General features: G+C 40.9%; 22 protein-coding genes across 33 annotated transcripts; 10 read left to right on the top strand and 12 right to left on the bottom strand.

The window, feature by feature from the left end:
• The first annotated feature begins 46,290 nt into the window (after positions 1-46,290).
• Positions 46,291-57,641, top strand: LOC102784758 (alpha-1A adrenergic receptor-like). Its single transcript, XM_087849134.1, has 2 exons — positions 46,291-47,516; positions 56,475-57,641. Exons 1-2 carry the CDS (start codon positions 46,553-46,555, stop codon positions 57,017-57,019), a joined length of 1,509 nt encoding a protein of 502 aa, XP_087705260.1. The 5' UTR covers positions 46,291-46,552; the 3' UTR covers positions 57,020-57,641.
• A 1,904-nt stretch (positions 57,642-59,545) lies between these two features.
• On the top strand, positions 59,546-60,761 carry LOC102785055 (gastrotropin-like). Its single transcript, XM_006781517.3, has 4 exons — positions 59,546-59,698; positions 59,805-59,965; positions 60,062-60,151; positions 60,278-60,761. Exons 1-4 carry the CDS (start codon positions 59,632-59,634, stop codon positions 60,335-60,337), a joined length of 378 nt encoding a protein of 125 aa, XP_006781580.1. The 5' UTR covers positions 59,546-59,631; the 3' UTR covers positions 60,338-60,761.
• Positions 60,762-64,062: 3,301 nt separating this feature from the next.
• Positions 64,063-81,529, bottom strand: ccnjl (cyclin J-like). 2 transcript variants are annotated; one of them, XM_006781519.3, is made up of 6 exons: positions 81,265-81,529; positions 80,539-80,625; positions 76,898-77,108; positions 67,843-68,142; positions 67,592-67,751; positions 64,063-67,500 (listed from the first exon to the last, which is right to left on the bottom strand). In XM_006781519.3, the coding sequence occupies exons 2-6, from the start codon at positions 80,605-80,607 to the stop codon at positions 66,987-66,989; spliced, it is 1,254 nt and encodes a 417-aa protein (XP_006781582.1). In that variant the 5' UTR covers positions 80,608-80,625; positions 81,265-81,529; the 3' UTR covers positions 64,063-66,986. The 2 variants fall into 2 exon arrangements, with proteins under 2 accessions (XP_006781582.1, XP_006781583.1); XM_006781520.3 differs by having other exon boundaries at positions 80,539-80,622.
• A 3,251-nt stretch (positions 81,530-84,780) lies between these two features.
• c1qtnf2 (C1q and TNF related 2) lies at positions 84,781-87,642 on the bottom strand. Of its 2 annotated transcripts, none has more exons than XM_087852997.1 (3): positions 87,521-87,642; positions 86,954-87,166; positions 84,781-85,754 (listed from the first exon to the last, which is right to left on the bottom strand). In XM_087852997.1, exons 1-3 carry the CDS (start codon positions 87,540-87,542, stop codon positions 85,114-85,116), a joined length of 876 nt encoding a protein of 291 aa, XP_087709123.1. In that variant the 5' UTR covers positions 87,543-87,642; the 3' UTR covers positions 84,781-85,113. The 2 variants fall into 2 exon arrangements, with proteins under 2 accessions (XP_087709123.1, XP_087709115.1); XM_087852989.1 differs by having other exon boundaries at positions 86,954-87,211; positions 87,521-87,631.
• Positions 87,643-89,618: 1,976 nt separating this feature from the next.
• Positions 89,619-94,387, bottom strand: slu7 (SLU7 homolog, splicing factor). The gene is made up of 15 exons (XM_087849118.1): positions 94,230-94,387; positions 93,856-94,012; positions 93,611-93,764; positions 93,439-93,519; positions 93,120-93,284; positions 92,953-93,018; positions 92,720-92,851; positions 92,091-92,188; positions 91,892-91,959; positions 91,319-91,458; positions 90,805-90,966; positions 90,611-90,712; positions 90,418-90,495; positions 90,208-90,327; positions 89,619-90,122 (listed from the first exon to the last, which is right to left on the bottom strand). The coding sequence occupies exons 2-15, from the start codon at positions 94,002-94,004 to the stop codon at positions 89,943-89,945; spliced, it is 1,695 nt and encodes a 564-aa protein (XP_087705244.1). The 5' UTR covers positions 94,005-94,012; positions 94,230-94,387; the 3' UTR covers positions 89,619-89,942.
• A 720-nt stretch (positions 94,388-95,107) lies between these two features.
• nsd1a (nuclear receptor binding SET domain protein 1a) lies at positions 95,108-109,733 on the bottom strand. Of its 3 annotated transcripts, XM_087849109.1 has the most exons (24): positions 109,608-109,733; positions 108,325-108,574; positions 106,891-107,756; positions 106,428-106,569; positions 106,110-106,282; positions 104,234-106,025; positions 104,023-104,138; positions 102,844-103,063; positions 102,636-102,739; positions 102,472-102,531; positions 102,176-102,370; positions 101,988-102,080; positions 101,751-101,874; positions 101,469-101,669; positions 99,626-99,805; positions 98,764-98,920; positions 98,466-98,671; positions 98,269-98,381; positions 97,907-98,176; positions 97,694-97,810; positions 97,442-97,583; positions 97,196-97,302; positions 96,890-97,088; positions 95,108-96,593 (listed from the first exon to the last, which is right to left on the bottom strand). In XM_087849109.1, exons 3-24 carry the CDS (start codon positions 107,737-107,739, stop codon positions 95,815-95,817), a joined length of 6,339 nt encoding a protein of 2,112 aa, XP_087705235.1. In that variant the 5' UTR covers positions 107,740-107,756; positions 108,325-108,574; positions 109,608-109,733; the 3' UTR covers positions 95,108-95,814. The 3 variants fall into 3 exon arrangements, with proteins under 3 accessions (XP_087705235.1, XP_087705231.1, XP_087705241.1); XM_087849105.1 differs by lacking the exon at positions 109,608-109,733 and having other exon boundaries at positions 108,325-108,734; XM_087849115.1 differs by lacking the exon at positions 109,608-109,733 and having other exon boundaries at positions 102,844-103,060; positions 108,325-108,734.
• A 33-nt stretch (positions 109,734-109,766) lies between these two features.
• Positions 109,767-111,732, bottom strand: si:ch1073-44g3.1 (uncharacterized). Of its 2 annotated transcripts, none has more exons than XM_006781523.3 (2): positions 111,479-111,732; positions 109,767-111,210 (listed from the first exon to the last, which is right to left on the bottom strand). In XM_006781523.3, the coding sequence occupies exon 2, from the start codon at positions 111,205-111,207 to the stop codon at positions 110,488-110,490; it is 720 nt and encodes a 239-aa protein (XP_006781586.1). In that variant the 5' UTR covers positions 111,208-111,210; positions 111,479-111,732; the 3' UTR covers positions 109,767-110,487. The 2 variants fall into 2 exon arrangements, with proteins under 2 accessions (XP_006781586.1, XP_006781585.1); XM_006781522.3 differs by having other exon boundaries at positions 109,767-111,315; positions 111,479-111,731.
• A 313-nt stretch (positions 111,733-112,045) lies between these two features.
• Positions 112,046-116,935, bottom strand: atp5po (ATP synthase peripheral stalk subunit OSCP). The gene is made up of 7 exons (XM_006781524.3): positions 116,828-116,935; positions 116,506-116,556; positions 116,314-116,424; positions 115,873-116,002; positions 113,365-113,477; positions 113,103-113,189; positions 112,046-112,299 (listed from the first exon to the last, which is right to left on the bottom strand). Exons 1-7 carry the CDS (start codon positions 116,852-116,854, stop codon positions 112,189-112,191), a joined length of 630 nt encoding a protein of 209 aa, XP_006781587.1. The 5' UTR covers positions 116,855-116,935; the 3' UTR covers positions 112,046-112,188.
• A 4,761-nt stretch (positions 116,936-121,696) lies between these two features.
• Positions 121,697-126,324, top strand: LOC102787199 (serine/threonine-protein phosphatase 2A catalytic subunit alpha isoform-like). 3 transcript variants are annotated; one of them, XR_004843830.2, is made up of 9 exons: positions 121,697-121,953; positions 122,378-122,587; positions 122,912-123,085; positions 123,171-123,260; positions 123,458-123,619; positions 123,735-123,853; positions 124,760-124,850; positions 125,521-125,582; positions 125,690-126,323. XR_004843830.2 is itself a non-coding variant. In XM_006781526.3 (8 exons), exons 1-7 carry the CDS (start codon positions 121,852-121,854, stop codon positions 124,830-124,832), a joined length of 930 nt encoding a protein of 309 aa, XP_006781589.1. In that variant the 5' UTR covers positions 121,697-121,851; the 3' UTR covers positions 124,833-124,850; positions 125,521-126,324. The 3 variants fall into 3 exon arrangements, 2 of the variants coding, with proteins under 2 accessions (XP_006781589.1, XP_006781588.1); XM_006781526.3 differs by having other exon boundaries at positions 125,521-126,324; XM_006781525.2 differs by lacking the exons at positions 125,521-125,582; positions 125,690-126,323 and having other exon boundaries at positions 121,698-121,953; positions 124,760-125,487.
• Positions 126,325-128,030: 1,706 nt separating this feature from the next.
• sfxn1 (sideroflexin 1) lies at positions 128,031-138,648 on the top strand. Its single transcript, XM_087849101.1, has 11 exons — positions 128,031-128,166; positions 130,205-130,374; positions 130,468-130,638; positions 130,933-131,031; positions 131,150-131,225; positions 131,495-131,580; positions 133,502-133,629; positions 133,716-133,765; positions 133,970-134,019; positions 136,229-136,276; positions 136,422-138,648. Exons 2-11 carry the CDS (start codon positions 130,211-130,213, stop codon positions 136,516-136,518), a joined length of 969 nt encoding a protein of 322 aa, XP_087705227.1. The 5' UTR covers positions 128,031-128,166; positions 130,205-130,210; the 3' UTR covers positions 136,519-138,648.
• atp7a (ATPase copper transporting alpha) lies at positions 138,493-157,317 on the bottom strand. Its single transcript, XM_087849096.1, has 23 exons — positions 157,050-157,317; positions 155,630-155,760; positions 153,970-154,474; positions 151,849-152,631; positions 151,514-151,726; positions 151,262-151,425; positions 150,929-151,090; positions 150,742-150,818; positions 148,217-148,439; positions 147,743-147,976; positions 147,535-147,626; positions 145,466-145,593; positions 144,428-144,582; positions 144,203-144,337; positions 143,927-144,121; positions 142,362-142,544; positions 142,052-142,265; positions 141,814-141,960; positions 141,591-141,733; positions 141,217-141,420; positions 140,779-140,896; positions 140,570-140,672; positions 138,493-140,471 (listed from the first exon to the last, which is right to left on the bottom strand). Exons 2-23 carry the CDS (start codon positions 155,747-155,749, stop codon positions 140,195-140,197), a joined length of 4,575 nt encoding a protein of 1,524 aa, XP_087705222.1. The 5' UTR covers positions 155,750-155,760; positions 157,050-157,317; the 3' UTR covers positions 138,493-140,194.
• Positions 157,318-160,299: 2,982 nt separating this feature from the next.
• fbxl3l (F-box and leucine-rich repeat protein 3, like) lies at positions 160,300-167,044 on the top strand. 2 transcript variants are annotated; one of them, XM_006781529.3, is made up of 5 exons: positions 160,300-160,636; positions 161,983-162,343; positions 162,615-162,737; positions 162,942-163,113; positions 164,140-167,044. In XM_006781529.3, exons 2-5 carry the CDS (start codon positions 162,002-162,004, stop codon positions 164,781-164,783), a joined length of 1,281 nt encoding a protein of 426 aa, XP_006781592.1. In that variant the 5' UTR covers positions 160,300-160,636; positions 161,983-162,001; the 3' UTR covers positions 164,784-167,044. The 2 variants fall into 2 exon arrangements, with proteins under 2 accessions (XP_006781592.1, XP_006781591.1); XM_006781528.3 differs by having other exon boundaries at positions 161,959-162,343.
• Positions 167,045-167,944: 900 nt separating this feature from the next.
• atp10b (ATPase phospholipid transporting 10B) lies at positions 167,945-186,816 on the bottom strand. Its single transcript, XM_006782039.3, has 21 exons — positions 186,320-186,816; positions 182,254-182,458; positions 181,864-181,949; positions 181,445-181,551; positions 179,404-179,535; positions 179,055-179,182; positions 178,653-178,905; positions 178,110-178,306; positions 177,203-177,355; positions 176,237-176,759; positions 176,046-176,146; positions 175,831-175,957; positions 175,543-175,727; positions 172,897-173,164; positions 171,268-171,344; positions 171,051-171,176; positions 170,749-170,949; positions 170,555-170,635; positions 170,291-170,395; positions 169,494-169,681; positions 167,945-168,378 (listed from the first exon to the last, which is right to left on the bottom strand). The coding sequence occupies exons 1-21, from the start codon at positions 186,727-186,729 to the stop codon at positions 168,114-168,116; spliced, it is 3,918 nt and encodes a 1,305-aa protein (XP_006782102.3). The 5' UTR covers positions 186,730-186,816; the 3' UTR covers positions 167,945-168,113.
• Positions 186,817-189,339: 2,523 nt separating this feature from the next.
• gabrb2a (gamma-aminobutyric acid type A receptor subunit beta2a) lies at positions 189,340-220,978 on the bottom strand. Of its 2 annotated transcripts, XM_006781530.3 has the most exons (10): positions 220,774-220,978; positions 220,537-220,637; positions 220,022-220,089; positions 207,568-207,788; positions 199,684-199,766; positions 196,064-196,201; positions 195,693-195,845; positions 193,176-193,420; positions 192,566-192,706; positions 189,340-191,394 (listed from the first exon to the last, which is right to left on the bottom strand). In XM_006781530.3, exons 1-10 carry the CDS (start codon positions 220,845-220,847, stop codon positions 191,038-191,040), a joined length of 1,581 nt encoding a protein of 526 aa, XP_006781593.1. In that variant the 5' UTR covers positions 220,848-220,978; the 3' UTR covers positions 189,340-191,037. The 2 variants fall into 2 exon arrangements, with proteins under 2 accessions (XP_006781593.1, XP_006781594.1); XM_006781531.3 differs by lacking the exon at positions 192,566-192,706 and having other exon boundaries at positions 220,774-220,977.
• Positions 220,979-223,995: 3,017 nt separating this feature from the next.
• Positions 223,996-229,470, bottom strand: gabra6a (gamma-aminobutyric acid type A receptor subunit alpha6a). The gene is made up of 9 exons (XM_006782040.2): positions 229,405-229,470; positions 229,219-229,325; positions 229,041-229,108; positions 228,426-228,646; positions 228,214-228,296; positions 227,971-228,114; positions 226,884-227,036; positions 226,551-226,801; positions 223,996-224,244 (listed from the first exon to the last, which is right to left on the bottom strand). Exons 1-9 carry the CDS (start codon positions 229,449-229,451, stop codon positions 223,996-223,998), a joined length of 1,323 nt encoding a protein of 440 aa, XP_006782103.2. The 5' UTR covers positions 229,452-229,470.
• A 413-nt stretch (positions 229,471-229,883) lies between these two features.
• Positions 229,884-234,127, top strand: nudcd2 (NudC domain containing 2). Its single transcript, XM_006781533.3, has 5 exons — positions 229,884-229,949; positions 230,030-230,311; positions 230,778-230,826; positions 231,092-231,243; positions 233,380-234,127. The coding sequence occupies exons 2-5, from the start codon at positions 230,123-230,125 to the stop codon at positions 233,461-233,463; spliced, it is 474 nt and encodes a 157-aa protein (XP_006781596.1). The 5' UTR covers positions 229,884-229,949; positions 230,030-230,122; the 3' UTR covers positions 233,464-234,127.
• On the bottom strand, positions 233,738-237,755 carry ccng1 (cyclin G1). Its single transcript, XM_006781534.3, has 6 exons — positions 237,540-237,755; positions 236,381-236,644; positions 236,040-236,293; positions 235,636-235,714; positions 235,310-235,420; positions 233,738-234,878 (listed from the first exon to the last, which is right to left on the bottom strand). The coding sequence occupies exons 2-6, from the start codon at positions 236,642-236,644 to the stop codon at positions 234,687-234,689; spliced, it is 900 nt and encodes a 299-aa protein (XP_006781597.1). The 5' UTR covers positions 237,540-237,755; the 3' UTR covers positions 233,738-234,686.
• An 849-nt stretch (positions 237,756-238,604) lies between these two features.
• Positions 238,605-247,437, bottom strand: LOC102790029 (septin-8-A-like). Of its 2 annotated transcripts, none has more exons than XM_087849070.1 (10): positions 247,300-247,437; positions 245,540-245,654; positions 245,215-245,410; positions 244,566-244,752; positions 244,329-244,490; positions 243,916-244,012; positions 243,597-243,765; positions 243,032-243,164; positions 242,743-242,933; positions 238,605-239,099 (listed from the first exon to the last, which is right to left on the bottom strand). In XM_087849070.1, the coding sequence occupies exons 1-10, from the start codon at positions 247,327-247,329 to the stop codon at positions 239,045-239,047; spliced, it is 1,335 nt and encodes a 444-aa protein (XP_087705196.1). In that variant the 5' UTR covers positions 247,330-247,437; the 3' UTR covers positions 238,605-239,044. The 2 variants fall into 2 exon arrangements, with proteins under 2 accessions (XP_087705196.1, XP_006781598.1); XM_006781535.3 differs by lacking the exon at positions 238,605-239,099 and adding an exon at positions 239,431-239,952.
• A 1,039-nt stretch (positions 247,438-248,476) lies between these two features.
• Positions 248,477-250,070, top strand: sowahab (sosondowah ankyrin repeat domain family member Ab). Its single transcript, XM_035910710.2, has one exon. It carries the CDS (start codon positions 248,568-248,570, stop codon positions 249,936-249,938), a length of 1,371 nt encoding a protein of 456 aa, XP_035766603.2. The 5' UTR covers positions 248,477-248,567; the 3' UTR covers positions 249,939-250,070.
• A 7,772-nt stretch (positions 250,071-257,842) lies between these two features.
• gdf9 (growth differentiation factor 9) lies at positions 257,843-260,653 on the top strand. 2 transcript variants are annotated; one of them, XM_087849067.1, is made up of 3 exons: positions 257,843-258,218; positions 259,084-259,152; positions 259,713-260,653. In XM_087849067.1, exons 1-3 carry the CDS (start codon positions 257,843-257,845, stop codon positions 260,651-260,653), a joined length of 1,386 nt encoding a protein of 461 aa, XP_087705193.1. The 2 variants fall into 2 exon arrangements, with proteins under 2 accessions (XP_087705193.1, XP_006781600.3); XM_006781537.3 differs by lacking the exon at positions 259,084-259,152.
• A 1,756-nt stretch (positions 260,654-262,409) lies between these two features.
• On the top strand, positions 262,410-263,956 carry uqcrq (ubiquinol-cytochrome c reductase, complex III subunit VII). Its single transcript, XM_006781538.2, has 3 exons — positions 262,410-262,517; positions 263,162-263,333; positions 263,776-263,956. The coding sequence occupies exons 2-3, from the start codon at positions 263,180-263,182 to the stop codon at positions 263,868-263,870; spliced, it is 249 nt and encodes an 82-aa protein (XP_006781601.2). The 5' UTR covers positions 262,410-262,517; positions 263,162-263,179; the 3' UTR covers positions 263,871-263,956.
• A 1,625-nt stretch (positions 263,957-265,581) lies between these two features.
• Positions 265,582-273,482, top strand: hspa4b (heat shock protein family A (Hsp70) member 4b). The gene is made up of 19 exons (XM_006781539.3): positions 265,582-265,896; positions 266,480-266,537; positions 266,760-266,900; positions 267,171-267,293; positions 268,104-268,203; positions 268,595-268,728; positions 268,818-269,062; positions 269,145-269,221; positions 269,319-269,470; positions 269,624-269,730; positions 269,856-269,989; positions 271,189-271,373; positions 271,465-271,566; positions 271,733-271,888; positions 271,980-272,105; positions 272,212-272,319; positions 272,420-272,539; positions 272,680-272,841; positions 272,932-273,482. Exons 1-19 carry the CDS (start codon positions 265,790-265,792, stop codon positions 273,136-273,138), a joined length of 2,544 nt encoding a protein of 847 aa, XP_006781602.2. The 5' UTR covers positions 265,582-265,789; the 3' UTR covers positions 273,139-273,482.
• Positions 273,483-274,647: the final 1,165 nt, after the last annotated feature.

Raw genomic sequence — 274,647 nt, 5'->3', positions numbered from 1 at the left:
AATCTTACTGAAACAGAGTAAAGCGAACAAGGCTTCAATATGTGGATGCATCAGTAAAGATTATTTGACATTTGGTTATCCACCTCTTTTGAACAAATAACTTCTAAAGAAGATATAACCAATCACGCTAAAGTCACAATTTTATATTAGTAATATGTACCTTGCTGCATCCAGACACTGAAAGTGCAGCCAAAAACAACCAGTCAGTCAATAGATGAAGGATTCAGCCAATTCTTCATCATTCACCAGATCAACAGGAGTAACACCCATTCTGTGGTTTCTGATTGAATCATTGTTAAAGACAGAGGGAGGGTGATTTATCATGCTTCCGTTCAGCCAGAATTATGAGTTAAAGGTCATTTCTACAGCCTGCCTTACAGTGACATCATTAGCTCTGAAGTTACCACTGCTCTATGAGGCTTTTACAGCCTGACATAAGTTACAACCAGGGAGGTGAAATCAAGGGGTGTTTTAAAAAAGCTACTCGGACAGCTTTTTACGTTTCTTTTTGGCAAATGTTAGAATATAAAACATTTAAATTGACAAGCTTCTCAGACACTGACAGTCATTAATCTTCTGTTAATTCTCACATCACTGCTGCTGCCCCTGCTGCCTCCAAGTCAAGGTCAAAAAAGGAATCTCTACTTGGGCCAATTTACCTCCTTAAGGAATTTCAGGAATTTTTGTTACACACATATTATACTCACGCATGCATTTCATCTCCCTTCAACCATCTCGTCTACAGAGGACATCATTCATCTTCACCCATTTATATGTGGAACCTAAACAAAGACGGGAAGGAAACACGCTATCTGCATAGATGAACACAATTAGGAGCTGGAGAAAGGGCACTGAGTCACTGGGAAAACAAAATCTCACCTGAGGGGCAGATGTGACATTCCAGTGAGGACTTTATGTAACGCTGAGTCTGAATATAGACATTTATTATCTGTCTGAGACTCAGTTTAAGCTTTCAACAGGTCTTTATATTGACTCAGCTTTAAAAACAGTCAGATGATCTGACAGGATAAAGAAAAATAATCCATCCAGATGAACAACTCATCTCCTGAATCTTTCGGTCACGTCACATGATCTTTCTCATGCAATATCGCTGACTTTGTTCGGTTGTCCTAAAAATGTAGATGTTAAATTAGTTTTGAAAATGGATGAAAAAATCTTTAGAGTGCTCAGAAAAGAAATGGAAATGATGACTGTGCTTCTGTTGAAGGAAGTTCTACCGCACGATACTACTAAGTGGACTCGGTTTATCTTTTTTAGGTTAATGCGCAGATTTGTTTAAGTGTGCACTTTGGAGTCTTTCGGAAGCAATCAACACTTCTGTTTACATTTGTTTTTTTCTCACTAGAAACACTCGAGGCCTGAGAGGATGTCCCTCCTTTTATAACATTTATTAAAAGGCGTGCACTGTTTACATCACAGTCTTCTCCACTGCCTTCGCTGGATGGTAGCTGTGCTTTTTACTGCAGTCAGGAAAGCAGCAGCACAAAAGAACCACCCGAGCCTGAATCCACTCGTTCAAACCTCGCTCCATAGTGTTCCTAATGGTCAAGAACTCGATGTAGAGCTTTTACACGACCTGTCATTGTGATGGACTCTGATGGACTTTGCTTCTGCTGCTGCAGTGTTCCTGCATCTGCCATGAATAACAAATTGGAGTGTAATATACTGAATAAGGCATTTTTAGAAAATTGCTTTATATGGTTTTGTTTACATTAAAAATAGAAAGCGACAGCTATTAAAAAATGTGGACACATCTCCCTGTGTCAGTCCAAAGCTTAAAATAGTTCTGAAATAGATCGAGTGATACAGAATGATTTTAATCTTTCCTTCCAGCCAAGAGCAAAGGCGACTTTCACAAACCTTCTGTGCATAGTGTGGGTTTTTTTCCTCCCTCTGCCTCTCTCTCTTTCTGCTTCACGAGTTTCTAGTAAAGTCCATCAGCCCTGACCCAGACATGAATGACCAATCAGTGAAATTCCTCAGGTTACGCAACGTGACCTCTCATCTCCGCAGTATTGTGCCTGTCTGTATACAGGTTAAAAACCTAGACGCCTTTCTTTATAATCGGACTGCAATCTCCTTGGAGACAGTAGAGCTGCAACTGTGCAGCTCTCTTGGCCCAGAGTCTGCCAGGACTGACCAAGTTTCTCACAGATGCCTGTGGCATTTTAATTAGCCAAAGAAACCCATATGGAAAAGAAATAGTAAAAACTTGTATGACTTACTCATGAAAGTGGCCACTTTCATGAGTAAGTCATATAAGGATTACATGATTTACTCATGAAAGAGGCCACTTTCTCATTACTTTCATATATTGTTTTAGTAAGTATCCAAAACATACAAGTTTAAAAAAAGTTTCACACAAGACAGATACAAACTTTATAAGATTTATATATATCTTTTCCATATGGGAAGATACTTCCACTTCAGACAGAGTGGCAAGTTAAACTGAGTTTCCTGTTTAAGACAGAGAGAAGGTTTTCTTTTTTCACTCAATTAAATATGTTGCTTTTTTTAATAGCATATGATCCTAAACAGAAAAAACATCATTCAACGTTAAAATTTAAATGATGTATAATGTGAAGCATCCAGACTTACATCACACTCACTGTTTATGGCCTGACACATTAAAAAGTCATTAGAAGAAAGGCGATCTGGCAAATTGCTGGCTGTTCTCTCAACAACAAGCACAAAGTCCCTGGAGATGTGCACATCTTGTGCGCACAATTCCTCACATCTGTCCAAGCTACACTGCACATTTTTTTCCACTTTCTCCTCCAACACAGTTGCCAGTACACAACAGACTAAAGGAGGTACGATATTGTACGAGCTTCCAATGTATTGCTGTTTGTTCTGGCTGAAGTCTGTGGATTTCAAAAGAGCAGTGTTTGTTCTGAGAGACTGCAGTAATTCTTGTCTGTACCTTTCATCAGTACAAACTAGAAACAAGGGTATTATGGTTATCTTGTGTGTTTATGCTCGGGACTAAAGAGTCCCGAGCACAAACAAGAAGACAATCACAAGTGTTCTTATGAATAACAGATTGTTGACATAACGAGCTCATCTCAGCTATTTTGTACGTTCTTACCAGATATATAAAATACAAAAAAACGTTTCTTTTTCCTTCGTCCATTTCCTTCCGCTTTTCCAGTTTAGGGTCACAGGGGTGCTCAAGCCTGTTCCACCTACCAAAGATAAGAGGATTTTTTTTTTCCATTTTAAATCTTGTTACCGTTTTTTAAATAAATTATTTTAATGGGATGCAAAATAGAAATGTGGGTAATTCTTGTCCCAGTTTCATCAAGAATAGTAAAAAGTGAAAGCTGTAATTTCTTTGTCAAATCTATATGCAGGTCCGAATAATAAATGAATGAATATTTATTATTTATATTATTTATTAACATAAACAGAACAACAAAAATGATTTTGGTAATTACCAAGGATGTCAGTTTAGGACAGACTAAACTTTACACTTAGTATTGATCTGTATCCAGCTGTAAAATAGTCTGTATGGCACAGCCCATGCAGACATATAGCTTTGAAAACTAGAAACCGGCTTGTGATTACCTCACAACAGTGAGTTCTCAAGAGTCATTTCATACTTCTTTTTGATGGCACCAATACAGCTTTAAAGTTTCATGTCAGTACATCAATCCTGTAAAAGTTCTAAACACCTGCCAAAGTTCTCTTATATGGTATTTTTCAGCTAACACACATCTTAGCCATGCAAGATAAAGGAATGAAGGTTCATAGGTTTGTAGCCAGAGAGCTGTATTAGTACTGTAAAAAGTACAAAATTAAAATGTAATTATCTTTTTTAAACAATAAACAGTTCAATAAACTCTCCATTTTCCAAACTTACAATTTTCTGGCAACTATTTCATATTTCAGGTTTTAAGGGGTTAGTGTACACCTGATAAAGTAAAAAAAAAACAAGAAACACTAATTTTTCTCTACAAGGGCCTGATATCCACTTACGAGGACATTCTACTGCCACTGCTCTATCAAAATTTAAAACGAATGTCCTCATACGTGGTTCTCATTTTTGTCAGAAACAAAAATCAGGTAAAAAAAAAAATTAAAAAAAATTGGCAATTCTTTGTTTTTACATTCATGAGGTCCCAATATGCCCAAATATCAAAGAGAAATTAAAAATGCATGCCATGGAAAAGTTCAGGTCATAGGAGGTTAAAGATGGGTAATGCTGCATTAGTTTATAAATGGGAGAAACAGGTTTATTTTAAAAAGTCCCAATTTTTTAGACTCCAGTTCACATAAGACAAATGTTTACATGTAAACCTTGACAGTGATTTACAAAAGTAAATGAGTATGTGAAATATTTTTACGTGCACAGCTGTCACCCACCTCACCCTCCCTGTATGGTTAACTTGTCACATGTCACCGTTCTGCGTCACTAACTGTTTTCCATTTACCTTTGTACTGTTCAGTGAAGGTGAATGACGCCATAGAAAAGAAAATATCACACTGGATATTTGGACACATCTATTCTGCAAAAAGCCAAATTACAATTAAAGCTGACTGAGAAGAACATGCAGTCGAAGGTCCCTAATGTATCAAAGCTTTGAAAGTACACATTTTGTCCTGGGAAATGACAAAATTTAAAAATGTTCAGCATATTTTTCTTCCTGACAGGCCTTCATTTTTAAAGCAGATATAGGCCAACTACGATAAGGTATTGCTGCAAATCTGTGTCCCTCTCGCTGTCAAGACAAGGCACAGCAGAGCTGAACATGACTGATGATTTTACTGAGGCGCCTGAGTCTGGGAGCAGCTCTCCTGAATGCTGTGTGAGTCTGGCTGAAGCACAAAGTGTGAGAACATGACACAAAAGCCTGTCTGTACTATTTCCTGTAATGGCAGTAATTAAAACAGAAAGGAGATTGCAGCTCTGCTTCCAAATGACATACAAGCTCACTTGTAATATGTGTGTATGTGCACGCAAGTTAAGAAAAATGCTGTTAACTAATGCAGTAACTGAACTAATAGCTTCTAAGGCGTTAATGGTTTTGGGATGCTCTGTAAAGACTGTCAGACGGATTGATGGTAACAGAAATATCTCGAATACAAAACTGTTTCTCAGCTAATCTTTCACACACACAGCAACGCTGCCAAAAGAATAGGTTCTGAAAAATCTTGTGAATACCGTGCACTTCTTTATTTGCCACTAATGTTTTTTCCTGGGTATTATGTGCTTCCTTCTAATTTGTTCCACAAAGCATTTCCTTCTGTGGCGACTTAACACAGCACCCAGTTGAACTTCTTGGTCTGTAATAATGGACATTATTTGAATTTGTTTGAACTCAAAGACTAAACAATAACAGTAAGCCAATATAACTGGGTTCACTGACTTGCTTGGCTCACTTTTCTTGTGGTAAGTGGGCACTCGCACTTCAACTATGAGAAAAAATGGTAACAGCACAGCTCATTAAATATCTGCTGGTCCCAGTAAAAATCTAAACTTCTAGGCTTCCTAATTTATGTTCGTGTACATGCATAATTCAATTCAATTTTATTTATATAGCATCAAATCAGAGCAATAGTTGCTTCTGGGTGTGTAAAGACCCTACAATAATACAGACAAAACATAGAAAACCCCAACAATCATATGATCCTCCGTGACCAGGCTATCCAGTGTTTAAGTCTGATGTCATTAGCCGTTTCTGGGTCTAAACTCTGCTTCAGGTCCCTAAGTCAAATGAACGCTGCGGCATCACTGAGAGTTGAAAACTGTCTAAATTTTTTCATCTTTAATAAAATGATCAGTGTTGCTGCTTTACCAGGTTTAACAATTAAGTTTAACATCCAGGCATCCATTAAAACAGAATTTATGAAATTTAACGGAGTTAGAAAGGAGCAGGAAGTTAGCTCGCTAGTTTACACCCAAACATGATATAGCATGTTCTGATTGAGAGATTTCTGAAAAATTTAAACGTACAACTCTGCTAGCACTTCTAACGTAAATAAGGACAATAAACTAAACAGCAGTGACTTTTATAGGGTTGCTGAAGTTGGGCTAGCTGGTATATAATGATGTGCTACGTGATCGCTAGCAACACAGCTATGTTAGCATAATATAAACACAGTGAAGCTGGAGGATGAACAATAACTTTTTTCCACTCGATAAAGGTTAATGTGAGAGTTCCCGATAATTAGGGACAAATGCAATTGCATGGCAGGATGCTGTAAACGGACCAAACTTCAGTCAGGAGAACAGCTGAGATAATCCATCCACGATACAAGGTTAGTCATTCACTTACTGCTACATGTAGTTACATCGTAAGGTTTTAAAAACTGAGCTTTAAAATGAATAGTGGTAATAAAAACAAAGAGAGGCCGACAGAAATCACTGACTTTTTTTTCTTTTTTTTATAGGGGCTTGATTAAATAGAAAGAGATACAAAGAATTAAAACATGTTAAAAGCACAACAGCCTTAATAACCACAGAGTCGTTTGGACCCGGAAGCAGGGTTCATACGTTAACACTTAAAGACTGGATTTGAGACTGGACATACCAAGACTGGACAGTGGGAAGGAAAAACTCACTTTTAACATGAAGAAATGTGCTGCTGAACCAGGCTCATTGACGGGTGGCCATCTGCTGCAAATGGGTGGGAGATGAGCAGACAGGAGAAAGACAAGCTGTGGAAGAGAGCCAGAGATTAATAATAACACACAAAAATCTTCAAAATGCAGAGCATGTCATCATATCAGTGCAGAACAAACCTATAAATTTTACTGGGATTACAGAGCCTCTATCCTTCATGCCACACTCCAGCAAACCAGTCACAATTAAATATTTACCTTTTCTAAACTCTAGTGGCTTAATTTTTCCACTTTGCTACTCTAAAGGTTTACTACAGGAAAATTTGACATCACTGTTTCTAAACAGTGTTACCAAGGTCAAACAAAGCATAGCAGAGACCACCTTCAGCCCTGTTTCAGTGATACTGGGTGTAGAAACAGTCTCATCTTTACATGCAGCCTTCTACCACCTGGTGTTAAGTTACAGTACATATGAAATCAGTGTGACAGTGTGGAGGGGATATCTTAAACCTGATTCTGCAGCTCCTCTCAGTTTTCAGCACTTTATGGTGACTTTCCATTTGCTGTTTAGCTGTCTATTCTCGTACTTTACACTTCATTCTCACTGTGCACATGGCATCATTTTCAGCCACAGCAGGGAGCTCTTAAAATCCTCTATGCACTACCCACTTCGCACCAGATACCCACAGCTCAGACAGAATCAGCATCTAGCAGGTGAACATACTGCAGGATTTAACAGCTTAGTCACCAGGTATTTCTCCCCGGAGCAGGCAGAAAATAAAAAGAAGAGCGGATAACAGTTACATTCATCAGGTGGCCAGAGGCACAACTTTGACCTAATGATAATGGTGTAATTTGTTGAACGTAGGTTTGCTCACGAGTTTGCAATATCAGCTGAAAAGGTTATAATATCAGTGATTGCAATGTCTGCAGAACCAAAGGGAGCAAACCAAATCATTTATTGCAGGTTTAAAGATACAGATTAACCTCAGGTATAAAATATATTTTTCAAACTTAACTGAGTGCCTCAAGTCACTTGTGAACTGTTCTTAACGACCTTTTCAAGGCATATTTTCGAAAACAAATATTTGTTTGCCGTTCAGAACATTCTGCACATCATTTAAAATGTTATAAAAACCATCTTTTCCAAATTTTTAGGCTGATGTATTTCATGTTTACTGAATGCAGGCTGAATTCACAACAGTTCTTTCCTTGTACATACTGGGTAGCTGGATAGGAGTGTAACAGTAGGTACAAACATTTAAGACAACAACATGAATAAAAGCAATTACTGCAGTTTTGATGCCCAAATTTCAACTAAAATAAAGGAAACAAGATGCCGTCAATATTTTATTGTTTTTCCCCTTCCCATTAAATCAGCCACCACTGACAAACATCCATAGATTGCGCTATAAACACTCCTACCAAGATCTAAAGGTTGATTTACACTTCTGGAAAAAGCTCTACACAGACCACACTGAAGTCTTTACGCGAGCATGTAAGTACTGCTCAGCAATGCCAAGAGACTAAATTGAGTTGCGAGGCTCTACTCATCTTATACTTGCTCAGAATAAAAGCATGAATGCAAAATTACTGCAACTCTGAAAAGAAAGAGGTTGTTGGAAGAAAGATAAATGAACTGACAGCGCTATACAGTTGACAAAAAAAAAAACATGTGGTTACATTAAAAAATTAGCCGAATGGCTATTGAGTTATAAGAAAGCACCATACGCCTACTGTGTATTACAGCATGATCATGATCCCAATCAAAGTAGCCATCTTCCATATCTTTGAAAAACTATGGTTACAATTATCGAAAGATGCGCTACATGCTAGGCACAAGTTAGCACGTAGCTTAAGCAGCTCTGACAATATAGATTCAGTTTTTTTGCATATCAACCTTTATCTTTTTCATTTTTACTGTCTTTACAATTTACTTTCCAAAACATATTTTGGAATCCCTTTTCAAAACTCTGAGTAAGTATGACCCTAAAAGCTTAGCCCTTCGTGAGACGGCAGTGGATAGCAGAGTGAGATATCAGCAGGAAGAATGAGAAAAATGTGAAATCCTGTACATTAGCATGCCACTGTGCAGCAAGTATTTGGTCACTGATAAGATGAAATATCCAAATGTCAGTTTTAGGTCAGTAAAGGTCCTATAGGTTAAGCTGATGGATTTTGACAGCGTGCTGTATTATAGCTGGATGTGGATGATTGAGACAACTATGAGTTGTGCCTCTGGAAGAGACTTCATAGTCAAAGAATCATCAAAGTACTAAACAAACCTTGATGCTGCTGCCTGATTAAAATTTTACTCACTAAAATCACGTACTGGGTGCTTATTAAGTCACTCTCAGAAATATATTTCCTGTGAAAATTATTAAAGTCAAAGTTTCACATTTGGCTCCTGCTCCTTCAGTCTTTGGTCAAAAAGACGCAGCAGTGAAACTGTCTGCTCGTGTGTGATGATAGCTGTTGCTCTCATGAGCAGCTGCTAACACTTGTGCCTTGTTCAAAACATTGAGAGCTTCACTGATGAAAAGCAAAACTAAAGTGCAGGTGGAGTCACTCAAAGCCTGAAAGCGACAGGCTTACTTTCCAAATTTGCACAGTGCAGCTACATACCAATAGCCTGATGTTTCTTAAATAATTACTTAAAAAACATCGAGCTGTTTCTTAAATAGCATTCTTTCAACACAGGCTAAAAGTGTTTTTATACTGAAAAACTGTTGTGTTAAGAGAATGACATTTGTAACTCAATTATTTTTAATTGAATTATGTGAACTTTCCCATTAATAGCTTGTGCATCATTGGTTTTCTGTAGTGCCAGACAGGTAAGAAAATTAACTGTCCAACAACAACTTGTCGTTTTGTTTAGAAATGGTAAAGTTTTGTGTGCAGAATTTCCCTGTCGCTTGAACTTTGTGGGGTTTTTTAGGTTTACATGGTATATCTTATGGATTGTCTACATCTGACATGTTTCACTGCCTTCATGCCAAGTTAAACTTAGCCTCTGGTGGTCTTGGATGACTCCCCGTTCTCAGCACGCCAAGGAAATTAAAACTTGCCTCATCCTTTTTGAGAGGACCCTTCTGAGTTACTGTTTTAAATGTTTTGGGGAATTTTTTTCCCCCCTTTCCTTCAATATTGGGTGCCGGGGATAGTTTCTTTGGCAACTTAGACATGCTCTGTCATTTTAATTAGTTTCCTTAAAAAGCAAAATTCAATACAGGACATTTTCCTATTATAGCCAGCATTTAACTAAAAGTATCATATAGTTTGTCATTTGATGTGCAGCCAAAGAAAATGAATTAATGTCATTGCCCTTTCCAACAGGGCAAAGAGAAACACCAACTCATTTACTGAACATAGAGTCATTATTCAGAATTAAACTGAACTATTTAAATAGCCTCACTTTCTCAAACATACAGCAGAACTGGAAGAACCGTAAAAGAAAATAAATACAAAAACAAAATCACATGAATAGAGAAATTTTATTTTTATGCAATTCTAAAACTTAACAAAATTATCAACATTATTAACTGTTCTTATTAGCTATTAACAGTGTTGGGAAGGTTACTTTTAAAATGTATTCCATTACAGAATACAGAATACATGCCCCAAAATGTATTCTGTAACGTATTCCGTTACGTTACTCAATGAGAGTAACGTATTCTGAATACTTTGGATTACTTAATATATTATCATGCTGTTTACAACTACATGAATGTACTATTGCTGTGATTTATTACTGTTACTGAAGGTCCGCGGCGCCAAACCGTAGTAAAGGGACCTCTGGCTAATACGGTGGGTTCTGTGTCGGGCTGGTAGCCGAAAACTAGCTTTACTTTGTTGTCTGGGTCAACTTTGCTAGCGAGAGACAGAGAGAGGCGTTGAAAGGCTGCTCCAACAGAACTTATTGTTTTTGGAGGAAAACACGAACACGGTGTTCAGTAGAGTCTTAATAGCTTACTTACAACTGGGCTCGTCAGGCACTCTTCTTGGCTGCAGTGGTTATTATTATATTTACATGCTTCCAGCTCCCGTTTTTGCTCGATGACAGCTCGTACTGTTCCTCTTTCTCCCTCCCTCGCTCACAGACACATAACGTGTATGGCAGTCCATTCTCCCTGCAGCACGGACTACACTGCCTATGATGCTACATTCTTCAGAGCTATACCGGTAGCATTCTGCCTATTAGCTTAGCACAACAACAACAACAGGCGCTCTCTCACCCAGGAAACACGCAGAGAGAGAGCGTCACCCTGTAACCATGGCAACCGTAACGCTGCCACCTGGAACAACAGAACGTAGCTGTCAAACAAAACCCAAACAGGCCTGACCCGCCACAATATGAAACAGGGAAGTACCGCCGTGTAATCCATTTATTTCAACAAAGTAACTGTATTCTAAATACCACCTTTTTAAACAGTAACTGTAACGGAATACAGTTACTCATATTTTGTATTTTAAATACGTAACGGCGGTACATGTATTCCGTTACTCCCCAACACTGGCTATTAATACTTTTATTTATCATTTTGATTTGTACAGTTTAGTTATATAGCTTATGGCTTTCTTTTTGTGCTTACTAGACCAAAACCACATATGACCATAAAAGTACAGCATATGTAAAGTGTAAGATAGGGAAATTTGTTTTTCCACTAAATTACTTGGACATTACACACTATTTAAAATTATTTACAGTTTAATGGTTTCTTCATTCCTGTAAAAACATGAATTATTAGGCCCTCATTCTACCTCATCTAAGTAGATAAATATACAGTTCTTAACAAGTTTATTAGATCACCACCGAATTTAAGGTTTTTGCCACAGCTGTGTGTGTGTGTTTAGTTCATTTCCAGCAGCAGGCCAGCAGGTCCTGCAGTATGTGACCTGGTGCTCTCTACAAGTGCACCTGTTAAACCTGATGCAGGCGGACGAAGACCTTTTTTAGGCCTGTGCAGAACCAGCACACATCTCTCCTTCTGGTCGAGCTGACTAACTTTACCACGATTGCTCCAGGTCTTTCTCCTTCTCTGATCACGAATGAAATGACCCCTCAGCCAAGATGCATGCTTGTCTTTGGCTGTGAAAGCAGCCAGGTGCATAAACACACTAACAACAGTTTGTTTTGAATACAGCAAAAGCAAGAAGCCATGTTTCGACTGAAGCATGTCTTCAAAGACACAGCAAACACATCACTCCAAGATGACCTTTTTCACCCCCCAAACGATCAGTGCGTGTTTAGAGATTTAAACACTCTCTCTCTCAGATGCACACACACACACACGCACGCAATCTATTTATCTCTTTCTCTCAAACACACTCACACATCACATATTCAAAGCCTGGGTATTTTGGTTTCAAATTTGTTCATATTTCATCTTTTGTTGTGATTCTCTTTTGTTGTTGAAGTTATCAGTGGTGTTGCAGTTTGCATAATAAATGTTTCCACTGAATGAACCAGATGTTGATTTGAAAATTGTTTCACACACACACACATCCATACAAACGGGGCTCCCCGGTGGTCACACAGCTCCATAATATAACTGGCAAAAGTACAAGAATTTCATAGATTGCCCTACAACAGTAAGAAGTTTGTACCTGGTGGAATGCAGTAAAAATGTCAAATATCACTGCTTTTCTTCAAAATGAAATGCTGATATAACAGAATACATGGTTTTGTATTGCATTGGCAGAAAGGCTTAAAAAAGTGATTTCAATAAAGTGAATGGGGCACGAAGGTGTCGAGAGGGAGTATCTGGCACTACACAAAAGATACAAACAAATCAGTTTTGTTGCTGATCATTGACATATCCAAGACTCTAATCAACAGCAGTGTCCCATCCCCATCTTATTTATTATATAAAAAATAATCATTTTTTGTAAGTTTTTTCAATGAATACTTAATAATTCAAATGTTTAAATTCAAATGGCATTTAAAGGGTTAAAATCCTAAAAATAATTTAATGAAAGGGTCTCAAGTTGTTTAAGTGATTTATGAGGGGTAAAAGCAGAAAAAATATTGTTTTATCAGGATCTTATGGTAGACTTTGTGCATGTACATTTTTGTTCATGAAGGTGTTGAAAAGGTACAACATGCATCAACACAGTAGGGATGGCATGTAGGAGTAAAAGACACTAGTTTTCAAAGAATTTGACTAAAAAGCAGGCTATAGCGCAGCCAAAGTGATCGGCTTTTTTTTTGATCGGAATCAAAAAAAAGTTTTAAAAAATGAAGAGGGCATAAGGGTTAATATAACAAATTAATGCCTTCAAGAAGCACTTCTTCCAGTTAAATAAGATAAAGAAACCAACCAGAAAGTGAGCCGAAGCCACTGAATGGTGTGTTAAAAACTGTCTGGGGATGCAACCTTATACAAAGGGCTGGAAACACTCAGCTACAACACTCATAGCAAACAGATGAATCAATTGTGTATCCCACAGCAAACAGTGAGGAGATTTCTCCTGGGGTAACTTTCTCCAGTGTCAGTAAATGAAATGAAATTTGAGGACAAAATACACACAGAGTTACGGAAGAGGATTAGGGCCACTGGGAAAAAAAGTGGGCACTTCTTTTTTTTTCTTTTTTTCTGAATTCTGAGAAAAAAAACAGAATTCTGAGATTAAAGTCAGAATTCTGAGAAAAAAGTCTCAGATTTATTTTTCCAGTGGCCCTAATCCTCTTCCGTACAGGGTTGTGAACGGTATTTAAAAAAAAATATGCCAGCAAAGACGGAATACATAACAAACTGCAGAAATGTTGCTCTGACCAATGTGGTGTAATAGTTTTGACAAACAGGAAGACTCTTAATCACCAGTATGAATTTATATTAATCTTTCACTAAAAGTTCTAAAAATAGGCAAAGAGATAAGTCGCATCACAACAAAACATGAAGGCAGCGAGGCAGAAACTGCAATCCAGAAAGATGTCTTTAAAATGCCTCATTGGATTGGTGGTTCTGGAGGAAGTTACTGGTGAAAGAAGGGCTGGATTCAAGAGAGAACAGAATGTTCCCAAGTAGGGATGGGTACCGGTATCCGGTGCCATGATGGCACCGGTTCTGTCATAAACGGTAGTAACCAGACCGAAAAGCAGCGCACATTTCGGTGCTTTATTTCGGTGCTTTATTTTGGTGCTTTTTTTTTCCTGAGCTGTGATACACTTTAGATTCTAGCCAATCATTTTACGTTTCCGAGGATAGTAGGCGGGTCCAGGTACGTACGTTCTTTTAGAGCAGAGCTACAGATTAATGCCCAAGGCGAAGCGGTCAAAAGTCTGGCTGTACTTCACAGCAAAATATGCAAACTCAGCAGCCTGCAACAAGTGCTTTAAGCTGATACTGTGATACTGTCAAAGGAGGTAACACCTCAAATCCGATGAAACACCTGGCGACGCATAGCGTTTTTTTTTTTTTAAATCCGAGAAATGCGCCGTATTTGATAGCTTGCTGCAAAACCTCACACCGAGCACATCTACTGCGGGTGTGGTGCCTGTTATCGGACCCGGAGTTTGCAACATCCCCCAAAAACCCGAAGAGGAGAGTCCTGGCCCCTAGCCCTGCCAGTGTAGCAGAAATGATGAGGATGATGATGGCAGCAGCAGCCGTTCTTCTCTGCGTGAGTAGCTTAATGTTGTTCGTGTGTAATTTACATTGAGTAGGCTAACCACGTTATTACATTAATGCATGTAAGGTGAACTAGCAAACATCATCATAGCTACATGCTGCTGTCTTCTTGTTTGATGGCAGATACTCCCTTCACCCTGGCCAAAAAGGCTAAAATGACCAAAGAAAAAGTGGAAAACAGTTAAACATGAGAGGTTTTTGGACAAATTTGTTTTTTCCATTGTTTAAGCACTGCTTCCAGCCAAGAATGATACCATATATCCCCCGTAGCTGCAGAAAAGGCTAACATTGTTATCTTTTTACAAAAAACAGCTGAACATGAGAGGTTTTTGGACCAATTTTGTGTTCTCCATTCTTTAAGCACCAGTTTGAGCACCGTTTAAGCACCGGCACCGTTTCAAAAGTACCGGTTTGGCACCGGTATCGGATAAAACCTAAACGATACCCATCCCTATTCTCAAGTGTTATTCATACACAAGAGAATATTTAACTGGACATATTTTATTGAGTTATATTAATACCAGTGTACTTATTTAATCTATTAGTTATTTCTGTTCTGTTTAACGTCATTTTTAGCTGCTGTAACAAAGGAATTTCCCAGTGTCTCTTTTCAAGTCCTTACTCTGCTGAAGTTGCTTTGCATGATTCACAGTTCAAAATAATCCTTATTTATCTGATCCTATAGTAGAGTTTAATGCAACCCCTCAGTCTGTCATCTATCAAAAACCTAGATTTAAAGATTCCAGCTACAGTAGCTGCTATAGGCCACAACATCTGCGCACTGTTCATCTGCTAGCCTGCTCAGCAGGTGTCCACATTTATTTACTCTTGAAGAGGCAGTAAAATTTGATGAAGCAGCCCGATACAACTCATTGAGTCAGTGAAGCTCATATCTGTCTGATGACAGCAATGCTGAGGTGTGTTGTTGGGGATATCCTGAACTTTTCTTTCTGTAAGTGCTGCTGGGTTTTTTTTCACCGTTAGCCTCTGTTAGCTGCTGATCGCCGACATTACTGAAACTTTCTTTGAAGTGTGTGTGTGTGTGTGTGTGTGTGTGTGTGTGTGTGTGTGTGTGATAAAACAGTTCTTACCTATGGAATAAGATCTACAGCAGGGGAAGGCAACTCCAGGCCTCAGGTGCAGTGTCCTGCAGGTTTTAGATATCACCCTGGGTCAACACACCTGAATCAAATGATTAGTTCATTCCCAGGCCTCTGGAGAACTTCAAGACATGTTGAGGAGGTAGTTTAACAATTTGAATGAGCTCTGTTGGATCAAGGACACATCTAAAACCTCCAGGACACTGGCACTCAATGCCTGGAGTTGCCTACCCCTGGTCTACAGACTAATGCACCTACATTCTAATGAACTCACATTTGTAAATGACTGTTCAGATTATGAGATCATGGATTTTAGTATTCCCTTAAAAAATTGATTCATAGCCTCTTTATAAATCATTCAACAGTGTTCACACCAACTATAATCCAAATTTGCACCTCACGTTGAAAAGAGAAGGAATTTAGCTTTAGGTTTAGACTTTTTCCTAAAACTTTAAATAACTTGATTGTTTTGAATGGATGGAGCTTGTCTTGACTCGGCAAGTCTCGGGCCGCTGTGAAAGAAATTATAATACTGAGATTCCACACCAACTCATCTCCAGACTCCTTAAACTCATCTATAAATAATGGTTGAATGCTATGAAAATGGGACCATTTTATCAAATTATATATCTGTATCTCATATGCACTCAGCTACATTAAAAAAAAATCTCCTTTTAACATTTATATATTCTTATAAAAACCTTCCTTTTTTCTCACAATAAAAGATATCCTCCATGCCAGTGTGTGTTTATATAAAGGGGTTTCTGTGGACTGTGGCCGCCTTACAAGATTGAAGAGACAAATTAGCTGAGACAGCTGTGGAAAAAATCCTGTTCACAGATTGCCAAAATCCAAGGCACATTCTTGTTCAGTATATTTGGGGAAATAAACTCCAAATATAAACCTCTCTGGGGGGCGGTACATGTTACACATGCACGTACATAGTCATCATCCCCTTCTGTAACATGACATCCACAACACAATGTTAGGATGCCTGGGTCGTTGACCAGGGTTTTGAGTTTATTATATTATTTATCATTTCTAGTCAAAGGAGCTTGCAAAGAAAAGCATCTGGACTTCTTTAAGTTGCTTGAAGACGTTTCACCTCTCATCCGAGAAGCTTCTTCAGTTCTAAGGTCAAATGGTGGAGAGTCCCAGATTTAAACCTAGTGGGAGTATCCCCCCACAGAGGGACAAAAGGACCCCCTGATGATCCTCTAATCGCCTGAGCCAAGGTGTGAAACTGGGTGTGGGTCCCAATCAGCCAGGGTTTCGGGTGCGCTCATTGTGAAACCTGGCCCCATCTTATCATTATCGAATTCCTGAGGTCAGATGGCCCAGGATGTGATTGGGCATTAAGGCGTCTGGGGAGGGAACTCAAAACTGGATTATAGATGGCAGAGAGTTGGTGTCGTAAACCACCGCCTCTGTTCAAAGATGGTCGCTCACAGTGGACATAGATGGCTTCTTTCACTCCTCTTTCAAACCATCTGTCCTCTCTGTCCAAAATGTGAACATTGGCATCCTCGAAAGAGTGTCCTTTATCCTTAAGATGCAGATGGACTGCTGAGTCTTGTCCTGTGGAGGTGGTTCTTCTGTGTTGTGCCATGCGCTTGTGAAGTGGCTGTTTGGTCTCTCCAATGTAAAGGTCTGGGCATTGCTCGCTGCACTGTACAGCATACACCACATTGTTAAGTCTGTGTTTTGGAGTTTTGTCTTTCAGGTGAACCAGTTTTTGTCTGAGCGTGTTGCTGGGTCTGAAGTACACCGGGATGTCATGCTTGGAGAAAACTCTCCTGAGTTTTTCTGATACACTGGCTACATAGGGGATGACAATGTTGTTACGTCTGTCCTTCTTATCCTCCCTCGCTGGTGTCTGATCTTCTTTTCTGTGCCTCTTTGCTGACTTTAAGAACGCCCATTTAGGATAACCGCACGTTTTGAGTGCTTCCTTTACATGTGTGTGTTCCTTCTTTTTTCCTTCAGGCTTAGAGGGAACATGTTCTGCCCGGTAGTGTAGGGTCCTAATTACTCCAAGTTTGTGTTCCAGAGGGTGATGGGAGTCCGTGTGTGTGGGCTTCCGGTAAACTTCGATGTTGAGGTTGCCATTCTCTTCAATGTGCACAGCGCAGTCCAGGAAAGGCAAACAGTTATCCTTTGTGTCTTCCCTGGTGAACTTGATGGTTTTATCCACAGCGTTAATGTGTGGATTAAAACACATTAAATAAAAACACATTAATTAAAAAACGTTAATCATTTCTAGTCTTTGGTTTCTTTGTTAGAGTTCTGTCTTGTGGTTTATGTCTCTGTGTAATCCTTAGTTGCTGTCTCCCCTGTCTGCTATATCCCCGTGTCCAGTCAGCGTCTGCGTCTGCCCTGGTCCCACGTCTCTGTTCCCTCTGTTGTAGTGCCTGCCTGTGAGTCTGTAGCTGTGTCCCAATTCGGGGTATGCACGCTTGAAGTACGCATTTTAAGTGCGGTTACGTCACCGCCACGCGACGACGGCTGTCCCAATTCGAAGTGTACTTGAAATGCATACTCCAAATGCGCCGTCGATTTCCCCAAATATCAAGCGTGGTCCGGTGCACGCTTCGTGGTCCCATATATCCCACAATTCATAGCGCGGCGGTGGGTGTGGATAATTTTGCCGCAAAATACGGCAGAAGGGAGCGGCCGAAAAGTGAACTGTCAAAAGTAAGTACTGAATGTGACATGTGCGAATGTTTAATAACGAAGAACATTAAAACATTGCTGTTGGACACATGTCGGCAAAGTTATGTGACACTAGTGATGTTTGTACTTTCAGCATTAACTTGGTTTTAAAGCCTCTACTTCTAAATATACATATAGTCGACCTTAATCTTACAGAGAATCTGATGATTTTATGGATAATTAAAGTCAGTCATATATCCACAAACACAACAAGCTGACAGTCAGTGATATAGATTATATATGTGTATATATATATATATATATATATATATATATATATATATCATAATAATCTGACAATACTATAATATTGGCCATATTATATTTACATTACCATAGTGAGATGACTTTAGTCTCATGAACAACATTAACTAATTATTATTTACTAGCTAATCTTAAATGACTGTTCAGTACAGAAATGAAGCCCTTGAATCATGTTTTACAGTCCTGTGGTCTCAGCCTCAGATACTCAACTAATCAAAGTGATGTCATGACAAAAATGATTGACCAACAAAACAATTTTCTCCTTCATTTCTGTCAAACAAAGCTGTATGTAGCGTGTCTCGCGGTTAGTATCATGGTTGCTAGGCAACCTGAACAGCGCGACGAAGCATATACCGTCCCATTTCACAAGCCTCTCACTTCCGCACTTCTCGTACTTATAGTACGCACCGTACGTAGTACGCGTAGTGTGCGTACTTCAAGCGTGCATACCCCGAATTGGGACACAGCATGTGTCTGTAAGTTCAGTCTGTGTTATGTTTCCTGTTTTACTTTGAAAGTTCGTGTCTCATGTTAATGTGTCTGGTTGTGCTTCCTTAGTCTCGTTAGGCCTGAGTTGCCCCAGCTGTGTTTCCCTCCTGTTTCCCCATTCCCTGATTGCTCCCTCTGTGTATTTAAGCCCTGTGTTTCTCTGTGTCCGTGTCGTGATCTACCGTTTCCTATGCTGTGTCTTCTGTCTGTTTGCCTGAGTTTGTTTTTTGGAGTCTCAGTTTTGTTACGTTTTTCAAGTTCAGCATTAAAGCTGTTTTGAGTCCACGTCTGTCTCCGGAGTCTGCACTTTGGGTCCTTTTCTTGCCGTCACACAGCCGTCACATAACACACAAGAATATGCAGGCAAAGGATGAGCAAGCTTCTGTTTTTAACTGTGTGATTGTTGTACTCATTTTAAGGATTACAAGCTCTGAAACTGAAAAAACTCCTGCCAGCGTTACAATCAGAAAAAATAAATAGATCACATTGTTTGTGGTCTTTATTGTCTAGAAGGAATGTAAACAGCTGAGGCACCAACATCCTGACAACGAAAAGCGAAATAATCCAAAAAATGTCAGTGCACAACAAATTTGTTTTTGCTGTTAACAAACTAGACTGAACCATAATTGTTCACAAAAGAGAGCAAGGAGAAATATAATTAATGACTGTTAATGAGCTTAAGTGTTCAGCTAGACCTTCTTCGGTAAACATGACATAGAAAGTAAATACTGAATGTCTTGTGGTCCGTGCCATGTGAATTTCTTTATTTGGTAACCTGCTGATAGGAAGGCATCTTTCACAACAACTTCAGCTCCGTTTCATCCAGTAAACTGCAACAGACTCACTTTAGTGATTGACTGAATCCGTGAAAGTAATTTTTACTTTTTTTTTTTTTTTAAATTTTTTAAGCAATGATAAGCTGTTCTCTCTCACCTGAGAACCAGATTAAAGGCAAAAGGCTCCAGCCAAGGATGATGTCTGCTGATTCAACAGTGTCTGAAGCCCATATAAGATATAGGTCCATAATCCCCAGACCTTGTTTTTAACAGATGTGCTTCCTATCAAGGATTTATTCCCTGTGAAACTGTTGGTTATTTTCTGTAACTGAGAGATGGATTCAGCAGTGAAATTCAGAGACGCTCACCTCTATTGTATAAGAAGTGAAAGAAAAATATCACAGACCAAATAAATCTGCAGTAAAACTGCAAAACCTGAACTACCAGCAAGGTGAAGAGAAACTATTGATCAGTTAGATAAAGGCAGTGAATTATGACTCACTGTGTTTTGATCCATTAACAGATATGTTCAGTTAAGCTAAAACTAATTTGCAAAGAGATAAGAAATTAGAATTAAGAACCCAGAACTGGGTTTTAATTGTGTGGATACAATGTGACAAGACACATAATTAACTAATCAAATTAGGATGGTTGGGTATGCAATACCCACAATCCCATCAGATAAGCTTGTGAGATACAAAAACAGCACTCTTGGTGGCTATGTTGGGTACTATATTGGGTATACAGTACAGCATTGGACCCCCCTTTCCCTTCAGAACTACCTTGATTCTTCAAAGTGTTCGACAAGGCGCTGGAAACATTCCTCATGTCCACATGGACATGATGGCATCACACAGTTGCTGCAGATTTGTTGGCTGTACATCGATGATGATAATCTGTTACTGTTATCCTGCTGGAAGTAAGAAAATGGGTACACTATGGTCAAAAAGAGATGGGCATCAGCAGCAGCAACAGTTGGGCCTTTCTTCTCTGGCCTCTGACATCAGCAAGGAGAACGGCCAATCACTGGATATTTTCTTTCTATTTTCTGAAGTACTCAGATCAGCCTGTTTTACACCAATAACCATGACATTTTGAAAGTCACTTAAATTACCTTTCTTCCTCATTCTGATGCTTTGATTTCCTGGTTAGATATTTGCATGAACAAGCTGTTAATATACGTAATACATGTCTAGAAATTAAAAAAGACAAATATACACACCACTAGAAAGTTCCCAGTGGAATACAACCACAGAAAGGAGCAAGTGTGTTCTACAAGCAATCCTTTTTAACTGAATAATTAATAACTGCCTACATTTAAGCCAAGCTTGATGAACATAAACCTCACGTGCCAATATCTATTTGGGCATAAAGCCCAGAGACCAAACCTTTCATTATAACATTAAATAATTAAATTCCCTATTGCAACTTATTGCATACATTTGAAAAGTTGTTAAACATAAAAATGCAGTACAATAGTAGGCTTATCATCACACAATGACACAAGGAGAAAATGACACAAATGATCACACCAGCTGTAAACTGCAACATCCTGGAGGCTGACATTTCAGATACCATACAGACTCAGCAAAACATGGCATCATCATAACAGGCAGTGGTTATGGAAAGACTTAACTTTCTGTAACCATTGCCATTACCACTTGCTTCACAATCAGAAGGTTGATGACTGGCTTTTAGCGGGGCAGCCTATCATCGGGGTGCCCCAAACCAGGTCAAAAGGCTCACTAATAAAACGAGAGGGCTTTTGTCACTTCCTCATTACCTGCATTCCAATCACCTTGGTTTCCACAGCTGACATAAGTAATAAGAGCTCTCTCTATTTGTTTGTGTGTGTGTGTGTGTGTGCGGTAACCACACCTTACCTTTCAGGGACAGGATCCTCTTCATCCCAGCCCAACTAGTTTAAGGTAAAGAAATAAGAAACCTTTGGAGTTATCATTTATGTGCTGCTGTTCTACAGGTTTGTTCTTTCTTTTTGTGATTATGTTCCTCTAGTCTGGTCTCTGTTTGTCTTCTGTCTGTTTCAGGTCCCTATGTGTTCTTCTCAGTCTTAGTGATTTCCTGTTTTATTCTGATAATGCACATAGGATGAGAGACTATGTTCAGTTTCATTTGGCCATGTTCCCCAGGTGTCTCCACACTGCCCTTGTATTTAAACCCTCATTTGGCTTTTGTACTTTCTTACATCCTCGCTCATATCTGTGTCCTTTGTCATGTAATTAATATATTCTTAGTGCTTATTTTCTGATTATATTGTTTTATGTACTTTAGTAATGAAGGTTTGTAAAGCAAGGCCACTTTTGACTCACAAACTAAGTGCTCAGCCAGACTGAAAAACAGGAAGTTAGTGTAGAGCTATACAAGCATATTAATAAATACGGGAAGCCAGACAGAAAAGAGGAACTTATAAGGTACCATATAAGGAGTTGTTGAAACTGTGTGACGTGTAAAGTACCAAAATAACACCTATATGAGACACATTTTATGATTCTAATGTTAGAGATCCTGCAACTGGCGGTGGGCTGTGCAGGGCTCTCTCTTCCGGAAGATGATTGAATTAAATATAAAATGTTTTGACCACTCTGAGTCGGGTTTTCTCTGTTCTATTATGGGGATCAAAGAATCGGGTTTTAATATTTGGTGTTTCCACCCGGTTCCCTTTGCAACAGAGAGAACAAATGTGGCCGAAGGTTGGATCTGATATGAGGCGAACAGGAGACCGGTCTAAAAAGATTTAAAGGTAGGCACAAACCTGTTCAAAGAAAAAGCAAATTTGTGCATATTGGATGAATTCTAAATTATCTGTTCGCTGAGTTGACGATCTTAACTATTAAATTGGCTCAGTAGTGGTAGAACTAAATTCTTTAGAATAAAGTAAAGCTTTGAAGTAATGATAATGAAACGTTGAGAATGACAGTACTGATTTAAAGGTTACAGGTTATTTCATGGTAAAAGACAAAGAGAATAATGTGTGTTTGAGAATATATAGGTGGTTGGTCATTTTGGTTAAGTGCAAAGTTTAGAGGTGGGAACCTCCTCCCTTTTACAGACGTGTAAAAGGACCCTCCGGCGTGAGGATTATCCCAGGTGACACCTGCCAAGACTTGGGACCTTGGTTAAAAATAGTTAATGATCCAAGGATCATTTCTGTATGCACTTATTTGGTCAGTAGAAAACCGGATTTCGGGCGTGAGAATGCTGAGGAATAAACCTTGGGTTGGTCAATGCTTTTAAATTGATTTAGAATTTTAGAAAATTGAACCAGTTGTGGTCCGGTAGTTATTGGTAAAATTGGTAAAATTGATTTTAAAGAAGGTCAGACTCTGGTGAAAGACGCTGCAAAGACGTGTAAAGTACCAAAATAACACCTATATGAGACACATTTTATGATTCTAATGTTAGAGATCCTGCAACTGGCGTTGGGCTGTGCAGGGCTCTCTCTTCCGGAAGATGATTGAATTAAACATAAAATGTTTTGACCACTCTGAGTTGTGTTTTCTCTGTTCTGTTATGGGGATCAAAGAATCGGGTTTTAATACCTTCCTCGTGTGTGTTTCCTGTGATGCATTATAATCAGATCGTTTACTCCTGACCTGTTTTTCTTGTATTCTGTGAGAGCTCAGCAAGAAAGCTGTTTAGTTTTTAAAGCAGAGTTTTACCTTGGGCTTTTGGAGTCCTGCATTTGGGTCCTACCTTGCCAGCCACACTTGCAGCTTGACAGTTAATCCATAGCTGATACCTTTATAATAAAAACAGGTTCTTTGACTTGGTAAATGTGTGCTAACTAGCTACAATACTTTATTAAGCTTCTGTCCCAGGTTGCATATTTTATAGCTAAATTGTCTGCTCAATTAAAACAAAACTGCAGTCTTCCCTATCACATTCATGGCAGACCACACTGGCTTAAGTTTATCTCTGACTTCAGGTCTAGTGGGCTGTAGTTACAGTTAAAAACAATGAAATTGTGCTGCAGGTAAACTGTAACAAACAGATTTAGAAAGGCGTTTTTATGCATTCACAAAAGCTAAATGACTTTAATGAAAGACAAGATGTGAAATATGCTCTCCATCACTCTCAATAAGTCATAGTTAAGATAAAAGCAACAGGAGTTTTAAATACAAAAGCCATCCACACAAGTTACTTTTTGAGGCTTTACTGAACAGTGGGTTTTGAATTCCGTTTCATCTTTATGGAGGTTCCTGTCGTCTCATGTGAGCAATAAACTGTGAGAAAATGTTTTTTTCTATATATGAGAGATTTGAGCATGTTCCATATTATTTTAAGCGTCTTTTAAATTGAACAGCAGAAGCCATTACATACATACCATCCTGCTTTGAATCAAAACAGTTATCACTGAATCATGTTTCCTCTGATCCACAGCCAGTTTCAATGAGAAACTCGCAAAGCACTTGATTCTCCTTTCCATTAGTTAAACTGTAACACAGTAGTGTTGTATACAGAACGTGGAAGAAATTAGTGATAAATGGCATTATGTATGCTTTCCTTCCTGACTGCTGCAACATGGATGTGATGGGTCAGTGCTGCATTCTCTATGGTCAGACTGTTTACACAGGCTGAATGTGACTGTGGTTTTAAGGCCCACATTAATCACCCCCTATGTCCATTCAGGACCTTGAGTGACCTTGCATTGTTGGACTAAATGAGGAGAGTACAGGAAAGAAGACAAAAAAGCCTCCTGCTGGACTTTGTCCTGATTTCACACAGCTAATGTTGATGCTTTAAGGGCACGTCCACGCAGGAGTCAAAGATGGTCAGCTGTGAATGCCCTAATTCATTTAAACCACCATAGTACAAAAAAGGGAATTGTATAGGGCTTAAAATCCCTGCTGTTCTGCTAGTTTCTCAGTCATAAGTGATAATGAAATAAAGACGAGTAAATGGCACTTTAATTTTCTAATAAGGCATTATAAATTTTTAATCATTCCTCATTAAAAGGTTAAAATAAGTTTTGTTTATTCAGCATTTTTTTGCTAGACTTGCTTACTCTGAGCGAGAGCGCGGTCACTGGCGTGCAGCCTTAGAAGAATCAGAGCTTAGCTCTGTCCCCAGTTGCCCTTTGTCACATGTTGCACACAGCGGGAGATCGTGCATCAGATGTGTTCTCCCTGCTGAAGCAGACCGTGCAGACGGCCGGACTCATGACGCCCACTTGGTCACTGTGAATTCTCTGGACAGTTCCCTGTACTATTCTTACATGGGATCAATTGTACATCACACAGACTTGTTCCTGGGGGACTGGCAACATAAAGACTGCTTAATGTCCACTCAATGAGTTGGGATATTTGTGTTCTCACCTGCTCCTCTGAGGAATTTTCTGGAAAGCTTCCCAGCTGCAGTGCTTTCTGTAGTGAAAAAGGCTGGTGTTTTAATCACTCACAGAAATCTCACAAATTAACAATGTACTTCAACATGTTAACACATTAACCATTGCAAGCGGGGCCAAAGAATAGAGTCCAATTTCCTCCAACGAAACTCAAACAGGAAATTTGTGTCTCGTCTGCATATTAAATAGTCACTAATCCAAATGGTTACAACCACTACTGTGAAGGCAGAGACTTGTGGGCTTCTATTCCACAAGTATGTGGCAAACTGTGAGCACTAGATGATCAAGGAAAGCCATGGCCTTTTTGGCAGACCCAGTCAAGTTTTCACATGGGAAGCTGGTCACAGCGGCCTCTTGCTGGGACTCCGGAGGAAGACAGGGAGAAACAGGAAGCCACAAATGAGAACAGAAGCTGTTTATATGGCCTTATGCATACCAGACTGTCCATGTACATGCTTGGTCTACCCTTTAGGGCAAGTGGTCAAATGCCCCTGGGCCATGGACCACTGTTAAAGATGTAAACACATACCCAGATAATGTGATTTCTGTCCCTCTGGGCATTCAAACTCTGCAGGTGAATTTCAACTTTAGCTCCCCACAGCACATTTGTGCCCAAGAACCTTTGCACTCGTGTAGCTGTTAACAGCAATGTGCTCCAGATTGACCTTCTTGTTAAGACAAAAATATATTTGTGGCATTAAAGACTTACCTGGAGCATCAAGGACACAATAACCTCTTTTAATTTAATGTTTTCATATGAACAGAAAGCCAAAGAGCACCTTTTACTAGCCCAATAATGCCCCCTTCAATAAGTGGATAAGATCACATTGTTGTGCATGTGCATGCCCTTTCAAGCAGTAGGGAACACATTCTGAACAAACGGATCATCCGTCACACCGACCTCTTCAAGCTGTTAAAATATCAACTTCATGTCATATTCACAGATGTTTTAGCAGCATAAGAATTTCCGTAGTTTTTGAGGCCGGATGCTGTTCCAGCATTTCTTGGTCCTGAGGGAATCCAAACTCATATGTCCCTCATGGTTGTATTTTTCAGCAGTAGTCAGTGAAGTTGAAAGGGTGTTGTAAAATATATCTGTAAAGGCGCTTCTTGTTGTGGATCACATGAAATAAATCATAGAAAAGTTAAGAATGTCCTAAAAATTTCAGAATGATGCGATCCTCCCCTGAATTGTCATGGCCAAGAACATAGCTCATTGCAACCGAGTCGGCAAACATTTATCAGACTTAACTGAGACAAGCAGAGAAAGGGGGAAAAAAAAAACACAACGAGCTGCAGTGCAGCAGCTGCCATGGGCCTGCTGAGTTCAGTCAACCACGGGGACTGTGGTCTGCAAGCAATTACTGCTGGCTCACACTGACACTAACATTACAACCACTACATTACTACACTTTGGTCTAGAATAGGAAATCCCTGTAGATTTTGAGCATGGTAATTAAGTTTGCTCCCTCCTATTAATGTTGACCAATTGCAGAGTGCCAGATTAGTTATGAAAAAACGTTTATATATTTGAAATATGTTTACAAGGCTTGTCTCTTTTAGAGATCTTTAAAATCACTCACTAATTATAGTCAGTGATATGGAATAACTATTTCCAACTGTGTGTAATTCGGGGATTTCATAACCAGTTTAGATAGCTGACAAACTGCACTGAAGACCAACTTGCAGTGGAAAGGTGTTGGTCAACAACATAACAATGTCAAAGTAACTGTACTTTGTTGCAGGGATGGTTAGGAGTGTCTCAATAAGTTCTCTCATTTGACATTTGTTTAATGGTTTGAGGCAGTAAAAATCTCCCGCAGGTTTTCAGTTAGTTTGGGTCCTGGTCATAATCGTTAAACCATTCAGGAACGTCTTTGGACACCTTCTTCACTTTGTTCCTGTAATCATTTACTCATTTTCAATTTACAGCCTCCCTGTTCATGTGTCTGTCTGTGTGTGTCTGTGGAGATGAATAACAGTGGAAGTCCTTAAAAGCAGGTGGTCTTTATTATCTGAGAAAACATTCAAGTGAGTCTAATGTGAAATTGCACTGTTAGTGTAGGCCTTTCTCCCAGCTGACACTTGACTGGTCATGGTAGGAGAAGAACAGGTGTTACTAATAAAATTTGCGATGGCTCTGCTTGATTCGAGTGTCACAGCCTTGGCAGTGTGACAGTGGCCAATAGCAACCCCCTGACAGTGAAACGGTTTACATTGTAACTTGTCAAAATGCCTTAAAAAAAGGCTTTCATACTGTACCCCTTTTTAGGAAGAGGTTTGTGTTGCTATAGAAAAAGAGGCTGTTGAACTGAAGCTGTTCAAAGTTTGTTTCTGTGTAGAGTAATGAGCTCTTTCGGGTTGTGTTTTAGCTCGCAATAGCAAGGACATGAAGAAATGGTTACGATACACTCATTGGCCACTTTATTAAGTATCCGTTTAAATGCTTGTTAATGCAAATATCTAATCAGCTAATCAGCATTTCAATGCATTTAGCCATATTCATGCCAGTAGTTATCTGGGTGAAAATGCCTTGTTGATGCCAAGTCAGAGCACAATGGCTAGACTGTTTTGAATTGATAAGAAGGCAATAGTAAGGACTGCAGAAGAGCAGCTCTGAATGCACTGCATATCAAATCTTGAAGCAGATGGGCTACAGCAGCAGGAGACGACACCGGATGCCATTTCTGTTGGCTCAAAACGAAAAACTGAGCTACAGTTTTCACTGCTCACCAAAGTTGCACAACAGAAGATTGGAAAAATTTTGCCTGGTCTGATAAAGCTCGATTTCTGACCCTACCACCCTCGATAGTAGGGTAAGAATTTGGCATAAACAACATGAATGCATGGATCCATCCTGCTTTGCATCAATGGTTCAGGCTGCCCACGGTGTAGTGATGTGGGGATCATGTTAATACTAATTGGGCATGGTTTAAATGCCACATTCTACTCAAGCATTGTTGCTGACCATGTCCATCTGTCTTCTAATGGCTCCAAGATAGCATGCCATGTTAAGAAACAAATTACCAGACTGGTTTTCTGAAAATGACCGCGAGTTCACCGTCACTCTCACCAGATCTCGGACGAATAGAACAGATTTGGGATGTGGTGGAACGAAATATTCATATGGATGCTCAGCCAACAAATCCGTTGCAACTGTCATGCAATATGAGCAAAAATGTCTGAGGAATGTTCCCAGCAACTTGTAGAATCAATGCCATCCCAAATGAAGGCAGTTCTGAAGGCAAAAGGGGGTCAGACCTGGTAATAGGAAGGTGTACACAATTCACAGTGAGTGTTCACTTTCAGTCCTTTTTAAAATATATATATATATATATATATATATATATATCATAATATATGCAATGTATAATATGAGCGGTTTTCATCAAAAAGCTGTTCAGAGGTCAGAAGCCCAGATAAAATAAAAAAACACTGACGTCAAAGCGGGTGGGTTGGTCTGCTGCTCATCACGGTGTCTGACCGATCACACAGTCCCTGATTACCTGTGTCTTTAGAGCATTTAATATATTCGTCTTTGTCGGTTTAATGTCAGTTGGCGTTCAACAATTTCCCCATCTTGCCAAAATATATTTCAAGAGTTTTTCACCAAACTTCAAAGCAAGTAAAAGCAATATGTGATTAATCCTTTTATTGCTCAAAAAGTCATCGCTAACACGCTGTCAGTGGAAATGAATCCCAACTTATTGAGCTTTTACACTGCAGCTCACCAAAAGAACCAATGTCCCTTGAAATTAGTATCATGCAGGCCATTGATGCATTATGTGAGCCAAAATTGAATGGCACATTTTCATTCCAATAAAAAAAAAAAAGTATAGAAAGTATTTACCAAAAAGGTGTGACTTAAAAGAACACAGAATGACAAAGGAGGATGAAATAAAAAGAGACCCTATCTGAAAGCTTGTCTGTATTCTTTATTAGGTTCTGGTGAAGTAAATGGCATTGTATGCTTTTTTTCTGCATCAAAAGCTCAGTGGGGCTTTAAATAGACATGCTTTCAGCCAGTGTTCCTGATATAAGATACTTCTAAGGACTGAAGGACAAACAGAATACCTCAGTCTTCTGAAAATTAAATTAATTCTACAATTAAATAGGGTTAGCTGAGAAATGATTAAGTATAATTAGATCTATGTTGTGTTAAAAACTGAGCAAACTAAATTAGAACAGCACGCTGCTTTAACATCCATTCATTAAAAGATATTTGCATTTTTAAAAAGTACATTTTCCAGCAGTAAAATTCCAATCTTACAGTCGTGCAGTAAATACAAAGGCACGTCCAAGAACAGCTCCGTCCAAAGGTAACAAAATCAATCGAGCAGCACCGCTAAAACTCACACCTCGTATCTGGTTTGTTTAATGCGTCCAAAAAAACCTCAATTTGAAAAACGGCATTTTTCTGTCGCGGAAGCTCTGGAATATTTCTCGGCTGGATGTGGCAACTTCCTGGAGACGCAGTGTCCAGTCGTACCCACACGTCCTGTAGACATGCACATGCCACACACATGCAGTAGATGCACTCGAGTTAAAATAAATAAAACATACATATACAAACACATTTGTCATTGTGCATGTTTAGTATCTCTCCCAGCATAACTGCAACCATGTGTTCCCAACATTGAAGAATCTGAGCTTTTCCTAAATATTTATATGCTCCAAGCATCTGCGCTCACACAGTTTCATGACATCCAAAAACCCAGCTGAGATTTGTTTTTATTGGGCTACATAACTGATAATATCCTCACAGGGAAAGCACGTTGATTTCTATGAGCAGATATTAATCTAAGACCCTCTCATGAATCGAAGATAAAGAAAAATTTTGTGGAGCCCCAAGTATTTTCCTTCAGACCTTACTCCTGGGATAAATCACCAAAGTGATGAATGACAGTAAACAGAAGTGGTTTTGATATCTTTTTTTGATCACTGGCAAGTAAAAGCACCTGAAATTAGTTTCCAGTAGGAGCTGGACTTGGAGGCTTAAGCGCATGTCTCACAATTTGGAATTCAGCGAACGCCGACAATCCATTGGGTTTTCAGTGGCTTTGAATGGGTCCAGACCTATTTTTCGATCAGCTTCAGAAAGTCCCTGGTTCTGTTTGCCACCGGAGGATCTCATGGTACACAACGATTCTCAGGATCAAAATATCTCCCTCCTCACAGAGGTTTGGCCATGGTCAGTGTCAAGAGAGCTATCTGTTAGGCCTTATTTTGGGACTTATTTACAAACTTCCATGCAAAGTTTATTTAGATTCGTGTCCTTTTTCCTTCTTGGCACGTCCCCCTGAAAGACTCTGAGATTATCACAACGCCTTAAGCAAACGTTTCTGCTGTTCATGTTGCGTTTCAGCGTGTAAGCAAACTAGAACTTATATTTTCCAGTTTGTTGGAGCAGATGTAGATAACAAAAAGCAGAAATTCCACATTAGCGAGTGAGGACAAGCTCAGTGTACTCGCATTGTGAAGCTGAGGTTTTTAAGTAGCTACAAAAACAAAAAGTATGTGACCCAATAATTTTTCCCATCTAATCTTAGGGAACGATATCTCTGTCTACTAGGGAAAGCATCTCTCTTCTTAAACTTTATGCGATGAGTCCTTCCAGCTGACTGTTGGGGGATATCACAACACAGCACGACCTTCATAATCTCCTGATGCACTCTTAACCTCATTGTGAGCCTTTTCATTTACAAGCTTTTTTCTTTTTTTGCCGTACTACGCACACCGATTCTCTCGCTCAGCAGAAGAACTCATCTGCCTTGATGGCCTGACAATTTAAAGGTGATCAGATTATCAATTATAAAGTTCAAGATTCTTCAACCTGGGGTCTGTTTTTGCAGTTCTTATCATTTAAACTATGATTTTTGTTAGTTTTGCACTAACCTGTGTCTTTATAGAGGTAAAGGCTGGATAACTCCAGCACAAGAATACATATTGGGGTCAGCAGTGCAAGTTTTCTGAAGTTTTACAAGTTTAAATCAGATGTAATCGGCCTTTTTTATATGTACTATGAGTTAGTGGATACAAAAATAATAACTACAGAGGTTTTTTTTAATCTTTTTTTTTTTTTTTTTTTTTACCAAAGAGGAAAATGGCAGAAGTTCTAAAACACTGCACCAAACAGCAGACAGGCACAGTCTGGATATAGCTGGTGAACAAAGTGCACCATTAGGCAACTGAAGAGCCAGTTATTCCCTGGAGAGGGATTGGTGAAGCACAAAGCAGAGCTAAATGAGAGCAAATAACGATTTACATTCAGAACAAAGTTAGAAACATGGGTACAAATGGGTTGCAGACTGAATTGCTCTAAATCTACTGGATGTGTAATTTTTTATTTTTTTTTTAAAAAAAAGTGATTTTTATGCCATTTGTACTTTAAGAATTTATGGTTTTATTCTTGATGAACACTTATTCAGCTGCTTGATGCTACTAAATGTCCATGTCTATGGGGATGTGACGGGGATGTGACGGAAACTCGTACAGGGTAATGACCTGTAATGACCTTCAACTCGAGCAACACACATACCAGCTAAGCCACAGCTGCGTTATAGATATTTTTAAATGCAAGAACGGCAGAGGGGGATTCTAAGAGCATAATGTTTTTATGAGGAAAAGCTAGTTCGATATATACTGACAGCTTTTCTTTTTTTTAAAGGGGGGGCTAGTGTAACCAGAGAGTTCAGGGACCTGCACTCTCTGGTTGCACTCGGTAATATCAACGTGTGCCATATCTTTTCAATGTCACATGTCCAGGCTATCCAAACAGATCCTGAACGAGTGTCTCTTCCCATAAGAAATGTCGTTGTTTTCTTTGCATATTTTCTTTACTGGAAAAGCATTCCATAGATTCCTGAATGTCTCTTCTTTTTTTTCCCGTTTTTAACTATACTATAGGTGTCTCCTTTCAAAATTTAAGACGTTTTCTGAAGAGCAGAGAACCTTTGATGGGTTTAAAGCACCCCAAAATAAATTTTCACTGGAGACGGGAAATAAGTGTGGGATGAGCACGGTGCAGCTGGACCTGAAGGAAAATCTCTACACTCTCAGAAATAGGGGTACACTGAAATTCCATTTATGACCTTAAAGGTACAGTCAGCATGAGTGTATCCCCAAGGGCTAATTCTTACACCTCAAGGTTACAACGTGTAGGTTCTAAAAGGCCAAAAGGCACACATATGTCGCCAAGCAGTACATATTTATACTTCTTACAGTTTAAAAGGTACCATATATGGGGTTATATGACCTTACCGATACATTAAGTTTTGTTCTCTGTCTTGCCTGAACCTTGGTTCTGGGTTTGATTCTTTACTCTGCCGGTGCCTGGTGAGTTCTCTGAGAATGCTTGGTTTGTTGAGCACATATGAGATCAAAAAAAGTTGTTTTTTTTTTTTACAGAACTCAAAACAGTCCTGGAAAACTGAGTACACCCTGTGATTCAGTGGCTTCAGCTTTTCAAACCAGCTTTATCACCAATAACTTGAAGTTCTGTTGGACTTTATCAGTCTCTCATATTGTTGTGGTTGACTTTTGGTCCACACTTCTTGGTAAAGTGACTTCAGTTTATTGAAGTTTTGCAGGAAGTCATCTCTTAAGGTCTTGCCACAGTATTTCAGTGGGGTTGAACTTTGATGAATTTTGACTGGGTCATGGTAACTCCTTGATTTTTATTTTTGGTGTTGTGCTTGGGATCATTATGCTGTTGCATGACCCGGTTTTGACTTTTAGCTCTTGGATGGATTGGATGGATGACTCTAAAGTACTTTGGTATATAGAGAGGTTCATGGTCAACTCAATGACTGCCAGGTCCCAAATTCCTTTTGGCTATAAATTAAGCCTATCATCGCCCCCACCATCATACTTGACAGGTAATATGAGGTGTTTGTGCTGATTTTTGCCAGATGTGGCGCTATGTATTACTGGCCCAAAATCTCTACTTTGGTCTGGTCTGTCCAAAGGACATTGTTCCAGGAGTCTTGTGGTTTATTATAACTTTACAAACCTAAGCCATTCCACCGATTTCTTTTCAGAGAGAAGAGACCTTCTTCTGGTAACTCTTCCAAACACACTATGCTTGTTCGATATTTCTAATTGTGCTGTCATGAACTTTCCACAACTGTGTGTTGAAACACACCTAAATGCTCCAGACCAATAAACTGCCAAACTCTTTTTATAGAGGTGCTGACACTTGCTGATGATCAGTTAATCAAGTGCATTTGATTAGCAACACCAAGTGGCAGCTAGTAGCAGCTACCTGCTACTTGCAGCTAGGTGCTTCCCATGGAAGCAGTAAAGGTGTATTTACATTTTGTCAAGACTGTATTGTAACAAAGTGGATGAGCAGTTTCGATGCTCTCCATTTGTCCCATATGTGTTGACCTTTTTTTTGCACATTATGCACATTATTCTGTTTCTATTTCTTTGCTATAATTTGCTATTTGTCAAGTAACATTGCTGCACTAACTATCCCGGGTTCGTTTGTATAAGCGTTCTGTTGCCGGCAAAACAAAGATTCTGCAATTTTATTGTGTTACAGATTAAGTCATTTGTTCATACTTACTTTGTTCTTTCTTTTCAGTCTTCATGAGGGTCAGGTGTGGGAAAATGCCCCCCTAGCATTTCCTCATTTTAAGTCCTGATGATGTCACACATGACATCAGCAGGTCGAACCAAGTGGAGGGGTTTCTTTTTCCATAGAAATGCTTCCTTTTGGGTTTTTTTCAAGCTCTGAAGGGATTTGTTTAATCTTTTTGTGTCTTTTTTAATCATCTGTGTAAAGTTTTAGATCCCTCAGTTCAAGTGAGTGGTACTGGCTGGGCTAATTGAAGGGATGCCAGTCTCTGCCAGATTCAGATGAGAGAGGAGAGGTGAGCTGTGTTACCAGAGCCATGTACCGTTGATATGTCTGTGAAGGTTCTCAGTCATCCAGGTCATCGTAGTCAAAGGAGCTTGCAAAGAAAAGCGTCTGGACTTCTTTAAGTTACTTGAAGACGTTTCACCTCTCATCCGAGAAGCTTCTTCAGTTCTAAGGTCAAATGGTGGAGAGTCCCAGATATAAACCTAGTGGGAGTATCCCCCCACAGAGGGACAAAAGGACCCCCTGATGATCCTCTAATCGCCTGAGCCAAGGTGTGAAACTGGGTGTGGGTCCCAATCAGCCAGAGTTTCGGGTGAGTTCGAGAAGAGCCACCTCCACAGGACAAGACTCTGCAGTCCATCTGCATCTTAAGGATAAAGGACACTCTTTCGAGGATGCCAATGTTCACATTTTGGACAGAGAGGACAGATGGTTTGAAAGAGGAGTGAAAGAAGCCATCTATGTCCACTGTGAGCGACCATCTTTGAACAGAGGTGGTGGTTTACGATACCAACTCTCTGCCATCTGTAATCCAGTTTTGAGATCCCTTCCCAGACGCCTTAACGCCCATTCACATCCTGGGCCATCTGACCTCAGGAATTCGCATGATAAGGTGGGGCCAGGTTTCACAATAAACTCACCCAAAACTCTGGCAGATTGGGACCCACACCCAGTTTCTCACATTAGAGGATCATCAGGGGGTCCTTTTGTCCCTCTGTGGGGGGATACTCCCACTAGGTTTATATCTGGGACTCTCCACAGTTGACCTTAGAACTGAAGAAGCTTCTCAGATGAGAGGTGAAACGTCTTCAAGTAACTTAAAGAAGTCCAGACGCTTTTCTTTGCAAGCTCCTTTGACCATGTACCGTTGAGTTTTGTTAATTGAGTTACTTTGGGGGGAAGTTTTATTAAATTGAGTTCACTGTAAATAAATTGCTCACCTCTGGAAACCCGAAATGTCTGCGTAGTCTGCTTCCCTACCACCTTCCTTGACGTTCGAGTCTGACTACTTCACATGTATAGAGTCCTGTGAAGTCTTTCTTTTCTAACAATACTGTAGTTAAAGCTTTTATTGGTGATTGAGATTGGGAACTCTGTACAAATACTAGTCCATTTCCAAGTAAATGAATGAATATTAGTAAAATATGAACAATTAATCCACTTTTCCCCTTTCTTAAATTGACCGTTTTTCTACTATAACATTAAGGTACAAAATTCTCAGCTGAGGTTAAAGACATGTCTCTGTAACATAAACCACAAGACAGGAAAAAAATTGCCACAGTGAAAAAGGGAAACGGTAAGAGCAACAAGCATGTGTTTCCTTGGGTACAATTATTATCAGAGCATACACTTTTGTCTGGATAATTTCGACAACCTGGGGCTTGCAGAGTCATCACCTTCACCCAGTCTCAATAACCTTTCCTTAAGGCTTCTGAGTTGAGCTGATATGACCCAACTTGGCTCTTCCACAAATGGGTTTGTTCAGTTTACTTGGATAAACAAGCAATATAAACACAGCGGCTGATATCTTGTGTACAAATTGCCAATACTGACAGTTAATACCGCAGGACAGAACTTCATGGTGGAGGGGGGAGGATTAACGAGAAACTGGGACTACGCCCTCTGGGTTAAATAGCTGATAAAGAAAGGTCAATTTCCAAGATATTTCGAGGCTATCCTCTGGACATTGCACATTTCTTATCTTAATGGGTAATTCATGTGTAATTACCCATGCAAAAAAGCCCATCAAGATTTATCACCAGTCAGTTGAAGCAGATAACAGTTTAGGAAATAAAATAATTGCGAGGAAATTTTGCAGTTTTTACCGAATCTAAAAAGGTATGAGCCAAATTCCATAAAGATTTATGGCTCATATTAGGGAAGGCAGATGGCTGAAAACGTTGGCTCTGTTTGCAGCACATCCTGTACACTCCAAACCACAACAAATATCCTAAGACAGACGAGCAAAACACAAAGTCAGACTGAAGACAATGTCCAATCCTGATATCTGTTTAGGGAAAAGTGTGTTTTATAGAAGTCAATGACTGATTTGTTTGTTCTGAAACACTGTGAAAGTGTAAACACTCTAGAGCCATATGCTAGTGCTTCTATACGGGACCACCAAATACTAACATCAGTCAACCCAGTATCACGGCAGAACGTGTAACAGACATCCCGGTACACTGTGGCCATTTCATGCTCTCAAAAACATGAAAAGGACACACACATGCAGAAGTTGCAGTAACAGCAGTAACATGCTAACAACTCACAGTGACAGGGTTTAGCACTTTTAATGTTTACAAAGTTCAGCATCTTGGGTTAACTGTGTTAGCATGCTAATGTTTGCTAATTAGGACTAAAGTGCAACTGAAATGATGAAACATCATTAGTTATACACTGAGGGTGTTTATGTTGGAACGGCAGTGTCAGTGTGATTAATACTCTCAGGCTACACAAATGTCTCCATGGCTTCAGAATCTGATATGTTTTAGGTCTATGCTGGGCTAACTGCTTTGTCGTTCTTTGAGCCGTGATTGTGGTTTCTATTCCCCAGTATATCACCTGTGTTCAATACTGTATAAAATAATCCATAACCTGTCAGGAAAGGTGTGCAGCTCACCAAGAAAGTGTCACTTTATCTAAACTTTATCTTTGTTTCTCCTGTTGAACTTATTGATTCTACTCTCTCTATACCAGACAAGCAAGACAACCTAAACATTTACTTGATATATTGTGAGTGCATAACTTAAATGAGTGGCTTTTACTGACAGCAATTCATTTAACTTTAATGGTCCAGCGCCAAGTTTAGATTTAGTTTGCAGCCCCACAGTTGATTAGCGTACAGAGATGTCCTTATCATTCACCAATTGATTCACAAAGGTTTCCGTTCCCTTTTCTTGCCCTTTTAATTTCCTTGATGTACTGAGACACAGGCCGAAGCCGGAAATGAGGACCATGAGTGAATAAAACAGCGCAGTAAAGATTTGAATTTATTGTAACTGTGATTCCAGTTGCATCAGCTGCAGGATGGACGAACAAAGAAAACTGAAACACTATAATTTATCTGATTGCTTTTTATTCACATGTCAATAATAGTTTGTCAGCTCCATTTTTTCCACAATGACAAAAAAAAAAGAATGCACACTACACACTTAACACATTTGTAGTCTTACATACTCTTTAATCACAACTTGTGCCAAAGTGACAATCAATCTTAAATTCTAATGACAAATACTTGCACTTTCTTTTGAATTTGAAAGACAACTCCACATCAACAAATTGCTACTTACGTCCATTTCCAGGTGCAGTAACATGGTGCCTTCACATGGATTGCTGGTATTCCTGGAATAATGATGTTAAGAACAGAGGCTTTTTGTTTACCAGATTACTACAATACAGGTTTTAATACGATGAGAATGCCACAAACAGGCTATTTGACAGAGTGTATTGTCATGTCTTTGCAAAGCGGAGGTGAAACGGCATGCCAGAGTAAAAAGAGACTAGATGTTTTTTTTTATGGGGAAATAAAGCTGCAATTTAATTTACATACTGTAAACTAAAGAATTGCCTAAAGGCATCGCTCGTTTAAGTCTGCAATGAGAGATCACTAGTGTTTTTTCCATATCGTGCCAGAGTCATTTTTAAGATTTTCCAGAGTTGCTGTGGTGGAACACGGTGGATCAAAGACTTCATCGTGATCCTTTGGAGGAAACTTTAAAGACATAACAAGTCTCACCCCCTTCACAAAACCACAGAGGCAATCATCTAATGGTCGGATCTCACCGCATTGCTAAAGTGTCCACTCAGCAGCACTCAGGCTGTATGTACGGCCTGGGCTCCTGCCAGGCCATTTCCAGCCTTAAGCATCATTGGCCAGGAATCCACTCTGATGAACACACCTTCTGACAACCCAACTACAGTAGGGTCTTTTGTCTTTGTCAAACAACTTGCACTAACACTGATTTTGCAGGCTCGAGCATTTCAGCCAGAAACTGTACAGGATTTTATCAAACTCAAGTGATCCATTCTTACCTTCACTGGCTGCAGTTTAGGGGGGATTTTTTCAAATATAAATAGCACTTAAGATAGTGCATGACTTGCAGTTTATACACTTAGAGAGGAAATGGCTTCTTTGCCAGCTGTGCATTTCCAGTAGAGCAGATCCCGTATCAATAATTGTCCCGTTGTATGGTTTATGCTACTGTACGGGCAGTCATTGTGACCGCAACTGTGTGGGCAGGGATCATAACGTATAACGACTCGAAAGAGAGGCAGAGAGAGGTGGAAGCAGATAAAGTGAATGTCAGAGAGATGCTGAGCCAAAAGATAGTGTTTCCATGTATCTTCTACCAGATAAACTCAACCATGTGCTGGGCTTTTTACAAGCAAGAGAAAGGACTATTCATCTGTTCTTTTGTGCAGCCAAAACAGTTTAGTCTCCTCTGGCAAACTGGCAGCTGAGCAGCATTGATGAAATCCGTTTTCTTCCCTTTTCATTACTCTGTAGTGACTGATGCCTGCTGCTGAGCCGACTCGAAGCTGTGATGTAACCACTGGGATCTTGTTGTCCTTAAATTATTGTACAGCGCCGATCCAAGATCCACAAGTGCGAGAGCAATTTTCAAATAGTTTAAACTGCTTCGATTCACATTAGACAAAAACAAATGAATCAGTCTGATAACAGTCGCTGTGTCAACAGGCTCGATTTTGTTAGCAGAGGAAGTTCATGTTACAGTGTAACCAACAGGTAATGGCACCGCACAGCAGCCAGCAATATTAGAACCAACCGCAGCAGCACACTTAGATAGATTCAAGTTCGGTGTTGCAATAATTATGAAAATAAAATAATGAGAACAAAAAAGAAATGGTGAAGTATGTGTTGGATACTTCTCTGTCTGTGGTTCAGTGCAGTTAATGTTAAAACCACCTGACTCTGAAGTGCATATGGTTTCACGGTTTTTCCACCAAAAGCACCTCATTATTACAATGAAAAACTTTTACTGACAAGAATACTATAAATCCCGCTGCTTCAAACCAATGACAACATTATCCTCGCCATTACTGTTCGCCTTTAAACGCTACTGCAATGCAACTGATGCAACCCAGAAACTGGAGAAGGAGTGTAAAAATGCAGGGAAGATGTCTGGTTGCTGTTCAGACATAAATTCCAGCAGGACGCGGTAAGGGAGCTGGGTAGGCAATGTGCAGTGCACACATTGTAAAGCATATTAAATTATATTGTGGCTTGTCACGGCTGCGTTCTTAATGTCCACCGTCTCTGCAGGTATTTCAATTTGCAGCAGTAAGCAGTTTGGGCAGAAAGGCATTCATGAAACATTGCCAAACTTCTAAAATCAGCAGTTTGACTTATTGGGAGAGGGAATAGCTACTACTCTTTTTTTTTTCATTTTAGGTGAAAAGATTTGGTCCATGTCTGGACTTTTTTGTATAGATATCCAGTGGAGTATGTCAGACACAAGAAAATAAGGCTGAATTGTTCTGAGTAGCTTCAGCTGATACATTCTTTTCCTTCCCCGCTTTCATTTATCCATAACAAACTCTCAAAGGGCATTTTAACTCTGTTTCCCATTTACAGTGACAATCGTAGGAGACCTGGACAGACATATGGGTATTTTGCCAAAATATTTCATGTTATCTTGAATTAGAAACATTGATCAGTTGCCCCAGATGTCTGTTGCCAGGGAAATGAAAACATTAAAGCCAGCGTGGGTTTGGCTTCTGTGCTGTGGTTCATGGGAAATGTGCTACCAGACGCTTATGGCTGTCACATCTATGAGCTGAGGTGTGAATCGTCTGCTCCTCTAAACAAACCCAGATGGGACCTCCCTTTAGAGAAGTTGTTTTAAGAAACTTTTATTGTTCAAAGTATGATACATATGGAAAGCTTTATTTGATAATCGGACACTGGGAGACACTTGAAAGCACCACAGAAACACCATTCTGACAATTTCAACCCAGCGAATGATCGTTTTGTATCTAAAGTCATCCTCCCTACCTTCTATCAGGGTCAGTATACTGTTCTAATCCAACACAGATTATAAAGATCATGGTGACTAGTGGTCATGTGAGAAGAAGGGCATAATTTCTAGTGGTAATTATCATGGTAAGGTAGCCAGAGATGTGTGGTAACGTGTGGTTTGCACAGTGTGATCTCAAGGCTAGTAGTGGCCAGCAGTGCCTAAAGTCTGGCTACCGCACACAGCTCATTAGGGGACCACACAACGGTTTATGCTGCTGGAGTTAAGCCAGTAACAACCATCTCAAAAAGGAGGAATTATTTCTCCACACGACCGGCCTATAAATTGGCATCCAGTTATTATGAACTCTAGCAACAATGAAAGGGAGAAATTTGATGTTTTTTTAATCAGTTGAAAGTCTTTTTAAAGCCTGTTTAGATAGGAAGTTCAAAGTGCACTTCTATCTGCATGACCAAAAATATTTTTCCTACAGTGAAAAATAAAGTAAGGAGATGGTCTCAGCCTGGCTCTCCCTATGAAAACTGTATGGTTCCACTGACTGGGAATTACTTTTTCCTAAACCTTATCAGCCAGCACTTGAAAACAAATCATAGTGTGATTATTTTAAGTCCAAAAGACTTTAAATCTGCCAATCCTCCAGCCTTAAATGCAGAATTCTGTTGCTATTTTAACCTGATATAACTGAGCACATAACTTCCATTCAGCAGAGTGAAACAAAAAACACTGAATGACATGATAACTGCCAACTAGTTGGCAATGGAAGCAGTGGATTGGCAATGAGGATAAAAACAACTGATAGAAGCAAATTAATATGCCAATACCATTTGAAATGGCTGACAGATCTCAGGGTACCTCAGGAGTGGTTCACCACAGCAAGCAGCCCTTTGCTGCATTATTGATGTAAAATCATTTATTAGTGAAGCTGTGAGGGTTTCTGGTTTAATTAAAAGCAGCATTTTCACCTCTATAGTTATGTTTGGTCTTTTCTACCTGAAATGAATAATAACAAAGCCTAAATCCAGCCTCGCTTTCAGATTGTCATTTGTTTCCACAAAGCTTGTGCCTACAGAGAAAGCACCACTTTAACCACATGCAGTTATCCAGGTGGAGGATTGTTCCCCGAGCCACCGCTGCGGCCTGATGGATGATTCTGGCTTCAGTCAGTTAAGGAGGAAGCCACTGATGTGATGCTTACTGAGTGAGTGCGATAACACTAATGTCTATGTTTTGTTCAGTTTGCTTTCTGTTCTTCTCATTTTGCTTCCTTTATGCTCGCTCTATAGTCCTATATACAATATGTTAGACATCACTATAAAACATCCCCAACTGTTCCTAAATTATGAAGAAATGGTTGTGATTTCTTGTAAATTGTATCTTAAGGCACTTTGTTACTAGCAGCCTGTTGCAAAAGCATATAATTTGTTCTTTAGCTGAATGTGTGAAGAAGATAACACAGTCTGAAAGGCATAAAAATTTATTTTTAGCACCAACAAGGTTATTCTCAAAGAGCCATTGGTGTGTCTTTAAACTTTTAGGAAACTGAACAAAGTGGAGGAAAAAAGGAGAATTGGCAGGCCTAAAAAACTATCTACAGTAGATGTACAATATCTGAAAGTCATGCCCTTAAGAAATAGGAAATAATATAGCAAAGACCTGACACAGGACCTGAGAGATGCATGTGGCACCTCGATTAATCCATCTACTGTTCAATGAAGCCTCATCAGAAATGGTCTCAGTGGAAGAGTGGCTGTCAGGAGGTCATTTGAGGAGGTCGTTCATAAGGAAAGGAAACAGGGAGAAAAGAACATTTCTGACCTACCATGAGACCATTTTCCCAAACGTTCCCAAAGTGTAATCCTCAGTTTGATGTTCTTAGCTGACAGGAGTGTTCACTGGTGTGGTCTCCTGCTGCTGTATTGTTTCAAGATTCAGCATGTTGTGCACTCAGAGATGCTCTTCTGCACACCTTGGCTGCAAAAATAATGTTGCCTTCCTATCAGTTCAAAGGAGTCTGGCCAGTCCCCTCTAATCTGACATCAACAAGGCATTTGCACCCAGTGAGCTGTCACTCACTGGATATTTTCTATTTTTCAGGAGATGAATGTGTGGGAAAATCCCAGCAGTTTCTGAAATACTCAGAACTGCCCACTCTGGCACCAACAACCACCAGTTTAAAACCAGTTAAATCACCTTTCTTCCCCATTCGGATTTTTGAACTTTGACAGATAGTTGTAGCCATATCTGCATGGCTATAGGTGCTGGGTTGCTGCCACGCGGTTGACATCTGCTTTTTTGATATTGCAAGTTTTCCGAAAATCAGTGTTTAAATATGGAAAAGAAATAACTTTTTTCCCACTAATTGATACTTTTTAATAACATTATTCTAACATTATTCCGCTGAATATCCACGCCTGATTTATTTTACAATAGAGCAGGAGCCTGTGTTCTTGGCTATTCATTACTTTGATGACCAAGAAAAGAAAAAAAACATCTCTGTATGAGATGGATGCTCGAAGAAAAGAGTGACAATCCTGGAAGAGCAGATCGCATTTTCTGTCTCTAAATCTCGGCTCCTCGAGTCTATTTATGGTCATTCCAAAAAATCACGCTACTAATCTGAAAGCCCAGTTATACAACAACAAAAAAAGTATTTTCAATGTCTCTGAGTATTACACAACATCACCCATATATGGTCTGGGAGAGGCTACATGACTAAACTACAGAAGCCCACTCAACCAGGTGGGCAGCTATAGATTAAGTGTATGTGGGGGCTTCACTACCAGCTGGCATCTGCGTGCCTATTGATGGCATAAAAACATCCACAGCAAGCATAAGGAGAGAATCCTGTGAAATAAGAAACTTTCTTACATAAGTAAAAACTGTATGCGTGTGTCTATTTCTCTATTTTCACAGGTCACGCTGTGCTGATCCTAAACCAGCACCGTCTGTTTGGGTTGTTCTCTTTTATTGGACTGCATAATACTGAACATGTGGTGTGAGCGTCCACAGCTTTTCCGCCACCACGTCACTTAGAGGTCAGGTTTTTGAAGAGGAGCAGCACAAGGTCAAAGAGGGACGCAGCTCTCCACGGAGATGTCAGTTTCAAGCAAAGCCTCCTTCTCGCATTCGTGTTTGACAATCAGTCCTTAAAATATAACTTAGAGCAACAGGATTGTGCAAACACTACATAAATCTTTGACGTTTCAGAACAAAATAAATGTGGAAAATAAATGTGGGTCTGTTTTTATCTACTGTCTACTTTCATAATCTCATTTGATTCATGTTAAATAGATTAAAATAATGACAGAATGCTGCGCACAACTAGAAGCCTGTGTCTGTACAAAAGAAGGCAAATTGCTCCTTGTCTTATGTAATTCAAGATTTATATTGTTTTTCCTGCCAAGAAGAAAAAGTGATCCTCTTGAAATTGAGGCAAATCTCACCACAGAAGCACATAAAACGAAAGGAGGATGCTCCTGCTGAAGTCGAATTTTCAGCAAATGATACTAAAGGTTTCGCTCACCCGGGGCACTTGGCAGCACGCTGAGCAGCTTTTATGTTATCTGCAGGCTCAGTGTATTCAATCAAGTGAAATGGTCAGTGAAACGCAGTAAAATCCAGTCATAGATACTATTTGAGATAATTCCAGGTGATTCCTCTTTTAAGGAAGATGCACAAAATACTTAAGTACTCTGGTGCCTGCTGAAGGATTGAGAGGCTAATTCCTAATCCTCCTCTGCAGGAATGTTGCTCCTCGTGGTAAAGAAGCCTCTTGGTTTTTAGTTGGGAGTCTTTCTGAGCCCTGATTTAGCTGAAAAAGTGCTTCCATGAACTCTTTTCATTTATTTATTTGTGTTGGGCGACTTAAATGTTTTGACCTTCTAACTTTCAAACATTGATAAGACCAAGGCTGTTTAAAGCCTTGGTCACATAGCGGGGGGGACTGAACACTAGCTTCTGTTATGAGCTCTATCAGGATGACTGATCGTTCTTACACTTAATAAAAAATTAAGCTCATAAACTTATAGTCATAATCTTTAGGACTTGACAGGAATGAAAGTGCCCTGTGTTCACTGAAGCTGTGAATTGGTTTAGATTTAAATAATAAATAATCTTCCTGGCACATATTTGGTGTAAGTGCACTGAGAGGAACATAAACAAGTAGTGACTGTGCACTGAAAAACATGGAGAAACCTGCAGGACGAGATCAACGAATGCAGGTCTACGTGTTTCACTTCCTTATGTGTTTAAAATGTCGAGATAAACCAGTCTGGAGAGCAAGTTATTTCTCTCCTTTTAGCGGGAAAATAAATTCCACTCGGGTTGTTTTTCAGAGAAACAATTTTGGCCTTGAAATTGTCGTATCCAAAACCATTAAATGCTTTTACTTTTCTTTTCACTCTCGGACTATTTCGCATTTTATCTACTCTAAAGAGATGGATGCTATTAAGCCTTGCGAATACGCAGGAGGTAGAAGCAGTCACTTCACATATTAGTCATGAAGAACCTCTTAATGCTCAGTTCAGGAAATTATGCGAGTTTTATTTGGTATATCAGTAAAAAAAGAAGAAAAAAAAACACATTTTACTTCATGAATCCTGCATATTTCATGACTATCTTTATGAAAATGTTTGACACTATGACATCACAGTGGAGAATTCATTTTCAGCACTTTTGACATAATTTATATTAAATTAGTCACATACTTTTGGTCTAACCTGTAGTAATTCGTTTGTCCAAAGGAGACCACTCAGGTCGTTGCTGCAGGTCATGTGTGTGTTGTGTTTCCCACAATTATTAAACATGACAAACAATCTGGTCTGTGAATAAAAGCCAACTTTGCAGAGCACCAAATCGTAAATCATGCAACTTCAGGTTTATCAGAGGACACCTTTGTGTGTTTGTCAGCTGCCTGTGTAGCATAAATAGTTAAACAGCTCAGCAGCACTTTATAATAATGCCCATGATTAAAGGTGCAATTTCCCTAAAACTGAAAGGAATGTTATTACATTTTATCTGACATTAAAAATGTAATTATAGTTACCTACAAATACACACACTTGGATAAGGGAGTAAATATTCAAAATTTTGCAGGAAAGAAGAAGTAATTAATCTGACAGTGTTTAAGTAATGAGTAACCTCAGTTATTTTCTTCCAGGAAAGAAATTACGCTCTAAGAAATTTTAAATAGGGTGTAAATCTGATGCATTTTAACATAAAAACAAACAATATTTCCTTTCTTTATGTTGTGAATAAGTATTTACAGAACACATTGGGGGAAATATTGTTTGATTTTATGTTATAAATACACGGAAGTAACTCACTACTAAAATTACAGCAGAATTATTGGTAGCACTTTATAATAATGTCACACTATTAAGATTTAGAAAGCTAATACTGAGTGTGTAATTCGTCATTTATATTTACTCCACCTTAATATATCATTTATAAATACAGATATGTTTATATCTGTATTTATTATTATTTATGACTACAGTAAGTGCTGTAGTTATAATCGTGAACATATATTTTTATTTATATATGGTATACTAAGGAGGAGTAATGCCATATAAATTATAAATTAATCACTTTTTGACACCTTGCTGATTATTAATAGTGGGACATTATTTTAAAGTTCTGATGGGTTGTTTTGTTTTGTTTTTCTTCTTTCCTGTAAACCTTTAATTTTTACTTTTAAATTCTAGTTTATGTACTGGTAATTATTTGAAGGTATATATATATTCTTTGTAGTTCAATAAACATGAAAAAAAAAACATTTACTTTTGTGGAAATTAGACCCATAGTGGTTGGCCTTTTTATAAAGTGCTTCTGAGAGAGGAACTTGTCTCTGGAATGCGCATGTGCCAGTCCACTAAGCCTGCCACTTCTTCCTAACTTATACCCAAGATGAGATTACTCTGAGGAACTCTTGCATTTTACCAAAATAGGAATATAATTGACGAGAGATACCTGTCATATGAGAGAGGATTGTATGTGATGTGTAATCTACGTTTGAACTTAATCGGTTTGAAGTTGAAGGCTTAACCATCTAAGCTGACTGCTGGAACATCCTGAATATTTACCGCACTGAAACTGAGCATCTCTTACAGTCAGGGCACCTTGGCTTAAAATTATGTCATTATTTTCTCTGTCAACAAAACACTTTTTTACCAGCGTACCGCCAAGCAAGCTAGAAGTACCTTTAAAAAAAACTGCACCAACGAGGTTTACTCTCACAAAGTTATGTGGTTGTGGAACTTGTAAATGCCCAGTTAAGCACCCTCCCACAGTGGGGAAAAATAAATCGGACACCAATGAAGTGCTTCACCCAAAAAGCGCGATTCCTCACTGCGTCCTGCAAAGTCAAAAGAAAGAAAGAAAGAAAGAAAATGAAGCAACGACACTATGTGCGTATTCTGCGCAATCACGGCTCTTCGTGCAGTGCGTCACGCGCACTTCATAAGCGCGTATTTAGGTATGTTTGGTCAGTATATGGCAACGCTGTGTGCGGAGGAGAGGAGGCAGGAGATGACTGCTGCCCCCCTCACTTCTCCACTAACCTCTCAGGAGAGGGGGGGAGACGAACTGCATGGGGAACGTACGGCTGCACAATGATCGCTTTTCTCTGATAAAACGTTTGGAAGCGAACTCAAAGAAGCGCAGTGAGCCATGCGCACATAGACCGTTTTGGCAGTTTGTGTTAAAGCCCTTTCTTTAAAGCTACAAGTGGTCTGGAGCCTGCTATGGAGGACTTTGTGAGTCAAAATGAGTCTGAGCATTGACAATGTCACAGACTTGTGGAAAAATGGTTCCTCGAAACTCGACGGGGCGTCTTCCCAGTTCAATTTCACTAATAGCTCGGGGGGTAACCATACGGTGCGCAGCGAGATGGACCTCACCCGAGCCATCCCGCTCGGCTTGGTACTCGGGGCTTTCATCGTGTTTGCCATTGCGGGCAACATCCTTGTAATCCTCGCTGTGGTGTGCAACAGGCACCTGCGGACCCCGACAAATTACTTCATCATCAACCTGGCTATCGCGGACCTGCTGCTGGGCACCACGGTGCTGCCTGTGTCAGCCACACTGGAGATCCTGGACTACTGGGTGTTCGGCAGGATCTTCTGTGACATTTGGGCGGCGGTGGATGTGCTGTGCTGCACCGCGTCCATCATGAGCCTGTGCGTAATATCTATTGACCGCTACATTGGAGTGAGCCACCCGCTGCAGTACCCGGGTATCGTGACGGAGAAGCGGGCTCTGCTGGCCATGCTTGGGGTCTGGGCGCTGTCGGTGGTCATCTCCATCGGCCCTCTGCTCGGGTGGAAGCAGCCACCGTCGCCGGACGACACGATATGTCCCATCACCGAGGAGCCGTTTTACGCGCTCTTCTCCTCCCTCGGCTCCTTCTACATCCCTCTCGTCGTTATACTGGCCATGTACTGCCGTGTGTACATAGTTGCCAAAAGGACCACTAAGAACCTGGAGGCAGGTGTGATGCGGGAGAGGATGAACTCCAGCGAGTTGACCCTCAGGATCCACAAGGGATCTCAGGTGCACGAGGATCCCGGCAGCTCTGGCACGGGGAAGGGCCGCGCGCACCAGGCTAGAAGTTCGCTCACGGTGAAACTGCTGAAATTCTCCCGGGAGAAGAAAGCAGCTAAAACTTTGGGAGTTGTGGTCGGCATGTTTACCCTTTGCTGGCTGCCCTTCTTTCTCGCCTTACCCATAGGTAGGTTCCGTACGTCACTCAGTGGGGGTCTTTTGAACGCCCCACGACTATACTTTTTTTTTTTTTTTTTTTTTTTTTTTTTACATGAAGCAATTTGCAAAAAAGACATCGACAACCTTTTTTCCCCCTGGAAGCCAGTTTAAAAACAGATATTTAATTGGTCAAAAACAGCCTGCAGAAAATAAATGTCAGCCACATAAATGTCAATGGGAAGCTAAACTGTTGCTGTTAAACGCTGCTGCAGGCATTGCAAATCATATCTGCCGCACACAGAATCTCCTGGGTTGCTCTGCTGTCATTAAACGTCTCGGTGGGCTCTACGGGTTTAGCCATTACTGTTGAAGTAAAACCCCCTATCTTGTGGCAATATGTGACGCAGAATGAATGAATCTATGTCATTGATCTGGCCTAACCCTCTGTTTATGTAGCAAAAGTTCACCATTTTCCTTTTCTCTTTCCTGTCACTGTCTCTGAAATCAGGGCCCCATTGGAAACGCCAAAACATTTCAAAGAAGTGGAATTCACTGAAAGCTCATCCAAATATTTTCAGCATAATTCAGTGTCTGATTTGATTTGTTGTTGCAGTAAATACATTGTGAGTGGTAGGTGGCCTCTCTCTGCTCTGGTCAGTCATTTCAGAAGCCTGTGGAGCCTGCTGAGGCTCCCTTATGATGCCACTGGCACTGGCGAGCATTCAACAGCACTCTGCTGTGAATGTTTAAAAAACTGCAGTGGAAATGAAGCAATATATTGCAGGCTGAGAAAACATCAAGTCTTTGTTTAGCAGTGGCATTTGGGAGGGGAGGGGGAAACGGCCTCACTGAAAAACAAGCGCTGTAGACAAGAATGTGTCAGATGGTCTGATTGTGACGGGGCACCGTGGGTTATATGTATATGTTTGTGTACAGCCATGTGTCTGCATGTGTTCATTTAGCATCGTTATAAGGGAGTGTGTTTATGCACCTGGCTTCAAGCTGCAGCTCATCACGTCCTCTCTCACACACACACACGCAGTGCCTGAGGCAGGATCACTATGCAGTGCTACATGGCAGGGATTATTTTGCCCCAAGGCATCCTGGATGAGATACCGAATGTACATACCAAATGTGATTTTACAAAGTTCTGAATTTGCAGTTTTGAGAGGCTTCTACGCCTACATTCAGGGGTGGACTTCAGAAGGGCCCTCTTTAGACACTGCCAAAAACCAGCCCCCAAGTTTCTCTTTACAGTCTCTGGTGTAGAATACTAATACATTGTGACAAAGCACCATGCAGCTTTATTTACTGCCCACTTTAAGTGGCTTAAGAGATTCATAAAAGCATCCACAGAGAGAGTACTCTGGCATAGAATGGTGCTACTATATAGTCATGTCAAATCTGGGCACCGAGTTTAACATATTTTATTTTAGCCTTTATTTTGTTTAGCTTTTATTATGTTGGGACAGTCTAGAGAAGGCAGGAAAGCTGGGGAAGACAAGCAGTAAAAGGCCTCGGGGCAGATTCAAACCTCTGCGTTAGCCTGGGTCGCCTGCTCAACCCAGGGAGCTGAACCGGGGCCCTGAGGCACCTCTATTTTCAGATACAGATTTGTGGGAGATGTTGTTTTGAAGTTAAAGTTTGTCTTGCTCTCTGCTCTCTGGTGTGACTCACGTCTTAAGTCTGATAGGACAGCGGCACTATCCCTGTGTTGATCCGAGCCTCCACCTACAGAGTGGGATTTCCTGTTTCACACTTGTTATTATCCTGCTCCTTCCTCTGCACACTGCCACTGATTCGTATTGTAACTTATGTGGTTGGTGATGTGTGCGCGTGTGTGTGTGTGTGTGTGTGCTGGTGTGCAGTGGATGGGTGATGAAATATTTATCCGTGTTTATGTGAATGCATTGCAAGTTACGCTCATTTGTGTCTTGAGCGATTGTGTCAGCGTGGCTGCAGATGCTTCTGCCTCGTCCTTCACTGCAGCTTTTTAAACAATTAAAAGCTTTCAGAGATCAAAGTGAGGCTGGCCAAAAGGAGCCACTGCAACCTCAGATCCATCAAGTTTTAACCTGTGAAGAATTATGTGAACTGTCCCTTAGCTACAGGTCTCACCTATCTTATGCAACGTCTGTTAATACTGTGGAGTTTATTTTTTTGTCATTGTACATAAATGGCAAGCAGACAGTAACGGTTCCCACAGTTTGAGTCATTCCTTTTCAGGTTTTAAAGTGTCCTTTTTCCTTTTACGCCTTTAACTTGGAGCAAAAACCTCAGGATTATAAACACAACGTCAAATTTTTTTTAAGTTAGTGTACTCCAAGCCAGCTACTTTGGACGAAAAACGGTCCAAAATCTAGCACACACTTGCTGTGAACTTTCAGCATCTGCATATTTGTCGGTAAAAGCGACATACCTAAACTTCAAATGTATCAGCCTATTAGTCTGGCTGTTTCTCTTTTAAAAATGTAACGCTTGCGTTCACTTCAGGTTGGCTTCAGCGAGTTTCCAAAGTTTATTTGATTCTGATTTTGATTTTTCGGGAACAAGATTTAAGAAGTTCAGAGTAGGCACTACAGTGCAAACACAACAATTTGTAAAGGCAACTTTACAGTCATGTAAACATCCCACTTCCATTAATCATGTGCACCAGTGCCTCCTGATGCTTGTTGTGTTGACTCATCTGACAAACTGACCCAGACTGAAGCCGATTTCCAGTCTTTTAATTTTGTGTAAAAACTGGTGTTTTATTTTTCCCTAAAGACTCATTTTCATCCAAATATCTAAGTTAGACTATATCCATCCATCCATCCAGTCCAGGTTTGCACTGGGGGCTGGAGCCTATCCCAGCTGTCATAGGGTGAGAGGTGGAGTAGGGCAGCCAGTACTCTCCATGGTATACTTTTACTGTTGATAACTATATATTTACACTGACTCTGACCTTTCAAATCTCATGTGTCCCTTAAGCAGGTCTCATATAACACATGCAAGATAATAGCTTAAGGCAACTCTGCAGCAAAAGCTATAGCAACAGGGGTTCACATGCAAATTAAAGTGTTCCAAGGCCACTGTGCACAGAAGCAGATTTTATGATTGTTTACAAATATTTATTTATTTCATGTCTGTGATGAGATGAATTTCATAGTTTTATCAGCTTAATTAGACATTTTCATGTGTTTATCTTATTCCTAAACAATTAAAATCTACAAAATCTACAAGATTTACTGAACAACAAAAGTCAATTTGCCCACATGAGTAAAATGAGTGCAGCTCATATTGAATTGCTTGCTAAATAACTGAAAGTAATTCTGAGTTATCAGCGCTGTTACTAATTAATTTCTGCTCCACCGACTAATCAGTTAATTGACTTTTCAGGCCTGCACAGACATAAATGAAGAAAAGGTTTCTTCATATTGTTATTAAGGGGGAAAAATGTTTAACTTTAAATAAATATACACACAAATAAATATATTTTAGAACCAGATCGACTGTTATCCTCACACTTGTCCTCATCTCTGCGCTCATCCAAAGAAAAGTTTTTTTGTGCTTCATTGCACATATTTTCCCACAGCTCTGTCACAGCCAGCATAGGCACTAATGTCCTGTGAAGGCCTCGCATCGAACAAGCGGTGCAAGCAGCGTGTCTAAATGTGAGAGAATCCAACACCTGAGGTGTTGTTTCCTCATTTTTTTGAGCAGATACAGTTCATTCTGTGGGATTCTCAGACAGCTTCTTTGGCTTTTAAGGCCGCTGAGCTGGCCCGCCTGTGTGCTCCAGGGATAACTCAAATGCTTTTTTGAGGAGGAAAAATAATTAGAGAGCTAAGTGTCAAAGCAATGAAAAAGAAAGGAGGTGGCAGAGCAGAGCAGGAGGTGCCACGGGGTATCGGGGGTGAAGACGAGGGGTCTCTGGGATGTCAGCTCAATTTTTCCAAAATAGCTTCATGCTACGGTTTTCATTGAAAGCAATGCGAGAGGGCAATAATGCTCGTGTCCTCTCAGATCAAGACATATTAATCATATTTGCTGCTGTGTTATGAAACAGGATGTGTGAGAGCAGATTGTGTATGTGTGTGTGTACATGGCACAGAATAGGCATCACTACTTCAATTAGTTAGAATAACAGGATGCCATGTTTTGTTAAGATGTTCCTGTGTTTCAGAGTGAAATATGCGTGTGCCTGTCCTCAGGAAGGAGGTGCAAACATTTCTATTAACAGAAAGGGTGAGGCCACAACCCGCCCACGTTTATCTGTATACTATTGTCCCAGGGCTGAGCCCAACGCCTCCTCTGCCGTTTATACTATAGCCTTTAAACATAAACACTTGAAAGAGGACAAAAATGGACCACGTTCACACAGAACTTAAACACACAAACATGAACCATGTCTGGACGCTGGAAGGTCTGCTGTCAGCCAGCGCTTCCTACACTTTTATCCCACGTTTGTGTTGAAAGGAGACACGGGAACATGATGGCAGGGTCCCAACTTATACTCTCTGTGGGATGATCGGGATGTTGTTAAAGGGGGTTTCCGAGGACGGAGACGGTGCTTCGTATCTGTTTTGATTGTGCGGATGCTGCTCTCGGTGTCCAATCCAGATGCACGTGGTGTAGATTTATACAACTGTCGCCCGAACCGAGACGTTACAGAACGTAAGCACGCAAAATATTTAATAATCAGGGTTGATCAGTTTGAAAAGGTTATGGGCGAGGAAAGAATAAGCAGAGTTGTGATGCAGGCAGTCAAATCCTTTTGATTTGCAGCCAGCTACTACACAGAGAAACAGACTGACAAATGGAGATGAATGGAGAGAGACAGACATGGAGAGAAATGAAGGAATGACCGTATTTTAATTCACCAAATCCCCTCCTCTGTATCCCAATCACGCTCATAGCTCACACAGTTATGTAATCACATTTAAGTGGCCAAGCAGAGGGGAAAATAGCATGTGAAAATACCAGCCACCAAGAGGACACCGATTCATCTGGAGTTTATGGGGCCAAGACTCATTCAGGCAGCAATCTCATCTCACAGTCTAGCTACCACACACACACAGAGAGAGAGAGACAGCTTCTAGTACTTGGAGCCACTCATTAGGATGAAAGCAGAAAGCGACATTTCCTCATATTGTCAAACAATCACTTTCATCAAGATTACAAATTGTCCAGAGCAGCGTGTGCGTGTGCGTGTGCGTGTGCGTGTGCGTGCGTGTGTTTTGGAAAGATCACGTCTGGTTCCATGCTCTCATGTTATTGCGACGTCAAAATCAAAGTGTGCTTTTGACCCGAGTACCTGCGTCAGTTCACTTTTTGGCTGTGTTGTGTATAATGCACCTTGTACAGCTTAGAGTAATCGTTAAAGCTGTTGATCTGATTTTCATGAAGAAGTAAGCTGAGGTGTCTGTGCTTGTCAGAGGTAATTTCACACTTGAAAGCCTGAGATCGTGGTGCATCCTCAGCCTATCCAGGAATGTGATATCAATTTAGGAATGTGGGCTGGTGTAAAGAAACGTTGTTTTACTCACATCAGCCTACACACAAACACGCGCGCATACGCGCAATGTGTCTGTTTCACACTAATCACGCTGTGCTGTGCTTATTAATCCCCTATTTTAGTCTTCAGGCTTCCCCTCTCACCTCATTAGCTTGTAAGATATCCTTCCTGTATTTAAGCGCAGCCACAGTAGGACAAAAAGCACCACGGGGGGGGGTAGATTAATGCAATTTAACCCAGCCCAGATCCACTCATTATCTTACATGGTGTTAGGAAATCAGTTTTACCCCTGTTCTTTTATTCGTCAAAACTTCCAGAGACGGCACCGGAACTCAGTAGTTATTTTCACAAAACTTTTATTTATCTTTATTCATCTTCATTTAAGCATGCACTTCTAGAAGGGAAGACGAGGCCGGTGTGTCCCTCTGCAAAATCTTCACCCCTTTGTTAGTTACAGCCAGCTTTATAGAGGTGTCCCCATCATAAAACCCCCCTACGGTGTGCTGCAAACTCTGTGTCTGTGTCTATGTGAGTGCTCGTGCGTGACTGTGTACGCATACCTGTGTGTATGTGTGTGCACGTAAGTGAGTGTGCGTGACAGTTAAAACACTGTGGGTGTAGGTGACTCCCTAGAGGTCATAAAAAACACATTTCCCTTCCAGACCACAGTTATCCAGGTCAAATGTTGAGACCCCCACCCAAACATTCTCTGGGGAATTTCCTCTCAGGATTAACTCCTCTCTGTTTTACTTTCACAGTTCAACTGGGGAGGGTCTCCTATACTCTGCTCCTAAATTCAGGACACCATCAGGCCTTTATTACATTGAGGGCAGTGTCAATGTCTCTACAATAATTCTACATTCTATGTTAACACATTTCTAAACTCTAAAATAAGCTAAACATTTCTACAATGGCAAACTTGCCTCATACTCTTTCAGAATGTTGTCATTTCGTTTTTCGTGTTGAGTCTGACCAATGATCACGTACGCACAGCTTCAGCCATGTTACCTGTGTAAACACAGACAAGGCCACTAGGCACCGTGCAGAAAGGAGACACTTGTGTTGCTAGTGTAACCTCCATAACCTCTGACAGGACAAACTGTCATTTCACTTCAACCTTTTTTCCCCCTTTTCAGACCAGCTCGTCTCTCCCACGGTGCATTTATCTAAAAGGGAATTCAGGGTCAGCTCACCTTTTCTGCTTTCTTGATCAAGTGTATTGTTTTACTTTGTTTTGGGGTTTCTTTTTAAGGAAACACATTATCTGCTTGTGAAGGCCTTCCTAAATACAAGGTTTTCTGTAATGATGAATAACATGTGGAACTGACTGTCTTCACATCCTCATCTGGAGACTGCAAACGGTCTAAGAGTAAAAAACCCTGTTTATCTTAATCAGTGCTGCCACCTGTTGGATATGATGCAACATCAATAAAGGATAACTAAACCAGGAAGTCTCAGTAATGTGTAACGAGTAGAAAATGATCTTAAAACGACCTGATTAAATGGCTGTAATTGATCCATGTTGATCACTTTCTGTCAGTTACATTTATTCAGCCTCCAGATGACTCTGAGGTGCCATAGTACACTTTCATATTCCCTTACAGAATATATAAATAACCTCTGCTGACTTTCACAGGAGAGATTCAATCCTCAAATTTGGCAAAAATGAGCATATCATCGCTCAGTATAAATGTAGCTCAGGACTGCATGCTTATTCATGAGTCATTTGGTGAAAACATTTCTTTAGCACAACTTAATACACATTTTTTCCGACGTGTACAAGGTCGTTGGAATCTCAGCTTCGGATGCTTCAGGTGAAAAGGTCAACTTTCACGACTGTGTTTCGAGTGTGGGGGTTGAGTCAGAAGGCGAGTAGCTTAGCTTGCCATGAACCCTGAATCTCTGCTGGTGAAACAGTGAGAACACATGACACTACCTAAAATGAGTAAGGTCTTTGAGTAAACAACACTTTTAGTATGTTAACTGTTGAATTACTCTAGCCATCAGATCAATCTTTAAATTTAAAAAGCTGTTTCGATCCGGCTCAAAAGCCACAACGTTTTTATTTATTATCTTTATTTAACCTTTTTTTATATAGGTAGTCCCATTGAGACCTAATGTCTCATTTACAAGAGAGACTTGTTCATAAAGTTTGCAGAAGCATTGTTTTTATTCTAAATCATTTAATAACCTCAACAGAACCCTGAGAAGGATAAATGGAAGAGGATGGATGGGACGTCAACTTAAAAAAAAAAAATCCCAGAGAGCAATTGAAGAGAAGAAGTGTCATCTCCCCCAAGCTATCCTCAGCCATGCCTTTACCCACACCTCTGGAAGTGTAGACAATTGGCAATTAAGCCTTGGCAACACCCAGAGACTCTTGCACTGCCACTACAAGGCGAGAAGGAGTTGCAGAAGGGTGTAACACGGTGAACACGCATATCTCTGAAAATAAATCAGTCACTTAAAGACCCAAGTTTTCAAATCTGAATTATATCAGAGATTTTTGATAGTTTGTTTTTACAGTAACAATCAAAGTCTAGTTAACAACATTATTTTTAACATTATTTTACTATTAGGATAAGCGTTACTTAATTGGAGTCTAACAGTCAGGAACTCAGCTAATTGGCTTCATTTGTACTGTGCAGGCTGGTTTGCTGAGATTTAATTGACGGCCTTGCATACAAACAAGTTAAAAAGCTCAGGGAAAATAGTCAAAACTGAGACGTTAGAATATGTGTAGGGTAATAAAAGAGTTTATGGCTGACACATGTTCTTATATAGAAAAATCGATTTCACTTGAATTAGGATTTGACGGTTTATTTATATTTTACAAACTAAAGAGGTAATAATGAATTCCATTTAGATATAATCAAAAATAACTTACTTGTGTACAGGTCAGAAAACCATGACACTGCCGTCTACTTAGGCCACGCCCCTCAAGTCACTAAACCGCTGCTGTGATTGCATTAACATCCTTAAAGTGGTAGGCACCCATTTTAGCTCCTAATCACACGGTGTCACCTGAGTTATCATTAGGTTATTTAAACTGGCCATTCTAAATTGGCCTTAGGTGTGAATGTGAGTGTGATTAGTTGTCTATGTGTTAGCCAAGAAGCTAGCTAGCTATAATGGGGCCTCTGGACTCCAACCCCTCCACCTCCACCATTACATTACTGACTAGATAAGAGAAAGAAAATAGAAGGATTGATGTTAGTTTTATGTGAAATAACCAAAAAACAGAAGAAATTAGGATTTCTGTACAGAGCCGCTGCTCTCTTATTCACAAAGGGCCCCGAAGGCCGGTAGCTCCACATGTTTGATTTGGCAGATTCTGTCAGATCCCAGTTTGTGTCTCCTCATTAGATCAAAAAAGGATCTTTCACTTGTTGTATTGGTGAATGTGTAGAATGTGTAGGCGACAACATCAGCCATGCTTACTATTCATGACTAAGAGCAGCTTCTCTTTTTACCCCCTGCTGTCCCCAGGGTCCTTTAATGTGCACCTGCGGCCACCTGAATCCCTCTTCAAAGTAATCTTCTGGCTTGGTTACTTCAACAGCTGCCTGAACCCCATCATCTACCCCTGCTACAACCGCGAGTTCAAGCTGGCTTTCATCCGGATCCTGAAATGCCAGTGTCACCAGCGCAAACGTCCCGGCTGGAGAGAGTATAATTACCGTTCCTCCACCTTCAGCTCCTCTGGAAACTCACGCAAAAACTCGACGGACCACAACTCCGGCTGTCTGAACGGAAGCCAGCGTACTCTGCCGTCCTCAGCCAGCCCGAGCCCGAGTTACCTGAGTAAGGGTCTGCCGCCTTGCCCTGAGGGGGAAGCATTATACATCTGGGGAGCTACCACCCCGACTCCCTCCACCCCCAACCTGCTGCCCGGCAGCCCCATCGATTGCCAGCCGAGAGGGGGGAGAACCGCTGAGGAAACTACAGAAGGAGTTTTCTCTTTCTCCTTTGTGAAGAATAAAGATAAGGGAGGGGTCAACAAAGACCTTATTGTGCCTGTTGACAAAGTGTGACTCATTCGTTGTACTAAGATGGGACTTACTGGTTCATTCCTTATAGGGATCACAGTAACAAACAGAGCAGGGAAGGAGGGTTTCACAGGCTTCACTGTACATGGTCCCATGATCATTCATCAGTCAGTGGATTATCACTGTCATAAGCTGTCAATGTAAGTTGAAGAGTACTGACTATGCTGCTGTATCACAGGTATGTTGTTCCATGTTGCTGTAACTGAGATTGAAAGTAGAGTTTCTTTCAGTAGACAGTAACAGCTCTGACACAGTGTTTGCTGCCCTCTTGGGACTGGACACAAATCTGTGCATGCATGTTTTTTTTTATTCAGACTCTAGGAGAAAAGACTGAAAGGACCTCCATCCAGCACAGCCTCTCTATCACTCCCTTTCAGTTACAACTCCACATCTGCTCTGTACAAAGACCGAACGTGTCGAAGAACCCGAGTCGTGTAAAAAGCGTGGAAAGACAAACGATCACTGTTCTGCTGCAGTCACTTGGTATCTTTATGGTATATTGTGGAAATAAAGTATAACCTGTTTTATCTGCTGTGCGCACAATCTTCCCATATCATCTTCTTTGTATGTTTGTAGAAATGTGATGAATAAATAAAAGTAGAACGTTGCTCGAATGCTGCTTCAAGGCCAACTCTTCATTTCTCACTTTGCTCTGGCAAACAAAGAGCTCACTCAGGTATTATCCGAGGTGTTAACATCAGTCTGATGATAGAAGCAGAAGCAGATGGTGTTTATTCGATGTTTTTTTTTTTAAAAAAAAAGGTTTTCCTCATTATATAGATAGTTAACGTAAACACAGCTCATGATCGGTTGTCATTAAAGTATTAATCACCAACTACCAATTAAGAGTGTGATAAATCAGATTGTTTTAGAAGATATAAAAGAGAGGATCCAATACTGGAGACAGAAACATGAAGAAGATCAGAAAAGTGCAAAAACAAAAACCTCAAGAACAAAAACTAACACAGAACTCAGGGGATTGTCTGCACTTTTGTCAAATAATTCAACACATACAAGTAATCATTACACATATTTAAAGATTTATTATGTTAATTTATCTGCTTCTCATACTCTATTACATTAGCAGCAAAAATGATCCAGCAGTTTAATTTTTATCTACTTAAAGATGCAAAATCCACCTTTTTATTTTGTCCTTTATGTATTTCATAAAGTCACACTTCCTGGAACTTTCCTTGACAGTCGTTGGTCCTTTCCACCAATGATTCAGAGCAGGTTTTGTCTCTGATTCATTACAGGTACAAAGACACACAGTTACACTGTTTGATTTGTAATAAGGGTAAAGTGGTGGTTTGTATTGTCACGTCACAGCATCCTGGCATACCCTGCACCTTTCCCAAAAACTGGGATAGGCTCCAGCTCCTCGCTCTGCAGGCCTGAACTGGATAAGAGAAGAAGCTGTCTGGCTGGATGGATGGATGGATAAAATAAAAATTGAGCAATATCCACCCACCAGCACGTCTATAGATCACCAACACATCATAAAACGCATTATATTTAAAGAATCTGTACAATCCACATAGGAAGCTGTTTAAAAATAATAAGATAACAAAGTGATTTTACTTTGTAATTTAAAAAAATGCTTATAATTTACATGGATTTTACCACTTAGTACAACACAGTACATTCAGCACTTCGAGAGAGATCAGTTGTGTATTCTGCTTCAGAGTGGAAGGTGAGTGGAGCTTACAAAGAGTTGCAGGTAGCAGAGGAGGAGATAAATTAGCACTGCGTTTCACTCTTTATTACCAGCTGAAATGAAGCCATCGCTCTCGCAAAGGTCCAAGATTTAACACATTCAGGTGAGAGGGCTTTAACATCTTATTCAGCAGCCTTGTTTTCATCTTATTTTCACCTCCTTTCAAGATTAAATACCTTCCTGACTGCAAGCACCAACAGAAATGTCCAAACGTCTTGCATATTTCTTTTTATTCATTTTAATAAATCTTTTTCAGAAAAATGTCACATATTCAGTCTCAGGTGTGAATATTCTGGCATCTTCCTTTTATACTTAACGGTGATATAAAAAATATATATTACTTGTTCTGTGGAATTGGATTTCACTTTTTTGCTGTTTTTTAGCCACCAAACATACTTTTTTTTCACAGCACAGCAGTAGAGATCAGACAGGAAAGCAGGAAGAGAGCAAGGGGGAATGACACGCAGTTTTTTTTCCCATTATTTCTCAATAAATCCACAAAACAGTAGCTTCGTCTTTCATTTGAAGGAAGTTCTTTTCTGGTGTAAACTGCTGAACCTCACCTGAACGACCTCCTTTGACATGATGCTGGCATTAGGACATACTGTGTTTATCTTCTATTTTACTACACCACATGTTCAAACATGCAGATGTCCCTTTTTACATCAGCGAAGGGCTGGAAAAACCTGATACAGGCAGGAGCGTGGACATACCTTGCAGCTTGTGACACTAGTCTTAGGAAAAATACCACGTGTGGGGGTGACACATTGTGAGAAACGTGTAAGTGGAAAGGAACAGAAAGGTGGTTCAACGGGAGCAGGCCACTCCTTTCTTGACTCAAGAACTCCTTTCCTTTTTTTATTTCTGCTCTTTTGGCATCATGGGGTTCAGTGGGAAATATGAGCTTGAGAGTCAAGAGAATTATGAGGATTTTCTGGAAGCAGTTGGTATGAGGATACTTTTTTTTTAAGCCACAAATGAACTAATGTCAGGCATCATTTGTTTACACTTTGTTGGACTTCTTGCTCTGGGATTTAACCCGATTGTTCACAGGTCTTCAAAATGCCAAGACAGACCACAAGGCGGTGACTGAAGTGGTGCAGGACGGGAATAACTTCACCTGGACACAAACCATCCCGAACTGGACCTGGTCCAATACATTTATTGTTGGTCAAGAATGTGAGCTGACGACGATGACAGGATCCAAATTCAAGGTGAGGAACTAAAATGCACAGAGGAAACAGCTGACAGTGTTCACAACTTTTAATGAAACCTTCATGTAACCAAAGCTCCACGATATTTTTCTTAAGGCGCCTGTAACTATGGAAGGCGACAAGATTTCATGTCAGTTCCCTCAGTACCTCTTCACAGCAGAGATCGTTGATGACAAGCTAGTAATGGTAGGAGAAGAAGCCACTTATTCCCTGCACTTTTCGAATGAGATTAATAATCCCTTAAATAAATCCATTTGCTCTTTTAATACCAGATTATCTTTAATCCTCTTTTTTTCTTTTTTGCGTATGCAGACTTGCGTAACTCCAGGAGAAAAGGGTGTAACCTTCAAAAGAATCAACAAGAGGATCTAACACCGCGAGACTCAACACGCTTGGATGGAAAAGAGGCTGCAGAAGGTGAAGCATGACAGTGCCTGTTAAATGGGCCGAGGAAGAGCTTCGCTGGACCTCACGGGTCTGAAATTTAGGCCCAACACAGCAGAAGTGGCCAAACAACATTATGTACTGTATTTTTAAACATGTCCATCTGTAACAGTGTTCATTTTGATCCAGTGAACATCTCCTGTTTTACTTTCAAAGTGCTAATGATCTGCCACTGTGCTCTGAATTTGAAAGTCAACAGATTTTCCATCCACTTCCTTTATGTGTTGTTTTACAGACTTTTTTTTTACTTGTATGTCTCATTCATGTGAAATCATAAGCATAAGGTGATCTCTTACATCACCTTATGCTGAATGATTTTTTCATGACTATTAAACTATGATTTAAATAACTAACAGAATACTTGATCAGTTTTAGTCAGTCTTTCTGACTGCTCTGTCCGCTGTCTTCTTGTGATGTGAAGAACAGCACGGGCTGAACTCACACTGACATAAAGGCCTTTATTATTACGATTATTAAAGTCACACTTTACCCTCTGATTCTAACGCTGCAAGCACACAGTGACCTTAAGGTGTTGTTATTTGGTCTCTAACTCTGTTCAAACTTGCGAGACCTTGTTCCGTAATTACAGAGCATCCTGTGAAAGATCATCATTCTCATCTTTCTTTACCGGTGAATGAAACTCGCTTACGCAGTGCAATCTTCCACAGCTGGTCTCAAAGAACAGAAGTAAAACCACATCTGCTGACAGAGAGAAAATGAGTCTTTTGCTCATATTACACCACAGTCTGTGCATCTGATGCTTTTTCAGTTTCCCTTCCTTTCAAAACATGTTATCTTTTTTTTATGCATTAACACATAAAGCCCTTCGTTTAGCTTATGATATGAATCGTCAGGCTGAAATCCACAGTACACCTTAACAAAGGCATAAACAAGCGGTACAATAATTTTAATAACTTCCTCGGAGTCTTTTATTATCTTCATATTTTCCCTGAAACTTGACAGTGATACCACAGAGCTGATGCGCTGATGAACAAGATAAACTGCGGAAGAACTTCTGCAGCATCAGTTTTTAAAGTGCAAGGTTTCCTGTCATTTTCATCACTTCCTTTTTGTGTCGAAATGATTCTTGAACTCAAAGTCAACTTCTCTTTTACTCTCTTTACTTTATACTATAATAAACTCAGTTAAGCGGAAAAGCAAATTCAAAGCAAATTCAATGCCAGTTTAACAAATGGGAAAATATATTTCTGTGCACATTTGATACATGAAAACCCGAGGAGGGACAGATATCATAAATACAACCCCATACACATCTGCGCTAAATAAACCTGCTAGTAAAGATTGCTTCTTTAATCTTTTTTGTAGTTTGTGGTGTTTTGATTCATCAAAACTATTAATTAACCATTGATGTGGGACATTAATTAATTAATTAATGTGCTTCTCCCCATCCCATTAGGTTTTAGTGGGATGATGAGAGGTAACTGATGCTACATCTCCTCTTCCAGTTCTGCCTTACCTTGTACATTATGTTTTCCAAAATAAATGATTTTTTTTAGTCATAGATAAAGGACCAAGTCCAATTCTAAAACCTCTAGAGTGAGGGAAGACTGAAACAGCACAGTTTAGTAGTGAGAAAAATCCCGATTGTTCGGTTATTGCACGTCTAGTCCATCCGATTCACCCTCAGCATGTGGTTTTGTGGCTGTTGGTTTTAATATGACTTTTGTGCTCGACACGCCAGGCTACAGGTGCGTTTCTCTAATCTCACCACTAGGAGGTGCCCTATTTCTTCATAAAAACAGAAGAGTTTGGCTTTTAAATCAATTTCTCGGCGTAGAGTAAAAAAGATTTCAATATTTGCAAGAGAAAAAAAAATTCAGTCTGTTTCGAAACACTATGGGAATTATTTGCCTTAATAATGCAAAAGAAAATTAAAAAAAAAATACAAAGGAAAGTAAATATAGTTGAAAAAAACTTATAAGACTGGGCTGTGTTCACTTGGACAGTCGCAAATGTATAAGAAGTATTTATGCATATATACTTCTAATGAAATTCTATATCAGTGGTACATTTCATCATGAAAGAGAAAAAACAGAACCTCTGTAATCACCATCTATAATCTGTCAAGTTTTAAGCTCGTGTGTGGTTAAAATCCCGCATATGATGTCATATCATAAGGGTCCTATCATGTAGCTGGGCTTTTTTATTGAGCATAACATCAAACATGTGGGTTTTTTTCTTGTCCTGTGTACTTATGTGGAGGGGGGGTGGGAGGTGTATTTGACAGAACACCTGTGCTTCTGAATCAGTGTTTTTAAGTGAGGTTGGATAAAATAAAATGAAATAAAATAATGATACAGGGGGAAATACATGATACATGATCGACCATGCTGTTTACTGTCAAGTCAACTTATATACACAGTTATTACAAATTTACATGACATAAAAAACCGTCCAATGGATTCTTACTGTATTAATCAGACAATGAACCCACTAAAGAAAGCACTAGATATTTTAAACTATATATAGCACTCCCCTGCTGTACCAAGACAAAAATATCCATTGTATTAAATAAGTAGCACCCACATTAACCTTTATAAACAAAACATTTCTAGCCATGTGTTAGATGTAATTACAGTAGAAGCCCTTCAATAACACTGATTAAATGTTGCATTGTGACATGAGGTGAGCGGCTTTCTCTGCATCCCCCTCCTCACCCAACCCTTTTCCAAATTCCTCTCCTGAGGACACATTCAAAGGAAGCCGGGAGCTTTCTTCTGTAGCTCTGCATACAAAAGCCTACAGGAAAATGATCCATTAACAAACTGACGCCTGGAGCACCACCCTCCCCCTCCCCTCATCCACACCTCTACAGATGAGCCCCTGAAGACTGAAGATCTGGAAAATTTCTCACAGTGGTATCATGTTTGTTGGTTCTTTAGGATTCTGTGACTGAAAATTTTAAATATTTGCAAGCAAACATAATTAAACAACAACGTTCCAGATTTTCTCAGTTACACAGTAAGATAAATATGCCACTGTGCTGCAGGGAACAAAGCTAAGGCTCAGCAGTCTCTAAGAGTTCACTATTGTGCGTGCGACATGAGGAGGGTGGTCGGTTTGCAAGCATTATACAAGAGGATAATGTCTTGTTTGTCAGAGAGAGCCCCATCACTGAATAGGTTTCTATATGTCAAAATGCCACACAGCATAGAAAGCACTGATGGAGCTGCGGAGGTGGACGGCAGGAGCAGAAAAGAGGCTTAACTTGTTCATCAGCACTCTGATTAGTGATGCTCCTTTACTACCCCACCAGTGGTTAAAGTGTGGGACTGACTGATTAAATTATTTGCTATAGATTTGACCTTAACTGCAAAGTGCTGGAAGAGTATGCACATGCTAGTCTGCATTCATGCATAATCAGACAAGAATTACTGTCTGGTACTTTTAGTTCTGCATATAACCTCAAAAAGATCTAAACACAGCTGCCAGGTATTTTTATTTTAAAGCAGAAGAAATGATTAGAACACGAGTAACAGCACTTAAATAAATGTATTTAAACTGCTCCACTGGCTTTAGCTTAACGCAGGGCAGGTTTAATGAATGGTGTGCTGCAGTGACAGTATGTGGTCACAGCTGGAGGGCTGTGTGTAAAACCTGCAGGAGTTGTTACATTGTCTTCTCTCTAAGACAAAGTAACAGTGGGAACCGTGTGCACCCAAAAAGCTGCAGGCACTTGAGAAGAAACACACCTTTCACACACTCACTTCAATCTTTTGTGTGTTTATTTTTTTCATGGCACTTTATGATAAAAACAGATCATTTTATCATTCAGTGTCACATAAACCAAGGCTACAAAAGAATATAAAAATACAAGTTGGATGTTTGCGGTGTCATTTTTACTATCACATTAGACGAGGGTTGTTTGGTGTGACTGGCATCAGCATTTCTTATGGAAAAAAAGAAAAGCAAAAAAAAGCATGGTTAAACTGGCTAAAAGACAAATGCATTCGGTAATATCTATCACTCCCAAGCCTGATGCTGCAATATGCAACATATTCATTGTGTTCAGAACCCGCCGCCCCTCTCTAGGGGAGATCCAACTTACAGCAAGTCAAGTCACAATTATAATTTTTTTTTTTAAAACTTATATAAGTTATAAAAGATGAACCAGTGGTAAACATGAGACAGTGATGGCTGTGGTCACTTTAAACAAACAAACAAAAACAACGTATTGCACCTTTGACACCTCAATGAGAAGTTGCTCTTGAATTATGAGAAAGAGAAAAATTAGCTAAAAAACAACAAAAAACTCTAATTCACACCAACAGCATTCAATGAAAGAATCAGAAAAAGACTGAACTAAAATATAATGAAGACAAATGGAATGCATAAAATACAACAAAACTGTACACAGAGTTAGAAAACATAAAGGCATAGTATCATGGTTTATATCACTGAAACACATCAACAAGTCCTTTTGGTGGATGCAGGATTATATTAATCTGGGTAATGCTGTTTCAGGAAGCTTCATGTAGTGTTGTCTAACAAATATCTGTACATGTCTGTGAGCCTGACAACTGCTCAGGACAAGGCACGGACATGAGGAGGCTGCCCAACGTGCACAACTAACACCAGAATGAAGTGAAAAGTCGGGTCATTTAAACGGCAGGCAATTCAAGGTTCAAGAAATTCCAAGTAGCATATCTGAGTTTACACTTTTTCCAGAAAGACATCACAGTTTTCTACAAAGCTGAGAAGACACTATCAGTTCAGTCAAGAGCTGGAACAATGAACAGATTCACTGATGTGTACTTTAAATGTTTCCTGACTCCAGCCTGCTTTTCTTTGCCATATATAACTGCAGATTTTCTATATTTAAGTAGAGTTTAAAAAAAAAAGTATGAATACAATTAACATCATTAATGTTTTTAAGCTGATTTCAGAAATATCAGACAGTTCCTCAACCTAAAACCCAAATAGATGATTTGCAGCCCTAATTCAGTCAAAATACAGTAAAAAAAAAAAAAAAAAAAAATCCAGAAAATTGGAGTCGGCAAAGTTACAGTATCACTATGATACCAGCTGGCACTGGGAAGACGGAAGAAATGTGGAACAATTAGAAACAACAGGCTGCAGATACTGGTGTGTCAAACAAGCGACCGTGGGCTTATTCAGCCATGTAGCAGAGTATTTCATGCATTCAGTTACTGAGTTGTACACAGTATGGTCCAGTGATGAATAAGGGGAGTATTACAGCCCCCGCAGATGCTGAATTAGCATCCACTTTAAAGCATAAGCACAGAATAATGAAGGAAAGGCTGCTAGCTTCAGCCTTAAAACCTGAGCCTGTTTCTATGAACAGTTACAAAAAAAAAAACTAACTGACCAACGGTGGATTTCTAAGCTGGCAAAAAACTACATAATATCAAAAATGAATATTTAAAAAAAAAAGTCATAAATAAAAGCTATGACATGTTTCAATGGCATCATATTCAAGTATAATCTTGTTAAAGTCCCTGATACATAGTGGTTCATGTAAACATTTGAGTCATTAACACAGACACAGAACCAACAGTTCAGAAGGCAGCAGCAATTCATATGTACAACACACACCAGCGTTGTGTCTCCTTTACCATGCTGGTCCAGTCACATCAGTTTGTCTTTTAATTCTTTGAGTGGTGCTGGAGAAATTAAAACTTTAGCATGACAAAGCCTGCAGCTTTAACAGAGCCACACGTTCACCTGCATGCGTGAGGGCTCAGCCACAAGGCTCGACTTTGGAGGTGAGAGAGAAAAAAAGATGACGAGGGAGGCGGGGATAAAAATACCGCAGGCCTGATGGAGCTGCGGACTTCACCTGCTGTGCACAGAACAATGACTTCTTCGTCCCCTCTGAGGTCTTATGTTGTGAGGAATTCTCAGAGAAGCCCTTCAGCTCATTAGATCAATGTTCAATGACGTGCAGGAGACACAAGTAAAATTTCCACTGACATACACAGTCTCTTTGTGCTCTGCCACGTCAGCAACAAGCCTCCATTTCTTTCATCTCTCTGAAATGGTGGCTTAAAAAACAAAAAACAATATCAGCCAAATTTTCTCTATAAACATGTTCAATTTTTGGGATTAGTAATTAAAAAAAAAACTAAAAATAAAACGTCAAGCAGCAAGATATGCTTATCACAAATACTTTGTCTTCTGTGCACTTCTAAAATTGGCTCAGCTATCACAACTGAGAACAGGCACTGAATGAGGTGGGTGTTGGATCACACGGCTGCTTTCATCTCATTCACAGTGATGACAGTCTCAAAATAACACAGATTTATAAAGTCAGCTCGGAATATAGGGATAAGAATTTCACAGCGCCTCAGTATTTCATGAGGCAGAGGAGCATTTGTCATGTCAGTGTGATGACTTCCACTGGATCTTTCTTGCTTTTGGACCTCTGTTTGCGTCTGAGGCGTCTCTGTGAGAGGGACGAGGGAGCTGGGCAAGCTGAAGCTGTTGCAGTGGCGACGGAGAGAGAGAGGAGGTCTGTAAGTGGGTGTTTGGGGATTTGAAGGTCTCTATCAGCGGACTCCCATGGGGGTTTGCGTTCCCTCTCCGTCTCCTGGCGTCACCTGTCAAAGCAGCCGGCTGTGAACGTGTGATGAGCCCCTAGGTAGCTCCCACTGTAAGCCATGCTCAGACAATGTCGCGGCTCTCCAGCAAGGGCCATCTGCACAGAAATGGGGCCCTGGAGCGGCAGCCCACGAGTCCCCGGTTGGAGACCTGAGGTTAGGCTTGGGTAGGAGGGGAACGCCCCCGCAGGAGTGATGGAGGCAGCCCCAGCTAGAAGACCCATCCTGTGACTCTGAAGAAAGTCCTGAGACATGTTTACCACAGACCCCAAAGCCTGGGACTCAGCTAGTGCCTGCAGCTGGGATAGGGATGGGGAATGCTGAGAAATGTGTGGAAAGCTATCTGGCTGAAAGAGCAGCTGTGGTGTGGAGGAGGTGGAGGAGGCTGGTCTCTGGATGGCTGACACTGGAGAGAGGTGAGAGGTCTGCGGCTGGGACTGCAGAGAGGAGGGCCGGTGAGGAGGTGTGGATTTGGCTTTATTGGCCTCCTTCACATCGTTGTCATGAGCACTAAAAGGGAAAGGCACATATTTCAGTTGTTATCACACCTCCTGCAAAAATGAAATAAGTCAAGAAATGTGTGGGTTTGTGCGTCCCTTACAGCAACATCAGCTCAATGCACTGGGTGAGGTGGTCCCATGTGTACCCTGTTAGTAAATGCAAAGCAGTTGTCCAACTTGGAGAAATCTGAAGGCAAATACGAGATGCTGCCACACACGCAGCAGCAACCTGGGATGGCCTGAAACTCAGAAAGGCATGGTCTGTAAAAGAGAATAAAGATCATCACTTCATGTTCAACACCTGTGTGACACATTAAGTAAAGTACAGTTCACTACCGTCTTTTAAACTCACCCTGCAATGAAACCTCCAGGAAGTAGTGTGTGTATTTCTCCATGAAAGCCTTGGTCTTGGAGAGGGAGGACAGTGGCCAGCCATTGTAGAGGTCGCCCTCCTGCACTGAGGCATGGAGGTAGTAGTCAATAAAGTGGGCGGGTGTGGGCATACACAGATTCCAGCCAAAGGTCTCGAGCAGCAGGAGCTCCATTTTGATCAGATCCTTCTTGTTGAGAACTATGTTTAGGCTGCACATGAACCCCAGAGAGTTCAGCTGCTCCAGTTTGGGGACCCGGTCCTCCTTCTCCTCAAATTTGCCTGCAAAGAAGCAAAGATGTAGTGAGGGTGGCTATAAAACTTTAGTTACACCTTCAGACTTTAGAGCCATAAAGACAAAAAAAAATAGAAACATCCAATATTTATTTAACTTATGTAACAGTTTACATATGTATTCAAGGAGGCAACCTCTGTATTGCACTTAGCTTGCAAGTTCTTAAAAATATAAAGCATTACACCAATGCAGAAGACTTTTAGCTATGGTTTTTGTGTTATGGGTAAAGATTTTGAACAAAAAAGTCTTTAACATCTTTAAAAATATATAATAAATTTTGTAGGCTTTAATGGATTTATAAAATATGAACCAACTCATTTAAACGGTCATTAGCTGCACCTCTTGTGGTGACAAAAAATGTAATTCATAACTAACATCATCTCATGTACTGACAGAAAAGTAAGTAAGAATGGAAAATGTGAACCAGAATGAGTTGCATCTGGAAAAGGGTGATGATGATCTTTGCACAAGAATGTTTATTAATTGTTTTCCCTCTTTTTAACAAGATTACCATCATGTGCAGCAGGTTTACGGTTAGCTCTAAAGCAGTTTATTACCTACTAAGAATTTGCAATTAAGTTGGCTACTCCCGAACATCTGGCCATAGAGCAAAGTGATTATACTAATAAGCCCAGGGAGGCTTACAGTGGACCATAAAAGGACTTCCTATGAAAAACACGGTCAGCTCAATCCTCAGTACTTTTGTCCCTTTGTCTCACTCGCAGACATTAGAGAATCGTCATTTTTGGTGAGCCCCCCTCCCTGTCCTAAGACTTCCTGCTTTCCATAGCAACAGCCCTGAGGCCTCTGGGGTCCATGTGACCAATGAAGTGGGGTGTTTCTGCCTTTAATCCAAGGGTCCAACAGGCCTCTTCTCAAACATTAAGAATGAGGGCGAGGAGGGGTCGGGTTACACTGATACAGACTCCCTTTAAAGCCTGCAACAAACTGCATGCAGCTTTTACTACTAACTTTCAATGGAAGTTGCTGGCTCTCAAAATCAGAGCTCAATTTTTTTTAATACTGCTTCTAATTATTGGGAAGAAATCTTGGACATTTAGCTGTGCAATAAGACACTTTAAATTTAAACAAATGGGTTACGGGATGAAACATAATGTAGCTATAAGCAGTTTTTAAACAAGTATAAGTCCTCCTGTGGACATACAAAAGTGGATCCTAGCAGATAAATTACACCAAAAATATTGTCAATGATTACAACATGTTACTCTGCAACAAATGTTTTCATACTGCTTAGACTTGATAAATAGGAACAGATCAAGTTAATACAGTTTAGTCTAATTGAGAAGCGCCTAAGAGAAGCATTCAATAAATAAATACATACATAAACACATAAATAAATCAGTACTGTATTATAGACAAAGAAACAGAGAAAAGGTTTCTAAACTAGATTTAATATTTCTTTGGCCCTGGCAACAGGACTGCATGTGATCGTGTTGCCAGGGATCATTTGCAAAAAAATACAGTTAACCCAATAGCTTAACAATAAGCCAATATTAATCTGATTAATGAATTTAATTTTGAGGACCACCAGACTTGCCACGTTTATTAAACCATATTTATGTCTAAATGTCCGATTTGCTCTCTCTTGCTTTCTTTATAAGGATAGAATTTACATAATATAACATTGAGAATAAAAATTTATTTGCAGACATTTAAATAATCAAAAATACATATTTTTCCTGCCTGGAGACGAAATGTTACCCCATTATATCACACTGGTAGGATTAAAATGTTACACTTCAGCTTGGCGAAAATATGCATTAATCCGGAAACAACGAAAACTCTCTGCAGGAGTAAATCTTCTAATCTGAGACAAGGCCAATGAAACACTGAAAACAGGAGCTTTACTAACCTTTCCTAGCTACAGTTATAAGCAAACAGCAACAATTACCTGATACTGTCATTGTCTTCAACAGACCTCATTTTCATATTTGAGCCCACGTCTAGTAGAGCGTCTTGAGTGTCTTCCTACAAGTGTAAATTTTATCACCTATGCTGCAAACCACCATTAAGCAGGGGAAGGAAGAGAGAGGGAATGGGACTGGCAGGCCAACATGCAGGGATGTGGGGGTGAGACAGTAATTAGTAGAGAAGCAGTAATCGTGTCTATCAGGCAGAACAGGAAGCACAAAGAAACAGTGTTGTTTTACAACCACTCAGATTCAGTCCATGGCTCAGTCCACACTTGTCCCATTCTCTCACCCTCATATCCTTTGGATCAGGTCTCCGTCTGCTCCTAGACTGCTATGTCCACACAGACACTGCCATAAAAAGGCATCACTGCCCCCCTATCCCCACATAACCCCAGTCTCTTTGATCCTTAGACACACAAGTCAAGCTCCTTATTGTGTTCTGTGCTTATTCCTTTGGTTTACAACAATGAGTGACCAAAAATAATCTTCAGTCAAACCTGCCAAACATAACAAGTGTTTAAACCAGAAACAGGTTTAAGTTAATATCATGGAGATTACAGTGTGTCATTTCAATAAGTGAACACATCATCAAAAAACACAGGACGGTGAATAAATTCCCTTTATTCACCCACCCACTCCTCTCCCGCAGTCTGACAGCATCTGAATATAGCAACTTAATGTCTGAAAGGCCATCCTCGTCATTTACACTTCATATTCAACAAGTCTGAACTACATGCAATCACACTAACAGATAGGCATGATCAAGATTAGCACATTTCATGCTTCTCTGCGTGCCTCAGCTCACTAGAGAATAACCCTTAACAGCCATAACATATACATAATAAGAGTGTCTCTCACCAACTCGGTTTCTGATTTGCAATAAGATTAAGACATTCTTGTATGATGCATTGCTGCCATTCCCAGTACACGAGAGCATGTTTCAAGAGGCTGTGTGAGGAAGGGTTCGACTGTCTAAGCTAAACACATACTGTGATATTGTGCTTAGTGGCGATGACAGAGTCCTCCTCTTGAACAAAAAAGTTTAATTATACTTCACTAGATTTGACACACACTTGCAGCAGCAAGTCTTTTTCATGTGTGGCGAATACAGTGTAACATAGCTCTTTCTCCATCACAGACATGGGTGGGTCTGAGGAATCTTGTTCTGAATGACAGAAAGCCTGCACCATAACAGACAGATGAAATCAGAAAGCCTACAACTAAGAGTACAAGTAGCTCCTGGTTCTATTAACTCTGAAGTACAATAAATCAGACCAGTTACCATTAGGAAATGTTATCTAAAAGAGCACTAAAAATGTAACTATACATTATCCAGCCATCTATTCATAGCTTTTTCTGATTAACTAGCTTTAATTAAGTTAAATAGTGGAAAAATAGCCAATGGGTTCCTCAAAATTGAAAGATGTTGTTCCCAAATTTCACATTTTTATCCAAACAGCAATCAAAAATGAAAACGTATATAATTTCCTCTAACAGAAGGCTTAAGTCATTTTCACACATACAGTGCAGCCAGGAACTATTTTTGAGATTACCAGGTGGAGCGGTGGTGGATCGGACATTAAACAAACTTCATGTTTCCAGCAGAAACTCTGTGACATCAGAATACCATTTCTAAGATTTCTAGGATCATAGTTTTTTGTTCCTCCTACAACAGCACCTAAAATCTAACACTGCTTTCCAGGAGCCAATGGACAAGATGAACTACCGTAAGAAAATTACTTTAGACTAATTTGAGACATTTTTCTTCAAATACTATTTAAATCGTTGATTACTTACCTAAACTGTTGTTATATACAATTGTTGTTAAATGATAAATATCCAGAGCTAAATAGCATTATAGAGTCATTTCCATCTGTTTTAAAAAATTAAAAACAAAATCAAATGTGCAAAACAGTATATAGCACTACACTGTTAAATCCACAAGTGTACACAAACCAGTACTAATGATACATACAATCATACAAGTACTAATCACAGTGTTCGGCTTTGTGAATTGTATCATATCTACTCACTGCCATTTTATTGGGATAACAGTGTGCCGTTTCACTGTTGCCAGTATGAAAGAGATGATGCATTCCTCTCCTGTGAGTTCAGCTCACCTGGAATGCAGACGGCTACATGATTGTATCTCAAGTCAGTAAGGAGTATAGAGTGACACTCCAAGGGTTTTATTTAAAAGCTTTCTTTTTCATCTAAACCATGTACTTCTCCATACAGAGCAACTACAAGACACCTATTATTTCTCACAGAACCCACTGGTGATAATAATGATGAGAAAATGTGGAGCGTTGTTGAAAATTCAGACTTAATGATGTGTGTCACAGGTTAAGGTTAGGAAGAGGTAAGACCAGGATGCAAGGCTTCCTCCCAGGTGTGTCATTTAGGGAAAAAATGGGAGTTGGGGGTGGAGATGGAAAGCAGTTTAGAGTGATAGGGGCTGTTAGAAAACCTGATAGTTGTACTCTCACATACACAGGACTCATTTTCTGTTTCACTCCATTTTGCTGACAATGTGCAACTCTACCAGTTTTCAATCAGCCTTCAAACTTTCTTCACCTGGTAGTTCTCCACCACATCTAAAACTATTAAAGCATCTTTCCAGATTTCTTGGAGAAAATCTAAATATATATTTGAAAAAGGACACATTAAACCAGAAGCCCTGAATGACAAAAAAAAAGACTTTATACACAACAAAGCTTCAGATAAATCAACCAACAGCCCTGTGGTACATGTGAATGACTTCCCAAACAGGATTTCTTACTGCTATCAATTAATGCTGATAATCTCACATAAATAAAGCTCACCCTGCTTTCTCTCTTCAACTTGACAGCCATGAAGGAATTTCCCCTGTTCTTTAAACACAATGTATTTGTCGATTCATCTTTCATTGGCAGGGAAAAATTAGACACAGCTCCATCACAGAACCTCTGTGTTGACACCGCAGGTTCTGCCAGCTCTTACAATGTAGCCCTGGGCCGACCCTTGACCCCTGATGCTGAATGGTTGGGTGAGCGGGGAGAAACTGAGAAGACTCAGTCCTGCATGTGTATACATATATATATACACATATATACACACACACCGGTATGTGTGTGTGAGATTGTGTGGGGGGATTCAGAGACTGACTGTGTGAAATGCCATGCAGTATGTGTGGTGACACAGGGATTTTGTGGGGAGTTTCAGGCATTGCACAACAAAACACAAAATTTGACTAAATATTGACATTTGCCTGCAGTTGGGGGTTATAATTACAAAAAATATCTCAAACAAAAAGATGAACTGCCACATCTGTTTATGGATATTTTTAATAACATTTTCCAGCAAACTTGTGGATCCCACACTTCTTTATTGTGAACACATGTCAACCGTTCAATCAGAATCACAGATTTGGACAGAGAGGGAAGTGAGTCCCCTATTAATCAACATTTTAGGGTACCCCACCGAGTGGTTCAGTTCTAACATGTCCCATTTTGCAGGCTACCACCTCTCCCTCCCTTTCTACCCTGTTTAACATCAGCAGTCAACCTGCCTTTGAAGTACCGCTCCACTCATTTCCCAACCCCCTCAGGGATGTGGGAGTGCTTTTTACTGGCTATCCTGTCCCAGGACTGGCTCTCTCTGCCCGACCCTGACAAGGTGAGAGAACGAGGAGGAAACAGAGCCAGCAGCAGCAGAAGGTAAAGGGACATTACCAGAACAAGCCAGTTTTATGTCTGTGTGTTGGTGGTAGTAGTGGCGGCATTTTAATGGCAAACTCTGAAATGGATCAGACATGAATGTGGATTTTAATGAGGTGACCACAAGAAAGGACTCAGTGGGTTTATCACAAGGTTGCCACAGCAACCATGTCCTCTTTTAGTGACATTAGCTTACGGCAAATCTCTACCATACACACACACAAACACACGCCTGCACACACAACAGCCTGCACACACAACAACCTCCACCCCTTGGAGTGTGCTCCCCTCCCCCTCTATGGGAAGGGTCTGGCTGGCTGGCTGGCTGGCCTGCTTGCATTGACTGGCTTTTGTTTGAGGCCTGACTCGGAGAGCATATGGCAGGTGCCCCTCGGCACACAGTTCCTCCCCACCCCCGGGCTCCGACGCCTATGTAAGTGCACGCTGTAGTCTCTTTAGTTGTGCCGTTTCACAGGATGCTCTTTTCTTGTAGAATCAGAATCAGAAGACTTTATTTATCCCCAAGGGGCAATTAACAAACAACAGAACAGCATAACGTTGAAGATAAGGACAATAAGAACAGGCATTAAGAGTTGTAGGGCTCATGGAAAGAAATATATGAAAACCACCTTCAGCGAGAGCTTGTAACTGAGATTCACTCAGGAGCGTTCACCTGTCCTGATCAGAAAATAAATGTCAACAAGACTGATGTATCACTGCAGGACTTCAACACAACAGATACTTAATTCTGAGGGAATATATTGGCTTTCTTCTCAAAATAAAAATCAGCAGTCAATAAACCTCATTTCCACTTACTCGGTTTATAAAAAACTGACCATAACCTTACTACCACAAATGAAGAGGAGCTCATCCTTACGCAAACACAAGCACTCACAAGTTCCCACAAAAAACACAGATATAATGGAGAAACAGGATTAGGCAGTGACTGCTGAGAAGTATGAAAGGGGTACTGATTAATTAACAGAGTTTGAAAGCCAGGAGAGTTTAAAGAAAGACAATGTATGTGGCTGTCAAAGCCAGTCAGTGAGACCTGGGGAGGTTGTTCAATAACTAGGCCAAATTCCAAGGCGCGGATGAAAACCCGAGACAACTTTGATTGAAATGCACTTTCAAGCCCACATCAATCATGACAGAGACTCCCTCAAGTCCTGGAGGAGTGAGAACAGAGGAGAGCAAGAGAAAGCCTTAGTATCCGAAAGCCACAATCAAAAGATTTTTTTTAAATTGATTAATTATTAGTGATTAGAAGGATAACCTCTTTCCAGGTTGAGTTGATAATAATTATATCACTAAATTAAAAAACTCACAAAGCTATTCTTGGATTCTCAGGAGATTGATTTAAAAAAAAAAAAAAAACTCTTTCAAGTCTTATATTCAAATTTATCACACCACAGAGACTTCTGATTGCAAAAGCGGCATGTATGCGACTCCATACACACACACACACACACACACACTAACTGAGCCCTCCCAAGTGAACAGGCCCCGTTCCAGACTCTTACTCTGACAGCATCATTAGTCTAATTACCCATGATGCCAAGGGCTACATTAACGTACAGAAATCCTCACAGTCTGTTAATCACCAGACAGGCATACAGACACTAATAACTACCACACAACCTACACCCTGAATCTGCACTAGGGGGGAGGGGGGATGTTGATTAACACACCTGCTTTACACAAAACAAAAAGAAACATTTTTTGACTTCAGAGCAGAAAAGCAAATTGTTACTAATCAAACTAAACCACTACTTCACTCACTTTTGCAGAAACAAAGACAACTTGAAAATCGATACAACTACAACCAAAGCATTCACATCTGTGCACACTGATGCATTTTTAATAAGTTTGGAAGAACAAAGGAATTCTGTGATGGAAAACATCACTCTATTAGCAGGCTCAAATCACAGCTGGATTTGGTCTTTGTAAGTGTTTGCTGACAATAAGAAAGCACACAATATCTCCATATTTTCTCTGTTGATCACAGCAGAAAATTGCCATTAGAGAGTGAACAACTAATGGTAGTAAATTAGATTTGTATTGGGATGTTGGGTAAGCTGGAATTTGCAATCAATTAAATGAGTTTTGTTTTTGTTTTTTTAAACAAAATGTTTTGCAGCTTTAATTAGAGGACATTTTAACCTCAGAAAGTGCAACACTAGTTCATCTCAGGCTCAAACTGAAGTAGCCACTCAAATCATATTACAACAAGGATCAAAGATAAAGATAAAGTTCTGCAGGCATGAGCATAATCCCAACGGTTTCTCAAAAACAATGGAACCATCATGCTGTCACATTGGAAACCTGGTTTTATCTTAAACCAACACAGTGAACAGTAAACTGTCAATACGGTTCAGTTAGAAGGTGGAGCTGGAAGGGGAAAAAGCATCTCTAGAGTGTAACTCAAAATAGCTTAGTTGCAGGAAGTGTTTCACCTTGTGCCATCTGTGCACAAACCACAGTCAAAGCATTTCTTTTAGCACAACAGACTCACAGTGCAACCATTGTGTAGTTACAAGATGAAATATAACACTTTTTAAGATGAAAACGTAAACCTTAACCTCAGTAAAGGTTCCTGTCAGATTAAAGCTTAAGAAAACCATTCAGAACATCAATTAAAACTTTCATCTAAAAAAAGAGTTTTAAGAAAGAAAATCACCTTCATGCTTCTTAACATGTTCATATGGTCCTTTTTATGTTAGAAGACACAAGCCAAAAAGCACCACGACCCAGCGTTTTTTTTTTTTACATTTACTGCTCTAAAACACAGAGTATCAAAAAACACAGATCCAAACAGCCATGGCTTCATAAATAAACTAATTCCAATCAACTTGAAGAGTGGGGCTAACTTGTGAAAGATAGTGTTGGAGAACAAGGTTTCTCTAACAGCAGCCCATTTATTACCTGTGTGATAACACGTTCAGCTATCAAGAGGTGTGAAATTACCTCTAATCCATTTAAAAGCATGATGGGATTATTTTGAGATTACATGTAGGGATTTTATCAAGGAAGATATTTTTTAAATGCTTGGAATATAGAAAAAGCATGGGGCAAGTTTTGAGAAAATAAAAAGCTGATTCTGAACTTACTAGCTAGCAGCAGACAGGACAGAGCAATGACGTAGAGCTGCCTGACAGCCACGTCATAGTGGTCCATGAACAAGTCCAGCAGGTAGACTGCCAAGTGACGTGCTGTAGGACATAGCTGGTAGCGATTACTCAGGATGGCCAACAAGTCTGCAAAGTACCGTCGCATGCCAATCTGGGGAGAATGGGCCCGGTAGGCCGGCAACTTCAGCTCCTGAAGAGAGAAAAGATAACAGAGATGTTAACGACGGGGTGTAAGAGGAACAGGGTGGGCAGGAAGCAGTGATGAAAAAGCATGGGGCTCGAAAAGAATATGCATAATAATGGTGAGCCATGCTTACTAAATTCACTACTGTCAGGAGAGTGGTGGGTATGATACTCGTATTAAGAAAGGAAATTATTTTTATACCAAAAACTCTTGATTATGATTCAACCCTGGATCAGTTTCATTTAATTCACCATTGCAGCAGAAAACTGGAGCTAATCTGGGTCATTGCAGGGGTCTCTGAACAAAGGGGTGAGGGTTTGTGTGTGACGAGTTGTGTATGTGGTATGGGGAGGGAAGGGGAGGGCCTCCAGTGGAGGTTGAGTGGTAGATAGGATTAGGTTTCACCCCTAGCCCATCTCCTATTCATGTTCAATTAGCTGCATGTGTTTCAAAGTGGAATGAAGACACTTGGGGGCATTTGCATTGAATCAGCATTGGGTATCTTCCCAATCAACTACAGAAAACTGGAGAGAGACCAAGTTTCTAGTTTCAAAATCTGCCTCAGAGTAAGAAATAGGAGACATTTGGAACTGCGCGTACACAGAAGAGCTATTCCCCCTGAATTCATGATACTAATACTCGAATATGTTTTTATGTTTTTTTGGATGCATAAAAACAAGGGCTTTGGGATTTGATAAGAGATCAAGGATTGGCAGATTAATCTCTTTAGCGCCAACAAGGAGTCCTTAAAATAAAGGAAATATATCCACATTATGTCGGGACTGCTGTTCAAGAATATCCCATAGCTTAGGTTGGATCAAATCGTCCAATCTGACTAGTAATCAGTTGTTATATATCCACAAACCGCTGCCTTCCATTCTTGTTTATCATTCTTCCATTAAAATAAATCACAAATTGGAGGGCAGCAGCTAAAAAACCTGGCAGATCAGCCAATACTAGTATCAACCGTTTCTCTGAAATGCACTGATGGAAATGTGTACTATTATAGCCGGCACGCTGCACAAAAATTATTTGCTGTGAATGCAAAACTAAAAAAAAAAAAAAAAAAAGTCTTCAGACTGGCACTTCAGTGGAATTCAAAAATAAGCAGTACCCCCTACCAAATCAACATAGCAACACCAACCCCCGGTGCCATGACCTATCATATCAGCCAGTCCTCCCCAAACTCTGCTCCATCTGTTTGTCTCGGGGTACAAGGGCAGCAGGAGAATGGGGGTGGATGTGAAAAGAGGGGAGGGCTGCTGGAGTCTGCAGGGCTCTGGGGGGGTCTGCGAGGAGTGCAGAGGAGCCTTTGTGGGGGATCCGCACCATAATTAAGGATTCCACAGCTGCCTACTGATTTGCATGTCTGATAATTTGCCACATGCTACACACCACCGCTATCTCCCACATCAGGGCATTATCGCTGCAGCACACATCATTAAGGCTGGATGAGACTGTGGGGGTAAAGGCGCCATGCAGGAAATGTGAAGACCGCGTGAGGGCCTTTTTACGCACGGTTCTGACACTGACTCACCAATCTTTTCCATTACAGGTTTATGGAAATTTACTGTTTCTGAAGACATAAAACAACCAAGCAACTGACAATTATTTTATTTTGGGGGAAGAAAAAAAAGATTTACTCTAGATTTTAAATGAGTTGTTCTGTTTAGAGAAATCAGCTTTCAAGACACCTAAAAGCAGCATTCTTTTTTCATCTGGCATGGTTAATGATCCATAAGTTAAACAGTCATTTCAGCATAAAAACAGTTTAGTCTTGAGAACAAAATCTGAAATCTTGAGGTCTGTTCAAATTCAAATGAAAGTCTTATGGTCATTTATTACATGTAATCAGGGGATAACAGTGTACTCATGCTTCAATTTGCATTATCTGGTTTAATCCTCTTTATTGTACTATTATTACTTAACTTGATTCTTATCTATTTTTACTACTTGAAACCCAATGTGATTTTCTGGAATCTATTGGCTTTCCTATATATCTTTTATTCCCAATATGGCCTAGGTAAAGGAATGATTGTAAAGAAATTCCCAATTTTCTTTGAAACAACTGTAGTGTGTTTCTACATGAAGACATCTAGTGGTATCTGCGACCTTGTGTAGATGACCAAGACTCCTGTGAATTTGGGTAAAAGATTAAAGTCCATGGCAAGGAAAAAAATGTATAAAAAAAACACTACAACTGTCTACAAATCAGTCGCCTAATCAAAATAATTTAGAAACTGAGAAAAACCTGATTTGAAACTGTCTAACTCACTGCAGTACAACACAGGCAGGTTTGCACGGCATCCACCAGGTATTTCTGTATTGTAACTTTACATTATTTAGTGCTGCATATCATACTGTGGTGAAAACAGTTGCTTTAGATTTGACTAGAAACACTTGAGACGGACAGCATGTCTCTCATTGTCACAGATGAGAAAAGAGTGGGCGTGTTGTTTTGTTTCCAGCTCTGCATAGAGACTTTCAGTGTAATTGACAGCTCGCTCTGAGTCAGACACTGTCCAGCATGCGTAAACTGATTCAAATGCAATGTAAGCGTGTGACTCATTACATGCAGCTCACAACCACCCGATACGCTACACTCCTCATTCTACACACATTCTTGCGATTTGTGGCACATTTAAGATACCTGATCTTCTAAACCTGAGCTCCATCACTATGAAGATGAAAATGCCAGCAAAGTGACAGATGTCTCCATTAAAGTGACACATGGGGAAGAAATATGATCACGCTCTGAGGTTAATTAAGATGTTCTCAATTAATGAGCCTTAAATCCTCCATGTAATCTAATTTAGACTATGTTTAAATAGACAGCAGGACCGGGTAATTATATTTTCCTCGCAACATTACATCTTGTTGTGGAATATCAATACAGCTCAGGGTCTGATTCAAATGCGTGCCACAACTGCTCAAAAAAAGAAAAATTACTTTTAACATTTTCTTCTGAAAATCAATAGTAATCACTTGGTCTTTAGAATAAGGCAAAGGGTGCAATTAAAAAACTAAAACTAAACACTTATAATCCATTTGAGTAACAAATTTTGGCAAAGCTGCAGTTGAGAGTTTAACATCAGTGTTTGTTGACTCACTGTTAATCACTTTAATTCACGGATTTGATTAGGCAGAAGTAAAACTGTCAATGTTTGCTGGCGTTTTTCTAGACTTCCTCTGAGCTGGTGATAAAGATAAGCAATGCACTGCAGTGTGTAGCAAGTTTTTTATTTTATTTTTAATTCACAGACACTGTTGATTTTGGCCTCACTGTTTGAGGCCTGCAAAAGCCTAGTATTGTGAGGAGAGGTGGGGGTTACTGTTTTTAAAGGTGAATTTAAGTTATCCTAAGCGCAAGCAGTCAGAAGAAGGTCGGCAAAATAAAACTTCCTGTTAAAACAGAGCTTAGTTCAGACAAACTCACCTTAATGCGGAGGGACTGATGGATATCTGCAGCTAACTGATCCTTCCACCATTCCAGCTCCCTCTCCATCTTTCCTAGTTTTACCTGCTGAAAGCAAAATCAGACAAAGTTCAGGTACTTGAAGAAAGAAGCAAGGCCAAGCCAGTATAACCACCACACTGAAAGTGTTGAGACTATTTTTACCACATGGGAGGAAAGAAGGTAAAGCTGAATTTAAGTCTTTCTACAACTGTTCTCTTTCATTTAAAATGTAGGATTAGTAAGCTAGCTGTTTTGTTCTCGTTGACAGTAAAAAATAAATAAACAAATACTCTTTCGAGAAATGCGTTTTTGATAAAGTTTTTAAACACCTTTATCTCGCTGCACAGGTCTATTTCCCCGCATAGGCCATTTTCTGTGTTCGGAAACCTAATGGCTCGGTTAAATGCCCCCTTCGACCATGCTGTAGGTCAGTCTCATCAAAGCAGCCTTCCATAAAATCTCATTTTTAACGTGGTTGTTCGTCGCGACGGCAAATCACCAACCAGTCCTACATTTCAGTTATGACTGAAGGCGATTCTGCACCACGAGACTGCGGCCAAACAGACGGGCTTTAAGTTAACTGTGCCCACCAGGCTCAGAAATACTGAGCTCATCACAAACTCAGCTTATTTTTCCGGCAATCAGCAACAAAGAAAACTTTTTCTTTCTTTTTTAGTCTTGGTAGTTATCGCCCGTTTCACTCACCGCTCCGTCGGGAATGCCCCCCAGACCCCTTTGTCTCAGTCCGACATCCTGAACGACAGAACTCCTCTACGGCTCAACTTTGAGTAAGACCTCTTTTTGTCGGCGAAAAAACAAAGTTAATAACACAAAACAGAGTAGGTGCCACCGTTAAATCCCACCGACAGGCCTTCGGGTTCCCCGTTTCCCCCAAACTGTTCACACTTTTCCGAGAGAAGCCGCTGAGCCGTTTTCTCTCCGGTGGCTTCGCTGTTAACAAAGTAGCCTCTTCGGCTCAGCCAGCTGCTACTGTTGGTCTACAGAGCTCGTGCGCTAGACGTGAGGTTCCTCCCCCAGCCTGGGAATTGTAGTCTTTAAAGGTCACCGCTAGAACTACAAACGGCCACAGTTCAGCAAAGGATCTCATTTCATTTATTTAATATACAAAATGTTAACGAATGCATATTATATTATATTATATTATATTATATTATATTATATTATATTATATCTTTTAAGACAGAAATCCCAGATAGTATTCCCTTTGAGCAAGAATTCCAGTGATTTTGGAAGTGCTGTTATTGAAGTTGTCTATTTAAATGCTATCAAGTGTGAGAGCTAACTGTACAGTGCAGTGAAGAAGTATCTGACCCTTCTTTCTTTCTTTCTTTCTTTCTTTCTTTCTTTCTTTCTTTCTTAATGATCTGAAACATGTAAATATGACAAATATAAAACAATAAGAAATACAGAAGTTTGCAAATAATTGCCACAGCACTGTATCCCTGACTCTAAGCTTTTCCCCTGTATCAGTACCAATAAAACACAACAATACACACAGGCTTCAACAGCCTTTATAAACTATCTGGCACAAGATTTATGCTAACAATTATCTTAAACTGCAAGATATAAAGAGCTTGTGTGTGCTTCTTAAAAACATTGGTTGAATTCTTTGGGCTAAATGATCCCCAAGTAAATGCTGGAACCTGGGGAACCACAAAAGCAGTGAAGCAGATACTGTGCCTTCAGTATGGTATCTGTTTGAATTAGTTTAGGGGAAGGAATAGGATAGGGTCTAGCTGAGGAATTGCTTCAGTATATTTGTTTGATAATGACAACAGCTGTTTAAAGGAAGTTAGATATCACACTGACATTCGTTAAGTGCAAACCTGTGTGAGTCCATTTTGCTAAACATCACTCTTGGCTGACTTTGGGGGATTTAAACTCAGCATCTCTGCATGGGAACATGAGGCTCTATAGTGGTGCATTGGGTTACCTACTGAGCCACTGACAGAGATGAGAGTAAAGCATCATATTTTCACATTTTTATTGAAGGAAAGTGTTTGATTCAAGTATAACACTTTTTAGAAGTGATTCGGTTATTTTTAGCTAGAGCCATCTAAGTAGGAGAATATACAGCATGCTTCCAGGCTCCAAACAAAAAGGAAGATTTTGCAAACATAAGAACAGGGGAGCTGAGCCTGTATATAAATAAAACGCTGCTTTCTTCCTGTTTACTTAAGAAAGCTGTTATCTGAGTGTTTGTAGCAGAAGCTGTGCCTGCATGAAGCGTACTGCAAAAGATTTGACTCCAAATAGCTATTAACACTTTACATTAAGACTGGGTAAATTGTTTAAATTAGCTCTACACTAACTATTCTATAATGAAGTTTTCAGGTTTGCATTGATGCATTCGTACTTTTACATAAGCACAAGTTTAAATACAGAATAGCATTTCTTCCCTGAAGTATCATGGGTTATGGTTACTTTAGTTAAGTAACACATTAGATCAAGTGTGATTAATTGCTTCCATGTGTGATGTGAATACCCACAGATGACTTTGAGACATTTGAGTATAAAACCCCAGTTAAAAATCCCCCTGTGGTCCATGAAATGGTGATGAACGGCCTCTAAAAGTAAAGAAACACAGGAGGTGCAGCATGTTCTTGTGTTTCTCCAATCCTTTGTCTCCTTAATGTAGTCTGTCATTGTCGTATATTTGGTAACACTTTACAGTATGGCCCACGACTAATTAAATGGAACTACAGTGGAATGTAGTTTATTTGAAATTACAATGTAATTATATTTACCTACAAATACTTGAAGTGAGGTACACTGGCATAAGGGGGCAAAAGTGTTTTTGTTTTTTGTTTTTACAGAAAACAAAGAAGTATTTATACTGTAAATACATTTAATTCATGTACAAGTAATTTTAAATAATGCGTAACTTAAATTCACTCTATAATACGGCCAACAACCCAAAAAGCACAATGTACTTATAATTTAAGATGGCACAATTACCAGGAAAGTATGTAGTACTTAAAATTGTTTATGCAGTATTTAAATTTACTCACAGTATCATTTTTGTCTCCTTTCCTGTAAAATACCCAGAAGTTCGACACTACTTAAAATGACTTAAAATGTCACTATTTCTTCTCTCCTGTAAGTCACATGAAGTTCTGTATTACTTAAATTACTCATGTGCTACATAAAATTGTATACATGCAAATACAAATACATATAAATACATACAAATTATTCTAATGTATCTACTTTTAAGTATTTTTAGGAAAGTTACATTATAATTTAAAACAAAGTACCTTAAAAATTTATTTAATTGCAGGAGGATTATGCCCTTAATCACAGATTGTATTATAAAGTGTTAACCTGAATTCTATTAAGCAATTCAGCCCATGAAGCAACCTTAGACTGGAGCATGATGACTTTAAGTGAGAAATAAATTAAAAATTTTCTACAAACACAAAACTGCAGGTTAATATTTATATAATTTGATACACATGTGATTGGCATGACATGCATATTATTTTATCCTAGTGCATCATTTCTGTTTACAATCATTTATTCATTTCATGACTCGCTGGAAGAAAAACTGAGTTGAATAAATTTTCAGTTTGTTCAAATAATTTTTTGGGCATAAAAAAGTGATGCAATACGAGTTAATACAAGTGTTCAAGTAAAATGCCATTTAAATTGATAGTATGTGCAAAACTCCAGTGGCGCAATCGGTAGAAATTACATTTAATTAAATTAGTAAAACTCTAAGATGAGTTATTTGATTTCTAAAATGCTTATTAGTTTTATTTAAAAGATGTTAGTTTATAGAATACACTTCTATGTGTCATGAAAGTAATTATGAACTTGAACACAAAAATACACGCCATGTTAATGAACCATACACAAATACTCAAAAACTGTTCCACCTATTTTCCTCCTCTTATCCAATTCAGGGTTGCAGGGGTGGGCTAGAGCCTATCCCAGGTGCATAGGGTGACAGGCAGGGTACACCCTGGACAAGTCGCCAGGGCCAACACAAAGAGAGAGATAACCATTCACACTTATATTCTACCAGCAATTTAGAGTCACCAATTAACCTGACCCACCTAATTGCATGTCTTTGGACTGTGGGAGGAACCTGGAGAGAACATGAAAATTCCACACAGGCACCAGGACAGTGCTAACCAGTTTTGACTCAAAAACACAAACACTGTAAAATAATTTATCTTACAATATAATTTAGATTTTATTTCAAATTGGGTTTTATAATGATTAATAAAGGAAAAAAGAAAAAAAAGAAGAAGAAGGCACTGTGCCATCTCCTATCAAGGAGTTAAAAAAAAAAAGAAAAAGAATTAAATTATTTTGGGCTACATAAATTTAAATATTTTATGAGAAAAGGGCATAATATTTCAGGTAAAATGTTTTTTGTTCACTATTAAGGTTTTGTTGCGTGATTCCTCCAGTTGATTTTCTTTCTTTCCTAGTGCGCCTCCTGGTGACGGATGTCTTAAACAACTGAAATTCCACAAAGCCCAAACTTGTGAAGTTCAATTAGATATAAATCTTCATTACAGTTCATTAATTTTCATCTTGAGCATTTGCTTTTCTATCTGCTTCATTGAGAAATTCCTGGTCAGGGTAGATTAGGAAGCCCGTAAAGGTGCTGTCTGTCCAAAAAGGATCAAAAAAGAGTCCGTTCTGCTCCGAGTAGAAGATCTGCAGCCAGACCTGGTCTGACTCCTTCAGGTGGAGAACAGTAGAACCAGACGCCACGTCATAGTTGCCAGTGTTTGCATCAAATGTTTTGATCTTGTACTGCCCATTGTGAACTAACCCAATGGCGAGATGCTTGTTGGCCAGTGTGATATCATAGGTAAAGTAATAAACTCCAGGGATAACGCAGACAAACTTCCCGCTGGAGACATTGTAGTGATTCCCTTCATTCAGCAGGATCCGGGTGAAGCGGATGGGCGTGCGCTCTTTAGGATAGCTCTTTGTCACAGCCACAGAGAAAGCTGATCGTGCTTGCTTGCCACAGTTACAACCACCTGGAGCTCCTTCCTCGCCCATGTCACCCACGTCTCCTTTTTGTCCCCAGGTTCCAGATATTCCGGGTTTTCCACGTTGTCCTTTCAGTCCCCGAGGTCCGGCCTTGCCAATAATACCCTCACGACCTTTCTCACCCGGTTTGCCTGGGTTCCCAGGTCTCCCTGGATCACCTGATAACACATAAATAATGACAAGATGACAATAAAATAGTATAATCTGGGCACCAGTATAGCTGACATGCTTGAGCAGCTTAGCTATGTTCTTTAAGGCTATTGAAAATGCCCGGGTCCATTTACCATATGTCTCACCAAGACCTCCTAGCATTCCTGTCTTTTCTTCACTATTCTATCTAAATAAAGGCTAAAAAATCCAAAATCGTGTTTTAAACAAATACTGTGCTCAAAATAAATAAAGGAACACATTTAGTAGAAAATCAGTTAAACTTCTGTGATCTTGATCTGGTCAGTTAAATGGCAGAGGGAGTTGTGAATCACTTTCAGCTGCTTTGGTGTTCATGAAATTAACAACAGGTGCAGTAGAGGGGCAACAATGAAACAGTTTCCCAAACAGGAATGGTTTTACAGGTGGAAGCCACTGACATTTTCCCTCTGACTGTGTTTTTTCACTACTTTTGCATTTGTCTAGGGTCACTGGTAACAACTGGCAGGATGAGGTGATACCTGGATCCTAGAGGTTCCACGGGTAGTTCAACTCTTGAATGGCACATCACTGCGTGCCATTAGCATAAGGTTTGCTGTCATAGAAGAGATTCCAGGGGACAGACAGTTACTCTAGGAGAGCTGGACAGGCCATATAAGGTCCTTAGAGACTGGTGTCTGCTCCTTTGTGCAAAGAGGAACAGGATGAGCAGTGCGAGAGCCCCCCAGTATCATGGCAAAGCGTGTGGACATGGTGGACTAGCATACCTATTACCCTCATTTTTCCCTATATCTGATTGTTTTCAAAGTGTTCTGTTAATTGTGTGAGTAGTTTAATTGTTTTGATGACCAAAAGCTCTTAAGAGCCTAAAACGTTCCCTGTGAAATTGTCACTGACAAAAGAAAAGAGCATATTAATTGGCATGTTAGGGCTGTTTAGATGGTTTTTGACTCTTCAAAACTTGTGATAATAAATAATAAATCAACAGGCTCCTTTAAGCAACTGAAAAAGGTCTGAATATGAAGCTAATGACCAAAAAAAGAGTCAAATGGCAATAAAAACATTCCCTTTACACTTAAGAACTTGCAACTTCAGACATCTGCGCATAGATGTTGGAGAGGTTGTGCTAAAGAAAAATCAGATCAGTGACATATATGATGTGAAGATCATTCAAGTTCACAGTAACATACAACTAGAGATTAACTACTACCTTGATCTCCCTTCTCTCCCTTCTCTCCATCCTTCCCATCTTGGCCGTCTGTCCCGGGGGGCCCCATGGGGCCCATGACCCCGGGTGATCCAGGGGCTCCTGGGTTCCCTGCAGGCCCCGCTGGGCCCGGCAGACTGCAGACCAGCTGGGATGAGTGGATGGTGAAATTCCGACCTCTCTTAGATGGGGGATTTGTTGACTGCGAGACGACAACTGACAGCACATAGATCATCACAAACATCTGGAGCATGATGGGAACTGTAGAGTCACAACGAGGCAAGGGGAAGCAACTGTTTACAACAATTATACTGACTTGAGTTTTGCAACCATTAATCAGATGATGCAAACATCTGGTAAAAGATTCCTGGAGTCAACCAGAGACTAAAACCTAACACAACATGTGGACGGGCATCTAGATGGTGTGGCCATTTTCATGCAATCCCTCAGTAACTAATGACAAATCTGATGCATCTGTTATATGTTCTGGTTACATAAAAGCATGCAGCTTACAGTAGGTTATATAAAGGAGTGTGTCAGCCATTTTAAAAGCACAGAGTAAGAACTCACCAGTTGAGAAATTATGACTCATGGGTATTTTTCAGCTCTGTCTGAGCCCTTTCTCTGCATCAGAGTGCACAAACCTTCCTACATTTCCAACAAACGATTGAGGCAGCATTCTTCAAGAGAAGCTCTGCAGAGAAATGTGCAGCCCAGAGCCTCCGTAACATCCGCCCTGTTTATGCGAGTGATAGGCCAAAAAAAAAAATACTTTCACCATGATGTCATTACATTCAAGTCAGTGCAACAGCTGAAGCAGTGACACATCAGTGGTTCACAAACTCTGCTGTGAGGAAGCAAGAGATTACACAACGAGGGCTAAAAAGGAAAAAGCAGAAACATTTAGCTTGTTACACGTTGTGGATTTAGATACTAATGTCCTCAGAAGTGGTCAAATGTTGCAATAATAGAAAAAGAAAATGAAAAAATGTAGAGCACATCTTACAAAAAACAAGAGGCACAAGAAAGAGGAACCACTGAAAAAACACGTCTGCCATTTTTTAGGTTTCTGACTGTGTTCATGTGTAATGCACGTGGATAATGTGTGCACCTGGTTAATGAGGCGTACAAGGACAGACTTCTCCCTGCAGTCTGAGATAAGGAACGCTGGGATTGACCGCTTGTTTTTGGTGTCCTCTTCTCCACCTTGGAACCCTCATCAGGGCTTTCCAGAAAATCACCCAGTGAATGAAGAGGTAGCCATCTCATGTTTGCATTCATTTTTCAGTTCAGTCCATTAGGTGACGCTCTGGGTGACTTTTTTTTTTTTTTTAGGTATTTGAGATTTTAGTCCTTTCTCTTCTTTCCCTCTTTATCTCTGCCCTAGTTGTGTTTAACACACGTCTAAGGCTACAAAAAGCTAAATTAAAAAGTGCATAATTATTTCTTTTTTTTTCCCAAATAAATTATCCAGAATTGTTTGTCGCTGCTTTGAAGCAGCATTTCATTCAGCAGGAGGGCATTACGAAAAGGAAACACACCTTGCAAGGTTCAGTTTTTGGTTTTTAAAAGCATTTTAACTTTTAAAAACCAAAAACTGAAGTAATAAATAATAATAAAGTAATAAGTAATAAAATACTAAAATACTGAAGTAATAAAATACTTCTAAAACCCAATTTTCATGTGAAAAACTGTGTTACCTAAAATAACAAAACACTTGGGGGGGGTCAAAACTGACTGACATGATTTTGTAATCCTGGTAAACGTATTAAAATTAAATACAAATATTGATGAAATGTCTTTAGTTTTTGTTTGTTAAAGTTACAGTTTGCCCCCATGAGTTTTTAACTGACATCTTTAATGAGAGTCTACAAGACTGTGAACTGTTTTCAGAAGCAGCGGGTTTTTTGTGTGAAACTTGAACTGATCTTCTTAAATCTTGCCTCCAGCATTTACCCTCTGTAAAATGATATTTTGCAAGGCTAAAGCTAATATTGAAAAAAGCAAAACATTAAAACAATAAACAATTAAAAAGTAAAGTGAAAAGCACAGGTTCACTCTAAGAACTAACAAGAGAGTCAAAATGAAATTTAAAAACAATAAATAAATAATTAGAAAATACAATAACTATAATAAATCTGGTGGGTACTTTTACAAAGAACTGTGTTTTTAAGACCCTGATCACTTACACGGGGAACATGATCACTGAGAACATTACATAAACAAGCCGTTCCCTACAGCAGGGATTCAGTGAAGGGTAGAAACTAGAAGGGCAGCTTCAGTTTCATTTTGGCCTGTAGTGGAGGTCACTATGAAGTAATCCTCCGCTTTCTCTTCAGATCAGTACTTAAATCGATGAAGTCTCAGACCTGACAGAAATGTTGGAAATGCCTTTTGAAGAGTTCTTTCCATATTACTTTCTGTTGTTGTGTACTAATTTACAAATCTCCCCACATACTTAAGTTTCCTCCATGTCTTTCTTTGGATCTGGAGTCCATAACTGGAAAACACAATATGTATATACAGCCATGCTAACAACAGCTACTGAGGTTCAGCAAAATTGAAAGGATCAGCCGCCCAAGTTATGTTTCCACCCATTGCTCATACCTCATGTACAACCCTCCACCCCAGCAAAAAACCCCAAAAAACAACAACAAAAAACCATACATTCAGGCAAATGGATTTTATTATAAAAAGAAATGCAGTTACGTTTCTCATGTTTCCTGTAAAGACTGAATTTGAAAGGTTTGAAAGTATTTAAACGTCTCCTGTTGAAGCAAAACACCTTTTTTGTTGTTGTTCTACATTTTATGGACATGCAGCTTCAAAACAATGTGTCAACATTAACTTTTACAAAATACTGTACAGTTTCTCCAGCGCTTCTTTCCAAAACACAAAACTTGAGTGAATGTGGGATTTTATATTTTACTGAGCAGCTGCTCTAGTAGAGTCCTTGGGGAGAGTTTAGGGGAATCTGCAGGGACTGAAAAGGTCACTGTCCCAAGAAGGAAGCCATGGGATCATCTGGCCTGCTGCGTTTCATGCGGAAGGCCTCCATCTCCTCCTCAGTGGGCGCCTTTACTTCAAACAAGCTGTTGTACGGCCTCTTCCTCTCATCCAGCTGCATTAGCATCTCCACCTGCTTCACCCGCTTGTCCTCTGCTTCTAGAGCCTGAGAGGGAGACGGCGGTTGGAGGTCAGACACGGAGAAACTGATCAAAACAAACACAGCAGTCAAACAAAAACAAAAACATTACCTTCTTCAGCTTTTCCTTCTTCTTCTCCTCATCCTCCGAATCACTGCTGTCGGAGTCGCGCTTCTTGTTCTTTTTGTTCTTCTTTTTCTTCTTCTTCTCTTTCATCTTATCTTGATGCATCTGGTGATCACGAATATTTTAATAATGAACATTACATTTAAGCTTATTAACATTAACTGCAGCATTTTTTTTAAAAACAGTGTCCCTCACTTCTAGCAGAGTCTTGGGCTGTTCTTCCTCCTGTGGCTCAGTTATTGCCTCTTCAAATGGAGTGCACTCTGAGTTGTTCTGCAGGGGGTCATAAACCAACACAGTCAGAAAGTGAGAAATCTGTGACCACTTTATAAACTGATATCCTATCCATCAAACAAACGCTTCAAATACTCTCAGTAAATGTACTTACAATTCCAATTCCAGCTGATCCTGTGCAGTAACTCTGTTTGACCATGGAGTGGCAACACTTGTACCCCCAGAAGCCGTCTTTCCAGTAGGAACCCCAAATACACTAACGAGGAGATATGATCTTGATTTTAGGATAAAACATAAATAAAATGTAACAAAATTAGCCACACCTTTGCTACGGTCTGCCCTTCTTACAGTGTGGTTGTTGATGAGCACGTCCTCCTCATATTTGGAGCGAGCGACAGCCTTTTCGAGTCCTTTCAGCACAGCGCCGTGACGCGAATACTCCACGTAGTCCTCCGTCTGGGCCAACAGCAACTCCCGCGGTGGTGCATCCAAATGCTCCTGGCCTCCATACTGATTGTCACACACAAAAGCAGAAACGTCATCAGTAAAGCCCAGACTGTGACTAATATGAAGTTCGGTCTGATGTATCAGCCAATTTTTTTTTTCTTTCTTATATCCCTAATATTTGTAGTCATTTCTCCTTTACACAGCTGATCCAAGCCCGACTGCTCAGATCAACTGGTTGTTTGTGGCGTTGACTCTGCAGTCAACGCCACAAACTCTGCAGAGTGCCATCCGGTGGACAAACTATGCAACATCTGCACTCATAAGATGGTTGAAGAAAATTTCTCCCATCTCTTATGTACAGTTCACTCTTCCTGGCCTCATCCTGTTGCTAAATGAATACATATCAGCCGTGTACCTTCTCCAGGATGCTCTCCCTCTGTTCTTCTTTGAAGTCCTCCTTCTTGACCTTGAAGGAGCGATGCAGCAGCTCCAGTTTGGTGGGGTCAGCCTGCAGATGCACCTCGGAGCCTTTCTCATAAGCCTCCCAGGCAAACACTGTCACGAGTCAATGACAATTACTACAAATTACACTCTGTGGTCCTATCAGATAAGAAAAAGCTCGGATTTCATCATAATTATCCTTTACTAAGTAACTAAGATCCTGCCTTTTGGTGTCTCATATATAACATACGTGTGACAGGAGAGGCACTCTTTAATTTAGCCATGTCTAAATAGATGTATAGATGTTAACCACTATTGCTAGCAGGCTGCTTTTTATTTTTTGCAGCTGATTTTTACTCTATAAATGCTGATTTTTCTACTTTTGGTAACCTATTATAATCCAGTCAAAAATTCAACAGTTTTGGTCACAGTGGCCAAAAATGAATAAATCTCTAGACTCCAATATAAGTAAAGTCATACTTCCAAAACCTAAAGAGTTAAGGTTGTGAGGTGTTTGAAACGAAGGAACCATAACTTTAGGACTTACATTGTGTTTGAGCCATGGAAATTGTGGCTCCACTGTAGCGAACAAAGTTGTCTCCAGCGTACCCCACTCTGTTACACAAAACAGTTCAAAAATGATTTCAGTGTCCACTCAGTTACTCCGAGACTATTTATACTATTCCTCTGTTGATTTTATTTAAAAAACAAACAAACAACAACAAAAAAACAAACCCATAACTTACTCATCAGGGTTCTTGCCAGTGTTCGAGTACGGATTCTCTCTCATTGCTCGCGTCTTTGGATCGTAGTACGCTGAATTTGGATCCAGATTTCTCAAGTACTGTGAAAAACAGACACGAGGAGTTCAGATTACAGAGAAATTAGTAAATTGCAGTACCCCATCTTTCATACACAGAACTGCTGAAAAGTCATTTGATTTTATTATATTTCGCTTGAAAACAAACATGAAGGAAGCGTGAAAACACGAATGAAACAAAACATGATGCAAAAACAGAGTCTGTGTAACTGCAACAGCCCTCTGAATCAAAAATTTGGTATAACTGCCTTTATTCATTAACATAGCCTGAACTCTCTTAGACAGCCTTCTTGTATTTACTGTAAGTTGTCTTCAGTAATAGTTCTCCAGCCTGCTTGAAGGACATTCAAAGCTTTTTCATGTCCACAATTTAAACAAGATCTCGATACAACTGTCTCCTTGTAAGAAAAATATAACAGGAACATGGTGTGGCTCACAGCTTTTACACAATAATGTGGGCAGTAACACTGTGTTCTGTATTCATTTTCTCCCTGTGTACACAGTTTATCATCAGAAAAAGCACAAATGACTCATGTTTTACTACGTGGCTCTTACTTTAGCTGTGTCTTCTCTGATACGCAGATTCCTGACAGTGATTCGTCTCTTGGAGTCAAAGTTCTGACCGGGCATGTCGATGTCATCTGCATATTTGTCTTCATCCTCATCTTCACTGTCATGTTCCCGCTCCTACAAATAAAGAATGTAAGGTTATTAAACTGCAGTCTGATATTTGCCTCCAAAACTGGGAGAAATGTATTATTACCATGGTAATATGAGTGAGCACTTACAGTCTGGTCCAGTTTTCCCGAGGCCAACTCATCCTGAAGTTTCTGTGCTTTCAGTGTCCTTTTGGCCTGAGAAACAAATAAGAATTCAGTCATGTGGTGGTGGACCACAACAACATCGGCTTACCAATGTTTTGACCTCTGGAGTTCAGTCATGCTGGTCTGCTTACCAGATCTACTTTGGCGTACTCTTCAACAATGCGCTGATGTTCCTCGGGGTCGTAGCCATTCCAGCGATCACGCTTTCCATCATAGTCCATGGTGAGCTGGATCTGAGCATGTTCATCTGGAGCAATCCCTGTTCCTGTGAATTTGGCACCAACTTTTCTGGGTCGCTGGTGAGACAAAATGAAAGGTAAGATGCTAACTTAGTACAAATAATAATAATATTATTATTATTATTAATACTCCTTTGACATCCAGGATAAGCAAACCCTGAATATTAATTTGTTCCAGCAGATAACTGTAAAACTGTTTCATCGGTTTTACCTCCAAGCAGTCTTTCTTCTTGTGTGTCATGGCACCACAGTTTTCACAAGCCCCTTTACGGAACTTAGTTACAACTGCACTCTGTGTGGAGACACAAAGTGAAGCTTTTAGATTTTGTGGCAATATATCTACTTCTGTGTCCACATGAGAGAAAAACTCGCCTCATTCTCACCTCCTGCACTCCTCTCTTGTACCACTCTCCGATTGCGGAGTACTGCTTCTCATTCTCACTCTGTGGTCTTTGATGCTTTAGTGTGGGCCTTTTTGATGGGTCGATGTACCACGGCACTGATGAAATGTACTGTGGGATGTGGGGGTTTATGTCCCTGTAGGACAGATGCGTTCACGTTATATATCACGCCATTCCTTCCATCAGCTGCCTGAAAGCACACACTTTCTGCACAGGCACAAACTTACTTTCCCTCCTCGTCCACCTCAGCTGGAGCGTTTCCCAGCTTTCTCTGCTCCTCCAGCTCCTTCTTCTTCCTCCAGTCCTCTCTGGTCATCTTCTTGGGCTCATCCAGGCCCACGATCCCCTCCGAGTTAACGTTGGTCTGCTCGGTCATGACTGAACCTGCCGCCGGGGACACCGTCACGGGTTTAGTATAAACACCCGTCCTACTCACCTACACTCAGCAATTATGTGTTTCACTTCTTAAAACAAAGGCTAAAACTACAGTTTTTATTGCAGTATTGGCCAAACTAGCTGTTTAACTGCCGAATGACGTACATGTAGAAGAGGCATTTTACTTAATTTCTGTGAAAATTCATAAACCAATTCACTCACTTACCTTGATAAGGCTCCACAAATAAACTTGATGTTTATATTCCTTCCGTAAAATCAGCAACCTTCCCTGTATTTGACCCCTTTTTTTAAAACTCGTCGGTTCTGTTTTGACTAAAATGCGATCGTCGCCATTTTACATCAGCTAAAGTTACGTCACGTCCTTTCTGTGGAGTGTCTGCCGGAAACAGCGACTTCTAGAGGACAGTCAGAGTACAGCACCTCAACCGCAAGAAAACAGGTGGTCTTTACTTTCTTTTACTTGGGAAATTTCATATCAGTAGTCGAAGCAAGTTAGTTTCTAACTCTTTATTTGAATGTGTTTTGATCTGATATCTCAAGTCTAAAAAAGCATAGCTTAAACTGTATTGTTAAAATTCACTCAGAAGTGTTTCTCTGAAGAACTGTGTCAGTTTTATGCAACATTTAGTCGCTAATGTGGCTTTAATTTACGATTTCTCTTAGTGAAATGAACTTGTGTGTCTGTACATAATTACTGACCACGTTTTAGGTACTCATTATTACAAATCTCTAATCAGCTAGCCACATGGCAGCACCTGAATGTATTTAAGCATGTAGAAATATAAAATCTGGCTGGCAATAAAAATAGTAATCGTGTCCATTCTTGTATGACACCATGTACCCATCTTCTGATGACTGCTTAATGGTGTCACGTCACAAAGCTCAAATCCTCACAAACTGATTTCTTGAGCATGATGACTTAAGACAGCTGTGAAAGCATAAAGGTGGTCCAACAATGTGTATGTGTATAAAAGATGCTTCAGAAAAGGTTCTTCTTGTTACACGTGGACAGATCCTTGGATACTGAGATCCAGTAAGTACAAGGATTTTATTCTAATTTAGTCAGTGCAACAGCAGCAGCGGTTATAAAACCAACACTGGCAACATCTGTGATTCATGTTTAGGTTGTGAGAAGATGACGCTTTTGTCTTTTATTTCTCTGTGCCAAAGATCCTGAGCTGTGAGCTACTTGTTGTCAAATAAAAGAAACTGGGGTAGTTTTTGTTGTGAGAAGATCATTTATAGCAAGAAGACTCCAGTGGGTTCATTTCTGCATTCGTCACAAGCACCAGGCAGGTACTCCCTCTGCCTAACTGTAACACGGACATGTGAGAACAATGTTTTGAGGACTCCTCTGATTGGAAAGACAAAGTTAAGACAGTGACAACAACATAAGATGCCCTTAAGATGACAGTTTGGTCAGGTGAAGCTTCCCACCTTTTTTCTTATATTCCAAACAGTTTTTTTTTTTCTTAAAAAAAAAAAAAAAAAAAAAAAAAAAAGGCCAAATAATGTAAACATTGTTAAGAGAAACAACAAGAGAACAAAACAGCACCAGACACATACATATCAACAGAAGTAGAAAGGGGCTGAGTGAAGCAGCCGTCGAAGCCTTAGCACCAGTACTCATCCCTGCTGTCAGTCCAGCGGTGTGCAGATGAGAAGGCAATGTTGTACCAAAGTGAAGGCAGTGTTGCATTCAAGTAGGTACCAAAATATGAAACTCTTTCAGGCCTTTCAATGTCTACTGAGTTTTGCTGCTGAGATATAAGGAAGGACAGGATGAACAGTCACTTGTCATCATCCTCCACTCTCCCCCAGTCCTCCGAGTCCTCGCCCTCCACCTCTCCGTCGTCTTCCTCCACATAATCACCCCAAGTGTCATACTCGTCCCCGCCCTCGTCCTCCTCATCATCATCCTCTGGCAGATTTCCTCCATACAGTGGCTCATCCTCCTCGTCCTCTACTATCTCCATCTCCTCCATATCGTTCTCTTCCTCATCGCCCTCTTCTTCATCTTCGTCTTCTTCATCGTCGTCTTCCACACCGTCCACGTCCAACCCGCACACCTCCCCATCCTCCACCTCCCCGTCCTCCCTCTCTGCCTCGGAGGAGGCAGGAGTGGAGAGAGCTTTCTCGTCAGTTCTGCCCGTGAGGTAGGACCTGCCGGAGGGGACGAAGCTTGAGGTAGCAGTCTTGGTGTTGATGTAGAGACGAGGAGGAGGCGCTTGCCTCGATGAAGTCGCTTGGCTGGCCGGGGCAGAGACGGGAGCGGAAGGAGCCACTCGTCTGGTGACCGGGACAAAAGAAGGGGCGACGGGCGCATCAACAGCCCCAGGCCTCATGGAGGTCGTGTTGGGCATGTATTCGCGTATCTCCCCTGGCTCTAGCGGGTCGGGCCCACAGGGGTCGTGCTCGCTGCAGGACAACTTGCCGTCCAGCTTGGAGATGAAGAGCATGCCTTCTCTGTGCTCCTTACAGTACGAGTTGGGGCACATCTCGCAGAATGAAGCCGCCTCTTTGCCACATACGTCACACTGGTGCCATGGACACTCCCATCGGCCTGCAGGCAAATCAAATGTGGAATGAATACAATAAACATGCGCAAATAGTACGATTTTTGACTCACAAATAGCTAACAAAAATATAATAATTAACATTTCTCTTCAAGTTCACGTTCATCAAAACTACATTTTATTTTTGCCTTTTTTTGGAGAACCTTCCCCTCAGAAACCACCCAGTCACCTCTGTTTGCTCCACGCATGCTTGAGGATATTCAAACCCCCTGAGAGCTTGATGTAAAAAACGATTGGCTACACACGGCTATCATATTGTGTGCTCTCCTTAAAGTCTACTTGCCTGCAGGCCTCTTGGCCAGGTTGAGGCAGTCAGCATGATAGACCTTTGGGCAGCCCGGCTTCTTACAGGAAACTATCTGACCCCCGTCACCACAGCTGAAGCACTCATCTTCCCTCTCCTTGGTCACCTCTTGCTTGGTCTTCTTCTTCATAGTGCCCTTCCGTTTTCCTTCCTTAGGTTTCATTTTCTCAGCTGCTGGCTGGTTCTATACGAGGACGAGGAACAGGAAGGTCACAAGGCAGCTCTTCTTGTAAGTGCGGTCAGAGGATCATTTAACTGAAGGTAAAGTTGTGAATAAATATAAAGTTTTACCTTTGGCCGGACACCCAGGAAACCGCTACAGTTGGGTGCTCCACATTTACAGGCGGTCTTCCCATTGCCACGACACTCCAGGTTGTAGTTGAAAGTCAGCTCCTCACCTGAAGTAGTTGTTGCATTAGATCGGATGTGTAATTAAAATAATCTGGATGATCTTGTTCAATACAACCCTCCCCCCCTAAAATAAAAAATAAATAAATAACCCCAAAACAAATCAAAACAAAAAACAAACTATCAAACCTTTTGGGATGTCTTGTAAAGCAAACAGCCCCACTCTGGTGTCCCCATTCACAGTCCACTTCTGAGTCTCACAGTTTGGCTGGCAGCTGTGGTTCATGAAGCGAGCCTGGTTGCCTTTGGGCCCCGCGTCAATGATGCGATCCTGGAGTGAAAAAAAGCGCAAATCAGCGTGGACCCGTCATCCGATCTGCACTGTTAATCAAGCGTGCCGCGTTCAGGCTGCATCTGTTGGTATTTGACTCAGATACTTACTTTGTCCAGTGTAAGCATGTAGAAGTTGCAGATGTCGTTCTCCTGAGCGTGCCTGATCCTGGCGCGGCATTCTTCTTCATCTATCACCTCGCCCACGTATTCACTGATAAAAGCTCCCTGGGAGAGACAAAAAGAGACGGAGAAACCGAGGAATGAGTAAAATGTGGTTACAGCTAAAGCGATCGATGCTGGCTTGATTCACTTCCGACCCACCTTCCTGATGTCCGACAAGCCGCGCATACCCCAGCCGCAGGACAGAGTCCTGAAAATCTCCACAGGTGTGTACTGGCGTTTTGTGAAAGATTGATTTTGGCATCGGTCCCCTGCCGCGCACACCTGAGGGTGACACTCGTACATCAGCATACGGTTAATGCACTCAGAGTCGATGCCGCACGGGTTCTCGTCAAGCGCCTTGCAGTTACATCGTGGAACCTCCGAGAGGTCAGCGGTGATAATCTGCACCTTCCCGATCGGCCGGTTTACCTAAGAAACAGACACAGGGGTGAGATTTTAACAGCACGTCTCAGTTAACTGCTCTGCCATTGGCTAGATGAGCACAGATGTACACACGGTACCCTAATGTGTCTGTATGGAGGAGGCTTCTTGTCATTCTTTCTGTCCTCCTGAAGCTGCTTCAGCTCCTTTTCTGCCTGAAGCTCTTTGAAACGCTCGGCCGCTTCATTCAGTGCTACAAAGAGACACACGATCTTTACTATTAAACATGCACCTTACACCAAGAATCAAGATGCACTCAGCAACCTTAAGCACGCACCCTTTTTGTACACTGCATCTGCACCCTTGCCCATTTTTTCTATATTGTGAGTATCGCCCTCCATGTAGGGGAACACTCTGGCCTGGTATGTCCACACGAAATCTTTGGAGCCAAAGAACTGCACCGGGAACTCTCCCACCTCGTGTTTCATCCTTAAGATGTTATTTGGGACCTCTTTGGTCAGGCAGACTTCAGCAGGCCACCACCTGAAGAGACACAGCGGGTTTCAGAAATACAAATATGGCTCCAGTAGTTGTTAGCCAGAGCCTCTGTGTGATTGCCAGTGTTGTTAACCTACCTGTAACGCCCCCACTTGACCCACAGGATGTCCTTAATACGGGGCTTCTTTCCAGCTTTGCAGTCGTTGCAGAACCAGCTACCCTGTGGCATCTCCATATTCAAGCATTCCCGATGGAAAGCAGCAGGACAGGCTTCACAGCACAGCAGACTGCCCCCTAGAAACGCAACCCATGAGTGATTAGGGAGCTTTTTTATAACGCGTCATAATATGGCCTGCAACAGTCCGTAGTTATGCTTTGAACAGTGATTACAAGGTCACACGGGCCTGCAAACTTTCTTCTAAGTTGGTAAGGGAGAACAGTCCATATCACATGTAAGCATTTGTGAGGTAAAGCAAGCAAATAAACACCAAGCTGAATATTTATCATCAGCAGTAAGCTAATTCAGTAACTGACTTATTATAGTGCCACTACAAGTGACACTAATCAGTACAAATGTAGATACTCAGGACTAAATGAGGTGAGTCGGTGTATTTAAATGAGATCAGCGGCACTAATTTAAATCAGTGTCAGAAATAAGAGCATTAAACATTAACATGTGACTTCAGCAGTCAAACTGTGTGTTTTTATAGCTGCTGGGTTTCAGAGGCAGATTTGTGAGTAGAGACAAGAAACAGAAGTACATTTATAGATCCATTTGCCAAGTGGGAGCATTTAAGTGGAAAATGGGACGGAGCATAAAAATAATTTGGAGCGCATTATGTTGAATTGAATAATAAAGCCCGGCGCTGAACAGCTGCCTTCCTTTGTGTGTGTGTGTTTTCTGTTTAACATTTGAACAGTGGAGACGGTCTGTTAAAAGCTCATGTTTTAATCCTGAACCCACCGTTACATATGCACACGCTACAAGACTGCGCTCACCTTCAGAGCAGACAAAGCACCAGCTAACGTTGATGTGCTCGTGGTTCTTGCAGCCTTTGCGAGGAGTGAAGTGGTTCGGACAGAGGAAGCTGTTGTTCGCCAGCACCAAGCTGCCCGCTGCCATGCAGTTGTCGTTGCCGTGATAGGCGACGGGACAGCGAACGCATCGAGCCAACCGACCTGAGAGGAAGTGAGAGGAAGCACGGCTTAATTCAGGCAAACAAAACAACACAATACCATTTACGGAGCAATTTTAAAACACTTTCACTCCAAATGTTGTCCCTGGATTTTGAACATAAGACTCAGTCTTACAGGATTATTAAGAGAGATCGTAGTACAAAGCACATGGAAGGAGTCACGTCAGTCCACTGAATTAAAACTCTGCATTACATGCCAAAATCCTGCACAGTCAGTATTTTATGAAGCCACTTTAAACTGCTAAAAATCAAGGATTATGATGTACACTTGGTACTGTAGGTGAGGCTGTAAGTGTCAAAAATCTCAGGCTAAATGCCTAATTTCACATGACACACGAGCAATGAATCACATACTCGAGTGTCAGCCTGTGCTTATGCAAAGACACCGAGTCATTCATAAGAAAAAGCTTAATCACAGAAACAAATCCTGATATCTCCAGGCATGAAGTGCAAAGCCCTTAAATAAACCAGAGTTCAAAAGAGGCCATCAATATTCAAACTAACAAGAGACACGCAAACAAAGACTGTGTCCAGAATCACGTAACCTGTTGCTCTTATTTAAGAAACAAGAATCCTTCCTGTGGTTGGCGAGCCTCAAGATTATAGCAGCAAGGTGAAACTGTAGGGCCTCTAAAACCCTGCAGTTACAGCAGAGTTTGAGTTTGGAAAGGGTTCAGTTTGTAAGAGATTTAACGCTACGTGCTTAGATCATGTTTAAAAGGGCAGAATCTTTATTTATTTATTTATTTTAGATGTTTTATAGTCTAATCTGCCCTTTTTTTTGTTTGAGTGTATCACGTGGTTTGTATGCTGAGATAAACCCTCTGCATTTCCATTCATGCAGCCACCTTTTTATAGACCTTTACAATGATGCGCCTGCCTCGTCGAGTGTGCTCTTGACTCGGCTAGATGTTCTGAAAAGATGGTTTTTAACCAAGGGAAGAATTGTGCAATCATCCACTTCAGTCGTTCTCTTTAGTCCTCATGGTCCTTTTTTCTTGGTTGGGCAGTGCTCATAAGTGCATTCCTTCTTTTTAAGAATAAACCAAGGTGTTGTTGATGCGCTCACTGCTAAAGTTTCTGCTATTTCTGCTATGAATCCAAGACTTCCTTTACTTGCATCAACACCTCTTTGGACTGGATGCAAAATTTTAATAATAAACCACGGTGAAAATGAAGAAATAACTATCAGCCAGCTGGAGATCTACTTTTAAACACATTTTCGTGGGCTGTTTAAAAGCCACTTTAAGCTGCTCCCTTATTCACAAGGGGCTGGCCACAGCGGGTAGCTCCATGTTTGATTTGGCAAATTTGAACATCTGATGCTCTTCCTGACGCAACCACAAAATGGATTTTTGTCTCCTCCCGGGAAACAAATGACTGCAGTTACTAACCAGACTGATTCTAGTTGTTAAACCTTCCTAATTAAAGGTAAAACACTACACTTTAAATAGATATTTACTGCTCTATTTTTAATTCGCTGTCCTGTTAAAAAACCTCACATGTCACCTAGTTGAAGTCTTGCAAAAAATGACCCTGGTTTCAGCAAAATCTTAAAACATACTAACATAGAAGCATCTTGTGGCCTAACTTGGATGAGGAGAAAGTAGATGGCTGGTTGGATCAAAGCCAGCAGTGGCGCTCACCTTTAGAGCTGCAGATGTTGAGGGGATTGGTAATGTGGCAGGACAGGCACACATGCAGGGGGCAGCGGAAGCCTTTGTTGTGAGGCTGGGTGGCCGAGTAGGCCATTATACAGTCCGTGTGGTAGAATTTCCCACACAGCGGGATTATGCAGCGCTTCACCCCATCTCCGGACTTCTTGCACACGAAGCACGCGTGAACGCCTGAGAGGATCATTAACAACCAGGAGAATTAAACTCAGGTATGCCGTAGCGTGCATTTTTTGTGCTTTCAGGCGTACCCACCAGCGTTGCATTCGCGACAGAGGAATTTTCCCTTCGGAGGCGCCGACAGGCCAATGCACTGTAGGTGAAAAGCTCCGTAACAGTGGCCTTCACACACCAGCAGGTCTCCCGTCCTCTCGCACACCTGCTCAAACACACGGAGGAAGAGACCCGACTAATGATTTACTGCTCCCAAATACAGAGAATGCGCCACAAACCAAGCAGAAAATCTACACTTTCTGATAGACTCCCTCTCACCTGACAGACACTCTCCTTCAAGGATGCAGCTCCTATTTTGCCTTTTACATCCACCTGTGAGGACAGACTGTCATTCCAGCCGGCCGGCAGCACCTACGGAGGTAGTTGTTGGTCAAGTGCTGCTCGTAAATGAAATACCACAGGTGGACGACCAATAACTCAGCAGCTTATCAGCACGACATACACACCTCGGCTTTGGGAGTTAGTGTTCCAGTGTTTTGTTTCTCCTCGGTGCTGCAGGCCTCCACCTCAGCCTCCTGATTAGGGGTCTTGGATCCTTTGGGGCTTGGAGATCTGCTCTCTGGGGGCTTGGAGGCAGCAGAAGCAGCAGCAGGAGAAGAGGATGTGCTGAACATGGGCTTGTCGTTCTTCACAAATCCCAACTATCCAATATGACGAGATTTTTTTTTTATGATTAATTCTAGTATAATATTGTTTGGTGTTATACGAGAATCAGAGAAACCACATCACGAGGTTTTAGTACCTGTCTTTTCTTCACCAACACCTTCGCCTCTGACGTAATTGCACTGTGACGTTTTTGCTCCTGTAGAACAAAAAAATACTTTCAGTGCTACTACAGAGTGCTCACAGAAAAAGCTTTTGTCCCTATCACAAACGCTCCTAGCTACCTAATGTCATCTCAGTTACCTTCTTCTTTGCAGGAGCAGCAGGCACCTCTTCTATGTTACAGTCCAGCACCTTGTGCGACAGCTTTCTCGGCCTCTTTCTTTCTTGGATTAACAATTCCATCTCTGGAGTAAAACGATTCAGCATTGCGTATTATAAAATAGCATCTAAGAGTCAGGAAAAATAGTTGATGTTGTAAATACACCGGTTACGCTGTTAGCTTATTTACCTGGTTCAGGAGGTAGATCAGTTTCCTCTGGGGTGTCCAGGTCAAGGGGGGGCTGTGTCGTGACTGAAGCTACCGAAGGTGCTGCAGGAGAAAGCTCGTCCTGAGACGGACTCTTTTCCAACTCTGCCGGAGCCTCGGCGGGCTCGTCTGATGGAGAAGCTGGGGTAACTGTCTCTGACGTGATGCTGAGGTCGTGGAGTGCTGCAATCCCTGAAGTCTGCTGAATGTACACATTGACAACAAAGCACTGCTGAAATCCATCACATATGAGGTTTTAAACTAAACACGGGGCAATCGTTTCTGTGCACTGTGGCGGCAACATGTTCCAGCAACATGTAGCAGCCATAGCTGTTGTTTATCAAATTTGTTTCTACAATTATATCTTATTATCACTCAACCCAAAAAACCTTAAATGTCAAAACAATAGGCAGATGTATCAAGGCATAATCAGAATGATGTTATTGCCTGATTTGAAAGCAATTCACTTTATTTACTTTATTTAATTCTGGCAAAGTACAAAGAGATAGCTTTATGTCTACTGAGTGGGTAATTCTAGATGGGTCAACCGGATAAACAGAAACATCTGTCTGTTTGAAATGGGTGTGAATATACAGAAAAGCAAAAAGGCTACAGCCATAGCTTATATTGTATTGTATGTGCACAATATATACAGGATGCACGTTTCTTAAACATGCCTTTAAGGACAATATATGCTGTAAGCTAGAGGTTCTAAAACTTTCTAAACTTAGGGACCCCTTCCAGGGAACAAAAGTTTCCAAGGACCTCATAATCCTCACACCAATCCAGCTGGTTGGAGCTTAGCGTCAGACGAGTATGTGAACGGGCTTAAATATTAACAGCTGGGAGTGATTTCATGACAGATTGTTTTCTATTGTCCCAGTGATAACGCGGGAGGGAGTTGTGGACACAATCTGCTTGTTTTATTGGTGTAAATTGTTCCCATCTCTAAAGATTCACTTTTAAATGATACCGCACAAAATTCATGCTTTAAAGCAAAGCATGTTGCAGGCCCCTGTGGATATAGTGCGTGGAGCCTTAGGGTGTCAACAAACTCGACACTAAAGACTGTACAGTTAGCACTTGCGTTGTATTTATAGCTTGAAAGAGGTTGCTTACTTCCATTTTTATTAAAAGGAAAACGAATCATACATTTCTTACCATTTGGGAAGATTCTGACAAGTGCTTCTTTGATCTCTTTTTTGGGGCAAATATTTGTTCGTACTCCTCGGTCGACTCCAACAGACGTTTGGTGGGTTTCCGGAGGCGTTTGTTCTCTAAATAAAAATAGGAGAATAATCAATTATGTATCATTTACTTACTGATTTTACCAGCTCTGGAGATGAAGCTCAAAAGGAGCGCTTTGTCTTACCGGCTGAGCTGCTTCCGTCGGACAAATGCGAGTCGCTCTCCGTGCACTTCTCAGCCCCCGGTTCAAGATCCGGTGATGCCATCATCTCATCAGACGCCTCACTCAGGAGTTCGCCCTTCCTCTCGGCAGCCTCCTCAACCACCTGCCAGCGCTTCTTTGGAGCCAACATGGCTTCTGAGTTGCTATCGAGGTAGCTGGTGGAAGGATCGGCAGTGACAACAGGAACCGACCCAGAATCGGCCAAATCGGCATGGCCGCTAACAAACTCCCTGCCGTAAGCCATGTCGGCCAGGTCGGAGGAAAGGCCAGATATGCTAAGTTTAAGTTTGGCGGGTAATCTTTGTTTCCTACGTTGCTTTTCTGAGCTTCCAGGCGGAGTACGAACAGGAGAGTCTTCACAGTGGTTGGTGTCAGTTCCAGTGATGCCTTTAGTCCTAATCTTTGTCCTTTCCTCTGTCCTGTGGGGTATTGTGGATTTGCGTGACTGGCCATTTTCAAGTTTGACCCCATGAGTTAATCCCTCACAAGAACCATTGGGAGTGTCAACATCTGTGGAAGCAGGGATCACTAGGGGTTCCTCTTTGATTAGGGTAGGTGATGGAGGGATTGTCAGCGGTTTGCCTTCTTTTTCCCTGGTATCATGCAGGTCTTTCAGAAGCATCAGAAAAGTACTGAATTTATAATTGGAATCAGTACGAAATGCAGCAGTTTCAGAGTCACTGCTGTCCTCCTTTGCAAGAGATTTAAACTTTATTTCCTGGATATCTGGAAAGGAATCCATCGGTGACCGGGACAAGGACTGAGAAGTGGTTGTGATATCCCTGACAGTGCTTTCTGTCTTGATCTTAACAGGTTGCAAAGTGGACTCAGTCGTGGCCACATACTTGGACTTAATCCAAGAGCCATTACGAATTAGCTTCTTATCAAGCTTCCTTGCACGCCTTTTTGGAGAGCTGTGGTTTACAGACAGTGATACACTGCAGGAGGATTCCCGAGTAGGAGACATTTCAGTGTTCATGGAAGCATTAGTAGGTGTATTAGCAGGAGACTCATCAGCAGAGGCTTCTGCTGAGAAGCGGCTCGTGGCCACTGCATCTTTGAAATCGGTCTCTTCCTCCGCCTGCAGAGCCCTCGTCATCAGGCCACTGCTGGCAGGAAGATCCACAGAGGTCTTTTCACTTTCAACACAGCTGTCCAACCTCTGGCCAGAATTTGTGTTTTTTGATGTCCTTTTGTTTTTTAAGCTGCTAAATGAGCCTGCACCCCGGCTCACTTTTTCTGTACTCTTTTTAGCCTTTGTTGAACTTTTTTCTCTTTGGACCTCTATACTGTGCACTGGAGACAGCGCTGTGCGTTTCGGTCGATGCAGCATCGGAACTGAATCCAGGTCAGCATAAGGCGAGTCCTTCGGCTCTTCTTTCAGTGCACGCGGTGCTGTGTGAAGCTGGCCTGTGGAGGATTCCTTTGATCCACTGACTATATGACCAAATATGTCTGACAGACACTTCTTTTTCTTCTTCTGAGCTTTATTGTTATTGCCTTGATTTGTAGAGTTTTTGATGAGATGGTGCTCGTTTCCATTGGAGGCTGTAGAAGATGCTGGAGGTTCACTGGAGTCCACAGAGACAGACGGGCTCTTGTGTGCCTTCTCATTAGGGAGCGGGCTGGGTATACGTTCATCTCCTTTGACCGACACTGACAGCACAGTTTCACTTTTCCTTTGCCGACCCGGGAGCAGATACTCAGCTTCTGCTACACTGACTTTCCACGCAGTCAGCAAACTTTTGGGTATCTGCAGAGAAGTAATATAGTTGTTGAAATATTGTTCACAGTGAGAAAACAAAAGATTTTCAAAGATTTACTTCACAAATTATACCGTATACTTGTAGTCTTTCTCCTTCTGCTTCCCTCGCCGCCTGAGAACAGGAAGGTCTTCAAACTGATGGCCTCCTTCAAAAGGTAGAATAACGTTCCCTGGGACCCAGGAAGACTCTACAATCTCGCCAATCGTCTCCAAGAAATACATCCGGCAAGGACGAGGACTGGGAACTGGATCAAAATGTTTTTTGAAAAGAAGAAAGAGCAGTGTGAACTTTGACACACACTACAATGCCGTCAACAAACTATCAACAAAACAGTCAAGTTGTGTGAAACGGATTTGTGTAAAATAATCAGTATTCACATCAAATCTCACCTTTCATCTTAGTGTGAATCCCCTGATCCAGGTCGCTTGTGATCTGACAGGGCCACCAGGGCCGTCTGTTGAATTTTGCCCACACCAAATCCCCTTCCAAGTATTTCACTGCAGGAAGAGGCCTTTTCTTTGGGCTGTTGGACTAATCATTACAAGAAAAACACAATAATAAGTGATACAGAAAAAAAATAATGCTGCATGTATCAAATCAAAATTCTTGTCATGTATAATGACACGAATAGATAATATCCGCTTTTGAATTCTAATGGTGATGACAAAACATCACACTGATTGCTTTGCTGGCCTCAGATTTGAACTGTTTTCTACTCTTTTGGGTCAAATTTTAAAGCTTGGAAGATGGCGTACGTTAAGCTATGCTTGATTATAACATAGCCACATAAACTTGTGTGGATTTGGTTGTACAGAAGTTGCAAAGTTTGTATCTCAAGAGTTTTATACTCACATTAGAGTTGGTGCCACCTGGTGAGATAAGTCCTGGGTCAACAGGGGAGAGAAGTTCACCATCACTGTCAGATTCCTCACCCAAACTCCACCCATCTCTCATGGAGATGTCTGGCAGCGCGCTGGGGCTTAGTGTAGGGTTGAGCTCAGATATAGTTTTGGACATTAGATTAAAGACTGTAGGTTTGTATGTTCTTTTATCCACTCCTGAGTCGCATGTGGTCTTACACTCTGTAACAGTTCGATCCTGACTCGGCTGTGGGGAGTGGCCAAAAGGCGCGAGTTCCTCGCCGCTGTCCCCCTCCTCATCGTCCCCCTTTACATCGCTGCTGTCAAATAGTGTGGACTCAAAATGCAGGCATCCGTTTGGAATGGGGGAACAGCGCTCGAAGCTGTCAGGACTGTGTAGGAAGAAACCATTTCTGCTCATGTCCGGCAGAGTCCCAACAGGCTCCATGTCACTGTTGCCGGGAGAAGGAGGCAACTGGACAGTTGGCGCCTCAAACTCATCGTCGTCGTCGTCGCTAATTGGGCTTGCACAGAGCAAGTTGTTCCGAGGATGAAGGTCCCTTTCTGGGTCAGGTTTGTTGATCGCAGTGTTCAGGTCGTAGGGCCTCCTCAAAGAACTGTAGCTTTTAGATCGGTTAGTCTGATTGTACCCTAGTAAAGCGGGTTGTTTGAGGCTGGAGGATGGCAGCTGCACAGTTGATGACTGGTCTGATCCTCGCTTCACAATGCCACATTGGTTTCCATAGGAAGTGCTCACAGGGCCATTGTGGGGCCTCAGCTCTGGCGGGCCTGAGCCAAACACTGAGCCTACCCTAAGACCCGGTCTGTATGACTGCTTCATGTTGTCATGCCTACATCCTGTCAAATGAAACACAGGCAGGGTTAGACAAGGTAAACGTGCCATAAAGATTCTCTCTAAATACACTCCTGTGTGCTTATAGAGATGTGTAAACAAAGTGGCTTGTACAGTGATAAATATCAGAAGCATATCCATGAAGGTCCAGCCATGGCCAGTGCGCGCGTACACACACATACACAGGCACCCACACACACACACACACACGCCGATAAGCCGACATTGCATGGCCTCCATTCTAGAGGCCAGTCGTACGGCACAAGACAAAACACAGAAAACAACCGTGCTCACACACTTCATTCACAAACTATTAGAAAATAACAGCGCTTTGTCTGCTAAATGTGGGTCACCCCGGCGATCGCTGACTTGTACAGTCAATGGAGGAGCGCTGAAGCTGTAGTAGAGGAGGTGACACTGAGCCATCACAGAAACAGTCAGTGGCTCACACAAACAAGCTACAGCCGCACACCGACATAGGAAGCTACTATTAACTCACGAAAAAAAAGGTCTGATCGGCACTACAAGTTCACCGCACTATCAACACGTGGAAAAAAAAGGCGAAAAACTCACCGTTTGGAGGTCGGTCATCGCGAAGCCAGCAGCTGCTCTTTGATAATGTGGCACCAGGCGAGTGTTTCTCTCGGTTTGTGAAAGCAGATCTCCACAATCCCAGCTGCAGCAGCACTAGTAGTAGGCCAAGGCACGGCTCTCATTCTCGCTTCATCAGCGTCGGCCCTCTTAAAAAAATGTCACCTTAAATAAAAAATAACAGCCGACTGCTCCATTACGCCGCAACGTCTTCAGTGAGCCACAACCGGTCCTGTAACAGCCACAGCAGTTTATTTACTACATGGTTATTATTATTATTTTTGCCTGCTTGTCGATGTGCCCCTGGTTATGTTAAAACAAGCCCAGGCTGTGTGTTGGTGAGCAGTAACCAATCCGCAATGCTACCCAACCCCCCGTCTGTAGAGGGCCGTGACACTCACCCTCCGCGTGCACGCGTGCACACACTGGCGAGCACGGACGCACGACAAACACGCACGCTCACACGCGTGCACACCCAGGTGAAGTTTGCAGTAGTTATTGGTATGTAGTAATCATAAATGAAGGCAACGGATTTCTAAGTAGTTTGTCCCGTTTCTGCTCTAACCCCCCTCCACCTTCAGTCCTATTGTTTAACTTTCCTAGTTGATGCAGGCCTGTGTGCGGATGTGTGTGCCTGTGTGTGTAGGAGGAGAAAGATCGACCATATAGGAAAGAAGAAAAAAAGGACTGCACACCGATAATAACCACACGGCCTTTACGGTCAAATCACACTCTCCGCGCGCCATGTTGGCTCTCCACGGAGCGCTCTGACATGAGGAAACAGGCCGCCAGGCGCTCAGGAAAGCACGATCGAGAGTTGAGGCATTGAGCATATGAACGGGTTTCTTTCTTTCTTTTGGTTTCCTGTGATTAAAAAAATCTGTCGGCGTCCGTTTTCAGCCCGCCGGCACGTAACTTTGATGGTTTGTTGCGTGTCTTGTTGCTCTTAACTGAAGCAGATCCACAAACGCGCAAACTCAAACAGAGAAGCACAAAAGGCTCGCTGTGGTGGGCCAGTCCTCAGATCAAAGAGCGTGCAGTTACATGCCGACTTGTCAGCAGAGCAGCTACCCTCTGCCGGCTTTTAAAATGTTTAATATCATACACTGTGGTTTGTTTATGTCTCCAAAGGCGGTGCACTTCTATATTTTGGTGAATGATCATGTACAGAACACAAAGATTAAAGACGCAGCTCACATCATGGCGGCTTCACCCCCAAAAAACATGACCTATAGTTTTTTTTAACCTCTTCTTCTGTCACGTACCTGGTAAGAACACGCCCAAAAAGTAAGCTCATAAACGTCGGTACGCCTTAAATTAGTCTAACAAGGTGTAAATAAAGGTATTATGATAAAGTGACTGTCATGTCACAAGACTCAAGCCCCCTTGTGTCCAGAGCAAGAATTACAAGTGACAGGAAACTGTGAAAAAGACGATTTCTTTCTTTTATTTTGGTTTCACATACAGGAAATCATTATTATTATTATTACATATGCCACAAAGCATTAGTCGTTCCCCCCTCTACTGATCAGTCTAACATACATGCACAAGTGGGTGTGCTTATCGAGTGACAGTGGATATGGAAATAGGCTGTTACAATACATGATGCAAACTATATTTACAAAGTGCAGAAACAAAGGGGGTATTATGCTTTAAGCTTTACCAGTTTGAGTCAATAAAAATGTACTGCAGGGCTCCTGCTTTCCTGAATTGTATCACAAAATAAACCACATAATAGACAAGCGGACAAAACACAAAGGACGACTACATGGTTACATATTTATGCTCGGGAAAGATTTGGTTTCATGAATTTTTTTGTTCTAAAATGTATATGCATGTAGAAAATGTCACACAAACAAACATATTCATGTCTTAGAACAGAGTAAGAGAACATGTCACAATTCAGAGGAATACATCAGGGTTACTGAGGTCTGAACCACTAACTATACTGACTGGTGTTATTTCATGTGCATGCACCTCTGCCACACTGGAGCAACATATTTGTGATTCGGCTGTTTATTAGGAGAGGATGATGAGAATGCCAATCACTGTACAATGAAAACTTAGAACCACTGTAAATGATAAAACAAACAACTTTTTCTCCCAGCATACATGAAATGCCACAATTCCTTCTAGTCCTCTTCTTCATGCAACCAAATGTTTTTCAAACACCGGAGAAGCAGCTGCAGAATTTATCTCTGTGGTTTCATCCACTTTATTGCTACCGTGCTCACAAAGTTCTCTTTTCTCCATCATGGTGTATGGAAAAGATGAAACATCACAGCTAGTGAAGTCCAGCTTCTTGGGAGCACTGCAGTTGCTAAAGTCCAGCTTGCTGGTGCCGTCACATCCGAATTCTAGCTTCTTGAGGCGAGTGAGGCTCTTGATGCTGCCAGGCGGTCTCCCAGGGCTCACCTTATATCCTGCAGCTTTGGTGGTTCCAAGAGGCCTACCTGGGCTTGTCTTGAAACCGGCTGCTCTAGTTGTCCCAAGTGGACGCCCAGTACTTGTACGGTACCCAGCTAACTTTGTGGTCCCCGATGGCCTCCCTCTCCGCCCTGACTTTGCTGTGCCCTTCTTTTTCTTAGAGCCCTCAGGCCCTAGAGCTTCACCGGCTCTGATTCTCACCGCCTGTGGCTGGAAGTCATTCTGGGTGTCTTGTAACTGGCACGCCATGGCTTTGTGCATGCCCTGTGGCAAAGGGGCAAGGCCGGCGAGGGACAGCTGCAAACCAGGGTTTGTCGGAGAGGGGTAGAATTTGTTGGACTGTGTACTACATAAATCAAAGTGGCTGCCTGGATGACAGTCCTCTGTTAGTGCACTCATGCAATAGTCACTGCTGCTGGTGGTCACTTGGTGCATCATTTTCTGTTGGGGTACATAGAAATACATGAGCTAGAAAAGCCACGTGTTTTACTGACAATCCAGTTCTTAGTAGCTGACTTCTAGTGGCTCAAACAGGCCTTTTTAGCACTGCAACACAAAACAAACAAAGATAAGTGATGTCCGAAATAAACACGTTCAAACAGAGTCATAGTTTGCAAAAATGCACGGCATGCATAACAATAAATTTAAATGATTACTGGATTACTAGATCGCCGAACTACTCAAAGAGCGAAAGATGAACAGTTCGTACCTCATTTGTTGGTGGACGTTGGAGTGGAAAGGGTTAATTTCGACTCGTCTACACTTCCTCTCCCTGACGGCCACAACATTTTTGTGAAGGCGCTGCACAAACTACGCCCTGGCGTCTGCGAGTGTTGTCTCAAAGCGGGTCTGCTGCATATTTCAACGCTCAGTTAATCCTCTACGCAGAGGTTTGGATGAGAGTGGCAGCCATTTTCACCCAGAAAAAAAAAGAAAAGGAAAAAAAAAATTAAACCAGCAGACAACAACTGCGCATGCGCGATAAAAGCGGTCAAGAAACGTAGGGACTGATCGGTGTGACGTAATGGGTTTCTGTAGAATCGTAAAAGTATCAAAAATGTATCTAGTAGTGAAGCATGGAACTGTGGTAGCCATGTAACCAAAATTGTATCAACAGCACAGCGGTAACTATGTAACTGGCACACTGTATTGAACCAACTGTACATTTATTAAAATGTAGTAATGACAATGTATCAACTAATCTGGCCATGAGATCACTGGTCAGTATAATGGAAGCTGTGTATATGTGCTTTACAAAGACAACAAACATCAGCGATCGATTTTTTTTCGTTTTTATTAACAGTTTAAGCACAAACACTGGATTTATAGGGCAACAACAGTGCTGGAACAGGTCAAAATCTACAATTTTCAAAGTTTCCCCTTGCCAATGGTCATCTTTGCAAAATTAAGTCCACAGGACTAAGTTTCCCTGATGAGCTTGGTCAGCTTCTGGATCTTTGTTTTGGTGGACATGTCCACATACTTGTCTCCAATGCTGACGATCATGCCCCCCAGGATGGAAGGATCCGACTGTGAAGAGACAGGTCGATTGTTAGCAAACACATATGAACACGAGACTTCCCCTTACATTAACATAAGACAATGATTTCACAAGTTTCCATTTTTTTTTCAATTTTTTTTTTTTTTTTTTTTTGGGGGGGGGGGGGGGGGGGGGGGATTAAAATAGTGGATTGAGCCACGTTTAAAATCTCTTTGATATACAATTAAAGGCTTTTGCAGAGGACACAATGGACGTCAGCTTTTAATCTATAAACATTTTAACTTGTCAACAGCCAGAAAAAATAAATATAATGTTCTATAATTTAGGCACGGAAAGATATGAACATAATTATTAGCAATTACCTTGAAAACAGATTAAAAAAAATATTGATAAAGCTTTATTTCTATGTAAATGATTGGTCAGAGCCTTGCGGGGAAAAAAAGATGTAAGATGTTTTTCCATTTCCTGGAATTCACTATTTAAATGTTCATCTTACAGCCAATCACAATACAAACTCCTCTAGTTGATTATGTACATTTTTAAATTCGTATTTTTTAATGCAAGTTTCCAGAAAATATTTGCTTCACTATGTAAATTATCCAAATTGTTAGATTTGCACTCATTTTCATGAGTGTGAAACAGACAGTGTAGTAAACACCAAAATGTGCGCTTAAATATTATCTCACCAGTCTGAGATAAGACATGTTATGCAAGCAAATTAACTCCATATCTTAGAATTGACTAGTGCACAAAAAGAGTTTTCCCCTGAAGACAAAATTCATCAGCAAGATGGTTATGTGCAGATTTCTGGGACTGTGCATTAGAGTTGTACCTTTGTTTCCAGCTTGATAGTCTCACCCTTCTGAAGAAAGCCTTTAAGAGCTACTTTCAGCTCGGAGAGATTAGCTTCATCCAAAGGCTGCAATGGATAAACATTCATTATGAAGGTACAATATGTCTAAATCAATAATACTGCAATTGATAAAATAAATGATATATACAGCAGCAAATATTGCTTAAGTGATGTGACCTGTTTTCAGTATCTGAAAAAAAATTATGTAGGAACATATCTTGCATATACACCCATTTCATACCTGCGCAGTAGTGACGGAGCAGATCACCTCTCCACGGTGTGCACTCATCATCTTGCTGAAAGCGTTAATAACATCCCCAGTTAAAGTAAGACGGCCATTGTCAGCCAAAACATCTAAAGAGGGAGAAAAAAAGACAATACATGTTTGAGCAAGATTCTCCACTTTTCTATCTGCTCAGAGCAAAGTGTAGCTTTTGTTAAGTAAGTTACTAAGTTCTTCCTAGTAACACTTATTTACCCTTAATCAAATCAAAGTTTACATCTATAGCACATTAACACAACTCAGGCTACGTCCACACTAGCCCGGATAGAGTTGAAAACGGCGTTTTCGGCTAAAAACGCTCCGCATTCACACTAGCATTTTCAGTCGTTTTCACAGAGTTGTGTGTCCACGTTGAAACGGCCGAAAAAGCTTACGTTCCAGTCCTGCGCATGCGCAAAAACAAGTGAGGATTAAAGAATTTGAAGAAAAGCTATCTGGAGCATGTACAAACTGATATTAATCTTTTTTTAGGGCTGTCAAAATTAAAAGCAATCAAAACAACTGCTGTATAATGCCCTCCGCTATCTTTGTTTAATTGGTCACATGACTAAAATGCATCATCGTTTTAGAAAGTCTGCGTTTTCGAATGTCCACACAGCGACGGGACAGCTCAGTTTTGAAATGTATGAGTTTCAAATGAAAACGCATTAGTGTGGACGTAGCCTCAGTTGAAAAAGTGCTGTACAGGCTATGCAATATAGACATAAGAGTCACAAAATCAACAACAAACACACACCAAAATACACAATACAACCATAAACCTCGATTAAAGGAGGAAAAAAATAAACTGTCATAAGTAAATAGGAATGCAGAATAAAATTTGCACAATAAAAAAACCTGGAAAAACTTGCTCAACTTAGACTGTAAACCAGTGAGAATAACCAGTTTCTTTTTCATCAGCGTTTTAAAATGATGGAGCGTCTAGGCAGCTCTTATGTGAAAAGGTAGATTGTTTCACAGATTAGGAGCTGCACCTGAAAAGGTTCTGCTGTCTCTTCTCTTTTAAGCCTGGATCTAGGAATGTTCAAGAGCACCTGGTCTGTAGACCCCATAAAACACAGCTTGTGAATGTGGTCCAAACCTTATGGCTGTTGTGTCAAAGTATTTTCATATACATGTTATTTTCTTATAATCAACATACTTCTAGCTGCTCTGTTTTTTCTCCAAGGGGGTTGCAACAGCAGATCTGTAATATGCAACTGAAATAATGTATGAATGAGGATTGTAGTAAGGAAGCCTTGTTAGAGTGTTCAAATAGGGTCGAAAAGAGCTATGCAAAGAAAACACAATTTAGGCTTCAGACCGATACTAAGCTTAACAAGATGGCTTTTTTTATTTTTTAATCAGAAAGAGGTTCCTAAACAATATTCAAACCAAACATGCCCAATTGGGCATTAAGTAGGGCTGCACGATTTTGCATAAAATGAGAATCACGACTTTTTTTGCTTAGAATTGAGATCACGATTCTCTCACGATTTTCTTTTCCAATATAAATATTTATAGCACTTATTAACTGCACATCAACTTCGTAACAGTTGAGACTGGACATAAAAACAATAAATAAACATAAAAACAACAAATGTCTCACGTTTTGTGGTTGCCGCAAAATGTTGTACTGCTTGAAATTCCGTCTCCACCGTTGCTCGACACTGCGTGTATAGAGCAGGTAGTGCAACAATAGAAAAATAGTTGCGGGACGGCACTGTGTAGCGTTTGTCTAGGGTGTTGATCATTTTCCTAAATCCCTCGTTTTGCACAGTGTTGATGGGAGCCATATCTTTGGTCAAGTGATGAGTAATAGCCTTTGTGCCTGCGGGAGTTCGACGGGTATAGGGAAGCGCTGTATAAGGTTCCCGTTATTGATGTTTGGGTGGTTGACCGGGACGGATTTTCTCCAGTCACTTTCTCGTCATCCCTGACGTGTTCTCCGTTGTTTTTTCCCCTGCCAATTTTAGCAGCCAGCTTCTGTATCACGTGGTATAAGGCTCCGCCCTTGTCATTTGTTGAGCAGGAAGAGTGAGCGCTTGTTTTCATGCAGATTACGTCCCGGATCAAAATGCGGTACAATCGTCGTCGTCTTTTTTTTTTTTCTTTTTTTTTTAACGTTGTCATTTGGAAATGAAATTGCACATAAGTATGAACTGAGATCTCAATTTTCTAATGATTAATCGTGCAGCCCTAGCATTAAGAATAATGAACCATGTGAAATCTCAAGGACCTGCATGTATAAGTGCTGCAACCATCACACGACTACTTGCAACAGCATGTTCCTTACTTTGCGACCTTGGTAACATCATATCTGGAACGTGCTAGTGGACTGTTGTCTTTGAAAATGTAACAAAACTAGGTTCAAATGTATTGCATGTGTACACACCACACCACAAACAAACACGATTAATGACACAGGGGTCCCAGCAGTAACCTTACTACAATCCTCATTCATACATTAATTCTGTGATCACTCACTGATGAGGTTGACGGTGATGGGTGAAACCTTGGCCTTTGCAAGGGCATCGTTGAAGGTCTTCTGCTTGAGGCTGCGCTTCACATGAGGATTCATTACAACACTGTTCATTTTAGGGTCCTTGATCAGGGCCTGAAAAATAATGTGGCAGACAACAGCAAAATTAAAAAAAAAAAAAAAAAAAAAAAAAAAAAAGGAAGTAAGTACTAGACGAAAGGTAGATGGTACCGAAACTGCTTGGATTATCAATATTTAACAATCAGGTCACTAATCTCATTATTAATTAAAAGCCAAACAAACTATATATTTAAACATCCTGCGATGCTATTTAAATATATCACAGTAATATGCACATAACCCTGTGATCAAATATTAAGTAAAGCATCATTTTCATCATTCAGTGGAAGCAACATTAAAAATAGTTTCCTTTTTTGTTGACTTACAGACACTTTTCCCAGCTCCTGCTCCACTTGGTCCAGTTTGTTCTGCTTACTGGCAGCTGAGAACAGAGCAGTGGCATAACGGCCCTCCACTCCATACACCTGGATGGGAGGCTACAAGAACATTTACAGGGATAAGCTACCTTAACACCCTGTCACAAATTACTGAAGGTTATCGCACTGCACGTCACTCACCTTAACCAGTTTGGCTGCAGGTCTGATCACAGACGTGCTGAACTGGCGTGCCTGCAAAATAACATTTGTATGAAAATCAACGCCTGAGCTGATGAATTATTGGCCCGCTTTGCACCGTTTACGTTTAACTCAGTTAGCTGGTGGGCTAACACGTTAGCAGTCATTCAAGTGCAATGCCTCGTGTGAATTCTTTTTGAAAGTTCAGCGCTCATTTCTGCTCAGCATAATTAATAAAACTCACCAAACAAGTTTTGGAAGATATGAAAACAAAAATGAGCCCTATTATAAAGGTTAAAATTTAAAACATAACTGAATGTCATACCTGCTGTCCTAGCATGAATGCTGCCATTTTCTCCTACAGCTGTCCAGAGTAGAACGACCGACTGCGCATGTGTACTTTAGAGGAAGGCGTCTTGCTGTGGGTAATGTAGTTCTTCCGGTGCAGTTCATCGTGAATACGAGTCCCCAAAACAAGAAGCTGTTACGGAATTAAATAAGTTTGTTTTGTTTGTTTATATTATGTGTAGTAATTAATATTTTAAGCTATAGCAAATGTATATACCATCGAGGAAGTCTTTTTTGAGTATTAGGAGAAATATAGCATACTTCTCTTAAGATTTAAAGTAGGCAATAGCAAACAACAACTTGTTTCTGTATTTGATATACCTGGTCACATTAACAGGCTAAAACCAGAGACTGTACATAAAAGATGGACAAAGCCACCATAGAACCACCCACTGGTAACATTTTGTCTACCTCTAAAAACAGCTGCACTAGAATGTTGAAAACAACATGATGTTTATTTTATAAATTATGGTTGGGAGTATATGGACATTGACTGACATTTGGAAACAACCTCAAGTGGTCATTTAATAAACTGCAGTTGTTTCACTGCTTCACCTTTTTGCCCCAGATTTAGCTGAGTGACCAAAGGAAGAGGAAATTACTTAGAAAATCTAATAACTAATTGGAATACAAAAACAGTGAGAAAAGGGAGCTGCTAGTTTTACATTTTAAAGCATACTTTGTGAGTTTAGTTATTTCTCATTAATTAGTGAATGCATTATATGAGTCCTATGAAGCCATTTTAATTTTAACATTTAAACAGGGTGACTCTATATGCTAAAATGCTGCATGGATAATTTCTTTTGTGTCACGCCACCTTCTTGCTTTTCTTTTAAGAAAGACTAAAAAAGCAGTTTATTCATTTTTGTTTTTCTGGTTAAAATGTAAAATATTTAGTACTGGGGGAAAAGTATGGAGTCACCCCTCATTTATTTATGTTTTTCTCCAAAGAAGCCAGACTTGAAAACTTCTTATTAAGTTTTAAAACGTTGTTGAACAGTAGTTCTCCAGGCTAACTGGAGGACTTTGAAAGTTTTTCTTTGTACATTGGCTGCTTTTTCACTCATTTTCAGTCCTTGACTTGAATCTGGACATTTTCTGAGGAAGCAAGATGTTTGTTAAGGTAGTTAAGAAACAAAAATATGAATCATTCAAGCATAAAAAGGCACCTAACTCAAGGAATGAACCAGTGTTGTGTCTAAACATAACAGAGAACTTACCAGAGAACCAATTTTAAATTGTGTGTTTAGCCAAAGTTAACACAGTTTGATAGAGTTAAAATAGCATTTTTGCACCAATTAGGTGATTACCAAAAAAGCATATCTTGGGATGGTGTCCTTAAAAATCTAAGGAAACCAGACAAGTGGAAGACAAAAGAAGTGGGAAGCTTAACAAACTATCTCCCTGATCTGGCACCGGACTTGAGAGATGCATCTAGTCCTATATACATACTGTTCACTGAAGCCTCATCAGAAATGATTTCATTAGAAGGATGGCTGTCAAGTAGCCATTCTTCAGTAAGGGATACAGGGAAAAGGGATGAGCTATGTCACATTATACAAGAACTGGATTGAAACTCGGTGGCAACAGGTCTGATTGAGTGATGAATCCAAATCTGAAACTTTTGGTTCAAATCAGTATGTACAGAGGAGGTCAGAGAGAGAGGTTCAACAGTGAGTGTCTACAGCCATCTCTAAAACTATGGAGGCTCTTCTATGGTTTAGAGGTGTATTTTGGCCCGTGTTTCTTATCTTTGACAAAACTGATGGAGTTATGAATGCAGAAAAGTACCTTCAGATTTTGATCCACCATGCAATAACATCTGGAAAGCATCTGACTGGCAACAACTTAATTTTTCAACATGACAATGATCCTAAACACTTTTTGCACATTTTAATAAAACATAAATAAATGTTTTTGACATGGTGGTTTGCGCAATTATTTGACGGGAGCAGGGGCAGACCTACTGTGGTGGCATGGGGTGGAATTTACCACCATAAAATAATCTCTTGCAATAACAATGTTGTTTATTAAAATAAAATAGCATTACCACTTTGAGCCTAGCTACAATGAACATTGAATATACATTATAAAACTGAATATATGGCATAGTGTTATCCCCTCCCTACCAATTAAAAATGAAGGTAAGAATGAAGGTGAGTTTTATTAACCCTCTCAGGTCGATGGATGTGCAGGCGTGTCCAAATCACATGACTGATTAAAGATGACAGAGCAACAAGACGCAGCCACGCTGAGTCTCCATTTCAACTTGTGTTGAAATTGAATGGACTTCAAACTATATGTGTTGATAGGCCACGGAAAACCAGAGTCATTACATGTGATGCTTTTTTCTGAATACTATTGTCACATTTAGTGCAGGAGGAAATGGTAAAAACTGTGATTTCTAAGAACATCGCTTGCAAGCATTATCTGTTTGCAAGCAAAACACAAAAAAACAAGACAAAAATGCAACCCCTTTCCTGTTGTGCATCAATGCACCAATGTACCATGTTGACCAATCAGCATTTGGTTGATTAGGAACAGGGAAAAGGTTTTGGGACTAACAGTGGCAAGAGAGAGTGAGTGAGAGAGAGACAGTAATATCCATAGCGAGCTTTGACATGTGAGAGATTTGTGACATTTGGCATGTTTGGTGTGTAGTTTTGCTTTGTGTGTAAAACAATGAGGGCACTAGTGAATGCGACAGAGGCCACCAAAGGCAGACTGCAATGTGTCTTGTGCTGGAAACAAAGCATTTTTTGGAGTAGCACAAATAATTTGTCACATCTTATTGTGATACCCTATTGTTCTTTAATTTTAGTTTTAGTAGTAGTTTTAAACTTTTTTTTGCAAACTTTACTGTTTGCAAAAAAACCCAAAATGTTTTCCTACTTGGATTCTATGGGGGTTTTTGTGTCATTTTAAATCAGTTGTGTTAATACAGTATGTTAAAATGAAAAAATAACTTTACATTTAGACATGCAAGATTGTGCTGAAAAGCATGATACCAAACAAGGCAAGATAAACAGTTGAAATATAGAGGTAAAATCACAAATAATAAAAAACGACCAATTATACCCTGGACCCCTGAGGGTTAACCCAGTAAATTTTTGGTAAAAGAAAAAAAAACAAGTCTTCATGGCAGTTGGGTTTTTAAAAAAAATCTTGTATAAATTAAAGCATATAAGAATTTGATTATTTAATAAAAAGAGTGTGAAAAGTTAAACTTGTATTTCTAACTGATCCACCTCATTTTGTGTAGCTTCTGGATTTTATACTTATGCTTATTTATTATATATGCTATACAGTGCATAAAATCAAAATTCAATTTTTTATGTAACTGAAATATGGGCTAAAGAAATTCACAGACTATGTTTATATGAAATGTGCATACTTATAGCATTTTATATATTCATATCATATTACAGAATGTAACACCTGCACACAGGGGCGTTCGTGGCCTGTTTGGTGCCCTGGGTGAACACTCCCTCTGCAAGAGTATGCAAATGGTCAACAAACAGCCATTATAATTCATCATACACTGACAATAGCAGACAAATCAACAATACACCTCTCCCAATTAATGGCTAATTAATATTATGCTGAACACAGTCCAAAACATTCAATAAGTCACATCAGTGTCATCTGTCTGTCTACTGTTTACTATCATAGCCAAGTGGCTAACAAAGGTGGCTAACAAAGTTTTCCCAATCCCTACTAATGAATGTTATCTTGTTTCAGGATACATAATACCTGCCTTTATCCAAAGACACATCTGCTTACCTGAATCTTTTGCTCATTTCTCCTCTTCTTTACTCTTTTTTTTATAAACCAAGGACCTGATGGCTTTGACCTTTTCTTGTCCATCTTCCATCGGTAATTTCGCACTCCAGTATTAACACCCAACCCCACAACAGAAACTAATAGACCTACACCTTGTATAGGTTTTTTTTTCTGGGATTTCACACAACCCAGGAAAAATACTTAATACATAACGGGCTTGGATTGACAATATTATGAATGAAATGTGCACTATTTAGAAGCAGTTCGCCCCCTCACTTTTTGACAGGTTGTGTGTGAGACTTCAGCACAGCAGCAACAAGCAAGCTCAACGAGGGCCCTCACTTTTCACGTATATGTGTGTGATAGAATTTAGAAAACACATCGGTGCAAATTTTAAGTCTATATCATAATGTTTTCAGTTTTTCTGTTTGTTGTAGGACGTTAATGTGTTAACGCCGTAATCATGATTAACGTGATTAAATTTTCTTTTAATGCAATCAGCCCATCTGGAGCGCAGGATTGACAAACTTTGGACAAACTGCCTGAAATGTGATGACAGAGACATTTCAAGGATTTTGAGTCATCCTGCGCTCCAAATGGATTAATTGTGTTAAAATCTTTAATCATGTTAATCGTGATGACGGCGTTGATGACCCTGTTTTGTTGATTTGTTTTTATTTTGTTTTATTTAGCCAGATGGTTATTAGTTGTGCTCCATCCAGCCCTGCCCCTCTCCAAGCAGCAGGTGCACCTCACAAACGGAGGGCGCCTTTACTCCCCGCAAATGGGCAATAGAAAACCGATTGGTTCCCATGCAATCCCCCAAAATGCGCTGGCATGATGTCGGGGCAGCATGGGTGCAAGCAACTTTTTTTTGCCGATGCCATGATGCCAACCCTGCCACGATGCCGCCCTGGGCAACCACCCATGTCGCCCATATCAAAAACCACCACTGCCTGCACATGTGTAAAGAAATGGCTGTGATTTTGCCACCCCGTTTGATTTCCATGCCACCCTAAGAAAATTTCTTATCCGCCCCTGGATAGGAGCACACGCGCGTGCGAGCACACGCACATGCACGCGCTAGCTGCGAATACACCAGAGCTCTCAGTCAGTAGGACATAGCGTAGCAGGGACACCGAAACGTAACGAAATAGCGAGATATTTTCCCGAGGAATTTTACAGCTGGTCGGCTCGCTAGCTGACGGCAAAGCAGGCATGGACGACAAGTCATTCACCAAGGAGCTGGACGGATGGATCGAACAACTGAACGAGTGCAAGCAGCTGACAGAGAATCAGGTCAAAGTCCTCTGCGAAAAGGTGAGGTTTACCAGGCGACTCAATATTAGTACCTCACATTATTAGCTTTCCGCAGTGCTAGCCGACGCTTAGCCCGTACAGCCCCCCCGAATGGCTCCTTTAATAGAAATATTGCCTGGACTCAGACGTTATTGCATGTGGCCTTACAGGAGCACACCATTTGACTGTAGCTGCATGCAGTGGATTTCTAAGACAAGCCGAGAAGATGGAGGGGGGATGCCTGCGAATGTTTTCCCTACCTACGCCCACTGCTTGTCCTAAAGTGCACTTACAGAAGCACACAAGAAAACTCTTTAATAATCAGATTTTTTTAAAAGCAGGAATATTGAAATCTGGCTTATTAATAACTTGTTTACTCCACAGGCTCCCAAACTGCACCACATTCTGGTACATGCTAACCTGTTTTCTTGGTTCTCATGCGTAGGCCAAGGAGATCTTGACAAAAGAGTCCAATGTGCAGGAGGTGAGATGCCCAGTGACAGTGTGTGGAGATGTCCACGGACAGTTTCACGACCTGATGGAGCTGTTTAAGATTGGAGGGAAATCTCCGGACACTAATTACCTCTTCATGGGAGATTATGTTGACAGAGGCTACTATTCTGTGGAGACTGTTACACTTCTGGTTTCTCTTAAGGTATTTCAAAAAAAGTAATCTTAACATCGATATGGACTTAATTTTTTTTTAATGAAGTAAAACTGTGCAGAACTGCAAATTTTGGTATTGATGCAATTCCAAGTAAACAAAGAGCCAGTATTACTGATACGTTTAGTGTATAAAGGCAACTTATTGATGGGAGAGCAGTGTGTCATGATTTGTGAGATGAATGTTTATAAATTTACTGACCTTAGAGGATAGAAGCAAAGTATCCATCCTATTGTGCTAGTTTCGATCTGATACCCGTATCAATATTTGGATTGATGCACCAAACCTCTATTACAAATGTGTTTTTCTTCGTAGGTAAGGTTCCGCGAACGGATCACAATTCTCAGAGGGAACCACGAGAGCAGACAGATCACGCAGGTGTACGGTTTTTACGACGAGTGCTTGAGGAAATATGGAAATGCCAACGTTTGGAAGTACTTTACAGATCTGTTTGATTATCTTCCCCTTACCGCGCTGGTAGATAACCAGGTAATGTTGTGTTTTCAGACCCAACCTGAAGGACAGGTACACTGAGCTGTTATGTGTTGTTTATTTCATATTTCTTATTTGAAAGATATTCTGCCTCCATGGAGGATTATCCCCATCAATAGATACACTGGAACACATCAGAGCGCTGGATCGCCTGCAGGAGGTTCCTCATGAGGTAAACACAGATTACGTAAATGCTTTTTAGAGATGTTTAGAGATTAATTTAGGAAATATCCCAGCTGACTGCTTTAGTGTAAGCATACGCATTCAAGAAAGTTCACCATGGAGTCTGTAGGTAATCACTGTATGCTAACTCTGTTCTTTTTACTGAATAGAAATTGCACTAAACAACACGTTCCCTTCACCTTTCAGGGTCCAATGTGTGACTTGTTATGGTCAGATCCTGATGACCGCGGTGGCTGGGGCATATCACCACGCGGTGCTGGCTACACTTTCGGGCAGGACATTTCTGAGACATTCAACCACGCAAACGGCCTCACTTTGGTTTCAAGAGCCCACCAGCTGGTTATGGAGGTACTCTGACTTTGTTTGTGTACTACAAGTAATTCTGTGTTTTTTCTTCGTCAGATGTACCCTTCACAGTCAGTGGCTGTAAAATAGCTAACATGCAGCTGATGTCTTGATTTAGGGTTATAACTGGTGCCACGACCGCAATGTAGTGACGATCTTCAGTGCACCAAACTATTGCTATCGTTGTGGAAACCAGGCAGCAATCATGGAGCTTGATGACACGTTGAAATACTCCTTGTAAGTAAAGTTTGTCATGTCTAATAATGCAAACGTATCTTTTTGCAATGAGGGGGGGATGCTACGTACAAAGTTCAACAAAGCCAGTCTTTCATTACTTTAGCTGGCTCAGCAACACCTGGTTATCAACTTTCGTTGTTAAGTCACCCCTTATGTCATATGACTCTTCTTCCTCACAAAATGATCCCCGTGAGTGCTACCTACTTCAGTCACCGATGCTATCAGATGATAATGATAAAGTGGTGATGACTAGTCTATAAAGAACATAATCTAGCAATTTAGTGCACAGAGTAAAGTAAAATAAACATTTTAATTCAAGTTAATAATTTTATGGCAGAGTGCAGTCTCAGTGCTGCTGTCTGTTCCTTTCTAAGGTGATGGGTGCACATTAGAGCTCTGACACTTTAAACTGGATCCATTTAAGCATTAAAGGTTACTGTCTCATAGCCTAATGAAGGAGACGGGGAAATCTCTTTAGTTTGTTGGCAGATCAAATTAATTAAATTAATGTTATTCATTGAACGAATATTCCTGGTGTGCATTCTGGATTCAGCATAAATAATTACATGTACATTACTGTGGTAATGCATCGGGAATGTTTGCACTTCATTCAGTGGTTTTAGTTTAACAGCAGTTTAACAATCTATAATAAACTTACTGTAAATAAAAGAGTCAGGAAAAAGTGCCACTTTTAGCCGATAGAACATAACTTGCTCTCGACCAGGCTGAGCATTCAGCATTGGTCACCATGGTGATTTAGCCAGGCTACCTTTGTGACACAGAAACTCTGACTTTAAAGTTGACATAGCTGGCTAAACAATTAATCTCACTTTGCAGACTTAAATAAATAAACCTTATTATTCAGTCTATGAGATGACGAGGAGCCCTGCCCTTTGTTTGTTTTAGCCTACAGTTTGACCCTGCACCACGCAGAGGAGAGCCCCACGTGACGCGGCGTACGCCGGACTATTTCCTGTAAAGATCACTGCTGAGAACGGTAATGGGCTGCACAGAGGCTTGGGGAAAAGAAGCATTCAATCCCTCTCCCCTGAAAATGTGTGCCATAATTACAATAAAATGGAAACTGTAACGTCTAGATGAACACCACCGTCCTTTTAACTCCTTCCTCTCTGTGCATGATGTTTTAATTGCTAGAAATGATTGCTACTATGAACAATACTGTCATAATACCTGCTGGATTGTCAGGAAACATGATTGAACTAACGCTGAGAATAACGACTAGATGTTGATAAGCAGAGTGTGTCGCCACATACAGTATATACACTGCATCTTTCACTCGGCATGGCCTCAAACAAAAGATTGCAGTGCATACAATGTGAACTCTTTTCTTTTTGTAACCGAAGCGAAAGTGCTTATTTTGTGAGATGATAGAAACGAGTGTGTTCTCTTTGCACTTTTGTATTTGATTTTTATCACATGGCACTGACAAACTTTGTTCTTTTTATATCCCGTTATAGTGTAAGTAGTTCTCTTTCTGCTGTCTCATATGGGAGTTAATGTATTTCATTTAACTAGGCAATACTGCTACAAATGACATCAGATGTAAAATAAATAAAAATAATAATATAACTTAATGTTTTGCACTCACAGCTATAAAAAAAATTAAAACTGGAGTTGCTGTGTCATTTATTTCCCCTTTTGCACAGCTTATGACATTATTCCCGGGGAGTGACCACTAGATGGAAACAGACACCCAAAATCGGTGCAGGTGATCAGCTCAGACACTGATAATGAGCTTTATTGTGAGTGGACTATTTGCAGTAAACTGGTCATTTTAACATCTGTTTTTCCTTGTTTATTTAATTTCTAAAACAGGATTTTTGCACAGTCTTTTTTTTTTAACATGGAAAAAGGTAGGACATTGTTTGCAGCATGATGTTTTACTTTTATTTTTTTTTTATGCATTTCTGATATTAACCAAATAACCTCTCGTTTGCTTTAATTTTCATGCACATGTCATGGACCACTATTAATATCCGCTTATTACACGTGCATGTGTGGAAATCCTCCGAAGTTTTAACAGATATTACTGATTTACTGCCTGTAAAATGAATGTAGCGATAGTTCACAGAGCACCGGCGGATGTAGTGCTGAAAATAAAAGCATGATTTAAAGGATTTGGAGGATTGCAGCTCAGTTTCTCCCCTCAGACTGCTGATCACAGCTCCTGCTGCTTTGCGAAAGATCGGATCAACACTGCGTGTTTTTTCCCCTGTCATTATAAGATGTTTTTCCCAGGGGCGATTCTAGGATCAGAGCTTTGGGGGTGCTGAGCACCCAGGAGAGCTGCCCAGCCAGGCAAGATAAACTTTACTCATCACGATGAGACTTCTTCCCCGTCTCTGTCAGTCCCTGCATCCTTAAATGTCTCCAGTTGTCCCGGGTTCTCTCTGACCGTCTCATCGTCTGTTGTCTTTGTCTCCATTATCAGTCATCATAATTTTACCATCTCTGTGCAAGTCTGCAAATTTCTTTATTAAATCATAAGATTCTTAAATTCATCACGTCTCTCTGTGCCTGGGTCCTCGTCTCAAAACATGACATCACTGTTTTGTACATTTTAACAATTTAATCCCACATTTGTGAAAGAAAAGCAAAACACTTTTTTAAAGTCTGTAACAAAACCATCAAATCTGATGAGCTTGCAAAGAAAAGCGTCTGGACTTCTTTAAGTTGCTTGAAGACGTTTCACCTCTCATCCGAGAAGCTTCTTCAGTTCTAAGGTCAAATGGTGGGGAGTCCCAGATATAAACCTAGTGGGAGTTTCCCCCCACAGAGGGACAAAAGGACCCCCTGATGATCCTCTAATGCCTGAGCCAAGGTGTGAAACTGGGTGTGGGACCCAATCAGCCAGAGTTTCAGGTGAGCTCATTGTGAAACCTGGCCCCACCCTATCATGTGATTTCCTGAGGTCAGATGGCCCAGGATGTGAGTGGGCGTTAAGGCGTCTGGGAAGGATCTCAAAACTGGATTATGGACGCTTTTCTTTGCAAGCTCCTTTGACTACGATGACCTGGATGACTGAGAACCTTCACAGACACATCAAATCTGATAAAGGTTATTTAAATGCTGCAAAATAAGAATGGATTGGAATAAAAAAAATACATATATTAACCTTAATTACTGGGGAGAATAATGAATGATGCTCATAGTGAGTAAAAAGTAAACTGACTGCATTTTTTTGGATACATACAAAAACACTTCTGAAACAGAATAAATTATTATAAATAAATTATTACAAAATATTAATAAAAACTATAAAAATGGAGGCAACTTTGCCTGTGGTAGAATGTATGAAATGTATGAAAAAATCTTTACTGCAGATACTAATTTTACTAATGTAATAATACTAATTTTGTGTTGTGAGATTTATGACTTTCATGCTTTCATAGTGGTCCTTAGGACAGCTTGACATTTTATCAGGTGGTCCACACTGTAAAAAGTTTGAGAAACACTGATAAGTGTCTGTGTGCTTTTGGAAAACATTTAAAGCTGCAGTACAGAATCTTTGAAACAAGCTTAAAACATTTTTAGAAACAGAGCATCTGCTTCTCTTTACAGCTCCTCACTCCACCAGGACTGTTTGGCACTGATAGTGTACAAATGCGATGTATGTACTGCGGCAGTCATACAGACAACTGGACGGTCAAATGTGGCTGATTTTACTACAGCAGGACGGATTGTAGGGCAGCAAAGGTTACCTGGTGTAATGTTTTTCAGCTAAAAAGAAACATGGTCTGACTCCTACCAACTATATAAAGAGTAACTCAAGGTTAAATGCAGCTAATATGTCCTGTTTTAAGCCAGACACTTCTACATCCGCTCCGCTGCATGTCAGCCACCATGGCTCTGGCCCACAGAGCGCTAGAGTCAGAGTAGGGGAGAGGCGAGCTGGAGCAAATATTTTAGGAGGGGGGATTTCTATACTTTTGTTGTTAAAATGTTACGTCTCAACCAAGTACTGTATGCTTTTTATATTTTTAGTAGTGTGTCACACAAACAGCAAATATTGTTAAAAAAAAAGTAAAAAAAAAAAAAAGTAAGAAATCTGTGGGGGTGCTTTGATTCATTTTGGGGGTGCTTCAGCACCCCCAAAAATGGGCTATATAAAGAGTAGTAAGAAGCGAGGCAGGGCTTCCCTAGTAAGAAGCGAGGCAGGGCTTTTATTTTGTCGGTGAAGCTCCTCGCGGTTCCTGTGTGCCCTCCAGCCGAGCTGACACTGCTGCATTGAAAATTAGCTGGCCGCAGCCTTTCAGGGACTCCTCTTGCGGACCTCCGGAGACCACAGTGCAGTAAGTAACCTGTGCTCGTTTCCCAAAACGGACCGACAGTTTTGTGCCGTGTGCGCTTTGTGTGTCCGACGTGTCAAGCAGTGATCAGACAGCTTTTTGCTCCTTGGGATCCCACTGCCCCTGTGTGGATGTGGCAGGCTGATACTAGTTGAATCTGGGGCGCACAGCTGGACAGTTAACGGGCTGGACAGATGTAGTGGCTAATTTGGCATTTTTAAAACGGTCGCACCTTGATTTTCATTGTTTTGGGGCGAAGATTTTGGCGCCTTTTTTTCTTCAGATCATAGAAACACCTCCAGTTACAGTCCAGATTTAACTGGTCTACGTCGGGTTGGACAACAAACCGTATCCATTCAGGGGGCATGTTTACCCTGCGACCACGCACAGAGAGCGGCGTTTTGTATTATAGCACATACCAGACTGATACAGGGGTTAAAATATGTGGGATAAATAACAATTGATTGTAAGGAATTGTTGTGAATTGCAGGTTAATGTGTAGCCACGCAGGCCGGCGTTGATTGGCTGAGACTGAGGGCAGAACCAGCTGTGCGTTTATGGATCAAAGGCCGTGTCGGTACAAACTTCACTCCTTTCACAGCGCATTTATTACTGATTTGGCATCATATTATTCACCCTAACTCGGGGGTTTGAGGCCAGGAAGTGCCCTTTAACCTCTTTCCAGCAGTAATTTTGTGTCTTATTGGGCCACTGAAGGCTTTTTGACATCTCGTGAGAACCCCCGTTGAGTTTAATTCAATTTAAAGCGACAGCATGCTTTCTGTATTGCACAGATTTCTTATTTAATGCCGATCCAGCAGCCATGCTTCAGTTCGAGTTCATTGCTGCTGCATGCCTTCTCACAGTTGTTCATCTGAGGCAAAGAATCCAGATCAAGCTGGGTTGGAACAGCATGCTGCATGCACATCCACAAAAAAACCATCCACTGGTGTTTTTCCATTGCAAGCCAGTTCTGTCTGCTTTCAGACTAATTAATATGATAAAGTTTTAAGTAAGTACCCGGTTACGGCAAATAAAGCCACAAACTTTACTCAGTTTGTAACTTTTTGGTTAAAAATACCACTTTCCCCGCTGTCCTGCAGGGTGCTTTTCAGAGTGGGAGTTGGTGTGTGCGCCCAGTTGCAATTTGGTGTTTCGCAGTCCTCCTGTTAGGTCAGCCCTCACTTAGCCACATTATGCTGAATTAGCAGCGTGGCAAAAGAAGCATTGTGCTCCGCCTGTCCTCCCTTGCTGACTTTTGTCTGCAAGAGAAATGAAGCCTGAAGAGGAGCTAACTAAGTGCTGGAGCAGGGCCCTGGATTCCTGGAATAGTTTCGGCCAGTTTCTGGAAAACGTTGTAAATGTGAAAAGGAGCTTTAGTTCAGTGTTATTATTTCATAATTACTTCACAATAAGGTTCATAGAAATGCTTTGACCTGTTCGTCCTGCCTTTCCATGTGAGGCATTAACTCAGACTTGAGACTGCTCTGAACACTAGTAAAAAAAAAACAACAACTTTTTTGGGGTCTGTATGATGTCATCCACATGCACCTGCTGTTCAGACCTTCTATTTGCAAGGGGAAACCAATGAGAAGTTCGGTTGAAGGGAGTGAAAACATGTAGAAGGTGGTATTAAGTGGGTTGTGTACCAATCAGATTGTTGGTGAATCAATTTCCAGCTTCTCCGCTCCACATGTTGACACATCCTTGGAAAAGGTACTTCGAGTTGCCCGAGATGCATTAATCAGAGTGTGTGTGAGAATGTTTGAAAGCACTTTGGCATAGTACATGTCTGTGTGTGTGATTGAGTGAATGGGACTTGTGGTAGAAACCACTTTGAGGGTTCAAATATAGCAGAGACACGGTAGCAGTCCATCCATCTATTTTATCAATGCCCAGGATTATTTCAAACTGTGACTCATGCACAGCCACTCTGCTGTAGTCCAGGAATATAAGTGTGGAAACGAAAACGACTATGATAAGTATTACCATGTGCAAAATCGGATACATTTATTGCACCTGTAACGTTTTGTTTCCCCAGATAAAAATGGCAGCCGAGCTATCCACTTCCATAAACATCAAGGAGCCCCGCTGGGACCAGAGCACATTTGTGGGTCGGGCTAAACATTTCTTCACCGTCACAGATCCCAGGAACATTCTCCTGACAAACGAACAACTAGCACACGCGCACAAAATCATCACCGATTACAGGTAACCAGCCCGCCCAGTTTTTCAGAAACAGGCTGTAAACTCACTGCCGGTGTAAAACGAGAAATATGATTTTACACGCTCGCTGTCTTGCAGGGAAGGTATAGTCTCTCCAGGGCTGACGGAGGATGAACTGTGGAGAGCCAAGTATGTTTTTGACTCAGCTTTCCATCCCGACACTGGAGAGAAGATGATCCTGATAGGCCGCATGTCGGCACAGGTTCCAATGAACATGACGATCACTGGATGCATGATGACATTTTACAAGTAAGATCATGTGCGAGTTAATTATCACAGCCACACCCAGGCCTATTATAGCTTCTTTTTAAGCAGCAGAGCATGTCATCGAGGGAAATTCACACATGCTGGTTTAAATTTAGCTGCTAAAGTTTCACAGGGCTGGTGTAGTGCATGCAGCTTCGCTGTTTTGGCTTATAGAAGGAGCCAGTGTTATTGGTGCTTGTTGGGATGACGGCATTCCCACACAGGAGAGTACAAATATCTGTTTACACCCAGTAATTCACATTTTTAATGATTTAAAACTGTATTTTCAATTTACAGGACAACTCCTGCTGTGCTGTTCTGGCAGTGGATCAATCAGTCTTTCAACGCAATAGTGAATTACACCAACAGGAGTGGTGACGCTCCCATAACGGTCGGGTAAGAGGCAGCTGCTTTGGCGCTGATGCCGGCACATATTAACCCCTTAATTTAACAGTGCTGGTGTGGATGGTGGTTTTTGTTTGTGTGACGTGACCGGTGCCTCTTTTGTTCGCAGTCAGCTTGGCACAGCTTATGTGTCTGCCACCACGGGGGCTGTTGCCACCGCTCTAGGACTAAATGCACTAACAAAGGTATCAGTTCATCTAACCCCATCCTACATCTCCTATTAATGCTTTGACTTCAGACATGTGGGTGTGCTGGTATGAAGTTAGCCACACATGAATTGTTTCTCACTGAAAGCCCATGGTGTTTAGAGCATCACGCTCAGTAATCATGTTGTCACGCGAGCTTTTATTTGGACTTTGTGGCAGAAAGGCCTTTCTGTAAAGCATCTGAAATATTGGTGTGAATTCTTCAAGCTATGTTTACATCCGAGCTTCCTCCTTTCCTCCCGCTGCAGCACGTTTCACCGCTGATCGGACGGTTTGTTCCATTTGCTGCTGTAGCTGCTGCTAACTGTATCAACATCCCGCTGATGCGACAAAGGTAAAGATCACTGGTCTGTCCATCTGTCCATCCACTCTTAATGCAATATTTATACTAAAGATTCGCTCGGTCTCAAAGATGAACTGATTAGACTCAGTGTCATACCTCCGGTACAGGAGGAGCGACACACTGGCTTGATGACATTATTTAAACCGTCCCGAGTTCTCCTAACTGCAATACTTTTGTGCTATAATGAATTGACAACTTGAGAAGAGCAGAGACGTTTCATGTGTGTTAATAGTGTCAAACTCCAAGTTGGTTCCGAAACATGGCCAGAACATCAAGTTACTGAACCCTGGGCTCAGTTTGTTTTGATGTTCTGATGATTTGTTTTCCTTTCTTCAATCATTAGACATGTCATACAGGAGTAGTCATAAATGGAGAACACTGTACCTTACTGAAATGATAATGAATAATCAAGCAATCAGAGCTGTTTCATGTTTTTATAAGGACAATGCTATTTTGATTGTCTCTTCCTCTATCTGTTGCTCTTTTTCACAGTGCTGCTCCTGGATGGGTATTAAAACAGTAATTAATGCATAAGCAGAGCCCAGAAAGCTTTTCTCTGGAAACGCACACATTTGGGATGTCTCTAATTGTAAAAAGAATCGTTAAAACATCTTTTTTTTTTTTCTCTTTTTTGGAAAAAAATAACAATGCAGGGAAAGCAGAAATATTTCCTGGATGCTTGCAGCAGGTCGTTCGCTGCTAAGGTCCCGCATGGATTCTTTATTTGGATTCAATCAGCGTTTCAGATCATAAATCCACTGATTGTGAGGTGCTGCTACTTGGGTGTCACCATGCTTTAACGTCTCAGCAACTTCAAACTTAAGAGCCATTTATTTTCTTTCCTTCTGAATATGTTGAACAAGAAATGGGAATTTTCCTTAAACTTTCACATTCCATTTTTGTCATTTGATATCTCGACTTCTTCTTGTTTCCTTCGTTTTAGAAGTTCTGTATGCAGGATAGCTAGCTGAGTTTGGGAGTGACTGCTAATCTCGGTAGCGCAGGGGAGAAACTACTACTATTGCACTACAGTATTCTACCAATGATATAATTTTGTTATGGTAAAAAAATCATATCTCCATGCTTTTGAAAATATGATTTCAAGATATAAAGTTTAAGAAAATAAAATTCTGTTAAGCTTTTGGGGCTTTTGCGTCTTGCATGGCCTCCTCTACACCATTGGATAATCAGGTCCAGACTTTACTATAGAACTGTTAACATGTTCTCAGTTTAAGAGACATGACTTTGAGTGATATTTTTTGGTATTATTTGGATAGGAAAGTCTTTTAAGATCATAATTCATGCGTAGTATCTGTAAGCAGTAAGTAGAAGGCTACTGATGGAAAACCTAATGTGCTGTCGTGCAGACAAAGGTGCTAAGAAGTGCAAAAAGGTTACTGATATAAATGCTAATAAGCAACTAGTTAATGACTAAAAATGTGTAGTTTGCTATAAGGTGTCATTGTTCTGTGTTTTCAGGTCATACACTCAGATTTCCATACTTTAATTAAATCATAAATATTTGTCTGTTCATTGCTGTTTCTGATGTATTACTATGAAGAACGGGGAGTTCGTCCATCTGTGTGAGGAGTCCCCGTGATATGATGAATTCATACATGTGCTGTTCATGGTTTACAGCATGCAGTGAAACTGCATTCAGTGTTTTCACTTTTATAAGAAAACTTCAGTTGTTTTCATGAAAAACAGGTTTCCTGACATTTAATTTATCGAAGTAAGATGCATTACACAGCCTCTTCCTCCACTTTATTTCCCAGCTGTTGCTGTATTTCATTTCAGTTTCCAGGTTCTTCAGCAGGAGCTCTTGTGCATTTCCATGCATATTATTCACAGCATTTAGCATTCACAATCATCTATCTCCAGAACTGTTACCAGTTTTGCTTGTTGTCTTCAGAGAGCTTCAGCATGGTATACCTATAATGGATGAAAATGACAACAGGTTAGGAGAGTCATCAAAGGCTGCGCAGCAGGCGATCTCTCAGGTTGTGGTTTCCAGGATTCTCATGGCTTCTCCGGGAATGGGTATGGAAGTGTTTTCTCACTTTAACATCTGGCTTCAGATATTATTATTAATTTCAGAAATAAAATCAATTTTCCTCTCTTTTCAGCTATTCCCCCATTTTTAATGAACCATTTGGAAAAGAAGGCCTTTCTGAGGGTAAGCACACGCCGGAGTTAAGACAAAATATGAGAAATGCATTTGTTGCATTAAATGTCAGCAAGTTAGACGATCTAACTGCCTAGCTCCTATTTATGATCACATATTAGAGAGACTAAAAGCCCCGAGTGCACGAGGCCGCTCTCGGATTCTCTGCCGCTTTTGTGCCTCTCACTCATCTTTTTTCTGCCTGGCCTTTTTCAGAGGTTCCCATGGATGAATGCACCTATTCAAGTCAGCCTGGTGGGATTCTGGTGAGTTGCCAGAGATAGTTCACCTGATACGTTCACCATCATGTGCAGTCTTCTTTTTACTACAAACACCCCACAATCATAACATAAGATCACACTGATGATAAATGCTTCCATTCACAGTGTAGTGTAATGCCCCTAATAAAATGCCCTCATAAAATTTGTTAGCTCAGTGGATAACGATATGAAGATGCTTTAGTGCGTGTGTGGCTCAATAACTTAATTATTTTTTACATGAAACTGAATCTGCTGCTTCCTTTTTTTTCTTTAATGATGACTCGCACCTCATCACCCAGCTTTTCACTTTGTGCTTCCTACTCGGCGTTGCCTCACAAGCCCTGGGTGCGACCAGTTAAAGTCTTGTGTAACTCACATGACTGTGATCAGGACCACATTCTGCAAGCTAATCCACAAAAATGGGGAAGCAGGCTCCTTTTAGGAGAACGCTAATTCACACACTTCCACAATGTGTAATGGAAGTTTACTTATATGCTTCATTACTTAAATAATGTGCAGATGTTTCTGCACCCACAAGGATGAAATTACAGTACACCTGGTGTTTATCAGTGCTTTGTGCTTTTGGTTTACAGATGGTGTATATGCCCTCCATTTATGCTGACTTTCTTCTCATTGGCTGCCCCTCGTAAATTGAAGGTGTGACATCACCTGTTAGTTTCTAGAGTCCCATTTTGAAGCTTCGAGATGAACGTTTTTGTCGCTGCCACCTTGCTTGCCAGAAAATGGATGTGACACGGACTCTGGCTCTGATTGATAGCTAGTTAGCTCATGAGTGTGTGACTTCCATATCTTAGGTAATCCTCCATTTTGAAACATGGTACGACCGAGATTTACAGAATAGGTTTCATTTTTTTATTTGATGTGCCCCTAAAGAAGTGATTGATCCCATAACCTCAGCAGTGTTCACAGAGGTCAAGAATGAAAGCTTTTCATGGAGATTTCTATAATCAGAGCTATCGCCATCTGGTGGCCTTCTGATAGAATTGAGGTTTAAAGCTCTTCCCCCTCCCTGTGATGTTATAGATCAGGGGTCTCAAACTTAAATGACCGGTGGGCCGCTGCTGCAGCTGTCATCTCATTGGAGGGCCACTTTAGTGTTCAAGTAGTAAAAAAACAACAACGAACCAAACAAGAAAACACCCACAAATATTGTCTTGTTTGTTTGTTTTTTAAATTTCAAATACTTTTGCCCCCCTAGGCTGCGTGATTGAGACCTCTGTTTTAAGTTATAGGTGGACAGATTGATCCAAATACCAATAATTTCAGTACCAGCACTGGTATTAGTATCAGACTGATATCAGTATCTCCCCTCAATAAGCTCCCGATAAATGGACATTTACATCATTTTTTGAAACGATAACCTTGTTTTATAGAAGCCTCCACCATCACAGCAGTGTGTCTGTGTAAATGTGTGAGTTCATGTGAACAGTTTGGTCCATTCTTCCTTACAGCGTTGCTTCAGTTCATTCAGGTTTGCGGGCATTCATTAATGCCACAATGTCACAGTATTTCAGTCAGACTCTGACTCGGCCATTGCACCTTTTTTCTGTGCTTGGGATTATCGTCCTGTCACATGACTTTCATGACTTCCACATGACTCTAGAACACTTTGGTATACAGATGCATTCACTGTTAACTCAGCGACTGCAGGGTTTCTACAACCTGATGCTGCAAAACAGGCTCTCCAAATCATCAGCCCTCCACCATCCTCCCTGACAGCTGTTATCAGGTGCGCTGGTATGTTGTGGTTGAGTTGCTCCAGAAAGCTTGAGGTTTGTTCAGATGCAACTTTGCAAACTTAAGCTACCATGTTCTTTTTAAAGAGAACAGGCTTTTTCCTGGAAACCTGTCCAAAGACACCATACCCGTTCAGTCTTTTTCTAATTGTGCTGTCATGAACTTCTTAAATTCACATGCTGACTGAGGCCTGCGGAGTCTGAGACGTAGTTCTTGGGGGGCTTTTGTTACCCCTCATCTATACTAAGCTGATGGGGCATTGTTATCACCTGGCCAGGCGGTGTGGACACGCAAGTTTGCAAATCCGATAACTTGAGAACCAAGCAACATAAGAGCTTTGAATTGATACCATAGGTTTATCTATTAAAAATCTCGGACAAGTTTGAATCTCGGTGAGCTCGAGAGGCCTTTAATTTAAAAACATGTGAGCTCATCGTTTCCGTTTCTTGTTTTTCAGCCTTGTGTTTGCCACACCACTCTGTTGTGCTTTATTCCCTCAGAAAAGGTGAGTGAACCATTTTGAAGTTATTATGTGAATATATGCAGAGTGTGCATGAGTCTTTTTCTGCCCAAAAGGATGCATTACATGCCTACATTGTATGCATTTGACCCATTAACCCCTTTTATTTATTTTTTGCCCTCTAATCCAGCTCTATGTCAGTCAGCCGCTTGGAGCCGGAGCTGCAGGAGAAAATCCGTGCCAACCACCCAGGAGTGGAGAGGGTTTACTTCAACAAAGGGCTATGAGTGTGTGCAACCCCCCCCCCCATCACCGCCCAACCTCATCCGAACACTGCCATAACACAGCTGCAGGCTTGCTCCTCACGTCTCTGCCAGCTCTCCTCATTCAGTGTGCCAAAGTTAAGTTTTTCTCTCCTCACCTCCACCGCTCCAGATGGATATCTGAGGACTCCCTCTCGCTGTCAGCCTCTTTGTAATGAGCTGTTCACGTTTGTCAGTGATTGTAGAGTTTACTGAAACTGCTGAAGATGTTCTCCAAGCGGGATTAAAAGTTTGATGTTTATCTCGACAGATGTTTAGTGGCCCATCGTAAGGTTTTCTTCTGTGCCATATGTTTTGATTACTTTAATGTCTGTGACTTGTTGATCTCATGTTGCCATGAAACCACTGTCACATCTGTCTGCCCGGCGGTTTTTCTTTTTTCTGGTCTTTATTCTGACTAGTCAGATCTGATTACATTTGCCAAATCTGTACTTTTTAAACCTCTGTCAAGGATTTCAACCTCCTGGCATTCACTTTAACTCACCTGCCAAATGAGTGATACTAAACAAGCCTTCTCCAGGGATACACCCTTTAAAATGGGATGTTATAACAGGCCAGCACGGTGCTATTTCATGTCTGAATAATCAGTGTTTATTGTTCTATTTATTCTACTTGCCAGACACGTGTGAACAAACCACTCTCTGGCTTGTTGAAAAGTATTTTTCTGCCTCTTTAGTGACACAGAGGCTGTGTTCAGGAACACTGACAATAAATGTTAAATTCATATCAATCATTTCAGAAAAAACACGCTGGTTCTCACTTCTACCAAGCCCAATTCTAGTATGAGAGATCTGATTACAACAACACAAGGTGGCAGAAGTGTTTTTACATCGTTATATGCATTTAGAGTGTCAGATATAGATGTTGTAGATGTTATAGACTTCTCATGGATGCTATTTGTCAACGCCATACCTAAATGGTTCATCTCGCTAACACTCTGCCTGCTTTGAAAACTTCAAACAGTAACATTTCGAGTCCGGTGAGTTTGAGGAATGCACAAACTCCCAGCCAAAAAGATATCTGAAGCAAAGACCTCCAGCGCCCCCTTTTACTTTATCTGGTAAATGGTAAAAATGGCCTGTATTTGTATAGCGCTTTACACAACCAGTCATCCAACATTCACGCACACATTCACACACTGGTGATGGCAAGCTACATTGTAGCCACAGCCACCCTGGGGCGCACTGACAGAGGCGATCTGCACCTCAGTCATATCAGCACATGCCATGACCAAGTTCAAGCCAAGCGAGCTGATAAAGCAGGTAGATTTTACGCTCTATACTTTTGTTCTGCAGTCAGGATTCAGATAATGCGTGTTTGGACACAGTTGATTAACCTGTTGTGTCTAAAAGAATCTGTCTGTAAATTATTGTAAACTCACTTTTGGTGCCAGGCCAAGCACATCACCGGACATTTCTAAAATCACAAGTGGGAGAAAAAAACAAAACAAAGATTAACTCAAAGCAACAAAACTCACACCTTTAACCCAACTCAAATGTGTTTCTAGAACCCAGCGTGCATTCAACAAAAATGAAATGCTTTTGAAATATTTACAGACTCCTTCCCATATGATGTAATTTTTTTTGTGAGGTGTTTTTAAATGTTTAAACTCTGTAATCTCTTTGAATTTATCGCTGTAAAATTACAATTCTAGATTTTCAGTGTTTTCAGAGAGACGCCCTGGAGCTCTCTCCAGTTTATTTGAAGTAAACATTTGTTATTCTCGTGTTCATGGTGACTGAATGTAGCACTTTCCAATTCCAGCTGTTTGCGGTGTGTCTAGAAAAGCACAATGTTGTAGCAGATTTCCAAATGCTGCACATTTTTAGAACCACACCGATTTCAGTCCGTGCTTGATCAGTTAACTCTAACAATTAAGAAAATTCAATTTACCAAATCAAATGAAATTTCAACACAGCCAAAGCGAGACTAATCAACTCGAGAGGAAGTCATTTATAGCTTGCATTAATAATTTTTAAAATACTGTGACAAAGAATGTTTTCTGATTGTTTTGCAGTACACTGGGGTGATGTAATGTTTTGACTAACCAGATGAAATAAACTTGATAAAATCCCACAACGAGGGTCTTTGTTGATCCACAGTGCCATCTAGTGGCTTAAAGCAAAAACAGCAATGTGATGTTACGAAAGCATTTTTATTCTAAAAGGCACACAATGTTCAGAAGAACGCGCAAACATGGACACAGATATCTGAGGCCTTATGGACACTTGAAAAAGGCATTGCACAAAAACAGCATTCTGGCAGAACTGACCAGACCAGAGTGCATCATGGGGAAGTGGCAGGACGTACTGATGTACTTATCATCAGGAGGAAAAGCAAGAGAGAAATAATTCAGAAACCAAAATAGCTCAACTGTTTTCTAATGATTCACAACAGCAGTGGCTGTTCAGCATCCTCCTCAGATCTGATGGGATCTAAATAGTACTGAACTATTACTATTATTCTTCAGCGTTTGCTTCTCAGTAACTTGTTTGGCGGACTGCTGGGACACAGCTGTGTTTACTCTGTTCGTGCTGAGTCTCTTTGATCAAGTGCAACAGCATCAATTCTATTAAAAAGGAAAGAAAAAAGCTGAGAAAGTGACAGCCTTGCATTAACGACAGAAACACAAGAACAGTAACACAACCTTGCTTACTGCAGACACAAGGAAGTTCACGACGGCATTTAGAGTTCAGCCATTTCAAAACACAAGCCTAATTGCAACAACTCATAAAGACATCCAAGAACATCATAATCCATGTAACAACTTCTGCTTCACTGCAACAGCAAACAATCTTCACATACATTGACAGATGACTGACTACAGCTGGAGCAAGTTGACGCGTGCTGAAACTAGAGCTTAAATTGACCTCTGCTCACACTTTGTGAAGATCAAGTCCAAGATAACCTCTGAATGCTGCTATCTTTGGAATGTGTTGGAATATGCCGAGTGGCACTTCAACTGGCACTTTAGGTAACACTGACATTCACATCTCACTCCTTAGTTTTGCTTAACAATCCCTTTTGCAGCTTGTTATAAAGTTTTGATGTATAACTTTTCTAAGCAATCACACATTTTTTGGGAATGTCAAAATCATAATTTACATTTGGATTCAAGAACTTCATGTTTTACATTGATGTAGTGAAAAAAAAAAAAGATAAATAATAGTATAAATAGTTTGGAATATAATTATACAACACTTTTCCATTTAAGGAAGATTAACTAAAATAAAACTCTACTGTGTCCACTCTTAGGAAGGGCACCACTGTTTAAATGTCTTTGGATAGATGTTCAAGATTGTAAAGTTGCAACGATGATCACAGCTCTGCTTCCTGGATGTGGCACCTGCTTCATGGCTCTGAAGAAGCTGACACGGGAGAGTTGTGGATTGTAGTGTCAATGGGTTTGTCTAAGAGTGTCCCCAAGAGCGTAACCTCAACAAAACCCATCTCATCATAGTCTGAAGAGTGTGATCAGTGGGTTGAGCTAAAAGAAAACAAGGGAAAGCTTTCTTCACGTAAACAGTGCTGCCCTGAGGGCACCTACAGCAGATGGAAGGGCCATTATTCAATGTAACCCTTTTGACTTAGCATGGCACAGCCTGGAATAAATGCACTTTCTATTGTAAGCTCCTCAGATTCAACACAAGTCATCATCGTGGCTCGCAGCCTCCCCGACCAGCAGCGAGTGTTTGTCGGGGTCGATGAGCACAAAGCTGTTGACTGAATGCTTGTCAGAGCGCAGCGAGTTGATTGAGGCTCGACTGTAGTTGACGATGCGGTCTAGCAGACTAAGTTTGGGGGACGGGCGACGCATCTCGCCCATGCCGATGTGGACGCTGACGTCAGACAGGCTGCCCTGCCGCCTGCTGGTACCCAGTCTGGCCTCCAGCTTCTCTGCAGTGGGTTTAGTGTAACTACATAAAGATGAAGGGGATAAAGTGGACAGAAGTTTTTATGAATTAACACAAAATACACACAAAATACTTCAACAAAACCCCAAATATTTCATTACCATTTAAGTAGAAGCGAGGACAAAACCACAGAGACGGATGACAGCGCCATGGCAGCAGAGCCCATCCACGGCTTTAACACCAGGCCGATGGGAAGGAACACCCCTGTAAATAGATGAGGTTCGTATTTCCACAGAGCTCAAAGTGATTTCACTATGATACTAAAAAAGTGGAGGACCTCACTCTGCATTCAGCCCACCAAAGAACCTACCAGCAGCAATAGGAATTCCAACCAGGTTGTAGATAAGAGCGAAGACAAAGTTGATCCTGATCCTCTTGACGGTCTTTTTAGAGAGGTCAATACTGCCGACCACATCCAGCAGGTCATTCTGAAGACAAGAGAACAACACTGGGTAAATGAGGAGGGCGTTAATAGCAATTTGTGGCAAAAAGGTGAAAAAGTTTAAATGCTTTAAGTAAAATCCTCTCAGCACAAAGCTTTAAAAAACAAACAAAAAACCAAAACAGATCAACTGTTTTTATTTCAGTCTACAAGGTTTTTTATGTTAGACTTTTGTTTCTCAAGTTGGAGAGTGACTGGTGACCTCTGTGTCTGCTGTGTTGTCTGCATGTGATTCACATCATGCTAAATATCATCTGTGCTGCTTTATGTTACAAAACAGACACCTTTGTCGGATCAGATTCTCACCCTGATCAGCACCACATCTGCGGCCTCTATGGCCACATCTGTCCCAGTTCCTATGGCGATGCCCACGTCAGCCATGGCCAGAGCGGGCGAGTCGTTGACGCCGTCACCCACCATGGCGACCCTCTTTCCCGCCTGCTGCAGCTGTTCCACTTTGGCCACCTTGTGGGAGGGCAGCACCTCAGCGAACACTTTCCTGATGCCGACCTGGTGGACAAAAAGCAGAATGATGAGCTCAGAAATCAAACACGTGTTGGGTTTCCAGCTTAATATGACATTAAAGCAGAAAAGCAAAAAATCGAAGCCATCATCTCTGTTACAAAAGTCTAATGATAGCATCAGTATTAATCAGCTCTTCATTCGTCTGCTTTGCTTACCTGAGCAGCAATAGCCCGAGCTGTCTTGCTGTTGTCTCCAGTCATCAGCACAACTTCCAGACCCATGTTGGTCAGCGTGTGGACCGCCAACTCAGCCTCTGGTTTCACTGTGTCTGCTATGGCTATCATTGCACACAGCAGGTCTATGCACAGAAAAAAAAGGTTTAAGTTTCAAGCAGTCAGAAAGTGAGAGAAAAGAGTAAATTTTAACATTGCTACTCACCGTCTACGGCCACCAGAACAGCAGTGCGTCCTCTGCGCTCGTGCTCGATCATGGCTTCGTCGATTTCAGGTGTGACTTGCAGGCAGTTCCTCCTCATCCATTCCCTGTTCCCAATCAGGACTACATAGGTGGCTGTCTGAACCAGGCCTGCAAACAACAGCGAGAAGGCATAAAAGCAAGTGAAACACAACTTTACAGCAACTGTAATCGTGCAGTAGGAATGCACTTCCAAACATACTTTGCGGCTGTGGGTCCATGATGAGTGGATGGGAGCTGGTGCATGTCCGGCTGTCGCTGATCTGGACTAGGACACTGTTGCGCTGGTTGTTGTCCTCGCTGTCACTGTCCAACTGCTTCAGCAGACTCTCCGTGTTGCTCACCTGACATCGGATGCCACAGCCCGGCACCGCCTGAAAGTCCACGCACGTGCCAAGAGACTCTGTGCCAAGCTCCTGCACGCAAATAACAATGGATCAACATCTTCCACATATACATACTGTAGATTATCATTCATCTCACCGTGGGGTCAAATCTGATGAAAGGCAAACCTGTTTGCAGTATTTGGTAATAGCGGCTCCCAGCGGGTGTTCACTGTTGTTCTCAGCTGTGGCTACAATGGCCAGCAGGCGGGAGCGAGGCATCTTATTCCCCTCCACCGCGATCTTGACTTGAACAACCTTTGGGGCCCCATATGTAATGGTGCCGGTCTTGTCAAACACCACAGACTGAACCTGCATATGAAAGATAATATTATAAGTTATTTACTTTATGACCCCAGAAATGATATCAAAATATAAAATATTTTTATCACCTCCAGCATTGAGAATTTAATTATTTATTCATGTGTCTCATCTTTTAACAGTCTTTAAGATTTTCTTTTAGATTTTTTAACAATTAAAGCAGGAGATGGGAATTTTTTTCAGAATAACAGCTCTCAAGCAAATTAAAGAATGTGGAAAAATTATTACAATTCATGAAACAGAAAACTACAATATAAAAATACTGTCGCCCTCAGTGCCACCCCTCAGGCTTCTAGTAGATATACCTACTGTATCAATTTCAAAATCCTACAGCACCTTGTTCTCAGAGAACTCTGACCTTGAGCTTGCGGTCACTGAGATTGTAAACTGAGATTTTTAGTAGATACACCTATGGCATGAATTTAAAATTCCTCATTCGAGTTATCGCATTCACAGACATAACAGGGTGATGATAATACCCTCATAACCTCCTGAAAACTGGGGGGGGAGAGAGAGAGAGAGAAATCTTCCCATTGAACATTTTTTGTTTGACATTTTCTTTGTGATTTCCTTCCTCTTTGCAGCTAAAAGAGGCCACCCAAACACATGACATCAGTGGAAAACCCGGGATGTCCTCTACTTCAGCGGTCTCCAACCTTTTTTGCGCCACGGACCGGTTTGTGCCCGACAATAATTTCACGGACCGGCTTTTAAGGTGTCGCGGATAAATACAACAAAATAAAACTAGTACCAGTACCGAAAAAAATGAAGATTTATTCATAACACACGTGAAAAGACCCAGAAAAACTGAGTTAACAATAAAGACGATAACAAAATAACGCTGAAAACCGATAAAAACCCTGAAAACCATTCACACCTGAGCCTCAACTCTCACGGACTGGTACCAAACGACTCACGGACCGGTACCGGTCCGAGGCCCGGGGGTTGGGGATCGCTGCTCTATTTAGTACATCGGAACTTAGTAGGGTAGCTCAAATAAGTCAAAAGATATAGACCAACAACAAATGTCCATTACAGAAGACATAAACGAACAGGCTGGTTTTCAGGAGGATCATACCTGAGAGGTGAAAATAACCCACTAAAACAAAAAATACAGTAAATGCACTTGTGAGGTCTAAAAAGATCATTTTAGATGATGGAAATAAATCACTATGCATGTCACGTGAACGAATAAGTGCATACATGTGGCACTACATCGATAAATCAAATTTAATGCATTCAGTCTCACCCATCTGATATCTGCCTGCATTTATATAATTATAATTTTATTCAACGTGTTAAAACTGACAGATGCTTTCTCTATATAACCGCCTGGCTAACACAGAGGTGTCAGAAAATCATCATTAACACACCTTATGCGCCATCTCAAGTGGCTCTCCCCCCTTTATCAGGATGCCGTTTTGGGCTCCGACCCCTGTGCCCACCATGACAGCTGTCGGGGTTGCCAAGCCAAGGGAACAGGGACAGGCGATGCATAACACGGTTATGGAGGCCTGGAAGGCGAAGCGAACCACAGCCTCAGTCCTGGAAATGGATTTGTCGTAACCCTGCGTGAAGGAAATGATGTTAGCTTTTTTTCCAATTCATAAAAATGACATAAAACTGAAGTAAAAAGGAAAAGAACTCACAGGAAAGTACATCTCCACCAGAGAGAAGTTCAAAAAGCCAATGATGATCCAGGCGATCAGGGTAAGCACAGATATGCCAACAATGAAGGGTACAAAGTAGCCACTAATTTTATCTGCATACTGCTGGATGGGAGCCTAAAAATACAAAGTAAAAACATAAACACTTGTACAGCGTTACTCTCAAAGCTGGTATATACAGTGCACAGGCCAAACCATGTAATTCACCTTTGAAGTCTGAGCCTCCTCCACTAGTTTGACAATCTGAGACAGCGTAGTGTCCATGCCAACATGTGTAGCACTGACGAGCAGAGAGCCGTTCTGGTTAATAGAGCCTGCAATCACCGAGCTCCCGGGCTTCTTCGTCACTGGCATGGCCTCACCTGGAGTCATAAAGCAACAGCTGGTCAAAAAGCTGCAGTACAGGTAAGAAAAAAATAAACAAAAACCCCCCCAATAATATTTGGTTTGGTTCCCATAGCAAGTTGCACTCCAACCAGATGCTTTTGGCCTTCTGGAGAAAGGTTTTAAGGTCAGACAAGACAAAGACTGAGCTGTTTGACTACCTTGACAAGAGGTATGTTTGGAGGAGAAAAGATAAGGCTTTCGCATCTAAGAACACTGTCAAGCATGGTGATGGTAGCATCGTGCTTTGGGCAGTTTTGTTGTCAGTGGATGCCATGTAACAATAATAAAATAACAATAAAGGAATTCTTCACCTTCCCCTGAAATTAACAGCCAGAAACACACAACAAAACTGCTTCTGGAATGAATGAAGCAGGCTAACATTAAGCTTCTGAAATTGTTTTTTCTCAAAGTCTCAACTTCAACCCTATTAAAAAATTTTGGATTATGCTTAAAAGTCAGGTCTGTGCCAAGAAACAAACTAATTTAAAGGAACCCTACCAATTCTGCCAAGAGAGGTCAAATGTCCAGGAAGAATTATGCCAAGGTTGTTGATGGCTACCAAAAGCACCTGGTGAGGTGCAACTGGCTGAAAGAACTAAATATTAATTATAGATTAGAGAAAATCGAAAATAAATCTAAACTTATGAACCAAATTCTTGTCTTTTTAAAGTAATAAAAGATGTATCCTGTACAATCATTCCACCCTAGAAAAATAACATTTCAAAGAAAGGATTAAAAGCCCCAAATGACCATGAGATTCATGCCCACGATGAGCATAAGTGACCTATTAACACTTTTTATAGACATCCAGCACCAGTCCATGCATAGATACAGGTCCTACAATTAATGATGACCAACCTGTGATGAGGGACTCATCGGCCATGGAATGTCCTTCAATGACCCTCCCATCGACTGGAAACTTTCCCCCAGGAACGACTTTGACTATATCACCCCTCTGAACCAGCTCCACATCCACCTGCTCCTCACTGCAACACACAAACATAAAATAATGTCAAACACTAATTCTACAAAACTACTATAAAAACAAATTCATTTTTGACACTGAAAAAAATAGTAAGATTATTAATAATAATGATACTAGACTGTTTAGGAAAGGCTGTTAGAAGACACACAAGATCAAAATTGTCAATTAAATCTGACACTAACTCTGGAAACTCCCCTGCTTTTTTTTTTTTTTTTTTTAAATACACCTTTAGTTATGCTGTTGTCTATTTCAACACAGGGCTCTAGAGTGTGACCAATTTGGTCGCAAATGCAACCAAATTTTTCAGTGGTGCGACTAAAAAAAAAAAATTTGGTCGCACCTGTGCGACCAACTGTTCGGGTAACAAAAAAAACAAAATAAAACATCTCTGCAACTCTCCGTGTGGTCAACAACAGACACACATTATGCCCCTATCGTGGACTAAACCAATCAGAGATAGTCAGGGGCAGGACTTCTCTGATTGGCCGTGGTCTAGTTGAAAGTGCAGGTGGAAGAGAGAGGTGAGTAGTCTGAATAAGGCGATATCAATTCATTAACGGATTCCACACAAAGACGTAAACACAGAGCGGACCCGACGCATCAGAATCAGCTTTGTCTTTCTTGGCTTTCTCACCCGACGGCTCGTACATGGATACGCTGTCGGAGCTCTGTGTTTACGTCTTTTGTTGCGCTGATTCTGAGCTGCAGGTTTTGTCTCTCTCCAACCAAAATTCGCCGAGCCAGCAGCAAAAGAAGCAGCAAACTACGCTTCACATTTGATCAATGTCATCATGAATTCCCTCTGACTTTTGCTGTTTTGCTTCCACCACGATAAAAATTACACTTCATACACAGCTCTCTCTCTCTCTGTACTTCAAGAACAGTATACCCATCTCAAATCTCTGTTTTCTGCATTATTCATTCGCTTATTACCCACCAGTCTACCCTTGTTTACAGCGCTGTCTTTTTCTCTTTTCACTTAAATGACCTCGGACAAGAAAGTCTAATTTTTGCTCTTCAATACTGAAGAAATTTAAACTTCTTAAAATTATGCAAAATTGCAAAACATTGCAGAATATTTTTAAGGTTATCTGTTATAAAAAGCCAGACCAGGAAAATCTCCTTCATGTTTTTCTGTGTTTTATTCTCAGTTACTTTCACACAAAGGCATCTGCTGTGATGTTCACAATTCTGATGAAGTCTCACATGTATCAGTACTGATAAATGATCAGAATTATAATATTTCTGACTGTCTGAGGCTAAATTGAATCAAATCAGGACTTTGAGAACCGGAATCAAATGGATTATAGAAATCAGTGATGATACCCAGCCCTAGTGAGCAGCCTAGGCCTGAGAGAAGTGGATGTAGCTGTGGGTAATAAGAAAAGATGAAAACTATTGATAACTTCTTTGTTAAGTTAAGGCCTGATCCGTCTGAAATTTATAGCCAGTGCTCTGACACGGTGCCATCAATCTTTGAATGCTGAAAAAGCACAGTGTATCCAGAAAACACATTATATGCTGCAATAAATGCACTGCCCAAGAGTCCCCTCTCCCCACCGCCTTTCAGCAGCAGCAAACATGTCGTCAGAGGAGGCCAAGATGATGATTAAGTTTAACATTTTCTACAATATTGACAAAGCACTTTAAGCACAAGATTGTTAGTTAATCATTTAGAAATGAATATTGTCTGTATGGACTTCCCCCCCAAAGAAGGTGCACATGTAAAACTGCGGTGTTAAGCGATGCGGTTGAAAAATTTGTGTGCGCCTAACTTTTGTGCCGGTACGCCTAAATTTTTAAAGTTAGGCGTACCGGTGCACCCATGGCAAAAAGTTAGTCTTGAGCCCTGCAACAGGTACTCTAACTGCAAACATTTCATTATGTTGTCATTTAAAACCAAGTCAACATGTGAAAGGTGAGGGCAGAGAACCAGGAGTACCTGAGAACTGAATTATCACTGCCGAGAGTGACAACTGTGGCCTCAGTGGCTTGTAAAGACATCAGTTTGGACAAAGCCTCAGAAGTCTTGCTCTGGAAGACGGCACATAAAACAATTTGACTTCTTATACATGTGTATCGATTTGCAGACTTTTCAAAAAAGTAAAGTTACTTGAAATGTCACAGATATTAATAAATATGAGCTAAACCTTGGCTATCTGTTCCAGCCAGCGTCCCAGAGAGATGAAGACAAAGAGCATAGGCGGTGTGTCGAAGAACGTGATGGGATTGACTTTTGCCTTCTCCGCTATGGCCACAATTAGGACAACGAATGAGTAGGTGAAGGCTATGGTAGTGGCCAGAACAATTAGCACATCCATGTTGGCAGACTTGTGTTTCAGGGCTTTCCAGGCTTGAATGTAGAAGTAGCGACCCCCAATAAACTAAGGAGAGAGAAAAAACAAAACAGAAACCATTAATATGACTCCACGAAATTAATACTACTATTACTATGACTACTACTATCACCAGTGTGTGAATGGGTGGATGACTGGATATGTAAAGCGCTTTGGGGTCCTTAGGGACTAGTAAAGCGCTATATAAATACAGGCCATTTACCATTTACTACTACTAAAAGTTCCCTATCATGTTTCCTGGGAGTGAAGTTAATCCCTGTGATTTACCTGTACAGGCAAACAAAACAGGAAGGAGAGGAGGTTCATGATGGAGAGGCCTGGGAGCAGCTGTCTCTCCAGAAACATGGTGGAGTGGTAGCGGTTGCGGTCCTCTGCCGTATTGTTGTGATGATGTGAAACTGTCATCTGGTGGTCCATAATAATCATGTAGGTCATCATACCCATCACAGGCACACAGAAAACCAAGCTCACAAGGAAAGACTTCCTCCACCTGAGCAAGGGAAGATAATATTCACTTAGTAACAGATTTTTTTAAAAAAACAAAGCAAACATATGCTGACTTTAATAATCATAACAAAAAGAACCAAGACACAACTCTCTCACAGCCAGTATGACTAAACAAAACTACATTCATACACATTTGGAGCAATATTTTGTGGGGCGATATTATAATGATATTTATTAAATAAATATAAAGGCTCTGGGAATACTACAAACAACAGGGCTAATCTCATGCACCAAAACCCTGAGATAATGTTAGTCGAGCCAACTTACATTAAATCATCTCAACTCAAAAACCATTAAACACTGGTAACACTTAGCTTGACAAAGCAACCTCCTAATTCACACCAAGCTAATGGCTCAGCCACACAAGTTAAAATAAAATAAAATAAAAAGGGTTGCTCAGAGCTTGAAGGTCTTACACACTCACAATGACTTTAGATCGAAAGTTGAGTGAACAGGTCGCCTCACAGTCTGACTTGAACTGACTTGAATCACTCAGAGAGATTGTTGAAGGTTTGACAATAACTGCAGTCTAATTTATAAATGCAGACAGATGCCAACATGTTGCCATCAGTCTGATTATGTTCCTATAGTACAGGAAGGCCACTGAGTATCAATGTCAGTTAAATTTCTGCTGAATGTGTTAATATTTCTATCTTTAGTGCAACACGTGTGATTTTCAACCACTTAATAATAATAATAATGGATTGGATTTATATAGCGGTTTTCAAGGCACCCAAAGCGCTTCACAATGCCACTATTCATTCACTCTCACATTCACACACTGGTGGAGGCAGCTACGGTTGTAGCTACAGCTGCCCTGGGGCGAGGCTGCCATATTGCGCCATCAGCCCCAACACCAGTAGGCGGTAGGGTAAAGTGTCTTGCCCAAGGACACAACGACCAGGACAGAGAGCACGGGGATCGAACCGGCGACCTTCCGGTTACAGATACGCTTCCCAACCCCCTGAGCCATGGTCGCCCACTTATCACACTTCACTGTTATATTATCAGGAACAGATTACATGTTATTGCCAGCTTGACCCCATACAAATGCAGAATGCTATCAGCCTGCAGTTGAACGGGGTCTGATATAAGACTGATACCAGACTGACCCGGTCTTATGACGCCACTTATGCCTGGCTTTCAAGCCAGTGTTGTACGGTTAACAGTCTATCTGGAGGAAAACCTAAATAAATAAATGAAGTGAGATAACATTATTTTAGATAAAACAGATAATAAAGTTTACCTCTGCTGATGAAAGAACAGGTGACAAATCGCAATAATTGTTACTGCAATACTCAGCATATTTCAAAATGTTAAAAAGTGCAATAATATGAAATAGTAAATGAAGTAGTGTGATAACATCGTATCATGAGGTGTCTGGTGATTCCCACCTCTATTCAGTTCCTAAAATATTTGATCTCTGACAGCATTTTTGGATGCTTGTAGAAACCACAGGTTTGCAGGTCTTATTAGTATTATTATTTTTTAAACAGCTTTTTATAAAATGGCACGTGATATTATTTAAAACAGTGCAAATCAAGTAAATGGCTTCAAAGTCATAAAAAATTTGAATAAAGAAAAATGACAGTTATATGCTCCAGGTACGACACATTGTACCGTATCCTCAATTTTGCCCCGCAATTTTCAAATGAATGCATGTGCAGCTGAGTGTAAGGTCAGTGTTACAGCTTCTGCTCCCATGGGCATGCGAGAGGTCGCTTGGATCTGAAGGACGTAAATAAGAGAGGGACTAAAAACAGGGCTCTGTCCCATGACCTGCAGCAAGACACGACACTACAATGCTTAATTACGCATGCACCCTCCAAGTGGACTTGGCCTTCGTGGCCTTGCATATAAAATGTTTTCCCTCAGCTGAGAGTGCTTTTTAGAGCTGAATATGAAAATAACCTCCTCTGAAGCATATTACATGTGCAGCTTACCTTAGCTCGATTACCTTATTGGGTACAAAGAGAGCTACATTTGTGACACTGACAACTAGCTTCAAGCTCAACATACCTCACTAACTGATTATTTTCAATCCCTAGTATCACTCTCTGATAAGTTAACACTTTACTGCCTATAATGGCCTAAGCACTTCACTCTACAAAAAGATTTTTCTTAGGAAAGTCAGATAAACGATCAAGCCAACATTCAGATGAACAAAAAAGAAAAAGAAAAAGAAAAAGTTTGAACACCAGACTCATGTTCCAACACAGTATGGTAACATACATAACTACACAAACAACAGGTTTTTAAATTGACAAACACCAAATGCTGCTTACTGTCGTATCTCTTTGCTGTGGTCCAGGTGGCTGGCAGTGCGGTCCCTCTTTACCAAAGACGCTTCAAACCCTAGATTCTACAGAAAACAAACTCCTGATGAGGCCTTTAAAGACTTTTATCCAGACCAATGAATTAGTAAAAGTATAACTGAACACATGCATAAATAAACAGAGGAAGGCGTAATACCTCAATCAGCTTGATGATGTCTCGTGGTCCAATAACTTCAGAGTCGAATTTAATGTGTGCTTTGTTGGTTGCCAAGGCAACAGAGGCATAGATAATCCCCTTTTCTTTCATGAGGTTGGATTCAATTTTGTGAACGCAAGAAGCGCACGTCATTCCCCTGACCTGACAGAAGGTGAAGAGGAGCAGACAAGCAGATGAAGAGGTAGAAAATAATGAGAATATGAAGGGAGGAATGCACCTCATCTAGTGAATTCTTATTGAGAAATGTTTGTTTATGGTTTTGAATGCATGCATTAATGAACATAAAGTCAATGCAGCCTCACAGTGACTCACCACTAATTCAACGTTTCCACCTGAACCTTCATAGTTCTCCATAACAGAGGCGGTGAAGCCCAGCTCCTTCACGCACTCGGCTACCTTCATAGGATCGGTGACTTCAGGGTTATAACGGACCTCTGCTTTACTCGCCATTAGTGCCACCAGAACAGAGTAGATACCTGCACAACATCACAGATTTTCTCTTTAGTTCCTAAGGAAAGCCAAAAAATTATCCTATCAAAAAACCCCCAAAAAACTTTAACACACCAGGTTCGTTCTTGAGATTTCGCTCGATGTTTGACACACAGGAAGCACAGGTCATCCCTCCGATCTGGATGTAGCATTTAGAGTTGGTTTCTCCACTAAGTCCCTGGGGGGTTTCTTTGTGGTGGTCACTGTCCACCTCTTTACCTTTGACAGGTGCTATACTTGAAGACTTCGATGAAAGAGGATGTGGCGCAGGCAGCAGAGAGTTGGTCTCTGTTTACAAGAAGATTTATTCATTAATGATGCTAATTTTGCTCACTAGCCTCTAAAAATAAAAGTGCTCTAGGCCTGAAACCACATGGGTAATTAAATGCCAACATAATCGGTCCTCTTACCAGGCAGAAAGGCATCAAAGCCCATGTCCTCTATGGCCTCCCTCAACTCCTCTGGTGTGGTCAGCAGAGGGTCGTACTCAAAGATCCCTTGGTGATCAGTCAGAGAGACCTCGGCTGACATGACCCCTTTCTTTTGGGAGATCATGCCTTCAATGGACTGAACACAGGAGTTGCATGTCATGCCCTCAATGTGGATATTCACTACAGATCCCAGTGGCTGATTAAAACAAGGTTGCAAGACAGCAGGTTTAGCCTGGTTTGCTCCTGTAGGCCATGATGATGACGGTGGTAAAGTGGGAGCAGGTGATGTGGACACAGGACTGAGGGGACCGGAGGAGTCCCACGGTTGAGTCTTAAAGTTTCCTGGAGGCAGTGCTTCAATTGCCTGCTGCAGCTGAGTCACTGTGACCTTTTGGGGGTCATAGCAGATGGAGGCCTTCTCGTTCTCCAAAGACACCTCCACAGAAGACACACCAGGCAGCACTGAGATATTGTCCTGAATGTTGACCACACAGGAACGGCAGTGCATGCCTTTGACCCTAAGCGCGACGAGCGTGGTGTCTATGAAGATTTCAGTCTCCTCTGAAGTCTCAGATGGCGACGAAATTGTTTGTTTTTGAGAATCAACAAAGCGCTCCATTTCACTGGGGGACAGCTGCAGGGAGCGGGGCTTAGACTTCACAAAGGCCTTGAATCCAACCACAGTAATTTGATCAATGATGGTTTGGACACTGAGGAGGTAAGGCAGGTAGACGAGTGTAGCTTCCTGAGACTCTAAAACAACTGTGGAAGAGATGGAAACAGGAAAGTTAAAACAGAAGCACAAAGCAAATAAAAACAAATGAAATTCTTTGACAAGAAGCGGAAGCCACTGTGTGTGAAACACGGACAAAGATGTTGGCAGAGAATCAGACACACAAGATACAATCAATGTGAGATCATTTTGATGGTCCAGCTTAAAGCTTCAGGAGACAAAGCCTTTACTTCACTCTGAAGGCCGTTACACACTGAACATGTTGCATAAAAACAACACAAAATTCCAGATCTGAACTTGGCCTACATACAAACCAAACACGTTATATTTTTGTGGAACACTCATCCTCAAAAAAAAACAAAAAAAAAAAAAAAACACGGACTGTGACCAAAAAAAAAAAGAAGTTCATCCTGATGTTTCCGAAACAAGAAAAGAAGGAAACAGAGATTCTGGGTTCATCAAATTCTCACGAGAAAGCAGCAGCAGGGACAATATTACGCTTTGATCTAGAAGTTAAAACTGTATCACGCTCACTTTCGTACATATTTCAGGATGTCAGTGGGGCACTTTGAGCTCTTTTAGCAGAGATGGGACCACGCTTGAAGAGGGAGAGATAATTTCATTTCAGAGAGACGATTATGAGCCAGAGCAGTGTTTAGCCACGGCGGCACTTGTTGCCAAATATACTGATCTGATTGGTCAGATCTGTTTATTTGGATCCAAAACATCAGAAAGTTAAACTACACATCCTGTATGAACGACTGCAAAAAGAATAGGTGAGCCCAAAAGATATTTTTAGCTCACAAAATATTTGAATGGATTTTACATGTCCGGAGTTGTCTTATGCCAAAAACCCAGGGTTAATAAGTATGAATACCATGCAAAAAAAAAAGAATCCTCTCCAATACTGAGCTTCAGGGCAACAAACTACAAAAGTTAAAAACTGACTTCGAAAAATTTCAAATATGCATAACTTTTTCTGTTCTTTTTTTATAAAGGAAAATAAATGTCATCATTACTATAAAACTGCCCTTTTTGCGTCAGTTTGAAACAAATTTTACAGAGCAAACAGTACACTGACAGGCTGTGCAAACAACCACATTGAACACAGGGATCATGCTGCACTCAACCACCATAATCCCGTCTACAAGTCATTCTTTCCAACCAGCCGGGATTTCATGAGTCATAATCATATCACACTAAACAATCTCTACATGCTGAACCTACAGACAGCCTCGCTGATCCACAATGACATGACGCCTGAGATGTAGGACGTGCAATTCAGCAGTCGTGTTAGAACATCTCTTCCAGCTCAGACTGTAAAGTTATATATGACTGTAAGTTTGCAAATGGGTCGAGTACATCACCTTTGATCTTTTGAATCCCTTTGAGTTTACCAATCTTTCCTTCAATAGTGGTAATACAGGAGTGACAGGTCATTCCTTCAATGCGCAGCTTAAGGATGGCCGCTCCACCTCGCGTGGTCTGAGATGGAGAGGAGGTGGGGTCTTTTTGCAAAGGGCTGCTCGGTGTGGAGATCTCCGGCGGTGTTACGCTGGCCACCGCCTCACTAAGCTGCTGCGTGGACGTCAGGGAGGGAACAAAGGTGACGGTGAGGCCCGTCTGTGGCAGGTTCTCTCTGACATCCAGCACTCCCTGAATTTGTGATAGTTTCTTCAATGCTTCCTGTTGGGCTGTGGGTGTCATGCCCGAGGTGGAGACCAACTGGATATCAGTAGGGACTGGTGTGGCTTTGCTGGAAGCTGGCAGACTTGATTCAAAGCCCATGTCCTCAATGGCCTCTGACAGAGACTCTGGGCTCTGATGGCTGGGGTCAAATATGACAGTTGCATTCTTGCCCTCTAAAGACACCTACAAAAGTGGAGTTGAAAGAGAAAATGTAAAATGGAGTAAACAAAATTGGAATAAATGCTAAGCTTAACCTTAATATGCAATATAGCTACATTTAAGATGTGGCTTCTATTTTATTCAAGCAACAATCAGATTTACCTCCAGTAATACTCTTAAGCACTTAATGCCGGTTCAGAGTTAATTCCGATACTACGAAAGGGATATTTTTGGTCCTGTGTAGCCATACAGATTATTTAGATTTTATTATCACCTAATGCTTTTACTGTCTTGTCTCAGAACTAAACCTTTATTAAAACAAACAAACAAAAAAAAGAAAAGAAATGCATGACTTTGGCAAGCTTACAGCATGTGCTGTCAGCATGATCCCCTCAGCTCTCACTTTAGCAAGAAAGAAACATGTGACACATTGAAGGCATCACCTGACTTGGCCGTAAGTTAACCAGCAAGTGAGTGAGTAAGTGTGGCTGCCTGCAGGGTTAACCTTTATTCTCAGAATAAAGGGGAAAAACTAATCCGACAATGACTGTTCTACTAAGAACATAAAATAAATCTATTTACTCTTCGCAGATCATGTCTGTATAGATTAATGTATAATAATCCAGGACCTAAACTGTCTTAAGACACAAATGACATTTTCTGTGGATACACACAGAGAATGTATTGAGCTGATGTCACAGTCCCGCAAAGGGCAGAGCGCTATCTGGAACACACTATTACATTATCGTCTCATTTACCCTCAGCCTCAGGGGTAAACACACAATAAACAAAACAGCAGGCCTCAACTATTGCAATTAAACCCTCTCTCATGGCTACATCGATGCTACTTGGCTCTTAATCAGATGAGCGAGTCCCGAGGGGGTAAGATTAGGGTATCAATCAGGCCTAATACGGGTGGAAGGAACCTTTAGTTAATATACTTTTTTTCTTTATGAGATCTAATACATGGTTTTAAAATACTTGACCACTGTTACAACATCTAGTTATTTCAGATCCTGTAGTTAAACAGTAAGTATCACGAGGGAAGTATTGAGTTAGCAAAATGTTATTATCAGTTCCTCAACAAAGACTGCTGCATGACATTTAAACTAAAAATTTATTAAAACAAAATTCAAACCCACTAACCACCACAAACAGCTCTAAAGAGCCCGCGTTTACCTTTATATGCATCACTCCAGGAAGAGACCCAATGCGCTGCTCTATGGACTGGACACAAGAGCCGCAGGTCATACCCTCCACTCCAAGAGAAACTGAACACAGGCTGCGTTTCTGTGTCATGACTGTGTTTCCTAAAAGAACACAAGAAAGACAATGGTTTTCCCACCAAGTCTTCGCTTTGAGGAAAAAGATCACGAAAGCTGAGTAGAGAGAGACGGGGTAGTTCTTCTCAAAATGACAGTTTCGTTAATGTATGGGGCAAACACAAACACGCATGCAAAACTAAACATACACGATGCCTTATATTACCAGTAAAGTGTTTTTAATTTTTTGATTTTAAATCAAGACAGCCGTCAGGGTTATCTTTGCTTTACTAAAATAAAAAAAGCTTAACATCAGATATAAAAATTGCTCAGCTTAAAGTTCGCCTGTTTTTAAAAATGTGTCATCAGGGTGAATCTCCATTTTTATTTCTATAGCAAGGTTTGAAACTGTCAGAAAAAGACAGTAGGGTGATGTTATCCGATGTGCACAGGTGGTCTGCAGCTTTACAAAAACTAAACTAAATTTTGTGACATGCAGTTGGTGCTTCCAATTCTGGTACATTTACTAGACAAAGAGTGGAAACAAAACAAAGTTTTGTTTGTACAAGACGAGTATTGTTCCTGTACTTCCTTCCTGGCATGGACTAATCAGGTTGTCCAAACATTGCCGTCGAAGGTGAAGCTTGAAACAGGATCCCAGTTTCATTTGGCTTACAATAACGTTCGTTTCGTTGATGGGCTGAAAACATATCTAAAGTTCAATTTTTGGTGGATAAATAATGTTTAACTTAAGTATAATCTCTGTTATCCCCTCCTGGGCTTTGAGTGAATACTGTCACACATACAGACGATCACTTACGGATCTGGCGCATAAACAGCACTCTTGGCTGTAGCTATAGCCGTTTAAAATCCCATGAAACGGATGAGGCTCTTAAACCCTCCTCAGATCGGATCCGTTGAATGACATAAAGGGACTCGTATGACAATAGAGAAAGACCCGGGCCACGTTTAGAAAAAGCGAGACACCGATGAACTAATCTAGATAAACGTTAGGTTAACACAGAAGAGGTAACTTAGTGAATGTTTGTAATGCTTTTTAGAAAAAGGTCAGTTACATAAAAAACGCATCAACTACAATGGAATGCAAAGTATTTGTAAAGCTAGTTTGGTGACTTGTCAGCCGTACGAAAAAGCTACTGATCCCTTTTGTGAGCAGTATTTGTAACAGAAAGTATCACCTCCACGGAGCTAAAAATACCAAAAATATTATCCAATATAAATATAATCTTTTTAGGATTATATAGGAAACAATTCCGTCTCTTACTAGTTACAATGCGGCCAACGTGACACCACAGAAATATCTGAGAAAAACTTACCGTTTCAGTTCACAGCGTGAAGCAAACTGTTAGCCACAGGCTAGTACTTGGCTAAGTTTAGCTAGCAAGCTAACTAGCTGGTATCTACTCTTCATCCTACGTTACAGTCAACAAAGCGGACACGTCGCTGCATCGTGAGGACTGCTAGAAATAATTGACAGTGCTGGATTGAGAGTTTTATTCCTCTGTTATCACAGAACTCTGCTATGTGGAGCTGATTTTGTTGCGTCTCCTCATGCTGACGTGACAGGCGGCTGCATTCCTGTTTGTCCAGGGATAGAGGCGGAGCTAGGAGAGATACGGCAACGTAACAAGGTGAAATTTCCCTGGACTTTGCCTACAAGGCTGTGGCGTTCTCTAAAAGTAACCATCTTTTATATAAATCGTGGTTAGGTGTCGTTAGATTAGATGTCATGCAAAGAGGTTACTAGTAAGTTAACGGGTTCGCTTTAGTGGACTCGAATTATCAGTCTACAGTTTAGTTTACGAGCCTTGAAGACGAAACTCAGGGTATGAACAATGAGCAATAACAGAAGAGGATTTATTTGTCCCATATTATTTATCCCATTTTTACTGCAGTCGAAATAATAATAATAATAATAATAATAATACATTTTAAGATGTATTCATGCTTTTTCTATGCTTCACTTTGCTTCTCATCTACCTACAGATATTAAGGTTGTTATAGGCAACAAAAATAAACACGAGACTGGATGTAAAAAATTAAGCCTTAAACTATGGAACATTGTTTCCTTCACTAAAAAAATAAGTAAATAAAGTAAAGAATAAAATAATATTCAGGCAGCACTGAGTCAAAATGTCAAATTGTTATGTCTTGGGTTTTTATCCCAAAACTTCAGGTTAGGTTTTTCAAAATGTCAAGTTACTCACTCTGACTTGTCAATAAGTTGAAATTTTAAGTTATTTAGTTGAAACTTTGAGTTACAAACTTAAATTGTTGAATTATGGCTTACAAAACAAACAAATAAATAAATAAAACATCAGTGACATAAAAAGCTTCCATGTTAAAGCCTTGCAACCATAAAATAAGACTTTACTGTTAGTCTTTGTCAGTTTGGGCAATTTCAGTGTCAATGCTTAATTGTCAGTGTTGTGTTCAGTTTTTCAGACCTAAATGAAAAGCTGCAGATTTTGTCTTTTCCCTAATTACTGCCAGACTTGTTGAATCAATGAACAATTAAATAGAACCTGCGTGACAGAGTGAAGGAGGATAACAGAAAAAGCAACACATTGTGCAACAATCTAAAGAAACTGCTGAAAAACAAAATAACTGACATCTAAATGATCCCCGAGACTTTTGGGAAAACATTCTGTGGCAAAAAGTTGAACTTCTGGAAAAGTTTGTGTCCAGTCATATCTGGTTTAAAACTTAAAAAAAAAAGATCATATCAACATTAAAACATAGTGGTGGCAGTGTGATAGTCTGAGGTTGCTTTGCTGCTTTACTAACTGGATGACTTGCTGTAAATGACGTAACTATGAATTTAGCTCTCAACCAGAAAATCCTGAATGGTAAAGTGCCCTGAGGCTCAAGCGCACTTGAGTTACGCAGCAGGAAAATCATCTAAAAACTACCAGCACCAGCAACAACAACACACTCTGAATGGCTAGAGAAATAAAATGAAAGTTTTGGAGTGGCCTAGTCAAAGTCCGGAAATAAATCAGACTCAGATGCTTTGATATGACCTTAAACAGACCATTCTGTTGAATGTAAATCCTCCATTGTGTCTAAATTATAACAATTCTGCAAAGAAGAGTGGGACAAAATTTGAAAGAATAATTGCCAGTTATTGCAAACATTTGATTACAGTTCTTGCTGCCAAATGTGGTAAAAGACTGTTTTAGATTTTAAGGGCAATTACTTTTTTACGGGGGACCAGTAGATTTGGATAGTTGTTTTTCTCTTAATAAATGAAATCATCATTTAAAAAATTGCAGTTTGTATTTACTCGTGTTGTCTTTGTCTAAAGTTAAAATCTGTTTTTGATGATTTGAAATATAGAAGAATGACAAATGTAAACTCCTGTGCAGCACAATCTTTCACATGATCAATCCGCTTCAGATTGTTCTGGTTTTCTATGATCTGAGTTTGATAATGTGGATCGCACAGTCTTATTAAACACATTACATCAGGTGGTGTCTGTGTCTGCATAAAAATTTATTCTTGCAGACAAAAGTTTTTCTCACTCTACTAATAATTTCTCGTCAAAAAAAGGGCTGCCCCATCCTGTGGTGTTCAACAGAGATCCATTTTGTAGCCTATACAGTTTGACTTTAATATGTTGCCTCTTGGCCTCATACTTATTTTAAAATGTGAAGATTGGACTTTTGACATCAGGCACTTTGTGACATTGACTGCGAAAGATTCTTTGTAAATAAACCTCTCTTAGTTAAGACCCCAGGCTGCACAAGAGTCTGTGCCCAAGGTTTTCTATGTCAGTTTTCTACAAATTGTTCTTGTGCCTTTCCATTTCAAAGTAATTTTGGAAATGCCCTGCACAGTGTAGTCCCCAGAGTGATAAACATGACCATCTCTTCTTGTCTGCTCCTCCCTCTCTTGCTATTCCACTCTGCAAACTCAGTATCCAGACATGCAATAGGCCTAAAACACTGGGGTTGCCAAAAGCCCAAAGTTCTGTAAGGTACTGAGAAATAGCAGCCAAAGTTGGAGGAACAAACCGTGATTTACAACTTGATTAGGATTAACAGGTTAAAATAACAACAAAACCATGCCAGTATTTTTAAGAGCAGACTGACACCATAGGCATGACAGAATCCAGATGTAAACATCCGGATGGTTTGATGTTTTTCACCTTGAGCTTGTAAACCCACATGTGACTGCTATTTTTTTTTAATGAGTTTAGATCAATGTAAACGTTTTTATAAGGTATAATTGTTTTGCCACCTGCTTTAGATGTGCCAGTTTGTGAAGCAGCAAGATTCATAACACTAAGAAACCACCTGACGTCGTATTCTAACTTTTCTTCACCGCTGACGGCCGCGGTTAATAAACTGCTTTAATCGGCACAGGTTCGATAATCAAGGGTTTATAAAGTGTGTTCCTGTGTGGGGTTTTAATGAGCATGTCCACAAGATCACTCTCTCCGTCACACAAACACACGCACGCACACTTTGACACACTGACCTAGTTTCTGTGTGCACGCGTGCACACACTATCTTGTGCCCTCTGCTCACTGGTCAACAACACTCATTGAGTGACCACATAAATTAGAGTTAGTATAAACAATCCCTTCCGACTTCCTGAAATGTGAAAATATATGTCCTCTGCTCACGCAGAACTGTTAATCTGTTTTTCTGCGCGCAAGATGGTGGTGGGAGATGCAGATCCATGTTTTCCTCAGCTCACGTGTACCGGCTGCTCGGCAGCGCCCGTCAAGCTGTCGCTAAAGTGAAGAGAGCTTATTATGGGAGCTGCTCCTGCTGTCCTATATCAACAGCAGCCAGCATTTCTGCAGTCATCTCCAGCCATGGCTCCAAGTGGACGCTGTCATCTCAGCTGGCAGAGCACGAAACCCTGCGGAAGGCGTCGTTTTTAAGCCGTTCGGGTAAGTAACTCTGAGCTTTATTGATATTTTGGACTGTGAGTAAAAGATCGATTGCGGAATTGGAGGAGGCTGGAGGAGAAGGGCTGTGTTACGATTCGGTCAGCTTTGCTGCAGACTCATAAATGCTCATAGGACACCTGCATTTATGCATTTTAAAGTTTCTGTTCAGCTTTTTTTTAAGCATGTGCAACATGCAATAATATGCAACGACGGTAACAACAACAGCAACACAATACAATGCAAGGAAAGCAATAGTAGTGGTAATAACAGAGGGACAATACTATAAATGGGTTTTTAAAACAGATTAGCATATGTCATGGTTAGTGAAACGCGAACACCATTAGCTGATACTTTATTTAGAAGACCTTCGTACATATTCTGGAGCCAGTATTGACTCTTGAATAAAAACAACATCAGCGCACAGACAGATTTTTACAGTGCATCTCTGTAGGGTTAGTTTTTTGACACTTTTAGTTTTTAGACTGGTCGCTGTTGTATTAAATTATGTCGGTGCTTATAGTGTCTAAGATTGTTTCTTCAAGTGTGGTGGTGGTGATAAAGGACAAAGAGTTCCGTTTTAATATCAAGTGTTATATATATATATTACGTACCTTATATTTGCGTTATACAGTGCTCATGTGTCCTTTGACATAGTTGGGAGTTCATAAATCTAGTTCTGACAGCATTTATTTGTTTGAGTATAGTTTGGCTGTCATGTAACGCAGATAACATAGAGAGTTATATGTTAGAGAACTTTAGTGGATAAATATAAAGTTCTTTGTTCTTTTTAAAAAAAAATTATACTAAACAGAAAAAATGTCATTGGCAAATACTGAATGTGTGAAAAAAAGAGAAAATTCTCATTGGATCAAGACACATTTAAATCTCTCTGATTTATCAGCGCGTTGGTGGCTCCATAGTTACACATTTGCCCAGCAAGCACAAGAACCCCGAACTCTGAGAGAAACCTGAGACTAGAAAAAACACTCAAATTGGGGCTTTGACAGAAAGACAATCACATGTAAAAATGTGGTGACTCCCTGTGAATAATGGAGCAGCCAAACGTAGCTTCTTTATTAAATCAGGGCTTTAAAAACATAAAATTCTAAAAGAAAATAATTAATGAAACATTTCAGGAAGCTATAATTAAGTGGGTAAATAGTGTTAAAGCAGATAATTATAGAATTGGAGATGTTTGTCCCTAAACACAAAACCTGTTCAGTGCTACCAGCATAAACTGAGTTCACACTGTACTGCAATTCATGGCTTGTGTAATCCCAGCACACAGTAAAATCTTAACCCTGCACAGCCCTTTTAAACAGATCTTTGATTTTATGACACCACAGTGGGCTGATTTGCTTCAGAATGAAGCGAGGAAGGACAGGTCTGAAATCACAGTGCCAGATTTTCCCCTCCCTCGGAGAGCGGGCTAAGAGACCGAAGTGGATGACTCCAGCACAAGACTGGGGGAACCTGCCCCATCACGTCGTCCTGCAAATCTTCCAGCATCTGTCCCTGGTCGACCGGGCCAGGGCATCATCTGTGTGCCGGTGCTGGAATGACGTCTTTCACACCCCTGACCTGTGGAGGAAGTTTGAGTTTGAGCTCAATCAGCCAGCCACGTCTTACTTACGCTCCACTCACCCTGACCTCATTCAGCAGATCATCAAGAAGCATGCCCAACACCTGCAGTATGTTAGCTTCAAAGTAAGAGCCTCCCCTGCCGTCTCTCATTTCCTCTCACCTGTTTCACCTGCTGTGGCCTCTTTCTCTTCCTCCATTTTCACAACGCACTGTCTTATAAACAATACCTGCCCTCCTTAACCTGAACTGCTGCAGAATTGAGCATCACATGTCAGCAGTCTTGGCATCGACGTGCTTAATTATCTAGAGTGATTCTTACACCTCAGTCTTTCATCAATTATTTTAATGTCTCTTCCCTCCTCTCCAAAATGTTGAATCACTGCTGGTAAATCAGGTGGACAGCTGCACCGAATCTGCAGAGGCAGCTTGTGACATTCTCTCTCAGCTGGTGAACTGCACCATCAAGACCCTGGGGCTGATTTCTACAGCACGGCCCAGCTTCATGGATGTATCTCAAGTAAGAAATGGCCTGTTTATATTTGATTTTTTTTAACACACATAATATATGCTGATATTTCAAGTCATCATGAAGATTGTATTCACCGCTTCCCCTGGTGCATTATTATTTTTTGCACTTCCTGTAAAAAGATTTGCAGTTTTCTACATCAGCAATAACAGATAATGAATCCTGGTTTGATGAACATCGTTGGTATCTCCTCAGGCCCATTTTGTGTCTGCCCTGACGGTGGTGTTCGTAAACTCCAAGTCATTATCCTCCATCAGGATCGATGACACCCCAGTGGATGATCCGTCCCTGAAGGTGCTGGTTGCCAACAACAGTGACACCCTTAAGTTGCTGAAGATGAGCAGCTGTCCTCATGTCTCCCCAGCTGGTTAGTACACCTGCAGTATTTTAGCTTCAAAGTGGGCACTGTGAATACTCATCAACAAGATGCTCAATTTTGCTTTTCTTGGAACTGAGGTACTTCAGCATGGAACTGATTGCCAAAAAGAAAATTAAATTCACAGACTGTTTATGAAGGTGAACATAAGCAACATGATGTCACCTGTCAGCTTATGGACTCCCATTATGAACCCTTTAAACTATATGACAGGGGAGGTGAGCTGACCCTAAACCCAAGCACACTATAGGCCAGTTGGGTAGTAACCTGACAGTCACAAGGTGGCCCCACCATGAAATCGTACCGTACCATCATAAAATCATCAGGAAAGTGTTTATTGTGGCCATAAAGCAAGTGAGAAGTAAGGTTATCTTCTTATAGATTTCTTTACAGTTGACCCCTGCTGCCCAAGAAAGAATGCAGCTTTAAGGACAAACCTTTAATACCCAGAAGCTATGAACACCTTTTAGTATACAGTCTGTGATTAAGGGTACAACCGTGCCTCAACTAACATACTCATATAAAGGTATATATGTCTGTGAAGGTTCTCAGTCATCCAGGTCATCGTAGTCAAAGGAGCTTGCAAAGAAAAGCGTCTGGACTTTTTTAAGTTGCTTGAAGACGTTTCACCTCTCATCCGAGAAGCTTCTTCAGTTCTAAGGTCAAATGGTGGGGAGTCCCAGATTTAAACCTAGTGGGAGTATCCCCCCGCAGAGGGACAAAAGGACACCCTGATGATCCTCTAATCGCCTGAGCCAGGGTTTCGGGTGAGCTCATTGTGAACCCTGGCTGATTGGGTCCTTTTGCCCCTCCGCGGGGATACTCCCACTAGGTTTAAATCTGGGACTCTCCACCATTTGACCTTAGAACTGAAGAAGCTTCTCGGATGAGAGGTGACACGTCTTCAAGCAACTTAAAGAAGTCCAGATGCTTTTCTTTGCAAGCTCCTTTGAATAAAGGTATATACATTCTCAAAGGCTCTAAAACATTAAGACACTCTTCTCTCTTTTTCATAAGGTATCTTGTGTGTGGCAGACCAGTGTCATGGCCTCAGGGAGCTGGCGTTGAACTACCATCTCCTAAGTGATGAGCTTCTTCTTGCCCTGTCTTCTGAAAAACACGTTCACTTGGAACACCTGCGCATTGACGTGGTGAGTGAAAACCCCGGCCAAACACATTTTCACACCATCAAGAGGAGCAGCTGGGAGGCTTTGATCCGCCACTCGCCGAAGGTCAACATAGTCATGTATTTCTTCCTGTATGAGGAGGAGTTTGAGCCCTTTTTCTGCGAGGAGACCCCCGTCACCCACCTGTACTTTGGCCGAGCTGTTAGTAAAATGATGCTAGGCCGCATTGGACTGAACTGCCCTCGGCTGGTGGAGCTGGTTGTGTGCGCCAATGGCATTGAGCCCCTGGATGAGGAGCTAATCCGCATCGCAGAGCGCTGCAAGAGCTTGACAGCGATCGGGCTCGGCGAGTGTGAGGTGACCTGCAGTGGCTTTGTGGAGTTTGTGAAGATGTGCGGGGGCAGGCTGACACAGCTGTCAATCATGGAGGAGGTGCTGATCCCAGACAGCAGCTACAACATAGAGCAGATCCACAGTGAGGTGTCGAAGCACCTCGGGCGGATGTGGTTTCCTGATATGATGCCCACCTGGTAGGCTGACATGAAGCCAGAGCTATCAATGATGGCATTAAACTATGGTTACAGTTTAAAATTTTAATAGACATAAGATTTAGAAATGGAAAAACGGCCCCTGACTGGAAAGCCCTGCTTGGACAAACACTTTGGGCCAGAGAAGCACAGGCATATACGTTTGGCTTTGTGTAAGATTGGAACCCTGCTTTCCCAAGTGAAAATCCACTGCCAGCGCACCACCATCACCCTATCTCTATCATGTGAAAATGATTTGATTTCTTGTGTTCTTGCACATTTGTCACACTTACATGTTTCAGATCATCAAACGAATCTTAATGTCATACAAAGAGTCAGAATGAATACAAAATGCAGTTTTTAAATAACAATTTAATTTATTAGGGAACAAAAGCTCTCCAAATCTACCTGATCCTGTGGGAAAGAGTAACTGACCCCTAAACCTAATAAGGGGTTGTGCCACTCTTGGCAACAAGAGCTGCAATCAAGTGTTTGTGATAATTTGCAATGATTTTTGCCCACTCTTCTTTGCAGAAGAAGAGTTGAAAACACTAAGGTAATGGTGAAGTATCTCAATCTAAGTTCATACGTTCACTTGGCTTCTCCCAAACCTTCACTTTGTTTGTTTAGGGTTTTTTGTTTTGTTTGTTTTTTTGAGCCATTCAGAGGTGGACCTGCTGATGTGTTTCAAATCATCACCGTGCTGCGTAACCCAAGTTTGATTGAGCTTCAGTCCATGAAACGATGACCAGAAATTCTCCTTCAGGATCTTCTGGTAGAGAGCAGAATTTATGGTTCCATTAATTACAGCAGGTCATCCAGGTCCTAAAGCAGATAGTTTGATTGCAGTTCTTGCTACCAACAGTGGCACAACCACTTATCAGGTTTAGGGGGAATTTGTCTTTCAAACAAGTGCCAGGTAGGTTTGGGTACCTTTTTTTCTCTCTCTCAGTAAGCAAAGTCATTGTTCAAAAAAACTGCAAAATGTATTTACTTCAGTTTTCTGTGTCTAATATTAAAATTTGTTTGGTGATCTGAAACATGTAAGCATGAGAAATAAGCTGGGAAAAAAATTAGGAAAGGTGAAAACATTTCTTCACAGCACGTCTTGGCCTGCTCACTATGGGTAATTTCTGTAGCTGTTGGATACCATCAATGAATTTTATGTAAGAATAATACACTTCTCTGAAAATAGTTCATGCATAAAAACGTCTGATTGCTTTCTGTCTGTCACTAAATGTTGTAATGAAACATGTTGGTTGCAGTTGAATGATGGGCTCCATTTTTAACCATGGTGTATAAAAGAGCGTGACGCTGCCATCTGCTGGTCGTTGGTAGGGAAAAATCCCCCAAACATAATTCACAAGTTCTTTACGTTTCTACATCTAGATCCTTATTTCATTACATAAATTAATGAAATAATTAACCAGTTAATTTAAAACTCTTCCTCAAGTTACAGATTTTTCTGGATTTAACCACATTTGCATGCATTCAGGTGAGGACACTAACCACAGTGATACCGGTTCATTGCAGAAAGAACAGGAGTTTCCTGTTGAGTCGGAGCGAGTCACACCTCCACGGAAAACACAATGGGTCTTTTGTCTGTTGGCCTGTTTTACTTTGCCGTCTTTTCATTTAGTTGACATGTGTTAAAAATCAGGTAATAGCAGGTATTTGACTAAAGGCTTTGAACAGAAATGAATATGCAGAACTCAGATTAGGTTATGTGGTGACGTGGTCAGTTTATGCTGTGACACTGTCAGGTCAACAGTTCTTCTTTTCTTTTTTTCCTTTTTTAAAAAACAAAACAAAAACATGTGCACTTAAAAAAAAAGATTTGCTGTCCTCATAAACATGAAGGAATAATTTTGAGGCAAAGGCAGTTGAAATCTATCAAATCAAAGATTTATTTATTAAAATAAGTAATCATTAAGCGAAATATGTTTGGTATAAAATGTACTACCAGATTCCTTTAAATGTAACATTACATGGAAAATTTACATTTTTTTTTTTTTATAATTATTGTCCTGTGGGATTTAATATGTAGTTAGTTGGTTCTTTGCTTGTAAGGGAGTACCAACTCACAGTCGTTCCTCTGTTTAAAACTGAAGTATTTGTATCAAATCTGATTGCGACGATAGTTTTGTGCAAAAGGTACAAATGAACCATTACAGGCCCACGATGTGCAATGACATGCTGTCCCACATACGGCTGTAAAGATCTGTTTTGTATTTGTTTACTTTGCGTGGTTGTAGTTAGTAGAAGAGGAATTGCTGTATAAATTTATATCACTTATTGTTAGTGGTTTTTGTGTATGTGCAGCATTGATGTCAGCTTAATTGAAACTGCTTTTTATTCTACACAGGCTGTATTTAAATACTAATAAAAAAAACAAAAAACATGTTTACATAACTTTAATGTTGCATGATCTCCTAAACAGTGAAGCCTGGTCCAAGCTGACTTTGTCCCGTTTGACCTTTCTGCAGCACTTCGTTTTCAGCGCTAGAGGGCAGCAAAGATCTAACTGGGGGGAGGGGGGGGGGGGGGTTATATAAGCAGAGCTGCTACTGTATAATGAGGTATACCAATGATACCTCAGCCTTTTTTTACAAGTGGATTTGCTTGTGCACACTCGATTTCCATTTTTTAAAAAAAGCAGCAGACTTTGTAGCTCAGAAGTCTTTGCTTCTGATTCTTCTAAATTTATCTTTTTTGGCTTGTTTGATGTAGATGCTCCAGCTGGATTTACATAAAGCTTGACACACAAACATTCACACACACACAAACACACACACACACTGGTTGTTGGTGTGGAAAATAAAATTTGATTTCCATGCATTTCCATGGTAATTTTCACAGACATGCATACCGAACACAAAAATTACTCCAAGGCTAGCTTATAAATGCCACTAATAATATTAATAATCGCAGCAAATTAAATAGAGGATCTGTAACTGTGGCTGTTTAGGATATCTAGGTGAGAGGACCACATTAAAGCAGCTAAGCATTTTGTCCTGGAAAAGTGCCACTTTTTGAAGGGGTGGGTGGCATGACTAATTGGGTTACCACTATGCGCTGAAACCTCATCAGGAAACTAACAGGCTTATGTGTTACTTTGTTAGGAGGAGAGGAAGGAACAGATGGCCCACATGCTTTTGTCACGTAGTTTATTGCAAAATAAACTCCAGTTAGAGAGCAGCAGTATCTCCCTGATTGCATTTCAAAAATGAAACATTAATGTATACAGGGGGACTTCATATATATAAAATCCTCTGAATAAATAATCATCTTAGAATTCCTTTTCCCTTCATGTTCCCTGTGAGTCTGCAGACTTTTGCTAGTTTTTAGCTATGGCATTCAGTGTGAAATCATCCCCCATGATATCAGCAACCGCAAGAGACTCGCGAATGAAGTCCACAGGGGTCTCCAGGGTGGGAGAGGGTGGGGTAGAGAGCCTAGAGCGTTTGACCTGCCCGCCGCCCCTGTAGCTCCTCAACTCCTTCATCCACTCTTCTCTGATGGAGGGGTCCTTACGGTCCAGATGCTTAGCTTGTATGAACGGGGAGAGGGCGATAGAGTTCTGCAGCACGTGAAGAATGTACCTGAGGGAGAGAGTGTGGTGGTGAGAAAGTAGGCCAGTGAAAAATATGCAGCCCTTTGATGTAAATCAGAACGTTCTCTCTAAATATCAGCACTTTCAGACGCATCAGCAACCGAGAAGAAGAAGACCAAGCTGTGGCGCAGTCCTTCTTGACCTTCAATTCTGCAGGTAGGGTTTACGCACCGTAAGAGCCTCATAATTGCATAGCAGTTAATGATGTACACAAGTCAAAGCGTGCTCTAGATCAATAGAAGTAATTAAAATATGAGACCCGCTAGCTTTAAATATGTGTGCAAATGTAGACTAAAATCGTGATTTCTGTTTTTGTTGTTTTTTTTTCTGTTGCCGCTCATCTAAGGTTATCTATGGCCTTTTGTGCAGAGATGTTCTATTACTTTTTTAAAGATTTTAAGTGGCTAAGAAAAGGGTAGCATTAGAGAAAAGTAGCATTGTCTGTTCCCTTTAAAAACCTCTAGATGATTCAGATTTGCTGTTGAGAACCATTGGGCTAGAAAATCCAACACAAATAGACATGAATTAGGAAATGGATATAAACATAATAGGAAAACTGCTCAAATGGGTTTTTTGAAAATCGATTAAGAAGTGAGTTATATTTTGAACATGAATTCAGCTTTGAATGAGTCATTCTTTAACTAAAAATAGAGAATATTTGCTGCTTTTTCTCTTTATTCCATTTTGAGTCACCGTACCGTCGACTGTGCTGAACGCAAAATACATTTATTAAAATAAATTATTATTGGTTTCAGAACATTTTTATTTTTCCGCTGGAGGAAAAAAAAAAAGGAGAACGATAGAGTTTAATATCCTTAGTGTTAATTAACACCTGTGAAGCTAATTGTTGCTTTTCTATAATAATAGATCTGTAAGTGTATGTACATCCTTTGACATTTGGTGACTCCTTAAAGTAGAAATGAAGGGAAACAGAGCAAAACCCACCTTATGCTGCTCATATTTTAAAATTAGACTATGTGATTGTTAAACATTGACACTGAAAAGACTTACCAACGCTAGAAAGTGCTCACAAATACACCCCAAAACTCTGGACAATTAAAAATCTTCAACCCCACTGGGTTTAAACAGTGACAGACACTGTACCTGGGCAGGAGAGCCACCACAGTGGAGAGGATGCAGATAAGGTAGAACATGGGGTCCTCCATCTGGCTCTGGAGGATCCAGTAAGGGTTAGAGGGAGGGTTGCAGGTTACACAGACGGCGCTGTAGGCGAGTGTCACGATGAAGTATAATGCCACACTGCCCAGCATGATTATCCAGTGAACCACCGTCTGCGGCACAAATGATAAAAAACAGCAATTACATGTGGTGGAAACAATCCAGTTAGCAACTAATACCCGTTAATTCTCTGTTTTTTGCATTACTTTGTTTCCATGCTTTAAAAAAAAATTATTACCTTCTGTTAAACTTGCATATAAATTAAATACCTCACTTAAAATTTTGGAAAGTATGCATATGTATAAAAAGTTAGTTTAGTGGTTTGTTAGTAAATGCATAAAATTTCGTCTTTCTAAAAAGAGATACGAATATTTGTATTTTGAATATTTGGAGTAAAAGCTGTGGATTAAAAATGATTACTGAAAAAATGATGTAGACCCTTATTCCTTAGTTTTACTTTATTCTGCCTATATTCACAAAGTTTTCACAGAAAGGCTGTTATACATCATCCAGATTTCAAGAACATTTTTCTCCTGGAAACATAGAAAAACCATCTAGGTTAACTCTCTATTGCATTTTCTAATTTATGTGTGTCTTCCTTTCATTTAAAACCAGTTTAGAGGTCTTAAAAATGTTAGAATTCGAATATGCACTAATAAAAAGAAGTGAATTAAAGACATTTCTACTGAGGTATATCATGATTATGTCAGTTCAGAACTCACCCAGGATTTGATCTCTATTGACAGATGCATCAGGATGATAAATAAAGCAGATGTGTTCATAGGTGTTCCAAAAGTGAACATATCAATGTCTGAATCCTGGTAGACCTGAGATAAAAGTAAGTAAAGTAAGTACACTATCAAATATAAAGCAGAAAGCAGTTATCACATAGAGTAGCTAACCAGTAAATAAATCAAATGACGCCCTGTTATGAAAGAATTACTTAATGCAATCAAAGATTAGACTGTTTAAAATGTGTCACTTACAAAATATGGAACAAAGAAGCAGACCAGACTCTGATAGAAGGCATCGAGGATGGAAACCCAGAAAGTTGTAAACCTGTAATCCTGAACAAACAACACAAAAGTTGGATTTCATGAAGACAGAAACTAATCAAAGCATTCTGCACATTTTTATTCAACACCGAACGCTCGCATGACTTTTTGGGAGTGTCACTAACCCCTTCACCCTGTCCAGTCTTGTACAGCTCGGGCACACCCAGCAGCATCTCTGCTGAGATGTCTTTGTCCATGACTCCAAACATTATGGGTGGCACAGAGGTGAAGAAAAGGTTGAAGAAAATCATCAGCCAGTAGTCGATCATGGCAGTGGCAGAGAATCCGCAGAAGAACTGATACCAGAACAGCAGGTTTACGTAGGCCTGAGAAACATTTAAACACAGACAGTTAAAGGATGAAACATGACAGGATGTTAATTTAGACAGCAGAGCATCGGGATGCACATATAACATATAACACTCACCACGTTCTTATAGAAGAAATAAATGATCATGTTGGCCAGTCGAGTGTAGCACCAGTGTCCGTGGACCAGGAGAAGTTTCTTCAGGTGTTTGAAGCGAGATATGGCAAAATCACTGGCCATGGCGGCCTGCAGATGACAAAGACGAGTTTTGATGCGTTTGAGGCTGTGAGGCAGGAGAACAAAGCACATACATGGAGGTAAAGAAATCAATTCCAACCTGCATCCCCTCCTGTCCAGATATCCCAATGCCAATGTCAGCTGCTTGGATCATATTTACATCATTTGCACCATCACCTGAAAACACAGCACAGACGCTGATTTTTTAGTGGTTTATACAGAAGCTTAAAAATGTTTTAAGATTCACTCGATTCACAAACTCTATGCACTGTATTGAGTCTTATTCTCTTTACTACATGGATTTAAGTCGTTAGTGAACACGACACTGACTTATTATCACGTTTTAAGCTGCTATGGGAAACCTATCAGGAAACGTGTCAGTATGATTACTAATTTATCTCATTTAGCCCTGTGATTGGTCTCTAAAAAGCTCTCTGATAACCATACATTTGCATGAAAATAAACGTTTTCTCAGTAAGCACACCCTTACCACTTCCTTAGGACTTAGGAAGTAGCAGCCAGGTGCTGCTAAACAAACTGATCATTTGCTATAAGTTTGCTGGTCTGGTGCAATATGATGCAATAATGTATTACAATTAGAAAAAGACTGGACAGGTATGGCTTGTTTTACAGGGTTCCCAGGAGAAAGCCTCTTCTCTCTAAAAACAACATGGCAGCAAAGTTACATCTGAACCAACCACAAGACTTGTGGAACAATGTCCTTTGGACAGGTGAGATCAAAGTGGAGATGTCTGGCAGTAATGCATAGCACCACGTCTGGCAAAAACTAAACATGGCATATCATCACAAGCACCTCACAAAAGTGCATGGTGATGGATGCGTCATCATTTGGATTTGTTTTGCAGCTGCAGATGCTGGGCATCTTGCAGTCATTGAGTCAACCAACTCCTCTGACAGTTAAAGCTAAGCTGAAACGAACTCGTGCAATCATCCCAAACAGAGAAGCAAATCTACAACAGGAAGATTAAAAAAAAGAAAAGAATCGTGATGCTGCATTGGTCACACCTCAACCTGACTAAAATGCTTTAAGAGAGCTGTGCACATAAACAAATGCCTGCAAACCTCAGTGAACTGAAAACTGTAGAGAGAGCCAAAGATTCCTCTACAATGATTTGAGAGACTGATACAGTAATAACGAAAACAATTTCTTATAGTTATTGTTGCTAAAGGTGGTTCTACAAGCTCCTGAATCATGGGTGTGTTTAAACTTCACAGTCCTGTGAAAGTTTCTTTTGTAGGAGCGGCTTTCTGTGAAGTGAACTAAAGCGCATCAATTAAACAAACATCTGAAGTGGGCTCCAAATACAGGTGACAATTTTAACTTGATCAGTATGAGCACTTTTTCACTTTGCTACATTATTGTCATGACCATCAGCTAATACAGCCACAATTCCCATTGTTTCCAGTCAGACTGTCTCACTGATATGTTGAGGTTTCCAAAAGCTTTCCAGTGTCTATATGAGCTTCTCCTATAGGCAATGACGTCTTCCTTTTTGCCTTATTCTTTTAGTTTTACCTCTTGAAATATTTGACCCAAAGTGTACCTGTGTTTGACCTCAGTGTTTGGTTCAGAAATTATACAAAGAAAATGTTCTTGGTCACTTTCATATTATTTACTGTATTATATGTATGATGGGAAGAAGTCAAGAACACATTAAATCAACTTTTTACTATACTGAACATGTAAGCATTTCATTGATTTTCTTACCAACGGCGAGTGTCATGACCTTGAGTTTCTCCCGGATCACTTTCACCACTCGGCTCTTCTGTAACGGCGTGACTCTGCAGCAGAGCACGGCGCGGCAGTGCTTCACCAGGGCCACAAAGCGATCCAGCAGGTCCGGCGACAAAGCCTTTTCCAGGGTAAGACCGTCAATCACCAGAGACATGTTTAGGGTGGTATCCACATTACGAGGATCAGCGTTGTACCTCCTCACTTCTTCCAGGGTGCAGTCCAGGATGTTCGTACACGTGAGCTGAAAAACAGCAGCTGATCATTTAGATGATTTTTGCTTTGAAGTTTGTCAAACGTGAGCTAAAAATTGTTGTAAAGAGTTCCTACTTTCCTCTTTTGTTAATAATGAAATACGCCTGGGTTCTGGACAGATTTCCAGAAAAAATAAACACGCCCATTTTTTTTGGTATTTTAGCAACACGATTACTCTACTGCTGATTCACATTCATGATTTCTGAATACAAGCAGATATCAGGCTCTGGTCCCATCAGACTCATCATTGTTGTGTGTAAATAACTCCAACAAAAAGGAAACTGATGGAAGAAAAAGGTTTTTTTTTCTATTTTTATTATTTTAAATTTCATTAGGCTTTGGTAGGACGCTGGTTGTGGGAGTGTATCTCTCAGGTGATCACCGAGTTACGATGGTAGAAAAAAATGGTTCGCTTCTAATATGCCTCCACTCTGGATTATGAGAGAATTATTTCCTCTGAGGTTTGAACATTAGACTGGTAATTAGATATGAAAGCATTAGTTATTGTGTTGAGGCTATCTCACTCCATTCATCATCAGTGACTAGTCCATCTGAGGGAAGCGCAGCAGCCCGTTTGTTTCAGAAAGTCCCACATGTATCCCTCAGGGCCGACAGCCAATTTCAGTCTATTTGAGGCTGCCGATGATTAGACATGGTCAGGTTGTTATGAAGGCTTCATTTCGGTGGTACCAGTTCTTTAATGACCTAAGAGAAGCAGGGCTACACCTGACACCTTATCTTTCTCTGATGGAAATGCGGAGGTTTGACCTTTAGTTAAAATGTAAAAGTGGTCACAAAGGTTCAGTCATTTAAATTGGAAGGATACAAGCTCACAGGAGGAGAAACTTACCCTGAAGTTACTGCTGGGAAAACACACAACTTTCCTTGAAAGACCATCAAAGAAAATCAGTGTTGTCCCCTGAAACAAGCTGTATGTGAATGTGTGATATAAATTACACATTTCCCTAATCTGCTTTAAAAGGCCAATGTTTAATAGACTTTTCATATCTGTTAGCTACTAATGCTTCCGGTCTTCACAATGTTTTTAGTTTTTGATGAATTAAAATAATGGAGGAAATGGTCCTCTTTCCTTTGAACCCTGTTAGAGTATTTATTATTTACTAATGGTGTGAATCTGTGTGTTTATTGAATAATTATGAACTTCAACTAAAAGGGTTCAGGATTTAAACTAATTCCACATTTTTTACAAGAAGTTTGTAAAAATTTTTGTTTTAATGTATGCGCACTATAATATTTTCCTCTTCAGACATAGGTGATACAATTAAATGTAACCATGCAAACAGTTTAATGGTCTTCTACTTTGTGCTCTTTGGTCAGCTATGCCATTTAACTTCGATATTTTTTTTAAAAACAATATCAAACTGCAAGAGCACAGAAATGCTGTTATTTAAAAAAAAATCTGCTCCAGTAGATTCTTAAGATAACAATTTGCTTTGATGATTTCTTCTTTCATGCAGAGGGTCATCGCTGCTCTGTTACATACACCTGCAAATCTCCAGACAGAAAACTAGGCACCCTGGAATGTTTCTAAGGTTTTTTTTCCGAGTCTCCTGTAAAATCTGACACCCTCTGTCCCTTTAATTTCTGTTTTATTTAATTAGTGGTAGTTTTAACACTCAAACAGTGGCGCTTTTTGTCTTGAAAACTGGGAACACCTCTCCTCTTGCATCAGGAACACTGAAAGTGAAGGTAAATTTCTGATTTGACTGGTGTAGAAATTCTTGTATAAAATTCCACCAACTTTTTGGTCAGATTTCCTTATTCTGACTAAATCAACACCTCTAATTTTATCAGATTGGGTACTTATTCAAATCACCAGAAGATAGACATTAACAAGATTTTATTTTAACCTTTTATTTAAAATTATTATTTTTTGTTAAAAGTTAGATTCCATGATTTGACACCACAATCTGCACTGTAAATAGGAAGATGCCACTGTTAGTCAGTTAGCTTAGTGTAACATCTTGAATCCCCTTTCTGACACAACCCTCCACATTTATCCAGGCTTGGGACAGGTACTAGGAGTACACTGGCCCCCTAGGATAAAACTACTTTTGACTGGTGCCTTGATGCAAGGGGTCGCCACAGCAGGTGGCAGATTTTTTTTTAAAGTCAGATGTCATTTCTGACACAACCCAAAGGGGATTTGTGTCTCATCCTGGGACCTTTCCCTTGTTTGCCGAATCTGTACTATCTACATATTTACCATGCACATGAGTGTTGTAGGTTGCACAACCTAAGTACATTACTTTGATTTCCGGAAAAATAAATTAATGCTCCGTTTTCAACACATGCCATAATGAAAAACACCTCAGTCAGCAACCCTTAAATGTGAGGCCTCCTCACCTTGTCTTTGCAGCCCATATTTATCACCAGGTCTTCGTCTTCAAGGAGCCCACAAGCATATCCAATGTTGACAGCTGTCTCTGGCTTGTCACCTGTCAGCACCCACACCTTGATCCCTGCCTCGCGCAGTGCCTGGATGGTGTCTGGAACGTTCTCCTGCAGACGGTCTTCAATGCCTGTAGCTCCTGCAGGCGGACATATTTCAAATGAAGGCACCATTCGCACACAAATATTATCACAAAGATATACAGTATACAGCAACCAATGCGCGATTGGTGGATGTGTCACCTAGCAGGGTGAGATTTTTCTCTAGCTGCACAGCAGTGTCCATGACGAGCCTCTCTCTATTCTCTATAGCAGCCATAGCGTTCTTTCTGTCCACTGACCAGTGTTTATACACTGCTTCACTCACAACCTGAAACACATGCAGAAAAAAAATGAAACATAGCTTCACTTAAATAAGCAAATCATGCTGGTAAATAGGATAATGTATGATTTTGCACCTTCTTTGCGATGCACAGTGTGCGGAGCCCCTCTTTAGCATAGCAGTCGAGATGACGCTGAGTAACAGTTGCTATATTTTTCTTATTGCCACTGAAGTGCTCTGGAAATATTACAAATTAATTAGAAATGCACTGACCAGTTAATATAGATGCATACTATAAGTACTTAATGTACTCTTATCTCAACATACCTGCATAGGGTGTACCAAGTAATTCCATGATTGCAAAATCTGCGCCTTTAGTGTACAGAATATACTCTTTGGTGATTGGGTGTCGCACCAACACAGACATTCTCTTCCTGTTGGAGTCAAAGGTCAAGGTGTCCAGCACCTCAAAATCCAGCACCTCCCCAGATGGTAGTCTCACTGAAACGCTGTCAGGGGTGCGAGACAGCAGATTGAAGCCATATGCTTTGGCAGCATAGACCAAGGCAGCCTCATCTGGACTCTCCGCCTCATATCTCAGATTATCTGAGGTCAGCGCGGGCTCGTCGCTCAGGGATGGAGGATGAAGCGAACACGGCCGGAGCGCGGTGGTGCCGACCTCCTCTGTTTGTCCAGAGGGTTGAAAATTCTCCTCTGAGTCCTCTGTGAAGGTACGGTGTCTCTTGGGATTGCGCTTGCAGAATTTAAAAATGCTGCCAGCATTTCTCATCAGGCTGGATAAAGTTTCCAGTGGAGTATTTGTGTGCTTGGCTTGTGGAGACACACTCACCTGAGAAAAAAAACAAGAATCAAGAAATTCATTAAATAGCTTTAGGAAAACCTCTTCTCACATTACACATATGGCAAAACGTCCCAGTAACAATTCTTTTTCCACTCAGTTTCTTTTTGTGCATTAACCTTTGATTGTGAACTCAGGGGGGAAAAACACACAGATTACATCCATCATCCATCTGCCAGACTTCAGAACTGCACAGTTCAGAGCAGCAAATGTTCAACTTAATAAAGCTTGCCCTGTTTGCAAATCTCCACTTGCTACATGTCAATTTAGTGAAGACTGTTTTTTTTTTCTTTTTTTTTCTTGTTATATTAAAAGTTTATAGTTATAGGACACTGGAAGTTTAAAGAGGGCACATCTTTCATCTATCATTTCTCCACCGGATGTGCCCTCCATCTCTACTTCCCATCCACTGTCGCAGCAAACTGAGCACTCACCCTCCTTCTCTTTGTTGTTGCCATGGAAACCACCACTGTGTTGCAAATGGCGAGGGCCAGAAAAAAATCCAGGTAAGCATCTGTCTTCTGGCTGTGGCTGAGGCTGCCGCTAATCTTCTGAAACAGCTTCCCGTCTGGGACCACCTCAGTTTCCTGTCGGAGAGCAAGTTAATGATTTTGTTAATGAAACACTTTTATTAGTAGATTTCTTGCTTACGTTACGCTTTTCTAGCTTTGACTTGAGGAGACTGGATAATGTTTGTCTGTTTTCATTGTGTTTTTGTTTGGTCCATGTTTAAGGAAGAGCTGCGAGGAGAGAAGGACAGAAGGAAGGGAGGAAGTGTACGGTCATATGAGCATTCAGCTCTGTTTGAGACGCAGCATGAGGAGTGCTAAAGATGGGTTGTGTACTACATTGCTGGCATAAACATAAGACTTTTTCTGTCTCCGCCTGTATGCCCAGGCCTCCGCTCTCTGCCCCGCAGATAAAAATAGGCGCAGAGTCACTGTACTGTAAATCAAGACGACGATGACTAATCTATAGTGCACATTTACAGTTTATGTGACATCACCGGCCTGTGCCAAATGATGCTCAGCATGACCATATGTCCTGTCACAGACACAGGGGCAGCTTTGAGCCAAAATGGATGTGCTCATCACTGACACCTAGCAGCTCGGCCATCTGCAGCAGGGACTGGGACCTTCTGACAGAAGGTTGGGTCACATTTGGGTAAAAAAGTAAGAGTTTGAAATTAGGTTGAAATAAGAATTCAGATGTGAAATAAGGCCGAGGGCGGACTTCCTCGTTTGAAACTGAAGTTGTGGATTCCGCAATAACTGAACAACAGATTTGGAGGAAAGCAGGTATCCAGACAGAGAGAAAAAGGAAAAATAAACATCATCGTACCAGTGGGCTGCTGAAGGCCACATCACTCTGGGCATTTCCTGTGACTTTGCTTCTGCGTCGGCTGCCATGGCCATGTGTGTCTTCAGCGTTGGCTTCCTCACTATCCAAGGACCAACGAGTCGGTAGAGGTCGTGCATGCTGGTTGAAGATGACCTCCTCTTCTGCCTCGGGCTCATCCAGGACAGCCAGGCGGATGGCTGCAAATCACCCCCAAAAACATGTTGACACATGCATTAATACACTAACAGTGCTGAGGGACTGTTTAAAATACGAGATTAGACAGCTGAGTGGAAGGACTCAGAGTATTCAGCAAGATTATTAATAATTAAGAGAGCTCTCTTAATATTTCTGTTAAACTAGTGATAACCTTCTGATTCTTTTATCCTAGTTTTCTGTCTGATTTATTCAGACATCCAAATTTTCATTTGGAGAAATCTGCATATGAAAACACCATTTGTAACAACGTTACAAAACAGGTCATAATCGTGAGGTTAGCTAAACTGCATCAGCTTTAGGTTAAAATAACTCAGTGAAGATGTTTACCGTTCTCTTTGTGTGGGTACTCGGTTCCCATGATGGAGCATCTCCGAAACACCATCTTGTTCTCAGTCAGGGTGCCTGTTTTGTCTGAGAAGATGTATTCAATCTGCCCCAGGTCCTCTGTGATGTTCAGAGCCTTACACTGTATGCGGCTGTCAGTCTCCTCGTCGTACAAATCAATATCATTAGTGATGAAGAAAATCTGGCCGATCTTGATCAACTCGATGGATACGTAGAGAGAGATGGGAATCAGGATCTTTAGAGGAGAGGAGTAAATAGAAAAAAGGTGAAAGGTAACCCAGAGAGTAAACAGGAGGACAGTAAATGAGACAAGAGGAGAGAAGATTAGTTTAATGACTTCAAAATGAATAACAACACCCTCTAAACCGTCAGAGAGAGCAGTACCTGCAGCAGGATGATCATGGTGAAGAACATGTAGAAACTAGTAAGACTAGGCCTGTCCAGCTGACCGCTGGTGGGGGGTACCAGGTAAGGGGGCACAACAGGCATAGCATTAAGCCATAAGTAGTGACCTGCATACAGGAGGACAGCAGGATTAATCACTGACTGCAGTGCACGGAGGAAAGCTATTATTAGCAGCATACCGTCCTCTGTCTTCTGTCTTGATATGAGCTTGGGCTTGTGCCCATTTTTTTTTATTGGAAGTTAATGTCCCCTCATAAATGTAAAGCCATCAAACATGAATCATTTTGTGTAGCGATTTTACGGTTAAGAGATGTAATTCATTACTGACCTAGTGCTCCGATAAGACACATGGTGAAGAGGAGAATGACGCAGAAGAGGACGTCTATGTTCAGCCTCCGCTCAAGTTTGCTGCGCTTGTATCTTGGCCCGCTGTTGTTGAGCATGGATTTGGTTTCACGGCCTTAAAAGAAGGAGGAGAAGGTGTTGATTCCACACCCCACATGGTGAGTGAAAATCGGTATCACACGTTAAGACATGCAGTAAGAGACTTTACTGTCATTGTGCCACTGTAACAGCATCACATTAGGTTGTGCTCACTAAAAAAAGTAAAAAAAACTTAAATATTGTAATAAAATACTGTAATAATATACATTATTACAGTATTACATTTGTGCAAAATGAACATCATTTTCATCTGTTCGATCTCTTGAGTCCAAGACTCCGAATTCATAAATGCTAAAATGTTAAATAAACACTAAACATGGTGGCAAACGTCATCATGCTAGCTTTGTTTTTTGTTGTTGTTGGTTTGTTTTTGTTTTTTTAGCATGCTAACATTAGCATACGGGGCTAAAAATTGAAGCCATGGTGGAAGTGCTGATGCTTGTAGTTCCTTGAGCGATGGTACACCAGTTTGTCACAATGAAGACTGATGTACCAGTACATCTATGTTCCCATCTTCATCTGTGGTCATGAGGCTACAAGCAGCAACAGAAAGAATAATGTCGCTGATACAAGTGGCAACAGGGCTCTCTCATACAGACAGTGTGAGGAGCATAGTAATTTAAGAGGGACTCAGAGTGGACTGTAAATTCTTCCACAGTTAAAGGAGCCAGATGAGGTGGTTTAGCATGGCTCCACCTAGGTGAAGTGTTTTGTCCTACAGGGACCAAAATGTAGGCAAGACAGTCTGGATGAGTTCTATCTCTTAGCTGGCTTGTCAATGCCTCGTTGTCCCTCCAGAAGATCTGGTGGCGAGAGCAAGGTCTGGATGTCTCTGTTTAGACTGCTGCTCCCATGACCTGGACCTCGATATGTGAAAAAACAAGCCAGCATCTGTGTTTTTGCTTTTTACCAGTGCTGTCATGGTCTCAGGCTTTGGTCCCAGAATTTTGAAGTCATTGTTGTTCTTGATTCTTGTTAAGTAGAGTTTCTATTCTGATTTCATTTACATACCACTATTTGGCCTAGTGTATATGAAGTGTGAATACTGGTGAAGATGATCGGCTGTTCTAGGGTTGGTTCTGAACCCTTGTTTGTTTTTCACTCAGTCCTATTTTAAGTTTGTTATTTGCGTTTAGCTCCCTCATTATTTCACCATCTGCTCCTCCCTTCAGCATCTGCTGGTTTCATTTGTGGTTGTTGTTTATTTCCTGTTTTATTATGTTAACTAGTTTCGTTTTTAACTTTCCTTTACCCATCTGTCTCAACTTCCCCTACCAGCCCTTTGTGGCTGACCATCAGTTGTTGCCAGGGTAACTCTCTAATGTAATTGCTATTCTGTTATATGTCATTCAACAGCACACGTCACTCTTGGTGGTAGTCTAGTTGCTTCAGTCAGGACCCACCCACTTCGCCTGTTTGCACACCCCTTAAGACATCCAGGTCTCTAGTTCCTATACCTTGTTGTTTCCTGTGTTTTTCTTTTTTCTTTTTGTGCTTAAGCAATCCACCCTCTGGTCTAAATCTGGTCACTTCTGACTCCAAAACCCCAAGCTGTTAGGTGAATGCACTGACCAGTTAATATAGATGCATACTATAAGTAAACTGTGGGTGAAGGCACGATGGCTACTTCTGTCCTTTTTATACAGTCTGTGATTACAATTATGATTATGTAAGTCTCACAGAGCAGCTGGCTTCATTACACTGCACAATAATTACTTTTCTGACAGTAAAGAATAATAAAGGGAAACTTAATGAATAAATGTAAAGAAAATGTGACATTTTTAAATAGTAATTTTGTAGAGTTACGCTTGTAGATTGCGAAAAGCATCTTCTTGTGATCTCAGTATTTCAAGAATCGTGGTGGGAACAAACATTAAAAGCTCAAGGTTAAAACAGCGAACCAGCCGAGAAAATGGAAAATATACCTGCATATACCACAAAGCCAACAGCATGGTCCGTGTTTCTCACTGTGCAGCCTCGCAGCAGCAGACTTTCAATTCCAGCTCCCACCTTCTGCTTATCGGGTTTCTCTCTGCAGCAGGAGAAAGTGAGAAGCCTCCTTTTTACTGTCAGATCTCGTTAGATATTCATTACTGCTTATATATTCCCCATTAGCAATTCTCCTGCTTTATGTCTATAGCTGGCCAGCATAGGCAGACCACCTGTAAGAGCCGTGGTGCCTGAGAAAATCGATTCTAGTCTATTACAGCCCCAATAATGCCTCTGGTTGAATCAGAAAGTCCAGCAAGGCGGTTGGAATTAGTTTTGCTTGGCTGCTTTGAAAGGCTAATAGAAACTGGGGGTGCAGAGAGGGGTTCATGTTGTCTGTGTATTTGATACCCACACGTAACCCTTGAAATGATTCAGGTTGTTGTTGGGCTTTTCACACACCACGATCCCATTGAAGCTTTCAGGCTCAAATTCTGGATGCTGGGAAAAGGAAAGAGAGAAGAGACACGGGAAAATCAGTACAAATGGAAACTTTTTAAATGCAGCTTAACCTGTACTTCAAGATGTCTCCTGCACCCAGGAATGGCAATCCCTCTCCAAATACATGAGTTAAAGCTATGTAATCCAGTAGGTATGTCTTCATTTACTTTGACAAGTTGTAATGATTTGCACTTTAAGTAACATCCGGACATGGCACGACTGTTTTCAGAGTGTATTCAATTTCAGTCACGCAGAGAAAGAAGGGAAGAGAAAACAAAAACCGGGAGGCAGATTTAACTCTCACCGTGTTGCAGACTCCAGACACAGCTGTCCTCTGCTTCAGGTTGGTCTCTCCATCCAGGTTGGCTGTCTCTATGTGACACACACCGTTGGGGTCTGATGTGTAAAGCAGGAGGAGGTCTGCAGGAATGATCTCATTGCAAACCACCTTCACAAAATCTCCCACTCGCACATCCTTCCAGTGTCTCTCCACAAACTGCTTCGCTTTCCTGCAGAGATGTCAGGTGCCAGCGATCATTGCATTTTTATCTGAATTTTTTTTTCTTTTTAAAAACTTTTGTACTAATTTATGCTGAGGTTTTTGTCTCATTCATTAAAGACATAGCCATGTTTTTTATTTTTATAAATGTATGCAAATGATAACACTATTGATGCTGTCTGCAATTTATGATTGCCCAGACTAAGCAGCTAAAATACTTACCAATAGATACAACAGAACAACTGGAGGTCTCAAAAGAAAGAAGAAATAAATTATTGCACTTCTTAAGTTGCACAGTATTATTAGGGTTGCAGGCTATAACACAAAGAAGGGAAGTCAAACTCATTTTACAATGTGGGCCTCATGTTGTTTGATCTAAAGTGAGCTAAACTTACGAAAGCCCCCTTTCAGTTAGTGTAAAGATGTTTACACACATTTAAAGCATTATAATATAAGAAAAGTGCCATTTCAACAGTCCATCTCAGTTTTTCTGCACAATAATAATCCATTAACTACCAATTACTTACTTTGGTGTAGTATAAATGGCAATGGTGGAGGTGAAAATGAAATACAGTCCAAAATCTATGCTCTCCTTCATACGTGGTCCTCTGGAGTGCCCTTTCATTCAAAAGTGACAACACTAAAACACTTTAGACCTGAAAGGTGTTGTGGACTCAAGGCCGGGAGTAAAGGACGAAGTAAACAGTTTGGTTTCGGTATTAGTTAAATACAACAGCTTTTATATTATTAAATTAAATTAAATTAATGAATTATTTTACCTTTTTAACTTCACAGTAAAAAAAAAATCCTTATTAAACATCAGTTGAGAGTCTATTTTAACCATGTCTTCTGGCAATGTGATGGTGTTCTGGTTGGTTTTTTCCATTTAGCTTATTTTTGTCCTTTAGGTTGGGACATGACTTCACAAACCTTTAAAGGCCTTAAGCGTATGGCTTCAGTTTTATCACTTCTGAATGAGAGAGCATGCCAGAGCACCTCCCTTTAGAGGCTATTTTCACACATTAACTGAAGTGTACTACAGGTAGTACCGCAAAATCCTGTTTAAATATATTATGAGAATGGACAATTATGATACTCTATGAAATTGTCCCTTGTCCTTTCCTCTGAATTACCCCTACAGTAGTCATTACTTAAAAATACTTAAAACTTTAATTAGTTTCTTCTTTCCTTTGTGACCTCTAGTTGTTACATTTACTTAACCACCTAAGACCCGAACTCTTCCATGGCATGCATTTTTAATTTCGCTTTGATATTTGGGCATGCTGGGACCTGATCAATGAATTTCCAGATTTTTTTTTTTTTTTTACCTGTTTTTTGTTTCTGAGAAAAATGAGATCCATATATGAGGACATTTGTTTAAAATTTCGATAGAACAGTGGCAGTATGATGTCCTCATAAGTGGATATCAGGCCCTTGTAGAGCAGAATTTATTCTTTTGGTGTAGACAACCCAAAATGTGATATCCACATATGTGGACGCCAGGTCCTAGGAGGTTAAAAATAGTAAAAAAAAAAATAATAATACAAATACAAACCATTCTACTGAACCTACTGGAAAGTTGTTGTTTTTTTAAATGAACTGAAAATTACACCTCGAATTCTTTTAAAAAATAGGTTTTGGGGAATCACACGTGTGCTGTGTTATGAAGTGGTTGAAGTTAGAGCGTAAACAGCAGGAGCAGAGAAAATTATATCAGGTTTCTTTTTTTGGGGGGGACACACAAAATGTGATATGTGTTTCAGAAAAGGAAAATTGTAGAGATGGTGTTTGTCAACGAAGTACTGCACGTTGAACATTAACAGATGAGGCTGTTTCCAGGTAGTGAGGCTTAGCCATGAGGGTGAGAGATGCAGGTATGCTGCTCTGCATGCAGGACCTGATCGGTTAGCTACTGCTGAACACCACGCCTCACACCAAACAAAGCCAGGACCGCAGACTTATATATTTTTAGTTTCTTGTGCTTATTAATCTCACGAGATGCACGCACAATCCTTTTCATGTCCAGAAGGCTTTACAGTTGTTACGCTAATTTTTGTTTTTTTACACGTCAGGCAGTTGAATTCCAGGTGTGGGAGGTGTTAAGTGTGTGCTCTAACCTTTGACATCATTCCTCTGATTCATTTTATCAATCATTCTGTTAGCTTAGAACAAAAGACTGGAAACAGGGAAACCTGTTTCCCTAAAACCTGACTTTATTCAAAGATTAAACATTTGCGGCTAAAATTACGCAGTAGTCATTGTGTGCCACAAATAACAGTTGAAAAAATACTTGAACATGTTACTTGGCAAGCGTTAGAAGGAAGTTGTTGGGTCGGTGAGCTGTTTAATGGAGACAGCCAATTATTTCCAAAAAATTAAAAGTTTAACCTCAAGACTCACAATTATTAAATTCAACTGCTCTGAGCCACATTTGTTTCTTTTCTAGAGAACTACAAAAAAATACATTTTTGATTCACCTTTATTAGTTTGCCTACTTCTTTGGCGATCAAGTGATACTTGAAAGCAGTGATGATATAATATCAGCCAGATTTGTTTAGTTGATTTAAACAGCAGATATGGGAACAGCCTGCGAGGTGTGGAGACTGGTTGTAATGCTATGCGGTGAGACATACTTAACAAGAGGAGAGGGCGACGTGGCATTCAAACGCTGTGACAAACAGCCGGCATGCTTTATGCTCGGCACGTTTCCACGCAGGTGGACTGACAAGTGTTTGGGTAGAATGAGCCAGAAGATAAGCACGTTCTGCTCAGACACTTCACACTGCTTTGAAAACAAAATTATGTCGAGATAATGGGGGGAAAAACTACGTGCTTAAGAGATGGCCCGATTGATTAAAGTCTGATCTCTGTCATCAGTCTGCACCTCCACGTGGGTCTTTTCAGGTAAAGATGGTGGAAAGGCTTCTGTCATCGTGCCTGTAAAAATGGCTTCCCAAGAAGAAAGGAAGGATGTGTGTGGAGGTCTAAAAATCCATCCCTGAGCTTCTTTAGGAAATATTTGTATACTTCGAACAAGTCCCAACCAAATGATTTTGCTCTAAGCTTTATGATCCCAAAATGAAGCTTTAGCATCTCCTCCCAGTGAGCCGTGAGAGACCCACAGGAACCTGCACAGCAGCGCACAACTGCTCTGTGTGTGAAGCAGAGGCAACTAGTGTCCAGATGGACCGGCGTGTTCTCTGAAGTGTTTGAAATGTTGTGTCTGGAGACCACCCTTCAGGCCACCTGGACCCTGTCACCACACACACACACACACACAGATTCACACTATGGGCTTTTCCCCCAGATGAGGCTTCCTAACACCTCTGCTGTCTCTTCGGGGAAACGGGTTAATTATAAACCCCACCAGAAGTTGAGGCTTCATCATTGGAGGCAGTGTCTCCAGTCTCACGTAATACCCACCTCCCCACTTCCTCCATGTCCCACTGTACTCCAAAATCACAGCAGCAAGAGGGATGGAAATGACAGAGTTTATCCTCCTTTGTGAATTATTCATTTTTCACCAGTAATTCTAAAAAACAGATAACGTCTAACATTACTGTCTTTGCTGACGCAATGCCCGAACGAGGATTTCATCAAATGTGCACAATGTGACGGTGAGAGATATTGTTATGAGGCTCTTCAAAGGAGGAATAATCACCCACACATGTTCTATTTCTAAGTCGAAAATTCCCACGGGGGTGCTGCAGCGCAGAGGAGGTAGAACACAATTGTACAGATCTACGCAATCAAACAGCAGGGAAGAGAGGAATCACAAGCACAGATGTGGATCGTTCGGGGCACGTCGTGCATAAACAGCACAGCACAGCTGTTTCTATATTTGGGACATGACTGTCATCTAGTCAGTTACCTGCTGTAGATGAAGCACGGCATGTTGTTAAGCTTCCTGTCAGACTGGTACCTCCTGAAGTCCTCCCAGGCGTCCTTCATAGCGGTCAGAGACAAGATGACACAAATTGGGATAAGGGCTATTTCTGGCTGGAAAGCATTCACTTCAGGGATAAAGTTCAGAATAACAAGCCCCACAAAGTAGAGGTTGGCCAGACGGTGAAACTGCTCATAAAGGTTCATGGGGATGAAGAAGAGGAGGCTGTATTTTGTGGTCTTGATGGCATTTGATGGGAAGTAGCGGTTAGGTTGCTTTCCCTTCTCTAATCCTTCATAAGGTAGATTAGACTCTAAGCTGCGGAGTTCGTTCTCCCGTGCCCTTTGACCTCGCAGGGCATCCCTCACCAGGGCCAGCGGGCTCCTCCACGTCATGGTTGCCTGTTCTTTTTCCTTTTCCTCTTCTCACCAATTTTTCCTTCCCATCCTCTAGAAATCCACTGCTGGTTTGTGTTAAATAGACTCTCCTCGGGCTCCGTCTTTCCTCCAGAGATTCTAGGCGAGTGTGTGAGGCCTGTGCCGAAACAAATGACAACACACCTAGTTCTTCTCTTGAGTCCTCCCCCTTGCACTGACAGGTGTGTTGCATTCCTCGTGCTTGAGCTGTCAGGGGAAAGTAAGCCAGGTGATTACACCCAAAAAAATTGTTGTGATGTGTCTCAATGAATCAGCTGATTTCAGTTTGGCTTCCTTAAGTTATATCATGTTTTCAGCTGAAAAAATCTTACACTTCAGTGTGGTGAGTCTGTGTAGTGTGTTGTCGGTATATTACAGACTTTGGGTGTTGATTAAAAAAATAACACACATAAACAAAAAGCTACTATCACATATGCAAGTCAAAGGCCCTGAAAAGCTGACAATGTCATAGTTACAGAGCAGAAAATTGGTGCAGTGGGTCATAGGGAGATTTGAACTGACAGCACAACACTGAACAGACTGCCCAGGGCCAGTATATATGAAGAGAAACTGGCAATGGATAGCAAGGCTCTTTATTGGTGCACGGGAGAAATAAATTCCAATGCTCATGGTCTGCTGTCTCTGCAGAAAGGTCAGAGGTCAGCAACAGAAGCTTCACAGGTGACTTCTTGTCACCGCTTTACGAGGACAGATGTAGAATTTTCCGGACGGGCGTGTCGAGAGCTGGAACTTTGATGGCATTAATCATGTTGGAGTCTGTGAGCGGAACTGCTCACATGCATGTGTGCGAGTCTATGTTTGATGGACTACAGCAAAGCAGCCTCTTGCACAGATGGCAAGCATGTAGGATGCTTTTCACTTCCTCATGTTGACATATGTTGTCTTTTCCAAAGCAGTCTGCCAAACCTGTTTAAGGAGGCCTGATTTGCACCGGGTCAGTCGTTTAACGTGCTTAAATTTAAACTTCAGGCATATTTATAGTGACTGCAGTAAATCTATATGTAGTATTTTACACACAGTAAGGATGCCACGCATGACCTTGCAGGTGATTTATTTTGTTACAGAACAGATGATACAATCAGGTTCAGCTTCACCGGGGAGCACAGCGTGTTTTTCCATCAAATATGTTTACAGCGAGGAGGGGGGTGGCTTTGGGTGTAGCATTAAGGGAGTGCGGCAGACTCACCCTCTCACCCGTCCCAGTCAGCTCTGGCTGGGTTTGGCTTGGCTGGCACACCGACTTTCACAGTGGCGCAGCTGTGAATCCACACACACACACACACACACACACACACACACACACACACAGTAACAAACACGGTCTTGGAACAACAACACGCACACACCAGATTCCACAGAACAGAGGTCTGTGCATTACTAATTATGCCAGTGACATGGAAACACAACAAAGTAGAAAGCATCTGCCTTTCATTCCCCCCCCCCCCCCCCCCCCCCCCCCCCCCCCCCCCCTTACATGACAACACTAATGCCCTTTTTGAAAAAGAGAAAGAGAGGGAGAGAGGGCCAATTTAGCACAAACCATCTGTCTTCTGTAGTGAGATAATACATCTGTTATACTGAGCGGGCAACAGTCGTGTGGAGCTGCTTTTTTAGTGATGCATGGAGGAACAAGGTTACATGTCACATTACATCAGTTTTTACACCAATTTGCTTTTTGAGATAGTTTTTCTTTTTACTCCCAGCAGCTTCACACATGCAGAGTCCTATTCAAACGTAAAATGTAGTTCCTCTTTTTTTTCTCATAAACAAACAGCAACTACAAAACACTCAAAGATGATGCTGTCTCAGGCTCGCTGTTTTTTTGTCCTCTATTTTCCAGAGCTTAGTGACAGAAATCTTTGGCTGATAATTTGGTTTTCTGTGCATTTTCATCTGCATTTTTTGCCTGATTTTTTTTATATTCACCAGTTATTTCCTCACTTTCCTCAGCTTAAAACCCAGACATTAGCTTCACACTAGAACAAAATCCCGCTTTAAATAATAAATATTCAGTGTTTTGCACCATTAAATATTCACCAGCATCCATTTAAGTGGTCAGCCAGTGCACGCAGAGTGCACTCGCTTTTGCTGCGTGACGGGGAGGATGCAGCGAGAGGTCGTGGCACGGATGGTTGCATGGATGGCTCGTTCTCTTTCTTGTCCTTTATTTTCTTTCTCTTCGTGGCTTCAGCCAGAGGGCCACAGTCGAGTCTGCAGAGTGCCTCCATATCTATGGCTCTCTGCGTTAATGCCCCCCCCGAGGCCCGGGTTAAGCTCAGCCCCGCTCAAACCCCAGCCAAGCCCATCACAGCCAGCCTAGACCACCGCCACGGCCTCTCACTCCAACTCCTCCACTCCATCCATTATGCAGCCAACAGTCCCAGCTGCAGCACTCCCGACTCTCTGTTCACCCCTACATTTGCTCCTCTCACATGCCTACTCATTCCCCGTGCTGGGCTCAGTTGTTCATTCGCTCATGCAGACACTCAATCAGCCATGCAGCTCAGACAGTCAGTAATCAGGCTCTCATTCATGCAGGACACATAAAACTGCCACCCATGTACTCTGTTGTTGAAGTGATAGACTGAATTGAGTTTTAATTGAATTTAGATACATCTTCATAATTGCTGACAATCATTACACAAGATATTTACAGTCATTATGAAATATTACAATTGGAATTTACAGAAACTTTGTACAAAATATGCCTGACTTCAATGCCTGGATAGTGGGGTCCTTGTTAAGTCGTTTCCGGAGAGCAAAACATTGACCCAAAAGTCACTGGTGTCTGGAAGTGCTTTAGTTTCAGCAAGTAGATGCTTTTAAGAGTCCATTAAAAAGAAAAAAAGAGAGAAAATCCCAAAAGGTACAGAGTCAGCAAAGTTGTGAATTGTGTTTTCTTTTTCTTTCTTTTTTTTATCCTCAGTTAAATTGCTCTTTTCTTTTTTCGTTATCTTTTTATTTTCTCGACTGAATGGAACATTTGATCTGTAATTCAACTGCAAAAACAACAACGAAGACCCATTTAAATAGAATAAATCCGTAATATTTACACAATAATGTGAGTACTGGTTTATAAAAATGAATCATCTCTTTTTCTTTAAATATGACTTTATGTTTATCTACATTTTTTTTCAAAACAGAAACCTATAAGCACAATGGAACGCATCATACTTCTATCATTCAATTCTACTGATAATGATGGATTGTGGATTGCCATATTTATGCAGCAAGTCTGGTTGCAATGAAACTCAGCTCAAAGTCCCCACAGCAGCCTAGGTTGCGTTGAAGCCGTTCCAAGCCTCTCGAGCTCCTTGCGTGATGGCGGAAAGTTTAGGGAGTCAAGTCAAACAAAACAAACGAGAAAAAGAAAAGAAGAAGAAATAAACACGCGTGGTGAAATGGATTCGATTCCATCGGCAAAAGCGAAAACAGAAACTTGGCTGAAGCTTCAGTGTCCACTCTTCTTTCGGCACACAGCAAGCTTTTCCTGTTGAGCGTTGCCACCACGAAAGCCCCACATAGACATCCAGAGAAGAGCACGCCCCCTGCTGTCCACCTGTTCCCATCCAGCGACGCTCAAAACAATCCACCCAGGTGAGTCGTGCTAAGCCAAAGCTGCAAACGTTAGCTGACAGGACAACCTCTACTAGCACAACTAAAAATGCTTTGCACTCCATCATCATCATCATCATCGTGAGATGCAAATGAAATCAAACATAAGCATGCTTTTAAAGGATGTTTTTGATATACAATAATTATAGGAAAATAGACTATCCAAGGATGACTCCTTTAAAATCATTTATAAAGCTTTCCTGGATGCAGACAGCTCGGCTACGAAGTAAATAGATACTAAACAAAAGAAATCCTTAAAAGTATATGCAAACACAAGCATAAATATTTGATCCACAGAGAGTAAGCTACGAATGACAAATATTAGTGATATATTGAAATTCTGGAACAGGCACCGTTTCTGTCTTTTTAAAACTCTCTCTTCTTTTTTCAAGAGCTTGACAGTCGATTTGAAGGTGTTTCCCAAATCCTAAAAGAGTCACTGCCGACTGAAGTGTTGGGTGCTGCTGCAGTCCGTCTAAAAGTCTTTTGTATCTCCGTATTTTCTCTAAAACGAACCACCTAAAAAAAGTCGGTGCACTGTTCATCTCACATTCTCTCTCTCACACACATCCTCTCTCTCATCTCCTCTTATTTTTTCCCTCCTCCCCTTCTTCCCTCTTTCTTTACATGCCTGCCGCGAGCCGGCTCGGTTTAATGGACGTAGTAAAGCCAGTAGACCACGTTGAAGAAGGAGAAGACAGTGGGGAAGATCATCCTGGACCACTTGTCAATAGAGTTCACGTCAGACAGGTCTGGGATGTTCACCTTGAGCTGGGAAGCCCGTCTCCGTAGGCGCGACTTCTTCTGGGCGTGGCGCTCCAAGGCGCTGTGGCCATAGTTCTGGCGTGCCATGGCTGCCCTGCGGTACTGCAGCGTCGAGCTATCATAGGCCAGCATGGTGTTGCGGGGGTCTCCGGGTGCTCCTAGGCCCCGGGACAGATCCCCGGCGCCGCCCATCTCATTCTTCATCTCCAGGGTGCTGAAGAGGATGTTGTCGTCGGGGGTCATCTGTGTGAAGGTGCAAACAAAACAAAACAAAACAGGCGCAGCCATGAGAAGTTACTGCCAGGGAGGAAATTTTGGAGCGTTCAGTCTACGTCTAGCAAAATTATAATTGAAGTTGTAATGATAATTATGCAGTTTACTGTGTAAAAACACTGATGGGGTGCTAGAATGGGTAATGCAAATGAGTCAAAAATCGTGTTACTTACAGTGAAGAAAAGATTTTAAGCACTTTAAAAAAAGCTCTAAATAAATCATTGATCATCTGTCGTCGTTATCTGAGTGACAATACAACCACAAGACTATGAGATAACACTCCTGGAAAAGCACAACGCACTCCACAAACTTAATTCTCATGGAGAAACCTTCATTGCCATGTCAGAATTTCAACCAGCGTGTGGTTAAAATTCTGTCGATTCACAAGACAAACTGAACAAAAACAGAAAAGAGAAAAGCAAAGGAAAAGGAAAATGTGACAGGAGAAGGTTGAGAGAAACTGTAAAGGACTTTGCAAAGATGGAGGAGAGGCTAAAAGGTTCAGGGCAGGTCAGGAAAGACGTTGTGGGAAGTGAATTCGGATCAACATTTCTTCATCCATAGCCTGACTTCTGAGGAAAAACATCCCAATAATCCAATCCCGTCCTGCTGTAAATGTCAGCCTGATGCATTTTGTTGATTTTTTTTTAGGGGGTTTAAAGCGAAGCCACTTAGTTGGAGCTTTTCATCAAACTGCAAATGATTTCTTTCTCTTATCTGGAGATGCTTTTTTTTCCTCTTTGCTTTTGTTTTCTTTTCAATTGCTTCACTTAGTTTCAAGAGATTAATCAGTCACGTTAGAGATACAGTATTTCGGCCTAGATGATATTATCTTAAGAGGAGCTACTGATGTTTTCATTTCTCTTGTTCTCATTTCCCATTAATTCAGATGTACAGCCCAAGTTAAGATTAAATTAATGCCTGCAGAAATCAAACTGCTAAGCCATGTTTGTCAGGAAAATGCATGAAGAGCAAACCAAGAGAGGGAAAAAAACACAATGGTGGGAGTGATGATCAAGGTTGCCTTAAAAAATCTATAAAAAATCAAAGAAATGCACAAAAAAACTACAGCATTTTCCTCTGATCTGGATTGATTCAGATTGATGACATTGTTAGTTTTGACTTTCAAAACCTCCAGTACCTTATTTCTTTGCTCGCCTAGTCCTAATGCGGCATCGTCCACAAAGATGGGATCCCACATCGAGTCATATGCGTCAATTTCCCTCTGTTTCATTCTGGCATACAGAGCATCATCTCTCTGAACTACATTTCCCACCAGCCACTGCAAGCATACAAAATCAGCACTGTTACTTAGGGGGAAATCGTAGCTTGCCACACTCAGAAGGAAAGGGTGTTTGATTTCTTTTTTCTTATGCTGCCGTTGTTCTTGCTAACTTTAGCAGCTGAATAAAATTTAAAGAGAAGGCTTTGGCACCACAGCCAGTGATTTTTCCGAGGCGCCTTGCCCTTTGGGAGACACAGAAATATGGAGATAAAGTATAAGCCAGTCATTGCTTCTGCATTCACTCTTTCAGATCCTAGCTGAGTAATAAAGTTGATACACAGGGCTAAACCAGTGAGAAATGGAGAGCTAGAGCAGGAGTAAAGAGTGCTGGTAAAGGACATCAAGCATTGATCACAGCATCACATTGACCTTGAAAGGAGAAGAGGTAATTTTCTCGCACAGAAACAAACACGCACATTAACTGACAACACGGATACCTTTGGAGGAGCTCGGCTCGCGCACGTACCTTGTTGGGGTCGGGTCTCAGCTTCTCGTTATTGGCGGTGGCTGCTTTCTCGGCCGCCTTCTTCTGTCGCTGGGGGCCCTGGCCGAAGAAGATGTAGTTGACGAAGGCGTACTCCAGCAGGGCCAGGAAGACAAAGACAAAGCACCCCATCAGGTACATGTCAATAGCCTTCACGTAGGGGATCTTGGGGAGCGTCTCTCGCAAGTGGGTGTTGATGGTGGTCATGGTCAGCACCGTGGTGATCCCTGGAGATCAGCAGAGTCACAGTTTCAGAGACAAAAGTCATGTGACGTTTTGTGTCAGGTGTTAGTGAAGTTTAGTCGCAATATTCAACTGTTATAATGATAATCACTTTTGCAATTCATCCAGATTTCTGTCTAGAATTTAAAGCTTTAAGAGCAAATCGAGAACTGATCTGCAGCTGCAGCATGTGTTTATGATGCTAATACTTTTTTTAAAATTAAATTTTATTTATGTATTTCCGAGTTGCCTTGAGGTGCTTTATACTGTAAGGTAAAGACCATACAATAATACAGAGAAAATCCCAACAGTCAAACTACCCCCTTTGAGCAAGCACTTGGAAACAGTGGGAAGGAAAAACTCCCTTTTAACAGGAAGAAACCTCCAGTAGCACCAGGCTCAGAGAGGGGCAGCTATCTGCTGCGACCGGTTGGGGGGAGGGAGACAGGACAAAAAACACTGTAGAAGAGAGCCAGAGATTAATATTAACTAATGATAAAACACAGAGTGGTTTATAAACACATAATGAGTGAGCAAGGCAAGAAACAAAGTGCATCATGGGAAGCCCAAAGCAGCCTAGACCTACTGCAGTGTAACTAAGGGAGGATTTAGGGTCACCTGATCCAGCACAAACTATATGTTTATCAAAAAAGGAAAGTTTTAAGCCTAATCTTAAAAGCAGAGATAGTGTCCGTCTCACAAATCCAAACTGGGAGCTGATTCCACAGAAGAGGGGCCTGAAAGCTGACGGCTCTTCTCCCATTCTACTTTTAAATACTCTAGAAACCACAAGTAAACTAGCAGTACGAGAGCAAAGTGCTCTATTTGGGTGATACAATACTATCAGGTCTTTAAGATAAGACGAGGCCTGATTATTTAACACCTTAATACTAATACTACCACGATGAACCCTTTAAATTTGATGTTAGTCATCAGTGTGGTCACATTAGCATGCAGAGCTTAACATGCTGATGTTAGCGTTTGGCCCAAAGCACCGCTCTGCCCAAGTCTATAGGTGAGTCATTCCCTGTGCAGGCTATGGTGCACTATAGCTACTGTCTGCCATTTTATTCCACTGGTTTTAGGCAACAAACTGCACAGTTTTCTTCATCTGATGCCACAACTCTGCATTTTATATAAGCTGCTTACAACTGAGGATCTACTATAGAGGCAGTGCATAATGAATGAACACAGATGTCTTTCTCGCTTCGCTGGAATTTGCCCCAGCATCAAACTAACTGAGCTCAGATGCTCATCTCCAAAGTATACATGCTCGGGAACATATGCATTTGCTCTTATGCTGTACAATATATAGTGTTTAATGAACGCAAGCAGTCAAATTTGAGAGAATGTGAGTCCATATGGATTAAAAAAAACACCTGAGACTGCGATAGCTTACATCCCGTCGTGCAACCAAATGATGGAACAAACTGTAGGCTTTAAAAAAAGGGCCACATTGCCACTGTAAACATCTGTTGTTAGTCACAGCACGATTCACCTGCTTTCCTGACATGTACACATTGTGTTTGATACATTAGTCATCTGCCTGCACAATCTGCATTTGGTCAGATTCACACGTATTATAAATAACCCGGCAGCCAGCGCTGTCACTGTAGCACGGAGCCTCATCTCCCCATTGGCTGCACTTGTTCTCTTTTGGTTAGGACGCTGAGAGCAGAGCGGGAGGGGGGTGGGGGGACATCTTTAAATCACGTTACCCTCTAAACGCACCGTCTGGGACTCTGACCTGCCAGCCGTCCCCACTTCCGAAAAAACAAACGGTGTGTGACAAGAAAGAGACGCGCAAAACGCAAAAGCTACCGACGTGCCAGTTTGACATTGGCGTGAGAGCGTGAGCTCCAACGTGCACGGTGCATTTAAACAAATACAGCTGCGCTCGGGCTCTGATAAGCTGCGATCTCCGGCCAGCGAGAGGCTCCAAAAGACAGACAGGATGAGAGAAAGACAGCACACTTCAAGGTCGAGCTGCAGTGCCTCTCGCTCTGCATGACTCATGCATATAGTCATCTCTGAACAACAGACATTTAGCCAGGCAGCCTATCACACTCTGCTATCACTCACTGTGCTTAGAGCTAATGAGGAAAAAAAGTAAACGCTGAGAAAATACAGGGAAAACATCAGGCTCGGCACAGACACAATAATGCAGAAATCCTGAGCATAATAATGTACGTTAAATGGCTCTTTTCATGCTCTGCTATCATTTGGCTCTGGGTTATTTCTGAGGGTCAGCGCTGAGCAGAAGCGAGCTGATCCTACCCAGGGCCACTCTGGCAGCCGATGCATCGTAGTTGATCCAGAAGGAGACCCAGGAGAGGATGGTAATCAGGATGGAAGGCATGTATGTCTGCAGGATGAAGTAACCAATGTTCCTCTTCAGTTTAAAGCTGAGGGACAGGCGGGGGTAGGAACCTGAAGGAGGCAAAGGAGCAGAGGAAGTGGGACAGAAATAGAGTTTCCTCAGTGACACCAAGTACATTTTCCTTGACGCAAGCGAGCCTGTCACATACACTCTCTCTCTCTCTAATACTGACTGTCGATTTTATGTTAAAATTAAAAGGCCAAATAATTGTTAACGCAGCAGCTTATGCTAATTAAAACCTGCAAAACCCAGTGACGCTTCTGCGCACCTGTGGAGAAGACGACGTTCTTGGAGATGAGTTTGTAGTCGACGATCGAGAACTGAGGCAGCTCTATCCTGTCCACGCCGGACACTGCGCCGTCTCCACCTCGCCAGTAAAACTCAATATCGTCTGTGGTGTATCCATCTGCAGGGGAAAAAAGCCAGGACACTTAGAGAAACATTATCACCATCCATTAATGCTCTGTAATATATCACAGCAAAGTGCTGCAATGTTAAAAGTCGTTGTCTGCGGTTTTGTCTGTCTTTGCCCTTAACTATACTTAATGCTTGGCAATATCCACAGCAGCCATCACCAACTCTGATTACATCTGAAGGGTCATAAGATGATTAGGAACTTTAAATAACAGGAAATTTAACGACATATTTTATGCTTTCTTGGAAAATAGAATGAAGGTGCCATTTTAGGGCTCTAAAAATATGAAATCACTTTTGGTTTAAAGTATTTAAAGTGTTTAAAATTTAAGGAGGTGTTGCAATTTGACTTTAAGAGCCACAAGCCAGAAAAAAGGCCCGCGGCGCTCACTGCAGAAACAAATCTCTATGGTTGTGGTTAGGGTGAGGATCATTAAACTAACACACATTTAAGATCTCCCATTTAGCCAGCCACTGCTGCAGAGGCCATCTTTGCATTAGGGGCTTGTCACATTTTAAAATTTGAAGGTTATAAACAGCAGGGAAGATTACAGAAACACTTACAGCCCTCAGAAATCTTTGAGCGATGCTCTGAGTATTTGATGACAAACTTTGTGTAAGCGTAATCTCTATAAACATGCATTCATCCATTTGTCACTCAAAATTAACCATGAGCGTAAGAAGGAGGTGATTGTTGGTGATTTCAAGAACTTGCAGGAAGTAGAAGTCTCTCAGCTCCATCACCGGGACAAGAAACAGAGGGACGCTCACTAAATATGTGGCTGCCGGTTCACTGCAGGTTTGTTTCCATAACCTGTTTCCATCAACCTGAAACAATTCGTGTAACTGCAAGAAGTTATCTGGTTGACAACGTGTTTATTTTTCAGCACTTTAAAGCAGGAAGCTAATTTCTACATAGCTGCACACATCGTGAATGGAGACAAAGGAACCTATCTGCATATAAAAAATTAATCAACACTCAGCATTTTCAACTCTCTGTGTGTGAAGCATGTATATGCACCAAGAAACATGTTCTCGTCGGAACTTTATCCTGCTACAGTCAACGGAGCGGCGTCGTGGGCTCACCCAGGGAATGGCCGTCTCCCTACTCCAAAGCTCCACTTTGACTGCCGCATGCTCAAAATAGAGGCAGTGACCTATTCAGATGTGATGAATAATTAAACTCCGAGGCTTTGATTTTTAAAAATTAACACAAAATTCTTTGTTGCTATGGCGCTGACACTGAAGGTGAAGTTAGTCACGTCGGGTTGTTATTGGTCGGATGGGCAGCCGGCTTCACCCACAGGCCTTTTTTTTTTCACAGCAGACATTTTGATTTGTCATAGTTGGAGAAGCTCAGGTGTTACTAATAATATCAGCAATGGCTTCCTTCTGCACGAACCTGCATGCACAATGTCAGGAAACTCAACAGCCACCATTCAGTGTATTATTTATACCTGTGCTTTTCCTACTGCGATGTGTCTGCTGTGTAAGAAAGAGACTCTGTCTCCAGGGTGGTTTTAACATCTTGCATCACTGACAGTTAAGGTAATGGCACACAAATACAGATTTTCTTTCTTTCTTCTTCTTCTTTCTTTTTTTTTTTGCTGTTTTTGTTTGAAAGAAAAAAAAAAGAAATCCCCCGAAACAGCTGGGTCCTGTAGCTCATGGCCAATATTACTCAAACAGGAGTAAATTCTGCATCTGTTAAGGTTCTGCAACACATTTGGTGCTCTGGTGAGTATTCACAGCAGCAGGATGAAGTACGTGGGATCGACTCAAAACAAACTCACAGTGTGTGATGACAGTAATGAAGAAGCATGTCCATCAGTGCAACACAGAAGCTCTCTGGTGCAGAGGAAGCACCAACTTCTCCGATATTTGTTTAAAATGAGTCTTATTCTTTAATTAAAGCTTTTCTTGCCAGGGCAAACTACGGCACTGAATACTGAATGCATCTGCAGAGCATAAAGCAGTGGATGCTGGAACTCCACACCAGCAGATAAATAAGCTCTAGCGTTATCGTCACAGCGTTACCCCAATTAGTGTACCATGCTGCTGTTGAGGTGCAGCTCGGTTAAGTTCTTATCGGCTACGTCAGGCTGGGGATCAGCGGGGTGTTGAGTCATTTGGTAGAGGGGAGGGTTTTTTTTCGATATGAAGGGAGCAGTTTATGGCCAGTACATTCAGTTAGTTTGTAGCTCCATTCGTTCCAGACCATTGTCTCTGTTAGTGCATTACATCACTGCACTCAACCTGGTCTATCAAGACTGATGTGAAGAGTGCCTGAGCTAAAGATGTGCACGGATACTGTATGTCAGCATTTATATGTGCATAACAGATCGTATTAGTTGGTGTTAGAGGGGAAGAAATGCTTTCTTTTTTTTCTGTTCAGCGCAGCACGTGAGTCCAGCGGCCTGAGCCGCAGCAGTGAGTCGCTGATGTATCGGGGGTTTCTGGGGTTTTAAGACTTGTGTCTGTTAAAAATGCATTGAGTTTATCAAGGGGAGTGAGACTTCTCTGGGCTCATTAGTCTGAATAAAATAGCATGCTCTGGCATGAAGAGATTCCAACGTTAAAACCGTTGCCAGTTAATCCATATGAGAGCAGATACTGCCTGGTGATCAAAACTGGAGCTGTGTGTGTGTGTGTGTGTGTGTGTGTGTATTTCTGCCTGAGAGAGGAGGAGAGAAAAAAAGAGCATATGAGTGATGGAGAGAGAGATAAAAAGGCTGGGAGGGGAAAAAAAAGAAGAGGATGAGACCGTGCGAAGAAAGGAGATGAGAAACGGAAAGAGAGGGTGATGGGGAGAGAGATGGCAAGCATAATGGGAGAGGAGCAGCGGGGGGGGTGGGGGGGTTGGGGTGGTTCTGACCCGCGCTGTTTTTGTGCTGCTTAATGTTGCTGGCAATGGTGTCATCAAACCCGGGAAGACTGGGCCTACACCACATCCCAGCCCCATAATCCTTCTCCTAGGGGACCCAGATAATACACGCAGAGGACCTCGTCTTTCTCCTCTCTTTCCTCGCTCCCCTGACTCGAGAGCACCGGATCACGTACAATTACAAACTCCACGTGAAACTGAGTCTTTGTACTTCACAAACATGGAGGCGGCTTCACGAGAAAGCTGAATACAACATCGACTATCAGCACCCTCCTGAAATACTGGACCTAATCAGGCTCCTCCTCGCCTTGGGAAGCCACTGCAGTAGCAGTTGAATTAATTAGGCTGGATGTTATCAGTCACTGAGCCATTAGTGATGTTCCTCTTCTTGATGCATATCTCTTGATATCTCATCAGCCTTTCTCAGCATTTTACATCCTGTCTTATCAACTGTCTTTCTACCTCGGTGCCACTGGGCCGGCAGACAGTTTTCAGGACGGTTTTCCGAGCTGCATGCGTACGTGGGATCTCTTTAATTCGATGTCTTCGTGTGGGTGTGAGAGCTGGTTGTCAGGGACAACGGTACTTACAGCTTTCAATCTCCAGGGTGCAGTTTTGCTCATCTAGAGGGTAGCGGCGCAGGTCCATCATGCAGGCTGCGGTTGTAGTGATCCTACACACAGAGAGAGGGATAAAGAAATATAGGATTCAACGCAGAAACAGGTGGAGGCGGCCACGAGCAGGCTGGGTTCATTTTATTTGACCTTCACTGCGCAGAGTAATGTAAACATCCCTGCAGGATGTTGGCAAACCTGAAGAGCACCAGACATGAAAGCCATTCTTCCGGAAATAATAGGTTCAAATGGAAAATGCCATCAAATGTGGGGATCAGGATTAATTCAAAATCAGATGCTGTTTGGCAAATCCGAGCAACCATTCCAACCGGCCGAGGCAGATGGCCGCGCTCCCGGAGCCTGGTCCTGTCTGGTTTCCTTCTTGTTAAAGCACACTTTTTACATTAGCCTCAGTTCAAGCCTCCATAAATCGTGAGCTGATGCTGACGATGTCTTTTTATTGAGAAAATCTTTTCTGCTTTTATTATGAAATTTACTGCATATTTTATTCTAATGACAAGATTGGGAAACTATTAAAGCTAGTAATTATTGTACTTAACAAAGTGTGGAATTTGGACACTATGCTGGTTTTACTTTTATCCCATAAAGAGATTAAAAAAAAAAAAAAGCAGGGTTCAACCTCTGGTCAATGGGCTCCTTAAAAAAAGAGCCGTCGAGCACAGGCCAGTCATATCCAACAGGTTCAGTCAGGGTGACGCACTTCCTGTTATAGATGACAAGTTGGCCAGAGCTGAGACGGGCTGGCACCCGGCCGCACCAAACCCCCGAGGCTGTCTGAGAGAGACCGGCCACACAGTCTAACTATGGGGGCTAAATCTAGCGTAGACGTGTAAGACGAACCCCCCCACACACACGCGCACACAAACACACTGATTGATATAAAACACGATGGCGTCACGCGACCATTAATAATAATAGCAGCCTGTGGGAGAATTCCCAGTATAGGTTGAAGTGTTTGTCATAACCGCGGGTTTTCCTTGTCACAGCTGATTACGGTCACATCATCGATTTATTGTGTTAGCGGTCCATTCATTTGTACGTGACAATGAAAAAGGCCACTGAGTAGCCAGATCATCCAGTAAAAGTCACGCTACATTTACACTTTACATTCATTGGACATTCAGTTCAACAACAAGGATCCCTCAGTGTCGCACAATCATAATTTATCTTTATTCATAATTGCACTTTCCATCAATATATTAGTTCATATGTCCTTTTATTTCTTCAGTTTCACCATTTTGTGAAATACAGTGTTTGTAATGGGAACAAATGAATCTTGCTGCTTATCACTGAATTTGAACTAATACAAAAATAAATGAAAGGTAAACTGTCCTTATAAGAGAGGTGATGTGAACAAAAGGGCTTCATGATGATCATTTTACAGTGTTAAGCTGTAAAACAAACCCGCTGTCCTTATTTGAGGGCTTATGAGGGTCACCTTTGCACATCTCTGTTCAGGAATTGGGCCTCGAGAGGATATGCAATTTTATAAATCAGGGACAATAAATATTAAATAATAAAAAATCTGTTGTTTACCATTAAAAAAAAAAAAACAAGCAGTGGTGTCTGGATTTGCTTATTTTGAAAAATCAAAGACTTTACGTCATTCCACTATTTATAAAATCATAATGGAAGTGCTACCATGGGGAAAAAAATATATGACAAAGTGCTGAAATGTATATTGTTTGGTGTGCCTGTAAATGTTTTAAACATGAATAGAAATGGGCAAAAAAATGTTCGGAGTTCACACATTTTTCAAATCGCTGCTGCTTTGAGATTAAGAACGTGGTCCCGTGGAGCTGCGGGGACACTATGGCAATAAAAAAATACAATCACAATGCCTTCTCTCGGTTAACTTCATCACATCTACAGACGCATCTTTAAGAGCGCCTTGTCTTTAATAATTAAGAGCAAACTTTATTTGAAATCTTTCTGCATAAGATGTTCAGCTCCCTCAGGCCGAGCCTGGCAAGTTTGGGATTTCATTTTTTCGAGCTGCAGAGACTCGCAGTCTTTCTTTCACACACTCGGGCTCTCTCCGTCTCTGCCTCCTTTTTTCTTGCTCTCTGGGCTCTTATGTAAGAGCCAGTTAGCAGGGCCATGGTGCACTGGGGGATTAAAACAGGAGGCTCATTTCTGTCCTAGTTTACCCCTTTTTTATGGCCACAACTTCCCAGGATGTTGCGCTCGCACAGCCGGGCACTCATCACTCACCATCATCGCCATCGCCATCACTAAATCATCGCGGTGGCACAGAGGAAACACAGGGGAAAATCAGAAATGAGGCCAAAATGGCAGGGGTAAAAATAACAGCCTATTTATAGCCCACCTACATCATCAGCAGAAGTCTCACAGCTTTCTCGTTTGAGACTCCGCACGGCTGATCAAGAACTGCTTCTGCACCCCCCCCCACCCCACCCCACCCGGCTGAGCTAGAGCATCCAAAACCTGCGCTAACGATTACCCCAAAAATGCAAATAATGAGCACGCAGGAGAAGCAGGACGAGGGTTTCTCTCTGCAGGATTCCCTCCCCATCTTTGAATCTCCTCCTCCTCCTCGTCTTCGTCATCTCCACTGCAGAGAGAGTCTGCTGTGGACCTCTGCAGCAGCAGCAGCAGCAGCAGCAGCAGTTGTCATGAAGCGCAGGCTTGTTTGCTCTTCATCAACATCAGAGCCGGTCCGTCTCTCGCTCATCCCAACCTGCCGGCGGAGAGGCCATGCTCTCGCAGATCACGCAGAATCAAACACGCTACATTTGCTCTGCGTCGGAGCTAATAGGACAGAGTCTAAAAAAGGCTGGGTTTTTTTTTCTTTTTTTGTCTATGTTCCTCTCACAGTTCAACCCAGGCGCTCTCTCTCTCTGTATATGTGTGTGTGTGTGGACCCCCCTAAGGCGGCCTGTGCACCTTTATTCCAAATGACCTTGTTTACGGACATAACACAACCACCACGAATTCCCAGACAGAATCTCATTTCGAGGGAGCATCAGAGAAGAAGAGGCCAAAATGCAGAGGGGAGGAGGATTTTTGCAGGTTCCAAACCTGGTGCAGGCTTACTTAAACTGACATTTCATCATGCATGCAGGCATCAGGAGAAAAAAAATAGAAAGATCATTTCAGAAGTTAAATTAAGATGGAGAAGCTTCCTCCATTTTGGATAGAGAGCCCATGTTGAGCTGAGCGAACACATGCAGGATTGTCTGTTCCTGCTCAGGCAGGTCACAGAGCACATCCAATCAAAAAGCAGGAAAAATAAAGAGGTTTCTACGTTTCCCTCTCGCCTTCAGAAGGAGATAACTCTAAAAGTGATCCCATTGACAGCATTCGCACGGGATATCGTCGCGCATTTTAGCTGCAGAGCAGAAACGCTCCTCGGCCTGACAGAAGACGACGTCAGTCTCCAAAGCACAAGGATGTGTCCTCTCACAACACAAAAGGAGTTACAATATTCACAGAGAAAGGAGGGAGGGTGGAGAGGGAGTGGGGAGAATCCTAATAATTTCTCCATTTTGAATGAAGTCTGACCTTCACGTCTCTTTCTCCCTCTTCGGCTCAGTCTCTCTCTGTATGCCAATGTGGAGCGACATACAGCACGAGTCACGCACTCGGTGTCTGTGTGTATATTTCTTTTGCATTTTTTCCTCCATGCCTGCATAAAATGAAAAGCTAAGTGGAGTTTGTGTTTTCCTGTTGTGTGCGTATATGTGTGTTTTTTCCTCGCAGCCTGGGCGGTATCTGTGTTATTGGCTGAGCCTTTTCAGGGGCTGGGTAATTAGATCAGACTGCCTCTCCCCGAGAGTCAAACCGAGCTCTAAAGTGACAGTTGGGAGCACTGTTGTAATTTTCTGCTCCTCCTGGTAATTGAAGACCAGGATTTGGCAGGATTGGGATGCACTATATATCCACAGAATAAGGAGTAAACAACACCCTCACTCTTCCTCCTTCGTGTGCACCCCTGAAAATAACGCTCACTCATTCACACACACATGTACCCAGAGACACAAATTGCACACACAGACACACACATCTCCTGCAAACTAAACAGTTTAACCTACTGGTGTTTGCCAGTTAGCGTGTTAGCTGGTTTCAGCTCAGCACAAATACTCCTCCTGCAAGATCAATAATATGTTTACTTTTGCCCCTCATTATCTAAGGATTTAGCAATATTACGTGATATTTTATAGTCAAACATTTTAGCTTAATCTCCAAAAAGAGAGATTCAGCATATAGTAAGGGGGTAAAATTATAAGGGCAGGAAGCTTTCTGGTTTTCAGTCTGTAGTTCAAGCACTATTGATAAGTCAATTTGAGCAGGCTTTACTTGCATTGGAAGGATGGCATGTGATGACTATTAGCTGACAATTATTACTTGCCAAAATTAGTCAGCAGACCAGTCGGTAGATTTTAGAATAAATTGAAAATTTATTTAAACGTTTACAGACGGTTGTTTGGTTGAGTAACATGTCTATGTTTATATAGTGCAGATTGAATAAGAGAGTCGCTGTGTCCTGCATGTGGTTTCATCTACTCCAGTGATTTAATATCACAGCAGAGGTGAAGATATCCTGACCGCACAGCTCCATAAACATGTCAGCACCCATAGATTTCTAAATGACATCTTTTAGTTTCCTACCTTCTTCATTTCTTATTCATTTAATGCAAATCTTTGCTCTAATAAATGAGGAAATGAGAAAATCTCTGTATGTTTGTGATGTTTAACAGCCATTCATGCAGTTTAGTTCAAAATTGGCAGGTGTGCCACTGGAGGCCTCTGGAAGTGCTGTGTAGAGTTTATCCATATAGTAAAACAGAAAAGTGGGACCCACTCACTCCACACTGCCAGTGGATATTAATCCCTGAAGTCAATGACTTTTTGATTGCCACATTGCTGCAAATCAAAATAGAAAAAAAACAAATCACAAAATACATACGACTTGGAAAACTTGGTGGTTGCTGGATGATTGCATTTCTTTTTTTTTTTAAAATGCAATGGCTTGCAAGTAGATGAGTATCCAAAGTCCTCAACCACTGGGAGACCACTTTAGATTGCAAGATGATTGCACAGGTCGCCTGATGGGAGGCAACCTGTCTCCAAACACTTGTCATCTGACTCACTTTCAGAAAAATCAGCTAAGATTTGCAAAAATGTATTTAAAATTTATACAAGCAGAGAGATTATAAACACATCGGGATCAATCTGAGTCAGTCTGTGCTAATGGATACAACTTATCTGCAATGCATCTCTTTGCAGTAGGAGACTTGGACTAGTTGCCAACTGGTTGTATTCTGGTTCTATTACGTCAGAGCAAGGTTGCCAAGGTTGTCTTTGTCATGTTGCAGTTGAATCACTGTCCTGAAGAAACTATGTTACTGTTTTTGGAGGAATTTCTGAATTTCAGAGATTCTGGCTGGACACTGAGTGGAAGTAGTTAAACAGTGTGGTTTTTCACTTTCATGTGGATTTCTGTATATGCAGACGGCAACAGACAGCAAAAGGTTTATGATTTCCTGCGATTTATTCATTCACAACCAGTTTACATGGAATTGTGACCTTGACCCTACTCAGTTGCAAACTGATAACACACTCATCGCCTTTTTGACAAACCTAAGCTGCACTGAAGAGTGCAACTACCTGTAAGACCTGGTCCTCATGGCTAAAGCAACCATTTCAAAAGCAACAAGATTACAAGATTTCAAAGGCACAGCTGTAAGAATTTTAATTACCCTCTGATTCTTCAATGTACTTTTACATCAATAGTTAATGTTTATGTCCTACATACATATAGATTTACTCATGAAAGTGGTCCCTTTCGCAGTTTACATGTTTATAAATAATTAGGAAATGGCTTTCAGGGACAGTAATTATGGTGGAACTACTTGGAAACATTTCATCTCTACTTTTCTACTTTTTACTCAGATACATGTATTTGACAGCTGTAGTTACTCCACTTTTCCTTTTTTTTTATATTTTAGCTACAGTCAGTCAGCTTCAGACATATGATGCAGTGGTATGAATTAAACAGTAGTGTGTAAAGAAAGTGAATTTTATTGTCAAAATGACTAGTATCCACAGTAAAAGCTTTCTTACTTAATAATGCATCCGTTTTTAATTTGTCATAACATGCTGATATAATTTTATGCTCTTTCTGCAGCATAATTTTAAAATGTTCTCCCCTTTACTGTTTCCTTTTTACTTTAACTCTTAACTAAAATTTCTTCCACCACTGCTGACCTTTACCCCGATGACATGCCTTAAATGAATTCACATCCCCGGACGTCTGACAGGATGTGTGCTCACATACGTCCTCTTTCCTATAGACTCTCAGTTAGCCATCTTCTCCACACCCACTAAAGCTGTGTTGTTGCAACCAGCTGACCCGTCTCTACAGGTACGTGTCAGTGTGCTCAGAGCATGCAGGCATCTGGCCAGGCTGACTCTGACAGCAGCTTGTGTCTGGACTCGCTAGCATCAAATAAAACCTGGACCAAACCCACGAACCAAATAACGGAGAAGCCGGCAGGCACCGGCACTGACAAGGACAACGCATCCGAGGTAAAAACCACATGTCTCTGTTGCGCACACCCCCTTAAAATTTCACAACACTCTTACAACTCCCCTGGCTTTCATTGCTTTTTGGCTGTTATGCAAAAAATATGTGTTAGGCTTATATAATTGAGTCAGAGTGTTCGGAATTACATTTCTCGACTGTTGAGACAAAATGTAGCGATGAATAATGTGGTGCAGTGCAGATACTTAAATTTTTTAAGCAGCCTTTGCGCAAGAAGGGCATCTCAGTCAAGAGAGGGAACGACTGCAACATCTTGAATTAGCAACAATAACCTCAGCTTTTAACACACACACATGCATGAACACACACGCACACGAAAAGGCGGTGACAGATCAGAGGAGGCAGCGGCAGAGTGATGGACGGGTTGCGTTAGCATATGCAGTCAAATACGCAGCGTCAGTACAAATACAGATTCAGTGTTTGTATTGAACTGCTACATTATTGATTATGACTTTATCAATTATGGATGACAGCATCCTCAGAGGCATCGCAGCCCTGCGCCACAAAGAGACGTCGTGTAGATGGGCTGCACACAATCACAGTCAGTTCAGCTTTTTATTATTGATGATCATCAGGAGATATGAAAGGCTACAGTACAAGTGCACATAGTTCCTCCTATACACACCTCCTATACTTCATTAGGACCCGGGGTGTTATTTTTATTTTTTTTAGATTTGTGGCTTGTGTGCAATTAATTCGATGACATTAGCATGAAAAGTCAATAAGTCAGTGGTATAGATTATTGACATCACTGAACTCTAACTTGAACAAACATAACCTTTCTGTGCCCAAACACAATCACCAATCCTTTGATATCAATAAAGAAGCGAGAAAAAAACAGGAAATACACACATTTGCACTTTTTCTTACTTTAACAGGTGCTAACTTTGTGTCATATATCAGCTTTTTTAATAATCAGATTTAGGTTATTCTTTGAAAACACTGCCTTTTTCAATATATATATAACCCTGGGTTTTTATTTTAAAATGCCTTCTTGTTGAGCAGCGCTACACAAACACACCTGCCTCGCTTGGCCTCCGTGTTCTTTTCAACCTTGTTAATCATCTCAGAAAGCGGCACCATGGGCGGCCTCGTAATAATCCCTCATTGCGTATGAAAAGTGCAGCTTGACTGCTCTGAGTAGAGTTTGTAGAGGCTGAAATATCTTCTCTTATTTTCTTACTTTTTTTTTTCTTTTTTGTGGTCCAACCAGATCATTTGCCAATAAAAACAATTCATAAAGACACAGCTATGACACATAAAAGTCTTACCTGAGTCCGTACAGCACCGTTCCATCGGGGTGGAGACGAATCATCCTGTTCTTCACTGTGACGCCATGCACAAAAGACTTCTTGTCGTTGAGGAAATAGGTGTCAGGGACCCACAGCTGGTCAGCCACTCGGTTATCCAGAGTCAGGTTGTAAGCAATCTCAGAGTACGAGAGGCGCTTGTCCCGCCACGCTTGCTGGAAGTACATTGTCAAGGTGTAGTCCTGCCAAACAGAGGTGAACTACATTTAACGCCACAGTCGAACTCATTGTACATTTTTTTATATATGTTTTATTTTCATCACCATCTCAACCGGGGAACACATAAAGCTCTACCGGGATGTCATGTCACGCTCATGTCTGAGCTGTGGCACGTTTTCATGGGCTCTGCATAGTGAGAAGGTCAGCCAAAAGGTCGTCGGTGGTCTGAAAGGCCACAGCCTGCACTAGGGGGCCCGTGGTGGCCGGGGTTGGGGGGTTAATATTCAACTATCCTCCATTAATTTTTAGACCATAACCAGAGGGCAACTTTCTCAGCTGGCTGACTATTGTCTCATGCTAAAAATATCTGCTTCCACTTGAGCGAATGAAGCTGCCTTCTGCTTTACAGAGACAATACCCTCTTTAATGCAAACTCCTGGTAGATATCTGCAGCTGGGGCTTCCTCCCTCTCTCTCTTTTTTATGTTCTGACTTTGCATAATAAACAATCACAGCGACTAAGATTCAGGGGAGAATTTTCCAGATTTAACCTTAGTGGGGAGGGGGAAAAAAATCTGTATTTATACTGTACAGTTTGTTTTTACACATGCTCAGAGATGTGGTAGAAAACCGTACCTCCTCCTCCTCCCTCTCCGTGTGTATCTTTTCTCTGCTTCTCACTCTTAAAAAAAGACTCACACCCACACACAGCCACAGCGAAAAACAGCACTGTAGTCGGATCTGCTTGGTTACAGTGTGTTGCAGTGCAATCAGCGAGTGGGAAAACAAATTAAAAAATACGGTCCGTGAAACAAGGCCCTTGAGCTTTTACTCCAAGCAGCCATCATCATCACTTATCGCCGTGTTTCTATGTTTCCGAGCCCCATCAGAACACATTGGCGTGACGCTGCCGCGCAGTTGCCACTGAACACTAAATTCACTGTGTGCAGCGTGCCCGACCGAAGTATTAGTGTAAAAAAGGCCATCTAAAAATACACCAGATTCTGCCATCTTGATTTTTTCTTTTTCAGGAATAAAAAAAAGTCACGCGAGGACAGCTGCTTCCTTATCCTGTTTTACAAGGGTTCCCACTGAACCCTCCTCTCACACTCGCTCCCTCTCTGTCTCATTATCAGCCTGTCGATCGGATATCTCTATCACCTTTGGGATCGTTAGCTGCTGCCTGCAGGCTCAGAGTACATCACAAACCCAGGCAGCACATCCTGTGATACACTCCTGTCTTTATCGCAGGAAAACAAACAGGCCTCTCTTTAGCAGAATTATAAAAAAAAATAACACATAATATTAACCCAGTCTGAGAAGATGGTTACAGAAATTATTGTTGTGGAAACTTTCTGTTAATGTGGTGTCAGTCTTGCAGAGAGAAACACCTCAAGACATTTTGGTGGATAAAGTCACAATGCGACAAGGAGGCTAAGTAATAAAGACAACAAACTGCAGTTCCTCACGCGGCCACTTGAGGCTAGCTTCAAATGTGAGTCAATCCCCATAGACTTCCACGTTAAAATGCCCACCTTTGCACCAGTGCAGTCCATCTGGTCACTACTAGATATTCTGCTGAGGCAGTATCCTTGCTTTTAAAGCCCCAGCTGCAACTCAAAAACACTCAGACTCGGATAATAGCGATAGAGTCTGTGTATGCACCTTGCTAACCAAGCAAGCAAGCGTTAGAGATGCTAATAATTTAGCTATGCAACTTTTCTCGAACTGCTGTGGTTCATGAACACAAATTGTCGGGTTCCTTCGTGTCAGTAAGTGTATATTTGTAAGTAATGTGCTTCAGCAGGACATACAAGTCATGCCATATACACACGAGCAATGGGAAGGCGTTGTCATGGCAACCGAGAAAGCAAACATTAACCAAATCATTTTTAGTGCCTAAACCAACGGCATATTTTTAACCCTATAAAGCCTTAACTATGAAATAATTGCCAGTAAATTCTAATTTTTGGGAATCGAAGTGTTTAATGAACCTTCTGAGATATTTTATATATATATATATATATATATATATATATATATATATGTGTGTGTGTGTGTGTGTGTGTGTTTTTGCTGCATCCAGCATTTTTTGTGTGCAATTTATGGTGTAATTTATTTATGTTGTTCTAGAGAGAAAATCACTCTGATCTCTCAAAAACAAATACATCAAATGTCATACATTTATCGTTACAGCGTTATTCAATAACATATTTAAAAATGACAGAAATTACATCTGAAAAGTCTGTAGCTCAAATTTGAGTCTCTGGCATTAACAGTGAATTAATCGGCTCCACAGCCACAAACCCCTCCACCCTCCGAATGAAGACTGTGGAAAATATTAACACAGTGATAATGGAATCAAATCAGGACATATGACAGTGGGCCGATGAAAAGTTGTGTTCATGATGGGAATTTTATATTGAGGTAAACAAAATGATGCCAAATTTGTGCCCAGAAACACAAATCATTAGATTAAAAGGTCATGATAAACTGCTGTGAGGAAGGTTTGTGTCCAAATATTCTTACTTCTGCCTCCAACAGCCAAGATGGCGACAAAAACGGTAGTCCATAAACCAAAAGATGATGTCACAGGTGTTCACTGGTGTGAACCGGGAGTGCCATAATCCTATTTTTGATTTTCTTGTTTGCAGTCCCAGCTCTCAACTTGAAATAACTCGAGTAACTAAAACCTAAAGATTTAAGAGTCACGAAGATATAACAGAAAGATAACCAGCAAATTCTGGTGATTACCTGGTGATATTAGTTTCAGTCCATTTCAGCATTATTACACTGAAAATGAAATGTCCTTTCTTAAAATGACACGATGCATTTAACTTCAGTTATAGTGATTATTCAATTTAACTTGTTCACACTGAGTTTTCTGGACTTTCAGCCTCCATACTTGTTTCAGTTATATTCTAAACAAGGAGCATTGCCACACTCAAAGGACTGCTACTTTTTGAGTTTAGGTGTAAGTTCAGGTAATGAATTAAGTAATAATCTGTATCTCTTCTGTATCGATGCTAATGCAAAGACTGTCTGTACTGTATTGATCCCTCTGCAGAGTTTCTTCATCTCAGAAAACCCAGTTTGGCTTCAACGCTCAGTTAATTTTTTTCATAAGAGTTTGTTCACTTTTCATGGAAGAAGACAGGGGCCACTGAAAAAATAAAAATGAAAAAAAAAAAAAAAAAAATTCTGACATTTTTCTGACAAAATTCAAACTTTGATTCCAGACTTTTGTTTTTAATTTTCAAATTTTACAATTCTAAAGTAAAGTCAGCTTTATTTTAATTCACAGATTAGAATAAAAAAATAAAAAATAATAAAAATAACAGGCTGTTACCAAAATCTGTCGCTACTCCCCGTATAAACAGTAAGCACTCAATAGTAGGCAACAAATAAAAATAAAAATCTGATTTTGGATTGTGAAGCGTCTCCTGTACTCGGATACTAAATGAGTCACATATTCACAGCGGACATTTTATCCAGTCATAGTAGGAAAAGTTCAGGTGTTACTAATAAGATAAAGATTTCTGACATGACAGCGTGACAGTGAGGCAGTTACACGTGTGCTTTTCTGACTGTGATCTCTCAGATTAGATGAGGAGTGGACACCAAACGATGTGAATGCTAAATTAGCTAAACCTGGATTTTAAAGATGCCTGTCCTCGTTTTAAAGTGTTGAGCTTGCATATTTGCAGGGCCTCTGTGTGTCTACGTTAGACGTTTTAACAGTATAGATATGCACAGAGAACACCTGGGCCTGCACGCTGCCTCCTGGCTGTGCTGTAAAATGGCAGCATAATTACGTCCTTGCAGATGGTGCTGTTTACCTTGACTTGGACATCACTTGAGCATAGAGAGAGACGCAAAGTACAGCTGCCTCACCTCTCTCTCTCTCAGTGCAGCCTGAGAACCAAATCTGCAACACAGAGTACTGCAAGGGAACAGTTTTGTAACAGACGAAGTGCTGGCTGAGTCATGCTGTACAGGTGCTGTGCAGTAAAATAAGCAGGACAACCATGTTATTTTTATGCAAAAAAACCCCCTCAAAAGCCTAAAAAAAATAACGAGATTATCTTTGAAAATCTGACAAATATGTTTCTGCGTCTTGTATATTAGCATTCAGTCACTAGGGCTGTGTAAAGAGAGAAAATCCTGATTGATATTTCTCCCATCCGCACCCAGAAAAAAGCTGCAGCTAGTCGGAGCATCCCATGCTTGAGCACTGGTCTCCAGAGCGACCTTCAATCTCCTTGTCACAAGCACTTCTCAGAAACTCCATTAACATCACACAGACAGCCCAGTAAGCATCAGTGAGGGAGACATCTTGTGGAGAGCACCAACATTTAAAAGAAAAGGCACGACAGCACCGAATACATAAACACAAAGAGCATACAAACGAGGCTCGGCTAACTTGAAAAAACATCAAGGCTGGGTGCACAGTGACAGTGTCTCGCTGCAGATATGTTTCTGGGCTAACAAACCCCCATTAAGAACCTGACAGAGTGACAAGGAGTACATTTGTGTTTCCCTGAGAAATCTGACAGACTATGGTTGTTACAAGTCCTCCATTACAACTACATCAGCTGTCACAAGCGACATAAGAGGGGGGCTGCACATAGATGGGCTTAACACAATATACTGCTGGGTTTGTAAATTTAGATTTGAGGGAAAAGTTGACTTTAAGCATTCACTTTTCGTAAACATATAAACTGCTTCCTCTGTTCTGTCTGTGCAAAGCAGTCACATTAGGTTTAGGAAGGGGTAAGGGTGATGGTATGTGCCTGAAACTTGAAACTGATGGATGTTTTTGTCTTTTCAGATTGAACTCATTTTTAGGTAACATTATTTTCCAAGTCTCCTTTTTCCCAGAGAATGGTTTGGTTTACTGAAATTGCTAATCAACAGTAAAGGATAATATTTATCATACATTTATTTAGGTAAAGGTGAAATTCCCTTGATAATCTTAAAAAAAAAATAAAAATAAAAAATACTTTTGCACTGACTACTTTGCTACCTTGATTGTAGTGAAAATTCACTAGATTTGATATAATACATATAACATAATAAACATAAGGAGTAAGAAACTGTAACTTTACTCTAAGAAAATTGTAAAAACAAAACAAATTTAAAAAATGATAAGGTACCGTGAACGCTGCTCAGTAATACAAATAAAATAAAGCCGTTCACTCTGATTGGGTGTGCTTGTGTTACCACGGTGATTTGCTGCAGTGTAGACTTAGTAGGAAACTAACGCTAAAATACGAGAAACCCCGTTGCCAGTATTTACTCTTAATCAACGGGATAATTTTTTACAGTGTGTGAAAAGACACGTCCACAGACAGTCACTTTCATGTTCTTTATTAATTTCTAATTAATAATTTATTAAGTCGCTGTCCTGCACTAATTCCCACCGTAAAACATAATTAAATGTGATGGATAGAATTTGTACTTGTTGTTAATAATGCTTTCTACACAGCACTCCCTTTTTTTGTCAAACATTTTCTGCGACAGACCAGTCAGCCTCTCTGTGGTCTATATCCACACAATGATAAATACATTACAATATTTATGAAAAAAACATTTTTACTTGTTCGTTGTCTTCATTAAAAGACTATTATTATTAATAATAATAATAATAATAATAATTTTACTAAAGATATTTTCACTGTGGTGAAATATACACATGAAATAAAAATAAATACTAAAAAAAAAAAAAAAAAACGGATCCATGGATGTTTGGTTTGTGCACCTTTCCCTCGTCTCTCTGCAGCTTTACAGCAGTGGACAGAAGTCCACCATATTGCTAATGCTCTCCTGTGCTTGGTCCTGCTGTCAGGCGCTCCAGCAAAACCAGGAAGAATCTGCTAATAACAAAATCTACTGTGTGTGAGGAGAAACTGGACATTTGGGGAATAACGAGCTTGTCTGCAGACGTCTCAGCATTTACAAGCAGAGGCACATACCCAGAACAACTGGTCAAGCTGAGCGTATTCATTTGTCGTTCTCTATCTTGGTTTCTGGTTAAGTACAGTCTTCAAATTAAATATTAGGGGTCAAGGGGGCTGTAAGTGCATTCTGAATGAGTTGCCAGCCATGCACGTCCTGAGGGAAGTGACAACATGGCCTTTATGACTCTCTTTCCAGTTGGTCATTTTTCAGCTACTTAGTTTCAGTGGAGAAAGTGCCTGACAGAATCATTAACAGAGTCATCAAAACACATTAAAGGCTTTTAATGGAGCTGGATAACTTACATCCCACTTTAGGAAGCTTAGATTTTTTCCCCTTTGCACTGGCCACAATGAAATTAGATTAAAACCAATTTAAAGTTTGTGCAACTTTATGCTGCGGGACTCTACAAGGGTAAGTTAATAATAAGAACATTCAGTACATTAGCAAAGCAGCGATTTCCTGTTATTATATAAGTCCCGTTGGAAGAAATCGTTTAAAAATTGGCATAATGTTTGCATTTCCATTTAAGTCACTAACTGCCTAGTGTTCAAAACATGCATACTTTTCCATATTTAACAATGTATGTTTTGCCAGATTTTACCTTTAGGTGTAGCATAAAGCTCATTAGTGTGCCTCTTTACAGTACCTTAGGTTTAACAGTTTAAGTGACCATGGACTAAACATTAAAGCAGAAGAGCCGGCATGCATGTAAGAAAGCTGTGGGATTAAGTGTTGTTCTTGCGCTGTTGTAATTATACTGCTTACTGTTATATTAATCTGTTACTGTGTGCGTCCACTCAGCATTACTAATGACAGTGTTCTGGATAACCTGGATTCTTCTCTTAATCTTTTTTTTTTTGGAAAGCTCAGCAGAGCAAAGGCAGAAAGAAGAATTGAAGCAGCAACACATGAAAAAAAGTCTTTCTTGTATTTAAATGGTAGAAAGGTGTGAATATATCTGAATGAAAATGTGCAAATTTAGGTAACTAGGTGGTTTTTTAAAAGCCATTCATCACGCAGAAGCTCGATCAGTTTTTAATCAGCTTAGATGATAAGCAGGGAGGGTTGTGGGTTCGAAGCTTCTGGTGATCTGGAGGTTTGGACCAGGCATGCTCTCCCTAGGTTAAGTGCTTGATCCTAAACTGACTCCAGGTGTGATGTGAACACCTGTCTGTGTCTCTGTGTTGATGGGATGGTGTTCAGAGTGTCCAGAGGCTTGGAACCAGCCACAACCAGGACTCCAGGTGTATAAGAAGTTAAGAAAATGGATGGAGAGAAATAGAAATTAAAAACAAAATGCTAAAACAAAGTCAAAACAACCTTCACCTGGAATATAAATGATAGAAAAACCTCAAAAAAGTCTCATCAACAAAAAAAGAGGCCTTTTTTCCCTTGACTTCATTGGATCCACCATATAAAAAAAGAAGAAGAAAAAGAGGAAAAAGAAATGGCTGGGTTGTCATAGCAACACTGAGTAAAAATAACACAAGCTTATTTTCCACAAGCTGAAAATAAAATGGAACAGGATCAGTTTGGACAAACAAGATCAAAATGGTTGCTAATTCACAGACACACAAGCGAAGCTGCATCACATGGACGTTCTGCACGGCCGTTCCCGTCCCTCTGGTCATCGGCCACCGTTATCTGACGGCCAGATCCCGTTACTCACGTAAAGAAACACAACCGGCACCAGTCGGGATAAAGATCTTAATAAAAAGCTACACTCACGCCCCACTAATTCCTCCATCCCAGAAGCCACCACAGCTGGTTTGTTTAAATCTTTTAATTCACAGCCAGCTAATTAACATTCAGAGAACAGTATTATAGTACAGGCAGTGCCTCTTAACAACCACAAACCTCAGGTATTTTACATGTAATTAACAACCGGGAAGGAGAAGAGGGAAAAAAAGAGGAGTGAAAATACTCATTTAACTTCCTCCGCATTCCTGCCTTGCAGTGCACAGCTATGCTCAACATATGGATCGCATACTGAAGGCATTATTATGCAGCGCTGATGCATTGCTGAGACAACAGACTCGACTTGTATTTAATCAGCTGCACCGGCTGTGTGCAGAACACTTTTTAATGCACCGTAACCAGGGTTTGGGTTCCTGGATCTGTGGTTTCAGCGAAAAAACAAACAGCATTATGCAAATCAAACTTCAGCTGCTAAGTGAGGGAGATGAGTGATGGAGAGGACAGACAGACAGACAGAGATAAACCGTGGAGTAGGGTTGGGGTTGGGGGTCTCGGCCATGATATCATATCTGTGCCATATTTTGAACTAACCCCAGTGAGTCAGCACAGCCCACCCAGCAAAGATGTGTGGTCACACCTCGGACTCGGAGGACACTTTCCTCTCAAAATAGCACATTTGTAATGTCATGCAGGCGAGGCTGCTACCACAGCGCTGACTGACCTGCACATTTTTATGGCCCCACAACATGGCTGACCTTTGAGCCTGAGCAGGCCAGTGCTGCAGACCATATATATATATATATATATATATATATATATATATATATATATATATATATATATATGTATGTATGTATACTACTTTGCAGCTGTGGCACAAACACAGGAAAAGGCACTGAAACAGCGAGAGGAGCAGCAAAACTACAATTCCCACAATCGCCATGGCCTTCATGTCAGAGCAAAAAATAAATAAATAAAATAAAATAAAAATGCCACAATGGCTTCAATCAGCCACCCCCCCCGTTCAAAATGCAGAGTTCATTCTCCACCAGAGGCGTTTTTAGCGTTAATTAGAGGAGCGAGCAGCTGTCTGCAACCCAGTGCTGCACACCACCATGAAAGCGGGCCTGCACACAAACAGCTGATTTCAAGATCACTTCGTACAGCCAGGGGTGCCACCGGGGGTGGGGGCATTGGCCACCCCCCAAAATTTGGTGCCCTCCCCTTCCTGTCCTATGTTGGTAATAATGTAATAAGGTTGCAGAAAAGCTGGTGCCAATCCCTGGACAGGTAACAGTTCACACTCTTACACGATCTAATACTGAGAATTATTAAAGTGATGCCTGGGACTCCCAATCAATCAATCAGTCAATCAATTAACACAGATTATTACCTTTTTTTTGGTATCTTTGTTGTCATATTTTTCAGGTAACCTATACTTGACAACAGCATAATAAAACTGGAAATTATGTTTTTGGTGTGCCACCCCAAATACTTTTAGTGGTCCCCATATGGCCACAAAACATTCTGGAGATGGCTCTGCATACAGCTGATTCCTCCATTTTCCTTCCCCTCCACAAACTGCATTCATTTGGAAACAGACATGACTTGGATGAAGTTGGATTTATCCCTAGAAAAGCTTCTTCAGAAATCATTCCCATCTGATTATATCTTTAGACTGTCAGTTTTGCTTTCAGAAAGTTAGTCTTTGCTCTGACTAGGGCAGCCTGCAGAGCATTTTTTGATCTTGAAGATGGTGAAGGTGGACAGCACCTTCAAAATCAGCTTAACATCTCTGCATTCTTCGTTTTAATTCTGATCACTTGCACAAATTACAAAAAATCAATTTTCTTCTAACTGCCAGCTTGGCACTACAGGCAGAAGAAAAAAAACACATGTCCATGACATTGTTTGATGCCTGTTTTCCCAGTGGCTATGTCTTCTGACACTGTTTAGACAAGACTGCATGATGCACATTTGCAGTCATCTAATTTGCTCTGTTTTTAACCCCATACCCTGCACCAAAGTCATAACAAACTTGTGGTTTGTAGCCAAACCTTGGACCACAAAGGTCCCATAGATTACTTTAAAATACAGCAGACCTCCAAAAGAGTGTGAGAAATTATGCACAAGCATGCAGAAAATTTCCATTTCATTAGGTGACTCTGCCACAAAAATCTTGGGTTTTGATACAAGTTTTAAGGTTGTATAATTTCAGTGGGGAAGCTGAAAATAACTGACAAGGAATACACACGTGTGCTAATACTGGATGTCAAAATGGAAAAAAGCGGCACTGCGTTTAGGAAGGACACTCCTGATCTTCTGTGCTGGCACAAAGGTCTGCAGCAACTTTACTTCAGCTCACACCATGTGTGCAGATATCATTAGAGGAGATGCCGAAACTGATCACAGTAACCTTCACATCCCTCCCACCCCGCTCCTCGCCGCCTTCATCACCAGTTTCATCCTCGCTTCTCTCTCTCCTTGTTGTTTTCCCTCTCAGCACTTTAATCTTAAAAGCAAGCTGCCCCTGATGAGGAAGATCAAAGCAGCCCTGCACCAAGCACAGGTCACCGACTCCATCCTCGTGATCATGGCGCACGGTGATATTATTGATTTCTCCGAGATCAATCTTGTCAACTGCTGTTATCCTCTACTGCACCAAAGAGAAGCCGGACGTGAAGATAGAAGGAGGAGGAGGAGGAGGAAATTCCAGCGTGTTATGTAAGTTGCAAGGAGGATTTTTCACAACGTAGCACAAGTCCACAAGAACTTAGACTTTTTTTTTTCCCTTTCTTTTTCTCTAAATTTGTCTGTCGTGTCAGAGGGACGCTTGTGCCGATTTGGCAGGGAGAGCTTTTCTGAGAAATGAGAGAGATGAATGCTCTCTCATAGCCACGGGGAGTTGCATGACGTCAGTCGCCATTCACTGTTTGCGCTCATTTTTGTGTTTTGTCACAGACACACACACACACACATGGATGTATGAAGCAGTGTTTTTTTCCAGATGAATGCCTGCATAGATGCCTAGTTCTTAAGTAAGATAACCCTTTGGAGCAAGGCAGAGGTGGATTACATGGCTGCTGAGCCCAGAGTCACATCCAGGGATCCAGTCAATGTGGTGGGAGGGAAGGATGGAGAAGGGAGAGAGGAAGGGAGTGAGAGGGAGGGAGAGAGACAAGGAGAGGCGGAAGCTGGTGAGGGGTTTCTATTTCAAATCTCCCCGGACCCCCAAGGCACTTCCGTTCTGGCAGCATCCTCCACCAAAATGAATCATTTCCATCAAAGGAGAAGCTCTGACCATTGAGTGCTTTTCCCCACCCAAAGCAAACTCACATCACTGTCGTATCTATCTGCTGAAAAAAAAAGAAAGAAAGCCCACTCTGTCCGCTTTCAAACGACCGTCAGACACAGCGGCTTTAACGGGCTGCCAAATCAAAATCTGACAAGCAAAATGAACTAGACGTCAGCTCAGAAAAAAGGAAAAGAAAAAAGAAAAAGCTTCTGCTAATGATAGAAAACACACCTCCTTCCATTCCTGGTGGCAAACTTGTTTTTCACGCTCTTATATAACACATCTATTATGTTGCCCTGCAGAGAGGCTGCTTTAGAAATCATCTTTTCTCACACTCTGAGTTCTTCAATATGGCCTTAATATTTTCATTACCCCCACCCCCCCACCCCTCCCCCTCCTCCCATGAGCAAAACCACTAATTTTACAATGGAGGCAGACAGTATTTGATGCCCTACAGCTGCAGTGAAGTAGCTTAAACTGCTTGGCAGTGTCATGTGTGCTGCAGTGGTCCGTCTGTCTGTCAGTCACACGGATCGATAGGTGGTGCTCTTGCATGGGCTGCTTAAATCCCCCCACCCATCTGCCCTATCTCCAAGTCGCAGAAGTTCTACATCTTTGTGCACCCCCGAACCAAAACACACACACACACACCCTCCTTCTTTTTTGTGTGTGTGATGGTGGGGGGGTTCTTTTCCACCGCCGTGTGATTATACATTTATTAATAACAAATTGCTGACGTCATCTGACAAATAGAGGGGAGATCGCTTGCGTAGAGGTTGATGATGAGATTGGCCGTTGAATTAAAAAGAGCGAAATTATGCGCATTTAGAGGAAAGGTGGAAAGGTAGGTCTCCTTCTTTTTTGCGTGTTTTGTGCGTGTGTATGAGAGAGAGGCAACAAAATTACAGCACCGAGGCTTGACAACGTGAAGCAGTGACACGCACCCAAACACACACACACACACACACACAGAAGCAGCTCTCTCCGTGCGCGCAGCCGGGGCTGTGCGTCCGAGTGCGCCAGTGAGTGTGTGTTTTGAATTCAAATGCAGCAACACACCAGAACTGCAAATGCGGAGACTGAGGAGAGGATGGCGATGATGTGTTTGGGGTAGTAGGAGGGGGGACGGAAGCCTTCACATTTTTTTTTATATCCCCCCCACCTCTAAATGTAATTAACGACCTGGCTCCATCACGTATACTGCCCCCATGATAAGTATAGCTCACTTCAGAGGACTAAGCGGCCGTGCCAGGTAAATTTGGCAACATGAAGCGGGCGGTAATGATAATAAAGATTCACCTACCATGTTGACTTCTGAGACCATGTCTATGCTGGCTATGTCTATATTCATCCCCACAGCCACCGGGGCACCTGTGAAGGAAGGAAGGGGGTGGTGAAAAAGGAGGCATTGACACGGGACATGAATTATTCTCACCATCATGTAAATTTTAACAAATTCGTGACGCCAGCGCAGGTTCCTCTCCGAACCCCGCACCTACAGAAGGCTTGTGCATCATCAGCCCGATGAAGAAGAAAAAAAACCCTACACGCTTGATACACAGATGAGCTTAAATGGTGTTAATTTCATTTATTTAGCGGCGTAATCAAACATTGATGAGCGGTATCGATCACGTTAAAAGCCCCCCATCATCATATGAAATATATGCACACCATCTCTCTTGGGCTAATTGGAAAGGCCTATTTGACTGTGAAGGGATAATTATGTAAATGAAAGCAGATTTTGCGATTCATTAAACATGTATCGCACGTCAGGAGGGCGTGAAAACATGACATTCCCGTTTTCAATTTGCTCGTTACCTCCGAAATCTGGCCTCAACCGAATGTCGTATCCTTTCATCAGCCTGTCCACTGTTTCTTTTACCAGAGGCATATTGCTCGGATCTTTGATATCCTTGACGCTGCGGAGAAAAGGGTGGTGTAATGCAAGAAAAGAACCACATATTAAAAAAATAGCGCATTAATGTCACGCGCCAGGCACGCGTTCACAGAGCTAAAATCGCATGCAAGACACACAGACGCAAAAAACGAGATTACCTTTGAGCCCACACAAAAGTCACTAGTAAAGAAAAAGTCAAAATCCCAAAGTGGTTTTTCCTGATCCTCCCCATCGCAACAGTTTTTGAGGCGCCTTCGGGATGCGAGTGAGAAGAGCGCACATCCAACTTACTCCAGACAGTGCAGAGGAGCCAATGAGGGGCGCATGCGTGCAGCCAGCCCAAGATCAAAGAGTGGAGACTGATGATGGTGGATGAGCAGTTTCCATTGCAGAGAAAAATATTAAAGGGACAAGTGAATGTGCGTAATGAAGAAACAAGCGTTTGTGGCAGGAATGAAAACACCGACAACCGCGTTCGTTTAGGCTGCTTTTATTCTTCGTGCTGATTACACGGCAGATGAGTTTGTCTATTTCCTGACAAGGTCGAAGAATGGGATAAACTGCAGGGTTTAAAATGGTCACATTAAGTTAAGAACAACTTTATTCCCTCTGTTTTCATCTTACCGGATATATTGAGTGGTGAAAAACAGAATCAATCCATCACATGTACACGAGTCTATCTTTACACAACTATCTTTTATGCATCGTACATACAAAAATAGGAAAAGAATACCACCATCACCCATGGGTATATATCGTACTCCTCCCTGCAGTGTTTCCAGAGGACCTGCTGTACTTCTGGAAATGCAAGGGGAGCACCAAAGCAGAAATGTGGGATGGAAAACACAAGCCCACAAGTCTTCTTCTTCTTCTTTTTCAGGTTTCAGTACATTTTTGAGCCTTCAAGGAGGGATGCAGCCTCCTCTAAATTGCCTTTGATGTTGTTGTAGTGGGAGCTGTGCTTCTGTAGAGGGCAGGCTTCTGAAAGTGTTGGTTCACTGTTGCATCACCACCAGTTAAAGCCATCATAGATTATATCATCCACATCTTTTTGATGTGTTTCTTGGTTTGTGTGTGGGCGTCATGGATACCGTGTGTGTGTGTGTGTCGTCAGCTTCGGTCCGGGGGTCTCAGAAGTTGTCATGTATGCCGCGGTGGGGTTTTAAAGTGGCCGAGGCCCGTGAAAGGGCGGCTCTTCAGCTACTGATCAGAACACAAGTGGGCAGTGGTCATAGCCTGTGAAATGAATAGATGTGCAGCGGGAGAATAAATGAGTTTCTGATTCATTTCCTCTGTCAGATGAGAGCACAGTGAATGCTGAGAGCTCGTTCGCTGAGGCAGAGGAGGGTGAGGTGAAGCCGGCTGGATGCTGAAGGTCTCTCAGGCTGCACATGCCCTTTTCCAGGTCTTCTCAGTCTAGCTCCATAACCCTGCAACACCAGAATACAGCAGAGTGGAGGGGGGGGGGGAGGGGGGGTGTGAGCAGAGTGTACAGAAGCCTCTCTGTTTCCACATTCAGAGATGCTCTCTCTGCAGTATACTGCACAGCCAAAACTGTTACCGTGCTCCCTGTCCTCTCCTTAAAAAAGAAAAAGAAAAAGAAAAAAGTAGCAGGCGAGAGACATGGCGAAAATATAAAGAGGGAGAGATGTGATGCAGCTGCTCTCATGCTCTCCATCTTGTCTCTCTCATTATTCTGCAGGACGTTATAAACAAAACAACCATAAAAATTCTCTGACAGGAACATGAGAAGCATGATGAGCAGATTTGCACTCCCCAGTGTTACATAACAGATCTCTCCCTCTCCTTGTCTCTCCCCCACCATCTCTCCCTCGGCCTCTCTCTGTCTTTTTGTACTGTACCTCTCTTTTTCCTTGGACATGGAGCTTTGCGCTCTATAAGTGGCTCACTTATGGGTGGGAAAGTGAAGAAGAGAAGCTTGTTCGTGTGGTTGATGCACAAAGTAAACTCAGGTTTGTTGTCATTAACACAGCCACCCTCCCTCAGGTAAACCCTACTTAAAAGAAACCAGAGCGTGATGCTTACTTTCCTCTCAAATTAGCTGAGAGTCCAGCCTGTTGTTGTATTGTAAATCTATGATGATGATGATAAAAGCCTCAGCGCTGGCATCAATGCAGCAGCAACGCCACCTAACATCATTCTCCTTTTCCTTTTTTTTTTTTCCTTTTTCGCCTACAGCTCCCGGGGCTGTTTCAGCATTAGAAATTATTGATGTCTTTACTGCCTAGATGAGTGTTTGACAAAAACTGTGGGTAGTTATGGTTCCACTGAAACTATTATATGAGGAAGACAGGATTGTGGCTTTTTGAGACCGTAAGATGTTTTTAACTTCATCTGCAGAATGCCGGATACCCTCCAACTCTATGTCAGCCATTTTCACTGCTTTCAGCATGACTCAGAAGGTAAGATTTAACCATTTACATTGAGATGTAAACAAGGAGAAATACATTTGAAAAGTTGTGTCTTTTTCATAAGGTTATCTTGTCTGGATAATCTTTATGAATATATTCAAAACAGCAAACCCACAGTCTACTTGTGCAGCGCTGCACCACTTTTATGTCCCCCGCTATGTTTAGATCGCTCCCCAGATCAGATGTCCTGTCCAAACCGTTTGGCATGTGTGAGTCTGTTAAGGTGCAGTGTTGAAGTAAAATTTCATTTTGGGGTAGAGTGAGTGCAGATTGTGTCCTGTGGCTAAAACCGCTGCATTTTGAATCCTCTGTTAGCACAACGGCGCATGTTCTCCCTCAGACCTCTCAGGACATTGTGATCCAACCCTGTGAAAGCCCTGGCTGCGCTCTGTGGAGTCATCTGCTTAAAAACTCCTGTCGCTTGTAATTAGCCACAAAATGAAGGTCAGAACTTGAATATTGAGCTCCATAAATAGCAGGAACGCTAGGAACGATGCAGAGCTGCTCGAGGAGACCATCTTGAAGGGGACTGTGGTCTAATTTAAATCAATGTCTTTTATTTATACCTGTTATTTTAAGCAGCGTGAAAAGGAAAGAAGAGAAACTCTTTGTTGAACTGGAAAATGTATTTATCATGTTAGGGCAAAAGCCAGTGGTGCCCATTTCCTCTCTGATGCACTGAAATAAAAGTGCAGCCTTTAGCAGATGTACTCAGATGTGTCTTAGTTTTGTGCTTAGTGGTGTCTGGACCAAAATGGAGCTCTCTAGCACAGATGAATAAGCTCATGCTTGGCATCACACATTTCGTTTCCACCTTGTTTTTTTTCACGAATTATTGATGATTACTTACCTTTTAAATGTCTGGACTTCTATATACTTTGCCTTTGCCCTATTAGACATAACAAGTAGACAAAAATAGATGTACCAGTATAATTAAGAGCAGGATGTTTACCTGGGCTTCTCCATTGTGTCCTTGACCAGATAGATATACCAGTAACTCAAGTTGAAGAGAGCAAAGGAAAGGGGGAAGAGGATGCGGGCATACGCATCAATAGGGCTGGTGCCGGCCAGCTGTGGGATTTGGGGAATGGCTGAGCCCTGCTGGAGGAAAATGGGCATATGGGGAATATCTCCTGGCTCACTGCGGCTCACTGAGTGGTTTCTCTTCTTCAGGCCTTCCCGGGGGCTGCTGTCCGACTGATGGGGGGGAGCAGCAGGAATGATTTTGTGGAAAAACGGAAAGAGGTAAAATGAGGTAAGTGTTGGTTTTGAGGTAATCACTGAAAGGGAGGGGGTGGATGTAAAAAAAAAAAAAAAAAGAGAGATAGGGCAGATTTTTAACCTCCAAATTTATAAATGGGAACACATGCTAACATGTTAGTGTCGTGTATGCAAGGCTGCAAGCCGTGTTTGTTTCCACAGGAGCGTTCTCGCCACGGCATGCATCTCTACATTTCTATAGGAAGCAGCAGGAAGTTTTGAGGATGCATATATGATGGCTGTGAGATCACACGGGGAGGAGTGCTGGAGCTGCTCTCTGTTCTCACACTGAAGCTATTTTTAAAGTGAGCATCTAACCATGAGATCTACACGTGAGGCAGGTCCCAGGAGGACACCGGGGTGGCCAACTGTATTAGCATAAAGCAGACAGTATATAGCTAGCCCAGAGATGAGAGTACACAACAGCCCATATTACTTTTTAATGCATGGTGTGCCCCAAGTGAGAAGAGCGAAAGAGGCAGGGGGACTACTTGGAAATGCATAGAAAAAGAGCCGTGTGTGTGACATGGTTTCTTTTTTCTGCTTCTGCAGCTGCTGACTGTCTGCTCGTCACTAACATCACTGCATCAACTAGAGACTCGGAGGCTCTGTACCTATAGATTTGCCATTATTAGCACTGTAAATACACTGTGGAAAAGCTGATGTAACTGAGCATTGTGTTCCTATAAAAATTTTTTAAGACAACACTTATCCAGTCAACTCATGAAACTGGCTATAAAGATGCAGCCTATAGGGTATACAAGTCTCCATGTTCATAAGTGGAAACTCACTGCATCTTGGCAACATATCCCTCCTTAGCAACAAAATGAATAAGTGCATTCCCAGATATAGCCTTTAAAACATACAGTATACAGTTTTGCTGTATTGCTTTGCTGAAAAAATGGATTATCTCTTAAAAGATCAGGTTAATCTAAACTACATATTTAGAATTGCTCCATTACACCACTGCGAGACTTACACTACGTCTCAGCATTACGGTTACTCCGTAATGTCCATGGTTTTGAAAGAAAAGCAAATTGTTCTAATATAACAATTAATAACGGATGGAATTAGAACTATATATCCTTGATTTAATTATTTTATTGGAATATCTATAAAAGCCTGTTTGTTCTGTTGACATTTTATGTTACCTGTTTTATGTTTATCCAATGTAAAGGTTGATTTATCACGAAAAATAATTTTTCTCATTTACGATAACTCCGCTGAGAACTGTCTGGACCTTGAGCCCCTGTGGAGTTGATTAGAGTCTCACATTCAACCTGAAAATATAAATTTGGTCTTTTTCCAAGCGAATGAAGATTATACCACACAAGAAAATGTGCCCAAAAGAAAATTCACACAAAGGAGTGTACTACTCTCTTTCCAACCACTACAATCTGGCACTTTAATGAAGCTGCCAGTTGAGGACCTGTGAGGTGTTCGTTTCTCAGACTAAAGACTCAGCTGCTCAGATCTCCACTTCTCTCTTTTTTTCAGGTTAGAAACGGCGGTCCTGTTCTGTGTAGGAAGTAGTACACACCAGAGGTTTTATGTCAGGGTCCCACATGAATAGCCTTCATTTCTCACATCAAGAATAATGACTGTTCTACAAAAATGTGGGGTTTTTAAAACTACAGTGTAAGCACAGGGGCTGATTTCTCACACACTCACTCACTAAATGTGTTGCCGCTTGTATTAGTGTGAGTGTAATGTTTTCAGCATTATAAACTTGCATTAGATGATGAAAGTGCCATTAGTGTCACGATTGCTGAAAATGCCACCCACATATGCATTAAAAATCATGATTAATAATTCCATTTATCAGTTTTTGTTATTTCTGATCGATTTAATGTAAAAAGTAGTTTTCTTTTAAAAGCAAGACATTTCTAATTGACTCTAAACATTTAAGCATTAGTGCTTGACAGTGACTTTTAAAATGCATCGAAATAGGTGGTTCAGATTCAGAAATGGCTTCTTTACATTAATCTTTCTTAACACTATCTGGTGACTGCATTACCCACAGTAAACCCTAGCCACACTGGCTCTTAACAGTAAATGTAGCTTGTAACCGTTATCCCACAGAGCTGAGGAGCTGGCTAAAGAGGATTCATTCTGTTCTCACCCCAATGAAATTTGCTCATTTTTGAGTCATTTATCAGGCCCTCTGGTGGAAAGATCAGTAGGGTTCCCCTTTAAAGAAGTTATATACAGCTTTTCTACATTTTAATATGAAAACTGCTTACCGAAACTGTGTCATCATCATCGCTGCCGGTGGCCAGGACCTCAAGCTTCTCCTGTCTGGCTGCCTTCTTCTTCAGACGGTGGGCCTGCAAGGTGGCGAAGTAGTTCACTGCCGCAAATTCGACGAGAGCTGACGCCACAAAGGCAAAACACACAGCAATGAACCAATCCATTGCCGTGGCATAGGCTACTTTAGGTAGAGACTGGCGGGCACTGATGCTTAAGGTGGTCATGGTCAGCACTGTGGTGATGCCTGAAGGGCAGCAGAGTATTCATGAATCACACATGCAGAGGGAGATTAGATCAAACTGGGCATGAGGGAAGAGGGGGCATACCAGCAACTGTGCGTGCAGGAACAGACTCTTTGTTGATCCAAAAAGAGACTTGTGACAGTACGACAACCATGATAAGAGGGATGTAGGTCTGTATGAGGTAGTAGCCCAGCTTCCTCTGGAGGTGAAAATAGACCACCTGCACAGAGTAGTGACCTGCAAGATAAACAGCACGTGAGAAGACAGCGAGTGTGAGGGACAGAGCGTGGTCGCACAGAACGGATGCCCTTGCTTGCCCTTCAAAAGGGAATAGCAGCTGAGAGAACCAGTTATTGATGCTGCCAGGACAGGAACAGGCTGCTAAGTCTAAGGGAGCAAAAGAAAGAGGAGATAGGAAGAGAGGAGAGAAGACAGTGGGACAAAAAAAGGAAGGAAGGAAAGAGGAAGAGGGGGAAGGAGCCAGTGAGGTGGGGGCTGGCGGAGAGCATGCAGTGCCACTATGTGTTTGCTGCCCTGCTCTGTCTGAACACATGCATGCAGACATTCACAGACCGAAAACGTGCTGCATCATGCACGCTCACACACACTTATTTAGACGTCCTCTGTCTCACTCTGTGTTTCTTAAATGTGTATCATCGCTACATTTTGGAGCCTGCCTCATCCTTTTCTGCTCCATTCGAGGAATGTGCTGGATTCACAGCAGGGAGGCTTTCTCCTGGTAAAAAGAGAAAATGCACACACATAAAACTCACCCCCCACCCCGCCTGAGCATCCACTGGGGTTCTACACGGTTTTTAAGCGGTTTACTATTTATATTTTATTCCGGCACAGTTGATGTGGAGCACCCAGAATTTTGTTGTACATGTACAATGACAATAAAGGCCTATTCTATTCTATTAAGGTGCACGGTACGCATTAGGGCCTGACCACTTAAGCATCTTAGATGGTGGCTCAAGGAAGTCTTTGCTTTTAAATATCGGCCTCCTGCGGGGAGTAATGGACACTAGTGCAGGGCTTGCAGACACTCATTTGACCCCTTTCTACTCAAACATTAATAAACACTTGAGGATCTTTTAATTATGCTTGTATATGTGGCCACGGCCATAATAGGCTGCTTATGAAAATAGGTTTGTTTGTTTTTTTGCATTACCTGTGTTTGATTTGAATATCTCCCTGGACAAAGTCTGTCCGACAAGATCGTACTGCAGAAGACTCATTGACTCTTTGGGACAGTCCACGGAAGCTATTGGCCCCTTCCTCCAGGTAAATAAAATTTCACTGCTGGTGTATGCATCTAAAACAGGAAGAAAATATCACATCAACATGCTCAAGGTTTGGTCATATTTATCAATCTGGATATTCCTGGATGCTAGCGTTGGTCTGAAATACTCACAGCTTCCAAACCGCAGAGGACAGGAGTGGCCGTCCATAGGGAAATCCATCAGGCTCATTGGACACTCTGCACTGATTGTGAGCCTGAAAGCAGGAGCTGGGATCAGTCTCTGATAAATGTTTTGATTTGGTCTTGTGTTTAGCAAAGATGATCTGCTCCAACAAACAAAAAGAAACAAAGAACAAAACTACACGTTCACTGTGAAAAATCACCTCATGGTGTAAAGGACAGTCCCGTTCTGCATGATGCGGAAGAGCTTGTTGGGTGTGGTCATGTTATGGGAAATGGACTTCTTGGAGTTTCTGAAGAAAGTGTCTGGCGTCCAGATTTTGTCCACCATGAGGTTATTCAGCCGCAGGATTTCAATGGGGCCCTCGAATTTCAGCCTCTCATCAACCCACATCTGGCGGAAGAACATGTCCATGGTGTACTCCTGAGGCACAAACGTAATATTGTTTTGATACAAAAAACCCCCACAACTACAATCCCAGATTCAAGAATGAAATTTCTATCTTCTTCCATTCATCAGCACGCACAAGACCGAGGCGACATTTCAATACAGAGTGAAAGGTGAGGGAAGACGATGAGGCAGTGATGGATGCCACTCATCCCGGATAATCATTAATCAATCCACTCAGCCATCCTCGCTCTCTGACATGTTGTCATATTGATTTAGAGGCCATCAATAACGGAGTTATAGGGCTGGTCAAACAGATTAAAGCTCATTAGATGGTCTCATGGCAGAGTGCCCATAAGGCTGGTCACTGAAGCACTATTATCTCCCACAGTCAGCACATACACACTTCCTGACAGAAGTACTATCTTACCATTTCAACATCTGAAACAGGTCCAAAGCTGGTGACAAAGATGTCTGTCTTCACCTCGGTGACACCGCCTGCAACATTAATTAACAAAAGCAAAATGTACCTAAGAGCACAAAAAGTGCTGTTGCATAATGTCTTTATCTCGAAGGAGCAAGGCATTAGGACATAAAGTTTAAATTACCTCCAGAACCGGGTCGCAGTCTGTTGTCATAACCATCTAGAAGTCTGTCCAGAATGCGAGTGATGTTGTCTGAGTATATCTTTTCATTTCCCCATACATTACCTAGACTGCAGAGAGAAAATCAAACCTTAAACTCGCACGATCACTGCTTTCTGCTCCACGTTTAACTCCACAGACAGGACTTACCTCATCCAGCAGATAAAAGCAGCTAACGTTAATGAAGGGACGGCCATCCTTGGTTTTGAATCAGGTTTCACAAGTTCATAAAATTAAAAAAAAAGAAAAAGAAAAAAGAGCCACTTCAGAGCAGGATTTCTGCTTATGTGTCGCTAAAGTTACCAGTAGGTATGCATATGGACGCAGGAAGCAACGAGGCAGGGAGAGTAATCTAATTAACAGATTAGAAAATCCACTCCATTTTTAGAAAAACTCCGGCTTTAGCTGCTTTATTTAGTTAAAATAACTAACTAATAATAGTTAAAATAGGAACATTAAAAACAGGAAATAAATACAACACGTGACATTTCAGTAACATTAAAAAGAAAGAAAAATCCTAGCTAAAGAGTCTATGGTGTGTCTCATGGGAGCAAGGTTTTCTAATTACTGGTTCATCCTATCGGGCAGTAGATGGCGCTGCAGCTTCCGTGATTTTCACAACCGGAAATGACACCGAGACTGAGAAGAAGAAGAAGAAATTTGGAGCTTGTGAGGGGAAAACACCACAGGGAGAGGTGAGATACACCAACTTAAAAACAGTCCTTTAAAGTTAAAAAAAAAAACATATAGGTAACTGTAACAGTTAACCGCACAGCAAGCCTCCAGCGTATCTTCGACCTGCTCGGTTTCACGCTGGAAGCTGGTCAGCGGAGGTTAGCCGACCCGTGAGCCGGCGTGCAGCCGTAGCATGTCGGTACACTTCGAGGAGAGGAGCGGTGTCGTCCCCTGCAAGACGCCATGGGGCTCCTGGTACCAGACCATGGAGGAGGTCTTCATTGAAGTCAACGTGCCTCACGGGACCACTGCTAAAGAGGTCAAGTGTCACCTGGGGTCCAGAGACATCGAGCTGTTGGTCAAGGGAAAGGAAATATTCAAGGTAGGGCACCAAAGTGACTCCCAGGTCCCGAGATGAACCTGCATGCTGTGATCTTTATTTGCAGAAAGTAAGATAATGCGATTCCTGGTGTATCCTTCAGCTCCACCCCACTCTCACCCTCTCTTACCCAGTGACTGAACTAACCAGTAAACACAATCCAGCCTTGTAAGACCATTCATGTAGCCCCTTTCCGTCATACTTATCACAGTTGGACCTAAAAGTCAACGTCACAGTTAGTCAGCAGTGTTTGATACCGTACAATGAAATCAGTCGGGCTGTTGTGTGTACGCAGAGTATGTAACTTCACTATATTTTGCTGTAACGCAGCTAGACCTGTCGTGTCATCATGTGCAGGTCTTTCAACTCTTCCAAGAACAGGTCCAGGTGTGCTGATATGAATAAAACGGATATTATTATTTATATAAAATATTATTCATTTTTTATTTTTATTTTTTATTTTTGCCAGGGAAAGTTATTTGGAACAACTGTATCAGATGAGGCCACATGGACACTAGGTAAGTGACACACTCACAGAAATATTAAGGGAATTAATAACTATCCTTATAACTCTAATGATTGCTGTTGACTGGCTGTGTTAAGACTCCATGTCTTTTTGTTACTTATGTTAAGTTACTGGGGGCTTTATGTTCACCCTTTGTATTATTTCATTTTTGAATTAGAAATGGTCAAATAGAAAGGAGACAGTCTCCAAAACTACCAAATTAGAGTTTAATGAGAGCCAGCTTGATGCATTGTTTGCTTTGCTGATCATCTCCTCAGAGGATAAATGTCTTATCCGGATCATTCTGATGAAGACCAACAGAGAAGCAGGGAACTGCTGGTCCTCGCTGCTGGAGGGGGAGTATTGTGCGAATGCTTGGGTCCAAGACCAGATGCAGAGAAAACTCACTCTGGAGAGGTTTCAGCGAGAGGTGAGTTTGATTCACTGACCTCTGTAGCACCGTCAACTCTACTGTACATCCTAATGACTGTTGTATACTGCACGCATGTAACCCAATACATTTCTTCTACTGCACAGCTGCTACTTTTTCAGCCAGGTTAGGACCACCTTCTAAAAAGGAAACTTTTAAAGGCTTTACATACACTTACTGGTCACTTCATTAGGTACACATCTTACAACTGCCTGGGTTTGGAGCCCATTTTGCCTTCAGGGCTGCTTTAATTCTTAATGGCACAGATTCAACAAGGTGCTGAAAATATTCCTCCGAGATTTTGTTCTATGTTGACATAATAGCGTCACACAGTCGCTGCAGATTTGTCAGCATTCATGATGTGAATCTCCAGTTCTGCCACATCCCAGAGGTACTCTAATGGATTGAGAGCTGGTGACTGTGGAGGCCATTTGAGACCACTGTCATGTTTAAGACACCACTTTGAGATGATTTGAGATTTGTGACATGGTGTGTTATCTTAATGGAAACAGCCATGAGAAGATGGGTACGCTGTGGTCATGACGGGATTGACATGGTCAGCACAAATACTCAGGTTTTGGTCTGTGGGCTCATTAGTACCAGTTGAGCATAATTTAAACACCACAGCCTATCTCCAGTATCATTAGACCATCACCACCACCAGCAGTCTGAACTTTTGATACAGGGCCACGTGGATCCATCCAAATGTTGCAGCAGAGATTGAGACTATTGTCCAATTTGAGCCCGTTTGAATTGTAGCATCAGTTTCCTGTTCTTAGCTGACAGGATGGGTCTTCTGCTGTTGTAGTTTATCTGCTTTGAGTTTCAGCGTGTTGTGTTTCCAGAGAAACTCTTTTCTATATCTTGGTTGTAACAAGTAGTTACTGAGTTATTGAAGCTCCTGCTACCTGCAGCTTGAAGCAGTCAGGGCACTCTCCTCTGACCTCCACTATCAACAATATATTTTTTCTTACAGAGCTGCCAATAACTGGATCTTTTCTCTTTTTCAAACCATGTCCCCGGGTCTGAGGGGAAATTGCAGTGAGATGAGCAGTTTCTGAAATATAAATATTCCAAAAAAGTTTCTTAAATTACCTTTATTCCTCGGTCTGATGCTCAGTTTGAACTTCAGCACATCATCTTGACCATGTGTGTATGGCTAACTGTATTAAGTTGCTGTCATGTGATTGGCTGATTAGATATGCACATTAACGAGCAGTTGGACAGGTGTAATGAAACAGGTGTATGTTTTGGATTGTTGAAATATAGACAACGGACTAATGTTTTCATTTCCAATCCATTAATAATAACTCAGTCCCCAGGTTGTGATAAATCTGTTTTTCTTATAAATGAAGCAAATCCATAAATAATGAAGGGAAATAATCAAGGGAACTCTGTGATGGTCATTTCTGGGTAGGCTAAGGAGAAAAAAAATAACCATGCCACCTTAATTCTCAGAAATGCAGCTGACATGCTCTTTGAGTTGTAGGATTAGCAGTAACACTTCAGCTCGAAGGAAAGATTGGAAAATGTCTTCCTCATTACAATAGATTTCTGATGTAATGTGCGACATTGCTAACTTGCAATTATGTGGCAGTGTGTTGAGTCACTGACTTTTAACATATTACATTTTTTGCGTAACCTGTAAGGGGTTCTGAAAGTCTGCCTGTCAGAGCTCATTCCTGAGAATGTTTTAAAGGCGATGATCTGTTAAGTTAATGAAGGCATTGCTTTCAACCTCAAAGCCCTTTATCAAGCAATCCATTCATCAGTTCATCTTCTTAACCATTTATCCAAATCAGGATGAGCTGAAGTCTCTCTGCTGATATTGTGTGAGAGGCTGACAGGTCACCAATCTGTTGCAGGGCTAACGGTGAGACTACCAACCATTTGTGTGCACACCTGTGGCTAGTTTACTATCACTAACTAGCCTAATAAGTGTGTCTTTAGACTTTATTAAACACTCATTGCAGTGTTACTGCTGTGATTCTGGAAATTGTTGAGATGAGCTCTCAGTGATGAGTTTGTCTTCTTACATCTGTTTCTTAAACTCAGATACATCTATCCTCAGGAAATCTTAATTACAGATTAACAATCAGCAGTATGTCTTACTGACTCTTTTTTTTCCTTTGTTAGAATCCTGGATTTGACTTCAGCGGTGCAGAGATCTCTGGGAATTTTGCCGGTGGCGGTCCAGACTTTTCCAGCTTACAGAAGTGACCCTTACCATGATGCTAGTACATGCTTGAGGAGTTACCTCTGCCCATCATGCACAATATGCAGAACAACAGTGGATTCATTCGGTCTACTGTGACAAGAATTTGCCTTGAGACGAACTAAAAAGCCTGGCTGTCACATCATTGGTCTCGTCCTCAAAGGACTGATTTTGTGCAAACCAGATGTGGGGAGTGGGAAGGCTCTACAAAGGAAGTTGATAACTCTCGTTATGAGAATTTTCTGACATGTTTTAATAAAAACAAAGTGCACTCAGCAATAGCTTTTCAATAAAGTTTTATTGAAAGGTACAAATACATAGGTTAATCAGATGGCGTATTCAGTCATTTTGAATTTGAGACCACATTTTGTTTTGTCACTAAAATCAAACTAAACAGGGAAACTGCGATATAAATTTCAACCTGAATTTCCACTGCAATGACCTTTTTTGGGGTTTTCTGAGTGCTCTCTAAAAAACTAACAACTTAACTCAGTATATTTGTGGTGCTTCACACTGTCCACAAATTAAGAGTTGGTGAAAACAACTCATCTGTAACCGTTGGTAACGTTTCATCTCAAACACTGATGAGCTGTAGATAACAGGATCATCACTAGCTTCATTTCCCTGGTACAAACCAGAGCTCCCTCGTCACATCAAAATAAAATGTTTTCTTTAACAAAAAAAAAAAAATCACCTTGGGTAGGAGTGTGCATTCAGGACAGCTTAGCAACCTAGGGTGGGAGTGAAGGACTTTGGGCCCGATCTTTTGGTTCCATTTTTTGCTGTTCACAAAATCCCTCTCCCTCCTCTTCCACATGGTGGACTGAGGACCTAGGTGGTTCTATACTTATTAGCTTAAAACCAGCAACCCGTTCCAGGGAAACACCAAACACCGTGGTACGGATTTAAACAAGAACATACTAGACACCTGTGCAAACGGCTCAACCAAGAAAGTAAAACTTCAACCTTTCTGAGGAAGAATTACTCCTTGTCATAGGGATAGAAAAATGTGTGTCTGATCAACATATGATTACAAACTTAAGGGATAAAAAAGCATTTCCTTAAAGACATCCATCATCACAGATGAAGGTCTCTAAGGAAAATAAAGCTGGAGCTGTAAGTGGGTGACCATACTGCATGTTACATCCAGTCAGAGGACAAAGATGTAACAGTGGTAATGCTGTAATTTTTCTTTCCATGTAAAGTCACCCACTTCGACACCCAGGTTTTAACAAGCTGACTCAGGTATGGTGGGAAGGTGAGTGATCTTGTAATAGCTGTGCTTCAGCTGACGTGCAGTTCTTCCCGAAATAGTCCAGCGAAGTCTCTGGACGTTTGGTCTGCAGCACTTAGTGGTGGCGTACTCAGCCAAGCATTTTCCAACTAGCTCCCGCATGCAAACCAGATCCCCGTCTTTGATCTGCAGGAAAGAGGAATGAGGCGTCACATCTTTCTCTGCTTAACACTTTGCAAGAAGCATTAAAATTCATTAAGCTACACTGCATGGATCATCACCACCTTATATTAACTGTTAGACAAAAACACCAATATGCAATAATGTTAAAAACGAGCCATTTTGGTTTGAGTTGAGCAAAGGCTCATTTTGATAGTTTTTCCTACTCTTTGACCTGTATATTGATAAGACGGACCTGCTCCTAATAAGGCACACGGGTGTAGCCATGAGCACACAAGTCCCACTGACTTGTTTAAACCTTCTGCCTGCTAGGGGCAACCAATCAGAAGAACGTTGGCATAAAGGGCTTGTGTCTTCTGAGGCCCAGTTTAAAATAAGGATTAGTTTGAACTGCTCGTATATATTCTTTAAAGCAAAAGGCTCAGAGCTGGACTTACATTTAGCTGCTGCTGTAGATTGCTCAAGGCCTCAGATATTTTGTCAAGGTGCTCTGGGTCATGTTCATCATGGGCCTCAAAACACAGGAGAGCCAGGGCAAGCAGAGATGGCTGCACAGAAACACAAACACAGTCTCTTGTTAAAAAAAAAGAAAAGTAGAAACTATGACAACATTTAAAAGTAAATCGACGCAGATGACCTACATTATACCTGAAATACAACAACAAACGAGAAGTGTACAAGACAAAAGCAGTCTGATTTTTAATGAAAAGCATTGAAATAAGTCATTATTTTCAATGTGGAGAGAGTAGTTGTTTTGGCTTACCTTTATTTTGGAGAAGACAAATGAGCAGTGACAGGCTTTCAGCTGCGCCTCCAGTCTCTCAAGACTCAGGATCTTCATGCTAAAGGGAAAAAATGCTTTTAGTGTCAAAGCAAACTGAATGCGAAGTACAGCTTACATAAATAGTGATAAAAAAGCCAACCAAAAGGATTTTAAAAGGTAACGTTTGAAAAGGGGGGACTTGCATATTTGTTTTCTAACACCCTGTCACATGTCTAAAAGTCTACACGATTTCAAACAGGACTGTGCCTGTTGGCTAAAAAAAAATATTTTTGGTTAGTGTTAGCTTTCAAACCAAATATGAGAAGACACATTTTAGTAGAGTAAATATAATCTCGTTGAGTCATAGCTCAGCCCTGCAGGTTGGTGTGACCGTCTGTCCTTACCTCTCAGCGTCGAGCTGCTCCAGGACGTGGCTGTGAAAGACGCGGAGAAAGCGCAGGGCCGTGGGGGCCTTCACCTTCCAGTAGAGCTTCTCCATGATGATCTTCTCCATCCTCATCATGTCAGACACTGTAAAGCGATTCTGACTGATGCGAATCAGGTCATTGGCCAGAGGCACGTTCTTCTCTTCTTCTGTGGACTTCACAGCGATGTAAAAGCAGCACAGACCGACACAAGAAAGGTGCTTTGGCTGAATCTGTAGGAGATGGGGAAATGGATATTGGAGAACGGAACAACTGCTAAGATTTTAAGAAGGTAAGCAAAATGTACTGCATTTACAAACCTTCATGACAGACAGAAATCGGTCCAGCAAACTGACAGCCAGCGAGAAGCTCTCTGAACTGAAACCGAAGAACCTGGTCAGCGAAAGCAGGTCCTTCACCTCCAGCTCCCTGAGTCGGGAAGTCATCCTGAGGCCATTGTCCTGGGCGCTTTCAATGAACCTCAAGCCACTCAGCTTTGGTTGGTATCGGCCCTCCAGATCAATCAGGGCCTTCAGCTGGGCTGCAAAGGGCTGTGCCACAGGGCCTGTTACTGTGTCAATCATCTGCACAGACATGAAAATAAAACTTAGTGATACAGTAAAAAACAAACAAAATATACACTGGGATTAACTGTGTGACCATAAAATGTGCATAAAGTATTAACATAACTCTGATAAACATCTTAGTCTCTTTAAGAAGACAAGGCTCTGTCTGCCACGTAATGAAAATATTAGACTGGTGTATTTAAAGGACATCTAGTCCGAAACAAAAATGGTTAAACAAATACAGTGAGCGTAGTTTACTAACGAGATCCTGCAACAAGCCTTCCGCTAACACATGCCCGTCACTGAACTGGACTAAACTGGACTGGACAGGAGCATTGACTGTATATAAACAGGAGGCGAAATGAGACTAATACAGAACAGGGATATGCTTAAAGAAAGTTTCTCCGTTTTTAGTTAAAGCGACATTTCTGCTACTAAAAGTGTGTAAAACACGAGTTCCACAGCTCTAGTGCTAGTTTGCGAGTCCACAATACATGTAGCCGTATCACATCAGCAGGCCTTGTGTATGTCAGGGCAAAGACCGGCGTCATGTCGAGACATGTCCCTGCCATACACACCAAAGGAGAGCTAACGCAAAGCATGGCACAGAAAACCAAAGTGACAGTACACAGTTTAAACAGTAAAGATAAGAGTGAAACAACAACATAAGTCTGTAAGTACTATGTAAGTTAAACACCATACTTTATTATAGAAACCAGAAAATGACAAACTATTCTTTGTTGACGACGTAAACTGTTTAGCAATCAAAGCTAACGCTAGCTAAAAACCCATTTCTAAAACTAGTAGCATTTTTTTTTTTTTTTTGGCTGATAGCAACACATCATTTACTGTTTAGAGCCACGAACACCACTAGATAAATCATATATCATATAAGGAAAATGGCTTTACTCACCTTAAACAGTTACGTTGCTTTTTATATTAAAAAAAAAGAGCAGGTGAAAAAAATCCACGCGCTTCAAATAAGCGGGTGAATGGAGAAATAAAACACACAAAAGTGTAAGTATGAACTTTCACTAAAGAAAGTTTTAAGCATAGGTTAGTTTCTGCCTATGCACACCCCCTACCCTTGGCGTAAGGCGACGGGGAAAAGGACAGTTAAGGCGTTAAAACAGGCATAAAACCAAGCCCATGACCAACCATGCCGATTTTCTATTGGTCTTCAACAAGTGACGTTAACAGCTCTACATTTTAATTGGATATTTAACTAGCTAGTCACATACAAGGTCCACCCCATTCATGCATTAGGGCCAATCGCACGTCAGAAGGTGGGATACGACCCAAAATTGCGTAATAAAGTTGCCTCCTTTGGTATATAAATTATATTGGATTATTTTTTTAAATTCATTAATAAATAAATACAGATATACAAATTATATCAACATTTACACAGTAATGTCTTTAGTGGGTAGTAAAATATATTACATTTTTAAAAGGGTGTCGAAATCATAGAAAACTATTTAAAAAAAAAAAGACACACGCACACAACTTTCCTCTCAAATTCATGTTTTTAAGTGTTTCCATGGTCCAGATGTTAGTTTAAGGAACACACACACAAAAAAAACAACCATACTATGTTGAGGGCCACTGGCAAGTTTCTGGAACAATCTGGAAGGAACCTGCATTTTCCATCACTCCTTTGGTCTTTTCTGTCTAAAAATCAAAGTAAATATAGAGAATACACAGTTTATTTTTCAATAAAGTAACTCTTTATTACATTAGGATTTAAAAATCTGCCAAGCAGGTCTACACAGACCCAGTATATAGATCTTATGACATAAAGAGGTCTAATCCTGAATTTATATCTAATCCTGAATTTATATACAGTTTAAAATATCTCTCTCTCTCTTTCATATATATATATATATATATATATATATATATATATATATATATATATATATATATATATATATATATATATATATATATATCAATCAAACACAACAAAGAGCTGACAAGTTAGTAGTACAGGGTACCATTTATAATTGGATATAAATAAGGAAAGCATATTTACTACAACTGTTTTAAAGTGCTTCTAAATCATAATGATTCACAATCAGTACCTTTAACAGCAATAATCATGTCAGTTTATAGTATATATTTCACAGTGTAACTTGTCATTTATCAGAAACAACAAGCATAACATAACAGACGAAAGTAGCACATTTAGTACAAAAAAATTGGAAATTTTGGTATTGGAGATATTTTAATACTTGCAGTTTAGGAGCCATGCAGAGACCATGCTACAGATCGCTGTTTAAAAAGAGCATTGTTTAGTAGACATGGAAGACTTTGACTCACTTCAAGTGACAGTTCAGCAAAACTTTTATTTTAACAATGTAAAAATAATAAACTTGAGTTGTTAGTCTGTGATCTTTAGACGTGGTAGAAAGTCTTCTAATTCAAATTCCTTCCTGAGGTTAGGGAGCACGCAGATGGGAGACTAAAGAAGCTATGAGAGGAAAGAAAAACCACATCATCATTTATCCAAACAAGCATCAGTCAGTAAAGGTCATGTGACAAATTCAACAACACTGCACATGTTGATTAAAAATAAATCATGTTGCTGGGTTTCCTGCTGCTGCCACTGATTGATATAAAAATAAAACAAGCAACACTGTTAAATAAATCAAAATCATCAGATGTGTTTTGGGTATGGCACGACACAACAGCTACAATATGAAATGCTTTGAGTCAACCAAAGGGCTCATGCGATGGAAGTCCCAAAGCACTGAGGCATTCCGATGGAAATGGGTTCAGGTGACACACAAACTGATGCGCTATTCTGTTTCCCATCATCTCTCTTTATTTAAATGTAAATGAAGACAAAGAAATTGTGTTCATTTTCAGATTCACTCTCAGTAAATTTAATCATGTTCTTCATAACGCTGCACAGAACACTGCTTAGGCAATTGAAAGATATCACCTGAGAAAAACAACAATTAAAAAAGATCAGTATATTCATATACGTTACAAAGCATCTTGTGAATAAATGTATTCATATATACGTAAAAAGATTATTCAATATTCATTTTTTAATATAAAGTTCTGTTAGTGTCTCATTGAGAACCAGAGACTTAAATTTACAACTGAAGATGAACATACATTCTTGTCAAGAACATAAAACTACACAAGTTACATGTTATGAAAAACGTCCATTCATTTATTATTATGTGTTTAGCACAATCAGCATATGAAACTTAAATACACTGAACAAGGCTCCCTTTCTCATCCGTTAGATCGTTTTTCCCATGCTGATGGCACAAACATTCCTGGTTTCCACTGATGTTTGATCCATAAATCAACTGAAAGGGGAAAAGAAATATGACAAAATATAGCAAAAGAAAAAAAAAGGATGAAGGATCTGAAATATGGCAGGAATCAAAAGTAAATAGTGAATGAATTGGAACGCAAGAGTGTTTGTGTTGAAATATGCTGGCAGCTCAATTCCCATTACTGACAGTTTAACATTTAAATCACATTTACTAACAAATATCCCAGAGATACATTTAGCTGTGTGACAAGTCTGAGGTTTCTACTGTCTCTGAGTTCAAGTCCAACAGGAAAACACTGACAGCTTAACGCTTTATACACCAACAATGGCTATACACACTCACCAGCCACATTATTAGGTACACCTGTTCAGCTGCTCATTATTGCAAAATAACCCAAAATTGGACAATAGGAAATGGAAAATGTTGCCTGGTGTGATGAATCTTGATTTGTGCTGCAAAATTTGGATGGCATAATCAGAATGAAGGCTGCTGGTGGTGTGGGGGATATTTTCTTACCACAATTTAGGACTCTTCTTATCTAGGCATTATTTAAACACCACAGCCTAACTGAATATGGTTGCTGACCATGACTATCTCTGTATGACGAGAGTACCCATCATCTGATGGCTCTTTTTAGCAGGATAACTGATTTCTTGAACATGACAATGAGTTAGTAAGTACAAAACCCCAGTACTATGGCCTCCATAGTCACCAGGTCTCAATCCAATAGAGCACAATGGGGATGTAGTGGAATGGGAAATCCACATTGTGGATGTATACAGTGGCCCCTCATTTATCGCAGGAGTTACGTTCTAAAAATAACCTGCGATAGGTGAAATGCGTGAAGTAGCCAACTTTATTATTTACAAATATTATAGATGTTTTAAGGCTGTAAAACACCTCACTACTCACTTTATTCACTTCTCTGAGACAGGCATGAACATTTTCACACTTTCCTCTCTTGTTTAAACATTCTCACAGTTCAAACCTTTGTAGAAAAATAAGTCCAGTATTATAGAATGAAACCAAAGATCAAACCCTAATTTCAGGTCCAGAACAGAACAGAATAGAGCAGCTGTGAGAGAATTTAACAGAATCAATTCAATTCAGTGTAATTCAATCATACGGAAGTGGAGGAAGCAAGAAGAATGAGTTGAGTAAAGTTTGACTTATCTGACTGTTTTGTTTTGGTTAATGCGCCTTATAATCCGAAAAATACAGTAACTTCTACCTTCCTTTAGCATGTCCAGAAGTGCAACTTTTTGTGCGATGGTTAGCATCTTCCTCTGCCTTTTGGGTGCTACCGCAGGTGCCTTTGACAGTGCAAAACGTTTTGTCGACATTGTTGTGTTTGTTGGAGAGAAAACTTCCAAACATACAGTACAGCACAGTCACGCTGCTAACGATCGAAGATTTATGTAAATTTGACAAGCTAAACGCATTCTGTAGTGTACAGGAAACACGACACGGAAGAGATTGATTGACAATAATCTACAGCCAATCAGGACACAGAACTCAATGTGCTGTAAAAAATTTAAATTAAAATATAAAAAAAAGCATGCAAAATTGCACGGAAAAAAAAATCTGCGAAACAGCGAGGCCGTGAAAGGTGAACCGCGTTATAGCGAGGGACCACTGTAGCTGACAAATCTGCGGGAGCTGGGTGACGCTAGTATGTCAATATGGACCTGAGGAACCTCTGAGGAATGTTTCTAACACCTTGTTGAATCTGTACCATGACAAATTAAGATGGTTTTTTGAAGTAAAAAGGGAGATCAAGCTGGTACTAGCAATGTGTACCTAATGAAGTGCTCAGTGAGTGTATTTAAAAAAACAACAACAACCAGACTTTTTGGTTAGACAGTGACTTTAAATACTCTCCACTTGCAATCTTACCTTAAAGCTTCAGCTCACTCTTGTCTACAGTAAGATTTTTACAAACATTTCCTCATCTTTCATATGACAAATTTAAAGGATTATTTTATAAATCCCTTTGTGTATATGCTTAGTGTACAAAGCTGTTAATTTTGAAATGCATAAAAATGCATTTATTGCTTTTTCAAAACAGCGTTATAAGAATAGCAGGAAAAATTATTAAAACATTAAAATACCTGAAATCTCTTCATCCACCTCACATGTAATTATACTGGCTAAACGCCTCATAAAATTTTACTGTCTGGAATACTGAAGCCCTTACCATTAATAGTAAATGTTTCCAAGAAACTCTGCTCACTCAGTTCTTTTCATTTTTCTATTTTACTCACTATTAAGACAGCTTCGGTGTGCTGTGTTTTACAAGGCTGATGCCAGGATCAAGCTGCATTTAAAGCATACGCAACATCATGATTACAGCTCTTTGCGGGATGTATGAGTATCATCTGTGCTCTGCATGGCGTGAGCATCGGTGAGACCAGTCCAATGTAAACAGAACTGTCCCTGCCCGAGATACAGTCTGGCAGGTCAGCCTGCAGAGACATAAGCATCAGGCTGTGTCATCCAAGCTGTGACCCTTCCTACAGTGTCTGGGCACACAGTGTCAGTCTGAATCTGTCCCCGTATCCTTTTCTGAGCCAACATGGCCTCCGGGAAGATAACACTATCTCGTTAATCACGTTCTACTGCTCCCCCCTTTCCAAAAAACACCACAAAGACTGACCTCCATGATATGGAAGGTCAGTGAATATAATGTAGATTGACAATGGTTATCCATAAATAGCTTGATCTCATGGTATTACTCATTGACTGTATTAACAGTTCTGCTGACAATAAGTGTGTGAATGAAGCAACCAGCACAAGGTAAATGCAAACACATTAACTTACTTCTTCTTGTCTTTGTCCTTTTTGAATGGCTGCTGTGAGCAACCTTGGAGTGCCTGTCCCATCAGTGTCTCTGCTGCAACCTTCCTCCTATTGAAGGCATTCATCTCCTCCTCCAGCTCTCGTCTTTTCTCCTCCAGATTCTTCTTTTCTTCTTGGTGCATACGCTTGAGCTGCTCAAACCTCTCATGAAGCTACGGGTGATGATAATGTATATACAGAGCAATGTCATACAAGCCAAATATCAGATATGATCACACAGGAGTTCTTTTATGACTTTGTTAATCCTCACCTCTTTTTCTTTCTCTTTCAGCTCAGCTTCTGTCTCCTTCACTTTGTTGACAAACATCTGTCTCATTTCTTCTTCTTTGCGCTGCAGCTCCACAAGAAATTCCTTCCTCTTGGCTTCGTACGTCTGCTGCAGGCTGGAGATCAGGGTAAAGTCAATAATATGCTCACTTTACTGCCCTATAACTTCACACTTCGTTGAGCCATAAAATCTGTAGAGCAAACGCTGTAATGTTAACTACAGCTAACAGAACTCATCCAGAAAAATGCTCTGCAATAGTAATAAATAATAATAAACAAGCAATATTTTAACTCAACATTCAAAATTAGAAAACAAGACACACCAAATTATAAAACATTTTAACTGTGATACAGAGGGATTTATAGTTTTCATGTCACATTCTTTATCTAAATCTCCTTAAAACATTGACTTTAATGTGCTGTTTATGAATAAGTTATTTGCACATTTTTAACCTCATAAGAAAGCTAGAGTTTTGTTTTGTTTTTTTTTTTTTTTGATAAAGTAAATTGCCCAGATGCATTTGCATCACTGCTTTCCCTAATTTCACCTGAACGACTGGCTGTCAGTGCCTGTGTCCTTGAAGCCCATCTCTTCCAGCTTGCAGCGACGGTACAGCTCATAGTGACGAGCGTGCGTTTGCTCCCGGAGATCCTCCATGTTCACACGCAGCACCATCTCCCTCAGCTTCACAAAATCACAATGCTTTTCGTTTTCCACTGAAAAGAAAAACTGGTCTTTTAATTGCTCATAAAATCCATCATGTTTATACCTAAAATAAATAAATAAATAAAAACTGGAGTTGAGCAGCAGGCATCTGACTAAACAGCTCCCTCATGATGACTGCCAAACCATTTCAACAGACTCACCCTCCACAGATCCCCAGGGGTACAGCCTTCCTTTCACCATCTTATTTCCTACTTTCACGTCGTCTACGCTTCCAACCACAGCAAACGGCAGAAGAGTCTGTGACAAAGAGTACTGATAATCTTGGAATATGGAGCTATTAATAATGCTGCGTCATATCCAGGATCCTAATATGCCATTATGCATTATATAACATTTCTAAAAATACTGTTTCTTCACCAATGAACACCTATTTTCAAATGGCATGACAAAGTTGATTATCCTTACATGTGATTATCAGCATAATATTAGTTAGCTTAAAGAAGAGAGAGCAAGCATGCAGATTAACTGATGACTACAAATAAGCATTAAAAAAGCATTAGGTACCAAATCCACGGTGCACATGTTTTTATGTTCATCTGTTTTTAGGACTCACATTCATGGAGGAGTTGATCTCTGCAACAGCCTCATCCTCTGTGGGAAACTGATATATCTGGACTCCATTGCTGACCAGCTCACTCATAACCTTGATCTTTAACTTTTCTAGCTCATTCCTGGACACAGTGTCTGCCTTCGCAATCACGGGGATGATGTTCACCTGAAGATAACCAGAAGATAAGTCATGGACTCAGTAATAACTGCTGAAATACACAGAGCTTGGTTCTCCTTTCACCTTGCTGTCCAGTTTCTTCATCGTGACGAGATCGAGGGACTTCAGAGAATGTCCGTTGGGGGCGATGAAATACAGGCAGATGTGGATCCTCGTGTCGTGGTAGTTAAACAGGGAGCGCTTTATTTTTAGCTCCTCTTCAAGAAACTTCTCAAACTGGGCATCGATATACTCAAGAATGGGTTTGTAGCTGCAGTAAAAAAAAACATTACATGCATGAACATTCAACTTCATGTTGTTCAACAGACATATCGGTAACCATGGTAAAAACTCTGTACACAGCCAAGCGTGTTAGATGCGTACACTTCCTGCTGATGGAGCACTAAAACAGCTATTGAAACCACATTTGCTCTATCAGTCACTCCCCCGTTCCCTTTCTTCTTCTCCAATTTAAATGCCAGCAGCGGGGCAGAGCTGGCTCTCGATTTTACAATCGGAAATTGTGTCAGCATCAGAGAAAAATGGCAAAGTGATTCAGGGTTGGCACTGATCTATCAGGTTTATAGTGTAACCTCTGTGAATTTTCAAAGGTTTTCTTTGATTTCTAAACTGTTTCTTCCTCTTTAAAAAAAAGAAAAAGAAAAAAAAGCTCAGTCTGGATAGCAGTCATTTTAACTAAAAGTCCATCATCACATCCATCAGCAACCTGTACCTCTGTTCTTTGTTGATCTGGTCTCCAAACCCTACAGTGTGTACAACAGTCAGCTTGAGGTTGACATTGCTCTCCCGCAGTTCATACGTGTGCGGGCGCAGCTCCACCATTTGCCCATAGTGGCTGGCTTCCTCATTTTCAAATGTTGTATTGAAAAGAGTGTTCATCAACGTGGACTTGCCGATCCCGGTCTCACCTTAAAAACAGACAGAAAAACAAAGAGCGAAAATTACAGATGAAGCAGAATGAGTGCATGTGAATTTCAAATGAACTCTTGTTATGGTTACAGGACAAAGTTTGAAGCTCCTCCTGGGTTCAGACATACCCACACAGAGGATGTTGAAGCAGAATCCCTGTGCAGATACTTTGCTGACCAGCTGATCTGGAAGGCTGTCAAACCCCACATGACCACTGAGCTCCAGAGTTCGCTTCTCTTCATTCTGAGAAATTACAATGAAAACAAAACCATATTCATCCTATGCTAGTAAATATCCAACAAAATAAAACAGTGACTGGAATGGTGAGCTTAAAAGGTCCATCTGTCACATCCCATCCACACACACTCTGCTCTTAGGCTTAAAAGCATCTTTTGCAAATGAGGTCATCTCTCTCTCTCCCTCTCTCCCTCTTCCAATTAACACACTGAACAGTCCAATCTATAAAAAGGAACTATCCAAATAGTGAACCAAATCCCAGTTAGCACTGATGTCACATTAAATGTATCATGTGCTTCGTGTGTTATGAAATGGAGTAGATTAGTGTGTTTTTTCATGATTTCATTGGCTTCAAGTGTAATTCGGTATTCATAGTAAAAATGAATTAATTACACATAAAAAAAAACGACATACACAAGCTGCTCTGTATATACCAAACTCCCTGGGACTGTTTTGCAGCACACTTTAGACGTTATAGCAGCTAAACTTTGGTACAGCCTCCCTCAGCCTTCAGGTACAAAAATAAAGATATTATTATTATTGAACATTTAAATCATCAACAAATATTTGTTTGATGAATTATTTTTAAAACTGGCGCTTATAAGTAACTTATATCAGTGAACCTAATATATGTAGCCAGAGACTCAAGCTGATAAACTCACTCAGCTTGAGCTTTGGGTATTGCGAGTTTGTATATCGTAGCCCAAACTATATGCAGTAGGATGAATGATGCTATGGCCTGGTAAGTTGGCAGTGAGAGACTGTTCCTCCAATACCAGATTCACCCTGGGAGCCTGGCATCTTGCAAAAAGGCTCAACATGAGCACCAGGATGTGTTCAACACAACAATCCTCTGCTTCTCCCTCACATCTCTCTCTCTCACACACACACCCACCCACACAAAGAGCTCTTTATGTGGATGTTATTTCACAGGATGGGAGGATATCCAAGCTGCTGGCTGCCCTGGTACCCCCCTCGCTCCCCTCCACAAACACAAACACTACATTAACTTGAACTCTTCCATCCTTTACAAAGTAGACAGGAAACTAAATTCCAGGTATGTGAGGTGAGCCATGATAGGATTTAATTAACGCATGTCATTACCATGAATTACATGTCTGGCTGAAACATGCTGACATGTTTTTGCTGAGCAATATGATGCTGACGGTTGATGAGCTGGTAGCTACCACTTACTACTACTTATGTTTATCCTCTTAACTCAGTCTCTCAGTCATTGCTGGCCTGGTCTTCAACCACATGCTCCTTTCGTGCTGTTAATTCAGCACCAGTGCACACCTGTCAGAGGTGCTGACACGGTGAACAGGAAAGTACTGACACACAGCAGGGCGCCGTGCTGTTTCGTACGAGACAGCGCGCCTGGATGCTGAAGTGCGCGCTTTCCGCACGTCTCCGAGGACCAGCTCCTCAAAGCGGAGCGAAGAAGCATTTCTCCGCTGAATCAACCATCTTCATCGCGATTCATTACACATAACGAGCTTTCCTCATCACCGCAGCCCTCCTGCTGCAATCCCCGCACACATCACCTTGCTCTTATTTACACACGAATGTAAGAAACCGTTTGCTAGCTCAATGCTTCTAAAAACCGCTCGTCACCGCTGCAGGCCCGCAGACAGCCCACCGTCGTACTTACCGCAAAAGCATCCACCTCGCTGGCCGCCATCGTCACAAGTGGCTGTGTGCAGGAATTATGAGTGTTCAGCACGACCTGCACTCCATCCACATCACACACAGACTCACACTGCTCTCAATATGGCTACTTGAAGGCAACACCCCCTCGGTGCTGGAGGATGATATTACAGCAGCTCGAAATATACTAAACTACACCGAGATAGTTGCTTTTGATGAGATTTTACGCGAAATTACGATATTAACGGCTTTGACTGGGTTTGCACGGAAAACCTCAACAACCTGGTTCACAATGGGAGCACTTTTTAACTATTATTTGTAATTATTTTCAATAGAAATGAAAATTGTTCAATTTATTTATTAGAGGGAGTTTTTTCTGCCGCTTTCCAATATTCATCCAGTTTTCTGACTTGAAAACCTGTACCACGTAATTGTCGAGGTTTATATATTTACACAAAGTGACACTAAATAGTAATATCTGGCCCAGAAAGTGTTTTTATATACGAAGATATAACTGTATTGTGATTATGAAATTTCTGTGGGGTTACAGCAGAGTACAGAGCCTATAAAGAAAATGAACGACACAGTAGGACCGTGGAAATATTTATGCATTTAATACCTGTTCACGTTACTTTTTCTATTTAATGCTACTTAAATATTTATTTGATAACCATGGTCGAAAATGTAATTTTGCAGAGAAAATATATGATTAAAGGAAAAACTAACCGTGTAAAAAATGCAAAATAGTTTAAATAGGCGTCCGTGAACAGCTACAACATGCAGACAGCTTTTAATGTGTTTATTTCCAGTTCTCGTGTATTTATCAATTTCGTTTTTCAATGTAATTTAATTTATAAGCTCTCAATGATGACATATTTGAGAAATTGAATATATCTGTGGTATGTAAGTGTAACCTCGTATATATATATATATATATACATACACACGCACACATATACATACAAACACATCTTAAATTAAGCTAAACTCGTGTACTCATGTACTACGTAAATAAATACTACGCTGATAAAGACAAAATACAGAAGATTTAAGCTTTTATATGAATCCACTGATCACGGGAGGGTCAGCCCTGCACACAGTCTTTTTAACTGGGAGGGCCGCAATAACATACGGGTGGATTTATTTGGAGAGGCGCCGGAAGCAGCAGGTTGGTGCAGGACAGCAGAGAGGGGAGCAGGCAGTGCGGGATTATCCTTTGGGCTCTACAATCATCCGCTATATCTTTTCATATTTTTGCGCCGCCGGGACAACATGGATCTGACCCAAGAGTCCATTTTGTCCTTTTTACTAGAGCATGGAGGCAAAGTAAAGAACTCGGAGCTGCTAAACTATTTCAGACGAAGCATCAACTGCAGCGATCCCGCGGAAAAGCAGCACAATAGAGAGCTTTTCAAGAAGCTGGTGAACAGCGTCGCTGTGGTCAAACAGATCGACGAGGTGAAGTTTGTGGTCGTGAAGAAAAGGTACCAGGACTTTATTAAAGAGGCGGCACAGGATGTGTCGCTGAAACTGCAGATGGATGAGAGCTTCTCCAGCCAAAACACGAGTTTTTCCTGCACATCTCCAGACCGAGCCGAGCCAGCCAGGACTGACTCAGATATAGAAAACAATAACGTAGGCGACGCCTCAAACTTTAATCCCAGTTCTAACACCGATGTAAAACACATGTCCCTGTGGGAAATGCAGAAAAAGAGTGTGTTATCTGGAAACGTGAGTATCGAGGATACGACCACTGTTAAGATCCTGAATATCTCCGGAGATCAGGCGAGCAGAGCGGGGAAATCTGGAGCTGTGTTCGCTGTCATAGCTGTGAAATCTCCAGGGAGAGACTGTGCAGCAGCACTGGACGGATCACACTCCCGAGTGCATCAGCAGATAACTTTAGACAAACCAATTAATTCGAGTGCTAAAGTTTCTACACGACCAGCACCAACTTCAAACGCAAACTTTTCCGCTTGCAAGGGTATATCCAGAGAAATCCAAAGTAAGATGGTCACACACACAGATGACACACACCCACGAGTTTTACCAGAGGTGAGGCCGCCAAACAAGTCCACAAGACAAGCAGATGATGCCAAGTACTCAGAGTCTGTGCCTTTGGAGCGACTGGCTCATGAGTGGTTGGTGAAGTGTGCAGCTGGGATGTGGGGACATATATATGCTTTGCTGCTGCAGGACACTGGCTTAGCCCAGAGGAAAGACTTCATGTCAGGGTTCACAGCACTTCACTGGGCTGCTAAGGACGGCAGCAGCGAAATGATACGCAAACTCATGGACATCCCCAAGAAACGTGGCATCCATGTAAACGTCAACACCAAAGCACATGGAGGCTACACGCCTTTGCACATCGCTGCCATACATGGGCACACTGAGGTCATGGTTCTGCTTGTGCAAAGATACAGAGCCAATGTAAACGAAAGAGACAATGATGGCAAAAAGGCCTTTTACTACCTGGGCAAAGGTGCTCCGGCTGAGGTCAGAGCACTTCTGGGTATGAAGCAGAATTTGAAAGCAGAAGATATAGAGAAGTACAGAGAGCAGACGAAAGGCTTCAACACAATCAGTAAACTGTTTCAGCCTCATGGGAAGAAACAAAAGACTAAGTTTGCTCATGACTGGTAAGAAGTATCACAAAACAAGCTGTGACATGAACTATTAAACCTGAAGGAGATAACACTGTTTATACTTTACACCTTATTAAGGCTTTACATATCTTATAGTCTTTCACTGAATTACAGAGGAGAACTTACTGTATTTTGTATGGCATTGTACAGTGCGTTTTTAAAAAACAATTATTAATGGTATTTATAATGATCATTGTTTATCTTAAATTTCATGTAAACTGATGTGTTATTCTTCTCACTGATTAACACCACAATGTGTATAGCCATGCATATTTTCATTACCTACTGTGTAGTAAATATTTACAGGTCACTTCTCGATTCCTGACTTTTCAAAGTATGAGGAAATACAAAAATAGATTGTACCTCCTTACTTCTTGGGAAATAGTAACTCTCAACTCATCAACCTGTAATATATTGGTCTAGTATGCTCATTGCTTTTGTGGGCTGCTGATCACATTTACAATCACTTTTATCATCCACATGAAATCAGTTAGCTTTGTCAAAGGAAAAGGGAACATTCAGTATAGCGGAAGAAACAAATAAAGTTAGGTTTTAACATATTCAACATCTCAGTGTTAGTACATGCAAAGAGAGTGGAATAAAAGCAAAGCAAAGCAGGAAAGAAACTAGTTGGGGTAGTGCAGTGTTTGCATTATACACTTTTTGTCAACAGTTTGTACTGTATGAGGAGGACACTGTTCTGTGGGATAAGTAGTATCAGCCACAGCTCTAAAACATACTGCAATAAATACATAGCAGTTTCCCCATCTTTAAATAAATACATAAGATTAAACTGTATTCAAAAGTTAATGAGCAAAGGAACACTAACTATTGCAGTGACTTTATTAACATTTAATTGCATTGAATTTAATACCTTCAACACAATGAAGTGGAAAAAGCCTTTGCAATATTTTATCAGATCCATAAATAACTACACCTAAACTTATTAAAACATATTTCCTTGTTTAGACATGACGGACTAAACATTAGTCTTTTTTTCAAGACCAGCTATGCATCAAAACATCATTTTGGGATTAAATAACCTCATTTGTTACTTAGCTGACCCAGTCTGAAAACAAGTTTGGGTCTAAAAGGCACTTGGACAATAAAGCCGTATTCAGAGCAGTGCCAGAACAATGTCCTTTGTGTTGTTATTTAGGAAAAGAAGCTGCTTACATAAAGACAAAGGACAGCTCCACTCATAGAAACTGTGTCATGTGATTATAAAAGGAAATCTCCCACAGAAAGGTTTCCTATGTCCCATGATCCAAGCAAAACTTCTAAACATCAAAGTTTTTCTAGGGTAACTAGATTAGATCCTGTTAATAAAAATGTTTTGTTTTTATATACTTTATATACTAACTGCACTTGCTGTAAATAAACTGATTTTATTTGCTTCAGTACTTGTAGTAAACTGGGGCAAAGTTATAACCAAAGCTCTGAAATGGTCCCTTGAGTTCATAGTTACACTCCAGAGAACACCAGTACAAAAAGCTGTAGTGTGGTGCCATAATTATATGATGTGCCACAAGCGTGGTGTTTGAGAACAAAGTTAGGGATCACAGTTTTTACAATAAACAGAAATCTGTGGGAACACTATAAAAACCAGTGGCTGCAATGTGCCAATCAAGGACAAAACAATTTGTGAGTGGAGACTGTGATATTCTGGACTGATAGTGATACTAACGTTTAAAATAACAATATACCCAATGAAGATGTTTAATCACAAATTTAAAATCACCAACTCCATACACAAAGACTCTGGAACTTGAACCAGACACCATGAATTAACCATGCTAACCGTTGCACCACCATACCACCCCTATAATTTTATCCATCCATACATTTTCACTGCTATTTTTTCCAGTTTACCTATTGCAGGATCAACAACTAGAGCAAGTTAATCATTCACAATCACGTTTATACCGACAGACAGTTTTTTTGGATTAAGTTATTGGGCTGTGGAGGAAGCTGGAGTACTAGGAGAGAACATGCAATCCCTACATTTAAAGGTACAGTGTGTAAAATTCCACCGCTAGATGTCAGTAGATTGCAGTCAATTGAGTTCTGATTTCTTACCCCTCCTAATTCTAATGTATAATCCTAGCTACAGTGTACGGCAGCCAAGAGAGTGCGAAACATTACATTCAGACTGCTCTATAACAGCCATAGCCAGCTGCTTTGCATTTCTGTACAAAAACATTTTTCTACACACTATATTTTAACATTTTTGAATAATATCACCCCTTATCAATAAATCAGGAATAGAAAAAAAAAAATGCAGCATTTTACATTTTTACCCCTAAGTCCACTCAAAATGCTCTGGCTGACGTTCATCTGTAGCCGTTTACGTTAGCAATATGCTGGGTGCATACATCTATTTACTCTGGAGGAGGCTTTGTGAAAGGAGTCCGAAATGAGTCAATGAGCCAGTAAAACTCACTTCTGTTAGATGACACTGATATTGAGGATATTCTGAACTTCTCTGCTGCAAAGCACTTCTATATCTGCCAGTGTATCTAACATCGTTGGACTCTGATGCTTAGTGAATAAACTCTCATGCAAAATGAGAATGTAACCAAACTGTTTTTCAGAGGCAAGGTGTGATTTTCAGGACGCTCGAGCCTAACATAAGCTGGCATAATGTTAGCTAATACCAGCTATTGTTGATGTTTAGATCCCAAAGATAATGGAAATAACAATACAAATTAGTCATCTGGCACAGTATGTCAGGTCCAATGGTGAGAAGCTGTTCAGTAAACATAAACCCACACTTCTAGTGATGACATGACAAAACATACTGTCACATTTGACGAGCTTTTCCCAGAGAGCGGATGGAGGAAATAAACAGTTACTGTCAAAAACTACACACATTTGTCTGGGACATGGTCCAGATTGGTTATTTCAAACTCACCACATAAATCTGTTGGCAGCCTTTTCAAGATGTCCAAATAAAATGGTGTAAAAAGAAAAAAAGGAAAAAATGTACTAGGAAGCTGGCAAAAAGTAAATTTTATTTGTATGGCTTGTTTATGTTCTTTATAGCATAATACTGTACTGTTCTCAAACTTATTTAATTATTAAGTTGAGTTATCGGTTACCGTGTTAATAGGAACCAATGGTTCCTGCTGGGATCCCATTTCCCTGAAACATACAGAATACCCTTACTAACACGTTCGTCTTTGCAGTTAAGTTTAAAATAGCAGTTCAGTTTAACTGCTTAAGCTTGCTAGCTTACGCCTAGGAGACAGCATACGCTTATATAAAACGGTCGGTTGATACTTCCAATAAATAATCAGCCAACTATATATTTCTTGACAATTTTTTGCTTTAGGTTAGGTTTGCTTTAGGTTTTTCGCTTAAACTTAAAACACAAGAATAAGAGTGGCGCCGGACGTTTGGAGGAACCTCTTCAAAATATAAAACTTTTTTTTTTTTTTTAAACTTTATTTAACAAACAATGAGTATACAACATACGAACAGATGAAGTATACAAAACAACAGAACATGAACACAAAAAGCCAGGGGTAAAAGAAAAAGGTAACAATTATAAGAATACACGCAAAAATTCATATACATATATTGTTTTGAGAGCCTTTTTGTTGGTGGAGTCTGATATTGATTGAATGTACATTTCCACATCCTTAAAAAAATGACAGAAATATGGTGTTTTGTTAGTAAACTTACATTTATGGATAAAAAATTTAGCTAAAAGTATTAACAAATTTATCATAAAAAAAAACATTTATCATACTTCTTGGGGAACTTAAAGAAACAGAATAAAACATTTTCCCATCGTAAAGAAAACTCCCTTAAAATATGGACAATAACAAACCTGCTAAATTCCTTCCAGAATCTCTGTGTAAAAGAACAGTACCAAAAAAGATGTGTCACAGTTTCTGGATGATCCCCACAGAAAGTACAATTAGTATATATGTCCCTTTTAAATTTTACCATGTAGTGACTGGCTGGATAACATTTATGTAGAATTTTAAATGAGACTTCTTTCACCTTATTTACAATCAAATATTTATGGGGGATCATCCAGACTGTCTTCCACTTGATATCTGGAACATATCGGTTCCAATAAGATATTATATATGGGAGAGAGACGATATCTTCTTGGAATAAACTACGTATTCTCTTATTGCTGTTACCAAGTTCCTGTGAAAAGCAGATTTTTCCTATTGGTGACTCAGCTGGATCAGGGAGAGTGACTGAGGTAGATATTGAGCTGTCAGTGTTTTTATATAACATTAAAGTCCCTGAGGGTATGGCACCAAGCACCATTAAGAATTCCTGAACACTGATTGGAAAATTATATAGTGCAATAAAGTCGTTGTAAGTAAGTAGTTGTCCCTCTTTATTAACCAGCTGAGCCACCAATAAGATCCCATTTTGGACCCAAGTTTCCAGGAAAAGTGATTTATTTTTATATAAAATATCTCTGTTGTTCCAGATAAGGTATTTGTGAGGTGAGAAGTTGGGTTTATAAATGAGGGTTTAAGAGGACCTGCTTATGGAAGGATGAAAGCTTTACAGGAAGTTTCTCAACATTGTAATTACAATTTAAAATAAAATTAAAGCCACCAAAACGAGAGAAAATATGATATGGTATAAAGTTCCAGATAGAGGTAGGGTTTTTAAGAAAATGTTTAGCCCAATTAATTTTGAAAGTGTTATTTAAAGTAGAAAAGTCTAAGACGTTAAGCCCACCTGATTCGTACTTATTCATCACAACAGTTTTTCTAATATAATGCGTACGGTTTTTCCATATAAAATCAAAGAGCATACGGTCAATATCTTTACTAATTTTCTTATCCAGATGTAAGGAGAGAGCAGCATATGTTAATCTGGATATCCCTTCAGCTTTAGTAAATAACACTCTACCTTTCAACGACAAGTCCCTTTGCAGCCACTGGTTGAACTTTTTTAGGGTTTTCTGTATAATTGGAGTGAAGTTTGAAGAGCATCTTGATTTTTGGTCTTTGGATATTAACAGTCCCAAGTATGTGACTTCTTGTTTAACAGAGATATTACAGATAGTATTTGCAGGGCAGTCTTTAATTGCTAGTAACTCACACTTTTTTAGATTTAGGCATAAACCAGAGGCCTCAGAGAAATCCCTAATCACAGTAAGAGCTGGAGGGATTTGGTTTGCATTCTTCAAGAAGAGTGTGGTGTCATCGGCTAACTGGCTGATGACAAGCTCCTTATCAGCTATGGTGATTCCTTGTACAACACTGTTTGAAATATTAGTTGCAAGAATTTGTGTACAAAGTAAAAATAAATATGGTGAAATAGGACATCCTTGGCGAATACCACGTTTCAGGTCAAATCTCGGGGTGGAGCCGTTAATCATTTTAATAGAACTATTGCCATTTGTGTATAAGGTTTTGACAGCTTTACAGAAAAACTCTCCAAAGCCAAATTTTTCCAAAGAGTGGAAAATAAATTGATGTTCAATTGTATCAAAAGCCTTATAAAAATCCAGGAAGAGAATGAAGCTATTGTCAGGTACCAAATCAGAGTAATCAAGTAAATCCAAAACCAGTCTAATGTTATTAGAAATGTGTCTGTTTCTCATAAAGCCTGATTGTGTCTCATCAATAATTGTTTCCAAGACCTCTTTAATTCTGTTAGCAAGTATTATAGCCATAATCTTATAGTCATTATTGAGCAGGGAGATGGGTCTCCAATTATCAATAAAGAGTAAGTCTTTGTTTGGTTTTGGAATAAGTGTTATGAGACCTTGAGTAAGAGAAGGAGGGAGGGTGTTATTCTCTATACTTTCTGTAAAAACCTGCAGTAAAAACGGAGCCAGGAGATTAGAAAATGATTTATAAAACTCTGCAGTCAAACCATCTGTGCCGGGAGATTTATTGGCCTTAAGTGCAGAAATGGAATTACAAACTTCCTCCACAGTCAGAGGGCTGTCACAATAACTTCTATCTTCCACAACAATAGTTTTTAGGTTTTTAATATTATTGAAAAATCCTGTTGAGACATCCTCATTATATTTTGAGTTGTATAGTTTAGTATAGAATTCGGCACAGAAATGTGAAATTTCTCTAGGATTGTCAGAGACAATGCCATTAATATTTAGTTGATGAATAGAGTTTGTTTTCGATCTGTATTTTTCAAGCCTGAAAAAGTAAGCAGAATTTTGTTCGCCCTCCTCCAGCCACCTCTTCCTGGATCTTATGAAAGCACCCTCAGCCTTGCGTCGATATAAACCGTCCAATTTATTTTGAAGTTCTAGTAAACTTAATTTATCTTCGTCTGAGATTTCTTCTGGGGACTTCTGGTAATAAGAGGCAATTCTGCTTATTACTTCTTGTTCTTCAGCTTTCCTTAATTTAGCAATTTGACTCCCATATCTTCTCAAGAATTTGCATGCTTCAAATTTAAAAAGTTCCCAATTGGTACAAAAGGACTTCTCTCTGTTAGCTTTGTTCCAATAATAAACAATTAATTTATTAATCTGCATGTTAACTATTTTATCTTTTAGTAAAGAATTATTTAACTTCCAATAAGAGAATTTATGAGGTATATTATCCAATGTAAACATTTGGACGTTAATGTGAATTGCTCTATGATCAGTGAGAGGGGTGGCAAGTATATTAACGGTAATATTATCTTTATCAATACAGTCAGAAACAAGCCAAAAGTCAATACGTGATTGCCTGGATCCTGTCTTATTGCTCCAAGTAAAGAGTCTATCATCTGCAAATTTTTCTCTCCAAATATCCACAAGATTAAATTTTCCCATAAAATTTTTTAAGTTTGCACTGTATGAAGACTGCTGCCCTGGAGGCCACCTATCAACCATATTGTCTAAAGCGATGTTAAAGTCTCCACCAATTAAGAGGACTGAATTTGGGTATTTGGAGAGCCAGAAATTAATTCTTTCTTCTAAGCAAAATATAAAACATATTGCCAACATGTTTGGTTTTTGTTAGCTTAAATTCTTCCTTATCCATGCTGCGAAAACTCAGTTCAGTTTTTTTTATATCTATATCTATAGATATAAAATAAATCTATGTTATAAAATGAGGTAAATAAAAATGTTGAAACAAGCATTTAAACAAACAAGAAACGCACCAGAAACACATAAACAATAAAATGATAAATGATGCAGCAGATATAGCTGCACAGTGGTATTTTTATTATTAGGTGGAAGCACTAACAAGGCGTGTTTATATATGTTTTCTTTTCCTTTCCTAAGATTTTGAGGTAGGTTATTCCAATGTTTGGCAGCAAAAATTGGGAGAGCTGCGCCCCCAGTTTTTCTCCGCGAGTACTACTGGATAACTAAAAATTAAGCAGCATAGGATCTAAAACTTACAGAATTACAGAAATATAAAAAGGCAAGAGACCATTTCAGATTTTATATGCAGGTAAAAGTAAATAATTTAAATAACAATTTAAATAATTTCTGAGATACTGGTAGACTGTGTAGCTCTGCTAAAATTCACCTACCTTAGGATTAAATGTATTTAAATTTGCTAAAATGTGTTTCAAATCTGTTTAGAGGGCTCGGTTTCCCACTTTAAATGTTTAAATGTGTAGTCTGACCTGGTTTTTACAATAACCGGAAACGTACTTCAATACCAGAAGTTAAAGATTCACAGTTTAATCAGAGCTGGTGCTTTACAAAACACAGTCCTCTCACTTATGCTACATATAAAACAAGCTCGCTGCAGTTCTGATTCTTATTTTTCACACGACCAAGCAGGGGCTCCTGCAGCAGCTTTCTTTTACGTGACAAAGTAATATGAGTGATGGAGCTGATTGCCCACACCTGCGCGTGTTGATCAGCGGCAGCACGTGTTCGCTCCTGTTGACCTCGAGCTCTCCACAGAGAGTCCCGATAGGTTTTGACCGGTTTCGTTGTTTATAATGGAAAAACAAATGCTGATGTCAGCTGCCCTTCGTCGTTTTCGCACTGTCGCTCTGCTGCTGCTCGTCACCTGCAGCTTCCCACTGGTTGCGCCCTCCAGGCCTGCCACTAACGCGCTGCACACACTGACCGACTTCACCTACCAGTACGACAGCATCTTCTCCCCGCTGCTGAAAGCTCTGTCGGAGCACGGGGGGTCGAGGTGGAACCCCGGTCTGAAGAAAAAGCTCAAACCCGAGCACAGGTACATGAAATATCTGACGGAGGTTTACAAGAAGTCCTCCAGAGTGCAGAGGAGTGTGGACGGGAGCAACATCTACAACACTGTCCGACTGATCAAGCCACAGGATGAGTGCCTGGCACAAAGTAACAAAGGTGAGCAAGTCACACGGACAGGTGACTGCACTGGAGAAAACAAAACAGTCATGCAGCACTGATGCTCCATGGCCATTTAAATAAACGAATAGGCTCTGAAACATCACACACAGCCTTAAAACACCCCAAATGATAGTTACTAAGGGTCATGTGCTTAAGATTATAGAGTTTCAATGATTTGGAGATATAGGTCACTTTTTCAAAGATGAGGTAAAGCAAAGCGAGATTACCAGAGCTTCCTGGATCTCAGAAGAACCTCAAGCCCCAGATGCACCCTAGGATAAGTATCTCAGTTTATATTTGGTAACATAAATAAAGTTTTTGAGTCAAATGTCCTAACAAACTGACTCAACACAGAACAAAAAGTGGTTCATTTAATGGTATTACAATGTTGTGACTGTCTTATGTTTCACCTTACCTAGACATTAACCATACCTTATACTACATCTCATCATCTTACACTGACCTGACCCACTTCTCTCTGCTGTACCAGGGGCAGACTGAGATCATACGTAAATAATTCCAGTCCACCATGTACATGCAATACACTAACCACTGATTTTACAGGTTGTGCGTTGATGTTAGTTATAAATGAATAACTTTATTCATATTATAACATTAAAAAAGGCAACCTGGGACTGCCAACAATCCTAAATACTGAATTTCAAGGTAATGCTATGGCTTTTGGGGCACCTGGATAAATCATTAGGCTGCATGTATGGTGAGTGTTTGTTTGATCTGGTTCATAACTGGGATGTTTTTTGCAGCATTTAGCTGACTTTTCTTTCTCATTTTTATTCCCTCCCTCTCTGCCTATATTTCTTCCCCAGATCATCCATTTTGCTCTGCGCTTTTTTGTTATTAGGCAGAGCAGCAGGTAGATGTTCGCTGCCAAGAGATGCACGTACATTTGCACACACCCTCGCTCAACTAGGTGCGCTGTTTGCACTGTTGACACACAAACTCACTAGGCCAGTGTGGTGAAGTTAGTCATACCTGCTGTGAGGATTGTGTTGCTTGCTATCTTTTTTGCAGACAGGGGACAGATATATTATTTATAGCTTCTAATATACAACACATAATATCTTAAATGGTCCAAACCACATGTATGGTTTCACAGATATTAAAGCTTGAGGTCTTTTTTTTTTTTTTAGTCATTCAACTTTAGTGTGATAATACTTGGGTATGCTACAATATACCAATATTTCTTATTCTATATATTTTTAAAAGTGTGCAAAAGTTGTTGTTTTTTTTATACAAAAAGTGTGCGTTTTTAGGGGTTTTTGTTTGTAACTGATTATGGAAACACATTATTGTCACTAATCCTGCATTTTTAACTTCCCTTAAAAGTAAAATGTCATTGGTGGAATTGGCTACATGTATAAGTTGTGCATGTTTATTCAACCTAATTAAAATTTGGTGTAATCTTGAGCACGTCTGCATCATGACATGATGGTGACTTTCTGCCCTTTGTGTTCTTGTGTTCTTCCACAGAGAGTTTTATGCAGGATTTATCCTACAGCCTCCATCAAGTGAGAAGAAAAGAGCAACTTCTGAACTCGGCCCTTCTGTACAGTTTGGACCATGAAAGTTCAGCACCTGTCAGCTCTCTGTGTTACATCACTATCGAGGAGTATGAGCGGTCGAATCAGTGCCCGCTCTGTCCAGGGGTCCAACGTGCAGTGAACTTTTCAGCCAGCACAGGCAGGAGGAGCTGGAGAAACTGGGTGGAGGTTGACATCACTTCATTTTTTCTGCCTCTCCTAAAGTTTCCAAAAAAGAACATACACTTGCTTGTCAACATCACCTGCCCAGAGGAACAAAGATCCAAGGGCAATGGTTGCAAAGGTCCCCTGGAGATCACCTTGAGGTCCCCTCCTCTACTTCTTTACCTCAATGACACCAGTAAAATCGCCCACCAGAGGTCACTAGAGAGTGCTAAAGCAAGTAAAAGGCCATCTGTGGCCTTTAATAATTTTCAGAAGGAGGGGGCTTTAAAACCAGAACGCAGGCGTGGTCGCAAGAGGAGATGGAAGAGGGAATCTCCAAAGAGCAAACGAGATGATACAAGGTTGGACATCCAGCTGCCTGAGCTTCTCTCAAGTTCCGAATTCCCAACACGTGACTGCGCCTTGTATGATTTCAGGGTGCGCTTCAGTCAGCTCAAACTGGACCACTGGATTGTGTTTCCTCCTAAGTACAATCCCAGGTACTGCAGGGGAATCTGCCCGAGGATCACGGGCTTCATCTACGGGTCACCCGTCCACACCATGGTGCAAAACCTCATCTATGAGAAGCTTGACTCCTCTGTTCCCAGGCCCTCGTGTGTCCCCTCCCACTACAGCCCCCTCAGTGTCATGATCTTTGAAGAGGACGGCTCTTACGTCTACAAGGAGTTTGAAGACATGGTCGCCACCAGGTGTACATGTCGCTAAGCCAGCAACCAACATGCCTTTCTGTTTTTCAGGCTGATCAGAATGTCAACAAACCCTCATCAGCAGTCATCACACAGGTGGACTGTTTCGAAGCATCAAATATTCTGACCAGGCTCGGTGATTTCATGAATTTATAAAATCGTTGTGCATGAAAGAAGTTTGGTCTGGAGCAGGTGTGTTTACTTAAAGTATTTTATCATGTAAAAGTGTGGCATTTATTTCGGTTTTGTTAAGGCAGAAAAGGTGCAGATGAATCCTGATCTTCAGCTGTTAGAAATGTTGTAATGAATCTAACACACTTGAAGATAAAAATGTGTGATGTATGATTTATTTTAAGTTTGCTTGTTTTTGTTAATTTATTCTGGGTGGGTTGTCTGTCATTATTCTTTAATTTAACACAATTTGCCAAATTTTAAGTAGCCCTGTTCTGGACAAAAAGAAAAAGCAGTCACAAACGCTTCCCAAACCTTTTACATATCGTTTTATTCATGGGGATTACAGACGTCTGTCTGCATAATGTCCAGAATGAAAGTTGTCGAGGTTTCAGTGTGTATTTATTACTTCTGGTCACTGAGTGACTGCATACGTGTGAACTGACTGCATGCTTATATATTTGTACTGGTTGAATGAGACTAAATGCATGTCATGTCTATTTATGCAAACTGAATGAATTCACTGTGTGTCTGTGCTCAGCTTAGGAATATTCGAAAGAATGAAATTATGTAGGCAAAAGTTGAAAAAAATTAAAAATAACATGCATAAACCTTGTCTTTGTCTAAATGGAATTATGTGAAAAGCTATGAGCCACTAAAGAAAAGAGCGTTTTACTGTTGGAATAGTGTTTTCTTTGTACAATGCTAAATACAGACGAGTGGTGCTGAAATTGAGGAAATCTACTGAAAAAGAAAAGTTTTATGGCCAGATGAGACAAAGATTGAGCTATCTGGCCACAGAGATGAGAGGTGTCTTTCTTCATCACCTTAAATCAAAGCTAGACAGTATGAACTTAGATCTAATTGGATGTTCCAACAGGACAATGATGCCAAGCATACATCACAAGTGGTTTTGGAATAAATAAAGCAGACTAATATTACACTTTTGTAATGGTCTTGCCAAAACGCCGGCCTCAACCCTTGTGAAAAATTGTGGACTATGTTTAAATGCCCAGTCATCGCCTTGAAAGTAATCAATTTAAATGAACTACCAACTGTGCCGTGAAAAGTGGTCATCCAGCCAAAAATATGCCTCAAGCTTATTTATGGCGACCAAAGTTTCTGGTTGAAGTGCAACACGTTAAGAGACATTTAGCTAAATATTAGTGGGAGTGTATATATTCATATTTAAGCCTGTATACAGATGTACACTAAAGAAAATCCAACACAAATTCAATTCTGCACCCAATTCTTGTTTTTTTTTAAGTGATTAAAGATCTATGATGCACAATCATCCCACCGTAGATCATTGAATAAAAATTAACATGACATCCATTCCCACGATGAGTGTATGGGAACTTTCGACCACAACTTTACTTGTTTTGCTTAAAGTCCTAACTGAGGAAAAAAACCTTCAGAGCTTAGTCGATTAATATTGGCACCTTCTGAGTGTGATTTGCTGTTGCAGCTAGGATCTGCGGCCTAAACTAGATGATGCCCATAATCAAATATTGGAATATCTGAAAACACACGAGCACAGTATTAATAGACCTGGAACTAGAAAAAACACATTTTCCTCACTCAGATCATGGCTTGCCGTTTAAACCCCAGCCCGTCAGGCGGCAGTAATGCCCTCGGCGTGAGCTGACGCCTGAATAACAAAGGTCGACGGACACCGGAAGTGTTCAGAAACACCGTGGACAAGCAAAGCGGTGAGTCTCAATGTCATTATTTCAACTGGAAAGTTTTTCTTGAATTTTTCCGTAATACCAAAACGTGATATGTCAGTAAATTTTATAGCGAAACTGAACTAGTGTGAGCCTATTGCGATTCAAATACCACGCTTTCGTGCAAGCTCAAGGTCTGTTTGTACCTCAGGAGCTAGCCTGTTTGAGCTAACAGACGAGCTAACGTCTAGCGCGGCTAACCTTAGCTCGTTTGGGATTTTAATTTTGTGTTCTTTGAGACAGGCTATGGATCAATAATCTGGCACCCTTTTGGGGCTTCTGTGTTAGTGACTATCACAGGAAGTCTTTAAGACAAGAGCAGGTGATTGTTTATGTAATACTGTTACATAAAACCGCTTTATAAAGCTGACTTGTGAACCTCATTACATAAGCTAACGTTTAAATGACGACTTTACGTTAAAGTTAATACGACACGTATGTATTGCCCTTTATGTATACTCAAAATTCAGTAACCCCAATAACTCCCTTTCCAGTGTCAGGCTGGTTTCTGAGGAGAGCATTAGATATATTATCCAGCTATTGGGTTAAAAATATTTGCTTTAAATCCAGCTCACAGAAACACTTAAGCACTGATGACTGTGTTTGTATGCGTCTTGCTGTCTTTTCAGCCCAGCTCTCCAGTAAACATGGGACGCCACTTTGGAAACTTGGCCAAGGTCAGGCATATAATCACATACAGTCTGTCCCCTTTTGAGCAGAGGGCTTTCCCCAACTACTTCTCCAAGGGAATCCCAAATGTGTGGAGGAGGGTCACGTCGTCTTTCTTCAAAGTTGCACCCCGTGAGTGTTTTTCTTTTACATTATGTTAGGATTCTGGTGTACCAGCTCATTGTGTCAATATCAGTAAATTCTTATAATTAAATAAGAGCATATGTGGCATGCTTGGCCTGTTTGTTTCAGCTTTCAGTCGTTCATATTTTCCTAGTTAAACTTCACCTGGAATCTGGAAGTTGGGTTCTGAGCTAAAAACGCTTGTATTTTAAGCTAGAAAAATACAAGCGACCTGTTAAATTAATTGATTGTAAGTTTGACCATAACAGTATTTGTGCTAATATAATAGAAATGTTTTAGTCGTGTCATGTGTGAAGCATGAGTGAAGATTTGAAGAGAACGGAGAGAACAGACAATATGATTTTTAAGGATTTACTAAAGACACTTATTTCACAGTAAGGTGCATAAAGTGTCAAATCGCTAATGTGTTTTGTCATCATCCTTTTTTCAGCAATGATCCTTATGTATCTGACCTACAGCTGGGGCAACAGCGTCCATCAGCAGGGCAAGAGGAAGAATTCAGCCGACTACGAGAACGATCAATGAACACGCACCGCCTTTCTAAACTGCCCTCTGTTTATAATTCCAAGTCTGTATGTCTAACCAATAAAAAGTGAAAATATTTATGTGAATCAGTTTTGATTGACTGTTGGTTCACTTTAATTCCTAACATTGAATGACAAAATAAAAAATAGTTAAGTTAGAGTGTGACATTTGGAGGATAAGTGTGGTACTCTCACAAATGACGTTTGGTGATGTTCTGGCCAATCATCTGATGCCTGTGCACACCAGTTTGTCATGTTTTCACTTAGAATGTGGTGGATGTTGTGATAGGGTTGCAGTTTTAGATGTTCTAATACATATTTTTGCATTAAATTAATTTATCAGTGCACAGAAAAAAAATGTGGTTAAATGTTGGAATCTGTGTTTGAGCCAGTTTGAACAGTTTGATGGGATTATTTGCTATTTTTGATCCCATGAGAGTAATACTGATGAGACAGAAATGGTTCAACTGCAGAAGTTAATACTAGTCAGTCATAAAAGCAGTGCTGAGGAATGGATATATAAGACATATAAATGTATTTATTTTCAAGCTCAGTGTTTCTGGAATCATCCCCACGCTTTGAGTCCGAGGGGTGGAGGCAGTGCCACAGCTGTCTTTTTGCATGACAGTGAACTTTATATACTGTATTCCTTCCCTGTGTTAGTTGAATCTCCAGATTCATGAGTGTCTAATAAAAGTAGGCTGATTGACTTTGTGATGTTGTAGAATACAGTGTCCTGCTGACCACAGTCACTGGTGAGTGCTGTTGCCATGGCAGGATCTGCAACAGCGTAGGTGGGTACTATGTGTCAAAGTAAAAGCAGAACATTCTGTTGTAACAACATGATTTTGCATCACCTGATGCTGATTTGCTGATGTGACTGCTTGATATGTTTAGCTGGTGAGAGTTGCCAGAAACATAATCAGAAGTCTTAACAGCCAGACAATTTTATTACAGCTGATTTGAAGTAGTTGTGATACTTAAGAAAATACCAACCTGCAAATGGTTGACACTACAGCTACCAGAAGTCAGACAGCGATGATACAGACTCTAGTGAGATACTGGGATGTGCAACAGGTTAGGGTGATTATGGATAGAGATGGGCATGTACTAATCAGTGACCAGGGTGTGCTAAGAAGGTGGAAGGAGTACTTTGAGGACCTGATGAATGTATAAAATGAGAGAGAGAGAAAGATGTAAACCAGGAAGTGCAGAGGATTAGCTGGAGGAAATGATGGCAGCTATAAAAAGAATGAGGAGTGGAAAGGCAGTTGGTTTAGATGACATACCTGTGGAGGTATGCAGAGCTCAGCTGAGTTTTTAACCAGATAGTTTAACACAGTCCTGGAGAGTGAAAGGATTCCTGAGGGATAGAGAAGAGAAGAAACAAGTGTGACAGACCGAGTGGTAGTAAATATACAGCGATAAAGATGATGACCCATACCATGAAGATATGAGAAAGAGTTGGTGGATGGATATGGAGCTTCCACCTAGGAGGAAAAGAGAAAGGCCACAAAAAAGATTCATGGATGTACCAAAGGAGGACATGCAGAGGGTTGGTGTGACAGAAGAGGATGCTATGAACGGTGATGAACATGATCCGCTTTTGCGACCCCCAAAGGAAAAAAAAAAAGAGACCTGCTGATGCGATACCGGGTCTGAGCTGTAGGTGGCGCATGACATCTCTCTGGTCCCCGCAGTCGGATGCTATTGGTCAGTGCACAGACAGAAAATTCCTGAACGCTGTCACGCATCTGCCGGCGTACCGCATGCTGCTGCTCAGCTTCATGGAACAAGAAGAACAAGGGTGTATCACCGTCCGCTGACTGAGAGCTTCTGTAGCCACCGTTGTCACTTTGAGCACCGAACTATATTTTTGTTCCTCCTTGTAACTCCACACTACCAAGTTAACTAGCGATAATGTCAGTTGTAGGCTTTGACGTCGGGTTTTTGAACTGCTATGTAGCAGTAGCCCGAGCCGGAGGGATTGAAACTGTCGCCAATGAATACAGCGATCGATGTACACCGTAAGTACGACTAGTCACATCATTGAGGATGCTTTGCAATCTATCGTCTGCGTTGATAACGCCTACAGAATGTGAATGAATGTACTTTTCTATATCCTAATATTGAGTGAAGCTAACGTTGCTAGCTAGTTAGCATGCTAACAGATTTCACAACAGGAAACAGCATGTGAGTGCTAAAGCTAATGCTAGCAAGCCGGAACGAAATTGTTGGAGAAAAGAAACCCTGGGATAACTTAATTTTAATTTATTGTTTCTTTTGGGGTTTGAATATATTAATACCATCAAAAAAACATTTAAAGGTCGTTAAGTGACCTAACTAGTCAGGTGATGGATGTTTTACTGCAGGCTGACGGGAGGAGGCCGGAACCAGGCTGTCAAAACCACATTATCAGCCTATTGTGCTTCATTTTTAACGCTCTCGGTCCACAGAAAAACCACATAAAGGACCATAGAATTGTGATTTCAGAATCTTAAAAAATACACGTGAAAAGGTTAATATTATATCGCCAGTTGGTGAACTAACTGCACCATTGTGAAGTAATTGTTGTAGATGAGAGAGGTGAATTGTGTTTTCTGTTTTTAGAGCATGTGTTTCTTTTGGACCCCGGAATCGATCAATTGGTGCAGCTGCAAAAAGCCAGGTATGTTTTCAGGAGAAGCTGAGGGGTGCTGGGTACAGGTTTTGCTCAGGAGACCGGGGTGGGGGTCGCTTCATCACACAGTGCACAGAGCATGAACAACTCTCTACACAGAAACTACACCAACACAAATCAATTTGCCAAGTCATAAATTGACAGTTTGCGCAGTTAGTATTTGTGCATCAATTAAACAGAGTTGTTTCTTTTCTTTTTCTCATTAAACAGGTTGTCACAAACTGCAAGAATACAGTCCAAGGGTTCAAGAAGTTTCATGGCAGGGCATTTTCAGATCCATATGTGCAGTCCCTCAAAGAAAACATGGTCTACGATATTGCACAAATGCCCACGGGAACAACAGGCATCAAGGTAAGAGAAGAAGCGGGAACATTTGCATTATAGTTAAAATTTTGGTATTCTTTTTCCAGACCTGACTTTACAGTAAACTTGGTCTAACGGTCTAGCGGCTGATAATGGGTTTGTTTTTCTTTGAGGATCTAATCGAAAACCTCTGAGAACCTTTTGCTGCTCTGTGTCACTAACTGGAATATTTTTTAAAAAGCTGCTGATATACAAAACACTCATTTTGAGCTGACACGTAATAAACTTCCATGTCTGTCAATTGGATTTTTGTTAAAGGTGATGTACATGGAGGAGGAAAAGGTATTCAGCATTGAACAGGTCACCGCCATGCTTCTCACCAAGCTCAAGGAGACGGCAGAGAACGCCCTGAAGAAACCCGTGGCTGACTGCGTTGTGTCTGTAAGTATGCTGTCATAACAAGTCCATGCCTCACACACACATGCATTTGTCATGTTACCTGATCAGACTTGTCCTGAATCTGTCTTTCATTAAGTAGGTTAACACAATAACACACAAGCTCTGAGAGAATGGCATACAACAGAGAGTCTATGTTGTACATAGTTTGGTTTCACTAAATCCAGTCTTAATTCTTGAATCATCCATATTCTATCAGAAACCCATGACTTTTGATTTTGCATCAGACTTATTCTAGAATTAATAATTAAACTCACGTCCAAGAACTTCTGTTGGTTACAGTAGTGATTCTTCTGCTCTGGAGATCTGCTGCACTCTAAACCAGAACTTGCAGCAGGCAGACACGTGATTCATGTTCCATTATGCTTAACTCTTCCAAGCTGCAGAGCAGAGGACAGCTGACTGGAGTTGGATGAGAGATTCATTTTTGAGACAGCTGCTTATAAGTTGTTGTTTTTTTTAATTGCTCAGAGTTCTTTTCAAATTGGCAGTGAAAGTTTATTTCTCAGCAATCATACACAAGCATTTCCTTCCGTTTGTCAACCTTCAAAACAATAAAAACCTGTTGCAAATACTAAAGATGCGTGTGACATTCAGTCTGTGACTTTGCTGTAATTCAGACACAGATATATTGTGTTGCTTAACATGAGAGCATAGTCGTGTGACCAAATTATCTACTGTTTATCAGCTGAGAAAGATCAGAATCACATCATCCAGCTTATAGTGTGTGCCACCTTGCGGGCTGATTAACCAGACTAATTGACTAATCAATGGACTCCCTTCTGTTCTAACCAGGTTCCTTGCTACTACACTGATGCTGAGAGGAGATCTGTAGTAGATGCTGCTCAGATTGCTGGACTCAACTGCTTGAGGCTGATGAATGAGACAACTGCAGGTCTGTACCAGGGCTTTTAGGCAAGGAAGTGCATCTCACTAATCAACTCTGATCTGACAGTAATTGAGACCTATTATGCTCTTGATCATTTTCTGTCATATTCAAAGTGGTGGATGCTCAAATCAGTCGAATGCTCTACATACTCAAATTTCAAACAGTTTTTTTTCTTAAAAGGAGATATCATAATATGATCATATCAGGCACTAAAAGGGCTACATCACTGCCCAGTATAAATAAAATAGTTAATTATAAGATGAGGATTATTTTGAGCTTTGAGTCATACAAAGCCACTCTAGCTTGGTGTTGTTTCTAAGCATACTAGCTTCTATCTTCTAACTAGTTAATAAGGTACACCTAAAAATTCTAATTGACTTGATTAATGTCCTTGCAGTTGCCTTGGCTTATGGAATCTACAAACAGGATCTGCCTGCTCCTGAGGAGAAGGCCAGGAATGTGGTGTTTGTGGACCTGGGCCATTCTGGATACCAGACATCTGTGTGTGCCTTTAATAAAGGCAAACTCAAGGTGTGTAGACATCCCAGTGCACTGCACACAGTTTATCAGTCTACAACTGAGTTTGTGTCATAACCATAACTCTTTACCCTGCCGCTCAGGTTCTTGCCACAGCATGTGACCCGCTGTTGGGAGGAAAGGATTTTGACGAGATGGTCGTTAAACATTTCTGCGAGGAATTTGGCAAAAAGTACAAGCTTGATGTGAAGTCAAAGCCCCGGGCTCTGGTCAGGCTCTACCAGGAGTGTGAAAAACTTAAGAAACTGATGAGCGCTAACTCCTCTGACCTGCCACTCAACATCGAGTGCTTCATGAATGACATCGATGTCACTGGAAAAATGAACAGGTAGTTTGACAAGAAAGTAATTTTTTGCTGACTGTTGATATCTACTTTGCATCTAACGGCATGTTCCTCTTTTCTTTTGCAGGGCTCAGTTTGAAGAGATGTGTGCTGACATTTTGGCCCGAGTAGAACCCCCTCTGCAGAGTCTGTTGGAACAGGCCAGTAAGTTTAATTTAGTTTTTGGCTAATTGAGTTTACAAAAGGAACTCATTAGTTTTTCTTCATGTTTAAGATTAAAACTTTGTTTTTATTTCATAAGAACTGAAGAAAGAAGACATCTATGCGGTTGAGATAGTCGGCGGTGCTTCCAGAATCCCAGCTGTCAAAGAGAGAATCAGCAAATTCTTTGGAAAGGAGTTGAGCACTACACTGAATGCTGATGAAGCTGTGGCCAGAGGATGCGCTCTGCAGGTACACTGCAGTCGGGTTTTATTCTGATGTCTACTGGGAAATAATCAGTTGTTTGCATCTGACGAACTTTAACAAGTGTTGGTGATTGAGAGGGGTTAATATGATATAATGCTACTGCAGCACTCATTGACACAAGGCCATCTCTCTCCTCAGTGCGCAATCCTGTCTCCGGCCTTCAAAGTCCGTGAATTCTCCATCACAGATGCCGTTCCATATCCCATCTCTTTGAAATGGCATTCTGCTGCAGAGGACGGTGTGAGGTAAAAAAAAAGAAAGAAAAAGACTTCTTTGTTTTTCATTATTATTATTATTATCGTCATCATTATTTATTTATGCTCACATTTATCTTAGTTATTTAATGTAATCTAATATTCATTTGTTGCAGTGATTGCGAGGTGTTTCCCAAAAACCATGCTGCGCCCTTTTCCAAAGTGCTGACTTTCTACCGGAAAGAGCCTTTCTCTTTGGAGGCTTACTACAGTTCCCCTAATGAGCTGCCTTATCCAGATCCCACTATAGGTAAGAAATGAAACCTTCCTAAAGCTGTGTTACCTACACATCAAGCAGACACACAGCTAGATTAGTACCTAAAAGTTTTATTTTTCCCCCCCATAAAGTCCTTAGAAGAATATCTTGGTTGGTGTACCTTTCCTGACTTTCAAATTTACTGCCTGGCCAAACAAATCACACACTAATGTGTAGTTTGACCCCATAAGCTTTGATGATGGTGCTCATTTGCCATCACTTCTTTTCAGTAAGCGTATGCAATGTCTTAAGATTTATATATGTCCAGAATTACATTAATATCTCACCAAGATCTTGTGCTCACAAGTGAAGAGGTGGACCACTGTGTATAGTCTTCTCCAGCATACCCAGTTGGTTTAATGTCTGGACCAGTTGGTGTCCCATTGAAACTGGTCTCGTGATACCTGAACAACTCCTTCACAAATTGAACCATCGATGATAAAGATGAAAAAAAAAAAACCTGTTGACTCACTATATCCAGATTATCAGGTGAAGTTTTGGGTGCAGAATGTTGTTGAAGCAAGAACTGACCAACTGAAGTGTAATGCCACATCATCAACACTGCTCTCACAAGCTTGTACTCTACACTGTGGATGATGATTGCATCACTTAATCCACCTTTCTTTGTACCCTGATGTGACCATCACAGTAAATCCTTTACAGACCTCATGATCTTTTTCCGTCGCTCCAGAGTCCAATTTTTATGTTCCTTCTGCCAACTGAAGCATTTTTTATTAGTCTCACTGATAAGAGTTTTTCTTAAGGCTACACAGCTGTTTAGGCCCAATGCTTTGAGTTCCTTGTGCTGGAAATCCTCTTAATTTTACTATTAAAAGTGGCCTTTTTGTGTTTTTGTTTGTTTGTTTGTTTTTTTTACCAGTTTGATCTCACTAAATTTTAAAATGATCTCCAGTAATCATCTTTTTTTTTCTTTCTCTTTGATCAGTTTCTACCTAATACATCACGGTTCACCATTATCATCCCAGGTTTTAATAATATGTTGCAGTCTCCCTAGGGTTTGTTTTTTAAAAAAAAAAAAAAAAAAAAAAAATGCAGACCTATAACTGACCCTGAGTGATATCTTTTTAATGACTGTGGGATATGACTGGCAGCGATTAACAAGCTTCACTAAAGCTATTTTTCCTAGTTAATTTTTTTTAATCTTTACTCCTTTTAACCCTTTATTTCCACAGGTCAGTTTATGATCCAGAAAGTTGTCCCCCAGGCATCAGGTGAGAGCTCCAAAGTGAAAGTGAAAGTGCGGGTGAACATTCATGGAATCTTTAGTGTGTCCAGTGCCTCTCTGGTTGAAGTGCAGAAGTCTGATGAGGCAGAGGAACCAATGGAAACAGAACAGGCTGCCGACAAAGATGGAGAGGTAGTTTGGACAAATGGTTCATCACAAAGAGTCATGTGGTACTCATTGTGAGATGCTTCTTCTTAAAGACTTCTTAAATTTCTTCCCACAGCAGAGCAAAATGCAGACAGATCAGGATGAGCAGCCCTCAGCCGAGGGAGATGCTCAGAAAGAAACAGAAGAGAAGACGCCACGAGAGAGTGAAGAGATGGAGGTGAGATGTTTGTGTAGAATCAGTTAAATATTGATAGCCCAGATTAAAGAACCCTGTAATGTTTTCATTCTTATGTTTTATCCTTATAAAGCGAATTCATTAGACTGTGTAAATGTTATAATACTGTGTGTTTATATTTTGTTATACCTTTTCTTTTTTTCCTTAGACTTCCACAGAGGAGAACAAGGGTGAGAAGAAGTCCGATCAGCCTCCACAAGCCAAAAAACCCAAAGTCAAGACAAAAGTTCTGGAGCTTCCAATTGAAAACAACCCACAGTGGCAGCTAGCAAACGACATGCTCAATCTTTTTGTAGAAAATGAGGTACCTATATTTTCACCCATCTCTCGCACTGACACGACACAATCCAGTCATCTCGCCTGGGAGTAAGAATGGCTGTGTTTGTTCTCCTCAGGGCAAGATGATCATGCAGGATAAGCTGGAGAAGGAGAGGAATGACGCTAAGAATAATGTAGAAGAGTACGTGTACGAAATGAGGGACAAACTGCACGGCATGCTGGAGAAGTTCGTCAGCGAATCTGTGAGTGAAGAGCATCATCTCATTCATCGTTTAAGATAAGCCGTGATGTAATTAGCAGCAGATTCAACATCCCTCGACATAATGTGAAATCATTCTAATTCTTTAGGACCGAGATGTTTTGTCCTTAAAGCTGGAGGATACTGAAAACTGGCTGTATGAAGATGGAGAGGACCAACCCAAACAGGTGTACATTGACAAACTGGCAGAGTTGAAGGTGATTATTGCGCTGATTTCTTTTTTATTTCTTTATGTTTCTTGTCTTAGTCGATCACATATTGATTTCTCTACTGATGTGTTTACGGTGTGCTCTGCAGAAACTCGGTCAGCCGATTCAGGACAGGTATGCAGAGTCTGAAGAGAGACCTAAAGCTTTTGATGAGCTGGGAAAACAAATCCAGCAGTACATGAAATTTATCGAAGCCTACAAAATGAAGGTGACTACTATTAACTACAGTATTAAGAAATGTATTTGTTTTTAAATATGTTTACACGGTATTGTTTAAAAGACATGAGAACTACTGTTAATAGCTTCTGTTGCCTGCACAGTACATAATATTGTCTGTTTGATTTCCAGGATGAGCAGTATGACCATTTAGATGAGGCAGATGTAAACAAGGTGGACAAACTGAACAACGATGCAATGATCTGGATGAACAGTGCCATGAACCAGCAGAGCAAACAGAGCCTGGCGGTGGATCCATCTGTCAAAGTCAAAGACATTAAAGCAAAAACAAGGGTGAGTTTAAGATTGTAAGCACTGGGAATATTAGACTGTAGGGTTAGTTCAGTTTTTATTGAATCAACCCATCATTTCATTTTTCCACAGGAGCTTTTCGGTGCTTGTAACCCGATCGTGACCAAGCCCAAACCCAAAGTGGAGCTTCCCAAAGAGGAGACCCCTGCAGAGCAGAACGGGCCCGTCGATGGCCAGGAGAAACCCCAGGAAGCAGCGGCAGACAAGGGAACGACCGAGGCTGCGGGCAATCCTGCCTCAGAAACTACAGAAAGCAAGCCTGACATGGACCTTGATTAAAGCAGCCCGATGCCTCCTCGAGCAGAGCTGAGCAGGAGCTGATTGTTTTAGATTGAGACGCAGCCTAGCTGTATATCAGAGCCGATGACGTGTTTAAGGAACTGCTCTCTACAGTCAAAAAGCAGGCAGGGTGTTTGGCACACTGAGCCCAGCTCCTGGTGGTATCTCTGTCTGATGACATAGCATGCCCTCTCTCTTTCTGGATGACATAAATCAAAAGCCAGCTGCAATAATTCTGTTCGGCAATGAGCGCTGTACACATGATGGTATTTATTTCTGTTGTGTGCTCTGTAAGTGTTCTGGTCTGTGTCACAATATGGTTTTAATAAAGTTATTGAAAATCACTTGCACCATCACGGGACATGTGCCATCTATCATTTTTCAGAGAATTTTTCAGTGTTAATAGCACGAAGCTACAATGAATGAGGAATCATCCAAAAGACAAAACAATGTGGTGTATGCTGTACAGTGTAGCGAGGAATGCCCAGACCTCTACATTGGAGAGACCAAACAGCCACTTCATAAACGCATGGCACAACATAGAAGAGCCACCTCCACAGGACAAGACTCGGTGGTCCATCTGCATCTAAAAGACAAAGGTCACTCTTTCGAGGATGCCAATGTACACATTTTGGACAGAGAGGACAGATGGTTTGAAAGGAGTAAAAGCCGTTTATGTCCACTGTGAGCGACCATCATTGAACAGAGGCGGTGGCTTATGACACCAACTGTCTGCCATCTATAATCCAGTTTTGAGATCCCTTCCCAGACCCCTTAATGCCCACTCATACCCTGGGCCACCTGACCTCAGGAAATCCCATGATAGGGTGGGGCTAGGTTTCCCAATGAGCTCACCTGAAACCATGGGTGATTGTGACCTACACTCGTTTTCGCACCTTGGCTCACGTGATTAGGTAGAGGATCATTAGGGGGTCCTTTTTTCCCTCTTGGGGGGATACTCCCACAGGGTTTAAATCTGGGACTCTCCACCATTTGACCTTAGAACTGAAGAAGCTTCTTGGATGAGAGGTGAAACGTCTTCAAGCAACTTAAAGTCCAGACGCTTTTCTTTCCAAGCTCCTTAGACAATGAAGAAGAAAGGTGATTTAAGTAACTCAGAATGATGTTGTTACTGCCGGATAGATCTTTGTATTTCACAAAATGCTGATGTGGGATTTTTCTACAGTAACTGGGTTTTCACAGAATGGTCAAGTTCTCTGGGAGAAAATGTGCACTTGATTTCAGAGAAGAATGGCTCAACTGCTTTAAACTGACGGGAAGTCAAGACAGCAACTTATTACATCTCAAAGATGCAGAAGAGCTTCTCTGAGTGCAGAACACATTGAACTTCAAAGCAGGTGGGTGGGTTATGGCAGCAAAAGACCATATTGGATGCCACTCATGTCTGCTAAGAACAGAAATCTGAGGCTACAATTCTAAAAAGCTCACCAAAACTGGACAACAGAAGGCTGAAAAACGATTTCCTGGTCTCATGAGTCTCAGTTTCTA

Source organism: Neolamprologus brichardi, chromosome 2 (assembly GCF_056152115.1).
Source record: "Neolamprologus brichardi isolate AB-2024 chromosome 2, ASM5615211v1, whole genome shotgun sequence".
Classification (NCBI taxonomy): Eukaryota; Metazoa; Chordata; class Actinopteri; order Cichliformes; family Cichlidae; genus Neolamprologus; species Neolamprologus brichardi.
The sequence above is the reverse complement of the archived record's forward strand: the minus strand, read 5'-3'. Positions and strand labels throughout refer to the sequence as shown.

What these genes read in the sequence shown, in the direction of transcription:
- LOC102784758 (XM_087849134.1), top strand. Translation starts at nt 46,553, where the DNA reads ATGAGTCTGAGCATTGACAATGTCACAGACTTGTGGAAAAATGGTTCC. An exon ending in CTTTCTCGCCTTACCCATAG is followed by an intron (nt 47,517 to 56,474) that starts GTAGGTTCCGTA and finishes TGCTGTCCCCAG; the next exon opens with GGTCCTTTAATGTGCACCTG.
- LOC102785055 (XM_006781517.3), top strand. Translation starts at nt 59,632, where the DNA reads ATGGGGTTCAGTGGGAAATATGAGCTTGAGAGTCAAGAGAATTATGAG. An exon ending in GGATTTTCTGGAAGCAGTTG is followed by an intron (nt 59,699 to 59,804) that starts GTATGAGGATAC and finishes GATTGTTCACAG; the next exon opens with GTCTTCAAAATGCCAAGACA. An exon ending in TGACAGGATCCAAATTCAAG is followed by an intron (nt 59,966 to 60,061) that starts GTGAGGAACTAA and finishes ATTTTTCTTAAG; the next exon opens with GCGCCTGTAACTATGGAAGG.
- ccnjl (XM_006781519.3), bottom strand. Translation starts at nt 80,607, where the DNA reads ATGGAGAGGGAGCTGGAATGGTGGAAGGATCAGTTAGCTGCAGATATC. An exon ending in ATCAGTCCCTCCGCATTAAG is followed by an intron (nt 77,109 to 80,538) that starts GTGAGTTTGTCT and finishes TTCTCTCTTCAG; the next exon opens with GAGCTGAAGTTGCCGGCCTA. An exon ending in CCTGGAGGTTTCATTGCAGG is followed by an intron (nt 67,752 to 67,842) that starts GTGAGTTTAAAA and finishes TCTCTTTTACAG; the next exon opens with ACCATGCCTTTCTGAGTTTC.
- c1qtnf2 (XM_087852989.1), bottom strand. Translation starts at nt 87,542, where the DNA reads ATGAGTCATAATTTCTCAACTG. An exon ending in GAGTCATAATTTCTCAACTG is followed by an intron (nt 87,212 to 87,520) that starts GTGAGTTCTTAC and finishes GTGACTCTACAG; the next exon opens with TTCCCATCATGCTCCAGATG. An exon ending in GGGAGAGAAGGGAGATCAAG is followed by an intron (nt 85,755 to 86,953) that starts GTAGTAGTTAAT and finishes ATGTGTTATCAG; the next exon opens with GTGATCCAGGGAGACCTGGG.
- slu7 (XM_087849118.1), bottom strand. Translation starts at nt 94,004, where the DNA reads ATGACCGAGCAGACCAACGTTAACTCGGAGGGGATCGTGGGCCTGGAT. An exon ending in GAGGTGGACGAGGAGGGAAA is followed by an intron (nt 93,765 to 93,855) that starts GTAAGTTTGTGC and finishes TCTGTCCTACAG; the next exon opens with GGACATAAACCCCCACATCC. An exon ending in GGGAGAGCATCCTGGAGAAG is followed by an intron (nt 90,967 to 91,318) that starts GTACACGGCTGA and finishes TGTGACAATCAG; the next exon opens with TATGGAGGCCAGGAGCATTT.
- nsd1a (XM_087849109.1), bottom strand. Translation starts at nt 107,739, where the DNA reads ATGAAGCAGTCATACAGACCGGGTCTTAGGGTAGGCTCAGTGTTTGGC. An exon ending in CAGGTGGCACCAACTCTAAT is followed by an intron (nt 106,570 to 106,890) that starts GTGAGTATAAAA and finishes TGTAATGATTAG; the next exon opens with TCCAACAGCCCAAAGAAAAG. An exon ending in TGTTGGTGAAGAAAAGACAG is followed by an intron (nt 102,371 to 102,471) that starts GTACTAAAACCT and finishes CATATTGGATAG; the next exon opens with TTGGGATTTGTGAAGAACGA.
- si:ch1073-44g3.1 (XM_006781522.3), bottom strand. Translation starts at nt 111,234, where the DNA reads ATGTATTTCTATGTACCCCAACAGAAAATGATGCACCAAGTGACCACC.
- atp5po (XM_006781524.3), bottom strand. Translation starts at nt 116,854, where the DNA reads ATGGCAGCATTCATGCTAGGACAGCAG. An exon ending in CATTCATGCTAGGACAGCAG is followed by an intron (nt 116,557 to 116,827) that starts GTATGACATTCA and finishes GTTATTTTGCAG; the next exon opens with GCACGCCAGTTCAGCACGTC. An exon ending in AGGAGCTGGGAAAAGTGTCT is followed by an intron (nt 116,003 to 116,313) that starts GTAAGTCAACAA and finishes ATTATTTTTCAG; the next exon opens with GCCCTGATCAAGGACCCTAA.
- LOC102787199 (XM_006781526.3), top strand. Translation starts at nt 121,852, where the DNA reads ATGGACGACAAGTCATTCACCAAGGAGCTGGACGGATGGATCGAACAA. An exon ending in CACTTCTGGTTTCTCTTAAG is followed by an intron (nt 122,588 to 122,911) that starts GTATTTCAAAAA and finishes TTTTCTTCGTAG; the next exon opens with GTAAGGTTCCGCGAACGGAT. An exon ending in TGCAGGAGGTTCCTCATGAG is followed by an intron (nt 123,261 to 123,457) that starts GTAAACACAGAT and finishes TTCACCTTTCAG; the next exon opens with GGTCCAATGTGTGACTTGTT.
- sfxn1 (XM_087849101.1), top strand. Translation starts at nt 130,211, where the DNA reads ATGGCAGCCGAGCTATCCACTTCCATAAACATCAAGGAGCCCCGCTGG. An exon ending in AAAATCATCACCGATTACAG is followed by an intron (nt 130,375 to 130,467) that starts GTAACCAGCCCG and finishes GCTGTCTTGCAG; the next exon opens with GGAAGGTATAGTCTCTCCAG. An exon ending in ATCCCGCTGATGCGACAAAG is followed by an intron (nt 131,581 to 133,501) that starts GTAAAGATCACT and finishes TGTTGTCTTCAG; the next exon opens with AGAGCTTCAGCATGGTATAC.
- atp7a (XM_087849096.1), bottom strand. Translation starts at nt 155,749, where the DNA reads ATGACACAGAAACGCAGCCTGTGTTCAGTTTCTCTTGGAGTGGAGGGT. An exon ending in CACAGCAAAGAGATACGACA is followed by an intron (nt 148,440 to 150,741) that starts GTAAGCAGCATT and finishes TCCCTTGCTCAG; the next exon opens with GTGGAGGAAGTCTTTCCTTG. An exon ending in TTACCAAATACTGCAAACAG is followed by an intron (nt 142,266 to 142,361) that starts GTTTGCCTTTCA and finishes ATTTGCGTGCAG; the next exon opens with GAGCTTGGCACAGAGTCTCT.
- fbxl3l (XM_006781529.3), top strand. Translation starts at nt 162,002, where the DNA reads ATGAAGCGAGGAAGGACAGGTCTGAAATCACAGTGCCAGATTTTCCCC. An exon ending in TGCAGTATGTTAGCTTCAAA is followed by an intron (nt 162,344 to 162,614) that starts GTAAGAGCCTCC and finishes CTGGTAAATCAG; the next exon opens with GTGGACAGCTGCACCGAATC. An exon ending in GCTTCATGGATGTATCTCAA is followed by an intron (nt 162,738 to 162,941) that starts GTAAGAAATGGC and finishes GTATCTCCTCAG; the next exon opens with GCCCATTTTGTGTCTGCCCT.
- atp10b (XM_006782039.3), bottom strand. Translation starts at nt 186,729, where the DNA reads ATGACGTGGAGGAGCCCGCTGGCCCTGGTGAGGGATGCCCTGCGAGGT. An exon ending in TGGCTTTGTGGTATATGCAG is followed by an intron (nt 179,536 to 181,444) that starts GTATATTTTCCA and finishes CCTTCTTTTAAG; the next exon opens with GCCGTGAAACCAAATCCATG. An exon ending in GAAAAATCTCACCCTGCTAG is followed by an intron (nt 175,728 to 175,830) that starts GTGACACATCCA and finishes GTCCGCCTGCAG; the next exon opens with GAGCTACAGGCATTGAAGAC.
- gabrb2a (XM_006781530.3), bottom strand. Translation starts at nt 220,847, where the DNA reads ATGGGGAGGATCAGGAAAAACCACTTTGGGATTTTGACTTTTTCTTTA. An exon ending in TGGTCTCAGAAGTCAACATG is followed by an intron (nt 207,789 to 220,021) that starts GTAGGTGAATCT and finishes TCTGTTTGGCAG; the next exon opens with GACTACACCTTGACAATGTA. An exon ending in TAGGCGAGCAAAGAAATAAG is followed by an intron (nt 191,395 to 192,565) that starts GTACTGGAGGTT and finishes ACCTTCACACAG; the next exon opens with ATGACCCCCGACGACAACAT.
- gabra6a (XM_006782040.2), bottom strand. Translation starts at nt 229,451, where the DNA reads ATGGCCGTCCCTTCATTAACGTTAGCTGCTTTTATCTGCTGGATGAG. An exon ending in ACTGTCCTTTACACCATGAG is followed by an intron (nt 228,297 to 228,425) that starts GTGATTTTTCAC and finishes TCCTGCTTTCAG; the next exon opens with GCTCACAATCAGTGCAGAGT. An exon ending in TCCTGCACGCACAGTTGCTG is followed by an intron (nt 226,802 to 226,883) that starts GTATGCCCCCTC and finishes GCTGCCCTTCAG; the next exon opens with GCATCACCACAGTGCTGACC.
- nudcd2 (XM_006781533.3), top strand. Translation starts at nt 230,123, where the DNA reads ATGTCGGTACACTTCGAGGAGAGGAGCGGTGTCGTCCCCTGCAAGACG. An exon ending in AGGGAAAGGAAATATTCAAG is followed by an intron (nt 230,312 to 230,777) that starts GTAGGGCACCAA and finishes TATTTTTGCCAG; the next exon opens with GGAAAGTTATTTGGAACAAC. An exon ending in TGAGGCCACATGGACACTAG is followed by an intron (nt 230,827 to 231,091) that starts GTAAGTGACACA and finishes TCATCTCCTCAG; the next exon opens with AGGATAAATGTCTTATCCGG.
- ccng1 (XM_006781534.3), bottom strand. Translation starts at nt 236,644, where the DNA reads ATGATTGACACAGTAACAGGCCCTGTGGCACAGCCCTTTGCAGCCCAG. An exon ending in GATTTCTGTCTGTCATGAAG is followed by an intron (nt 236,294 to 236,380) that starts GTTTGTAAATGC and finishes CATCTCCTACAG; the next exon opens with ATTCAGCCAAAGCACCTTTC. An exon ending in TTGTCTTCTCCAAAATAAAG is followed by an intron (nt 235,421 to 235,635) that starts GTAAGCCAAAAC and finishes GTTTCTGTGCAG; the next exon opens with CCATCTCTGCTTGCCCTGGC.
- LOC102790029 (XM_087849070.1), bottom strand. Translation starts at nt 247,329, where the DNA reads ATGGCGGCCAGCGAGGTGGATGCTTTTGCG. An exon ending in CAGATCAACAAAGAACAGAG is followed by an intron (nt 244,753 to 245,214) that starts GTACAGGTTGCT and finishes TTTTTACTGCAG; the next exon opens with CTACAAACCCATTCTTGAGT. An exon ending in TGAAAGAGAAAGAAAAAGAG is followed by an intron (nt 242,934 to 243,031) that starts GTGAGGATTAAC and finishes CATCACCCGTAG; the next exon opens with CTTCATGAGAGGTTTGAGCA.
- sowahab (XM_035910710.2), top strand. Translation starts at nt 248,568, where the DNA reads ATGGATCTGACCCAAGAGTCCATTTTGTCCTTTTTACTAGAGCATGGA.
- gdf9 (XM_087849067.1), top strand. Translation starts at nt 257,843, where the DNA reads ATGGAAAAACAAATGCTGATGTCAGCTGCCCTTCGTCGTTTTCGCACT. An exon ending in CCTGGCACAAAGTAACAAAG is followed by an intron (nt 258,219 to 259,083) that starts GTGAGCAAGTCA and finishes TTTTGTTATTAG; the next exon opens with GCAGAGCAGCAGGTAGATGT. An exon ending in ACACACCCTCGCTCAACTAG is followed by an intron (nt 259,153 to 259,712) that starts GTGCGCTGTTTG and finishes GTTCTTCCACAG; the next exon opens with AGAGTTTTATGCAGGATTTA.
- uqcrq (XM_006781538.2), top strand. Translation starts at nt 263,180, where the DNA reads ATGGGACGCCACTTTGGAAACTTGGCCAAGGTCAGGCATATAATCACA. An exon ending in TTTCTTCAAAGTTGCACCCC is followed by an intron (nt 263,334 to 263,775) that starts GTGAGTGTTTTT and finishes TCCTTTTTTCAG; the next exon opens with CAATGATCCTTATGTATCTG.
- hspa4b (XM_006781539.3), top strand. Translation starts at nt 265,790, where the DNA reads ATGTCAGTTGTAGGCTTTGACGTCGGGTTTTTGAACTGCTATGTAGCA. An exon ending in TTATCCAGATCCCACTATAG is followed by an intron (nt 269,990 to 271,188) that starts GTAAGAAATGAA and finishes TTATTTCCACAG; the next exon opens with GTCAGTTTATGATCCAGAAA. An exon ending in ATCTTTTTGTAGAAAATGAG is followed by an intron (nt 271,889 to 271,979) that starts GTACCTATATTT and finishes TGTTCTCCTCAG; the next exon opens with GGCAAGATGATCATGCAGGA.